This window comes from Coregonus lavaretus, assembly GCF_964263955.1.
Source record: "Coregonus lavaretus genome assembly, chromosome: 5".
Taxonomy (NCBI): domain Eukaryota; kingdom Metazoa; phylum Chordata; class Actinopteri; order Salmoniformes; family Salmonidae; genus Coregonus; species Coregonus lavaretus.
Window position 1 is genome coordinate 67,162,232 of NC_139992.1, and position 288,358 is coordinate 67,450,589.

The 288,358-nt window shown below is 42.5% G+C and overlaps 10 protein-coding genes across 11 annotated transcripts; 6 read left to right on the forward strand and 4 right to left on the reverse strand.

Moving 5' to 3' along the window:
- Window positions 1–846: 846 nt before the first annotated feature.
- Window positions 847–37,363, reverse strand: stk39 (serine threonine kinase 39). Its single transcript, XM_084162690.1, has 18 exons — window positions 36,996–37,363; window positions 35,298–35,410; window positions 34,858–34,966; window positions 34,280–34,421; window positions 30,810–30,865; window positions 27,541–27,650; window positions 27,349–27,450; window positions 23,404–23,537; window positions 23,065–23,113; window positions 22,895–22,960; window positions 20,649–20,771; window positions 20,130–20,171; window positions 19,501–19,557; window positions 18,843–18,910; window positions 5,349–5,401; window positions 4,718–4,786; window positions 4,392–4,456; window positions 847–2,390 (listed from the first exon to the last, which is right to left on the reverse strand). Exons 1-18 carry the CDS (start codon window positions 37,099–37,101, stop codon window positions 2,316–2,318), a joined length of 1,539 nt encoding a protein of 512 aa, XP_084018816.1. The 5' UTR covers window positions 37,102–37,363; the 3' UTR covers window positions 847–2,315.
- Window positions 37,364–40,454: 3,091 nt separating this feature from the next.
- On the forward strand, window positions 40,455–61,660 carry cers6 (ceramide synthase 6). The gene is made up of 11 exons (XM_084162696.1): window positions 40,455–40,806; window positions 42,654–42,759; window positions 43,680–43,810; window positions 51,511–51,568; window positions 53,169–53,219; window positions 53,377–53,469; window positions 57,469–57,597; window positions 58,024–58,130; window positions 59,400–59,556; window positions 60,034–60,057; window positions 60,299–61,660. The coding sequence occupies exons 1-11, from the start codon at window positions 40,637–40,639 to the stop codon at window positions 60,464–60,466; spliced, it is 1,194 nt and encodes a 397-aa protein (XP_084018822.1). The 5' UTR covers window positions 40,455–40,636; the 3' UTR covers window positions 60,467–61,660.
- Window positions 61,661–81,942: 20,282 nt separating this feature from the next.
- On the forward strand, window positions 81,943–89,039 carry nostrin (nitric oxide synthase trafficking; the record flags this gene model as incomplete). Its single annotated transcript, XM_084162691.1, has 16 exons — window positions 81,943–81,969; window positions 82,159–82,244; window positions 82,553–82,636; window positions 82,762–82,824; window positions 82,933–83,014; window positions 83,115–83,177; window positions 83,337–83,435; window positions 83,595–83,720; window positions 83,978–84,076; window positions 84,156–84,281; window positions 84,401–84,509; window positions 84,611–84,699; window positions 84,809–84,934; window positions 86,771–87,005; window positions 88,726–88,809; window positions 88,903–89,039. 16 exons carry the CDS (start codon window positions 81,943–81,945, stop codon window positions 89,037–89,039), a joined length of 1,635 nt encoding a protein of 544 aa, XP_084018817.1.
- Window positions 88,486–92,318, reverse strand: spc25 (SPC25 component of NDC80 kinetochore complex). Its single transcript, XM_084162699.1, has 7 exons — window positions 92,239–92,318; window positions 90,505–90,664; window positions 90,343–90,408; window positions 90,061–90,207; window positions 89,830–89,934; window positions 89,620–89,718; window positions 88,486–89,493 (listed from the first exon to the last, which is right to left on the reverse strand). The coding sequence occupies exons 2-7, from the start codon at window positions 90,656–90,658 to the stop codon at window positions 89,372–89,374; spliced, it is 693 nt and encodes a 230-aa protein (XP_084018825.1). The 5' UTR covers window positions 90,659–90,664; window positions 92,239–92,318; the 3' UTR covers window positions 88,486–89,371.
- A 4,370-nt stretch (window positions 92,319–96,688) lies between these two features.
- On the reverse strand, window positions 96,689–107,217 carry abcb11a (ATP-binding cassette, sub-family B (MDR/TAP), member 11a). The gene is made up of 25 exons (XM_084162689.1): window positions 107,162–107,217; window positions 106,786–107,027; window positions 106,523–106,607; window positions 106,267–106,400; window positions 105,938–106,109; window positions 105,601–105,725; window positions 105,094–105,268; window positions 104,883–104,996; window positions 104,687–104,797; window positions 104,478–104,603; window positions 104,139–104,342; window positions 103,855–104,025; window positions 103,492–103,693; window positions 103,320–103,392; window positions 103,088–103,223; window positions 102,800–102,964; window positions 102,550–102,654; window positions 102,101–102,262; window positions 101,722–101,925; window positions 101,317–101,558; window positions 101,025–101,181; window positions 100,688–100,885; window positions 99,782–99,988; window positions 99,440–99,586; window positions 96,689–97,890 (listed from the first exon to the last, which is right to left on the reverse strand). Exons 2-25 carry the CDS (start codon window positions 106,995–106,997, stop codon window positions 97,690–97,692), a joined length of 3,828 nt encoding a protein of 1,275 aa, XP_084018815.1. The 5' UTR covers window positions 106,998–107,027; window positions 107,162–107,217; the 3' UTR covers window positions 96,689–97,689.
- Window positions 107,218–110,976: 3,759 nt separating this feature from the next.
- dhrs9 (dehydrogenase/reductase (SDR family) member 9) lies at window positions 110,977–114,989 on the forward strand. Its single transcript, XM_084162697.1, has 5 exons — window positions 110,977–111,053; window positions 112,687–113,001; window positions 113,765–114,023; window positions 114,209–114,372; window positions 114,621–114,989. Exons 2-5 carry the CDS (start codon window positions 112,689–112,691, stop codon window positions 114,842–114,844), a joined length of 960 nt encoding a protein of 319 aa, XP_084018823.1. The 5' UTR covers window positions 110,977–111,053; window positions 112,687–112,688; the 3' UTR covers window positions 114,845–114,989.
- Window positions 114,990–115,642: 653 nt separating this feature from the next.
- rdh1 (retinol dehydrogenase 1) lies at window positions 115,643–120,970 on the forward strand. 2 transcript variants are annotated; one of them, XM_084162692.1, is made up of 7 exons: window positions 115,643–115,750; window positions 116,816–116,859; window positions 116,942–116,989; window positions 117,102–117,432; window positions 119,824–120,082; window positions 120,257–120,420; window positions 120,524–120,970. In XM_084162692.1, exons 2-7 carry the CDS (start codon window positions 116,833–116,835, stop codon window positions 120,778–120,780), a joined length of 1,086 nt encoding a protein of 361 aa, XP_084018818.1. In that variant the 5' UTR covers window positions 115,643–115,750; window positions 116,816–116,832; the 3' UTR covers window positions 120,781–120,970. The 2 variants fall into 2 exon arrangements, with proteins under 2 accessions (XP_084018818.1, XP_084018819.1); XM_084162693.1 differs by lacking the exon at window positions 116,816–116,859.
- Window positions 120,971–125,310: 4,340 nt separating this feature from the next.
- lrp2a (low density lipoprotein receptor-related protein 2a) lies at window positions 125,311–202,644 on the reverse strand (the record flags this gene model as incomplete). The annotated part of the gene is made up of 81 exons (XM_084162688.1): window positions 125,311–125,481; window positions 125,671–125,742; window positions 125,829–125,945; window positions 126,048–126,161; window positions 131,889–132,015; window positions 132,148–132,265; window positions 132,748–132,815; window positions 132,951–133,041; window positions 133,200–133,319; window positions 133,413–133,592; window positions 133,816–134,036; window positions 134,181–134,309; window positions 134,401–134,566; window positions 134,820–134,963; window positions 135,458–135,589; window positions 135,741–135,872; window positions 136,033–136,161; window positions 136,484–136,606; window positions 138,083–138,220; window positions 138,505–138,621; window positions 139,039–139,155; window positions 140,981–141,100; window positions 142,101–142,229; window positions 142,431–142,676; window positions 142,866–143,062; window positions 143,186–143,363; window positions 143,576–143,799; window positions 143,886–144,056; window positions 144,173–144,839; window positions 145,001–145,296; window positions 145,447–145,648; window positions 146,136–146,267; window positions 147,015–147,134; window positions 147,327–147,452; window positions 147,909–148,151; window positions 148,251–148,289; window positions 148,401–148,427; window positions 148,671–148,871; window positions 149,093–149,382; window positions 153,739–153,897; window positions 154,066–154,231; window positions 154,367–155,287; window positions 156,378–156,566; window positions 156,780–157,019; window positions 157,713–157,926; window positions 158,222–158,399; window positions 158,907–159,016; window positions 159,196–159,339; window positions 159,435–159,601; window positions 160,356–160,484; window positions 160,732–160,909; window positions 173,701–173,929; window positions 174,033–174,217; window positions 174,327–174,538; window positions 175,223–175,471; window positions 175,865–175,879; window positions 176,185–176,565; window positions 177,089–177,205; window positions 177,425–177,544; window positions 177,693–177,932; window positions 178,129–178,413; window positions 178,521–178,658; window positions 178,947–179,077; window positions 179,672–179,797; window positions 180,626–180,818; window positions 181,495–181,698; window positions 181,853–181,993; window positions 182,078–182,280; window positions 182,442–182,648; window positions 183,956–184,179; window positions 185,232–185,401; window positions 185,959–186,087; window positions 186,217–186,336; window positions 186,434–186,577; window positions 187,263–187,379; window positions 187,709–187,822; window positions 193,989–194,099; window positions 194,843–194,959; window positions 195,162–195,284; window positions 195,535–195,642; window positions 202,536–202,644. The coding sequence occupies 81 exons, from the start codon at window positions 202,642–202,644 to the stop codon at window positions 125,311–125,313; spliced, it is 14,091 nt and encodes a 4,696-aa protein (XP_084018814.1).
- Window positions 202,645–204,361: 1,717 nt separating this feature from the next.
- Window positions 204,362–209,215, forward strand: LOC311130059 (coiled-coil domain-containing protein 89; the record flags this gene model as incomplete). Its single annotated transcript, XM_084162698.1, has 7 exons — window positions 204,362–204,421; window positions 205,532–206,004; window positions 206,129–206,259; window positions 206,347–206,483; window positions 206,583–206,659; window positions 208,467–208,566; window positions 209,129–209,215. The coding sequence occupies 7 exons, from the start codon at window positions 204,362–204,364 to the stop codon at window positions 209,213–209,215; spliced, it is 1,065 nt and encodes a 354-aa protein (XP_084018824.1).
- A 53,718-nt stretch (window positions 209,216–262,933) lies between these two features.
- Window positions 262,934–286,874, forward strand: col28a2a (collagen, type XXVIII, alpha 2a; the record flags this gene model as incomplete). The annotated part of the gene is made up of 35 exons (XM_084162545.1): window positions 262,934–263,099; window positions 263,703–264,277; window positions 267,488–267,508; window positions 267,640–267,699; window positions 268,810–268,863; window positions 269,080–269,124; window positions 269,471–269,497; window positions 269,582–269,626; window positions 269,746–269,790; window positions 270,083–270,136; window positions 275,853–275,921; window positions 276,005–276,073; window positions 276,810–276,878; window positions 278,281–278,349; window positions 280,036–280,104; window positions 280,184–280,252; window positions 280,387–280,455; window positions 280,564–280,635; window positions 281,053–281,121; window positions 281,211–281,282; window positions 281,900–281,968; window positions 282,152–282,220; window positions 282,309–282,377; window positions 282,477–282,545; window positions 282,664–282,732; window positions 282,920–282,988; window positions 283,110–283,178; window positions 283,356–283,436; window positions 283,546–283,581; window positions 283,678–283,714; window positions 283,813–284,370; window positions 284,519–284,880; window positions 285,064–285,316; window positions 285,499–285,690; window positions 285,779–286,874. The coding sequence occupies 35 exons, from the start codon at window positions 262,934–262,936 to the stop codon at window positions 285,784–285,786; spliced, it is 3,798 nt and encodes a 1,265-aa protein (XP_084018671.1). The 3' UTR covers window positions 285,787–286,874.
- Window positions 286,875–288,358: the final 1,484 nt, after the last annotated feature.

Sequence of the window (288,358 nt, forward strand, 5' to 3'; positions counted from 1 at the left end):
GCACTGAGTTTGAAGGTAGGCCTTGAAATACAGCCACAGGTACACCTCCAATTGACTCAAATTTTGTCAATTAGCCTATCAGAAGCTTCTAAAGCCATGACATCATTTTCTGGAATTTTCCAAGCTGTTTAAAGGCACAGTCAACTTAGTGTATGTAAACTTCTGACCCACTGGAATTGTGATACAGTGAATTATAAGTGAAATAATCTGTCTGTAAATAATTGTTGGAAAAATTACTTGTGTCATGCACAAAGTAGATGTCCTAACCGACTTGCCAAAACTATAGTTTGTTAACAAGACTTTTGTGGAGTGGTTGAAAAACGAGTTTTAATGACTCCAAACTAAGTGTATGTAAACTTCCGACTTCAACTGTATCTGCCAAACATCAACATGCCAAATAGTGTCACATTGCCTATTTCTGTAACTTGTATGTAATAAATGGAGACACTATTTGGCTGAAAGGACACCTCACCGCTTCATTGCCTCTTCCATACAGACTTGGGAGAATTTACCTTCACAAGGTTGTCTAACCTGTTCTAATTCACATTAGGACATTGTAATGTTAACATTTACAGTAATTTAGCAAACGCTCTTATCGAGTGCGACTTCCAAGAGCAATTAGGGTTAAGTGCCAGATTTTTCACCTAGTCGACTCGGCGATTCAAACCAGAGACCTTTCGGTTACTGACCCAATGCTCTTAACCGCTAGGCTACCTGCCATCCATATTATTGTATTATCACTGTCCGCTTTGAACAGGATTACTTCAGTTAGGTAACTTTTAAGAAGATCAACATATCTATTGCAGCTAAATCAATACCAAATCAACTCAACACAACTTTAGTTTTAATAATAGCAATTTATTTGTTGCTCCTCTGCAGGAATTTTTTATCAGCTGATTACAGAAAGGGAACAAAGATAATATGCGGAAATGGTACAACTACTGTACATAGAAAACACAATAACTTACCTCTTAAAATAATGTATTTAGTACAAGTTAATATTTATTTACCACTTCAATACTTTAGAAAATAATTTAGAGCTACTGTACTTGTTTGGACAAACGAATGGCTCATCAACCTTTCAATAGTTTCCTTTGGGTTTCGTTTGCAGATGCATTGTTATACAGTACATTTTAGAGAATAATATGTAGGAAAAAACATCTTGTAGTGCAGTAAGACAGAGCAAGAAACAAAAATGTTCAAGATTTTATCAATTAACTTGGCTTCCGAAAACACATTAACTGAAGCATATTACAGGATTAAGGTTTGGGTTATGGTTAAAATGACCATTATCTAATGACAAAGCATACAGGTTAAATTCTCATTACAATTCATAACACGAGTCTCCCAGGGCTAAGCATTGTTTTGTCAGGTGCATATACTCTGCCCCAAAAGTGCATTGTAGCTTGTCCTTAACTATTGACTTGAGAAAATACTACCATTGAGTTGTATCACTGCTGGAATATAGGCATGTATGTTTGTGAAATGGTCCAAACAAACCAACATGAACAAGTTCTGCTGTTCGTGGACTGACTCATTACCTACGTTCTTAGGCACAGATTAATGAACAAGGCACCTCTAGCATTTTTAAGCATCAACACTGTCGTATGAAGAAGCAGCACATTACACGTCAGCATTCAGGTTTCGCCTTCCGTCACTTTCACCGAAAATGGGTCCCTTAAATGTATTGGTTTACTATCATCTATACACAGTACAGTTAATTCCTTTTAAAACATTCATTATGTTATCATGAAAATGTGCTTTTTCCATCAATAAAATAAAATACATCTTACATTCTGAACAGGGGCTACAATACAGACCTATGAGGAACATTTCTTTATCTCAAATGAGTGGTCTGAAATGGAAGTTGAAGAAGAATATATTTTTCACTGTGAAAACACAACAGTGAGAAACAAATAAACGGCATTCTCATTGTAATAAATAAGTAAGAGCTTCGCTGAAAGCAGAGGTAACATGATAAAAAATAAAAATAAAAATCCTAAGCCACTTTGTTTTATCCCCAGCTATTACAGCCTGTGTACATATTTAGTTTCCTGGGCTGAATCCTGGTCCGTGCGCTGTTCTGGCCTGGTGGGGGTGGGGGTGGGGGGAGGGGGTCTTGGCGGTGGAATGTCGTAGGGGGGATGGTCGGAGGTGGGGGGCTAGCGGAACTGTGACAAAGCTGGGCATCAGGGAAGGGAGGGGAGAATGGAAGAAAGGAAGAAAGGGGTGTGTGCGGTGCTTCTCGGTCTGTCTGTCTGTCTGCTCTGACCTGCCTCCTCCATTTCAACTGCTTTGCCAAGAAGAGGAGGGCATCAGCTAACACTCAGCTGGGCGAAGCCGATCAGCTTCACATCGTCTGGGATCTCTGTGTCATCACAGCCAGAAACCTGATGGAGGAACAGATTAAAAGGGTTGATAAGATCCTAACAGCCACCTACACAGCCACCTACACAGCAAGATCACCAGACATAATCCAACACCCAATGAACAGCTGTACCCTAACAATCAGGATTGGCTTTGGCACTGATCCTACTTCAGGAAGTAAGCCCCTGGTTAACAGATGAATATTATTTTGACGTGTTTGGTCTTAAATCCTTTACAACCAAGAAAAACATTGAGCACAGGAGAGATGTGTCCTCTTGTAACAGGACATGAGAGCATGGTAGAGGAATTACAGTCCTTTAAAAGATGATTAGCCAATTAAACATTTATGGAGAGAGCTTTTAAAAGTATCTACAATATTTTTCCCTACACCCAAGGTAGAACAATGTTATTAATCCATTTAATAATAGAACATGCTTCATATCTACAGAGACAGTGTCTTAACAGCTCTTTCAATTACTACATCAAGGTATTTTTCATTACTGTTATGACTAGAACCATGTCTCTAGACATCATGTGGCACAAACGATGCAAAATGCACAACGATAATTTTAATTTCCCTTCAGGTATTCATTTAATCTATTAATTAATAATATTATGATGCAACAGCTTCCACTGTGACTGGTTGCAGTGAAATCCACAGCACTCTCCTGTGTTATGTGCTTTGTACTGAAAAATAATATGCATGTTCCTTGTTTAAAGCTCTATGACTATGTTGTACAGGTCTGTGTTGCGTTTAATACGGATGATATAGGCGTCCTTAAAATAGTGCCACAAGGCTTTTTATAAGTAAGTACAGGACTTCTAAAAAGATGGTTACAGCAGGCATGCCTTTATTTTTTTAAGAAACACATAATGACTTTGTCTGCACTTGGCACTGATAACTCCACTAAAGCCCTCCAGAAACTAGAGAAAAGCGCTGATGAAATACAAGTTGTATTTTATCGACAGGTTCACTTGAGAGTGAGCATTTCTACTGCTAAATCCTAAACGAATGATGCTCCTATGCTGCCCCACAAGGAGGCCTTATTACTGGCAACACACATTCAGATTGGTTTGAGTGGAGTCCCTGCGAGGCAATCGATATCTCTTTTTCACTTCACTATCCCCCCCTGGAAGTGGTACAGTGTGAGTCAGTGGTCCAATATCTCCCCCCTCCAGCATGGAGAGGGGCTCTGTCTCTCCCCGGCGTCTGTGGCTGCAGCTGTCTGTGTAGAGGCCGCAAACATAATTCAGTGTTTTTGGTCGATATTTGGAGTTGAGTGGCTCTTTGTGACTTTGTGCCGCCTGGACTGGAGCAGTGTGTTAACAAATAGAAATGGGAAAGTGCTCTGGCCAATATATATACCCAACCAGGCCCCAGCCAGCAGCACAGTCTGGCTGCTGCCGCATTAAGTCCTCTGATGCAGTTCTGCACTCCAGAGAGTCTCCGGCGACATTCACCATCTGCCGACAAGACGTACAGTACATGGCAGAAAGGGCGAACAGTGATGTACTGTGACCCACCGCACAGATGTTGTTTACCTCATCCACACCTTCTAAAAGGGTGCTAGAAATGTGCCCTAACACTATGGCAAATCCACCGGGATTGTCATTAATTGCTTCCTTTTAAGTATTCTCTGTAGAGAATATGCATTGTTTTGCTCGGTGTGGATCAATGTAAATCACATAGCGCCGTGCTCGGGGGGAAGCATATGCGCAGATTAGGAGCGTCACCCATCAGTTACTCCACTTAAAAGGACAAAGTCAGTGCTGCGACACGCCTGTCATCAGATTTCTCCCATTCTCTAGCACCACTGCTCATTTGGGATTTGAATAGTGTGTCTATTTCCAGACATCACAACCCTAGAGCATTGTCCTTTAATATACATATTATGACAGTATATTTTCTCAAGTCAATTCATCTGTGTGATGTAACATTGTGGTTTTTGGAAGCATCCCTCTCTTATTTCATGTAGCTATCTTGAGACATGAGGTGGTGTGACATTTATCATCTGGGTACTCACCAGTTTAAAGGTCAACACTTTGTAGGTAGCCGGGTCATCTACAATCTTTTGAAGGTTAGCAGCAACTGAAAGGTAATGTTATATATAGAGAATGCAAGCGTTAATAGTGTTATTACACAGTCACATCAGAGGGATATGATTATTTTGGAAATACCAGACCTGGGTCAAATACATTTGTCAAATCTGTTCAAATACTTTAACTGTGCTTGATTTAGTTTGCCCATTGAAATAGTCCCAGACGTACAAACTCCAAGCTAAATCAAGCGCACCTCACATGTGGAAAATACACCCTGCAGTACAACAGAAAACAAGGATGAGACATTTACCGACAACAACATCGTGTCCATTGACAAGACCAGCTGAGAACAGTTCCTGGGAAACCCCAACAGCAGTGTCTATGGAGAGAGCAACACACAGCATTAGAATCAGGTGAGAACAGTTCCTGGGAAACCCCAACAGCAGTGTCTATGGAGAGAGCAACACACAGCATTAGAACCAGCTGAGAACAGTTCCTGGGAAACCCCAACAGCAGTGTCTATGGAGAGAGCAACACACAGCATTAGAACCAGCTGAGAACAGTTCCTGGGAAACCCCAACAGCAGTGTCTATGGAGAGAGCAACACACAGCATTAGAACCAGCTGAGAACAGTTCCTGGGAAACCCCAACAGCAGTGTCTATGGAGAGAGCAACACACAGCATTAGAACCAGCTGAGAACAGTTCCTGGGAAACCCCAACAGCAGTGTCTATGGAGAGAGCAACACACAGCATTAGAACCAGCTGAGAACAGTTCCTGGGAAACCCCAACAGCAGTGTCTATGGAGAGAGCAACACACAGCATTAGAACCAGGTGAGAAGTTAACATGTGACATACGGTACTACACTTCAATACAAAATACAATATGGCCGCTAATGAAGACATTATAACATGAGCTTCTTCACTTTGTGCAGCTTTTACCTCGGCCAGGAGTGAACTCAAACCGGATGTCATTCAGCTCCTTCCTGGAGTTCCTAAGGAGAGAGATGAGAAGCTGATTAGTATAAGATGTGTCACATGTGACCATGGAACCCAACAGGCTGTCCTCCATAGGAACAGACAGGAGGTCCAGGACTTAGTTAGTCTGGTCCCAGATCTGTTTGTGCTTTAGACAACTATGGCACGACAATAGTCAGATGAGTTGGCTACAGCACAAACAGATCTGGGACCAGGCCAAGAGTCGCTGTATGGTCTATTTTATTTAGACTGTCTGAGGAGCCTCCAGACAAGCAGACCCCCAGGAATAGTGGAATGGAAAAAGACAGCCTGGCTGCCACATCCACACTTTAACACTACAAGTCTCTAGGCTTAACACACTGGGCCATGTTAAGCAGATCAATGTTTTTTTCTTACTAACTGCTTAAGTCAGTGTTACTACTAGCTACTGTAATATCATCCTGTATTTACTGACAACACAGTTGGTGAAGCATTAGTGCGGAAATTTTAATCCTTGCATGTGACTAGTGCATATTAAATAGGCAGCACTGTCAACTCAATAAATTAGATTATCTTGAGTTGCCATGAATATAAATACTTTTATGATGCACTGTAAGTCTTGTGAAGGGTTCCAAAGAACAGCTGACTGATGGTAATAGTAAACAGTAAACACCATGTTTATAGAGCATTGGCCAAACCCTCACTCTGCTCTGTGTACCAGTGGGGCACATACATATAGTTTGGGCAAAACGAACATACGTACAGTATATAGCCTATTGTGGTGACTACAATGTCATCAAACCAGCAGGTGACGTGATCAAGACAGCAGGTGAAATGAATATCTTAGATGGCAGAAATGCAAATGTAGAAGTTCCCTCTGCACCACAGGCAATAGAAGGCTAACATGATTATGCCAAAATGTATCAGCAGGAAAAGAGGCCATTACAGAGAATCTCAATGGGTTCCAATAAGTAGATATTGTAACTGTGCTAATGCAATCACGTACTTGCGGCTGTGGAAGATTGACAGATTTGGAGATTTGATTTGGATTTGAAGTGTTCTTGCAGTGGAATGACCAGAATAAGGAAATACATATTTCCAGCAATATCTCATGCCCATTTGAATCACTATGGTTACATGTACAATGTTTAAATTCACTCAAACAGTGTAATTGTTGTTGTCTGTCGAAATTCAAAAGTAGTCAGAACGTATTTTAAATGACCATTAATGACAAACATTTTCACAAGCCGCATTTTAATTAAACCATAATTACATTTTCACAAGGACTTTAAGTCCTTGGTAAACCTAATATGAGTTATAATTAATAAAAGCATGTCTGAGGTATGCTACTGCCTGAAGTGTTTCTACAATCTGAATGTCCTTGACCTTTATATACAGTAGCTCTGGTTTAGGAGAATAAAACAGATGAATTCCTCCATGAAGGCGATCTGGGGAATTTCCATATTTGTCACATGCACATGATTGATCCTTCACTGAGGTCAGATTAAGTGTTGAAATGCAGCTGAAACAGAGAATATTGAAGCTCAATTGCAATGTATTATTGGTCTTATGTAAAACATGTAGAATATTTTCTTCTTAGGGTGACAGAAGAAGTACAATAGCAGAAGGTTGGCTGAGGATAATGATGTAAAAAAGGCTTTAGTAGTTCCGCATTTTAATGTAGCACATATGACTCAGTAGCATATGACTCAGTACTACCGCAGCCTACTCATTTATACAGCCTTCTTATACAGCAACTTCAATCCGGCAAGACAAGACGATGCCCCTCCTAAGAAACTGCATGATAGGACACATTAAGTAAAAGTCCATCCGCATGTCTAACATATGTCAATTTTACACTGTGCAACCCCAGGTAAATTCTCTCTAACGTTTCCATTAATACAGTACATGGTGAATTTAGTCATAAAAACTGCTCCCTACACAATGACTGATGGGTGTGACAGCTTTAAAAGGAGGAGAGCGGCTAGGCAGGCTATTGTACACAGCATTGTGGGAGTGGATTCATTTGGGTTGTAATTAAGCTGCATAAATCACATCCTTATAAGCCCGCCTGCTAGCCCCTGACACACATTTCACAGGAAATGTTGCATGTAAGGAACAGATTTAGTTCTGCGAGAGAGAGAGAGGATTTCCATCAGCTGCCTGTGAGTCAACTTTACATGTCCAATTCTGCAGATTTGCAGCTAGAGAGAGGAAACTTGAGCTTAGCAGATGGATGTAGGATGTCTGCAATCTCTCCATTTCATCCATGGACAGTGGGAGAGCGTGCTGTAAGGGATGTAACCACATCTGTGTCAGAGGGCCTGAGCCCGGCGTCTCTATTTGCCTACTTAATCCTCCTCCAGAGAGATCGGCAGCAAATGCCTGGAAAGTCTCTGTCCGATTACATTGTGGGAGGTAAATAAATTGCGGAGGACTGTCGGAGCTAAGCCGCACACACAGATTGAGAAACCGTTTAGAAGTTTTAGGGATTTAATGTGCTTATTTTAAAATGTCAAAGTTTTAGGGATTTAATGTGCTTCTTTTAAAATGTCAATCTCCCAGAGTCTTGCTACCAGTGTTAAGATTTTCCTAAATAACTGTGTAAAGTTTCAAGTTTTATCAGCACAGGGACAGAATAAGACCACGATTTTGCTCAGTCATCTTCAAATCCCAGCATACCACACCCTCCAAATGAATCACCAGAGATGCCAGTGGGCACTAGCAAGCATTGGGGAGATTGGAGTGTTTACGAGATAAAGCATGAACTGCAATAATTCTTGGGTGTATAGAAAGGTGTTCTATTTGTTAAAACAGATTTCCCCTGGTAGGAAATGGGAGCTCAGGCAAACACTTGACTGGCAAACACTGGGACTAAGGGCTTACTCAGACTGAAAGAGAAGTGACAAGTTCGCAAGTTTACATTACAGTAAAAGGTCTAGCCGAGGGTATTTTCGCAAAATCTCTAGGCAATCTCTCATAGTGAGAAGAGACTCTGAGAGAAAGTGCCAGTCTCAGGTCCCTTGAGTACCTCAGGTAATGTTAGTCTAAAGAACACATTAACACTTCTGAACTGCACTCTGTAACTGAAGCTGTTTACAGTCTGTCCTGGCCAGAATTATGATTGGTATGTTGGGAAAGTTAGCTGTAAAGCTCTGAGTGTTTACCGCAGTTCAAGACCGAGGCCAAATAAAACAGATGGTCTGTTGTGTATCGACTACACAAGAGTCCTCTAAATCCTGTGTCGCAGTGACGGGGGTAATTTCTTAACACACCAACAAACACAATCAATACACACACCTGGGGGTAAACTGGGGAGTGTTTGGAATCAGAGGAGAGGTACTTCAGAGCTCCAGCCTAGAAAATGCCTACATGAATGGGCCCAGTATGTGAGAGTAGACAGTGTTAATGTGCCAGTAATTAATTTGGGATGGATTATGCTGGCAAGTAATTTGGCTTCCTCATATTTTGGCTTCCTAGTGGAGGAAAGTATAGCTCATAGTTTTCTATATATGACTAATTGAAAGGGGTTTAATTTAGTTTAAACACTGCAAAGCACAACAGCCACATCTGCCTGGAGCTATGTTGGTTCATTGGTAGACTTCTATCCTCCCATCATTACATATACAGTACAATCAATCAGCAAACAATTGCCAGTGAGGATGACATGTCAATATCAGTGCCAAAGTACTGTTTCATGGAGCAGATCAGATTATTTATTCTGTACAAAATAGAAATGTTCAAGACCCAGGTCATTCAAACTTTTCCTGTTGTTCTTATTGTCTTTTAATTTCAGTTTCCTGCTGGTTCAAGTCCCCCAGTGTGTCTGAGAACCTTTCTCTGTTTCAGACATACATCAACATCCCATCTGAATACAGTTCTCTGAAGAGCCTTCATTGACGGGTTCACAATAGCATAAATCATTTTCTAATCAGCCTTAACACCCTCATCAGTTTTGGGAAGATAATTGATTGTGCTGTGTTGTTCTTTCAGATGCAATTAAGTTTTTCCAATTAGCTTTTTATTTTTCCCAAGAGAACCTCCACAACACAATACAGCTCTAATACCACCAGATCTCTGTTCATGATTTTACTCTTCGGTGAGGCAATTGTTGAATTAGAACATAATTACATTTTAATCTGCATTGATTATCGTGATTACAAAGGTGAAAATAAAAGTATTTTGGAAAAACAACAATATCAATCTAATAATCATTGTATGGAGGAGTATTAGTAACAGAATATTATGATTGGTGGAATGTGGAGTGTTCTATCTTATAGGCTGCAGATCAATCACTGATTAAAATATTAAGATGTATCCATAAGAGAGTGATTACTGTAATGCCATTGTGACTGGAGAGAGATATAGCTGGCACTATTCCATATGAGCTTTAATTGGTAGAGCATGGCGCTTGTAACGCCAGGGTAGTGGGTTCGATCCCTGGGACCACCCATACGTAAAAATGTATGCACACATGACTGTAAGTCGCTTTGGATAAAAGCGTCTGCTAAATGGCATATTATTATTATTATTATGCTATAGGTTTCAGATTGAATCAGGTTGGATAACTGCAATACTCCCGCTACTCCCCCTATGGACATTCATAACCCCCCCACCCCCCCATTACTTTTACTCTTCCCCCACCCCAACGACATTCATCATTGTTGCAGTTGTTAATATGTATATTATTATAAATAAATAAATATTAAAATGTTTATTGTTTTTATTTCACTCAATGGTCATGCTGCTGCTCCCCCTGTTGTCACCCCGTCCCAGTGGACATGTATTTATTCATCACTGCTACAGTTGTTATGATGTATATAGTGCTATCTCTATTTCTATAGTTGTTTTTTATTACCATTTTCATTATTTAATTTCACTTAGTCCTGCATGATGGAGCTCGAAGCCTACGAATTTCACTGTACCCTGCAATAACACCTGCAACCCTGTACATGTGACTATTAAACACTCTGAATCTCTTTCCCATTCTGTTTTCCCACAACATAAATTAGATTTGAATGGAAATGAACTACAGTGATCTCACTTGTCCTACCATTATGTTAACTAGATAGCAAGCAAAGAAACAGTGTAAGAATTGTAAGAAAACATTTCCCAACCTCCCTGGGGATGCCCTATGAAATATGCAAAATAACATTCATTTCTTTGATTCCTTTGCTCCCTCTAACATGCATCTTCAGTACCCTCAGTATGTTTCCTACACTTAGGCTTCTGTATATCTTCCTCTCTCCAACTCTGACTTCTCTTCAGTTTAGCCTTAATCCTGTTGTCAAGCTCTCAATAAATCCTGATTTAAAGTCACGTCGCTGAATCTCTAACATCTGTTCCACCCCTCCTCTCAGACAAAGAGGTCTGTCGTTCTCCACATCTGTCCTCAAAAGTATGGTTGCATCACAAATGGCACACTTCAAAAGTAGTGCACTAGGGAATAGGGTGCCATTGACCTCCCTGCACTGTATCTGCTTATAAGGACCTACTGTTTGTCAGTAAGTCTGACCAGTGACCATGTCATCTTTTGATCCTCTGGGGACTGTGTACAGTAGACCTCTTTAGGCTGGTGCATTACAAACTATAGCGGCATACATGTTTTCTGTCATGTGAAAAGAGATGATGAGTGCACATGATAGTGTTATAATGTAACACTGTTGTATCACTGCACAGTTTACAGCATATTTCAAAAGCTGTGAAATTCACCCCTGTACAAAGGTACTGTATCTTCCCAGCGAATCGAATGTAATGTAATGCTCTGTCAAGTGCTTCCAGAACTACTTTTACAGTTCATGGACTAAACAGGGTTATAGAGAAACCTCTATGCAAATACATCTACATCGTATTTCTCCATAATGCGTGTCAAAACCGATTGCAATAAAGCTCCATTCATTATCACTCTATGGGAGATTGGGAGTTGCATTTGAGTTTATCTGAAGTCCTTCGGCTAAAAGAGGGCTTGAAATGGAGAGGCCTGATAAATGAGCTGCTCTCTTTTGGCTGCTGCGTGACAGGGACTGACTGTTTCAGCACAGAACAGAGGTGTGGATCTTGTCAGTTGACTTTTGACTTAATCTATCAAGACACGTCACTGAAATCCATTTGTTGTGGCGAGACTGCCCTCAGCGCAGAGCAGGATTGGTTTAATACATATCACATACAGCAAGCCACTTTATCTCTCTGAGTTTGGGCTGATTCTACAGTACATCGCTCCCCATACGCTGCAAAGAAAAACAGGCTCAAACGCCTGCAATGAATGGAACTCTGGGCACTGAGAAATAGCTACAGCCCCACTGCTCACAGAACTGTACATTTATTTACATGTCAGGGTTAGAATAATTACACTTCTCTAGTAGCCAACCCTCTAGTTGGCCTGCTGGTGTGCAGTGGAGAGGACGGCTTTGTGTGTTGCACAGCAGGCCTGGGGAGGGCCCTTCAGATGCTGACTGTTATCTCATCAACCCAGAGTCTACTCTGCACCCAGTGCTGCATTCAACCCATCAGGGAGCAGAAGGCAGACTTTAAACTGTCTGTAACACTCTGGCTCCGGGACTTTTGTATTTGAGCCAGGGTGTATTGTGTTTTGTTGGGTTTTGGGTGATTTTCTATGTTTGCATTTCTGTCACGTTTATTTCTAGGTTTGGTCATTGACTCCCAATCGGAGGTAACGAGTGTCAGCTGTCGGCTCGTTATCTCTGATTGGGAGCCATATTTATACTGCATGTTTTCCTGTGGGCATTGTGGGTTATTGTTCCGTGTTTCAGTCGTTGTACTGTGGACTTCACGAGTCGTCTTTTGTTTTTGTATTTTACGTGCTTTACTCTTATTAAAGTCATGTTCGTTCAACGCGCTGCGCTTTGGTCTCCTTCACTCCTAGACGATCGTGACAGAATAACCCACCTTAAAAGGACCAAGCAGCGCGTCCAGGAGCAAAGGGTCTGGACATGGAAGGAACTGATGGACGGTAAAGGGTCCTGGACTTGGGAGGAGATCCTGGAGGGTATGGATCGCCGTCCATGGAGCGAGACGGTGGAGAGGCGACGGCGAGAGGAGCAACGGCATCGGCAGGGCCATCGTCGGAAGGACGAGAGGCAACCCCAAAAAGTTTTTGGGGGGGGGCACATGGCTTGGGCGACTGAGCAGCAGGAGGCTGCCACAAGGCAGATTCAGAAGGCTACCAGGTTAAGGGGGCTGACGGAGGCAGAGAAGGGACGGATTCAGGAGGCTACCAGGTTAAGGGGGTCACTGGCCAAAGTAGGGAAAGGAGATGTAGAGGCACGGCGTGAGAGACTGAGGTGTGTATCCAGTCCGGTCCGGCCCGTTCCTAATCCCGAGGTACAGCCAGTAGTGTGTGTCCCCAGTACGGTACGGCCTGTTCCGGCCCCTCGCACTAAGTGTACGGTGCGCGTCGCCAGCCCAGCCCGGCCTGTTCCTGAGCCTCATACGAAGCCTACGGTGCGCGTCGCCAGCCCAGCCCGGCCTGTTCCGGCCACTCGCACCAGGGATACGGTGCGCTTCGCCAGCCCGGCCCGGCCTGTTCCGGCCACTCGCACCAGGGATACGGTGCGCGTCACCAGCTCAGCCCGGCCTGTTCCTACTCCACGCACCAGGGATACGGTGCGCTTCGCCAGCCCGGCCCGGCCTGTTCCGGCCACTCGCACCAGGGATACGGTGCGCGTCGCCAGCCCAGCCCGGCCTGTTCCTACTCCACGCACCAGGGATACGGTGCGCTTCGCCAGCCCGGCCCGGCCTGTTCCGGCCTCTCGCACCAGAGATACGGTGCGCGTCGCCAGCCCAGCCCGGCCTGTTCCTGCTCTCCGCACTAGGCTTAATGTGAGTCCCCAGGGTCCAGCATGCCCTGTTCCGGCTCTCCGCACTAGCCCTTATGTGCGTCCCCAGGGCCAAGCATGCCCTGTTGCTGCTTCCCGCACTAGCCCTGAGATGCGTGTCCTCAGCCCGGTACCTCCAGTTCCGGCACCACGCATCAGGCCTACGGTGCGTCCCCAGGGTCCAGCATGCCCTGTTGCTTCTCCCCGCACTAGCCCTGAGATGCGTGTCCTCAGCCCGGTACCTCCTGTTCCGGCACCACGCACCAGGCCTACGATGCGCCTCAGACGGCCAGAGTCTGCCGTCTGCCCAACGGGGCCTGAACTGTCCGTCTGCCCAACGCCGTCTGAACTGCCCGTCTGCCCAACGGGGCCTGAACTGCCCGTCTGCCTAAAGCCTGCAAAGCCGCCCGTCTGCCATGAGCCATCAGAGCCGTCCGCCAGACCAGAGCCGCTAGAGCCTTCCGCCAGACAGGATCAGCCAGAGCCTTCCGCCAGACAGGATCAGCCAGAGCCTTCTGCCAGACAGGATCAGCCAGAGCCTTCTGCCAGACAGGATCAGCCAGAGCCTTCTGCCAGACAGGATCAGCCAGAGCCTTCCGCCAGACAGGATCAGCCAGAGCCTTCCGCCAGCCATGAGCAGCCAGATCCGTCGGCCAGCCATGAGCAGCCAGATCCGTCGGCCAGCCATGAGCAGCCCGATCCGTCAGCCAGCCATGAGCAGCCAGATCCGTCAGCCAGCCATGAGCAGCCAGATCCTTCAGCCTGCCATGAGCCGTCCAGCCAGGATCCGCCAGAGCCAGCCAGCCAGGATCCGCCCCTTAGTCAGGTACTGTCCCTTAGCCCGGTGCTGCCCCTTAGCCCGGTGCTGCCCCTTAGCCCGGTGCTGCCCCTTAGCCCGGTGCTGCCCCTTAGCCCGGTGCTGCCCCTTAGCCCGGTGCTGCCCCTTAGCCCGGTACTGTCCCTTAGTCCGGTGCTGCCCCTTAGTCCGGTGCCGCCCCTTAGTCCAGTGGGGTTTAATTGGGGGGTGGTCATGTGGAGGAGGCTAGGGAGGCGGGTGGTGACTAAGGTGGGGTGGGGACCACGACCAGGGCCAGAACCGCCACCGTGGACAGACGCCCACCCAGACCCTCCCCGAGACTGTATGCTGGTGCGCCCGGAGTGCGCACCTTTAGGGGGGGGTACTGTAACACTCTGGCTCCGGGACTTTTGTATTTGAGCCAGGGTGTATTGTGTTTTGTTGGGTTTTGGGTGATTTTCTATGTTTGCATTTCTGTCACGTTTATTTCTAGGTTTGGTCATTGACTCCCAATCGGAGGTAACGAGTGTCAGCTGTCGGCTCGTTATCTCTGATTGGGAGCCATATTTATACTGCATGTTTTCCTGTGGGCATTGTGGGTTATTGTTCCGTGTTTCAGTCGTTGTACTGTGGACTTCACGAGTCGTCTTTTGTTTTGTATTTTACGTGCTTTACTCTTATTAAAGTCATGTTCGTTCAACGCGCTGCGCTTTGGTCTCCTTCACTCCTAGACGATCGTGACACTGTCCAGAAATATTCCATTGTCTATGACTGTGGCAGACATCTGTGTGTGTGTGTGTGTGTGTGTGTGTGTGTGTGTGTGTGTGTGTGTGTGTGTGTGTGTGTGCGCGCGTCACAGTTTTGCACATTTGCCTTGCATATCCTGCTTTCAGACATGGTGTTTAAATCTACTTCCATTTTGCTGAGGGGGAAGTAAAAAGGATCTAAATGCAATGCAATAAATATATTATTGGGAAAGGATTTGAGTGCTTAGAGGAGTCTGAGGCCAAATCAACACTAGTTATCATATCATAAAAAGACAGCATATATAAACAGTGATAAATCTGAGCCTAAATCTAATCCTAAAGCTATTCCTTATTGGTCACAAGTCTTGCTACAGCCTTGAATTGTTATTTTTTTGCAATAGGTCTTTAACCTGGCAGCTACGTCCCAGTGGCTGAAAGTGTCTGGACTAGCTGAAATTAAGGTTAAGTCAAGTCAGGTCAGTGTTGGTAAGTCTGGTGGCAGCGCAGGTCATTAACAGCCCTCTAATTCAGGGATGGGGAACTGGCGGCCCGCGGATCTATCCCCCCCCCCCAACAAAATATATACACTGAGTATACCAAACATTAAGAACACCTTGCTCTTTCCATGAAAGGCTGACCAGATGAATCCAGGTAAAAGCTATGATCCCTTATTGATGTCACTTGTTAAATCCACTTCAATCAGTGTAGATGAAGGGGAGGAGATATTAAACAAGGAATTTTAATCCTTGAGACAATTGAGACATGGATTGTGTATGTGTGCCATTCAGAGGGTGAATGGGCAAGACAAGAAATGTAAGTGCTTTTGAACGGGGTATGGTAGTAGGTGCCAGGCGCACCGGATTGTGTCAAGAACTACAACGCTGCTGGGTTTTTCAACAGTTTCCCATGTGTATCAACAATGGTCCACCACCCAAAGGCCATCTAGCCAACTTTACACAACTGTGGGAAGCATTGGAGTCAAAATGGGCCAGCATCTCTGTGGAATGCTTTCGACACCTTGTACAGTCCATGCCCCGACAAATTGAGGCTGTTCTGAGGGCAAAAGGGGGGGCTGCAACTCAATATTAGGAAGGTGTTCCTAATGTTTGGTATACTCAGTACTGAACAAAAATATAAACACAACATGTAAAGTGTTGGTCACATGTTCCATGAGCTGAAAAAAGAAAGTCCCAGACATTTTCCATATGCACAAAAAGCTTATTTCTCTCAATGCACAAATTTCTTTACATCCCTATTAGTGAGCATTTCTCCTTTGCCAAGATAATCCATCCCCATGACAGGTGTGGCATATCAATAAGCTGATTAAACAGCATGATCATTACACAGGTGCACCTTGTGCTGGGGACAATAAAAGGCCACTCTAAAATGTGCAGTTTTGTCACACAACACAATGCCACAGATGTCTCAAGTTTTGAGGGAGCGTGTAATTGGCATGCTGACTGCATGAATGTCCACCAGAGCTGTTGCCAGACAATTGAATGTTCATTTCTATACCATAAGCTGCCTACAACGTCGTTTTAGAGAATTTGGCAGTACGTCCAATCGACCTCACAACCGCAGACCACGTGTAACCACACCTGCACAGGACCTCCACATCCGTCTTCTTCACCTGCGGGGCTGAGGAGTATTTCTGTCTTTAATGAAGCCCTTTTGTGGGGAAAAACTAATTATATTTGGCTGGGCCTGGCTTCCCAGTGGGTAAGCCTGGCTGCCAAGTGGGTGGGCTCTCCAAGGCCCACCCATGGTTGCACCCCTGCCCAGTCATGTGAAATCCATAGATTAGGGCCTAATTAATTTTTTCTATTGACTGATTTCCTTAAATGAACTGTAAATATACAGTACCAGTCAAAATGTTGGACACACCTACTCATTCAAGGGTTTTTCTGTATTTTTACTATTTTCTACATTGTAGAATAATAGTGAAGACATCAAAACTATGAAATAACACATATGGACTCATGCAGTAACCAAAAAAAGTGTTAAACAATTCAAAATATATGTTTTATTTAAGATTCTTCAAAGTAGCCACCCTTTGCCTTGATTACAGCTTTGCACACTCTTGGCATTCTCTAAACCAGCTTCATGAGGTAGTCACCTGGAATGCATTTCAATTAACAGGTGTGCCTTCTTAAAAGTTAATTTGTAGAATTTCATTCCTTCTTAATGCGTTTGAGCCAATCAGTTGTGTTGTGACAAGGTATACAGAAGATAGCCCTATTTGGTAAAAGATCAAGTCCATATTATGGCAAGAACAGCTCAAATAAGCAAAGAGAAATGACAGTCCATCATTACTTTAAGACTTGATGGTCAGTCAATACGGAAAATTTGCAGTCGCAAAAAACATAAAGCGCTATGATGAAACTGGCTCTCATGGAAAGGAAGACCCAGAGTTACCTCTGCTGCAGAGGATAAGTTCATTAGAGTTAACTGCACCTCAGATTGCAGCCCAAATCAATGCTTCACAGAGTTAAAGTAACAGACACATCTCAACATCAACTGTCCAGAGGAGACTGCGTGAATCAGGCCTTCATGGTCGAATTGCTGCAAAGAAACCACTACTAAAGGACACCAATAATAAGAAGAGACTTGCTTGGACCAAGAAACACCAGCAATGGACATTAGACTGGTGGAAATCTGTCCTTTGGTCTGATGAGTCCAGATTTGAGAATTTTGGTTCCAACTGCCATGTCTTTGTGAGACGCAGAGTAGGTGAACGGATGATCTCCGCATGTGTGGTTCCCACCGTGAAGCATGGAGGAGGAGGTGTGATGGTGTGGGGCTGCTTTGCTGGTGACACTGTCTGTGATTTATTTAGAATTCAAGGCATACTTAACCAGCATGGCTACCACAGCATTCTGCAGCGATACGCCATCCCATCTGGTTTGCGCTTAATGGGACTATCATTTGTTTTTCAACAGGACAATGACCCAACACACCTCCAGGCTGTGTAAAGGCAATTTGACCAAGAAGGAGAGTGATGGAGTGGAAAAGCAGCCAACAAGTGCTCAGCATATTTGGGAACTCCTTCAAGACTGTTGGAAAAGCATTCCAGGTGAAGTTAGATGAGAGAATGCCAAGAGTGTGCAAAGCTGTCATCAAGGCAAAGGGTGGCTACTTTGAAGAATCTCAAATATAAAACCTATTTTGATTTGTTTAACACTTTTCTGGTTACTACATGATTCCATATGTGTTATTTCGTAGTTTTGATGTCTTCACTATTATTCTATAATGTAGAAAATAGTAAAAATAAAGAAAAACCCTTGAATGAGTAGGTGTGTCCAAACTTTCGACTGGTACTGTATATATTTTAGGAACTCAGTCGGGGTCTCAACTTACTGTTGCGAGTTAGAATAGTACATTTTCTAAATTTGGTTGTGCATAGGCAGTTTTCCTCGTTTGGTCAGTCACTGATAGTCAGTCAAATATCTCATGTCAGCAAAAAAAAGCAAAAAATTGATTGCTAAGTTTGTTTAGCAGCCAGCTATCTAAACTTGTTTTCATGGTCGAATTACCGGCCAGGGGCCCCCAATGATTTTGTTAGTCATTCTCACTCTCATATCATATTCAAAACTGCAAACATTTCTCTCCACCCTATGGCAAAATGAGTCGAATTGCACGAAATGAACTCTAAAACTTGAAACATTTCTCTCCACTGTCAAGAGGAGGGCCACTCAAATGTTTTGCTCCCAATGTGGTGGTGGGGGGGCGGGGTATGGATGTGGTTACGCAGACCCGCAAGCAACTGCAGCCCCACATGATGAGTTCAGATTTTTTTGTGGCCCCCACCCCAATCAAAGTTGTCCATCCCTGCTCTAATTCAATCCCTGAGAACACAGTAATGCAGAGCGGAGCAAATGGAGAGTCAATGGAGTGTAACACTCTCCTCCCTCCAACACAACCGCTCAGCCAGATTAGACAGAAAAGATCCTTGGTTAAGTCAGATGATCTCTTTAGAGGGCCAAGACATCATTAGGTCATCATTAGGTCTATTAGCAGCAGGGCACATGTCTGAGTGATTCTCAGACCTCTTTTGGGTGTACCGGATGCAAGAAGGATGAGGACAAATTCAAACTCTGCTTACCTTAGCCTTAGGACCATATTCAGAGCACCTTGAATATAGGGCCCTGTGTTCTTCTTAAACGGTTGAACCTGTAAGTAAAGAGTGAGTCTGGTGAGTCAGTAAAGTTCTCAATATCTCCTGGAGTATAAAAAGATATATATATCTATATCTCGCACTATGCTGAAATGATTAAACTACAAAACCAACAGAAGAATACATTAATTATATCACACAAAATACATTCAATATCTACAGTGTATATACTTGTATTGATGTATTCTGACAAGATTATTGAGTTCAATTTGTGAGGAGGCACAATCTGTTGACACTGACTAGATCCTGACTCAACAAAGTAAGAACCGCAGTAGCACTTATGGCCTCCATCACTGTCGGACGCGGGGGGTGAACCTCAAACTACTCTGGCTCATTTCTGAAATGACAATGGCTAGTGAGAGAATGGCACAGGCCTTTTAGATGACTTTAGAGCTGGCAGTATCAGCAGGATGGCCATTTACTCTGACTTATTACCTGCTGAAAGGGCCCCTCCAGGAGCTACAGGGAGACTGGCACACACTCAGTCACACACACTCACACACAATCAGTGGGGCATCAAGGTCACTGAATCATGACAAATAACGTCTGCCTCTGCTGCTGGTGGTGCTGATACTGAAAAACTCACCTGGGGATGCTGAATGGATAGCCCTTCAATGGGAACACTGTTGGCATTCTCCTCATCCTGTGGCATAAAACGAAAGGCATTTAGTAAACTATATATTTTTGGGTGCTATGGAAAGGCTGTTTAGTGGGTGAACATTGTTAAGAATAGCAAATCTTAAAGATCAAGGTCAAGGTCAAGGTCATTGCTCATCTCAGTCAGCAAATAGAGAAAAGTCAATAGAAAACAATCAATATGTACAACATTTTGTCGTTTTTGTTTATGAACAATCAAATAGAGAAAGCATCTATACACGTTTGTCCTCGCTAAAATCCATGAGTCAGAGAAACTGTGGCGGGTAAAATGTACTAGATTTATTTAAGATTTCATAATTGATACATAACCTGCTCCCTGTTGAGGCAGGCAATTATATTTTCCAATGATGCCCTTTGTAAAGTAATCAAATTACACAGAAACAGACAGAGGCAAAGTAAGTCAATTATCTTGGTCAATGTGCAGGTTTACACACTCACAACAATCTATCTTCACCCACAGTACACCTAAGCGTCTTTCTCTATGATATTAAAAAGACTCTAACAATGACAAATCGTGTACTCCATATTTGTTTATAGAACAGAAAAGAGCTAACTTACATCTTCACCCTCATCTTCGTTGTCCTCTCTGAGCCTTCGCGACTGGAAGGCAATATCAAACACAAACAAAATTATATTCTCAGTCTTGACAAATCTAAATATGACTGGCAGATGTAGAGCCCAATCACCTTAGATTGCAATCCCTGCAGATAATTAGCATAATGTAGCGTACAGGAGGCAACAGACAATGAAAACTGACCCAAGTAGAATATCATTATAAGCATTTCATTTGTTGCATCTTTGCCTTGTGTACTTTTCCCTGTAAGAGACTTTCAGGTAAGGCATCTATATCTAGAACCTTTACCAACTATTTTAAACGACATGTCACAGGCCCCTCTGTGAAACAAAGCTCGCTCACTGCTTTCACAGAAATACATTCAGCTAGAAAAGTACAAAGGCAAAACAAAAAGGAAGTATCATGCTAGCCAAAGTACAGGTAAAAAGAGTTAGTTAGTTGTCGCTTTTTTCCCCAACAGTGGCCAAGTTTGGATGTGCATCTCTTGTCATGGTCTCACCTACCCTGCCTTGATTGACAGCAGCCTTGCCCTCCTCGCTCCCCACGTCGAGCTCGTCATCGCTCCACTCCCAGTCTCCATCCTCCATCTTGTGCAGGTGGCCGCTGGACCCTGGAACTCTCCTCACCTAGGCCAAACACACCACAACCGTTTAAACATCCCATCAAACTGTAGGGCTGAGAGACAAAACACATTTAGTAGCCCACACACCTTCTAATGTTCTCTCACTAAGGTCAAAACCAACACAACATTAAATGGTATTTACCTGGCCCATATGAGCTGATGGGATTTTAGAAATATTTCATAAAAAGTGCAGGTGGATACCAGTAAGCGTTGCACAAACACTTGGGCTCGGATTCCTCTCAGAGAGTTTTTAAGGTCTACAAAATGGCTGCTACGAGCTAGCAGAGCACAAAAGAACAGAGTAAAACAAAATGGAACAAAGAAAACGAAACACACACAACTCCTTAAGCAGCTAACTCTGGATTAATCTAAGTGGAAACACCCAGCATTCTACGGCTAAGTCAAAGAACATGTACCCTTCTGATGGCATCAAGTTCTTTCTCCGAACCTGACACAGAGCCCATGCTCCTGGAATTCTGCACTGGCTCCTTGAGCAAAACAAAAAAGCATCAGTCCACTCTGATCATCATCACCTGCACACTGTATGTGGATGAATGTGACAGTTCAGTGGCCTGTATCTCTTTACACACACACATATGGCACCATCAAGCTGCCAAAGCATGTGAACAACTACATGTAGTACTTAATAGTAATAGGAACATTTATGAGCATGCACACTTAGAGAAACGCACAAAGGGAAAATATGGGATGAAGGTGTACATACAGGCAAATTACAGGAGCAATCTATAAATGCTCTGAATCGATACTGTATCATCTGTGTACTAGCGTAGCAAATCAATCTCAGTATTACATCAGTATTATCTTCCAACTTTCAATAACGTGACACATCAATGACTGCTGCAACACACCGCCCTCGATGTCAGCCTCTAGAAGTAATCTTTGATCAATACGTCCTGCGGGTCTCCCTATGAGGAGATCAACTAACGAGCAGGGCTGCCCTCTTCTGGCCAATGAAAAACTGTAAAAATTCTGTCATTTGCCTAGAGATACATGTCTCGAATATTCCTATTTTGTATTAACTCTGGTTGAATTAATACACCTGCAGGGGAGGAGGGAGGCTCAGGGAGGAAGGGAGTCTCCGGGAGGGATCAGGAGATAGACAGACTGAGGAAGGTGGGGAGGATGGGAGGGAGAGTGACAGAGATGTTTCTTTTTGGATGCCTCTCTGTCAAACAGCTGAAAATACAATATTTTTGGTTATGGAAAATATATTTCACAGTGGTTTAGATGGTGCAATGATTCTCTACAATATTCTTACTTGTTTTGTCACATATACTGAAATTAGACGAACTATTAGAATTTCACCAACCAGGAAATGGCATAGCGATTTCTGCATAGTGCACCTTTAAACCATGTTTACCAAATTAGTCAACCCACACACACACACGATCTGAATGATTGTGACTGTTGTTCTGACCAGCAACTGTCCGCCCCTCTGTCTGACAACTCTGTCACGAGTCACTTCCCTCTCTATTGACATTATACTCTGCTAAATGATTGGGTCACGCGACACCTCCACAGTCCCCCATGTCCTCCAGTCACCCATGCCATGTAAGTGAATTTCCATTCAACTCAATCACCCTGGCTTTTTGCCTTCTGGCAATAGGGTCTTCGCACCCATTTCATTCAGTCATCCACATGGAGGATGATGGCGATCCAATATCAACCTTGCCTGCCACACTGCTGCACTCATGCCCAGTTCACTGTGACCGCAAGGCAAACTGAGCATGCAAATGGTATGTTTAAGTGCACCTCCCGTTACCTAACCACTCACATTAAATCACATTTGTCTTTGTCTGCCACTTGCAGTGAGCGTCTGAGCGACATTACGGACCACTAATGCATGAGTTGTAAGCACATGTATTCTGCATGACTGATATTGTTCCAGGAGTGGCCCATATTTGCAGCCTAGCCTCACATAACAGTTTGAGCACAAAGTGAATGAAGTGTTGATCAGAAAGAGAGAGAGAGAGAGAGAGAGGACACTCGATGTCTGTTGACTGGTGGAGTGCACTGCCAACCCATAACACCTTACCATACTTTGTTCATAATGTTTAGTCAATATTGAGGCTGCTTTACTGGGAATGATGTTTGTTTAGACATTACCCTTTTGGCTCTCTGGGTTATGTTCGGTGCTCTGCATAGCAGCTTTTCGATCAGATACTCTCTGTTCTGCAAATGAAAATCACAACCCATGTTAAACAAATCTACATACAAATTCTTTAAGCCTCAGACAAACAAATAGAACAGGTAAAATCCTGGAGGTAAAATCATACCTTTGCCTTCTGGAAAAATTTACATTTCAAAAGTTCTGCTGCTGTAGGCCTAAAGAAAAATAAAATACATGGAGATATAAGAACCCATTCCAATCATTGGCCTGGAACTGAATGTACAACTGCTACAATCTGAGAATAGATCTTCTTGGGTGGGTATGAGTGAGCCCACTAAACATGAAGACTACATTTCTGGACTCTCCTGAAATGTGTCTGACATTCGACAGAGACTCGATCAACACCCAAGGCCATCAGATTTACTTTATCATCAACCAGTGACAGACTCTTCAGATTTGAAGTGTAGGCCTAATGCAGTTCACAGAATGGCAGATATGGACAAACCTCTTGGCGGGCTCCTTCTGAAGGCACAGGGTTATTAGCTTCCTAAATGATTTCCCATACTTTTTCAGCATCTCTTTGTCCTCCACACCCGTGTCTAGGGTGGGAGGATCGTTCTGTAAGGTTAGCATTAAGACCTGGGAAGAGAAAAGGAAGGGTCAAAAGCATTCAAGTGTTCTCTCAGAGGTTACATAGACACAGGGTAGTAATTTGTCTTTCATGGTTTATTAGTTATATAGTTTTATATACAGTGGGGGAAAAAAGTATTTAGTCAGCCACCAATTGTGCAAGTTCTCCCACTTAAAAAGATGAGAGAGGCCTGTAATTGTCATCATAGGTACACTACAACTATGACAGACAATATGAGAAAAAAAAATCCAGAAAATCACATTGTAGTATTTTTTATGAATTTATTTGCAAATTATGGTGGAAAATAAGTATTTGGTCAATAACAAAAGTTTCTCAATACTTTGTTATATACCCTTTGTTGGCAATGACACAGGTCAAACGTTTTCTGTAAGTCTTCACAAGGTTTTCTGTCACGATCGTCTTGAAGAGAAGTAGACCAAGGCGCAGCGTGATGAACAAACATACTAGACTTTATTACCGTCAGTGATAATAAGCACACTAAACAAAACAAGAAACGACTCGTGACGTCCACGGTGACAATGACCGAACACGGAACAAAAACCCACAAACCCAAAGTGAAACACAGACAGTTAAATATGGCTCCCAATCAGAGACAACCAGCACACAGCTGACACTCGTTGCCTCTGATTGGGAGTCACTCAGTCAAACATAGAAAATGACGAACTAGAAACACCCAACATAGAAACAGAACACAGAGAATGAACACACCCTGGCTCAACATATAGAGTCCCAGAGCCAGGGTGTGACAGTACCCCCCCCTAAAGGCGCGGACTGCGACCGCGCCTCAACTAAACAAAACAGGGGAGGGCTGGGCGGGCATACCTCCTCGGCGGCGGTTCTGGCTCCGGCCTTGACCACCACCCTCCAATACACCCCCCATAGTGCCCCTGGTCCAGTCTGTCGACTTGCACCCCTGGCTTGGTGCGTGGAGGAGGAACGGGCCTTACCAGGCTGACTTCTCGCACCCCTGGCTTAGTGCGAGTGGCAGGAACAGGCCGGACCGGGCTGGCGACGCGCACCGTAGGTTTGGTGCGAGTGGCAGGAACAGGCCGGGTCGGGCTGGCGACGCGCACCGTAGACTTGGTGCGGGTGGCAGGAACAGGCCGGTTCGGGCTGGCGACGCGCACCGTAGACTTGGTGCGGGTGGCAGGAACAGGCCGGGCTGTCGACGCGCACCGTAGGTTTAGTGCGTGGAGCAGGGACAGGCCGGGCTGGGCTGTCGACGCACACCGTAGGCTTGGTGCGGGTGGCAGGAACAGGCCGGGCTGGGCTGTCGACGCACACTGTAGGCTTGGTGCGTGGAGCAGGGACAGGCCGGACCGGGCTGGCAACGCACACCGTAGGCTTGGTGCGTGGAGCAGGAACAGGCCGGGCTGGGCTGTCGACGCACACCGTAGGCTTGGTGCGGGTGGCAGGAACAGGCCGGGCTGGGCTGTCGACGCACACCGTAGGCTTGGTGCGTGGAGCAGGGACAGGCCGGACCGGGCTGGCGACGCACACCGTAGGCTTGGTGCGTGGAGCAGGGACAGGCCGGGCTGGGCTGTCGACGCACACCGTAGGCTTGGTGCGTGGAGCAGGGACAGGCCGGACCGGGCTGGCGACGCACACCGTAGGCTTGGTGCGTGGAGCAGGGACAGGCCGAACCGGGCTGTGGAGACGGATAGGAGGCCTGGAGTGAATAGCGGCCACCACCCGTCCTGGCTGAATGCCTACCCTCACACACTCTGTGTGAGGCATCCGCACAGGACGTACAGGGCGGTGTTTCCTGGCCTGGTGGCCTTCTGGATCCGCCCCCTTTTCTCCTCCGTCAGCCCCGTCGTCCATGCCGTGTGCCCCCCCCTAAAAATGTTCTGGGGTTGCCTCACGACCGTCCGACGACGACCCTGATCACGCCGTAGCTCCTCTCTACGGCGCGCCTCCACCGTCTCACTCCATGGCCGGCGATCCATCCCGGCCAGGATTTCCTCCCAGGTCCAGGACCCCTGCCCGTCCAAGATCTGCTCCCACGTCCAGGCTGCCTGCTTCTGGACACGCTGCTTGGTCTTGGTATGGTGGGTTTTTCTGTCACGATCGTCTTGAAGAGAAGTAGACCAAGGCGCAGCGTGATGAACAAACATACTAGACTTTATTACCGTCAGTGATAATAAGCACACTAAACAAAACAAGAAACGACTCGTGACGTCCACGGTGACAATGACCGAACACGGAACAAAAACCCACAAACCCAAAGTGAAACACAGACAGTTAAATATGGCTCCCAATCAGAGACAACCAGCACACAGCTGACACTCGTTGCCTCTGATTGGGAGTCACTCAGTCAAACATAGAAAATGACGAACTAGAAACACCCAACATAGAAACAGAACACAGAGAATGAACACACCCTGGCTCAACATATAGAGTCCCAGAGCCAGGGTGTGACAGTTTTCACACACTGTTGCTGGTATTTTGGCCCATTCCTCCATGCAGATCTCCTCTAGAGCAGTGATGTTTTGGGGCTGTCGCTGGGCAACACAGACTTTCAACTCCCTCCAAAGATTTTCTATGGGGTTGAGATCTGGAGACTGGCTAGGCCACTCCAGGACCTTGAAATGCTTCTTACGAAGCCACTCCTTCGTTGCCCGGGCGGTGTGTTTGGGATCATTGTCATGCTGAAAGATCCAGCCACGTTTCATCTTCAATGCCCTTGCTGATGGAAGGAGGTTTTCACTCAAAATCTCACGATACATGGCCCCATTCATTCTTTCCTTTACACGGATCAGTCATCCTGGACCCTTTGCAGAAAAACAGCCCCAAAGCATGATGTTTCCACCCCCATGCTTCACAGTAGGTATGGTGTTCTTTGGATGCAACTCAGCATTCTTTGTCCTCCAAACACGACGAGTTGAGTTTTTACCAAAAAGTTCTATTTTGGTTTCATCTGACCATATGACATTCTCCCAATCCTCTTCTGGATCATCCAAATGCACTCTAGCAAACTTCAGACGGGCCTGGACATGTACTGGCTTAAGCAGGGGGACACGTCTGGCACTGCAGGATTTGAGTCCCTGGCGGCGTAGTGTGTTACTGATGGTAGGCTTTGTTACTTTGGTCCCAGCTCTCTGCAGGTCATTCACTAGGTCCCCCCGTGTGGTTCTGGGATTTTTGCTCACCATTCTTGTGATCATTTTGACCCCACGGGGTGAGAACTTGCGTGGAGCCCCAGATCGAGGGAGATTATCAGTGGTCTTGTATGTCTTCCATTTCCTAATAATTGCTCCCACAGTTGATTTCTTCAAACCAAGCTGCTTACCTATTGCAGATTCAGTCTTCCCAGCCTGGTGCAGGTCTACAATTTTGTTTCTGGTGTCCTTTGACAGCTCTTTGGTCTTGGCCATAGTGGAGTTTGGAGTGTGACTGTTTGAGGTTGTGGACAGGTGTCTTTTATACTGATAACAAGTTCAAACAGGTGCCATTAATACAGGTAACGAGTGGAGGACAGAGGAGCCTCTTAAAGAAGAAGTTACAGGTCTGTGAGAGCCAGAAATCTTGCTTGTTTGTAGGTGACCAAATACTTATTTTCCACCATAATTTGCAAATAACTTCATTAAAAATCCTACAATGTGATTTTCTGGATTTCTTTTCCTCAATTTGTCTGTCATAGTTGACATGTACCTATGATGAAAATTACAGGCCTCTCTCATCTTTTTAAGTGGGAGAACTTGCACAATTGGTGGCTGACTAAATACTTTTTTTCCCCACTGTATAAGCATATTCCGCTTCCTGTCTGGCACCTAGATATGCAGTGATCAGGCTCACCTTCATGGGTGGGTATCGGTGGTAAGGTGCAGACCCTGTTGCCAACTCTATGGCAGTGATTCCAAAACTCCAAATATCTGCTTTGAAGTCATAGCCTCGTACCTGTGGACATGGCGGCATTACTGTCAGTATTGTCCAGTGTATGTGAACAGCTAGTAGATGTTACTAAAACTGGCCACAAGATAGTCTCACCTGTTCCATCACCTCAGGGGCCATCCAACATGGTGTGCCCACAAAGGTCTTCCGTACTTTGTTTCTGGTCATATCTCCTCCAGTGGCCAAAAAGGCACTAACTCCAAAATCTATGGGGAACATTGGATAATTCAGATGACATGTGTGGATGTCAATGTTATACCTCATTAACATCTTATAGAAAGGGATAATAATGCTTTGCGGTATTTGCTCAAATATACTCAAACCATTAAGAGGTCTTTCATAACTATTTCATGTTATACACCTTATACAAATTGTGCACACTCAAGATCTTCAGTTGCATTCATGTTAGAATGGTTCTCCTTGCAGTGTTTGTAGGCTAAAGGTCATCCAAGTACATGAGAGACTGTAGGCCTCCAGTGATTTATGATGGGGGACCTGTTTGACTACCTTTATGTTAATGTTATTCAGTAAATTGGTCGTTCCAATTTCACCTAATTTTAGCATTCTGTCATAAAGAGCACATGTTCAACTTAATAAAAAACACGTTCTCCCATCTCAAGAGGTTAAATTAAAAAAAAAAATACTATAGTAAGTGCCTATTATGTGCCAAATAAAGTAACAGGGTTGACTGTAACAGGCTTGAATGCAAGCTTCACAAAAAAATGAAATAGTTACAACATTTCTAGCCTGTCTATCTATAGGTAACATCGTTGAAGTGTTATGCTCGATCCACCAGTTTTCCACCACAAAACACCAGAAAATGGCCAAAAAGAGTAGAACCAGCTCACCTGCATTTACACTATGATTTTACTATTAGATGTTCATAGTCTCTTTTGAAAAAAATATTTAAAAAGGAATAGTTTTACCATATTAAAACAAGAGTTCAGTTCACGTAACAGGGTTGACCTTAAAATGAGGGACAGGTTTTGACCTTGAAATGAATCAAAAATCATTCGAAATAAAAATAATCTTCAGAAATTACTTTGTCAAAGCAACACAATAACTATGGCTTTGCAATGATGGTGAAAACTTGCAGAAATGTTGGGGTTAGGGGCATTAAAATCTCCCTAGAAATCACAGAGGAGATGCATGTCAAAATGCTGAATTTTGGCACTTTAGCAAGTCTTTATTCATATTAAAAATCAGTGGTCTATATTAAAGGCCACTTCATTGAATATAACAGGCTCGACATTGGTGCACAATTTCTACAAAAAAATATAAAAGGGACACAAAAGGCACTCATTCTGTGGAAAGACCCAAATATTGTCAACCCCCATGTTGTAAAAATACAATACAGTGGGGAGAACAAGTATTTGATACACTGCCGATTTTGCAGGTTTTCCTACTTACAAAGCATGTAGAGGTCTGTAATTTTTATCATAGGTACACTTCAACTGTGAGAGATGGAATCTAAAACAAAAATCCAGAAAATCACATTGTATGATTTTTAAGTAATTAATTTGAATTTTATTGCATGACATAAGTATTTGATACATCAGAAAAGCAGAACTTAATATTTGGTACAGAAACCTTTGTTTGCAATTACAGAGATCATACATTTCCTGTAGGTCTTGACCAGGTTTGCACACACTGCAGCAGGGATTTTGGCCCACTCCTCCATACAGACCTTCTCCAGATCCTTCAGGTTTCGGGGCTGTCGCTGGGCAATACGGACTTTCAGCTCCCTCCAAAGACTTTCTATTGGGTTCAGGTCTGGAGACTGGCTAGGCTACTCCAGGACCTTAAGATGCTTCTTACGGAGCCACTCCTTAGTTGCCCTGGCTGTGTGTTTCGGGTCGTTGTCATGCTGGAAGACCCAGCCACGACCCATCTTCAATGCTCTTACTGAGGGAAGGAGGTTGTTGGCCAAGATCTCGCGATACATGGCCCCATCCATCCTCCCCTTAATACAGTGCAGTCGTCCTGTACCCTTTGCAGAAAAGCATCCCCAAAGAATGATGTTTCCACCTCCATGCTTCACGGTTGGGATGGTGTTCTTGGGGTTGTACTCATCCTTCTTCTTCCTCCAAACACGGTGAGTGGAGTTTAGACCAAAAAGCTATATTTTTGTCTCATCAGACCACATGACCTTCTCCCATTCCTCCTCTGGATCATCCAGATGGTCATTGGCAAACTTCAAACAGGCCTGGACATGCACTGGCTTGAGCAGGGGGACCTTGCGTGCGCTGCAGGATTTTAATCCATGACGGCGTAGTGTGTTACTAATGGTTTTCTTTGAGACTGTGGTCCCAGCTCTTTTCAGGTCATTGACCAGGTCCTGCCGTGTAGTTCTGGGCTGATCCCTCACCTTCCTCATGATCACTGATGCACCACGAGGTAAGATCTTGCATGGAGCCCCAGACCGAGGGTGATTGACCGTCATCTTGAACTTCTTCCATTTTCTAATAATTGCGCCAACAGTTGTTGCCTTCTCACCAAGCTGCTTGCCTATTGTCCTGTAGCCCATCCCAGCCTTGTGCAGGTCTACAATTTTATCCCTGATGTCCTTACACAGCTCTCTGGTCTTGGCCATTGTGGAGAGGTTGGAGTCTGTTTGATTGAGTGTGTGGACAGGTGTCTTTTATACAGGTAACGAGTTCAAACAGGTGCAGTTAATACAGGTAATGAGTGGAGAACAGGAGGGCTTCATAAAGAAAAACTAACAGGTCTGTGAGAGCCGGAATTCTTACTGGTTGGTAGGTGATCAAATACTTATGTCATGCAATAAAATGCAAATTAATTACTTAAAAATCATACAATGTGATTTTCTGGATTTTTGTTTTAGATTCCGTCTCTCACAGTTGAAGTGTACCTATGATAAAAATTACAGACCTCTACATGCTTTGTAAGTAGGAAAACCTGCAAAATCGGCAGTGTATCAAATACTTGTTCTCCCCACTGTATATGTCTCTTTCGTGTAGAATATACTGAGTTGAACTAAATGCACTTATACACTGGTACATCTACATTAATGCTGTATTCCTAGCCAATAAATAAAATATTTGCTTTTTAATCTCAGTATTTTGATATTCTTCCTCAATAGGAGTGGGGCTGAAAGGTCATCAGGACAGGAAAAAGAAACACTCAGTCAATATGTAAACTACTGTGTATTCGCTAGCTTCAAAAATATATTAATCTTTGCCATTTTACAAGTCTATTCCTACTATTGACTGGTGAAGTCCGGCATTATGTCGATTATGCTGTTGAATTAACTGAATGTGTAGAAGCATCGTTAAAAAAGTCATACCATTGTGTCAGTCAGTGAGCTGTGAGAATAGAATGTAACAGAGACATTACTCACACACCTGCAATCTGAACAGAGCCGTCCTCTCCCAACAGAATGTTCCCAGCCTTCACATCCCTGAGGTCACACACACACAGCAAAAACACCCCAGTCATGCCCAAACAGTATCTATCTACGTAAGTGGAGCAGGATCGATTGCATCCATGTGTATAAATTAGTTTTGCAGCCTGCTGTCATTTGGAACACTGCCTAAGGGGGTAATAGTGGTTTAGTTCTTTATGACCTTGACATCCAGGCAAGTTCAAAGAACACAATCTATGTCAATAAATCACATTGAAACAGTAGATAATGTCATCACAATTTAACTAATACCATGTAACTCTTAGATTACATTTTATAGATTAATACTTTGTAACATTTATATACACTCTTTTAAGGAAGACCCTGTGCAAATAATTAATGTTTCAAACTCCAGGCAGTGGAGGCTCCTCAGCGTAGGGAGGGGAGGACCATCCTCCTCAGTGAATTTCATAAAAATAAAATAGTTAAACATTTAAAAAGTTATCATTTTTAGATAAAACCATACTAAATATATTCACGGCACCAAATAATTGATTAAAACACAAGGTTTTGCAATGAAGGTCTACAGTAGCCTCAACAGCACCATGGTGTAGCCGGAGGACAGCTATTTTCAAAACCTAGGAGGCTCGTGGTTCTCACCCCCTTCCATAGAATAACACAGTAATTATGGCAACTTCCGGAGGATGTCCTCCAACCTATCAGAGCTCTTGCAGCATGAACTGACATGTTGTCCACCCAATCAAAGGATCAGAGAATTAATCTACTACTGAAAGCATAAGCTACAGCTAGCTAGCAATGCAGTGCATTCCATGTGGTGAGTAGTTGCCTCAAAGATAGAGAAAGACAATAGTTGAACAGTTTCAAAAATTAAGGAGAAGCGAGAGAGAGAGAGAGATAGAGAGAGAGAGAGAGAGAGAGAGAGATAGCTATATTTTGTTGTATTTCTTTTTCAATTTCACTTTCACTTACTTAGCTAGGGAATGCAGCTAGCTAGTTTAGCCTACTCAAACACCTGGCTCAAACAGAGCGGAATGCTATGTTAGCTAGCTGGCTATGGCTATCCAACTCTGGAACGCTTCCAAGTCAAGGTAAGCTTTTGGTTTTATTCATTTATTGCCACCGGGGCCCGCCGGTGTACCTGCTAAACTGCTTGCTGCTGACTGTACACTGTACTGCATGATTGTAGGGGGTTTACTAACGTGTTAGTTCTTGTAGCTATGTTGACTATGACGTTAATATGGTGACAATGATGTATGCTGTGTGTAGCGGTTAGCGGTTATGATATGAAGGTTTGGCTTGGAAAGTTTTTTCCGCCTGGTCACAGAAATCTGTTGTGTTGTGTACTGAAGTCCACAAGCGAAGGGAAAAGGTGAGAAGAGAGCGCGTAGATGCGAGAAAGAATACAACGATCAAAGGGATCATGCTTTTTTTTATGTGGCTGCTATGAAAGTGAACTATGTTTGCGTGTGATCAGGGGTGTATTCATTCCGGCGATTCTGTTGAAAAACGTTTCTTAAACAGAAGCAAACGGAACGAAACGGGGATAAATATACCTGAATTTGTCCAATAGAAACTCTCGTTTGCAACTGTTGGACATATGATTACACCCTAGATCAGCTAGATGCAGGCAATAGTGTGCAAGGCGGTACTGAATGTGTCAATATCTGTCACCTTGATTACTCAAATTTAGGGCTGACCCGTTAGTCGACTGGTCGATTGTTTGGTCGATAGGCTGTTGGTCGAGCAGTCTAAAATATATTTTTCTTAAATTATGGCACGAGACACCCGGCTGATTCACGCCTGTTTCAGTGGACTAATCCATTGCTGAGGCCACAGGGATGGCACACCAGTATCACCAGTAGTACATTTACCGTTCATTTCCATAATTTCTAATCTACAATGTTTGTTTGGTTACGGTCATTTCTGTTAATGCATTCAATATATTATTATTATAGTATTTTACAGTTCTCATTGTCGGAGTGGACACGTTGTTTGCGGACTGCACAACCTAGGCTACCCTTGTGAGGAACAAGTTTTGGTTTATTTCATTCCATTTAGGAGTTAATTTATTCATTGTCGTTTGTTTGTAGCTCTCCTGTCAATGTTGAGTAAGGACGCAGACCTTATACATAGAAGTAGGCCTAGGCTACCTGGCCTGCACGCAAATGTAGGCCTATAATTGTGCCCATTTGGGGATTTGATACCATTTCTGATTCTTAACTCACCACCACTTTTGAACTAAACATTTCTTCACCTCAAACAGCAAGTAAACGAAGTCTGTTTTTACATCCATTGAGAATGACAATAGTTCCCCAATGTAGCCTATTTGAAAAATATTTCCAGCTCTCTTTCGCTAACCGCTCAGCGTGAAAGGGGGAAAAAAATGTCAAGCTCTGATCAGGTGGAAACAAAATAAAATAGGCCTACCTGATTACTTCTTATCCCTTGTGCAAATAGCCTACAGCTATGTCTGTTCGGGGCTCACTGGCGCTGGAAACTCTGAGGTCCCAGAATATTTTATACAATATTGCAAGTTTGCTAGTTTAAGCTTCAGGCTGGACCCAAGTTAATAGTTGATACAATGTTTCAAGTTCCTTGCAGACATGCCATGTGTAGCCAATGTGATTAATAGGATATTTATTTTTATCAGCATATTTTCAATGTTTTTATTTGTTGGCTTTACGTAGGCTATTTTTACATAGTTGGCAATGGCAATAGAAGTTACTTTTAGAATTTTGATTACCATATGATAATGATTTTGAGATAGGAAGACTTTTTTATAAATGAAATGAAACTGTTCCACAAAAATTTGCATATAAAAATCATAACTGGCACACAGATCGGTAGAAATGGTAAGATAAATTGGCACTCCAAATGGAAAAGGTTGCCAACCCCTGGTGTAGCCTATTAGGAGCGTAACAGCAGGAGTGTAACAGCAGAATCTGTGAAGGCCAGCAGCAGCGGGAGGAAGAGGGTTGGGAACAGCTTTTTTCTCTTCTGGTTAGGCTATCTTGATCTCTGGCTCCCTCGAGTCATTTGTGTGTCTTAATTATTTAATCACAGTGTGCTTAAAGCATCAGACAAGCTCTGTAGCCTACATACAGTATAGTTGATTTTATTAAAACACATAGGGTGTGTCTATATAGGGAAAAATACACGTTTAAAAATGTCTACCAATCGATTGGTCGAAAGAACAGACAACTCTAGGTCGACCAAGATTTTTTTTTGTCGGGGACAGCCCTACTCAAATTTCTCTCGACCTGTGCACCTACGTTGTAAACTTTCATTCATAGGCTAGGTTGTAGCAACCTCATGATGGGTATAGGGAAAATTTTTGTATCATATAGTAGCCTAAACCTATCGATGTTACATTGAGCTGGGTGAATGGAATATGAATGACAGTCATCCAATATGCTGTAATAGGCCTCCACTGACTCCAGGGTATCTTACCTGTGAATCTGTCCGTTTTTATGCAGGTAGTCCAGTCCCTCAAGGACCTCTTTTAGTATGGTTGCAATGATGAGCTCATCTAGAACTCCATTTTTGTGCTCTCCTCTGCTAAATGTATGCTTTATTATATCCAACATTGATCCTAAAAAGAGGAAGCAGACAGAAAAACAGTGCCCACAATGACCAATGCAGATATGTCAATTTCTACATAAGATCCTTCCATGTCAACTGTTCTATTTACTCATTCTGCCTTAAGCAAGTTTGTTACAATGTTCGATATTCAACCCAGCCATATACTGTACATGGTGTGATAACACTTAACTTCTAATGCCACTGCACATAGGTCTACAGTAAACTGATCAAAAGCATGGACAATTGCTTGTTACATGATTGTTAACATTTTATGAGAATAATGTCATGACATTTGTGAAAGGAGTCACATTTTAGTCTATAACAGTGTTATAATAATAATAATATATGCCATATAGCAGAGGCTTTTATCCAAAGTGAACTATATGTTATTATGGTCACTTTCAATGTGTAGTGTGGAAGTATAAAAGAGATAGCAGTTCTATTACCTCCACTCAGAAGTTTCATGACTAACCAAAGTTCATCCTTTACCACAAATGAGGTGTAGTAGGTGACAACATTTGGATGGTTGCATTGGCTCATGGCTTGAATTTCTTTCTATTGTACGAGAGGAAAGAGGCTCATATGAGAAACAAATTAAAGTTAACAACTTTTGACAACCTTTCTTATAACGAGGATTGTTCATAGGTCATTTGCGTCTCTAAAATTAAGTGAACAAATACTGTAACTCATGGCTAATTTCTTATTCAAATGGACACTTGCGTGTAGCACAGCCCTCACAGATCCTACTCAGCCTCTATTAGACACACACAAGAGAGAACACCAAAGTCTAATTACAGCCCAATCAGGAAAGTATGGGCCAGAGAGGGCCAGAGGCACTGTGGTCACACAAAATGAAAATATAGCCTTTATTTATTGTTGCTCTCACCAATAGCTCATCCATGCTAGTCTGGCATTTCTCCAAGTTGATTCTCTTTATGGCCACGCGTTCCTGTCTGGGGGTGCAGAGGGCAGCCTGCACTACGGCTGTGGCCCCACTGCCTGGAATCACAGACAAATAGAGGCGCAATTATAAAACAGGGCAAGAGACAGTACAGTAACATCAAATGTGACCAAGGTGAACAGCATAATGGATCATTGACACATGCAGGATCATTGTGTGTCTGTTTGGGATATTAAACGTTTTCTGTGACATTTAAATGATAATTCCATGACAGTTCAGAACTGAACTGAACCAATACAGTATGTGCAAACATATTTTCTAATCATATGCTAATTCCTATGCATAACAGTCAGTGTATCCAAAGACAAAGTTGTGAAGAGGGGTTTATTGAAGAACCAGGCCATGCTAGGCTTTAGTTGTCTTGTACTAAGAATGTGACACAGTACACACCATGCCAACTGCCGGTGACAGATAAGGATGAGAGGAGATCGGACTGCTCAACAGTTGATTATAAGCACAAAACAGATGACTGACTAGCCACAGCAGCTCATATCCCTTATCAGCACTGATATGGCTTTCTTTAGCTGTCAGTGTCAGCTCAAATGTCTCCCACCATTCACAGGTGCCGAAATTCTTAAATGAGCAGAAAACCTCAAGTATTTGGGGAATGACTGTGAATAACTGCATTATAGGCCTACCAAATGAAGTCTGGCGTTATTACCAGTAGAGGAAGCAGAGAGTGACACTGACCAGCAGCGAGTGAGCTCAGTATTGTTACAATGTAACCGGTTCTATAACTCCTTGATGTAACCTAATAGAAGTGAAAATAAACCTCAATGACCTATGAAACTTGACTGACATGCTGAAACAATAAACTAAACATTCTTATCCACTGTAATGTTTTATCTATGGATTATAAAATAAAAACGATGTATTGCTTCCAGTGAGGCAAATCAACATCTTAAAATGTATATAATTATTTTTACAACTATTATAATACATTGACAGAAGAAGGCCTATAAATTATGTCTATAGGCTATTTGTCTTTCCTTTTCCAGAGTCAACTAATAATCTGTGACAACATTCTCACAAAGTAGACAAAAAAATTGCATAGCTTATTACCCATCATAATCATGATCATAATAGGCATAACATTATAATCATAATCTTCATAATAACATTTGACTTTTATTAAAACTGAATGTTCCTCATGTTTTTTTTTTTATGTAGCCTGACAGTAGATCCTCTTTCTAACTTCAGAGTGGCATGCAATTCAATATCCCTGCTCTTCCGAACGATAACATGCCATTCCCGTGAGGACTGCATCCATGCATAGACTCATCTATTTCAATATTAGCCTACTGGACATGTGCAATAAAGGAGCATCGTTCGGCATAGACTAAATCGAATTCATTAAAAACGCATTTACATTAAATGCCTACCCATATGAACACAACTTTACAATGACTATAAATATCTCTCAATATGATGAAATAAGTGGTTTCCTCTTACAAGAGCAAGGAAATAGAGGTTGTTAACATCCGCATTGCAAAGCATTAAAGAGACGCTGTTGAATATGAAAAAGCCGGTAGGCCCTCGTCGTCATTCACCACTGATAACCGCCCGAGTCATATCCATGATAAAACATTATATCATTACACTATGGAGAAGTAGCCTACTAACCTATGACTTCCTGTAACTCGTACGACTCCCTGGTAATTGGCCAGCTCGTTGTCAGCACTGGTTGCGGATTCTGGACAGGAGCCGGAGATTCGCCTTGCTCCGCCATGATGCTGCTTTTGCTGCTGCTGCTGAGCTAGCTACTTAGCGACCCCAGACTGTAAAATGTGCATTCACTTCTGACTACAGAAGTGTCAGCTGCTGCAGAGCATTACTACGGTTAGTGCAATCTAGAATCCTTCGGACGTTCCTAAACCCTAACCTTAACCCCTACCCTTACCCTAACCATAAGCATAACCGTTACCATTACCATAACCATAACCGTAAGCATAACCCTTACACAACCTTAACCCTCCCTTAACTCTTACCCTAAACGTTTAAAACGTCAACTTCAATGGGGTGACGTCAGAGTTGGTACGTCCCGAGGATCCCGTTTAGACTTTTCCGCATTACTACCGCCTGCGATGAAAACATCAGGAAAATAAAGGGCCACATTCATTGTGCAACTTTCACCACAACGACAATGTGTCATTTTACTTTATTATAACCTATTATAATAAAATGTCTACCCTATAGGGCTTTGAACAACAACCAATGCGCTAAATATGAAAATAAATTATGTTAATATTTAAGATTGCCTATTCTATTTCTCTAGATTATTGGTTGAATAGGCTGAATTCAAATATTAGGTCTAATCATGTTAAAAAAAACAGCACTTTAAATGTTGTGATAGGCCTATTAAAGTTGATCTTTTAAAAACAAAAGTCAATTTCAACTCTGAAAGTTGTCTTTGTTAGTCACTAAATCAAATATAATCAAATGAATTGCCTATTATTTGATTAATAACTTAACTTGAAACAATTCATTCGTTTTAGGCCTATGGCGTTGGTTACAGTTTTGCCTGGATGTTTTGTATGACGCAGTGATGAATTGTCGTGGTGAAAGTTGCACAATGAATGTAGCCCTTTATTTTATATATTACATTGTATCATGGATGATAAAAGTTGCTACGAAGTATCACAGAGAGCACTCATAACATCTTTCCACTAGATGGCAATATTATACCTTCAATCACATACCAAAATTCGTGAGGCACTACAATAATGCATTTATGAGGTCCTCTTGAGAAAGTACATTGCTGATTACACTAATAAAAAAGTTGTCCTTTTATTAAATTAATACACACATTCACATTCTGTATTTTCACAAATCTATGCATTTATAATCTCTCGTGGAAAGATTCGTCTGCCTAGGCTACAATTACGGGAGACTAGTTCTGGGTAAACCGAGATGAATTAATTAATGCTATAATTTCCTCGACATGAACATTATACAGCAGCTCTTCTGCTATGAGTGTAGTGTGCTGGTAAGTACGGTGGCATGATTGACTAAGTATTAATGTTGATGCAGTGCGTGTTCACATTTTTTTTGCTTTGAATGGCTGTGGGACATTTGCCTAACTAAAATGTGTCAGGAACATATTATTCAATGATTATTTCAGCCTAACAACAATATAATCGTATTATTCTGCATTGTATTGAGGGAAAAAAAATATCAACAGTCAAGGGACACCCAGCCTATTCCATAGATTAAACTAAAATCATGTAAGATACATTGCTAGTGCCATACACCACTTATGCGTGAATACCTTTGTATAGCGACAGCATGTGTGACATTTCAATGCACCAATCACTTGCGGAGGAGTAGATGCCTGATTCATTCTACTTCCCTACACTGGAAAGAAAATAGACCAGTGTGTTGTGAACAACAGCGTGAGCAACAATAGTGGAATCGGCGGTTCCCATCAAAATAAAAGTCCCCCATTGAAACTGATGCAAACGGATAAAAATTATGGAATCATGCCACAATTGGACTACATAATGCTAAACAAGGTTGGAATGTTGTTATATAAATTCAACAAAAGACAAGTATTAGTTAATTTGAAAAATCTGTTGATTGCACTGTGGATGAATTGGAATTCAGAATTGCATTGGGGGCATACTTATATGTACTGTACAGCCTAACCTATGGATTGTGCACCCATGAAATGGGTTATCAGCCTACTTTTTTTTTTTCAAATTAACTAATAATTGTATTTTGTTGAATTTATATAACATTATACAACGGGTGGGTCTAATCCTGAATGCTGATTGGTTAAAACAGCATTCCAACCGGTGTCTATTCCACAAGTTACCACCTGCTAAATCTATGACTTTAAGATGCCTATTTACTCTGCTGTGCAATCCACTGTCTCATCAGCCCAGCCAGGCAATTTATAAACTTGATCTCCGCTTAAAAAAAAGCATCTAGACATTATCTCACATTTCTTTTAGACTAACATTTAGTTTTCAACAGTGGAGATTTGTATAAACCTTGCTGTCTGTCTCTCCAACATTTGCAACATTGTTTCAATATTCAAATTCGATCTCCAGCTGTCCCATAGTAATGAAAAATGTATGCACTCACTAAGTGTACGTCGCTCTGGATAGGAGCGTCTGCTAAATGACCAAAATGTAAATGTAATGAACGTTTCGGAAGTCGGGAAGAGACAGACAGGCAGGGAGCGTTTCTCAGCCAGTCGAAATCATGAATCAGCTGGCATCATTTTTATGGATACATACAAAGAAATGTCAATTGAAACAATTTCTAACGAAACGAAGTGCAGCTAGTTTGTAGTCTTTCCAGCTTCAGTTTGAAGTGATTGTGTTACTGTAGCTGTGTTCTTGGCTAGCTCCTCTGAACAACAGTGTCCTAATGAGAGAGCACATTTTCTATGTCAGGCGAAATCGCACCTCATTAGCTCATTGTTATGGATGTATCCAAATAAATGTCACTAGAAAACAGCTTAAACAAATGCAAATGCAGCTACTTTGCTGTTATTCTGGCTGTACTTTTTGATGTGACTGTAAATTAGCCGTAGTTGGCTAGCTAGCAAGCAAGGGATAAGAACGTTGCCAGCCAGTATGGCAATGGAACATTTACAACAAACGACTAACCATAAATACAGAACAAAGACTGAACGACTGGGTTGCGTCTCTGGCAACCGAACCGATAGAATGAACGACCAGCCGGCTTGGGTAGCAACCCTAGATTTGTGTCGGGACAATATATTGTGGATGGATGAAATAGTATGAATAAATTAATAAAAATAACGTTTTTAATGAAAATATATCAATCATTATTTGAATATGTTGGTAAACTGAATATGATGGTAACCCTCGAAGCCAGTGTTTGGAGGATATATTGGCAACCCTCGAAGCCAGTGTTTGGAGGATCCCTCGAAGGGTTACCAACATATTCGGGTTACGAGGGTTACCAACATAAACATTCCATGTTTAGCATTATCTAGTCCAATTGTGGCATGATTCCACTATATTTATCCGTTTGGGTGTTTCAATGGGGGACTTTTATTTTGAAGTCAAACCACCGATTCCACTATTGTTGCTCACACTAATGTTGTTCACGACACACGCGTTTGAAATAGACGGGCGACGCATACACTGACCCCATCACACTAAAAACCTGCGAAGATCGCCGGTGAGAGACTGCTGCAACTACGCAATAGGCCATTGATATCGCATTCATTTATCGCATTCATTTCTGGGCCATTGGTAAAGGGGACAACGCGTACATAATCCAAGGAAATGGCTGGTATTTTGACATGGTTTTGGAACGAGAGATTTTGGCTCCCTCACAATGTAACCTGGGCTGATTTAAAAAACACAGATGAGGCAACATTCCCACAAGCCGAGGATTTGTATCTGGCTTGTCCTTTAGCCTTCTGCATCTTTATGATTCGACTGGTTTTCGAAAGGTGGGTGCATTCAGAAGTGATAACCTTATATTGGTATAACTGGAGATAATGTTGGGTTCGTTTAATTTACATGTAGTCAAAAGAAAGACTGTTTTAAAGAACATTGTATCGGGTAGGCTATTGAAGCATGTATGCTCACACTGAATTTCTAGACAATGACATGCACATGATGCGATGTATCAAGGAATGTAACATTGTAGCTTCTCTATAGGCCTGTCTGTTACATTGTAACAATGCTTCTATGATATATTAATAATGTGTCGGAGCAATAGAGCTGCATTTGGATATTAATTATTTTCTCCATAATGAGAGACATGCTGGCCTAGCATCCACGTTGCAAGTTGCAGCTGTCAATAGGAGGCAAGGACGTTATTCGAGTCATGCTCGTCTAATTTAGCCTACTATTGACCTTGTAAGGGTCTGTGATGCCTATGTCTTGATGGTGATCAGTGTTGAGCTTCATGTTGTTGTTGTAAGCCTGCCTATCCCAATTGTACATAGTCTACCAGGCTAAGTGTTGATGCTAGACTGGTACACCACTCAGCCACATGGGATGCTCTGTACAATAGACCACAGACATCAGTAGGAAACAGACAGACTTCCACAGCAGTGTCTCAACATTGCCTAATACTACACTCTTTATAACGGCTCATCGTGATATGGCATATAGGTGTCTGATTTTAGATTTGTGTGCATTCGTCAGTAGGCTACAGTTGAAATCTATTTTAGTGTAGGCTACATACATGTCACTGATTGGCTACATGTCATAAGGTCATCCTGCTGTCACAACCACCACCGTGACAGTCACAATGGAACTTTTACATAGAAATATGTGTGCTGTATAAGTCTTCATGGGACAGTTGAGAGGCTTGTTGTTAAATGTAAATGTCCTTGATTACTGATGATATGACCTATAAAATATGATTGCACTAATAGGCCAAACAAAAGTGAAGACTGTGGTTCCTGCTGTGAAGTGTTCCTAGACCAAGATGTTTGCTTTTTAATTGTAGATTATACACACAGCTTGCTTATGCATACACAAGCCTCACATTTACTATTATCGGACAAGGGCATCTATGATACTATTTGCTAAAACAACATATTGTAGTACTGGATTAGTGTCCATTGAATCTGCCAACAACTGCTGTTGCCCTTATGTTGCCTCTCACTGAAGATAACACTACCTCTTTCAATGGCAGCTAGAGTTCTAAACTATATTTATACTGAGTCAGTGTTCACAATTCACTTTTAAGGCAGGCTTTAACAGATAAGGTTTTTATTGCTAAAACTGAAACGTTGTGAGGCATAACATTTCCTCATGAAAGGTCTGTTTATGGTGATCAGATTAGATTTTCTGATTGCTGACGACACTTCATTTGCAGAGTAAGGACTTTTTATGAATAGACCACTAGACTGCTAATATCTCTCTCTCTCTCTCAGCTGTCTGCACATGGACATTTCATCTTGATCTTGGCATACACTTCCAGCAGTTTAATCTTCCATAACCCTTTGTCCATTAATGTGACTGTTACTCAATCATATAGCTTCATGATGCCATCTTTCATTTATACAGTTGTTAAATTTAGCCAAATTCTTATATTGTAAATTGCTGACAATGTATACTGAAATAATAATTCAGCAATTCACACATTGTACTTATAGTTGGATAAGATTTTGAAGCTTTGAGATTTATTTTTAACAACTGGTTGTCAATATTGTCAATGTGTCTGCCACGATTGTCCCCATTTATCACGATCAAAACACTTTTCTGCTTAACAACAATTAGTTGATGATGATACAGTACCCACTGTGAGAATATTTTGATATTTTTGTGTTATTCTTTGTAGGTTTATTGCCAGACCATGTGCCTTGGGTCTCAAGATACAAGCCAATGGACCACAGAAAGCCCAGCCCAATGCCATTTTGGAGAAGGTGTTCACTGCTATCACCAAGGTAAAAAAAAAAGTAGTTCCTGATTTTCCACTGGAACTATGTGATACATTTGTTTGCATTTTAGTGCTGATAACATACTGTAGATTAAAATCAGTCTCTTTGCAAAAGGCATTGTATTCAGGTTGAGTCCAGAAAGCAAGACATCATGTTTGAAAGTATTTGTGCCTTGTTCTATTGATGCACCATGGTTATTATTAGCTCAGAAAGGGATGGAGGTCCTTTAACAAATGCTCAGATTCACATACTGAGCAATTTAGCAGACTAGCTCCACACAAGGTAGACATCCTCAGTCATTGTACATCCTCAGAAATGGAAACAAAGGTGTGTCCTCTCAGCTTCTTTTCAGGTGATCCCATAGTTTCACTTAGTGCTGGGGAAAAAATCGATACAGTTACATATCGGGGTATTATTTTTGATGTATCGTTTTTACAATATCGCAATATTATTTTTGCGCTAGTTGGCTGTACTCGCACCAAAACCCCAGTATTTTTCCTTCATAGCTTGTTCTCCATCTTCTTTTTAAATAGGGAGCCAATTTGTTTTCAGCACTTTTATTTCCATGATTGATCAAAAATTGTTTTCTCATGACTCTCTCTTTTCCCTCTGCAGCAGACATATGGTGAGCAATGTGTTTGGAACATCAAATCGCAATAAAATCACAGTATCGAATCGCTATACATATCGTATCGGCACCTAAGTATTGTCATAATATCATATTGTGAGGTCCCTGGAAATTCCCAGCCCTAGTTTCACTACCCCATAGTGCATCATGCTGATGAAACATTAAGACATTGATTGCCTTTGATTTCAGCGAATATCAAGCCTGTTTTAACTTCATTTTAACTTCAGACATGTCACACCTTTCCCACAATAATGACAGCTTTGTTAACAGTCAGGTGTCTGGATCTTGTGTTTGCTAGCATCCAGATGAGAAGAGGTTGGAGGGCCTGTCCAAACAGCTGGACTGGGATGTGCGGACCATCCAGCGCTGGTTCCGACAGCGCAGGAACCAGGAGAAGCCCAGCACGTTGGCTCGCTTTTGTGAGAGCATGTAAGAGATCTCGACAGCTTCAGAATGCCACTTATTATGACTAATATAAACACATGTAAAAAACTATTTGCCCCCTTTCAAATGTTCTCTACTTTTGCATATTTTTGATACTGAATGTTATCAGATATTCAACCAAAACATAATATTAGATAAAGGGAACCTGATGAACAAATAACACAACAATCACATACTTATTTCATTTATTTAATAAACAAAGTTTTGCAATACCCAATGCCCCTGTGTGAAAACGCTATTCAAATCGAATCAAATTTTATTTGCCACATGCGCCGAATACAACAGGTGTAGACATTACCGTGAAATGCTTACTTACAGCCCTTAACCAACAATGTGTTTACTTTATAAAAAGTAAAATAAAACAACAACAACAAAAAAGTGTTGAGAAAAAAAGAGCAGAAGTTAAATAAAATAATAGTTGGGAGGCTATATACAGGGGGGTACCGGTGCAGAGTCAATGTGCGGGGGCACCGGCTAGTTGAGGTAGTTGAGGTAATATGTACATGTGGGTAGAGTTAAAGTGACTATGCATAAATAATTAACAGAGTAGCAGCAGTGTAAAAAGATGGGGTGGGGGTAGGGGGGCAGTGCAAATAGTCCGGGTAGCCATGATTAGCGGTTCAGGAGTCTTATGGCTTGGGGGTAGAAGCTGTTGAGAAGTCATTTGGACCTAGACTTGGCACTCCGGTACCGCTTGCCGTGCGGTAGCAGAGAGAACAGTCTATGACTAGGGTGGCTGGAGTCTTTGACAATTTTGAGGGCCTTCTTCTGACACCGCCTTGTATAGAGGTCCTGGGTGGCAGGAAGCTTGGCCCCAGTGATGTACTGGGCCGTACGCACTACCGTCTGTAGTGCCTTGCGGTCGGAGGCCGAGCAGTTGCCATACCAGGCGGTGATGCAACCAGTCAGGATGCTCTCGTAGGTGCAGCTGTAGAACCTTTTGAGGATCTGAGGACCCATGCCAAATCTTTTCAGTCTCCTGAGGGGGAATAGGTTTTGTCATGCCCTCTTCACGACTGTCTTGGTGTGTTTGGACCATGATAGTTCGTTGGTGATGTGGACACCAAGGAACTTGAAGCTCTCAACCTGTTCCACTACAGCCCTGTCGATGAGAATGGGGGCGTGCTCAGTCCTCTTTTATTTCCTGTAGTCCACAATCATCTCCTTTGTCTTGGTCACGTTGAGGGAGAGGTTGTTATCCTGGCACCACACGGCCAGGTCTCTGACCTCCTCCCTATAGGCTGTCTCATCGTTGTCGGTGGTCAGGCCTACCACTGTTGTCGTCGGCAAACTTAATGATGGTGTTGGAATCGTGCCTGGCCATGCAGTCATGGGTGAACAGGGAGTACAGGAGGGGACTGAGCACGCACCCCTGAGGGGCCCCCGTGTTGAGGATCAGTGTGGCAGATTTGTTGTTACCTACCCTTACCACCTGGGGGCGGCCCGTCAGGAAGTCCAGGATCCAGTTGCAGAGGAAGGTGTTTACTCCCAGGATCCTTAGCTTAGTAATGAGCTTTGAGGGCACTATGGTGTTGAACGCTGAGCTGTAGTCAATGAATAGCATTCTCACGTAGGTGTTCCTCTTGTCCAGGTGGGAAAGGGCAGTGTGGAGTGCAATAGAGATTGCATCATCTGTGGATCTGTTGGGGCGGTATGCAAATTGGAGTGGGTCTAGGGTTTCTGGGATAATGGTGTTGATGTGAGCCATGACCAGCCATTCAAAGCACTTCATGGCTACAGACGTCAGTGCTACGGGTAGTCATTTAGGCAGGTTATCTTAGTGTCCTTGGGCACGGGGACTATGGTGGTCTGCTTGAAACATGTTGGTATTACAGACTCAGTCAGGGACATGTTGAAAATGTCAGTGAAGACACTTGCCAGTTGGTCAGCACATGCTCGGAGTACACGTCCAAGTGACGCACCGAGTCACTGGTGCTTCCTGCTTTAGTTTTTGCTTATAAGCAGGAATCAGGAGGATAGAGTTATGGTCAGATCTGCCAAATGGAGGGCAAGGGAGAGCTTTGTATGCCCCCTTACACTCAATAACTGGTTGTTGATCAGTCTCACGTTGCTGTAGAGGAATTTTGGCCCACTCTTCCATGCAGAACTGCTTTAACTCAGCTACATTTGTGTGTTTTCAAGCATGAACTGCTTGTTTCAAGTCCTGCCACAACATCTCAATTGGGATTAGGTCTGGACTTTAAAAAAACACATTTGAAGTTTTGGAATGGCCTAATCAGCCATTTTCATGTCGATTCGATTGTGTGTTTTGGATCATTGTCTTGCTGCATGACCCAGCTGCGCTTCAGCTTCAGCTCACAGACGGATGGCCTGACATTCTCCTGCAGAATTCTCTGATACAGAGAATAATTCATGGTCCCTTCTATTAAGGCAATTCATCCAGGTCCTGATGCAGCAAAGCATCCCCAAACCATCACACTACCACCACCATGCTTGACCGTTGGTATAAGGTTCTTACTGTGGAATGCAGTGTTTGGTTTTCGCCAGGCATAGTGGGACCCATGTCGTCCAACTACAGGAAGCATTTGGTTGCAGTCATTGCAACTAAAGGTGGCACAACAAGTTATTGAGTATAAGGGGGCAATACTTTTTCACGCAGGGGAATTGGGTGTTGCATAACTTTGTTAATTAAATAATTAAAATAAGTATCAATTTTTCCTGTTATTTGTAAACTCAGGTTTCCTTTATCTAATATTAGGTTTTGGTTGAAGATCTGATAACATTCAGTATCAGAAATATGCTAAAATAGAGAAAATCAGAAAGGGGGCAAATACTTTTTTACGGCACTGTATATGCACATTTGTTCAGTGGAACAGATTTAGGTGTGGATACATAGACTTTCCAGTCCTTGCTATTAGAGGGACAGACAGTCTTTCCTGTCTGGAGGGATATCTACTAGTTGAACAGGCCTGTCAGAGTGGGCTCATGCCTGTCACCAGTGGAGCCAGGCTGGCAGTGGGAGAAGCAGCGAGGCACAGAGTGGGTCTCTGAGGTTGTTCACTCAGGAGCTCACGGTTGAAGGAACTCGCTGCTTAGACGATTGGCGCGGTCATTATTTGATCTTCAAAGAGAAATATCAGATTCAGTTTGTCAGTGTGAAAGTACCATGGTTCAGCAACTGCCAACTGGATTCAGTTACTTTGGTGGAACAAAAGAAGTAAGACGTCTCACAAAAGCATAGCCTCTATGCAACTAGAGCAAATCTGTACCTGTTTTCTCAATATCTTCTGCTAAAATTAAATCAAGGAAGCAACAGTGTCACAACTGTTGTCCCTACATTTTAAATATATGTAGTGTTGTGTCTGTAGGCGGAATGGAGTGGACAGACTCAGAATGGATTGGATGCCTGATTGGTTTCTCTGTTGTCTCAGTAGCATGCAATTTCCTAAACCGAACCAGCCACACTCGTCTCAGCAGTACTCCTACTGTAATTAGTGCCTTGTATGCAGCTGTTTGGGTTTGATAGGACGCTGTGGTCTCAGACACTTCAGGATGGCCAAGGTGAGGCCACTGTTCCCTTTTTCATTATGCTAACAAAGAGAGACACATTTAGACTGGAGACAGCAGAGCCCAAAGACGCTGCACACAGTTATTTATTTTGCAGCTAGTTTTATCCGGCCTGTCTGGTCCCCAGTCCCCAGTGGGGCAAGTGCTTTGTTTTCGACCACAGTGCTGGTTGTCTGAACTGATCTGCCTCCATCCCTCCATGGTCCTCTGTGGTTCAATTCTGTCAGGAAGAAATTAACCAAAGGTAGCAGATTATAATCTGCTGAGCCTTTAAAGACAAAGCTCATATTTGTGTTTTGTAAGCTAGAATGTCAGGAATGTCCTAATACACACATTTTGAGGGACATAAATATTTGCATTCACTTATGACAATATTTATGATAAAGCAGCAAGGCACCATGTGATAACTGTCTCTGCAGAATACAATGGAACTGCGCAATGATTGATAACATCTAAGTGAATCATCATGCTTTCATGGCTTGAATGCAACAACATGTTATAAAGCGACAGGACCATGTACCATTTGGTCACCAGCAAAATTATATTTTGAGAAAGTAGTTGTGAGTCATAGTAATTGTACATAAATAGCACCAGGCCCGGTCCTGGCCGTTGTGCCGCCCACCTATCCCCGTAAAAGTAAAATAGTGTAGCCTATAGTGCCGGACTATTTGATCGGATATCGTGCATGATTTTCTATTTAAAGTGTCTGTCTCATAACATTGTTATAAATATGGTCTCCAGTCTGTAGGCTACAGAAAAACCAAATATGCTACTAGTCTTTCTACTATAGGCTACATGATTTATGTTAGATGACTTGAGTGTTGTTGGAGTGCCGCAGCACTGTCGCTCTCCAACAGCACCCTGGAGAGGCACGATGGGCATGGACAAGAAACATATTTTGCACCCCTGACTTTGGCAAAGTGGGCACTGCTTATCATGGGGCGGCATCAGCGGTCACCTAAATAGCCCATATGATATACTGTATATACGTTTTAATTGTTTTGGGGCAGAATTATGTGAGATGCTGTTGGAGTTGCGTCTTGGTCAGTTTAGCTTCCTAATGGTAGGGCCTGCCCTGAATAGCGCAGCGCTAGGAGCACACTCTTTTACAGTGTTTGATTAACCAGTTGCCAAGCAACCATCTTCTTGACCTATCATTAGGTAAATGAGTCCACCTCATTTGTTTTTACAATTAATAAAGCACAGAGAGCAAAAGTTTGATTATTTGAATTCCATGTATGATAGACTTTCTTCTCATTCAAATATAAAAATATGTTCTATTTGTAACCAGAGCACAGGTAAAGTCTCTATGTACTGTGATCACTGACATTTGATACCTCAGAGATTCTTTGCCTCAGAAAAAGGACAACATGGATTTGCTGTAGTTTATTCGTCATTGCAAAGGCTACTGTGGTGTGTTTTCTGTCTATGGCTGTCAAAAAGACTTACTTCTTGTAAGGCCAGCTAAAGCTACCCACACTAAAACCACCTGGATGGAAGCACAACTCCCAGTGTCACACAGCATGATCAGCATTTGTAAAGTTCCCCCTCTGAGGCCAGTCAGTGACAGTATGTGAGCGGAGCTGGAGCGGAGAGAGGAGCGGAGCGTGCCCAATTTGACTGAAGCGTGGAGCGAGATTCCCAAAGGCTGGCGCGTCGGCCTTCTTGCCCGCTCCAATTTCGCTCCAGTAGCGCTCACTTCACGAGCTCAGGGCATGCCTGGCCCAGCATGCATTTGTAGTCTACTTATGTGCTGCGATAGCACCTTGCTTTAGCTATGGTCATGTAGTTCGCAAAATATTTTCATAAAGAAATGGATAAAACACACAGGTGCAAAATCAAGGTGACTTACAAAGATGAGGACCAAGAGCTAGAGAGGGAGTGCGGTGATGTAGTGTCCACAACTAAAGAATAATTGTGGAATCTGAAAATACACATATCCCGAAAGCACGATGGTGTACTTACTACGTGCACATGCTAAAAGAAAGGAACGAGGTGGGTAGCTAATGAAGTGTGTCATTGTAGAAAAGTATTTATAAACTCAAAATCAGATCTCTTAAAAGTTTCCTTCATTTATGTTATATTATCTATACAATAGGCCATAATTGATGTTGGTCCAATAGGCCTGGCATATTCCAACTTTCAAGGAGCTTTCCGTTTTGATTGGGGTATTTCGGGTATTTCGGTATTTTTTTTTTACAACTCTGCATCCAAAAAGGGTGTTTAGCATCCCCAGTGGCTATGCAAGCATGGAGAGGATATTCTCAGCTGCTGGCCTGCTCTCCAGGCACCATCGCATGAGCCTGACGCCACAGACTCTGGCCAAACTTGTGTTTCTAAAAATGTATTCAAAGGCACTGTAGACTCAGCCTAATAAGGTAGTTTTCATTGAATTTGTATTTAATTCGAAATAAGTCACAGCCTATATGCACAATTTATAGACTATAATGATTTAATACAACAAAATGTTGTTTAAATGCTGAGCGCTTAATGTCCCTGACTCCCTACCAGCCTAGTGTGTCGCACATGCAAATGCTTCACAATGTATTTCTTTGTAGACTATAGCCTTGAAATAATATAGCCTAAATGATTTTTGTTCCTTCTTAGGCTCACTGTCTGGCTCCTGACCTATTTATAGTGTTTTTATTCTGTTTAATATGACATGTAGCCTATTTGAAATTATGAGCACTTCTTACAATCACCTTTTCATGTTTATTAAAATACTTTTCATTCAAATTATATGGTTTGGTTTCAATACTTCAAAACCAAGTGGTAGGTCCAGGTAGTCACAAAAATAGATGTTGGGTGTGGTTAAATTGTGATTTTAAGGAATGGAGTGTTTTTTTAGCGGAGCGCCGCTCCATGAGCGATGAGCAGGATTTCCGACCAGTCAACTCCGCTCACATACTCTGGTCAGTGACTATTCGGTTCATACAACATCCCTGTCACACCATGCTAGTCAGAGTTGGAACTTCCTGTCTCTGATTTGTGGCCTGGTACATGATGGGTATTCCTGTGTGCTGCTGTGACTGTGTGAAACCAGAGTACACCTGCAGCTGACAGGCTGTTTCACCTGTGAGAGGCCATATTAATGGCAAGACTCAGTCTTGAATTATTGATGCAATTTGTCATCGTTACGAACCAGAAAAGAAAATCTGTCTTAGTCAAGAGTTTCTATTAAATAATTCATTTTTGTGAGAAAAATAAAAATAATATCATTAGGAAACCCAGTAATGTCTGACAAGGACGTGTGTTAGTTATTGGCTAGCTCTCAGTCTGTTCCCAGTGCAGTAATTAGTTGATTGTTTTGGGCTGTGCAGCAACAGCGTCTCCCTGTTCAGCGTGGCTTTGATCACTGAAGTGTCAACTGGAAACGTCTCAGTCTCTGCTCTGCCTGAGAGCTATAGAAACCCATGATCACAGGAGACACTTTCCTATTCAATCAGTATGCAGTTGTCGTGGGTACGTGCTGGGTTATGTAAGACCAGAGCAGAGGTTGGGACTGGGAGTGCCTACCTCCCTCTGCCATGCAGCAGTGCAGTGCGGTGGCGTCCGGGCTCCAGTGGAAGTGACTCACCATGGAATGCAGATGCTGGGGTGTGAGAGCCCTGGCACTCCGGCCACTTCTCTGACAAGGCTAGCAGGCCTCAGGACATAGTTCTAGAATATAACCTAGTCTCTGCCACTGGTTGAATTCACACTTGTTACTCTTCTGTTAGGTTGAAAACTGAGTAGCTGATCAAGATGACTCTCGTGTCCACAGGCCTTTCCTTTCCAAAAGCTATTTTCATTTCATTCTGTGACTTTTGAAAATGATTTAAAATATGGTACGTCTACTGTGTTCACCACTAATTGGTCTAAGAAGTAAAAGCTCTGTTTACTAAAAGCATCAGTGACTCAGTGCTTACAATAAAAGGAATTGTAGTCAGATGAATAGCGGAAAATAAGAGACTGTTTGTTAAGAGGTGCAAGTGTGATTTGAGCCTGTATGCTGTCACGGTATTGAACAAAGAGCCGGTGGCTTTCTTGGCTGTCCTTGGATTGACCTCCCTCACAGGAGCTCAGACATGGCCTCTCTTTGACATTCCACAGAGGATGCATCTAAACCCATAATTGTGTTACTGACTGACGTTCTGTTCTCTTTGTTTTCTTCACAGGTGGAGATTTACATTTTACCTCTATATATTTACCTACGGAGTGCGTTTCCTTAAAAAGGTGAGTGGGTTACTTTCCAAAATCATTTCATTGATGAATACCAAACTGAAAACATCTTTATTCAGCACTTTCCGTATTGAGGACACATTCTTCAAAGAGGAGCTATAACAGAACCTTGCACTCGAGGATGTGTGGAGGAGGTTAGATTTGATGCATCTTGCGGTGCAAGGAGTACCAACTGAAAAAGAATGCACCTCTCAAACACTCCAACCAGTGATCACTGATAAATAATGGATAGATTTGCTCTCTGCACGGTATCCATAATGCAGATATTAGTGTCTGTGAGCACATGCACAGTTGAGAAACTAGTTCCCTGTCAACTACCACCTTCAGTCTAATGCTGTTGTTACTCTATGATGATATATAGAGGAAATCACATCCTCCGAGGGTATCTCTTGTCTTTTAATGTGTCTGTCTGACTCTGTGCTATTGTGTAATGTACTGAGGCCAGAATACTTTTGAGTGTCTGTAGTAATTGAATGCTGCTGATGCTGCCATTGATCTAGAATAATGAGTAAGGGTGGTGAATAGGAGACATTGCTGCGAGGAGAATGTCTCATTGCAAGAGCTTGCATGACGAAGCACTTTGTGGAATGAGTTCATTCCCTTCAGCTGGGCCTAGTGAGTCCCTGGGGGGTATTAATAGCACAGGTCTACAGGGGAGAAGATGCAAACTCAATTGGCTTCCCTATAAGTCGCCGTTTTGATTTGATTTGATATAAGTCGCAGTGTGATGCAAAACTCGTCATAACGGCTGTATTTCTGCCTGCTTGAAGGACAATAGCTCAGATATACATGAAAACATGAAATGACCCCGGGAATCGATAGAACGTCACTCAGAGATGCACAAAAATTATATAACATTCAAAATGGGTGAACCTTTCCTTTAAGTCTTACCAAGGTGAACCTTTAACTGTGTCATAGCCCTCATCATCTCTCCTAAGCTCTAAGTTGATACAGTATGGGTGATGATTGAGTAACGACTCTGTAATGTAGCTCAGTTGGCTTACTGGTCATATTCTGCATTTTTCCACCAGACAACTATGGAACTATGTTCCTCCCTAATGTAAGAGTGTGAGTTTGCACATCAACTAAAGCAGAGTTAGCATTTTTAAGTAGGTTACATTTGTTTTGGTCCAGAATCATCTCTCGTTGAAGGCAAACATACCCTGTGAGAGATAATGGCAATAAGCAGCTCATTACCCTGCCTTTGTAGTCTAGGTCCCTCTTGTGGCAAGACATAAGACAGTCAAAACCACATCCCCCAGTTCACTAGAGCATTCATCATGTAGCCTGGGACCAGAATTAACATTCTCAGTCATCCCCAGGCTAGTGCGTTCATGATTACTTTGCACTACTAGCGCACAGCAAAAGCTTGCTTTGATTCAATTAAGTTTCCCTTGATGAAAATACAATCTGACATGGATACATTCCCAAGGTTATTGATGTGCTGTATTTTAATCAAACATTTAGTGTTGAGCCAGAGGCAACATAGCATTCAGGTGTGGGGATCAATAGCACTTTATGAATGTAAATACACTTTTAATTTGGGAACAGCATAACAGTACATTAATATTCTGTTCATGTATTGCCTCTGCAGACCCCATGGCTATGGAACACAAGAGAGTGCTGGTATAACTACCCTTATCAGGTAATGTTTTCATCATGAAAAAATTACCAATGTTTTCTCTGTTTCATTTTTGCTAAGCAACTTCTTTACACCTATAACAGTTATTGTATTTGAAAGGTCTGTAATACCTACAGTACGTTTGATCTAACTTTGTTGACCTACGTGTGTATTTTCACAGCCACTGACGGTGGACATCCACTATTACTATATACTGGAGCTGTCTTTCTACCTGTCCCTTCTGTTCTCCCAGTTCACAGATATCAGGAGGAAGGTAGGATACCAATTAAGTCAATAGTTTGTTTATCACATTGCTTCCTCCATAGATATTTGTTTGCATATGATGTAACACCCATTTCCTTTTAACCAAGGTAATTATGTTAATAATAATACAAAATAAAACTAATAATAGTCATCTTTAACAATAAAGCCAATATTAAGTCAGGGAAAAGGCTTCACAACGGTTTTAGAACATTCAGAAACCAAATGTGTTCTGAGTTTTTTCTCCTTTATAATCCTTTGTATTGTTCAGCTCCAGCTTTGATTTACACAGTAGTAATCTCAGAGGGAAGCCCTAATTAATGTTGTCTGCACTTGCATTCAGGCCTCCTCCGATTGTCTGTTCCATGACTTAGTTTTATTTAATCCCTGGGAGCGGTGCCTTTGCCCTGATGTGGTCTAGTCTCTCTGCTCTGTGAAATCACAGGCCTCTGAGAGGAGGAGATGGAATAGTGTTTGCTCATAACTTTTATGAGTAGGATTTTCTGGCAGCCATTCTAAACTGTTTTCCCCTCACATTTGTTTTGGAGTGAGTCCTATTTCAGTATTCAGTTCCTAGAGTCTGCCGATTTATTACATTTCTCCATTATTTTTTGATTTCAGCGTAATGTTTTTTGTTGTACCCGCTGATCAAAACCGTCATTAAGAATTAAAAAGATTAATTGAAATATTTAATATTGAATACGAATGGTTTCAAGTTGTTGTTAATATCAGTGTGTGTTTTAGCCCTGGTTTATCTGAGGTGATTTTGTTAGTAGCTCATGGTGATTATATCAACTTCGTAACCTAGCCTCCCTCTCCACTTCATCCTGAACGATGTTTAAACACTAATTGAGGGTCAAATAAACAGCTGGGATGACATCAGGCCCAGTTTTCTCACTCACGCTTAATCGCCAGACTAAAGATAAATAATCCATGGAACAGCCACCATGGAAAAGAGTGCTGCAGAATTCCTGATGTGCACACAATTCCTGTGTCTGTTCACACATTTAAGACACTCACGTACACTGAGAATACCAAACATTAGGAACACCTTCCTAATATCAATTTTGCCCTCAGAACAGCCTAATTCATCGGGACTTGGGCTCTACAAGGTGTTGAAAGCGTTCCACAGGGATGCTGGCCCATGTTGACTCCAATGCTTCCCACAGTTGTGTCAAGTTGGCTGGATGTCCTTTGGGTGGTGGACCATTCTTGATACGCATGGGAAACTGATGAACGTGGAAAAACCCAGCAAAGTTGCAGTACTTGACACGAACCGGTGCGCCTGGCACCTACTACCATACCCCGTTCAAATGCACTTAAATATTTTGTCTTGCCAAGTCACCCTCTGAATGGCACACATACACAATCCATGTCTCAATTGTCTCAAGCCTTCATCTACACTGATTGAAGTGGATTTAACAAGTGACATCAATAAGGGATCATGGCTTTCACATGGATTCACCTGGTCAGTCTATGTCATGGAAAGAGTTGTTCCTAATGTTTTGTATACTCAGTGTACACTCTTTCTAACACATCGCGTACACAAGCTATAAGACTTATTTTACAGGTCAGGGCTCCTCCATGTTTGAGCTGTCAGTATTGCCTCTGCTTACATTTCTTTCTTAAATGAGCTATGTTATCTTCTTTAGCACTGTTGAGGGGTGTCAAGAACAAAGGGTACAATATAGGGGGGGGGGGGGGGGGTGTAATTATAAATACAGCATGGGTATAAGCTTTACGATTTGAATCATCAATCAATCTTTTCAGTATTTTTCCAATTCAAATCTGCATCAACAGCCATTCGTTTACATTAACATGTGTTATTGTTTATGGAGTTGCCACCTTGGCCGTGGTCTTTTCCATAGTTCTTGTGGTTCACAGAATGTCAATTTGCATGCCTCTCACCACAGGCATATGCCTACCTCTCTTCCTCCTCTCTCTGCCCCACCCTGTCCACTCCACAGCACACCTAACTCACTCACTCACTCACTCACTCACTCAATCACTCACTCACAGCTGTCCCATGATGCCATGGTATTTATGCCCTCACCTCTCATCTCTGTGTTGACTGTTGGCATGTTGTCTGTTTTTGTTTCTCCTTTCAGTTTTTTCATGCACAAAACCACGCATTGAGGAGGTCCTCTGCACCCCCTGCCAATTCCAGTATGTTCCCTGCACTCTATTTTGCCATGCTTCCATTCTGCATTTCACACCACTGCTCTTCCTCCTCCTCCTCCTCATCCTCCTCCTGCTCTGGGCCGGTTGCTCTGCTGCTGTCCTGCTGTACTGATCCTCATCAACCTCGTGGTGCACAGGAAGGCTCTCCCATGTCATCCACATCCAGCCACAGCCTCACTCATCAGGACATCGCAACCAGGCTAGCTTTAACTAGACTAGACTGATTTAATACAGACTAATCTAGACTGACTAGAGGCAACCTTAGTTGTAGTACATGTAGACCCCTCTCTTTTTGTACATTTTTTCCAGATGTGATTCTCCTACTCAGTCATGTGTGAAATAAATTACTGTCAGTCTACTGAAGTACAGTTCTGTGAAAAAGTATTTGCCCCCTTTCTAATTTTCTCTACTTTTGCATATTTCTGATACTGAATGTTATCAGATCTTCAACCAAAACCTAATATTAGATAAAGGGAACCTGATTGAACAAATAACACAACAAATACATACTTATTTCATTTATTTCATAAACAAAGTTATGCAACATCCAATGCCCCTGTGTAAAAAAGTAATTGCCTGGTTTTCGCCAGAAATAATGGGACCAATGTCATCCAACAAGTTATACTTTTTGTTTCATCTGTCCATAGAACATTCTTCCAAGAGTCTTGATGATCATCCAGGTGCTACCAGGTGCTTTTTGACAAAGTTGAGTCAACTTTTTGGACGAGATGGGTCCCATTATGTCTGGCGAAAACCAAACACTGCATTCCACAGTAAGAACCTCATACCAACGGTCAAGCATGGTGGTGGTAGGTTGATGGTTTGGGGATGCTTTGCTGGACCTGGACGACTTGCCTTAATAGAAAGAACCATGAATTCTGCTCTGTATCAGAGAATTCTACAGGAGAATGTCAGGCCATCCATCTGTGAACTAAAGCTGAAGCGCAGCTGGGTCATGCAGCAAGACAATGATCCAAAACACACAATCAAGTCTATATGAAAATGGTTAAAAAGCAACAAATTTGAAGTTTTGGAATGGCCTAGTCAAAGTCCAGACCTAATCCCAATTGAGATGTTGTGGCAGGACTTGAAACAAGCAGTTCATAGTTGAAAACCCACAAATGTCGCTGAGTTAAAGCAGTTCTGCATGCAAGAGTAGGCCAACATTCCTCCACAGTGAAGTGAGAGACTGATCAACAACTACAGGAAGCATTTGGTTGTAGTCATTGCAGCTTAAGGTGGCACAACCAGTTATTGAGTGTAAGGGGGCAATTACTTTTTCACACAGGGGAATTGGGTGTTGCATAACTTTGTTAATTAAATAAATAAAATAAGTATATATTTTTTGTGTTATTTGTAAACTCAGGTTCCCTTGACCTAATATTATGTTTTGGTTGAAAATCTGAAAGGGGGCAAATACCTTTTCACGGTACTGTAGATGAGAAACGAAGGTGAGTCCCGCATTCAGAGAAACAACAGAATTGTTGACACAAATCAAAAGCAGATGGGAGGGAAGTTGAATTGCACAGCATATACAGTATGGCCGTTTACTGAGTGTAGTGTTTACAAAGAGTCAATGTCCTTGTCAGCATGTCACCATCGATGTTCTGATTAGTGTGCAGCCAGCAAGTGTACAAGGGGCTGAGGAGTCCACTTATCCAGTGTGAGCACAAAGAATACAGCAGCAGTCATACTCTCTGCATGACGCAGAGGTTTTCATAAAACCCATATGCTGTACAAGTCCCCTTGCTATGAGTCACATGATAGAGAGCTGTGAATGCTTTCTCCCTCTGCCATTGTGTGACATGACTATGACGCCTGTGTCCCCCAGGACTTCCTGATCATGTTCCTGCACCACCTTGCGACAATCACCCTCATCACCTTCTCCTACGTCAACAACATGGCTAGAGTGGGCACACTGGTCATGTGTCTTCACGACGCCGCCGACGTCCTGATGGAGGTGAGTAGAGACATGGGACTCGTTCAGCGAGGCACAACGTTGTGGAACGTTCAGATGGAAATATGTTTTGAAGAACAAACATGTCATTTATATTCACAACTTTTCTATCTGCTGCGTTCCACAACGTTTGCCTACTGAAAGTGGCCCTGATGTGTGTTCTTCACACCCCATGGACATGGCTCCTGTGGTTCTTTTGTGGTTGTTTTAGAATCACACGCAAGCCATCACACAGTGAGGTCAATGAGCACAGTAGCTATCGGGGGAAATCGGCCATCTGTAGATTTCAACTATGTACTGCTAAAAAAACTATTTCAGTGTATAAAAAAGATACGGCGGATGCAACATCCATGTTTGTTTTTTGTATTGTGAATTATGCCATTAGTAATAATTTTGCATGTGAACATGCATCTGTGACTTCTGTTGCAGGTTGCCAAAATGGCCAACTATGCCAAGTGCCAGAGACTTTGCAACCTCCTGTTTGTCATGTTTGCAATGGTCTTCATCAGTTCCAGGTTGGGTGTCTATCCTGTCTGGTAAAGATGCTTTGTCTCTACATCGAATGAATGCATCCCAAATGGCACCCTATTCCCTATGGGCACTGGTCAAAAGTAGTGCACTATGTAGGGAATAGGGTGTCGTTTGGGACACAGACAATGTCTTCATTGTGAAAATCTACAGCTCAATTGAAACGATGGGCTCGAGTGTCTTGTGTGCGGTCAGTTAACACATCACTTTATCTGAGAATGTTTGTCTCTATGCATCTTATCTGTCTCCGTCTACAGGAGGCATGAATGCACTGTAGATCTCAGAATATTGACACTTTCCAAATGGGCTTTGCAATTTTGCCATGAAGGTTTTCATTTTATACAGGTCTTGGTGTGTTTTGTTGCTTAGTAATAGTTACTATGGATACTACAGCCACAATATAGACATATCTTCTCCAGTAAAGAGAGAGGGGGGATAAGATGAGAGATTGACCATTATTTTTAGATCAATTATTTGACATACATTCTAGACTGGAATCTAAAATTACACATTAAATGTACACATTGAAATTATCAATTAACTACCTCTTTATGTTATTATGGTCTGTGTCATTTCCTATCAATACCAGATAGTTTAGTTTTTTCATATTGGACTTCCAATTAGATAATGAATTTGTATTGTACTGGGATGTTTTTGATGTGTCATCAGTGCCAGGGCATCCTACCTTGAGAGAGAAGCAGTAGAAAACCAGTCATAGTCCTGAATACATGAGCACCATCTTACTGTGTGATGTCCTTGTCACACTCAGCAGTACCGTCAATGTAAGAAGGGAAAAGGGACATGATTTACTATCCTGCTCTGAGACGACACCCCAACTTTATCAACCTAAAATATATTTCCTTTGAGGCCACACTCGAGGATAGAGCTGTTGATAACCAGGTCAAAATGACAAATGACTCTCTATTCTGGAGATATTAAATCATAACCATCTACAGTGCAGTGCTCTGTCTCTGTAGAAAGGTTGCTTTTGAATAGTGCCTGTAAATCATTTAGAAATGTCTTATTCAAAGATTTCCTCTTGTCATGTGGGTTGTACAGTATATCACAGTGCAGGCAGAGTGCACCACAACAGCCACAAAGGTGGCATTACTGCATAGCTGTTGCCATGGCTTCAGTATCAGCAGGATTCATACCATGTACAGTTATTGGTCCAGCAATATCTCTACCTTCACTGAAATAGCTCAATCATATCAAGCTATACTTTGCTATCACTAATTGAATAATCCTCTCTGTCTGTCTGTCTCTCTCTCTTGTAGGATTTTAAACACTACCTTGTTTGAGAGCTGGGAGATTGTGGGGCCGTACCCATCCTGGTGGGTGTTCAATCTGCTGCTGATCCTGCTGCAGTTCCTGCACTCCTTCTGGTCCTACCTCATAGTGAAGATAGCCTGTCGAGCCATATCCAGAGGAAAGGTGAGAGACAAGTCAGAGGTCACTCCTCTCTGACCTTCTCCTCCAATGGCTTTTGAGAAGGAGGCGAGAAGAGAGGATGTGAGGAGTCAAGGAAATGCAATTGAGATTCTCCCCCAGTTCACATTGACAGGGTCCCAAATGGCACCCTAGTCCCTATGTAGTGCACTACCATTGACCAGGGCCCATAGGGAATAGGGTGTAATTTGGGAAGCAGTCTTTGTCATATTGTTATACAGTAATGCTTTGCGAGAGGACCAACTTTATGTAGTTAAAGTAATTCTCATTATGTATGTAATTTAGAATTTAGTACTACCATGTTACTTTTTGTAATTGTGGATGCAAAGCATTGGGAAAATCTTCGCACTCAAGCTCACCATACATGTACTGTACTACAGGAGCTTTTCACTAAACTGTTTTGTTGTCAATAGCCTTCATTGATTTGACTTTTCTATCCCTTATGCTAACCTTTCAACCAAGGTGGGGAAGTGGAATCCTTTACATGTAAGTAGTAGAATATAAAGAGGAGAAACTTATTTGTGTATTATTGTCACATGCTATCTCACTAACAAATCACAATTACAGATTGTTCTGAAACGCAAGCCGTCCCTTTAGTTTTTATTGACGTTTTCCTCTTATTTGTAAAATAAGGAAACCAATAGCAATGGCCAATCGCTTGTACTTCCTCTGTCATGACATCAGATTGTATATGAGCTGTTCTAACAGCACCTGCAACTCTCCACAGGTGTCGAAAGACAACCGCAGTGACATTGAGTCCAGCTCTGACGAGGACAACGGTCCTCCGCCCGCTCCTGTTCAGAAGCACCACAACAGCACCACCAACGGGACCAATAAAGCCCATGGGACCAACGGGTACCTGTCAGCAGGGGCCCCGTGTCCAGACGAACACTGACTGCCACTATGAGACATTACAAGCACTGGAGCAAAGCTGCAGACACCATTCATAGATACTACATGTGTGCGTGTGCGATATGAACAACATTGCCTGTCTGGTACTGGAAGTTCTTAATAGAAATCTGTGAATGCAGTTCCGTTTTCTGTTTGATTATTTCCATGTTTCCCGTTTCATTTTATTCTCTTTCTCTATATTTGCATCAAACTGCACTCAATGAAATATCAAAGCACTCCTGTTGGTACAGCCCACTCTCTGTTTAGCCAATGAATGAAAGCATTCCACTATTATTGAAAGCATGCTGTTTAAAAATAGTCTTGACAGGCGTACTGGGGGTGGTTAATTATGTTAGTGTTTTTATGTTATTTATTTTTTATAGATTTATGTTTTCAAATTATTGTCAACATGTCTCAATTACTTTATTGTCAGTGTTAAGATTGGCTAATTATGAACCAATCCATAGTGCTCATCAGTTCACTATTCCATCAACAGGTAGACACATTACAGTATGAGTCATGTCATTGGCAAAATGCTAAACACCTGGATTTGCTTTCAATGCTGCACCCCCCTACACATGTCAAAACTGTGACTGAATTTGTTTGGCTCACAAAGTAATAGTAATGTGGTCCCACAACAATGCAATATGGGAAATACAAACAAACATTCTCCATCCATAAGCTGTAAATGAGATATCAGTAAAATATTATGTGTGTGTACAAAAATATGGGCCATGCTATATTTTAAATTAAAGCATTTTGTTATAAGTATTCTACAACATTTCTGGTAAGTATTTTTACTAAATGTTCATGGCCCTCTTGGAAGACAGATTAAGGTATTAAGCGATGATTCAATTATAACCCATGACGATATTAAAGATTGCAAGTCAGAAAGTATGTTTGTCGATCTGATTAATTTCAATTAGCAGGTAGTGTACATACTTGTTCTTGTGACAAGCAACTAAGTAATATTTGTAGATTACAGAATTGGAATTTAATGGAATGTCGTAAATTGACTAATGAATGTAAATTATTTTTATCTCTTAAAACTTTGATAACCACTCAACGTCAAGTGAATAATGAACGTGATTGCATTTCATAAATGAATCATGACCATGAATCCTTGCGATTGATATTCATTCAAGAATGCTTTCGGTACAATGCCATTGTTTTAAAAATAAATGTCATTCATCTTGCTAATCCAGTCTCATACATTATCATTTAAATATGAAAAATGTAAATATAACTAGATGTAGTGTATATTCAATTTAAAGTAGCATTTGTTTTTCAGAGAAAAACAATAGCTCTTCAGGTGCCCATGTAATTTCTCTATGAACTTGTATTGACTAATATGAATCATCCAAGGACACATGGATAGACTAGGAAGTGTATTGTGTAGGTCTCTAATGCAGTATCATCTTAATGCTGAGCATTGTGGCAATGTATTTACCACCGTCTCTCCTTCCCCATTGTTGATGTGAAGAGATGATATAATACTTTATTGGCAGTATTATAAACGCCTGGGTTTACTCTGCCCGCAAGAAAGGGAACGTTTTGAAGAGGTAAGGGACTGTACGTTATTTACACTTAACAGAAATATAAACTCAACATGTAAAGTGTTGGTCACGTGTTTCATGAGCTGGAATAAAAGATCCCAGAAATGTAACATACGCACAAAAAGCTTATTTCTCTCAAATTTTGGGCACACGTGTTTACATCCCTGTTAGTCAGCATTTCTCCTTTGCCAAGATAATCCATGCACCTGACAGGTGTGGCATATCATTAATCAGATTAAACAGCATGATCATGAAACAGATGCACCTTGTGCTAGGTACAATGAAAGGACACTCTAAAATGTGCAGTTTTGTCACACAACACAATGCCACAGATGTGTCAAGTTTTGAGGGAGCATGAAATTGGTATGCTGACTGCAGGAATGTCCACCAGGGCTGTTGCCAGAGAATTGAATGTTCATTTCTCTACCATAAATCACCTCCAACGTCGTTTTAGAGAATTTATCAGTACGTTCAACCAACCTCACAACCGCAGACCACGTGTAAGGCGTCATGTGGGCGAGCAGTTTGGTGATGTTAACGTTGTGAACATAGTGCCCCATGGTGGCGGTGGGGTCATGGTACGGGCAGGTATAATCTATGTACAACAAACACAGTTGCATTTTATCGATGGCCATTTGAATGCACAAAAATACCGTGACGAGGTCCTGGGCCCATTGTGAGGCCCATTTGTTAAAGGTATCTATGACCAACAGATGCATATCAGTTCTCCCAGTCATGTGAAATCCATAGATTAGGGCCTAATCAATTTATTTCAATTGACTGATTTCCTCATATGAACTGTAACTCAGTAAAATCAATGAGATAGTTGCATGTTACGTTTATATATTTTTGACCTCTTTGAAATGAAAATGGATGGCCCTCCCTTCAGTAAAATATATATTTTACCCGACCCTCCCAGAAGGCTTGTACAATTAAACAAGTGACCCTCCCTTGTACCCAAAATAATAATTAAAACATAAAGTGGATAGCAGAGAACATGCCTACCATTTATCCTCACTCCTAGGACAGACCAGAGACTTAGATATGCAGTTTCAGAAATGGTTCTTCGTTTTGTAAGCAATATGCGGTGGTCCCATGTAGCTAAATTGGTAGAGCATGGTGCTTGCAATGCAAGTGTTGTGGGTTTGATTCCCAAGGGGCACCAGTATGACAATGTATGCACTCACTACTGTAAGTCGCTGTGGATAAGAGCGTCTGCTAAATGACGTAAAATCTAAAGATTGTGGATTCGCACACCACCCTGAACAAGGGTAGGGGTGAAAGGGTATCCATTATAATAAAAACACTGCATGAATCTATCATCTTATTTCCGGTCCGAGAAAAGATTGCCTTTTATAAACGCATTTCATGCAATTCTGCATCATTTTACATGACTGGAGACAGGCAGAATCTGTTTTAATACCACAACAGAGCATGACAACGAATGAGTGCATGCTGCAGCACCAGAGAGCGCTAGAGACGTTTTGATTTCTATACAGGCTATTGTTAAAAAAGAGGATAGGCTAAGTTTGTAACATTGCTAAAGTTGTCTATCAACTGTCAGAAATGTGTGAAACAGAACCAGTTACAACTGAAGTATCTGATCATCAATTAATTTAAGAAGAAGCCATTTGTTGTTTAACACAGCAGCCGCATATCATCAGGTAGGCCTACAGTATATGCACTTGTAACTTTTTTCATTTAGGAAACTATCATTTTCTATTTTATTATATTTTTTTCCATGATATTGTTGTTACGAAATAGATTTGTGTTGACTGTGATTAGGGCATGGGAATATAAGAGCATCAGCTAGACTAAATTAACAAACTACATACAGTGGGGAAAAAAAGTATTTAGTCAGCCACCAATTGTGCAAGTTCTCCCACTTAAAAAGATGAGAGAGGCCTGTAATTTTCATCATAGGTACACGTCAACTATGACAGACAAAATGAGAAAAAAAATCCAGAAAATCACATTGTAGGATTTTTAATGAATTTATTTGCAAATTATGGTGGAAAATAAGTATTTGGTCAATAACAAAAGTTTCTCAATACTTTGTTATATACCCTTTGTTGGCAATGACACAGGTCAAACGTTTTCTGTAAGTCTTCACAAGGTTTTCACACACTGTTGCTGGTATTTTGGCCCATTCCTCCATGCAGATCTCCACTAGAGCAGTGATGTTTTGGGGCTGTCGCTGGGCAACACGGACTTTCAACTCCCTCCAAAGATGTTCTATGGGGTTGAGATCTGGAGACTGGCTAGGCCACTCCAGGACCTTGAAATGCTTCTTACGAAGCCACTCCTTCGTTGCCCGGGCGGTGTGTTTGGGATCATTGTCATGCTGAAAGACCCAGCCACGTTTCATCTTCAATGCCCTTGCTGATGGAAGGAGGTTTTCACTCAAAATCTCACGATACATGGCCCCATTCATTCTTTCCTTTACACGGATCAGTCATTCTGGTCCCTTTGCAGAAAAACAGCCCCAAAGCATGATGTTTCCACCCCCATGCTTCACAGTAGGTATGGTGTTCTTTGGATGCAACTCAGCATTCTTTGTCCTTCAAACACGACGAGTTGAGTTTTTACCAAAAAGTTATATTTTGGTTTCATCTGACCATATGACATTCTCCCAATCCTCTTCTGGATCATCCAAATGCACTCTAGCAAACTTCAGATGGGCCTGGACATGTACTGGCTTAAGCAGGGGGACACGTCTGGCACTGCAGGATTTGAGTCCCTGGCGGCGTAGTGTGTTACTGATGGTAGGCTTTGTTACTTTGGTCCCAGCTCTCTGCAGGTCATTCACTAGGTCCCCCCGTGTGGTTCTGGGATTTTTGCTCACCGTTCTTGTGATCATTTTGACCCCACGGGGTGAGATCTTGCGTGGAGCCCTAGATTGAGGGAGATTATCAGTGGTCTTGTATGTCTTCCATTTACTAATAATTGCTCCCACAGTTGATTTCTTCAAACCAAGCTGCTTACCTATTGCAGATTCAGTCTTCCCAGCCTGGTGCAGGTCTACAATTTTGTTTCTGGTGTCCTTTGACAGCTCTTTGGTCTTGGCCATAGTGGAGTTTGGAGTGTGACTAATTGAGGTTGTGGACAGGTGTCTTTTATACTGATAACAAGTTCAAACAGGTGCCATTAATACAGGTAACGAGTGGAGGACAGAGGAGCCTCTTAAAGAAGAAGTTACAGGTCTGTGAGAGCCAGAAATCTTGCTTGTTTGTAGGTGACCAAATACTTATTTTCCACCATAATTAGCAAATAAATTCATTAAAAATCCTATAATGTGATTTTCTGGAAAAAAAATCTCAATTTGTCTGTCATAGTTGACGTGTACCTATGATGAAAATTACAGGCCTCTCTCATCTTTTTAAGTGGGAGAACTTGCACAATTGGTGGCTGACTAAATACTTTTTTTCCCCACTGTAGGTATGCATAGCTCACCGCATGATCCTCAAACCAGAGATGACACCCCAACTTTATCAACCTAAAATATATTTCCTTTGAGACCACACTCAAGGATACAGTGCTTACAAAAGTATTCATCCCCCTTGGCGTTTTTCCTATTTTGTTGCATTGCAACCTGTAATTTAAATGGATTTTTATTTGGATTTCATGTAATGGACATACACAAAATAGTCCAAATTGGTGAAGTGAAATAAAAAAAATTACTTGTTTCAAATAATTCTAAAAAATAAATTACGGACAATTGGTGCATGCATATGTATTCACCCCCTTTGCTATGAAGCCTATAAATAAGATCTGGTGCAACCAATTACCTTCAGAAGTCACATAATTAATTAAATAAAGTCCTCCTGTGTTTCATCTAAGTGTCACATGATCTCACTATATATACACCTGTTCTGAAAGGCCCCAGAGTCTGCAACACCACTAAGCAAGGGGCACCACCAAGCAAGCGGCACCATGAAGACCAAGGAGCTCTCCAAACAGGTCAGGGACAAAGTTGTGGAGAAGTACAGATCAGGGTTGGGTTATAAAAAAATATCAGAAACTTTGAACATCCCAAGGAGCACCATTAAATACGTTATACATTTTTTAAAAGAATATGGCACCACAACAAACCTGCCAAGAGAGGGCCGTCCACCAAAACTCATGGACCAGGCAAGGAGGGCATTAATCAGAGAGGCAACAGAGACCAACGATAACCCTGAAGGAGCTACAAAGCTCCACAGCGGAGATTGGAGTATTTGTCCATAGGACCACTTTAAGCCGTACACTACCCAGAGCTGGGCTTTACGGAAGAGTGGCCAGAAAAAAGCCATTGCTTAAAGAAAAAAAGAAGCAAACACGTTTGTTGTTGGCCCACAGGCATGTGGGAGACTCCCCAAGCATATGGAAAAAGGTACTCTGGTCAGATGAGACTAAAATTGAGCTTTTTGGCCATCAAGGAAAACGCTATGTCTGGCGCAAACCCAACACCTCTCATCACCCCGAGAACACCATCCCCACAGTGAAGCATGGTGGTGGCAGCATCATGCTGTGGGATGTTTTTCATCGGCAGGGACTGGGAAACTGGTCAGAATTGAAGGAATGATGGATGGCGCTAAATACAGGGAAATTCTTGAGGGAAACCTGTTTCAGTCTTCCAGAGATTTGAGACTGGGACGGAGGTTCACCTTCCAGCAGGACAATGATCCTAAGCATACTGCTAAAGCAACACTTGAGTGGTTTAAGGGGAAACATTTAAATGTCTTGGAATGGCCTAGTCAAAGCCCAGACCTCAATCCGATTGCTGTACACCAGCGGAACCCATCTAACTTGAAGGAGCTGGAGCAGTTTTGCCTTGAAGAATGGGCAGAAATCCCAGTGGCTAGATGTGCCAAGCTTATAGAGACATATCCCAAGAGACTTGCAGCTGTAATTGCTGCAAAAGGTGGCTCCACAAAGGGGGGAGGGGGTGAATAGTTATGCATGCTCAAGTTTTCTGTTTTTATGTCTTATTTCTTGTTTGTTTCACAGTGAAAAATATTTTGCATCTTCAAAGTGGTAGGCATGTTTTGTAAATCAAATGATACAAACCCCCCAAAAATCAATTTTAATTCCAGGTTGTAAGGCAACAAAATAGGAAAAATGCCAAGGGGGTTGAATACTTTCGTAAGCCACTGTAGAGGTATTGATAACCCGGTCAAAATGACAAATGACTCTCTATTCTGGAGATATTAAACCATAAACCTCTACAGTGCAGTGCTCTGTTTCTGTAGAAAGGTTGCTTTTGAATAGTGCATGTAAATAATTTAGAAATGTCTTATTCAAAGATTTCTTCTTGTTTCCTCTTGTCATGTGGGTTAAACAGTATATCACAGTGCAGGCAGAGTGCACCACAACAGCCACAAAGGTGGCATTACTGCATAGCTGTTGCCATGGCTTCAGTATCAGCAGGATTCATACCATGTACAGTTATTGGTCCAGCAATATCTCTACCTTCACTGAAATAGCTCAATCATATCAAGCCATATTTTGTGTGCTACCTCATTAATTGGTGTATGTATTCCATCAGACACGTGAATTAAGGATTTCACACTTTCTTTAAAGTAGGTCTAGTAGTATGTAATGTATATTACAGATTGACTTCATACAGTAAATGTACAATTGCTGCTAGAGCCTTTCCACACAGCACAGTGTAGCAGTGAGAAGGGTAAAATTCTGTCTGTCTGCATCTGCCGGGTGATGTTTATCCTTGGCTGTTAAGAGTGTCTGTCTGTCTGTGATGTGGAGGATGGAGAAGGGGTAGGGGCTGAAGGCTCTGGACATTAGCTTCTTATGTTGTCCCTGAGAGTCTCTCTCAGCCACCTGCCTATTCCTCCACCCTACCTTTAGAGCACCAAGAACATTTACTGCTCTTCTGTTCACCCAGCATTCTAAGGACTGTCTATTTACACAAATCGACAATAACAGGCAGCTTGTTTGCCTCAGATTTGGTTTTCTGAAGATAACTTTAGTTGACATGTTTTAGTTAATTTCTAAGAGAGATAGACACATTAAAACCAACAGTCTATTACCCAATTCCCAATAGAGACATGTTGTTGTTGTCTCTTCAGGAATAGATTAATCAACTCATTACTACATCCTGTCACTATGAGCTGCACTGCATGTGTCTATAGTGTGGTTTACTTATCAAATAAATTGACTAATCCTCTCTCTCTGTATCTGTCTGTCTGTCTCTCTCTCTCGTAGGAATTTAAACACCACCTTGTTTGAGAGCTGGGAGATTGTGGGGCCGTACCCATCCTGGTGGGTGTTCAACCTGCTGCTGATCCTGCACTCCTTCTGGTCCTACCTCATAATAATAATAATATGCCATTTAGCAGACGCTTTTATCCAAAGCGACTTACAGTCATGCGTGCATACATTTTTTTGTGTATGGGTGGTCCCGGGGATCGAACCCACTACCTTGGCGTTACAAGCGCCGTGCTCTACCAGCTGAGCTACAGAGGACCACCTCATAGTGAAGATAGCCTGTCGAGCCATATCCAGAGGAAAGGTGAGAGACAAGTCAGAGGTCCCTCCTCTCTGACCTTCTCCTCCAATGGCTTTTGAGAAGGAGGCGAGAAGAGAGGATGTGAGGAGTCAAGGAAATGCAATTGAGATTCTCCCCCAGTTCACATTGACAGGGTCCCAAATGGCACCCTAGTCCCTATGTAGTGCACTACCTTTGACCAGGGCCCATAGGGAATAGGGTGTAATTTGGGAAGCAGTCTTTGTCATATTGTTATACAGTAATGCTTTGCGAGAGGACCAACTTTATGTAGTTAAAGTCATTCTCATTATGTATGTAATTTAGAATTTAGTACTACCATGTTACTTTTTGTAATTGTGGATGCAAAGCATTGGGAAAATCTTCGCACTCAAGCTCACCATACATGTACTGTACTACAGGAGCTTTTCACTAAACTGTTTTGTTGTCAATAGCCTTCATTGATTTGACTTTTCTATCCCTTATGCTAACCTTTCAACCAAGGTGGGGAAGTGGAATCCTTTACATGTAAGTAGTAGAATATAAAGAGGAGAAACTTATTTGTGTATTATTGTCACATGCTATCTCACTAACAAATCACAATTACAGATTGTTCTGAAACGCAAGCCGTCCCTTTAGTTTTTATTGACGTTTTCCTCTTATTTGTAAAATAAGGAAACCAATAGCAATGGCCAACCGCTTGTACTTCCTCTGTCATGACATCAGATTGTATATGAGCTGTTCTAACAGCACCTGCAACTCTCCACAGGTGTCGAAAGACAACCGCAGTGACATTGAGTCCAGCTCTGACGAGGACAACGGTCCTCCGCCCGCTCCTGTTCAGAAGCACCACAACAGCACCACCAACGGGACCAATAAAGCCCATGGGACCAACGGGTACCTGTCAGCAGGGGCCCCGTGTCCAGACGAACACTGACTGCCACTATGAGACATTACAAACACTGGAGCAAAGCTGCAGACACCATTCATTGATACTACATGTGTGCGTGTGCGATATGAACAACATTGCCTGTCTGGTACTGGAAGTTCTTGTCACGTTCGTTGACAGACGGGACGGACCAAGGCGCAGCGTGATATGCATACATGTTTATTTAAACGTAATAAACCCTCGACAAAACAATAACCCAACGATACGTGAAGTCCAAGGTAGATACAAACAACATACCTTATACGGAACAAGATCCCACAACCCACTAGTGCCAATAGGCTGCCTAAGTATGGTCCCCAATCAGAGACAACGAGCGACAGCTGCCTCTGATTGGGAACCACACAGGCCAACATAGATCTAGATATACTAGACTTTAAACATAGATCTACACCACATAGAAAATCACACCCTGACTCAACAAATAAGAGTCCCCAGAGTCAGGGCGTGACAGTTCTTAATAGAAATCTGTGAATGCAGTTCCGTTTTCTGTTTGATTATTTCCATGTTTCCCGTCTCATTTTATTATCTTTCTCTATATTTGCATCAAACTGCACTCAATGAAATATCAAAGCACTCCTGTTGGTACAGCCCACTCTCTGTTTAGCCAATGAATGAAAGCATTCCACTATTATGTTGAAAGCATGCTGTTTAAAATAGTCTTGACAGGCGTACTGGGGATGGTTAATTATGATAGTGTTTTTATGTTATAAATTTTTTATAGATTTATGTTTTCAAATGATTGTCAACATGTCTCAATTACTTTATTGTCAGTGTTAAGATGGGCTAATTATGAACCAATCCATAGTGCTCATCAGTTCACTATTCCATCAACAGGTAGACACATTACAGTATGAGTCATGTCATTGGCAAAATGCTAAACACCTGGATTTGCTTTCAATGCTGCACCCCCCTACACATGTCAAAACTGTGACTGAATTTGTTTGGCTCACAAAGTAATAGTAATGTGGTCCCACAACAATGCAATATGGGAAATAGAAAAACAAACATTCTCCATCCATAAGCTGTAAATGAGATATCAGTAAAATATTATGTGTGTGTGCAAAAATATGGGCCATGCTATATTTTAAATTAAAGCATTTTGTTATAAGTATTCTACAACATTTCTGGTAAGTATTTTTACTAAATGTTCATGGCCCTCTTGGAAGACAGATTAAGGTATTAAGCGATGATTCAATTATAACCCATGACGATATTAAAGATTGCAAGTCAGAAAGTATGTTTGTCGATCTGATTAATTTCAATTAGCAGGTAGTGTACATACTTGTTCTTGTGACAAGCAACTAAGTAATATTTGTAGATTACAGAATTGGAATTTAATGGAATGTCGTAAATTGACTAATGAATGTAAATTATTTTTATCTCTTAAAACTTTGATAACCACTCAACGTCAAGTGAATAGTGAACGTGATTGCATTTCATAAATGAATCATGACTATGAATCCTTGCGATTGATATTCATTCAAGAATGCTTTCGGGACAATGCCATTGTTTTAAAAATAAATGTCATTCATCTTGCTAATCCAGTCTCATACATTATCATTGAAATATAACTAGATGTGGTGTATATTCAATTTAAAGTAGCATTTGTTTTCAGAGAAAAACAATAGCTCTTCAGGTGCCCATGTAATTTCTCTATTTACTTGTATTGACTAATATGAATCATCGAAGGACACATGGATAGACTACGAAGGGTATTGTGTAGGTCTCTAATGCAGTATCATCTTAATGCTGAGCATTGTGGCAATGTATTTACCACCGTCTCTTCTTCCCCGTTGTTGATGTGAAGAGATGACATAATACTTTATTGGCAGTATTATAAACGCCTGGGTTTACTCTGCCTGCAAGAAAGGGAACGTTTTGAAGAGGTAAGGGATTGTACAGTCGTGGTCAAAAGTTTTGAGAATGACACAAGAATTGGTCTTCCCAAAGTTCGCTGCTTCAGTGTCATGAGATATTTTTGTCAGATGTTACTATGGTATACTGAAGTATAATTACAAGCATTCCATAAGTGTCAAAGTCTTTTATTGACAATTACATTCAGTTTATGCAAAGAGTCAATATTTACAGTGTTGACCCTTCTTTTTCAAGACCTCTGCAATCCGCCCTGGCATGCTGTCAATTAATTTCTGGGCCACATCCTGACTGATGGCAGCCCATTCTTGCATAATCAATGCTTGGAGTTTGTCAGAATTTGTGGGTTTTTGTTTGTCCACCCGCCTCTTGAGGATCGACCACAAATTCTCAATGGGATTAAGGTCTGGGGAGTTTCCCGGCCATGGACCCAAAATGTCGATGTTTTGTTCCCCGAGCCACTTAGTTATCACTTTTGCCTTATGGCAAGGTGCTCCATCATGCTGGAAAAGGCATTGGTCGTCACCAAACTGTTCTTGGACGGTTGGGAGAAGTTGCTCTCGGAGGATGTGTTTGTACCATTCTTTATTCATGGCTGTGTTCTTAGGCAAAATTGTGAGTGAGCCCACTCCCTTGGCTGAGAAGCAACCCCACACATGAATGGTCTCAGGATGCTTTATTGTTGGCATGAAACAGGATTGATGGTAGTGCTCACCTTGTCTTCTCCAGACAAGGTGTTTTCCGGATGCCCTAAACAATCGGAAAGGGGATTCATCAGAGAAAATGACTTTACCCCAGTCCTCAGCAGTCCAATCCCTGTACCTTTTGCAGAATATCAGTCTGTCCCTGACGTTTTTCCTGGAGAGAAGTGGCTTCTTTGCTGCCCTTCTTGACACCAGGCCATACTCCAAAAGTATTCGCCTCACTGTGCGTGCAGATGCACTCACACCCGCATGCTGCCATTCCTGAGCAAGCTCTGCACTGGTGGTGCCCCGATCCCGCAGCTGAATCAACTTTAGGAGACAGACAGTCCTGGTGCTTGCTGGACTTTCTTGGGCGCCCTGACGCCTTCTTAACAACAATTTAACCTCTCTCCTTGAAGTTCTTGATGATCCGATAAATGGTTGATTTAGGTGCAATCTTACTAGCAGCAATATCCTTGCTTGTGAAGCCCTTTTTGTGCAAAACAATGATGATGGCATGTGTTTCCTTGCAGGTAACCATGGTTAACAGAGGAAGAACAATGATTTCAAGCACCACCCTCCTTTTAAAGCTTCCAGTCTGTTATTCTAACTCAAATCAGCATGACGGAGTGATCTCCAGCCTTGTCCTCATCAACTCTCTCACCTGTGTTAACAAGAGAATCACTGACATGATGGCAGCTGGTCCTTTTGTGGCAGGGCTGAAATGCAGTGGAAATGTTTTTTGGGGATTAAGTTCATTTTCATGGCAAAGAGGGACTTTGCAATTAATTGCAATTCATCTGATCACTCTTCATGACATTCTGGAGTATATGCAAATTGCCATCATCAAAACTGAGGCAGCAGACTTTGTGAAAATTAGTATTTGTGTCATTCCCAAACATTTTGACCACGACTGTACGTTATTTACACTGAACAAAAATATAAACACAACATGTAAAGTATTGGTCCAATGTTTCATGAGCTGAAATAAAAGATCCCAGAAATGTTCCATACGCACAAAAATATTATTTCTCTCAAATTTTGTGCACACATGTGTTTACATCTCTGTTAGTGAGCATTTCTCTTTTGCCAAGATAATCCATCCATCTGACAGGTGTGGCATATCATTAATCTGATTAAACAGCATGATCATTACACAGGTGCACCTTGTGCTGGGGACAATAAAGTGAGGGAAAAAAGTATTTGATCCCCTGTTGATTTTGTACGTTTGCCCACTGACAAAGACATGATCAGTCTATAATTTTAATGGTAGGTTTATTTGAACAGTGAGAGACAGAATAACAACAACAAAATCCAGAAAGAACCTTGTCAAAAATGTTATAAATTGATTTGAATTTTAATGAGAATCAGAAAGATTTCTGGCTCCCAGGTGCCTTTTATACAGGTAACGAGCTGAGATTAGGCGCACACTCTTAAATGGAGTGCTACTAATCTCAGCTTGTTACCTGTATAAAATACACCTGTCCACAGAAGCAATCAATCAATCAGATTCCAACTCTCCACCATGGCCAAGACCAAAGAGCTCTCCAAGGATGTCAGGGATAAGATTGTAGACCTACACAAGGCTGGAATGGGCTACAAGACCTTCGCCAAGCAGCTTGGTGAGAAGGTGACAACAGTTGGTGCGATTATTTGCAAATGGAAGAACCATAGTCACCAAGAAAACAATTGGTAACACACTACGCCGTGAAGGACTGAAATCCTGCAGCGCCCGCAAGGTCCCCCTGCTCAAGAAAGCACATATACAGGGCCATCTGAAGTTTGCCAATGAACATCTGAATGATTCAGAGGAGAACTGGGTGAAAGTGTTGTGGTCAGATGAGACTAAAATCGAGCTCTTTGGCATCAACTCAACTCGCCGTGTTTGGAGGAGGAGGAATGCTACCTATGACCCCAAGAACACCATCCCCATCGTCAAATATGGAGGTGGAAACATTATGCTTTGGGGGTGTTTTTCTGCTAAGGGGACAGGACAACTTCACCGCATCAAAGGGACGATGGACGGGGCCATGTACCATCAAATCTTGGGTGAGAACCTCCTTCCCTCAGCCAGGGCATTGAAAATGGGTCGTGGATGGGTATTCCAGCATGACAATGACCCAAAACACACGGCCAAGGCAACAAAGGAGTGGCTCAAGAAGAAGCACATTAAGGTCCTGGAGTGGCCTAGCCAGTCTCCAGACCTTAATCCCATAGAAAATCTGTGGATGGAGTTGAAGGTTCGAGTTGCCAAACGTCAGCCTCGAAACCTTAATGACTTGGAGAAGATCTGCAAAGAGGAGTGGAACAAAATCCATCCTGAGATGTGTGCAAACCTGGTGGCCAACTACAAGAAACGTCTGACCTCTGTGATTGCCAATAAGGGTTTTGCCACCAAGTACTAAGTCATGTTTTGCAGAGGGGTCAAATACTTATTTCCCTCATTAAAATGCAAATTAATTTATAACATTTTTGACATGCGTTTTTCTGGATTTTTTTGTTGTTATTCTGTCTCTCACTGTTCAAATAAACCTACCATTAAAATTATAGACTGATCATATCTTTGTCAGTGGGCAAACATACAAAATCAGCAGGGGATCAAATACTTTTTTCCCTCACTGTAAAAGGACACTCTAAAATGTGCAGTTTTGTCACACAACACAATGCCACAGATGTCTCAAGTTTTGAGGGAGTGTACAATTGGTATGCTGACTGCAGGAATGTCCACCAGAGCTGTTGCCAGAGAATTGAATGTTCATTTCTCTACCATAAGCCACCTCCAACGTTGTTTTAGAGATTTATCAGTACGTCCAACCAACCTCACAACAGCAGACCATGTGTATGGCGTCGTGTGGGCGAGCGGTTTGCTGATGTTAACGTTATAAACACAGTGCCCTAGGGTGGCGGTGGGGTCATGGTACGGCCAGGCATAAGCTACGTACAACGAATGCGGTTGCATTTTATCGATGGCCATTTAAATGCACAAAAATACCGTGATGAGGTCCTGAAGCCTATTGTGAGGCCCATTGTTTTAAGGTATCTTTGACCAACAGATGCATATCTGTTCTCCCAGTCATGTGAAATCCATAGATTAGGGCCTAATCAATTTATTTCAACTGGCTGATTTCCTCATATGAACTGTAACTTAGTAAAATCAATGAAATAGTTGCATGTTGCGTTTATATTTTTGTTCATTATATAATGATTGACACCTGGTGAAAATCGGACCTCTTTGAAATGAAAATGGATGGCCCTCCCTTCAGTAAAATATATATTTTACCCGACCCTCCCAGAAGGCTTGTACAATTAATCAAGTGACCCTCCCTTGTACCCAAAATAATAATTAAAACATAAAGTGGATAGCAGAGAACATGCCTACCATTTATCCTCACTCCTAGGACAGACCAGAGACTTAGATATGCAGTTTCAGAAACGGTTCTTCGTTTTGTAAGCAATATGCGGTGGTCCCATGTAGCTAAGTTGGTAGAGCATGGTGCTTGCAATGCAAGGGTTGTGGGTTTGATTCCCACGGGGGACCAGTATGACAATGTATGCACTCACTACTGTAAGTCGCTGTGGATAAGAGCGTCTGCAAATTACGTAAAATGTAAAGATTGTGGATTCGCACACCACCCTGAACAAGGGTAGGGGTGAAAGGGTATCCATTATAATAAAAGCACTGCATGAATCTATCATCTTATTTCCGGTCCGAGAAAAGATTGCCTTTTATAAACGCAAAAATGTGTGAAACAGAACCAGTTACAACTGAAGTATCTGATCATCAATGAATTTGAGAAAAAGCCATTTGTTGTTTAACACAGCAGCCGCATATCATCAGGCCTACAGTATATGCACTTGTAACTTATTTTCATTTAGGAAACTATAATTTTCTATTTTATTATATTTATTCCATGTTATTGTTGTTATGAAATAGATTTGTGTTGACTGTGATAAGGGCATGGGAATATAACAGCATCAGCTTTGCTAAATTAACAAACTACATAGGTACGCATAGCTTACCACATGATCCTCAAACCAGAATAAACTTGTGTTTTTAAAAGTTAATTCAAAGGCACTAATAGCCTAATAACCATTTCATTATTATTTAATTCTAAGTAATACATTCTGTATTTCATTTTATACAGCCGAAATGCAACATTTGTTGAAGTGCTGTTGTAGATGTGTTGTTGAAATGCTGAGTGCTCCTGCCAGCTTGTAGCTAATTCCACAAATTAAGTTTTAAGAAGGCACACCTGTTAATTGAAATGCATTCCAGGTGACTACCTCATGAAGCTGGTTGAGAGAATGCCAAGAGTGTGCAAAGCTGTCATCAAGGCAAAGGGTGGCTATTTGAAGAATCTCAAATATAAAATATATTTTGATTTGTTTAATACTTTTTTGTTACTACATAATTCCATATGTGTTATTTCACAGTTTTGATGTCTTCACTATTATTCTACAAAGAAAAAAATTGTAAAAATAAAGAAAAACCCTTGAATGAGTAGGTGTGTCCAAACTTTTGACTGGTACTGTATATTTAAAACCAAATACTTTTAGACTTTTACTCAATTAGTATTTTACTGGGTGACTTTCACTTTTACTTCAGTCATTTTTTATCAAGGTATCTTCACTTTCACTCAAGTACGACAATTGGGTACTTTTTCTAACACTGATACAGTTAAAGTTGGAAGTTTACTAATACCTTAGCCATATACATTTAAACTCATTTTTCACAATTCCTGACAGTTAATCCTAGTAAATATTCCCTGTCTTTGGTCAGTTAGGATCACCACTTTATTTTAAGAATGTGAAATGTCAGAATAATAGTAGAGAGAATGATTAATTTCAGCTTTTATTTCTTTCACCACATTCCCAGTGGGTCAGAAGTTTACATACACTCAATTAGTATTTGGTAGCATTCCCTTTAAATTGTTTAACTTGGGTCAAATGTTTTGGGTAGACTTCCACAAGCTTCCCACAATAAGTTGGGTGAATTTTGGCCCATTCCTCCTGACAGAGCTGGTGCAACTGAGTCTGGTTTGTAGGCTTCCTTGCTCGCACACGCTTTTTCATTTCTGCCCACAAATGTTCTATAGGACTGAGGTCAGGGCTTTGTGATGGCCACTCCAATACCTTTACTTTGTTGTCCTTAAGCCATTTTGCCACAACTTTGGAAGTATGCTTGGGGTCATTGTCCATTTGGAAGACCCATTTGCGACCAAGCTTTAACTTCCTGACTGATGTCTTGAGATGTTGCTTCAATATATCCACATCATTATCCTTCCTCATGATGCCATCTATTTTGTGAAGTGCACCAGTCCCTCCTGCAGCAAAGCACCCCCACAGCATGATGCTGCCACCCTGTGCTTCACGGTTGGGATGGTGTTCTTTGGCTTGCAAGCTGTCCCCTTTTTCCTCCAAACATAACGATGGTCATTATGGCCAAACAGTTCTATTTTTGTTTCATCAGACCAGAGGACATTTCTCCAAAAAGTACGATCTTTGTCCCCATGTGCAGTTGCAAACCGTAGTCTGGCTTTTTTATGGCGGTTTTGGAGCAGTGGCTTCTTCCTTGCTGAGCGGCCTTTCAGGTTATGTTGATATAGGACTCGTTTCACTGTGGATATAGATACTTTTGTACCTGTTTCCTCCAGCATCTTCACAAGGTCCTTTGCTGTTGTTCTGGGATTGATTTGCACTTTTCGTACCAAAGTACATTAATCTCTAGGAGACAGAACGCGTCTGCTTCCTGAGCGATATGACGGCTGCGTGGACCCATGGTGTTTATACTTGGGTACTATTGTTTGTACAGATGAACGTGGTACCTTCAGGCGTTTGGAAATTGCTTCCAAGGATGAACCAGACTTGTGGAGGTCTTGGCTGATTTCTTTTGATTTTCCCATGATGTCAAGCAAAGAGGCACTGAGTTTCAAGGTAGGCCTTGAAATACATCCACAGGTACACCTCCAATTAACTCAAATGATGTCAATTAGCCTATCAGAAGCTTCTAAAGCCATGACATCATTTTCTGCTATTATCCAAGCTGTTTAAAGGCACAGTCAACTTAGTGTATGTAAACTTCTGACCCACTGGAATTGTGATACAGTGAATTATAAGTGAAATAATCTGTCTGTAAACAATTGTTGGAAAAATTCCTTGTGTTATGCACAAAGTAGATGTCCTAACCGACTTGCCAAAACTATAGTTGGTTAACAAGAAATGTGTGCAGTGGTTGAAAAACGAGTTTTAATGACTCCAACCTAAGTGTATGTAAACTTCCGACTTCAACTGTATGTCTATATATAGTTCTCTGTTTTAGGAACATCTACCCAATATATTTCACATTTTTTACTACTTTACCAAACATACTATATCATGACATTAGTGATAGTCAAAATCTGTAAAATCTGTGACGTCTAAACAACATTTGGCCCATTTAAGGGGAGAAGGGCTATGTAAAGTCTCGATTTTGTCATTCTGAGCATATGCAATGTGTCTGCCTCCGACGTAAAACAAATGTTTGACTTCCACACAAAATTACTTCTTTACTTATTTTAGGTTTAAGGAAGTGTGTAGGTCGCATTCTTTATCGTAGACCTATGAAAGTTATGTATTTAGATCCGCCTGCTCGAGACAAATTCTGCGATTGCTCTGCCATGTCTGTGCCGTGAAGCAGTCGAGCTGAATACATTTTTTTCTAAGGACCGCCCCTTTGATGTAATTTTGCACAAGTGATATAAATGTATGTAATGATGCAGCCGACCAACAGAGGGAGGTAAATACACATTTATTCGACAGAGGACTTTGACATGGTCATAGGAAGGATGGCTTTCTTCTGACTTATAAAATGGTGGGAAATCAATGAAATAAGTCATGTAAACATATACATATTTTTTTAAGTAATTCTAGTGCCCGATTTCAGGGACTGTCAGCTTAAGAGGTTTTACCCTGTTGAAATGTCGAATGTCAATTGATAGTGACAGAATCACACATTATGTCCCAAGCAAAGACCATTTTTTGTCTCCTTTGCTATAAAAGTTTGTAGCGCAGCCTCTGAATATAATAGACAAACCAAAGTTATTCCATATGCATCAGTCACGTCTTTCACCAGAATTTTACAGCTTGTTTTTAGCATTGTGGACTAAAGCTTCGCTATTGATCGCTTTATATAATCAGTTCCATTAAAAATAATTATACATCTTTAGCTAACAAGGGGTAGGCCTATGCTTTTAGCCATTTTCTTTAACAAAAGCCACAATACCCTCACATACCTCCTCAATTCGAGCCCTGGTTTAACTTAACACACAAGCTCTTCACTGACACTGATATACAGTGCATTCGGAAAGTATTCAGACCCCTTGACTTTTTCCACATTTTGTTACGTTACAGCCTTATTCTAAAATTGATTAAATTGTTTTTTTCCCTCATCAATCTACACACAATACCCCATAATTACAAAGCAAAAACAGGTTTTAAGAAATGTTAGCAGTTATTAAAAATCAAAGGCTGAAATATCACATTTACATAAGTATTCAGACCCTTTACTCAGTACTTTGTTGAAGCACCTTTGGCAGCGATGACAGCCTCGAGTCTTCTTGGGTATGATGCTACAAGCTTGGCACACCTGTATTTGGGGATTTTCTCCTATTCTTCTCTGAGATCCTCTCAAGGTCTGTCAGGTTGGATGGGGAGCGTCGCTGCACAGCTATTTTCAGGTCTCTCCAGAGATGTTAGATCGGGTTCAAGTCCAGGTTCTGGCTGGGCCACTCAAGGACATTCAGAGACTTGTACCGAAGCCACTCCTGCATTGTCTTGGCTGTGTGCTTAGAGTTGTTGTCCAGTCTGAGGTCCTGAGCGCTCAGGAGCAGGTTTTCATCAAGGATCTCTCTGTACTTTTCTCCGTTCATCTTTCCCTCGATCCTGACTAGTCTCCCAGTCCCCACAGCATGATGCTGCCACCACAATGCTTCACCAAAGGGATAGTGCCAGGTTTCCTCCAGATGTGATGCTTGGCATTCAGGCCAAAGAGTTCAATCTTGGTTTCATCAGACCAGAGAATCTTGTTTCCCATGGTCTGAGAGTCTTTAGGTGCCTTTTGGCAAACCCCAAGCGGGCTGTCATGTGCCTTTTACTGAGGAGTGGTTTCCGTCTGGCCACTCTACCATAAAGGCCTAATTGGTGGAGTTCTGCAGAGATGGTTGTCCTTCTGGAAGATTCTCCCATCTCCACAGAGGAACTCTGGAGCTCCTTCAGAGTGACCATCAGGTTCTTGGTCACCTCCCTGACCAAGGCCCTTCTCCCCCGATTTCTCAGTTTGGCCGGGTGGCCAGCTCTAGGAAGAGTCTTGGTGGTTCCACACTTCTTCCATTTAAGAATGGTTGAGGCCACTGTGTTCTTGGGGACCTTCAATGCTTGGTTTTTGCTCTGACATGCACTGTCAACTGTGGGACCTTATATAGACAGGTGTGTGCCTTTCCAAATCATGTCCAATAATTTGAATTTACCACAGGTGGACTCCAATCAAGTTGTAGAAACATCTCAAGGATGGTCTCATAGCAAAGGGTCTGAATACTTATGTAAGTAAGGTATTTCTGTTTTTAAGTGTTCATAGATTTGTACACATTTGTAAAAACCTATTTTCGCTATGTCATTATGGGGTATTGTGTGTAGATTGAGGAGGAAAAATATTTATTTAATCAATTTTAGAATAAGGCTGTAACGTAACAAAATGCGGAAAAATTAAAGGGGTCTGAATACTTTCCGAATGCGCTGTACAGTATTTAAGGAGTGATTGGTGACTAAAGTAATTGGCTGACAAAATCTAAGTGTAGTAGACTATAATTTAGTCTGTCAAACAGGTAGGCCTACCTCCTTTTTCTTGAATAGGAAGAAATAGGCCCCAAAACAAAGCCCTCTTGTTGTTAGTAACCTAAAGTCAAATTAAAATGAAGACTGTTTAAATGAATTAGGCCTTCTCGAATTAGCCTACTTTCAGCACCCATGCGCTGTCCATCTCCGTGGCTACTACTTCATAGTAATGTAAGTTATGTAAATTACTGGAATATGGCTTATTGTGAGGTCAAGAACTCTGATAAATAGCGTCATTATGGGCAATGAAACGTATTGTTTTTATTACAGTTATAGCAGTAGGAAGCTTACCTCCAGTCCTCCTTTTCATCTTCACGCTCTCCCTCTCAAACTGAACAGGACATCAGTTGTCCTGGTCTGTGCGCACAGATATTGCATTTCTTGGACATTTGACTCGCCTCCTAAAGTGCCACCGTACACAACACAGTCATTGGTTAGGCTGCACAAAAGGGTTTACGTCAGCAAGAGCAGGGCAGGCCGGGGCTCATGACTGGGAAAGCCTATCCATTGCAGTGTGTAATGCAGTGTAGCCTAGTTTTATATACACCAAGCAGTGCAAAAACTCAGGAAGGAAGTACATTTTCTTTGAAATATAACTTTGCCCTGTGCTTCTCCGAGCATGATCTTTGTATAGGCTATGGATAATTTTATAGAGACCAGGGATGAAGGGTATCATCAGGCACACATCGAGATACTATAATAAGCAACTCATTCTCAAACCCTGAGCAATACGACATTTACTCGATTACAAATTGCATGACCCTCCCCTGGACTAAATTAATTGCATGACCCTCCCCCATTTTTCCTCCAGGTAACGATTGTGTAAATTTCGACAACTCCCTAAAATTAAAAGGGGTTTCATGAATTTGGAATAACTTTGGACAAATTAGGCAATTTGTTGACATTAATTAAAATTTGCACAAAGTGACAGTGGATGGTTGAGGACATAAATGGTTCAATGGAATTTTCCTTGTGCACTAGTTATATGAGCTCAGGTGATTTCCGCATGAATGACTTTAGGAGGCGAGTGTTCAAAGTGCAAAGTCAATAAACCATCTTAGACTGAAAATGGCGGACCCTTTGAGCACCTGTGCCGTGAGTCCTAAATCTACCTCTTTTCAAAGACTACTTTTAGTCAAATGTACAAAGAAATATCATTATTTCTCCTTTATATTTTGTACCATAGGTCGAAATGTTAATGGATTTTCTTCATAGCTGTGTGTATTACTGTTACTAAAAATAGCCACAGCTTGACAACACCATGACTTGTTGAATGTGTTTTAGTACAACCTGTTGTACCAAGATCTGAAGAAGTTTTCAAAAAACGGGGAGCATTTCTGCAAGGAGCTCATGACAGTATTTCAGCAAAGGTATGGTCAATGTCATGTTATGTCTTTGCATACACAACTCCTTGAGAATATCGTTTAGTGAGGTAATTTATTTGAAATTGTTATTATGCTATCTAGGATTGGAAAAGTAAAACCCTTTTGAACCTGGACTGCACATATTTCTATTTCATAAAATGTCCAGTCATTTAAATGTATGTACCATACCAATTTGGTCATTCACAATTGCATGCTAAGGTCCTAACTTCCAGATGTAATTTTAATTAGCTGTAGTTACTGTTTCACCTCGGTGTGACAACTAACATCCCTTGATGACATTTATTTGTGACTAGGGCTGAGCTGGAGATCAGTTATGCCAAGGGACTTCAGAAGCTTGCTGGAAAACTCATGAAGGCATCCAAAGGGATGAATGACAAGTGAGTTGGCTATAGCTTTACATTTATATTGCGCAATCTGTAATGCTTCAGCGATACAGATTGAATAGAGCCCATATTATAGTGCTCTAAACTCTCTGAATGTTGTTGTTTTTATTTCCATGAAGTTCCACGTACCAAGCATGGTGCCATGTATCTGATGACATGTACTCTACAGCAGACACACACAGGTATTACACGCATGACCTTATTATGAGGCTTTCCTGTAGTAGATGTTGCTTGGATATTCTCTAGTCTGACTGAGTCTGAGGAATAATAATATGATGGTTTGTTTTTAGAGCCCTAGGAAGTGCTTTTCAGGCAGAAGCCATTTTAGAAATTCGACAAGTCATTGAGGAGCACAACAAGAGGAAGAGACCTGTGAGTAATTTGGACCATTTATTCCTACCATCACATCATTCTACATCATTCTACACAATTCTACATTGAGACACATTGTTCTTATCCCTTTCTTGAATAGCTTGATAATGTTGTTGAAAAAAACAGAAAACTTGTTGTGACTAACTGGAGTGAACAAATCAAGGTAAGCCTTCCTTAAATTCTTTACCAACTTGATCAGTCAATCAAGTCTAAATTAACTCTACCTCCTTGTATATTTCTCAGACATTACATCCTTTGGTTGATTACATCATTCAAATAAAATTATTGGTTAAGAATATTGTTCAAACATTTTCCCTCACAGATGAAGAAGAAATTGGTTGGATTGACAAGAGAGCATGAGGCCCTGTTCAACTTTGTTAAAAAGAATACACACATTTGCACAGAGAAAGAAAAACAGAAGGTACTGCACTGCAATATTTACTGTAATACTGCCATTGTCACCTCTTGATATGTATGATTATGAAACCGTCGAAATTCCCAATGTAATAAAAGTTTAGAAAGATGGCATTTCCACACCCTTAATAAGATTAGGATGATGACTTTTTCTGTTGTTAACTAGATACTGAACAGACAGACAAAGTCTGCGGAGGCCCAGACCAGAACAGATGAGGAGTACTTCACCATCAACATGGATGGCCATCAAATCAGACTGAAGTGGGAAAACACACTGAAAAACTGCTACCAGGTTCTGACCAATGCCTACAGCACATTTCTTCCAAAATAATTTGTATTGAAAAGATATGTACCTTCTGACTGTACTGTTGATCTGGAGAAGGGGTCAAGCCAGATCACCCAATAAGTTTTGATGTGCAGAGTTGAGTTGTATTGTACGTCTCCTCTCATGCTGATGTTTGGTTTGACCAAGTTAGAGATAGTCAGGTTTGAGTGTTGCAACATCCATATTGTGTGCCTGATAGTTATACAGTAACTTTATCATTTCAGATAATCCAGGAGCTTGAGAAACAGCGGATAGAAATTCTGTGCAACATACTGAATAAATACAACCTCCACATGGCAAGCTTCAGACACACCCTCGTACATGTGAGCGTTCTTCCCAAAATGACTCTAATTACAACCCTGTGACAAAAACTGTCATAATTTTCTCTTGTATTACTTACAGAGCCAGAAACAAATAGAACAAGCCATCCAGAGAGTTGATGTGGAAAAGGATATCCAAAGTCTGGTGGAGGAAACCAGTGTAACAGCAGAGGAGAACAAGGCTAAGTTTCTGATGACTGATTATTTTGTAAGGGTCCATTTTGTTCACATAATTGTACAGCACATTTGTATCTGTAAATAGTTCTGGAATTAGTGTGATTTTGACCTAAGACATACAGTGCCTGACCCTCAATGACTTATGTTAAGGAGGAGGACAGTAAGTCATTGATGGAAAAAGGCAGGAGAAGAGATGCCATCAAGTCCAAACTCCAGCGGCTGGGGGACAGTATCACAAAAACAAAGAAAGACTGTGAAGGTAAGTGTTGAAAAACGAAAGCATAGAATTTGACTGGAAATAATACATTTTTGAGTGACACCTTTTCATTTTCATGTCTTCCAACATCCAATTAATAATAGTTCTTGAGAGACTGGTGAAGACCTACTCTGAAAACCCATCGTTCTCAAACAAAAAGAACCTGGAAGAAACAGAACAGTTGATTGATGAGGTTTTTACATACACCAATAGATCCAGTTTGAAAATATTATTTGATATTTTTCTGTATAAATTTCCTAGCATTGTGTTGTTAAATGTGTTTTCCTATTGGATGTCTACAGACCACTCTGAAACTGAACCTTCTTGAAGCAACTCATTGCAAACTCTCCACCACATTGGCTGAATTGGAGGGAAAACCTCAGACTTTGCATAGATTCAGTGACAGTATAACAAAATGGAAAGAAAAGGTAGGTTCATATTCAAAGTGCATTGGTCTGGGCTTTGCACAAGTTAATGCTAGCCTAGATTAATTTACTAACATACAGTATACTGTTTTATTCCATATTGTGCATGTTCAATTAGATTTAGACAGCACAAACACATCATGGCGTATCCTTTTTGATGACACAAAATAATAGATAAATGTAAGTATGTACAGTTGAAGTCGGAAGTTTACATACACTTAGGTTGGAGTCATTAAAACTTGTTTTTCAACCACTCCACAAATTTCTTGTTATCAAACTACTGTTTTGGGAAGTCGGTTAGGACATCTACTGTGCATGACACAAGGAATTTTTCCAACAATTGTTTACAGACAGATTATTTCACTTATAATTCACTGTATCACAATTCCAGTGGGTTAGAAGTTTGCATATACTAAGTTGACTGTGCCTTTAAACAGCTTGGAAAATTCCAGAAAATGATGACATGTCTTTAGAAGCTTCTGATAGGCTAATTTACATAATTTGAGTCAATTGGAGGTGTACCTGTGGAGGCCTACCTTGAAACTCAGTGCCTCTTTGCTTGTCATCATGGGAAAATCTAATGAAATCAGCAAAGACCTCAGAAAATGTTTTGTAGACTTCCACAAGTCTGGTTCATCCTTGGAAGCAATTTCCAAACGCCTGAAGGTACCATGTTCATCTGTACAAACAATAGTACGCAAGTATAAACACCATGGGACCACGCAGCCGTCATACCGCTCAGGAAGGAGACGCATTCTGTGTCCTAGAGCTGAATGTACTTTGGTGTGAAAAGTGCAAATCAATCCCAGAACAACAGCAAAGGACCTTGTGAAGATGCTGGAGGAAACAGGTACAAAAGTATCTATATCCACAGTAAAACGAGTCCTATATCGACATAATCTGAAAGGCTGCTCAGCAAGGAAGAAGCCACTGCTCCAAAACCGCCATAAAAAAGCCAGACTACGGTTTGCAACGGCACATGGGGACAAAGGTCATAGTTTTTGGAGAAATGTCCTCTGGTCTGATGAAACAAAAATAGAACTGTTTGGCCATAATGACCATTGTTATGTTTGGAGGAAAAGGGGGACAGCTTGCAAGCCGAAGCACGGGGTGGCAGCGTCATGCTGTGGGGGTGCTTTGCTGCAGGAGGGACTGGTGCACTTCACAAAATAGATGGCATCATGAGGAAGGAAAATGATGTGGATATATTGAAGCAACATCTCAAGACATCAGTCAGGAAGTTAAAGCTTGGTCGCAAATGGGTCTTCCAAATGGACAATGACCCTAAGCATACTTCCAAAGTTGTGGCAAAATGGCTTAAGGACAACAATGTAAAGGTATTGGAGTGGCCATCACAAAGCCCTGACCTCAATCCTATAGAACATTTGTGTGCAGAACTGAAAAAGTGTGTGCGAGCAAGGAGGCCTACAAACCTGACTCAGTTACACCAGCTCTGTCAGGAGGAATGAGCCAAAATTCACCCAACTTATTGTGGGAAGCTTGTGGAAGGCTACCTGAAACGTTTGACCCAAGTTAAACAATTTAAAGGCAATGCTACCAAATACTAATTGAGTGTATGTAAACTTCTGATCCACTGGGAATGTAATGAAAGAAATAAAAGCTGAAATAATTATCTCTACTATTATTCTGACATTTCACATTCTTAAAATAAAGTGGTGATCCTAACTGACCTAAAACAGGGAATGTTTACTAGGATTAAATGTCAGGAATTGTGAAAAACTGAGTTTAAATGTATTTGGCTAAGGTGTATGTAAACTTCCAACTTCAACTGTATGTATGTTACTATACATCCTAACCAGATTACGTTGTTTTCCCAAGGATTGCGAGCACAGTATTGTTCAGCTGGCCCGTCCAGTCAAAATCAAAAAGACACCATTCAGATCGCGTCAGAGGAGCTCCATCATTTACAAAGGACCCTATCAGAGTGTGACATCAGAAGAGACCTCATCAGTGGAAGCAAACCCTGTCTACACTGCTGTCATCCAAGATACTGCAGCTCCAGGGGAATGTGGCTCTGTCAATGGAGCCATGTCCAAGACTGATGACGAAGAAGGTGACACCCATCCACATATATAATTACAAAGATGTATCATTCTGATCTTGCCTACAGTGGGGAAAAAAAGTATTTAGTCAGCCACCAATTGTGCAAGTTCTCCCACTTAAAAAGATGAGAGAGGCCTGTAATTTTCATCATAGGTACACGTCAACTATGACAGACAAATTGAGGAAAAAAAATCCAGAAAATCACATTGTAGGATTTGGAATGAATTTATTTGCAAATTATGGTGGAAAATAAGTATTTGGTCACCTACAAACAAGCAAGATTTCTGGCTCTCACAGACCTGTAACAACTTCTTTAAGAGGCTCCTCTGTCCTCCACTCGTTACCTGTATTAATGGCACCTGTTTGAACTTGTTATCAGTATAAAAGACACCTGTCCACAACCTCAAACAGTCACACTCCAAACTCCACTATGGCCAAGACCAAAGAGCTGTCAAAGGACACCAGAAACAAAATTGTAGACCTGCACCAGGCTGGGAAGACTGAATCTGCAATAGGTAAGCAGCTTGGTTTGAAGAAATCAACTGTGGGAGCAATTATTAGGAAATGGAAGACAAACAAGACCACTGATAATCTCCCTCGATCTGGGGCTCCACGCAAGATCTCACCCAGTGGGGTCAAAATGATCACAAGAACGGTGAGCAAAAATCCCAGAACTACACGGGGGGACCTAGTGAATGACCTGCAGAGAGCTGGGACCAAAGTAACAAAGCCTACCATCAGGAACACACTACGCCGCCAGGGACTCAAATCCTGCAGTGCCCGCCAAGGACTCAAATCCTGCAGTGCCAGACGTGTCCCCCTGCTTAAGCCAGTACATGTCCAGGCCCGTCTGAAGTTTGCTAGAGTGCATTTGGATGATCCAGAAGAGGATTGGGAGAATGTCATATGGTCAGATGAAACCAAAATATAACTTTTTGGTAAAAAGTCAACTCGTCGTGTTTGGAGGACAAAGAATGCTGAGTTGCATCCAAAGAACACCATACCTACTGTGAAGCACGGGGTGGAAACATCATGCTTTGGGGCTGTTTTTCTGCAAAGAGACCAGGACGACTGATCCGTGTAAAGGAAAGAATGGGGCCATGTATTGTGACATTTTGAGTGAAAACCTCCTTCCATCAGCAAGGGCATTGAAGATGAAACGTGGCTGGGTCTTTCAGCATGACAATGATCCCAAACACACCGCCCGGGCAACGAAGGAGTGGCTTCGTAAGAAGCATTTCAAGGTCCTGGAGTGGCCTAGCCGGTCTCCAGATCTCAACCCCATAGAAAATCTTTGGAGGGAGTTGAAAGTCTGTGTTGCCCAGCGACAGCCCCAAAACATCACTGCTCTAGAGGAGATCTGCATGGAGGAATGGGCCAAAATACCAGCAACAGTGTGTGAAAACCTTGTGAAGACTTACAGAAAACGTTTGACCTGTGTCATTGCCAACAAAGGGTATATAACAAAGTATTGAGAAACTTTTGTTATTGAACAAATATTTATTTTCCACCATAATTTGCAAATAAATTCATAAAAAATCCTACAATGTGATTTTCAGGATTTTTTTCCCTCATTTTGTCTGTCATAGTTGACGTGTACCTATGATGAAAATTACAGGCCTCTCTCATCTTTTTAAGTGGGTGAACTTGCACAATTGGTGGCTGACTAAATACTTTTTTTCCCCACTGTATGTGTCATAACAAGAAACACTAATACATTTCTCCTTCAGGTGCAGAGTGGTGTAGCATTGGGAAATGCAAAGCTGTTTACGATTTCACGTCAGACAGAGACGATGAGTTGAATATGAAAGAAGGTAAGGGACAATAAAAATAGGTATGGAAGAAAATGCATACCATCAATAATAATATGAAATTCATGACTATACTAACAAAATAATTTGTTACAGGAGACCTTCTTGACATCTATCAAAAGGAAGACAGCGGTTGGTGGTATGGGATATTGAATGGACAGATAGGCCATTTTCCATCAACCTACGTTGAGGAGCTGCCAATGTTAAGTGTTGTAGAAACATCAGATGTATGACAGTAAGTGTTCGCGCAAATGGACAGGGTAAAGCATTTATCCTGTTACATGATTAAAGTAATACTTCAATCAACTATGGGGGAGGTGTACAAAAAGTGTTTAGTTATACTCATTCCAAAATGCCTGATCAAAACTTTGGGCCACTGAAGAACCCCACCAACTTGAAAATTGCATCTAGCCTTTTTAAAATTGACATCATATAATTGAAACATTAATATTACAAACGATGTTGGAGACAGTGTAAATGGGAGACGGAGACAGTGAAAATGGGAGACAAAGACACAGGATATTACTAAAATATGTTAAGATATTAAACAGATTTTTTTTACTCCTCAGGTTTTAAGAGTGACAAATTCTCTCCGAACATTTGCAAGAAAAGCAGAGAAGTTGTTGGTCTCCTGAAGTCTCTGCTCCAAGTGGGCCATGCAATCCAGTGGTGGGTCATTAGACACAACTGTGGACAAAAATTTGTTTAGAAAATGTTGTTTAGTTATTATCAGTTTCCAGCCATTCATGATAACACTCCTAGTTTCCAAAACCATTTGTTACTGTACTGTTCTATACTATTTACTGTACTCACTCTGGTATAATCCTCCTTCGTTGATCCTCAGCATGAAGGTGTATACACATTCTGAGTCTTTTTGGTTGATGTCTCGGAAGATAAACTGCAATTTCTCACCTTGAATAAAATAATAATTCATTTTACTTCTGTGGTTTAACACTTGGTCAACACAAATGTTCAAACGGTACAATATTACTGCCATTACCAACAGATTTATTCCCAATTTACCATGAATTTTTCTAATTTCCAATCCTAGCCGGTCCTGAAACACCTGCTTGGCTTTGTTGAGATTTTTCAGTCTGTCTTTGTTGGCTTTGTTTTGGGACACGATCACTTTTGAAGAAAGGAAAAACAAGGAAAGGGGACATGTTTGTTTTGGATACTAATATATATTTTAGACCAATGAAAAGACGTGTGTGAAGGGCAAAATCTACTGTTCCATTTTAAAAAATTGCCTACATTCTTTCTTCTTGGCTTGTTCCACTCGGATCATCTCAATCTTTTCAATGATCTTGCTTTTCTGTACGTCCTTCCCTTCCACTTCAGACAGCCTCTTCGCAATGGCATTTCTCTTCTCCACCATTGAGGCATTTTTCTTTTGCAAGTCTGGAGGGGGGGGGGGGGGGGGGGACATTGTCTTCAATAATAAAGTATGAGTAGGCTAGTGCCAAGGTTAATGTCAAACTGATTGTTAGTAACACTTCACAGGATGTCATCACGTCATGCCCGGCATAATCTTACCTGTTTTGTACGAGTCTATAGTTTCAAATATTATTTCATCATCCTTGACTTTCTTTGAACATGTATCTGCAGAAAGATAAGGGAGATTATTATAGCTCTGAATATTGACAGATTTTAAGCATAATTGACTCAGTAATCATGATAACAGCGTCCATGTCATACCGAGAACAGATTTGACAAACTGTCGGTGGGTTTGAACCCAATCCATGCCTGTCTCCGTCATCTCGGCCGATCCCTGAACAAGCATTTTGTTGCGTATGTCTTCCATTGTGCTACTAAACCAATTCACCATGTTTGCATCTGTAATGCATGCCATGATGATCTAGGTGACAGGAATACAAAACACTGATTAGGTCAGTCAACATTTTGGCAAGATGCAGGATGGCTTGTTAAAGGGGGCAATATGCAATTCAAACAACAACAAGTGACACCATGTCACTGTTTTGGTAAACAGCTGAGGGATGGGGCTGGATTTCTTTTACCACTTCCAAATTCATAGGCAGAGCTATGGATACATACAAGGGCTGACCATCCATGATCTAAATGATAGTTTTAACAATGTTGAGGCTATATAGTGTTTGTTCACAATGGAGTAAAACAAGCTTATATTTTGGGGTTCTAATGGGGTATTACAGTTTAATTAAGATCAAGGCATGTATAAGTTATATTTTTCAAGAATCAATGGGTATAAGAGTAATCCTTCTACCCCCCCATAAAAAAAAGGGTGGTTGTCCCACTGGCTATCCTAAATTGAATGCACCAATTTGTAAATCGCTCTGGATTAGAGTGTCTGCTAAATGACTTAAATGTAAATGTAAAACATACAGAAAACATCTCAGTTAAAAGTCCAAAAATTGATCGCTGGTGCAGTCAAACACACACCGACTCTCACACACCCACAATCACCATTTACTTTGCTGCAACTATTTATTATATCTATCCTGCTGCTCAGTCACTTTTAACCCTGATTACATGTGCATAGCTACCTTAACTATCACAAGTATCCCTGCACTGATATTGCTACTGGAATTGACCTGTATATAGTGTATTTTCTTGTGTGTATTTCTTATTCTCCTGTGTATTTTTTTATCTGACTTAGTATTACTGCATTGTTGTAGAGCTTGCAAATAAGCATTTCACTATTATTACTCCATTGTTTACATACAACAATGTATGTGTTTATAACTATTATAATAATTTCACTCTAATTAACTCTAGTCAGTCCTTGCATCTAAAGCAGTGTCTATGAATATTAGAGGAGTTAGCCCACATCTCCCTAGGTGTCTATGAATATTAGAGAAGTTAGCCCACATTTCCTCAGCCGCTGCATCCCTCAGCTGTCAATCACAAAAAATGTCGGGTCTGCCATTTTGGTGAAAAACGAATTCCAGAATGTAGTTTTAAACAGGAACTCACGGTTGAGTAAGGTTTGTGATACGGAATTTCCTAAAAACACGCCACATGGATACAGCTACCACCGGAAGTTACTTTTTCGTAGGAGAACTTACATAGCAGGTTAGGTTAAGGTTGGGAAAAGGGTTAGCTAAAATGCTCTCCTAGTCCTAAACTGCAACGAAAAGTCACTTTGTTGCTGTATCGAAGTGGCGTGTTTTTAGCGAGTCCCATGTGACACATACCTTGGATGAATGCTAGCATAAATTGGCTTGTTAGCTAACTAACATTAAGGTAAGTAGCTAAACCACGTTATTGCCACAATTAAAATAAGTTCGGAAACAGTCAAGGTAGCTAACGACGTAGCTAGCCCAGCTAGCTAAAAACACAACTCAGCTCATGACCAAACGTGGCCAAAAGTATGTAACAATCATTTTAGCTATATCAAATACTATGACTTTACCAAACAACCGATTATCAAATATGGTGAATTTTGTTAGCTACCGTGGCAATTTTCGGATGATCCTCGACCCAGAGTTTTCGGCAGCTGTTCGCTGTTGTTTTCAAAATTCCGCGCTCACGGAAAGAAGGATGGGCCTGTGACGCCACACCGGAAATTGCGTTTTTATCAAAAGTCAAAGTAGTCCCTTTAAGAAATATACTCCTGCGATAAAAATGACAATGTACCGTATTTATCATCTACGATGTTTATCATTTATGTTCCGCCTAAAACCATATATAACACATTTTTTAAAAGCTATCGGCCACGTTTTTCCTTGTTTCCCACAATGCTAAGTTTTGTTTAGTCTGTTTGTGTCTTGTGCTCGTGAATTTGCGCCAGCCTGTGGCGAATCGATGTCTAACATGACTCTGTAGGCAAAGCCTGTATCAACATTAGAAATAAAAAAAGTTACAATTTTAGTCGAGTTTATATCAAATCAAATGTTATTATTATTGGTCGGGTACACATATTTAGCAGATGTTATCGCGGGTGTAGCGAAATGCTTATGTTCCTAGCTCCAACAGTGCAGTAATACCTAACAATACAAAACGCAAATTCCAAAAAGAAAAATAAGGGAATTAAGAAACGTTAGAACGAGCAATGTCAGAGTCCGAAATATATATGTATATGATGGTGTGTATAGACATTATGGACAGTATATGAATAGAAAAGGTGTGTACAGCAGTAGTTATATAGGATGAGCCTTAACTAGAATATAGTATATAAATATGAAGTGGGTGAAACGGTATGTAAACATTATTCAAGTGACCAGTGTTCAATGACTATGTACATAGGGCAGCAGTCTTTAAGGTGCAGGGTTGAGTACCAGGTAGTAGCAGGCTAGTAACAGTGACTAAAGTTCAGGGCAGGGTACTGGGCGGAGGCTGGCTAGTGGTGACTATTTAACAGTCTGATGGCCTGGAGATAGAAGCTGTTTTTCAGTCTCTCGGTCCAAGCTTTGATGCACCCATACTGTCTCAGCCTTTTAGATGGTAGCAGGGTGAACAGGCCGTGGCTCGGGTGGTTAAGGTCATATCTGCATCAACATACATGTTCAGAAAGCATGGTTTATCATAGTGCCAGCTTAGGTTGTCTGGAAAAGGGGCCTGTTAACTGTTCTTCATTTTCTTTAGGTATCCCAGTGCTCTGGAGCATCTGGTTGATATTTTTTCTGTTGGTAAAAATAAGAGCAAAACTTGATCCCCAGCCATTCCATGTATTTGAACTATTTCAGATGGATCCCGGTGGTTCAACTTGTGCATTTGCGGGAGAACACTATCCTCAGGTGGATGGAATGGCTGATATTTAACCAATAAAAGTAATAGCCTGTGGAAAATGTACACACAATTGTCCTGAAAACAACTTTGTGTAACATGCCTTCAATGCTGCCTGAGGAAGACTCTACAGTATAAGTTGAAACGTGTTGCAGTTGTGCATCCTGATGTACAATGCTTCTCTATTCCTATGTATTCTTTTGTAAATATTTTATGTTAATAATTCACTAAAGTTTATTGCAGTGTTTAATGCACTCATTGCCATAGCAGTTGAATGATTTATGATGATACATTTACATGTGGCGCAGTGGTCTAAGGCACTGCATCGCAGTGCTAGCTGTGCCACTAGAGATCCTGGTTCGAATCCAGGCTCTGTCGTAGCCGGCCGTGACCGGGAGACCCATGGGGCGGCGCACAATTGGCCCAGCGTCGTCCAGGGTAGGGGAGGGAATGGCCGGCAAGGATGTAGCTCAGTTGGTAGAGCATGGTGTTTGCAACGCCAGGGTTGTGGGTTCAATTCCCACGGGGGGCCAGTATGAAAAAATATATAATGTATGCACTCACTAACTGTAAGTCGCTCTGGATAAGAGTGTCTGCTAAATGACTAAAATGTAAAATGTAAATGTACATACAAAGACATCTCTCTCTCTCTCTCTCTCTCTCATGGTGCTGTAGTTAAGACAGAGGGAGCAGCTGTTCCTGTTGTGCCAGGTGGACCTTATCCACAGCAGTGGGGTTCTGGTGTGATCCAGCACCTCCAAAGCAACTACAGGGACTGCCATGACTTCCTTGACTTCATGACCTCTGTGGGTGACCCTTGTCACATATCTTCTCTCGATTTCCCTCTGTGGTTGCAACTTAGCCAAATTGTCTGCACCAAGATTATATTTGTGGCAGTTATTGGAGACTGGTTCAACCTAATTTTCTAATGGTAAGACACCATCTGCTCACTGTGTTAATTTATTTTCTTTTTTTTACACTTGTGCTGCCATAACTAGTAAAGGGAGGGAGAGATAGTGCATGCAATCTATGTAACATTATCGGGATAGATGCTTATAAAATCATGCTTTTTTCTGTTTAGGGGACACATCTTGTTATATAAATGTTAATCTGACTGTCTCTTGTTTTTAGAATTCTGTTTGGCCAGTGGCCATACTGGTGGGTGCAGGAAACTGTCTTTTACCAGAATAATTCACTCCCTCAGCTGGAGCAGATCCACATTACCTGTGAAACAGGACCAGGTCAGTGTAATTTCCTGTCTGTCAATCATTATGATCATAAATTCTAGAAATTGATCATTACACAGGTGCACCTTGTGCTGGGGACAACAAAAGCCCACTCTAATGGCTTGCAAAATGGCACAACTGTCTGATGTATTGTTGTGTGAACTGAATTTTTATCTTTGTGAATATCTGATTGTGCGTCCTGCTTGTATGATAGATAAACAGTGTTTATTTGTATTTATACAATGGGTGGGTCTAATCCTGAATGCTGATTGGTTAAAAGCGCATTCCAGCCGGTGTCTATTCCACAAGTTACCACTGGCTAAATCTATGACATTAAAATGCCTATTTACTCTGTTCCATCTGACAGCGCAATCCACTGTCTCATCAACCCAGCCAAGCAATTTATTAACTTGATCTCAACTATAAAAAGCATCTAGACATCTCACATTTCTTTTAGACTAACATTTCGTTTTCAACAGCGGAGATTTGTATAAACCTTGCTGTCTGTCTCTCCGACATTTGCAAAATTGTTTCAATATTCAAATTTGATCTCCAGCTGTCCCATAGTAATGAATGTGAAGGGGTCGGGAGTCGGGACGAGACAGACAGGCAGGCAGCGTTTCTCAGCCACTCGAAATCATCGATCAGCAGGCATCATTTTTATGGATATATACAAAGAAATGTCAATTGAAAAAAGGTCAAACGAAATGAAGTGCAGCTAGTTTGCGGTCTTTACAGCTTCAGTTTGAAGTGATTGTGTTGGCTTTGTTGTTGGCTAGCTCCTCTGAACAACAGTGTCCTGACGAGAGAGCACATTTTCTATGCCAGGCGAAATCGTGCCTCATTAGCTCATTGTTATGGATGTATCCAAATAAATGTCACTAGAAAACAGCTTAAACAAATGCAAATGCAGCTACTGTTATTATTCTGTCTGCACTGTTTGACGTGACTGTAAGTTAGCCGTAGTTGGCTAGCTAGCAAGCAAGGCATAAGAACGTTGCCAGCCAGTATGGCCATGGAACATTTACAACGAACGACTGGGTCGTGTCCATAGATACAGAACAAAAAGATTGAACGACTGGGTCGCGTCTCTGGCAACGGAACCAATAGAACGAACGACCAGCCGGTTTGAGTAGCAACCCTAGATTTGTGTCGGGACTATATCTTGTGGAAGGATGAAATAGTATGAATAAATTCATCAAAATAACGTTTTTAATGAAAATATGTCAATCATTATTTGAAAATGTTGGTAACCCGTGTTATAAAAGTGATAATGCCCTCGAAGCCAGTGTTTGGAGGATATATTGGCATGGTTTGCCGGCCCTCGACTTCATCTTGGGACTAACAACACCCGTGCCAATATATCCTCCAAACACCGGCTTCTCGGGCATTATCACTTAAAGGCAGTCCTCTCCGTCACTTGTTCAATCAACTTCAATCAGTGTAGATGAAGGGGAGGAGATAGGTTAAAGAAGGATTTTTAAACCTTGAGACAATTTAGACATGGATTATGTGTGCCATTCAGAGGGTGAATGGGCAAGACAAAATATTTAAGTGCCTTTGAACGGGGTATGGTAGTAGTTATTCATGCTCATCTGTTTCCCGTGTATATCAAGAATGGTCCACCATCCAAAGGACATCCAGCCAATTTGACAAAACTGTGTCAAGCATTGGAGTCAACATGGGCCAGCATCCCTGTGAAACACTTTCAACACCTTGTTGAGTGCATAATGCTGATAAATCAGCAGGTGCTTTCAGAATATGCCCACTAATCACTTGGCAAACGGAGTTTGTGGAGGACATTGTTTGGGAAAGATCCTGGTTCTACTGTAGGCCTACTTATACCAAAAAGTATGTACAATAACCTGGTGGTTTGTGAAGGTTGTGTCAGCACTTAGTACACAATTGTGTTCGGCATTTCAAGACTGCAGATTAATGATAAACTACAGTTTGAGTCTCCAGAGAATTTTACCTTATACATACAGTTCATCCTTCATTTATTCCGTTAGATATCCATCAAGTAGCTGGTTCAATGTCTTTTTTTTCATCAAGGAAAAGGACAGAAATAAATGAGATGCAACAAAGGACAACAGAAAAAAACATTGCTGGACGTTATCTGTCATTTAGGGTGGCAGCACACCCTATCAACATTACACTATCACTTTCTCAAGGACAACACAATATACTTTTCCCAGTGTACGTAGCTTTCCTTTAAAAAAACTGCATTTTGAAACTAATAATGTATCTGTATAAATGAAATAAAATGAATCATCCATTACGACATGGATTTTCCTATTTGACAAAAGATCAAGCATCAAACACCAAACATTCAGTCTGTCAAAGGTTAATAAAAGCAAATATATTTTTCTGTAAACAAATTAATACAAATAAATATTTAAATCTGCGAGATATGATTCATACCAATAATTGTAACCTTCTTGAGCAAAAGTATACATTGGACTACAAATTACTTTAATTAATTACTTTAAAGGATCCATCTGTTTTGCAAATGGCCCTATATATTGAGTGTACAGAACATTAGACCCTTTCACCCTGTTAATGGCACACATACACAATCCATGTCTCAATTGTCTAAAGGCTTAAAAATCATTATTTAACCTGTCTCCTTCCCTTCATCTACACTGATTAAAGTGGATTTAACAAGTGACATCAATAAAGTATTATAGCTTTCACCTGGTCAGTCTATGACATGGAAAGAGCAGATGATCCTAATGTTTTGTACACTCAGTGTATAATATCATATAAAAAAACTCAAGAGACATTAGGTAAATGAAGAGTATATCAAGCAAAGAAAGCCTTTCCCCCCATGGACTTTGATGTTTTTTTCCATAGTTACTCTCACTAAAACGTCACATTTATGTACTTTGGTTAGTGACAAACTCCATCTCCTCATAATGCATCCCCTCTATAGAAAAATGACACCTACTCAGGTTTAGCTGATCGGAGCCCCTGTTGTGACTAGTTTGTAGTAGGCAGCCCTCTTAGCCATGAGTTCCTCATGTGTCCCCCTTTCTATGACAGCACCTTGGGACATGACGGCTATGATATCTGCCGTCTGGATGGTGGACAGTCTGTGGGCTACGACAATGCAGGTGCGTCCACGTCTGGCCTCATCCAAAGCAGCCTGCACTGTCTGTAGTGGGAAAACACAATGTCAGAAATAAGTTCAGTTGAGTCTGTTTGTTTTCATCATAAGGACATTCTATATTCTCTCTCATGTAATACAGTACATGGCATGCTAAGAAAATAGTATCTAAGCAAATGCATCATTAAGCTGTGGATAGAGTGATTAATCTGATAGAAAGGATAATCAAGAGGTGTTAATATTTACTGAACAAAAATATAAATACAACATGTAAAGTGTTGGTCCCATGTTTCTTGAGCTGAAATAAAAGATCACAGAAATCTTCCATAGGCACAAAAAGCAAACTTCTCTCAAATTTTGTGCACAAATTAATTTACATCTCTGTTAGTCAGCATTTCTCCTTTGCCAAGATAATCCATCCACCTTACAGGTGTGGCATATCAAGAAGCTGATTAAACAGCAGGATCATTACACAGGTGCACCTTGTGCTGGGGACAATAAAGGGCCACTCTAAAATGTGCAGTTCTGTTACACAACCCAATGACACAGATGTCTCAAGTTGAGGGAGCGTGCAATTGCCATACTGACTGCAGGAAGGTCCACCAGAGCTGTTGCCAGATAATTGAATGTTCATTTATCTACCATAAACCGGCCTCACAACCGCAGACCACGTGTAACCACGCCAGCACAGGACCTCCATATCCGGCTTCTTCACCTGCGGAATTGTCTGAGACCAGCCACCCGGACCACTGATGAAATTGTGGGTTCTCAGGGAATTTCATCTGCACGCTCGTCATCCTCACCAGGGTCTTTACCTGACTGTATTCGGCGTCGTAACCGACTTCAGTGGGCAAATGCTCACCTTCGCTGGCATCGTGTGGGCGAGCGGTTTGCTGATGTCAACGTTGTGAACAGAGGGCCCCATGGTGGCGGGTTATGGTATGGGCAGGCATAAGCAACGGTCAATGAACACAATTGCATTTTATCAATTTGAATGCACAGAGATACCGTGACGAGATCCTGAGACCCATTGTCGTGCCATTCATCCACCGCCATCACCTCATGTTTCAGCATGATAATGCACGGCCCCATGTCGCAAGGATCTGTACATAATTCCTGGAAGCTGAAAATGGCCCAGTTCATCCATGGCCTGCATACTCACCAGACATGTCACCCATTGAGCATGTTTGGGATGCTCTAGATCGACGTGTACGACAGCGTGCTCCAGTTCCCACCAATATCCAACAACTTTGCACAGCCATTGGAGAGGAGTGGGACAACATTCCACAGGCCACAATCAACAGCCTGATCAACTATATGCGAAAGGAGATGTGTCGCGCTGCATGAGGCCAATGGTGGTCACACCAGATACTGACTGGTTTTCTCATCCATGCCCCTACCTTTTTTTTAAGGCATCTGTGACCAACAGATGCATATCTGTATTCCCAGTCATGTGATATCCATACATTAGGGCCTAATTAATTTATTTCAATTGACTGATTTCCTTATATGAACTCTAACTCAATAAAACCTTGGAAATTGTTGCAAGTTGCGTTTATATTTTGGTTCAGTGTACATTGGTCTGGTCTGTGGGTACCTTTTCACTCTCTGTGTCCAATGCAGAGGTGGCCTCATCCAGAAGCAGGATCTTAGGGTTTCTGACTATTGCCCGAGCGATGGCGATGCGTTGTTTTTGCCCTCTGGAGAGCTGGGAGCCCTGGGCACCAACCTGAGTCTCATATTTCTGCCAGAGTCAAAGATAACACAGGAATGTCTAGTACGCTACTTACATTATGAAGAGAACAGTATCAGAAGATAATTTCATATTCCACCACAATAACATGTTTATTTTTTTACATTCTTCACTGTATTAAGGGAAGTGGGATAGTATGACATAGAAGTATTACAAAGATAGTACAATTTTAGTTCCACTACTCACATCTGGCAGAGTCATCACAAAGTCATGGAGATAAGCTTTCTTTGCAGCATCAACAATCTCCTCCATGCTCATGTTCCTGGTGTTATCACCATACTGGATGTTTTCAGCAATACTGCAGTCAAACAGCACTGGCTCTTGGGAGACAATGCCAATCTGAGCCCTCAGGAAGGGCACGTTGACAGTGTGTGATGGACGGCCATCGATCAACTGAAATGGGAATAAGGAAGTGTTTATTGTAAATACAAATAATAGTAATAGACTATGACAGGCACTGTGGGTACACTTGATGAATTGTACCTCTGATTCCATCTACACTGAGTGTACAAAACATTAAGAGCACCTGCTCTTTCCATGACATAGGCTGACCAGATGAATCCAGGTGAAAGCTATGTCACTTGTTAAATCCACTTCAATCAGTGTAGATGAATGGAAGGAGACAGGTTAAAGAAGGATTTTTAAGCCTTGACACAATTGAGACATGGATTGTGTATTTGTGCCATTCAGAGGGTGAATATGTAAGACAAAAGATTTAAGTGCCTTTGAACGGGGTATGGTAGTAGGTGCCAGGCGCACCGGTTCGTGTCAAGATCCCAGCAGGGTTTTTCACGCTCAACAGTTTCCGTGTGTATCAAGGTGTTCCTAATGTTTGGTATACTCAGTGTACATGGAAGATAAGGTAAAGCACAGGAGGTTGGTGGCACCTTAATTGGGGAGGACGGGCTTGTGGTAACGGCTGGAGCGGAATCGGTGGAATGGTATCAAATACATCAAACACATGGATTCCATTTTTTTTTATGCCATTCCATTTGCTCCGTTCCAGCCATTGTTATATGCCATCCTCCCCTCAGCAGCCCCCACTGAGGTAAAGGTAATGTAAATTAGGTTGGGTCTGGTCTGGGGACTCACCACTCTGCCCTCATCTGGATCATAGAACCTCTCCAACAGCTGCACACTAGTGCTCTTCCCACAGCCACTACAGCCCACAAAGGCCAGGGTCTGGCCCGGTTTCACAGACACCAGTAGTCCATTTAGCACCTGGATGTCAGGCCGGGTTGGGTATGTGAACTTGCAGTTGATGAATTCTAACTCCCCTTTGAAATCATCCTGGAGAGAGGGCATGGCATTATTACACACCAAAGTTTTTGATGTCAATGTGAATAATAATCATTTTCCACTTTTACTGAAAATGTCTGATTGAATAAATATACTTTTTTATGGAAAGAGTTTGACATGTTTCTCTCACCCATTTCTCCCCGTCTGTCTGACTCATGCTGATTTTGGGGACTCGGTCCAACAGTTTGAAGAACTGGGCAGCTGCAGTCTTGGCTTTGGCATAATCTGGGGCGAATGAGGAAGCTTTTCCCAGTGCTGTCCCACTGATCACAATGGCAGAGATCACTCTGGGGAAACACACAACACATTGGCATTAGTTTGATAATACAGTAAGCTTTTAGAACAGTTTACAGCAAAATGGATATGTTTTTGAAAATGTACAGTAAACATGTTGACCTATTCAGCAAAACAAACAAATTTACCTGAAGACCACCAGGTAATGTAATCTTTCAGAGCTGACAAGAAAGCCTCCATATCTAAACGAGGCGGCGTACGCCATAAAGATAACACACTGAGCAAAGGCAAAACAGATGCCATAGATGTTTGCCTTCTTCTTGGCAGACATATAGGGAGCCTCCAGCTGCTGTTCATACGTATCCACAAATGTGCTCTCCTTGCACAGCCCTGCGATGGTCCTGATGTTGGCTAGAGCCTCGCTGGACACCTGTGGGAGAGAAGGCAGATTGTCAAGTCTCTAAATCACTAGAGTGAATAACACTCTGGACCAGTGCCTCCTACGAGGTTATTTCATTTTACAGAAATGTTTTAACAACCCATTTAGGGACCTTTATTGAATTCTCTTACCGATAATGGGGTGTTTAACTCACCTGTCCTGCTGCTTCCATTGCCTTCTTATCCTCGTTTGCGAAACCTGTCAGCATTTTGACTTGGAAGACCCCAGACAAGCCAATGAGTGGTAAAAAGCAAATCACTACCAAGCTTAACTTCCAGCTGAAGGAGAATGCAATGATGAAAGACGCTCCGATGTTGGTCAAGGAGTTCACAATCATCCCAATCTGCGATCCAGTTGCCTGCAGAGAAACTAGTATTAATTCTCAAAGCTCATTACATAAACAGAAATATATACAGTATGAGGCAGAAGGAAATATTTCAAAAACAACCTCTTTGGATCAACTCATAATTTGTTATAAATAATTCTAATGGGTTCCAATGTACCGGTCCACAGTATGTGTCCCTGACACTTACCCCCTGAACCATGGAGGCATCGGTGGCCAGCCTGGTGGTGAGAGCTCCTGGGCTGTTCCTGGGGTCATCAAACCAGCCTACCTCCTGTTTCAACATGGCCTGGAAGCCCACCTTCCTTAGCCTGCGGGTCAGCAGCTCCCCAGACTTCCCAAATGCATAGCCCTTAAACAGAACAATAGTGTTCACACACATTACTAGCGCCTGTCCTCTGAATCACAGGAAACTGCTGAGGGGAGAATGGCTCATAATAATGGTCAGAACGGAGCGAATGGAATGGCATCAAACACCTGGAAACCATGTGTTTTGATGTATTTGACACCATTCCACTCATACCGCTCCATTCATTACCACAAGCCCGTTCTCCCCAATTTAGGTGCCACCAACCTCCTGTGGTCTGAATGTTAGCATCTTACTACGGACTGTAACAGCTTGATGTACAATATATCTACCTGTAAGAACTGAGAGAAGAAACTTGTCACCGCCACAGCGCAGAACAGGATACATATTCCATTGATCTGCACTCTCTGTTCATCCAAGTCACGTATAGAGAACGTCTGAAAATCAAAACAACAATATGGATGGAATGAAATTAATTTCAGGGAACAGCAACACCTATAAGTATCACTACTACCAGCCCAATTAATTTGAAACTAGATTATAAACATTGGCTTGATATGTACATAATCCATAGCCACTCACCCCAAGGATCTGGCTGAATAAAATAGCATAGATTGGATTGACGGAGCCGTTGATTGCAGCTCCTATAGATCCCAATAGCATGTAGGGCCACTCTGACTTGTTGTACTTCAGGATTCGAGCCACTGGTGCTGGCTCCACACGTTCCTCTGCTTCCTCCTTGGAATGCTGTGGGAATATACTGTATGAGGGACACTCATTTCTCTCAGAAATTACGAGGAGGGAAAATTGACTAAAGTACACTAATACAAAACTGATAATACAAGGCTGCTTATAGAATGACCTCAATACCTTTGATCTTTGAGGTTCCATGTCGTTTTCCATTGTGGCAAGGAATTTGTCTGATTTAATTTTGATACTGCCAGCTATAGCATCAGGGATGAGTTCGTTTGAAAGTTGGGTGTGAGATCGCAGGCGAAGAGATTGCCTTTAGGAGAAAGAGTGAATAACACAGGCTTTACAAATTAGCTTTGCTGAATCATTGTTAATCATACGCCTGTTCTGACATGACCATTAGATTTACCTCAACCCAGATTCATAGCTTCCTCGACTGAAACTCTGAAGGATTTCTTCCTCAATGGTTTCATTGTCCGGACCTAAAGTTGAAAATGAATATGTTATTTTTATCCATACAAATAGACTATATCAAAAGTGAACAATGAATCATTATGAATGTCTCTTTATGTCAGACCTACCTATGTTTGCTTTGTCATTGGGCATGTCATTTCCTTGGTTCTGAAGGGTAACAAGAGTAAAGTAGACACCCTTCTTTTCTAGAAGATCATTGTGTGTACCGCTCTCCACTGCCCTTCCGTGCTCAAAGCCAATAATGACATCAGCATTGCGGATAGTGGAAAGGCGGTGGGCGATGGTAATGGTTGTCCTGCCCATCCGAGCCTGCACATGGAAAGAAATTCAATCACAAACATGATCCGTTTTGTAGTTGAAGTAAACATTAGAACATGGGTAGACCATGATGTCAAATTGGAATAAATATTCAAAGCACTGACTTTGTGGTGATATAATGATTGATAGATGTTGTGCTTGGAGTCACCCACCGTGTCAAGTGCCTCCTGTACAATGGCCTCACTCTCGTTGTCCAGAGCCGAGGTAGCCATGTCCAGCAGCAGGATCCTGGGGTTGCGGATCAGAGCTCGGGCGATAGCGATCCTCTGCTTCTGTCCTCCACTCATCTGACCACCACCCTCACCCACCAGCGTATCAAACCTCTGTATAACGACAGACAAACATTTACTCATTTTGACATTTCAATGTGTTTCTTGTATAAGACAGTATCCGAGTAATCCACCGTATTTATTTGCTAAAGGTGTGTCTGTGGAACCTGTGGGAGGTCCATGATGAAGTTATAGGCGTTAGCCTCCTTGGTGGCCTGGATGATATCGTCCATGGTGACCCCAGGTCGCCCGTAGCGGATGTTGTCAGCGATAGTTGTGGCAAACAGCACCGGCTCTTGCTCTACTATACCAATCAGAGAGCGAAGCCACTGGATGTTCAGGCTGCGGATGTCATGGCCATCCAAAGTCAACTATAAATTAGAAGCAATATGTGCATCAAACACAATAACATCTTGTGCTGGGCTTTAGTCATACGTTTAGTGTCCCAACCACATTGCTGTAATAATGTGATAGTGAACATAGGTGTATCTTCTGAGCCTTATTACCATTCCTTCCTTGGGGTTGTAGAATCTCTGAAAGAGTTGAACTGTGGTGCTCTTCCCTGATCCGCTTGGCCCAACAAAAGCTGTGGTTTCTCCTGCTCTGATCAGCATGCTCAAAGAATCTAAAATCTAAGTAAACAGGTGGTGGTTGTACATTGAGATATCTTTTGGGGATGATTTTAAGTTAAAGAAAGTGAGCGAAGAGTGTTTACCTTCACTTCTGGCCGAGAGGGGTAGTTAAATGTGACGTTGTGGAATTCAATGTCACCCTTGACCTTGTCTAATTTGTGGCCCTCCTCTGAGAAACAATCGATTTCTGGCTCCTGAAAGTTAACAGATTTATAAAATACTTCAGAACTGAAATTGAATTGTTCTTAGTTCCTATATTTTCAAAAATTCTGGCCTTACCCGGTCAATGGTATCGAAGATGGTCTTGGCTGCAGCTCGACCTGAGGCGAAGGCTTCCAGGCAGGGTGAGGCCTGACCCAGGTTCATAGCTGCCATGAGAACTCCAAAGAATACCTGGAGACAAAAATACAAACACATCCTTACATTTTCACCACTCCTATTATTACGTATTGGATACATATATATTATATGAATATGTGAGTTGCCATACCTGGATAAGAGTACCAGGGGATAGCTCTTTGGTTTCGATGACCAGTTTTGAGCCATACCAGAATGCCAAAGCATAGCAGAGGAAGATGATACACCACAGGTATCCTTGAAACATCCCAATGATTGTCCCTTTTTTCACACCCCAGTTCTGAGCCTCAATAAGGTTTTTGTCATACCTGTTCAAATGTGAAATGCATATTTATAACTAATTTCAAGCGCTAAGACATTGAAGTCAGCAGGGAAGGGAAGGTTAATTTGACCAGTTTCTCACAGCAGGAAAATAATCCTACAGCAACAGGAAATGTGAATTATTGTGTGGATTATAATTAATGGAAGTTTTTGTAGGGGTTGATAGTTAAGGCAAATCAAGTCTGACATTTTAAAGTGGAAATTACTTTTTGAAACCTTCAATACACTACAAGTTAGTATTTCCTGCTGTGCAGCACATTTTCTGCAACAACAGGGTAATCAAATTAAGATCCTACATCTGTACAGTATTTCAAGTTACCTTTCAGCCTCCTTGTCCTCCCCTCCAAAGGCTGCCACTGTTCTGATGGATGACAGTACCTCATCAGCTACCGCCCCTGCCTTGGCATAGGCCTGGAGCTCCCGACCTGTCAGTCTGGCAACAGCCTGAAGAGTGAATGAGTGGAGATGACTTAACAACATTCTCACATTCAAACCAGACTGGTTTGTCTGGTTTATCTGTAGTACATTTTAAACATCACAGAGAATACAGAGGTGGTGTGAGACTACCTCACTAACAGACTCAGAGGCTGTTACAACAGAATGAGTGACCATCACCAAATAAAGTAATTTAATACATTGAATTCAACCCATCTCACCATGGCCATTAGTCCAGCAGCAATTCCTATTAGTGGGCTTACTGCAATGACCACCAGAGTCAACTTCCATCCTCCAATGAACCCCACCATAAAGCCGAAGATAAAAGTGGAGATCCTCTCGATGAAGATAGACACCTGGTCAGCTATCGCATTGTTGATCTTGTTGATGTCGCTGAGGTGAGAGAACAAGTTCAATCACACAGTTGTTGTGGTCCGATTAGAATGGGTCAAACCCAAAATGTAAGGGTTATTTATAGAAACATCCTCCAAACATGCCCTCAATCATTCACACATCTCTGTTGAAAAGAACCCATGGGTTTAGGTCTTACTCTGATATCCTGGTGTTTAATTCTCCAACTGAATTGCAGTCAAACCAGCCAATCTCCATTCGCATGACCTTCCTAAAGTAAGTCTTCCTGATTCTCTGGATCTGTCTGGCAGCAGCAGACACCCAGAGGGCAATCTACACAGAGCAGGATTGAATACAGTTATTCAAATACCAGTTATAGATGGATTAACCTATTAAGAAGGTTGCAAAACTCAGTGGAGAGAAAGCACTTTGAGCATGAAGTTGAACCCACTTACTTGGAAATAACTAACAATCAAGACTCCTAATCCAATACCAACATAGTAATATGCAAACATGGTCATCTGTGCTTCGATATCCACCCTGTAAAAAAAAATTATGCTTAGCTATATATATTTTTATGAACATTTTATGATCCATAACCCATTCCATTCTAATCAGGAACTTCAGCATCAGCATGGACAGTAATATGAATAGATCAAAATAGAAAACCTTGACGCAGGAGTAAAATATAGTCTTTAATAGGAAAGTGTCAACTCACCCACAGAAGACTGTTGTGTTCTCTGCTATTTCAAATATGGAGCCATTGCTCCAGGTGATGGTGTTGTTAATGCAGGTTTTGTTGGGGTCTGCCAGTTCTTGGACCTCTAGCTCGTATGCCACAAAGGTGTTTGTCATCATGCCGTACACCAGGAGCATGAGAGGGGAGGCTGCTCCGTGGACTAGAGCACATAAGCCCCCGACTACCATCATCAGTCTGTCCTTCCATGTTGCAAATCGAAACTGGATCAAATAGATAGGTTACATTCCTTTTCAAATAAAAGGAAACATAATATTGTGCAATCATAGCAAAAAAACATCATTATTAATCACAAGTAATAATAATTAATAATATCTTAAGGGTACAAAATAAATACCAGTTGAAAGAATCCAACGTCCAAGAGCTTTTGTTTTTTCTTTCCATCTCTGCAATCAAAACTATCAAATGAGAAAAGCTCTTGCATGGTGATGATTGAAGTTTATATGATACTTTCATGATGATAGAAGTGTATAGCTTTATGATAGATATTATGCTAAGAAGAACCAAGTTACAATTAGAAGAGTTTTGTTGAAAAGTACCCGTGTTATAGAAAATAAATAACAAATGGTCTGTGATATGGTCAAATTTCGTTTGTGAGGTTCATTCATCTGTGAATGAGGGCAATAATGCAATGAACGGAATGGAGTTTGACTTGAGTATGAATAAAATGTTGTTATTTGAAAAGTTAAAAAGAAGAAGAAAAAAGAAGCATAGGCCTACTGTTATTTCAATTCCAATCAAAAACAGACACTTACCCTTTTTCATTCCCTGTTCAAAAAGAAAGGCCAAAGTTAAATTGAAACTTTAGGAAGAGATTTGCAATATGATTCCAACTCTTACTGGGGCATAATCATGTTAACATTATGGTATTTGTGGTATAACAGGAAGAAATGGGACACTTACCTTTTTCTTCTCTGTCTGGTTTTGTTTGCCAATATTCTTTGTCAGTGTCGTCCTGTAGAGAAGTGACCTTTTTCTGGTAAATATGATCCTTCATTTTTGTAGCTTTAACTCTGGCAGGCACGTCCTCACTGGGCCTAATGGGAGAGAAGGGTCATTTTAGCTCACCGTCTTCTTTACAAACATCCACAAAATATACATTCACAGTCTGTAGTGAACAGTCTGTTCTACCATCCAAATGTGACTTCTATGATAACGCATTTTGTGGGATAAAATATACAACAAAACAATCTTAAAATCTCTGGAATTCAAAATTCAATTCTGTCATCTGTTTGTCATGACCATAGACTGTACAATACTGGGAATCAGGACTTTTGGACTATGAAGGACTTGATTACAAGTAGTTGTATCCTTGACAACACCATTATAGCCATATAATAAGTCCTTAGTGCTCTATTACATAATATGGACAAAACATTTGATAATTGAAAGTAATTTTATTGAATAGAAAAACCATAGAATGAATAGGATCTCTGTAAGAAAAAACATTGTTTATAAGGAGCTATCCTGACAAATTCTAAAATGTTTTTAAAAAAAAGATATAAACATGTAAATTACAGTACATGGATGGAAAAACAGACATACACAGAAAATATCAGTTTAGAGAGTTACTAACAAGTTCAACACATGCATGACTCATTTCTTATCAGAATAAAGAGCATTATTACCATAATACACAAGAAAATGCAAACAAAATAATATGTAGAATATAGATATGGAAATATCCAATATATCTACCATGAAGATCCACTTCAGCTACGCAGAATAATAATGTATCATATAAGCTTTCCTCCCTATCTTACTATAGAACGAAGAGCAAACTATAGCGTACCTGTTTTGTCTTCCTGTCAAGGACGCCTCTGATATCCTACAAGCCTTTCGTCACTACCAACAATAAATAATCCCTCCTACCAGAGGAAATTCCTATCTTATTCTCAGTGTACGTCTTTCCCACTATCTCCCCTTCTATTAGACTGATAAGAGTTCTATCAGCATTATGTCTCTAACTAAGGAGCTTTTGTGAGGCAAAGGTATATTCATCCAATCAATGAGTTAATATAAGTTAATGTGTTTAACCATGCATTGATTAATATGAGCATTACTCCGCACCTGTCTGACAATTTGTTCTCTTAGAAAGATTCAGGTGTGCAGTGTCTGCTGTATTTTTATAAATACATTTGAATAAACTTGAATACTGAAGTACATGTGCTTGCATCAAATTCACCAAATATCTGAATTACATGTTTAAATATGCCTCTTGATTAATATGGAATGAATGTTCAATGAGATGGAAAATATGAATGCAGTAAAAGTAAATTCTATCAATATTATTTATATGTAAGTCAACAGTTGGATTGTTGAAAGAACTTCTCCTGTTCCAGTGATAGGTGTGGATCACCTGGATGTCATCAGCAGAACGTTATAAAATGAGTGTACTGACCTGAAGGTCATTAGTCTGTACAGCTAATTCCCCCAGAGCCACCATGATACCATTAATTAATAACAGAACCACACCATAGAATCACACCATGGATAGTAAAATGAGTGTAATGACCTATGGGTCGTTAGTCTGTAGAGCTGATTCACACAGGGAATATATTGCAACATCCATCAATCAGAGATACATAGCTATTATGGATCAACTCCCCAACCTTGGACCAAATTAGGCTAATGAAAATTTAGAACATGTAATAAAGTGACAAGAAACTTGAAGAAGTATCAGGTCATAGTGTGAATGCATGTGGTCATTTCTTTGTAAAAGGACCCATGAGCACCAAAATGTGAAGTTCATATGTGCATGTCAAATTGGGTGTCAAATGAAAACCAAGACTCTATGTTTTTGAGAAATTAAGACGTAATCAGTGAGGGAAAAAAGTATTTGATCCCCTGCTGATTTTGTACGTTTGCCCACTGACAAAGAAATTATCAGTCTATAAGTTTAATGGTAGGTTTATTTGAACAGTGAGAGACAGAATAACAACAACAAAATCCAGAAAAACGCATGTCAAAAATGTTATAAATTGATTTGCATTTTAATGAGGGAAATAAGTATTTGACCCCCTCTCAATCAGAAAGATTTCTGGCTCCCAGGTGTCTTTTATACAGGTAACGAGCTGAGATTAGGAGCACACTCTTAAAGGGAGTGCTCCTAATCTCAGCTTGTTACCTGTATAAAAGACACCTGTCCACAGAAGCAATCAATCAATCAGATTCCAAACTCTCCACCATGGCCAAGACCAAAGAGCTCTCCAAGGATGTCCGGGACAAGATTGTAGACCTACACAAGGCTGGAATGGGCTACAAGACCATCGCCAAGCAGCTTGGTGAGAAGGTGACAACAGTTGGTGCGATTATTTGCAAATGGAAGAAACACAAAATAACTGTCAATCTCCCTTGGCCTGGGGCTCCATGCAAGATCTCACCTCGTGGAGTTGCAATGATCATGAGAACGGTGAGGAATCAGCCCAGAACTACACGGGAGGATCTTGTCAATGATCTCAAGGCAGTTGGGACCATAGTCACCAAGAAAACAATTGGTAGCAAACTACGCCGTGAAGGACTGAAATCCTGCAGCGCCTGCAAGGTCCGTCTGCTCAAGAAAGCACATATACAGGGCCGTCTGAAGTTTGCCAATGAACATCTGAATGATTCAGAGGAGAACTGGGGGAAAGTGTTGTGGTCAGATGAAACCAAAATCGAGCTATTTGGCATCAACTCAACTCGCCGTGTTTGGAGGAGGAGGAATGCTGCCTATGACCCCAAGAACACCATCCCCACCGTCAAACATGGAGGTGGAAACATTATGCTTTGGGGGGGTTTTTCTGCTAAGGGGACAGGACAACTTCACCGCATCAAAGGGACGATGGACGGGGCCATGTACCGTCAAATCCTGGGTGAGAACCTCCTTCCCTCAGCCAGGACATTGAAAATGGGTTGTGGATGGGTATTCCAGAATGACAATGACCCAAAACACACGGCCAAGGCAACAAAGGAGTGGCTCAAGAAGAAGCACATTAAGGTCCTTGCAAATTAAACATTTGAAATTAACAACTGGTTTTCAGCTGTGGTAGAAGTGTAGTTACAGCTTTTATAATGTCCAGCAGATGGAGTACGTCGACCGTCCATAAAACATTTGTTAAATAAAATGTCTTCACTCACCGGAAGGTGAAGAACACAGAGAAAATAAAAACTATTTCAGGACAAGGATGTTACGCTATTACCAGCCACTGAAGAAGCGCACTGAGGGGAGCGCAATTCTGTCGCCTGTGGTAAGTTTTCAGTGTTTCTTTGCCATATCTGAGAAAGGATATTAATCAGGCAGTTTGATGAACATGAAATGTTAAAAGAACAAACGTTACTCGAGTTGATAAAGTTGCAAAAGTCGCAGTTCACTGAACAAGTGATTCGAGCCATTAATGTATCCCATCTTTCAAAGAAGTGGGCTAACTGCCTTCTTACATTTTAGTCATGTAGAAGATGCTCTTATCCAGAGCGACTTACAGTTAGTGAGTGCATACATTTTTCATACTTGACGTGGTTATTGAAATATGTGAGTAACTATAATGAGGTGATTTTTAGGTCTTGGCGTCTGAATCTGATTAACGTTCCTCTTTTAAACAAAAACTGTTTTTATCGATTTTAAATAGTAGGCGTGGCTTTGCGTAGGTGTTGTAGGTCATTGCTATCACGTGAGGTGCAATGAATCTGATTAACGTTCCTCTTTTAAACAAAAACTGTTTTTATCGATTTTAAATAGTAGGCGTGGCTTTGCGTAGGTGTTGTAGGTCATTGCTGTCACGTGAGGTGCAACGTTTTCTTATTTTTTTTTAACCTGTAGGCAACAATGGAGAGCCTACTGTATTCCAAGGGGCTAGTAACGTAGATGTGGGCTGAACATTTCAGGCATTTATCCAACTTATTTTTGCTCAATAAATACTAGGCATAATCTATTAGATAACCCATAGTGGTCAAAGATCATTCATGGTTAAAATGATAAACAGGAGATCTTATCATTATTTTAGATGTTATGTAAACAGTTAATGGTTTTGTTCATCCAGGGAATAGGGCAGGCAATCAGTTTGGAGGTAGAATACTTTATAATAATACATCATCTTTTGTAGCCAAGTGGATTTACCCATCAAAGAAAGTTTCCTCTAATTCCATGCCTCACTTCATGTTCAAATGGCCATGTCATCGGACTGTTAAACTGTTCAGATTTAATCAGATATAAACTGTAGGCCTACTATATATTTCACTTGGAAATATTCTGTAATTACTGTAGGCAAGTGGTTCTTTGTCCTGGGGACCCAAAGGGGTGCACATTCTTGTTTTTTCCTAGCCCCTAGCACTACACAGCTGATTAAAATGATCAAACCATCATCAAGCTTTAATGATTTGAATCAGGGTTGTAGTGCAAAAACATAATTGTTGACCATTTGGGTCCCCAGGACCAGGATTAAGAAACACTGTTGTAGCTGTAGAATGGTCACTAAGCAGAACTTGCAGTCGCACACCAGATAAATGTAAATAGGCCTTCAATACTTAAACAAATGTCATAGAGCAAACAGCACAGCAGATATTTTATGAATTTGCTTCTAAAATCCAATTAAAATGGATGGAAATATACAGTTTTTCACCAAAGCTCTTAGCCGTCTGTCTGTAAACTACTCAAGAATTTGTCAATGGTTTACAAAATAGTATCCTACAAGATTCTGCTGTTTTTGCCATAGGACTGATTGCATTGATGTTTCTACTAGATTGTGCTCCTCGGTCAAATACTCAGAAGATAAAATGATATGCCCCCAATGAACCTTCAATTGTATATCTTTGCAAATAGAAAAGGTTTATTTGTAATATGATAAAATATTATATTTATCTGAATGAACCTCTTTCCTGTCTCAGAAATGTTCCTGTACATTCTTGGACTGGTGGCTTTTTGGTTTGTGTTCCGCTGGTACAGGGAACTCGCAAGAGTACCCAATAAAGGAGAGAAATATGTCTACATCACTGGCTGTGACTCTGGGTTCGGGAACCTTCTGGCCAGACATCTGGACAAGCTGGGCTTCTGTGTGATCGCAGCCTGCTACACTGAGAAGGGGGAGGATGAGCTGAAGAAGGTCTCTTCTGAACGATTGAACACAGTCCACCTGGATGTCATCAGCACTGACAGTGTCAACAAAGCAACGGCATTCATCAAAACCTTGGTTGGGGAGAAGGGTGTGTGTCTTTGAAGACCAGTTTAGCCAAATGTTGCAACTTTTGTAAAAATGGACTCCAATACTTTCCTGACTTTAAAAATGGGGGAAGCGTTTGGTATTCAAAATATCCAAGTATCTAGACTGACTTCTGGTCTACTCATTAATTGAGTCCGAGTAATATTACTATGAGTCAGTCAACTGGTGCTATGGAATTTCCAACCACAAACATCTTAAAGGTCCAATGCAGCTGTTTTTATCTTGATATCAAATCATTTCTGAGTACCTTATTTTGATTGTTTTAAATTGAAATGGTCAAAAAGAAACAAATTGCTTTTTAGCAAAGAGCAATTTCTCAAGCAAGAATTTTGCTAGGACTGTCTGGGAGTGGTCTGAGTAGGGAGAACTGAAAACTAGCTGTCACCAGACAGGCCAAAAACACCATCCCACTAAAACAGGCTGACATTTCAGGCGGTCTTTTCAAACAGCTCTTACACTAAAAGGACATTATCATAATTTTCACAGTATTATTCCAACCTCATTGTGTGGAAACAATATACATATAAAACACAGGAAAATCAGGTTTTTGACTGTACTGGGCCTTTTTAAGTGAACCCTTCTCACTGTAAGATACCTCACTCCCACACGTGACAACTGGCATGTACTGTAAGCACTTGTTGACACTTGTAGGCATGGAATGTTTTCCTTCATTGTGACTGCTGCCTGTGTCCTGCTGTGGGTGTGATTTGTTTGTACTATATGTTCTGCCTTAATGTTTTTTTCAGGTCTGTGGGCTGTGGTGAACAATGCTGGAGTCTCTGTACCATCCGGTCCCTGTGACTGGATGACCGTCGACGACTACAAGTCCATGTTGGATGTTAACCTCATTGGAGTCATTGGTGTGACTCTGAGCGTTCTGCCCCTCATCAAGAAGGCCAGGGGTAGGGTGGTGAATGTGGCCAGCGTGTTTGGGAGGATAAGCGCCTTTGGGGGTCCCTACTGTGTGTCAAAATATGGAGTGGAGGCTTTCAATGACAGTCTACGGTGCGAGGCCCTGCTTTTTGTCTAAGCATATACTGTATCACGTTTATTTGAATGTATTAGAGAATTGTAGCAAACTGAATAGTGTTGCTCAGAGCTTTATTCTCTATGGCTCTGACTTTATATGGATATTGTATTGCAGACATATATTAATGTTTGTTGTGGCACATTTTTCTTTTGAATTCCAGGATGAACATGTCAGCGTTTGGAGTTAAAGTCCTGTGTCTTGAACCAGGCTTTTTCAAAACAAGTGTGACTGATCTACATCTCCTGAGAAAAAATGTGAAGACATTGTGGGACAATCTGTCTGAAGAAATCAAAGATCAATATGGACATGATTACCCAGAGAGAGGTACGTATTTTATATATTTTTAACAAAACAAACAAACATACAAATGAACCTGTGCATGCTGCTGTAGTATGATTGATGCAAATAGGTTTATCATAACGTGTGTGACAGAATGATAAGCACTCCAAGAACGCATTGACAGGGATTGCCCAGGGCATTGACAGGGATTGCCCAGGGCAAATGAACTGGGCAAGTTAAACCTGCCTGCCTTTGACGTCAGCTTGTTAATGGAGGTAATACCTTTCTTCCAGCAAATGTGACATTGGAGAAGAATGTTGCAACGTTGCTGGATGGGGACCTGATGAAGGTTGTGAGTTGTATGGAGCACGCCATCTCTGCTGTCCACCCTCGGACACGCTACTCACCTGGCTGGGATGCCAAGTTCTTATGGTTGCCAATGTCCTACCTCCCAACTTGGATCGCTGACAAAATGCTCTTAAAAGATATGGCCAAGCCAACAGGCGCTATTCTTTAATGTTAATGGTTGTCTGACCGAAAGTAGGAAGAAGTCTTTATTAACACCCACTGGAGAGCAAGAAAAATTGCATACTTTTTTATCATTGGAAAAAATGTATAGCATGTGAATGAAAAATAAACATTAATTTGTTTTCAAAATTAAACAGTTGTGATTTGCCTTTTGTCTAATCACATTTGTATTTGTACTGTTTCACTGGTCTCATAATATAACTGAATGGAAAGAGTTTCAGTAGTTTAAATTAAGCTGTGTTTTCATTATGTGTCCACTTGATACATACAGTAAATTATATTCTGTCTAGACCATAAATCTATGCTCTAATCTAGACCAACATTTTAGGCTGGGTTTCTGTATAAGCACTTTGTGACATCTGCTGATGTAAAAAGTGCTTTATAAATACATTTGATTTGATTAGCTTATAGCTACCCAATCTCATTGAAGGATACAACTAATAAAAACGAATAGTTGTTTCCCACATTACTAAGGGGAGATGGCTGCTGATAATTATAGTATTATGTGCATTCTACTTTACCTGCACTGGCTGCCTTCCTCTCATTCATGAGTCTTCAACAACGGTACACTGCTCTGCTCAAATATACTGTATGACTTTGTAGAATGGAGTGCACCTTCAAAAGAAAAACAGATGTGTGGCCTAGCCCTAGTGGTAATCAGGTGAAAGAAGATGTATTTACCAGAACTCTTATCATCATGTAAACCATTGAAGGTCCATGGGACATATTACACAATCAAGCAGCACAGACCTTTGACACCGCTCCCAATCTGTAGCCCCTCATAAGTCCTTTGATTGTAGCCACTGGGAAGCATGTAGGTTGGACTGAGGAACAAACTCCATTCTGCTTTTTTTATATCCTGGATGAGAAAACACCAAACTTGCAAGTAGCCATGGTAGGTCCAATGTATAATCCACATTACAGAAGATCTTGTATATGATTGCAAAATGTCCCTAAATTCCTGGGTTTTTCAGAAATCCTGGAATTTTGGGAAAGTAACCTGACTTTTGTAATTCTAATCCAATGTAAGTGTAAACTGTAAAAATGTTCCACCTTTTTAATGCTTAATTGTGAACAAATTTAATTCAACACAACATACTTATTGCATTTGTGAATATAGGTTTATACATAATTGTGTGGCTATATTTTATACCTTTTTACATAACACTGCCAGAAAGAAATGACCGTTAACCTTGTTGACAACAGTGTGTGGACTCCTACATGATTTACTTTTACCAGTGTTTATGTGCACATTTAGGAGATACCAAGATGCCATCTGGTGGTCAGAGTAACACTATTACAGTTTTCCATTATAACGCTATGACAGAATAGTGTCATGAGCAAACAACATAGGCTTAGCCCACTGCACGATTTACAGCAAATTCTTCCTATCAAAAAACAAAAGCTTACTGTGCAACACATTCCTAATCAAATTATGTTTACTCTCATTGGATATAGCTGTGAATTGCTACCATTAATTCCAACTATGGAATCTGAAATAATTATTGAAAAAAGAGGGCTGTAGAATTGAGAAGAATTTTAGAATGTTTTATTCAGCCAAGTTCTCTCAAACCAGAAATACGCTTTTAGGTATTATGTTTCACCCTACTAGACATGTATACTATGTCATATGAAAAGCTGTGAGCTACTTGCAGCCAAGTTTGCTTATGACCAGGTGCATTGCTGTGATTATGACAAACTAATAATATAATCCTTCAGGTGTGTACCAGATCTGTAAGCAAGATAGACAAGGATAATGGCGTTGGAGCACACAGACAAACAACTGCATATGAAAAGAAACGGAATAATTAGATTGTAGGCCTATACTCTAAACACTGAGCTATTGTCTTATTAATTTGAAGAATCATATTATTTAATATGGTTCTTTAGAGCCTATTCATCTTTGTCAATATAGTTATGCTGTTTTTATTATTCTAACATGTCAACTATTCAAATGAAGGAGCAATTAGAATACTAATGGCTGAAGACTCAGCTTTCTCTGATGTAAGTGTTTTGAAGAAAAAACAAGACAATAATATGTTATTGGAAAGGTACCATTATATAACTGAAATGTGACTCCCTATAGGTCTTTCCTCTGGTGTCTGAAGAGAATATTCTAGTGGATTTTTTTCAGGTGAGATTGATAAAGTTCCTTGTCTTTTATAACTTATTTATAACATTACTTTCTTTATTACATTGTTTGTTTATTATAAACAATGTTGTCATTTTTTGTCTGTCTGTTTTAGGCAATCCTATCACACTTGGCCCTATCCTGCATACTAATTTCAGTTACAGCCATAGCCATCGCCTGGTTTATTAGAGATTCTTTCAAAGTTGAAGATTTTGACAAGAAACATGTCTTTATCACGGGCTGTGATAGCGGATTTGGAAATTTGGTGGCAAGGCAACTTGACCAAAGGGGGTTTCATGTAATAGCCGCATGTCTCACGAAGAAAGGTGAATCGGAATTGAAGGCTGCGGCCTCTCCCAGACTGAAGACAGTTCTGTTCAATGTTACCGACAGTCTGAGCATCGAGAGTGCGGTGGAGGTTGTGCGCGCCGAGGTTGGAGAACGAGGTAAGTGAGGAAGGCAGCAGTGGGTAGATAGGGTGCCAGTCAGAGTCAAGCACCGGGAGAGATAAAAATGTGATGGGGTGCTTGACTAACCGAAACTGACCCATACGTCTGCATATTTTCAAACCATTATCACCTTGAGAGCTGCTGAGGAAACCTACCATAACATTACCAAGACACAGTGATGAGAAAATGGACCAACTTTTGTTAAGTCACCAGCCAAGTTTACTCTGAATCACATAAATGGTCTGTGATTTGAATTAGATGCCTAATTGGAATATTCTTGCTTTAAACACTAAACACTAAAACATAGTGATTTATGGCTATCCCAAGCTTTGAAATATTACTTCTGTGCTTGGCCCAAACCCTTTAGAATGAAATATTTGGTGCAAGATCCACAATCATGTCATGTATCCTTTACCTCTTTCCACAAGCAGATTAGTGAATGGAAGATTTAAGACAGCTTTGCTTCATATATCCAGCCCTGGTTAAATGTCTGGTTAAAGATGAATGAATTGCCTTTTGACATTCCCAGAATTCAACTAACTATTGATAGGACACATATTGCACTAGGGGGCATCACTCTAGGATTACATGTAATAGAGACCTCTGAGTGGAAAATACTGTGTGTTACTACAGTTATTGCACAGAACAGTTGCAGCGTATCTCTTTCTACCCACATTTCTTATCATACAGTTGAAGTCGGAAGTTTACATACAACTTAGCCAAATACATTTAAACTCAGTTTTTCACAATTCCTGACAGTTAATCCTAGTAAAAATGCCCTGTCTTAGGTATGTTAGGATCACCACTTTATTTTAAGAATGTGAAATGTCAGAATAATAGTAGAGAGAATTATTTATTTCAGCTTTTATTTCTTTCATCACATTCCCAGTGGGTCAGACGTTTACATACACTCAATTAGTATTTGGTAGCATTGCCTTTAAATTGTTTAACTTCAGTCAAACGTTTCGGGTAGACTTCCACAAGCTTCCCACAATAAGTTGGCTGAATTTTGGCCTATTCCTCCTAACAGAGCTGGTGTAACTGAGTCAGGTTTGTAGGCCTCCTTGCTCGCACGCTTTTTCATTTCTGGCCACAGATTTTCTATAGGATTGAGGTCAGGGCTTTGTGATGGCCACTCCAATACCTTGACTTTGTTGTCCTTAAGCCATTTTGCCACAACTTTGGAAGTATGCTTGGGGTCATTGTCCATTTGGAAGACCCATTTGTGACCAAGCTTTAACTTCCTGACTGATGTCTTGAGATGTTGCTTCAATATATCCACATAATTTTCCTTCCTCATGATGCCATCTATTTTGTGAAGTGCACCAGTCCCTCCTGCAGAAAAGCACCCCCACAGCATGATACTGCCACCCCCATGCTTCACGGTTGGGATGGTGTTCTTCGGCTTGCAAGCGTTCCCCTTTTTCCTCCAAACATAACGATGGTCATTATGGCCAAACAGTTCTATTTTTGTTTCATCAGACCAGAGGACATTTCTTTGTCCCCATGTGCAGTTGCAAACCGTAGTCTGGCTTTTTTATGGTGGTTTTGGAGCAGTGGCTTCTTCCTTGCTGAGCGGCCTTTCAGGTTATGTCGATATAGGACTAGTTTTACTGTGGATATAGATACTTTTGTACCTGTTTCGTCCAGCATCTTCACAAGGTCCTTTGCTGTTGTTCTGGGATTGATTTGCACTTTTCGCACCAAAGTACGTTCATCTCTAGGAGACAGAACGCGTCTCCTTCCTGAGCGGTATGACAGCTGCGTGGTCCCATGGTGTTAATACTTGTGTACTATTGTTTGTACAGATGAACGTGGTACCTTCAGGCGTTTGGAAATTGCTCCCAAGGATGAACCAGACTTGTGGAGGTCTACCATTTTTTTTCTGAGGTCTTGGCTGATTTCTTTTAATTTTCCGATGATGTCAAGAAAAGAGGTACTGAGTTTGAAGGTAGGCCTTGAAATACATCCACAGGTACACCTCCAATTGACTCAAATCATGTCAATTAGCCTATCAGAAGCTTCTAAAGCCATTACATCATTTTCTGGAATTTTCCAAGCTGTTTAAAGGCACAGTCAACTTAGTGTATGTAAACTTCTGACCCACTGGAATTGTGATACAGTGAATTATAAGTGAAATAATCTGTCTGTAAACAATTGTTGGAAAAATTACTTGTGTCATGCACAAAGTAGATGTCCTAACTGACTTGCCAAAACTATAGTTTGTTAACAAGACATTTGTGGAGTGGTTGAAAAACAAGTTTTAATGACTCCAATCTAAGTGTATGTAAACCTCCGACTTCAACTGTATAAGAGTACTCTAATACTTGATAATGCAGTATCACATGTCGTTACTGTGCGAAATTCGTCTCCCTCTCTGTATCACAGGTCTCTGGGGGCTGATCAACAACGCTGGGAGGTCCACACCTATAGGCCCCACTGAATGGATGCAGTTGGAGGACTTCAAGAAAGTTCTAGATGTGAATTTAATAGGTCTGATTGAAGTGACCCTGAAGTTCCTCCCACTCTTAAAGAAGGCTCAAGGAAGGGTGGTCAATGTTGCCAGTATCCTGGGGAGGCTTGCCCTCATTGGAGGAGGCTACTGCCTATCTAAGTATGGTGTGGAGGCCTTCTCTGACAGCCTTAGGTATCGTGGCATTGTTTTACAATATAATAAACTCAGTAAACTAGGGATTGATTTCCAAGCATTTTATTATGGAACTGTAACTGTGCAATGCTGTGCACCACAGAGTTATTCATAGATTTAAGCATCTTATTGTATTAGCTAGATAACAACTAAGCTGCCTGCTCTTATGTTCAGGCGGGATATGCAGCATTTTGGTGTAAAAGTGAGTATCATTGAGCCTGGTTTCTTCAAGACGGGTGTGACCAGGCTGGACCTCATTGAAGCAGACCTGCAGAGACTATGGAACCGTCTCCCTGAGGAGGTCAAGCACTCATATGGACCCAACTTCTTTGATGAATGTGAGTAAATACTGTGTACTGTTTTTAAAATGGTTGAGTCATGTCATTACAATGCTGAAACATTCATGTCTGACTCTCATCCATTCACTGTGGTCTATGACAGATGTAAAAGCTCAGGATTTCTCCATGGGTCTCCTGTGCAGTTCAGACATCTCCAAAGTGACCAGTTGCATGCAGCATGCCCTTACAGCCCGCCACCCACGGACCCGCTACTCACCTGGTTGGGATGCAAAGCTCATCTGGATCCCCCTGTCCTACCTCCCTACATTCATAGCAGACTTCGCCATCGCTGTTCTACTTCCTGTCCCCAAAGACGACAGAAAGATCCATGCAAACCAAGTGGGTGTGGCAAACACATGAGCCACTGGACTCTTTCCTTTATCAATCACATCTATGATACGTTTTAGACTGATTTATATTCATTATTTGCATTTCAAGTATGTTGATATTGTTTAACTTCAGTCAAACGTTAAAATAATAAAAATATAAATGCAAAATGTAAAGTGTTATTCCCATGTTTCATGAGCTTAAATAAATCCCCAAAATGTTCCATATGCACAAAAAGCTTATTTCTCTCTATTTTTAATTTTTTTGTGCACAAATTTGTTTACATCCCTGTTAGTGAACATTTCTCCGTTGCCAAGATAATCTATCCACCTGATAGGTGTGGCATATCAAGAAGCTGATTAAACAGCATGATCATTACACAGGTGCACCTTGTGCTGAGGACAATAAAAGGCCACTTTTAAATGTGCAGTTTTGTCACACAACACAATGCCATAGATGTCTCAAGTTTTGAGGGAGCGTGCAATTGGCATGTTGACTGCAGGAAAGTATGTGGACACCCCTTCAAATTAGTGGATTCGGCTATTTCAGCCATACCCGTTGCTGACAGGTGTATAAAATTGAGCACACAGCCATGCAATCTCCATAAACAAACATTGGCAGCAGAATGGCCTTACTGAAGAGCCCAGTGTCCTTCAACGCGGCACCGTCATAGGATGCCACCTTTCCAACAAGTCAATTCATCAAATTTCTGCCCTGCTATAGCTGCCTCGGTCAACTGTAAGTGCTGTTATTGTGAAGTGCAAAGTCTAGGAGGAACATCGGCTCAGCCGAGAAGTGGTAGGCCGCACAAGCTCACAGAACAGGACCGCTGAGTGCTGAAGCACGTAGTGCGTAAAAATCGTCGGTCCTCAGTTGCAACACTCACTACCGAGTTCCAAATTGCCTCTGGAAGCAACGTCAGCACAATAACTTTTCATCGGGAGCTTCTTGAAATGTGTTTCCATGGCTGAGTAGCTGCACACAAGCCTAAGATCACCATGCGCAATGACAAGCGTCGGCTGGAGTGGTGTAAAGCTCGCCGCCATTGGACTCTGGAGCAGTGGAAACACGTTATCTGGAGTGATGAATCACGCTTCACCATCTGGCAGTCCGACGGATTAATCTGGGTTTGGCGGATGCCAGGAGAACACTACCTGCCCCAATGCATAGTGCCAACTGTAAAGTTTGGTGGAGGAGGAATCATGGTCTGGGGCTGTTTTTCATGGTTCGGGCTAGGCCCCTTAGTTCCAGTGAAGGGAAATCTTAACGCTACAGCATACAATGACATTCTAGACAATTCTGTGCTTCCAACTTTGTGGCAACAGTTTGGGGAAGGCCCTTTCCTGTTTCAGCATGACAATGCCCCCGTGCACAAAGTGAGGTCCATACAGAAATGGTTTGTCGAGATCGGTGTGGAACAACTTGACTGGCCTGCATAGAGCCCTGACCTCAACCCCATCAAACACCTTTGTGATGATTGGAACGCCGACTGCGAGCCAGGCCTAATCGCTCAACATCAGTGCTCTAGTGGCTGAATGGAAGCAAGTCCCCGCAGCAATTTTCCAACATCTAGTGGAAAGCCTTCCCAGAAGAGTGGAGGCTGTTATTGCAGCAAAGGGGGGACCAACTCCATATTAATGCCCATGATTTTGGAATGAGATGTTCGACGAGCAGGTGTCCACATACCTTTGGTCATGCAGTGTATGAACTGTAATTCAGTAAAATCTTTGAAATTGTTGCATGTTGCGTTGTATGTAGTGAATCATTCATGAATATTGATATTAAATGTTCCTGTGGTGCCAACAAAATAAACAACTGTGTTAATCACAATGTATTTTAAGGTAAGAAAAACAGACTGTTGAGATTGTATTAAAAAACAAAACATTTATTCATTTTACGTCTCAGCAGCATACATGTTGTCTCCCACTTTGCTAGCTAGAAAACCATTTGAGCATATTTAGAATGATCATTGATACAGTTTTTATTTGTCATTTTCATCACAATACAAAACAATCAATCTAAGAGCATAGGATTTATAGCCCATGTTTAGAAAATGACAGTCAGATTCCTAATTTCTTCCAATTCTGTATCTCCAGATATGGATATTTTGCTCTTGGACTTTACCAGCTCCAGAGAGTCACTGGAGGTGGCCAAAATTATACATCTTCACACATTAAAATTATTGGCATATTCAAGTATTGTTCCAAGTTCATTTAAAAAAGATTCATAAAAAGTCTTACCTAAATATGAGAGTTTTGATTTAAATATGCCAAAAATATGATAATTTTGATCGTAAGTACCATTTACATACCATGTAAGTATGCTTAGCATACTATTCTTTGAGCTATTCAGAATTTGTATAGTTTTCTTTTTACAGCATCTATAGATTTAGAATAGCTAAGGTCATTGGATCAGTTTGTATTTGTTTTGCTTCGTTTTGTTTGTTTTTTTTAAGCCCTGAAATGAGGTATATAAACATGCAAGATGAAATGCATACATCTTCAGTTTTGTTCAGTGGCAAAAATAGTTAATTATCCTTACAAAACATTGTCCTAATGCGATATACAGTGGGGAAAAAAAGTATTTAGTCAGCCACCAATTGTGCAAGTTCTCCCACTTAAAAAGATGAGAGAGGCCTGTAATTTTCATCATAGGTACACGTCAACTATGACAGACAAAATGAAAAAAAAATATCCAGAAAATCACATTGTAGGATTTTTAATGAATTTATTTGCAATTTATGGTGGAAAAAAAGTATTTGGTCAATAACAAAAGTTACTCAATACTTTGTTATATACCCTTTGTTGGCAATGACACAGGTCAAACGTTTTCTGTAAGTCTTCACAAGGTTTTCACACACTGTTGCTGGTATTTTGGCCCATTCCTCCATGCAGATCTCCTCTAGAGCAGTGATGTTTTGGGGCTGTCGCTGGGCAACACGGACTTTCAACTCCCTCCAAAGATGTTCTATGGGGTTGAGATCTGGAGACTGGCTAGGCCACTCCAGGACCTTGAAATGCTTCTTACGAAGCCACTCCTTCTTTGCCCAGGCGGTGTGTTTGGGATCATTGTCATGCTGAAAGACCCAGCCACGTTTCATCTTCAATGCCCTTGCTGATGGAAGGAGGTTTTCACTCAAAATCTCACGATACATGGCCCCATTCATTCTTTCCTTTACACGGATCAGTCGTCCTGGTCCCTTTGCAGAAAAACAGCCCCAAAGCATGATGTTTCCACCCCTATGCTTCACAGTAGGTATGGTGTTCTTTGGATGCAACTCAGCATTCTTTGTCCTCCAAACACGACGAGTTGAGTTTTTACCAAAAAGTTATATTTTGGTTTCATCTGACCATATGACATTCTCCCAATCCTCTTCTGGATCATCCAAATGCACTCTAGCAATCTTCAGACGGGCCTGGACATGTACTGGCTTAAGCAGGGGGACACGTCTGGCACTGCAGGATTTGAGTCCCTGGCGGCGTAGTGTGTTACTGATGGTAGGCTTTGTTACTTTGGTCCCAGCTCTCTGCAGGTCACTAGGTCCCCCCGTGTGGTTCTGGGATTTTTGCTCACCGTTCTTGTGATCATTTTGACCCCACGGGGTGAGATCTTGCGTGGAGCCCCAGATCGAGGGAGATTATCAGTGGTCTTGTATGTCTTCCATTTCCTAATAATTGCTCCCACAGTTGATTTCTTCAAACCAAGCTGCTTACCTATTGCAGATTCAGTCTTCCCAGCCTGGTGCAGGTCTACAATTTTGTTTCTGGTGTCATTTGACAGCTCTTTGGTCTTGGCCATAGTGGAGTTTGGAGTGTGACTGTTTGAGGTTGTGGACAGGTGTCTTTTATACTGATAACAAGTTCAAACAGGTGCCATTAATACAGGTAACGAGTGGAGGACAGAGGAGCCTCTTAAATAAGAAGTTACAGGTCTGTGAGAGCCAGAAATCTTGCTTGTTTGTAGGTGACCAAATACTTATTTTCCACCATAATTTGCAAATAAATTCATTAAAAATCCTACAATGTGATTTTCTGGAATTTTTTTCCTCAATTTGTCTGTCATAGTTGACGTGTACCTAAGATGAAAATTACAGGCCTCTCTCATCTTTTTAAGTGGGAGAACTTGCACAATTGGTGGCTGACTAAATACTTTTTTCCCCCACTGTATCTACGGTACATTCACAATGCACTTCACCTGTTATGTGTTACTTTGTTTATGAAGCACTATCGATAAGTTCATCTACTTCCAACAGCTAGAGAATATTATCGACAAAAATCTTACTCTTCAAATTTACAAATGTACAACATATTTATAACATTTCTATCAGCAGCTTCAGTGCAAAGATATACATATATTACATCACAATAAAAAAATCATGAAACAAGAATTGGCATCAGAAATATCCAAAGGCATAGTCATGACAGACCTCTTTTCTGTATGCTAAAGAAATGTTTGTCTAATTTCTTTTCTCAAAACAATCTTTGTTTTTTTACACAGGCTGCATATAAAAATAGATTCTGTGCAAAGGAGAGTGTCTTTGATTCCCGTCTGTGAGAAACGGGATTACACATCGCTGTCCTCTTTGACAAGGTTCGCTGTGTCTCGGAAAGTGTCCTCAGTTGGTGAGTAGGTGCTGGGACGATCCCTCTTAAAGGGTTTGGCGGTTGGGGCAAAGGGAGAGGGGTCGGTGGAGGAACTGTCCTCATTGCTTCCTACTGCTTTTTCATTCTGCATCTGAAAAACAACAAGGGGATGACTAGCAGAAAACAGGCCAACACAAACCCAAGACCTCTTAACCTACAAGTAGCAATAAGAAGCAAACATCAAACAGTTAGAAGGAATACAAACATATGTTCTATACGTTTCCCGTTTTCTACTGTAGAATAGGAATAGGTGCTGCTTGGGTGGCAGTATTGGGCTTACCTCTGAGTACGTTGGGTTTTCAAAAGTTGTGCTTGGCTTCAATTTTCTTTTGAAGAAGCTCCACCTGGACTCCTGTCAATGTAGGACACAATTGCTGTAAATTACAATTTAATCCCTTACCTTTAACTAATGATACAAGTACAGGAAGGGAGAGTCACCTGAACCGGCTTGGCTCTGGCTGTGGAACTGTCCACGGTGCTCACAATCTGCTCTGTATGGTACGCTGAGTTCGCAAAGTTCTTCTCTATCTGCTCACCGCTAACAGTAACAGTCACCTGTTTGGAGTAAAACAGTGCAGAACAATTAGTATTGCTTTAACAATGATGTCAATCCAATCTGCCCTAGAAATGTTCATGCAACAGTGTTGTCTTGCGTACCTGTGTCGCGTGGATGACAGCAGGATCACTAGACGATCCAGCCGCTGCAGTGGCATACAGAGGGTTCTCAAACGTGATTGGCTGCCTCCCCGCTTCCACTGCAAAGTTCTCATCCTGAAAGAGACACAGTGTTATTCATCATCAATCAAATGTATTTATAAAGCCCTTTTTACATCAGCAGATGTCACAAAGTGCTATACAGAAACCCAGCCTAAAACCCCAAACAGCAAGCAATGCAGATGTAGAAGCACGGTGGCTAGGAAAAACTCCCTAGAAAGGCAGGAACCTAGGGGAAGAAACCTAGAGTGGAACCAGGCTCTGAGGGGTGGCCAGTCCTCTTCTGGCTGTTCCGGGTGGAGATTATAAGAGTACATGGCCATTTAAGGCCAGATTGTTCTTCAAGATGTTCAAACGTTCATAGATGACCAGCAGGGTCAAATAATAATCACAGTGGTTGTAGAGGTTGCAACAGGTCAGTACCCAGAGAAAATTATTTAGTGTAGAGGTGCTGACTAACGGCGAATAAATTGTAAGCTATAAAAATAAATAGTCTCTCTCTCTCTCTCTCTCTCTCTCTCTCTCTCTCTCTCTCTCTCTCTCTCTCTCTCTCTCTCTCTCTCTCTCTCTCTCTCTCTCTCTCTCTCTCTCTCTCTCTCTCTCTCTCTCTCTCTCTCTCTCTCTCTCTCTCTCTCTCTCTCTCTCTCTCTCTCTCTCTCTCTCTCTATATATATATATATATATATATATATATACAGTGAGGGAAAAAAGTATTTGATCCCCTGCTGATTTTGTACGTTTGCCCACTGACAAAGAAATGATCAGTCTATAATTTTAATGGTAGGTTTATTTGAACAGTGAGAGACAGAATAACAACAAAAAAATAGAGAAAAACGCATGTCAAAAATGTTATAAATTGATTTGCATTTTAATGAGGGAAATAAGTATTTGACCCCCTCTCAATCAGAAAGATTTCTGGCTCCCAGGTGTCTTTTATACAGGTAACGAGCTGAGATTAGGAGCACACTCTTAAAGGGAGTGCTCCTAATCTCAGCTTGTTACCTGTATAAAAGACACCTGTCCACAGAAGCAATCAATCAATCAGATTCCAAACTCTCCACCATGGCCAAGACCAAAGAGCTCTCCAAGGATGTCAGGGACAAGATTGTAGACCTACACAAGGCTGGAATGGGCTACAAGACCATCGCCAAGCAGCTTGGTGAGAAGGTGACAACAGTTGGTGCGATTATTCGCAAATGGAAGAAACACAAAAGAACTGTCAATCTCCCTCAGCCTGGGGCTCCATGCAAGATCTCACCTCGTGGAGTTGCAATGATCATGAGAACGGTGAGGAATCAGCCCAGAACTACACGGGAGGATCTTATCAATGATCTCAAGGCAGTTGGGACCATAGTCACCAAGAAAACAATTGGTAACACACTACGCCGTGAAGGACTGAAATCCTGCAGCGCCCGCAAGGTCCCCCTGCTCAAGACAGCACATATACAGGCCCGTCTGAAGTTTGCCAATGAACATCTGAATGATTCAGAGGAGAACTGGGTGAAAGTGTTGTGGTAAGATGAGACCAAAATCGAGCTCTTTGGCATCAACTCAACTCGCCGTGTTTGGAGGAGGAGGAATGCTGCCTATGACCCCAAGAACACCATCCCCACCGTCAAACATGGAGGTGGAAACATTATGCTTTGGGGGTGTTTTTCTGCTAAGGGGACAGGACAACTTCACCGCATCAAAGGGACGATGGATGGGGCCATGTACCGTCAAATCTTGGGTGAGAACCTCCTTCCCTCAGCCAGGACATTGAAAATGGGTTGTGGATGGGTATTCCAGCATGACAATGACCCAAAACACACGGCCAAGGCAACAAAGGAGTGGCTCAAGAAAAAGCACATTAAGGTCCTGGAGTGGCCTAGCCAGTCTCCAGACCTTAATCCCATAGAAAATCTGTGGAGGGAGCTGAAGGGTCAAGTTGCCATACGTCAGCCTCGAAACCTTAATGACTTGGAGAAGATATGCAAAGAGGAGTGGGACAAAATCCCTCCTGAGATGTGTGCAAACCTGGTGGCCAACTACAAGAAATGTCTGACCTCTGTGATTGCCAACAAGGGTTTTGCCACCAAGTACTAAGTCATGTTTTGCAGAGGGGTCAAATACTTATTTCCCTCATTAAAATGCAAATCAATTGATAACATTTTTGACATGCGTTTTTCTGGATTTGTCACGCCCTGGCTCTGGGGACTCTAATATGTTGAGCCAGGGTGTGTATAGTCTATGTGTGTTCTAGGTTTCACTTTCTGGGTTTGTATATCTATGTTGGCCAGGGTGGCTCCCAATCAGAGACGGCTGTAGCTCGTTGTCTCTGATTGGGAGTCATACTTAGGTAGCCGTTTGGCATTCATTTGGTGTGGTTTCTTGTTCGTATTTGGTTTGTGTATTACCATTGACTGTCACGTCATCGTTTTGTTGTTTTGATCGTGTGATCATTAATTAAATAAATATGTTCGCCTTCAACGCTGCGCCTTGGTCCTCCTCTCTCACCGACGATCATGACAGAAGAAACCACCAAGACTTGACCAAGCAGCGTGTCCAGGAGCCATCGCCAGGGAGATCTCTAGCAGATCTCCTTCGCCTCCTCGACTGGGTCAAGCCGAGTGAGGAAGAGAAGGGCTTGACATTGAGGCAGAAGGGCGAGAGGCTGGCGAGGGACATGGAGACCTGGTCCACGGGTAGGAGAGACGCCCAGAAAATTTTTAGGGGGGGGCTAACGCCGTGGACGACGGGCCAGCAGGAGACCGCGGCAGAGCGGCCCAGCGGGTTGGCAGAGGAGGCCGCCAGGTTACGGGGGCCACTGGTCGAAGAGGGGGTGGAAGGTGTAGAGGCACGGCGAGAGGTACTGGGGTGTGTTACCAGTCCGGTCCGGCCCATTCCAGATCCCTGCGTAGGACCAGTGGTGTGTGTCCCCAGTACGGTCCGGCCCGTTCCTGCTCCCCGCACCAAGTCAGTGGTGCGCTTCGTCAGCCCGGCTCGGCCCGTTCCTGCTCCCCGCACCAAGTCAGTGGTGCGCTTCGTCAGCCCGGCTCGGCCCGTTCCTGCTCCCCGCACCAAGTCAGTGGTGCGCTTCGTCAGCCCGGCTCGGCCCGTTCCTGCTCCCCGCACCAAGTCAGGGGTGCGCTTCGACAGCCCGGCTCGGCCCGTTCCTGCTCCCCGCACCAAGTCAGGGGTGCGCTTCGACAGCCCGGCTCGGCCCGTTCCTGCTCCCCGCACCAAGTCAGTGGTGCGCTTCGTCAGCCCGGCTCGGCCCGTTCCTGCTCCCCGCACCAAGTCAGTGGTGCGCTTCGTCAGCCCGGCTCGGCCCGTTCCTGCTCCCCGCACCAAGTCAGGGGTGCGCTTCGACAGCCCGGCTCGGCCCGCTCCTGCTCCCCACACCAAGCCAGTGGTGTGCGTCGTCAGTCCGGCACGGCCCGTGCCTGTTCCCCGCACCAAGTCAGGGGTGCGCTTCGACAGCCCGGCTCGGCCCGCTCCTGCTCCCCACACCAAGCCAGTGGTGTGCGTCGTCAGTCCGGCACGGCCCGTGCCTGTTCCACCGGTGGCTGGTCCGGCACCGGTCAGATGCTTCACGCCGGAGCTAGAGCAATCCGCTCCACCAGTGTGCAGTCCAGCTCCGGCCAGCGGGGCCAGACCGGACCAGGGGTACTTTGGGGGGTTGGAGAGGGAGCGGGGAACAGGCCCGGAGCCGGATCCGCCGCCTAAGCGGAGTGCCCACCCGGTCCCTCCCCTGTGGTATTTGGTGGGCGCGGTCGGAGTCCGCGCCTTTAGGGGGGGGGTACTGTCACGCCCTGGCTCTGGGGACTCTAATATGTTGAGCCAGGGTGTGTATAGTCTATGTGTGTTCTAGGTTTCACTTTCTGGGTTTGTATATCTATGTTGGCCAGGGTGGCTCCCAATCAGAGACGGCTGTAGCTCGTTGTCTCTGATTGGGAGTCATACTTAGGTAGCCGTTTGGCATTCATTTGGTGTGGTTTCTTGTTCGTATTTGGTTTGTGTATTACCATTGACTGTCACGTCATCGTTTTGTTGTTTTGATCGTGTGATCATTAATTAAATAAATATGTTCGCCTTCAACGCTGCGCCTTGGTCCTCCTCTCTCACCGACGATCATGACAGGATTTTTTGTTTTGTTATTCTGTCTCTCACTGTTCAAATAAACATTGTAGGATTTTTAATGAATTTATTTGCAAATTATGGTGGAAAATAAGTATTTGGTCACCTACAAACAAGCAAGATTTCTGGCTCTCACAGACCTGTAACTTCTTCTTTAAGAGGCTCCTCTGTCCTCCACTCGTTACCTGTATTAATGGCACCTGTTTGAACTTGTTATCAGTATAAAAGACACCTGTCCACAACCTCAAACAGTCACACTCCAAACTCCACTATGGCCAAGACCAAAGAGCTGTCAAAGGACACCAGAAACAAAATTGTAGACCTGCACCAGGCTGGGAAGACTGCATCTGCAATAGGTAAGCAGCTTGGTTTGAAGAAATCAACTGTGGGAGCAATTATTAGGAAATGGAAGACATACAAGACCACTGATAATCTCCCTCGATCTGGGGCTCCACGCAAGATCTCACCCCGTGGGGTCAAAATGATCACAAGAACGGTGAGCAAAAATCCCAGAACCACACGGGGGGACCTAGTGAATGACCTGCAGAGAGCTGGGACCAAAGTAACAAAGCCTACCATCAGTAACACACTACGCCGCCAGGGACTCAAATCCTGCAGTGCCAGACGTGTCCCCCTGCTTAAGCCAGTACATGTCCAGGCCCGTCTGAAGATTGCTAGAGTGCATTTGGATGATCCAGAAGAGGATTGGGAGAATGTCATATGGTCAGATGAAACCAAAATATAACTTTTTGGTAAAAACTCAACTCGTCGTGTTTGGAGGACAAAGAATGCTGAGTTGCATCCAAAGAACACCATACCTACTGTGAAGCATGGGGGTGGAAACATCATGCTTTGGGGCTGTTTTTCTGCAAAGGGACCAGGACGACTGATCCGTGTAAAGGAAAGAATGAATGGGGCCATGTATCGTGAGATTTTGAGTGAAAACCTCCTTCCATCAGCAAGGGCATTGAAGATGAAACGTGGCTGGGTCTTTCAGCATGACAATGATCCCAAACACACCGCCTGGGCAACGAAGGAGTGGCTTCGTAAGAAGCATTTCAAGGTCCTGGAGTGGCCTAGCCAGTCTCCAGATCTCAACCCCATAGAAAATCTTTGGAGGGAGTTGAAAGTCTGTGTTGCCCAGCGACAGCCCCAAAACATCACTGCTCTAGAGGAGATCTGCATGGAGGAATGGGCCAAAATACCAGCAACAGTGTGTGAAAACCTTGTGAAGACTTACAGAAAACATTTGACCTGTGTCATTGCCAACAAAGGGTATATAACAAAGTATTTAGAAACTTTTGTTATTGACCAAATCCTTATTTTCCACCATAGTTTGCAAATAAATTCATTAAAAATCCTACAATGTGATTTTCTGGATTTTTTTCCCTCATTTTGTCTGTCATAGTTGACGTGTACCTATGATGAAAATTACAGGCCTCTCTCATCTTTTTAAGTGGGAGAACTTGCACAATTGGTGGCTGACTAAATACTTTTTTCCCCCACTGTATATATATAAACTCCCAGTAATTTTACAGAGGTCCGTCCAAAAGGCCAAAGTCAATCGGGGTCTTCCGGGCCTAACACGGGACTAAAATGCTGACAGTACAGTCTGAAGGTGCAGTGACACCACTAAGTGCTAAACCAACACAATCCAGTGTTTACCAACTGCATGGCCCTGTCAATGAATGAAACCCCGATGGGTGGAGTTCCCAGATCCATGGTGACATTGTCACCTGAGCGAAACGTCACCCCATTCCCAGTGTCACCCGATTTCACCAGACTGCTTAGGCTGGAAAAGAGAGAAGGAAGAAAACGGTTTACAAACTCCAGGGTAACAATTCTCATTTGAAGCTCTGGTTTTAAAACGACACAACAGAGGCACGCACAGATGGGTGAGATCAGGTCAAAGCTGAGATCCTACCTGGGTAGTTTGGGCATGGATGGGATTAAGGAGCCAGTTCGTTTGTAGTTGAGGAAAACCCCAACAGCCAACGCTCCAGTGATGAGGATGATAATCACTGCTAACAGTACGGCAACTGCTGAAGACAAAGATATCAGCAGCAATGTTTATTCCAGAACATTTCTACTCATTATTTGTAAGTGTCCAGGTAAACATGTATCAGCAGTCCAAAACTAAAACAATTTCTCACATATTGCTGGTAAATTACATGCAGATAACCTATTACTTCACTGACATTCTCCCAATTAAAGTTAAAAGGTTATAGAGTCACTTTACAGGAGAGAAAAACACCTTTAGTGTTTGCTGAGTCAAAACCAATCTCAAGGTCACAATCTAATGAGTTGTGAGACAACGGTTTGAAGAAAAATATGTAATTTGTCTCTGACCAATGTTGTGTAACTATTCTATTGTGAACTATTGATCAGTGGAAACTTTGTATGAAGACTGGCATGTTGGACTGACATGTTTGGGGAGAAATCTAATCGTGGTTGAAGAGATCCATATTGCAGGTCATGCAGTATAATATAGATATTCCACTTCTTATCTCATATTATAATGTACCTGTTCCTGCAGGGGCACCCCTGGACTTTCCCATCTCACAGTAACTCCCTGCATAGCCATACGGACACCTGCACAATAAAATAAGAAATAAACAATGTTTCTTCCTGGTGGAACGAAACACTCCTATGGCTTGTGGCTGTGGTGTTACATGTTATAATAATATGACAATTAATCTACTTCCTGATACCAGCTGCTGAACTCACTTGCACTTGGGCAGGCCCCCTTCGTCAGTGTAGCAGGTCCCTCCGTTCATGCATCTGCATGCAAGGGGCATTAAGACTGGAGCCTCAATGGCTGCAGGAGTGAAAGCCACGCACAACGTCAACACAATGTCACCACAACAATATCAAAGCAGCCATGCCTACATGGAGTATGATTTCAATGATAAATGATGGTGCAGCCAACATGGCAGGGAGGCTGCATTCACAGATGATGTGATTTAATGACCATACCTGCGTCACATTCGTTGGGGTTGAAGCCGACCAGGGAAGAGCCTTGTGGGCAGGTGCAGGTGTAGCCTCCAGGCCGCAGCAGACACAGGTGACTGCACATGTCCTTACAGGGGTTGGGTACTGAGAGAGGGAAGAGGAAACCCGTAACTACCTTATACTCACCAGACAGGAGAAAACTACAGTGTGTATGTTTTAGACTTGACAAACTCTAACCTGAACGGTTGTGTTTGTACTCCTGGTAGATGCGGACTTGAGTCAGCCAGGGGTTGATGGTCAGCACCTTCACTTTGTCCCCCTTCCCAAACTTATCCGTCTTCCAGACTTCACCCCGCTCCTTGGTTGTCCAGTACACATGGCCTTCAAAGACATCCAGGCTGTAGGGTTTACCAATATCTGAAGCAGAAAATGACCATGCTCAATTAGCCATAGTTTCAATAGACCCAGTCTATTGAAGGACCATTGAGGTAAGAAGACCTCTTTTACAAGAGAGACTTGGTCCTGGACATGTGGTCTGATTTAATCAATAACTATTAAGGGAGTTAATAATATAGTTATTACAAAGACTATAACATCAACATGTTAGCAACATCTAAGAAAGGTCTCCGTGGGTTCGGACCTCCTGACATGATGATCTTCCTCTCGGTGCCGTCCGGCTTCATGGACTCTATGATGTTCTCCTTGGAGTCACACCAGTAGATCCTGTCTCCATTCAGGTAGTCCAGAGCCAGTCCAGTGGGCCAGCCCAGGTCCTCGTCCAACATAACCTGCCTGTGCTGCCCATCCATCCAGGCAGACTCAATCCTGGGTCTCCTGCCCCAGTCTGTCCAGTACATGATTCTAGGGAATGCACAGACACATAAAACAGTCTTTGTTAACTAATGTCTTTGACTACTTTGAAATCTATTTACTGTCGATCACTCGACAATGCTGTTATATCTGAGAGGATACAGTGTATTAGCCTGTAGTTGATCACTTCCGTACCCGAGTGCTGGGTTGACAGCAATAGCAGCTGGCTGGTCCAGGTCAGTATGGATCAACCACTTCCTGTAGCGACCATCTAACTTTGCCACTTCAATTCGATTGGTCCCTGCGTCTGTCCAGTAAATGTGACTGAGAAACAGAAGGAAGATGTTAGATTGTATTCAACCCAAAAGGCATTTTCAAAAAACTAAAATAGTAAGCAATGAGTGAGGTGTTGTACCCTCCGATCCAGTCCACAGCGATGCCATCAGGGTTGGCAATGTATCTCAGGTTCAGATCCAACTCCTTCACTGGGTTATTGCCGTTGTCATTGAAAGTGGTCATGTAGGCCCGCTTGATAGAGCCAAACTGAGAGCCTCGGCCCAGGACCGTCCAGTACACAATACCTAAAAGCACAACAGGGTCATATTCATAAGTGCACATCATAGCAAAACGTTTTGCAACGGAAAATGAAAACAAGTGTTTCTTATTTGACAAGTTCAGGTAGTCCTTCCCCGTTTCAGCCCATTTGCTTCTGTTTGGTTCCTAATGAAGTGGAGTAAAAATGAAAACCTCCCCAGTCACTGTATCACTCCCATAGTGCTCTTCACATGAGCCAAATAGCACTGACTAGTTAACTAGTTGAGCTGAAGGTCTTACTGAGTCCGATGCCCTCTGGATCCCACTGGTAGTCCAGAGCCTGGATGTGCTCTGCGTTGTCCACGTAGTCTGAATACTGCTCCGAGGACAGGTTGAAGCGGCGAATCCGCACATTGTCGGGCAGAAGCAGCACTGGTGGGTTTCCTGAAATGGAGAATGGAGAATAGTGAAATATGATCACATCCTTAATAGCCAGGCATCCTACTCCAGAGGACTAACAGATCGGAGACAAAGGTTGTATCCCAAATGGCACCATCTTCCCTATATAGTGCACTACTTTTGACCAGAGCCCTACAGATGTAGGATCTTAATTTGAGCCAGTTTACTACACCAGGAAATAATCCTGCCGCAACAGGAAATGTGGATTGTTATGTGGATTATCATTAATGGACATTTTTGTAGGGGTTGATACATTTTCCAGTAGGGCAAATCAAGTCTGAAATTTCTAAATGGAAATTACATACTTTAGAAGCCTTTTCAAAACTCAAATACACTACAAGTTTGTATTCTCAGCAACAAAATAGTGATCAAATTAAGATACTACATCTGTATGGGCCCTGGTCAACAGTAGTGCACTATAAAGGGAATAGGGTGCATTTAGGATGCAACCAAAATGACTTGTTCAGCTAAGCTCTTACCCTCAGCAGCACACTCCATGCCATGCTGCTCGCTCACTGAGCGGAAGCCCTGGGCACAGAAGCACTCGTAGCTGCCCTTGGAGTTCTTACACTCCTGTGGACATGTCCCGTAGACCTCACACTCATTCAAGTCTGATCACAAACACAAAAACAGGAAAAACACAGAGAAAATACAAAAAGATTACTAATAGCGTAAGAAGAGGAAAGAATAGATAATCAAAGATTGTGATGTTACAGAGTGGTGTTTCCTTCTACACTCAGGTGGTGCTGCTGCTTCCTGTACCTTCACAGGTGTTCCTGTCTGTCTGGCTGGGTTTGTATCCAGGCCTGCAGGAACAGAGGAAGCCTCCGTCTGTCAGATCTGTGCAGTTATGCTCACAGATGTTCTCACTGCAGGAGCGCCCACTGCCAACGTCTGGGCAGAGCACATATACATGTGTCACATTATGAGGGTCGAAGTTAACTCTCACTTCAGTATTATACAAACAGCCATATAGCTTAGCATAAGATAAAGGTTGATGATGATTCAGATGCAGGGTAAAGACTGAGGTAAATTAGTTGGGTGGGTTACTCACTGCAGCCCAGCTCGTCAGAATGGTCTCCACAGTCATCATAGTCGTCACAGGTATACTGCAGAGGGATGCATTGGCCATTACTGCATTTGTACTCATCCGCTGAACATGGCCCATGTGTGGGGGTCTGGCCTGTGACAAACACAACATGTCAAGATGTCAATCATCATGTCAAGATGTCAATCATTTCAGAGAGTAAAATACATTGACATTAATTGGACGATCAACTTTGGTATTATTACATAATGATGAGCTACATTTACTCCAAACTCCCACGGAGATGGGACAATATAGGCCGGTTTCCCGGACACGGATTAAGCCTAATTTCGGACTAAAAAGCTTTATCAATGCAGATTATTCATTCAGTATTCTTTTTAGTCCAGGACTAGGATTAATAATCAGTGTCTGGGAAACCAGCCCTACATGACAGTATTGTAACTTGTGATTGGCTTACAGTGATCCTCTTTCTCGTCAGTGCCGTCCCCACAGTCGTCCACAGAGTTGCAGAGCTCATGGCTGTAGATGCACCGGTTGTTGTCACAGCGGAAACGGAATGGCGGGTCACACGGGATGTCCACTAGGGAGACAAGACCAGGACATTAACTCAATGTCATTTATCATTGTCAAAGAATAAATACTATCACATTCAACAATGTAACTATTTAAGGAACCGTGTAACTATTTAACCCTTTAACCCTATTCTCAACCGGCTGGTAGAGCATGTTTTGGCAATGGATTTAGAAGTGAAAATAAAACAAATCTTTACTTGAACTTGATTGGTCAACTCCCCCCGTCCTCCTGCATTCATCTTAAGATAGCTAGGTGGGACAACCACATATAAGTAAATTTTTCCTCTATAATGTAGCTATCAGCAAAGTCAGAGCTAGTAAGGGGGGAAAAAGTAAAGTGAGAGTGTTAGTTAAGACAGGCAGCACTTAAAGTAGATGGCCTTAGGTAGCAAAAAGACAGTACTAGACAACAACAGATTAAGACAACAATTATACGTATCACTCCTGGAGATAACAGGAGTCCTCTAGCTATAGAATTAAGCAGAAATATGAAAATAAATAGTTAAAATGTAAAAAGGCTGAAAAGCAAGAATTGTGAAAAATGTGCTCAACCAGGCGGTTGATATGTCAGTAAAAAGTATGGTGGACTCAGAATAGGGTACATTTAAACAAAATATATATATACCTATTATGGTGAAAAATATGATTGAATTGTAGACAACACACGATATATTAGGCAACATAAATTGGTTAAACCACCTTTCATGACCCATGGGGTCAATTAATCAATACTCAGACTTAAGGTCGCCTATAAAAGAATGCCTATAATAGTAATAAAAACGGCACTTTGTCATATATTATCTCAAAATGTAGTCCGAACATGTGGCAAACATGGTGGAAGAATCTGGATCATTTGAAATTCAAGAAAAACATTTTGAGGGACATTGCAATACACACCACCTGAAAAAGCATTAATTTCAATGTCATTGAATATTAATGTTTGGACATTCACAATTACCATAATTTATCTACCAATAAAAGGCATTGAAGCAGACCTAAAGTACATTTGGTAATATTGTTGAGATGAGTAAAAATGCTATGCAAATTGCCATTCTAATATGGCATTGATGGTATGACCTTATTTTGACTTCTCAACTGCCTGGTAGAGCTCTGTAATTTCCAAAATAAACATCAAGTTAAAAAAAATAACTATTGGAAGTTCTTATTTGAGTTGTTAGTAATAGGAATTGAAGGTGAAATAATTGTTTCAACAAGTTTTTCAAGTAGAGACAGTAATAGGGTTAAGGAACAGTGTAACCATTTATGGAACACTGTAACCATTTAAGGAACAGTGTAACAATTAAAGGAACATGGTAACCATTTAAAGGAACAGTGTAACCATTTAAGGAACAGTGTAACAATTAAAGGAACAGGGTAACCATTTAAAGCAACAGTGTAACCATTCAAAGGACGGTGTAACCATTTAAGGGAGCAGTGTAACCATTTAAAGGACAGTGTAACCATTGAAGGTGCATTGGCCTTACAGCACAGATGGAGCTCCTCATCTGAATTGTCTCCACAGTCGTTGTCTCCGTCACATTTCCAGTAGGGCTGCACACACACATGGTTCCTACACTCAAATAGAAACGGTGGGCAATACGTGCCATTGGGATAACGGGTTGCTGCAAATGAAAGATAAATGGACCATTACAATTCAAATTCATGGTTGTAACTTTGTAATTTAGATAACTGTAGAGGGTGCTGTAGTAACATAATGATTGTTCTGGACATTATGTGTTTTGTTAATCTGAGGAGATAGGAGCCCAGTGAGTAAAACTGGTTGAAAAGACGTCATTTCAACCGGTTTTGCCGTTGAAATTACGTATTTTTAACCAGTTTTGCTCACTGGGATTATTGTATTTGATGTCAGCCCATAGACACATTTATGATAACATCTAACACTTACGACATGATATCTCGTCAGTGTAGTCCAGGCAGTCGGCGTTGCCGTCACATTTGAAGCGGTCGGCGATGCAGTGGCCACTGCCACACTGGAAGTAGCCCGGGTGACAGGTCCGCAGCTCTGCAGCACAGCCATGCCAGCACACAACTCATAATTAATAGGTATTAATGAACCCATTTGTATTCAAATTCACTTTTGGAATTCAAATTCTATTTCAGTTGGCACTAATATCACTCCATACACTTCACTCATTTACAGTCATGCCAAGTACTGAGGTATCTCAGATTCTGACCTTGTTTTCATGACTACTGTAAATAAACATCTAGAATGAATTTGAATTCACAATCTGACCAGTATAAATGGGCAAGAGAAGAAGGAACGCCATGTTTTCCAGTAAGCTAAGTAAATTTATCCTGGTGGTACTTTCTGTGTATCCTGTGCCTTAAAAAGGTGAAGTTTTAATGCCTCTTTGCTTAGTGCTGTATTCCCTCACACATGAATAAGCCAAGACAGCGGCAAAACAAAGCCTCCACTCACCACAGTCCCTTTCATCCGAGTTGTCCTCACAGTCGTTGTCATGGTCACAGACCCAGCGGTCGGGAATGCAGTGCAGATTATCGCAGCGAAACTCGCTCTCGGAGCACACACGCGGGCCTGGGGGAACACAGAGAGGGGAACTAAAGAATTATCACCGCACACAAGAATACTAAATTAGTCATCATTGCCACAGTCCAAACAAACACGATGTAGACACAGCTGACAGAGGGTGTCACAGTATTACTACATTATTCTGTGATTGTTTACTATTTTCCATACAAAACAGCCACTGCTTTGATAAATACTATAGCTCTATTCCCTCAATTGGGTTATTGCAATAGCTATGACTTTTGTACATTATCAAGCACCCGACCAATCATGCAATCATTTTTCTGTGGTGAGTTCATGATGGAATTCACTGGAGGTGTTCTCTCACGATACATAACCGGGATTGCAACAAGAAGCATCATAGCAAATTTCATCATACAACACAGTGATTTTGCGCGAGACATTAGTTGTTCTTTGAAGCATAGACATTATCCTCATTAGCTGGCATGTTCTCAGACTTGTTTAAATTCTCCAGAGCCGAGGTGGCCGACTCCCTCACTCACTCCCTCCGTCTGACATGCTGAGGACAAGCTGTTTCTCTAGCAGCTGATAAGCCCGCCTCACATAACACTGCTTCGAAGACAGGAGTGTTGTCTTTTACAAGAACACTGTTATCTTAACAGGTCCATTCTTTGCCATCAACACCCCTATTTAATCTGGTTGACTCACTGTGTCTGAGCTACACTGGAATACCCCATTAGAATCGCTCAGTCTCACCAAAACCATGACTATAAGTATCCAGCCTTTTGAGTTGTCTGAGTTAGCCCATAACTGCTAAGCAGACGCATAGGGCTGGTTGTACCAGTTGGACTTTAAAATGTTGGGCTTAAATGGATGAGATAGAATTACGACCTAGTTATGCCCAACTTGTGCAACCAGCCCATGAAGGCTCGGTGTAGAAGTCCCAATGCGAGCCAGCCAGGTGATCTAAGGTTAAGGTGTTAAGTATACTGAAGAAAAATATAAACGCAACATGCACATTTCAAAGATTTGACTGAGTTACAGTTTATATGAGGAAATCAGTCAATTGAAATAAATTCATTAGGCCCTAATCTATGGATTTCACATGACTGGGAATACAGATATGCATCTGTTGGTAAAATATACTGTACCTTAAAAGAAATGGGCCTCACAATGGGCCTCAGGCTCTCGTCACGGTATTTCTGTGCATTCAAATTGCCATCGATAAAATGCAATTGTGTTCATTGTCTGTAGCTTACACCTGCCCATTCCATAACCCCACCGCTGCCATGGGGCACTCCGCTCACAACATTGACATCAGCAAACCACTTGCCCACACGACGCCATACATGTGGTCTGCGGTTGTGAGACAGGTTGGAAAGTACTGCCAAATGCTCTAAAACAACATTGGAGGCGGCTTATGGTATAGAAATGAACATTCAATTATCTGGCAACAGCTTTGGTGGACATTCCTGCAGTCTGCATGCGAATTGCACACTCCCTCAAAACTTGAGACATCTGTGGCATTGTGTTGGTGACAAAACTGCACATTTTAGAGTGGTCTTTTACTGTCCCCAGCACAAGGTGCACCTGTGTAATGATCATGCTGTTTAATCAGCTTCTTGATATGCCACACCTGTCAGGTGGATGGATTATCTTGACAAAGTAGAAATGCTCACTAACAGAGATGTAAACAAATGTGTGCACAACATTTTAGAGCAATAAGCTTTTTGTGAGTATGGAACATTTCTGGGATCTTTTATTTCAGCTCATGAAACATGGGACCAACACTTTACATGTTGCGTTTATATTTCTGTTCAGTGTAGATACAGTACTAGACAGTGATGGTGGGTAGATGTACTGTAGAACTCACTGCAGGCACGCTCATCCGAGCTGTCCCCACAGTCGTTGTCCCCGTCACACCTCCAGCGCAGAGGGACACACTGGTGGTTGTCACAGCGGAAGTCCCCCAGAGGGTCACAGGTAATCTCCTCTGAAACACATGGACAGGAGATAAGAGACAGAAGACGATGCTAAACACATACCTGCATTTACACTTCAGCTTAACTTCTTATCCTTCTCATCCTTTTCTTTTTTCTTTCATGTTTTTCGGCCAAACATTGCACTGGTGCAAACACATATAGTTCATTTTTACCTTGCTGAAAAATCAACGGTTCATTACAGCGATGTTACTTCTCCTCTTTTCGACCAAATTACAAGACACTTATGCCGTTACAGCTACAACCAACCATTGGTACTACAAGACACTGTCAGACTATGTGCCTCCTACTATTTAATATAGCGTCGATGATAACTACTAGACCACAGAGCTGAACTGAGAGGTGCCCTCTGGTTTTTTAATTAAAGCAGAGCTCATCATGCAGTGGGGAGTGCAGCATGCCTGAAGTGGCTGAGCTCTGAGTTATGCCAGGTCTATAGGAGAGGACAGGAGAGGAGGAGAGTAGAACTGAACTGTCTCTTCCACACAGCGCCGGCGGTTTGAAAGATAGTGGATCCAGGCCCTCCTTGCTCTTCACCTGGCCCGGCCGCTAGCTGCATTCTCTAACAGAGATTAGCACAGATCTCCCCTCTAGCGCGGGGATGGCACTAATGGAGTGAGGGCCTCTGATAAGAGATGGGAGGGCAAGGGCTGCTGCTATGTGGAATCGGGGCACAGTACAAAGAGCGCAGTGTGAACCTTTCCCCATACACACGCGCACGCAGGCAGACGCACACTCTCTCACACACACGTACGTACGCACGCACACAGGCCATGAATCCAGAGAGTTCTCTCATGGGGAGGTGAATAGAGCAGGCGGTGAGAACATCTCCATCACTACCTCCTGCTGTCCCACTATGTAATGTTCTGCTAATAACTCTTCATTCACTCTCAACACACATTGTTACCTCATACAAAGACTCAAATATTCAGCACTGTGGGTTTGCACCATTGGTTGATTTATGTCAGGATGCTGGTGTTTAAGTGGACTCACCACAGCTCTGCTCATCACTGTTGTCCCTGCAATCGTTGTGACCGTTGCACACAGACCACAGTGGCACACAGCGGTAGTTGGTCCTGCAGTCAAACTGGGTGTGGTTGTCACAGCGATAAGAAGGCCCCACTGTAAATAGACCACATCAAGGAAGTCAATAACAAAGACGAAGTGTTTCAATCATACCTGGTGGGAGCAAACCACTATCACATAGTTTAGGATGAACAGATCTCAGCAGCTCAGTGTGGCAATCACACTCAAGCCTTATAGTTAACTGGGTGTGATTTCACCACGTGATTCCCTGTGTGTAATGTTGTGCGCGTCACTCACTGCACTCTTCCAGGGGCTCGTCAGAGTTGTCGCCACAGTCGTCGTCCATGTCACACTTCCAGTTCTGGGGGATGCAGCGTCCGTTACGGCACTTGAACTGTCCGGGCCGGCAGGTCCTGCTGGAGCAGTGGGTGGGCTCCTCGTCAGAGCCGTCAACACAGTCGTCCTCCCCGTCACACTGCCACGCTTCGGGGATGCACCTCTTATTGGTGCACTGCCACTGGTGGGTCTCGCACTGATGAGTGGCTGCACAGACAAACAGTCAATTCAGTTTAAACACCCTACTGAAGTACATTAATCGATACCTGGTATTTAACAACAAAGAGACACAGATCATGCAAAATCAACAATTTAATAATACAATTACAAAGAATGTTTCATACATGCTCAGATTGTTCTCTGAAAACAGAAATAACTGAGCTAAATGCCACCCACCACACAGCACAGGATCTTCATCAGAGCTATCATGGCAGTCCTGGTTGCTGTTGCACAGGAAGTGGGGGCTGGTGCAGTTTCCATCATTGCACTGGAACTGGCCCAGTTGGCAGTGGCGACTGGGGCAGGTGGAGGGCTCATCAGAGCCGTCTCTGCAGTCCCTCTGGCCGTCACACTTCCACCAGATGGGGATGCAGCTGTGGAGGGGAGGAAGGGCAATACTGTTCAGGGCTCACCAATGCCTCAATTAAAACAAAGAGGACATATAAAACAAAGAATGTGTGTATCGTATTAGAACTCTGAGGTGAACTCCCACTCACCGCTCATTATCCGCACATCTGTACTGGGTGCTGGTGCACATGGGCAGGCAGCGAGCCATGCCTCCCAGCTGTAAAGTCAGGAAGTGGTCGGGGCATTCACAGGTGTGACCCCGCCCCCCGTCGCGGAGCAGACACAGGTGGGAGCAGCCTCCATTGTTCACTGCACAGGGGTTGCTCACTGGGGGGAGAGAGGGGGTCAGAGAATCAGTCAGGCATTCAGTGCAGCTGGGCAAACACAGGCACGGCATTGTGTTAATGTAAACACTTGAATGGATCTAACAGGCAGGAAACGTCAGGATAATGAAGTGATAGCAATCTGAGTGTGGAGGAATGGATGTTGATCCAGGAGAAGAGGATACTCAGATTACTGTCTCCTAGACTGAGACTGACCTATGGGCTGCCTATAGGGATGGCACACGTGGATGTCGAACGGTCTGTGTGTGGTGTTGACCAGAGACTGGCGTCCGGATCCGTCGTATTTGTTGCCTTTCTCCACTGTACGGGTGTTCCAGTCAGTCCAGTACACGGTCTCCTCAAACACAGTCAGGGCAAACGGATGGGGCAGTATCCCGTCATACACGGTGTGTCTGTGATGTCCCTCCAGGTCTGAGAACCTGAGGAGAAGAGGAGTAGGATTACAGGCCTTTAGGCATTTTGGAAACAAAGCAAGACTGTATGGCAATATGAAGCATGGTCTTACTCAATGTAGTTGAGATGGGCATCTGACCAGTAGAGCTTGTCATTGCTGTAGTCGATAGTGACCCCATTGGGCCACTCGATCTTAGTGGTGATGATTGCTGTCTTGTTGGTGCCGTCCATTCCAACACGGCCTATGAAGGCTTTGTCCCCCCAATCCGTCCAGTAGACATATCTGACAGGGATCAAATAGGTTTAGGTTACTAAAGTCCTGGCTTATCAAATGAAACAAGAATAAATAAACTATTCTTAATTATGACCATATAATAATTAGTGATTAGATTTACTCACCCATATTTGGGATGCAGAACGAGCGCCCTGGGGTTTTCAAAGCAGTATGTGTTATTGGCATCCACACAGTGTTCAGCCAGTTTCTTCACAAAGCGCCCGTCCAGTTCGGACACTTTGAGACAGTCCAGGAAGCTGTCCACCCAGTAGAGTTTCCTGGCCACCCAGTCGACCGCCAGGCCCTCTCCATGGAGCACCCCGTTCACCACCACTTCCCTGTTACTGCCGTTATAGAACATCCGCTCAATCACCCTGCGGCTAACGTCAATCCAGTAGAACTTCTTGTTCACGCGGTCAAAGTCCATGGCCACCACGCTGGTCAGGCCCTGCAGGATGAGGGAGTAAGCCTCTCCTTCCGTGGACAGGTTACGAAGATAATAGCGGTTACTGAAGATGAGGTATGGCGTAATGTTGCTGTTCTGACGACAGCTGCGGCCATCCGGTTCCCGTAGGAACCCGGGGGCACATTTACACATGTAGGAGCCCACCATGTTCTCACACACCTGACTACACACACTGGGCGTCTCCGCACACTCGTTGATGTCGTCGCAGGTCTTGTTGTCGGACATGAGCCGGTAGCCGGGGCGACAGGTGCAGATGAAGCTGGTGGGTGTGTCAGTGCAGTTGTGGTCACAGTGGTGCATGGAGGGGTCGGTGCATTCATTTATACCTGCATGCAGGACAAGAGGGAACAGGTATTAGAGGAGATTGACTATAAATCCAACACCACACTGCTGCTCTGTGATACTAAATGGCTATATTGGCGTTGTAGTTTATGTTTTTATATTGAACTTAATATGTTTTATTGCTTGTAAGATATCATGCACTCACCACAGCCCTTCTCGTCACTGTTGTCTGAGCAGTCGTCGGTCCGGTCACACACGTTGAAGAGGGGGACACAGTGTCCGTTGTCACACCTGAACTGCCCGGGGGGGCACGTGGGCGGTGGCGTGCGGCACAGGTGGTCAAGCTCATCGGACTCGTCCCCGCAGTCGTTGTCCCCATCACAGATGAAGTCGCGGGACACACAGCGTCCATTTTGACAGGTGAACTGGTGCTGCTGACACGGCTGGTAGGTGCAGCCCTGCTCGTCACTGCTGTCACCACAGTCATTCCTCCGGTCACACCTGCCATCAAATAAATCAGTCACTCAGTGTGCTTCCCTGTACACCAGGTGGTGCTGCTGCCCAGTCCCCACATTCACACTGTAGTCTCATCATCTACAGAACAATTTAAAATGTCATTGTTATGTCTCAGTTATGTCCAAGTTGTCAAACCTGTAGGAGCTGCGTATGCAGAGGCCATTGCTGCAGGTGAACTCATTGACGCCACACGATTGGCGTGTGCAGTTCTGATGCTCGTCCAATGCGTCCGCACAGTCCGCATCACCGTCACACACCCAATCACGAGGGATGCACTTCCGCTGTGGCGCTTGGTTATTCACACAGGTAAACTCCAAGACTGAGCATGTGCGGTTGTCTAAAACAACAGAGGGGAGCAGGAAAATGACACCACATTAGAGAAGTTTCAAGATTATGAAGACTCCGAGACTGGACCTGAAATTTCTCACGGTCCAAACATTCCTAAGTGTATTTCAGGACCTCTAGCTGTGACTTCAGTTTCCTATCCATCTAATGTGATTGAGCCCCATTGTTTGAAGTGAGACTCCTGCCGAGGCCCGTGGTGCGCTGAAGCTATCCGCTCCAGGCTCCTTATTGTCAGAGACCACATTGGTGAGGGATGACATAATAGTTTAGTTCCACCCTGAGCCAGGGAGCTGAGACAGGCACAAAGTAATGAGTGAGGCAGGGGAAATCAGGAATGTGAGCTTCTTGGACTCTGGCCGGAGACCTTAAACAAGAGCCAGTATCCACCCCCCAAAATCCCAGCATGTATCCTGATCCCTCAGTGTCTGATTCCTGACAGAGAGAGAGGGGAGGTAGAGAGGAGAAGAATTCACACTCACCACAGTTGTGTCTCTGGTCCTCGTCACTCATGTCTCCACAATCATTGTCCCCGTCGCAGATCCAGGAGAAAGCGATGCACCTGCCGTCGTCACAGGGGAACTGGTCAGTGTTGCAGGTTCTCACCAGGGTGGCTGCAGGGAATCAAAGGTCACAGCAAACCAAGCAAAAATTGATTACAATTAGAATACTATAATACTACTATTGTCCTCTAAATACAAATATGTAAGTTACTTTAAACTTCCTTTGCATGTCCTAATTGACCTCAACTACTAATGACAACAGGTAATGCATATCTGAACCCAAATTAAACAAGTAAAGCTATCAAAATAGTAATGGCATCTCCTCCACATTCCAATCTATTGTATTCTATTGAAACACAAGATAAAGTGAGGCTGTGTAATTACCCTTGGACAAAAGGAAGACAGCAAAGGGGAGGGGCTGTGTTTGTCAGAGGAGACTAGTGGGCGTCAGTAGGGAGGAATGTGTCAGACAGTGGGAGGCTGGACTGACTGACTGGCCACATCACTAACAAAGGCATACACTACTGACACATCATCAACAGCACGCACACACACACACGCGCACACACACGCACACACACACGCACACACACGCACACACACACACACACACACACGCACACACACGCACACACACACACACGCGCACACACACACACACACGCACACACACACACACGCACACACACACGCACACACACACACACACGCACACACACACACACACATACAGAAAATAAACTAATCATTCACCGACTCTTCAACTCAGGAGAACAAATTAATAATGACTCCATTCTGAAAACCTAGTTGAATCTCTCTTGCTTAGCATAGTGAGTGAAGGAGAGCTGTGGTACGTACTGCAGGAGGAAGGCTCATCAGAGCCGTCAGCACAGTCGGTACCCCCATCACAGTACCAGTGGGCTGGGATACAGCGACCACTGGAGCAGCGGAACTCGTTCTGGGCACACGTGGAGGTGGCTGGAAGAGGAAAAAGAGACATGCATATGGTCATTTAGGGGTCACTCTCCTCTCAAAACCCAGTTAGGGTGCATCCAAAATGGCATCCTATTCCCTATATGCACTATATAAGGGACTATATGCACTATATAAGGGAATAGGGTGCCATTTTGGACGTACCCTTACTGTACAGACCAGGCCTAGGGGACTCACTGCAGTGTGTAGGGCTCTCGTCACTCATGTCCCCACAGTCATTGTCCCCATCACACAGGTAGGAGCGAGGGATGCAGATGTTGGTGGATGTACACTTGGTGTGTTCTGGCTGACATGTTCGCTCCGCTGAGATACAACAAGAAGAGGATGTGTTATTGTCTAGTGTATATATTTTAGTATATATTTAAGCAATAAGGCCTAAGGGGGTGTGGTATATGGCCAATATACCACGGCTAAGGGCTGTTCTTATACCCGACGCAATGAGGAGTGCCTGGATACAGCCCTTAGCCGTGGTATATTGGCCATTTACCACAAACCCCTGAGGTGCCTTATTGCTATTATAAACTGGTTACCAATGTAATTAGAGCAGTAAAAATAAATGTTTTGTCATACCCGTGGTATACGGTCTGATATACCATGGCTGTCAGCCAATCAGCATTCAGGGCTCGAACCACCATGTTTATAATTTAGTATATATTTTACTATATATTTTAGTTACTTACCACACAGAAACTTATCTAATCTTCATGAACTAATCTTTTTACTTTAGATTTGTAACCAAGTGTTGTTTTGAGGACTTACGGCAGTTTTGTTCGTCCGAGGTGCCGTTGTCATAACAGTTGTTGATGCCGTTGCAGATGTAGTCCTTGGCGATGCAGCGTCCGTTGTTGCAGGGGAACTCAGTGTTGGGGTCGCACGACCTGAACAGGCAGCCTACCTCATCACTGTTGTCCCCACAGTCGTTGTAGTGGTCACAGCGGTAGTGGTAGGGCACACAGCGACCGTTCCCACAGGTGAACACAGTGGGCTCGCAGGTGTGGAAGGCTGTCAATCAAACCAGATACAACATCATCAGAGCTCTAGCCAACGGATAGGGAGAGCAGGTGAAGATGGACGGGTGTACAATATGGAGGCGGGCTTTACCTGACAAGGCAATAAATGCTGCTGCCATTTGCACTTGGACTGCATGCAAGATATAAGTACATGTATTCATTAGTTTAGGATGGGGTCAGTAGAAAAAAACAAGCATCACTAAATAGCTACATTAGATTAGTGAACTGCAAGCATACACACCGAAAGGTTGGAAATCCTTCTTAGATCCTGAAAAATGGTTGTTGCAGTGAAAACAGAAAGCTGGTTAGAGGCAGCATGTTAGAGACAGTTAAGAATAGTTCAGAGTGAAGGACAGAGCATGTGTAGTGATAAATCAATCATAATTAGCTGTAATCACAACCATATTCAAGACATGCAAAATCATCCCACTACAAGATATTTCTAGATAGACGAGACAAACAAATATGATTCAACAAAACAGGCACTATTTGTGGCCACTGAGCACCATACCACAGACTCTCTCCAGTTCGTCGCTTCCGTCCCCACAGTCGTTGTCATTGTCACACTTCCACTGAGCACGGATACAGCGTCCATTCATACAGGTGAACTGGCCTGCCTGGCAGCGGGTCCCGTTGTCAGGGATACAGTGCTTGTTGTCGGCCAGGTACCAGCGACCCTCTGAGGGACACCGACACTCAGCACCCTGGGGCCCTGCAGAGTGGGACAGGGGGGCAGGCATCAGACGGATGCGTACGACAGCCTAACTCACACCATCCCAAAACAACATTACAACACCAAAACAATAGGATGCTAGAGAAGATCACATTTTCAATGGAAGTTTGGTCCAACTCCGACATTTAGCTAAGAAATTACAGTCTGCTTCTATTTGATCAGGAAACTTGAGGGTTAAAACAGGGCCTAACTTCTAGTACCTGGGGTACAGATGTGACTGCAGCCTCCGTTGAACTTCTGACATGGGCTGTTGCACTGTTGCTGCTTGTTGCTGGCCAGCACATGGACGTCCATGGGCCTGGATGGAAGGTTCTGGGTCATCACCCTCTGGTCAGACCCATCGTGCTTGTTAGCCCGGTAGATACTGCGTGTGTTCCAGTCAGTCCAGTAGATGTACTGGCCATACATGGTCATGGCGAATGGGTAAATGGCTGTGCTGACGATGACCTCCCGATTGGCCCCAGTGAGAGAGCAGCGCTCAATCTTCTGTCTGATAACCAAAACCAGCACATATCATTAGCATCAACATGAAATGACAACGATTGACTTGTGAGAAGAATGTAAACTCAGCAAAAAAAGAAACTTCCCTTTTTCAGGACCCTGTCTTTCAAAGATAATTCGTAAAATTCCAAATAACTTCACAGATCTTCATTGTAAAGGGTTTAAACCAGGGGTGTCAAACTCATTTTAGCTCAGGGGCCACATGGAGGAAAATCTATTCCCAAGTGGGCCGGACCGGAAAAATCATGGTATATATAACTTAAAAACAACAACTTCAGATTGTTTTCTTTGTTTTAATACGATCAACATACAACATAAAGCTGGAGCCTGAGGACAGTGTGTCCAAAATAGTACAAGCACAACATCACTATTAATCATAAAACACGTCAAGTTTATTTGAAAATTCTAAAGAAAAAGAACACACAAACACACAATGCCTCAGTGATTAACAGAACTGTTTCACAGATCACAGAACTATATCAGGGTGTCATTTCTCAGGCAGAAATGTAGATACAAATAATGAAATCCTGTTCCCCAAACAAGTGCAAGAACCACAGAGTCAAGAATAGGTTAAATATACAAATAAAATAAAATCAATTAAAAACAATAGCACATCAACATATAAACATAAAGCTGGAGCCTGAGGACAGTGTCCAAAAGCACAACATCACTATTAATCATAAAACACCTCAAGTTATTTGAAAGTTCTGAGGACAAAGAACACACAAACACACAATGCCTCAGTGATTCACAGAAGTATATCACAGAACTATATCAGGGTGTCATTTCTCAGGCAGAAATGTAGATAAAAATAATGAAATCCTGTTCCCCAAACAAGTGCAAGAACCACAGAGTCAAGAATAGGTTAAATATACAAATAAAATAAAATCAATTAAAAACAATAGCACATCAACATAAAAACATATAAACATAAAGCTGGAGCCTGAGGACAGTGTCCAAAAGCACAACATCACTATTAATCATAATACACCTCAAGTTATTTGAAAGTTCTGAGGACAAAGAACACACAAACACACAATGCCTCAGTGATTCACAGAAGTATATCACAGATCACAGAACTATATCAGGGTGTCATTTCTCAGGCAGAAATGTAGATAAAAATAATGAAATCCTGTTCCCCAAACAAGTGCAAGAACCACAGAGTCAAGAATAGGTTAAATATACAAATAAAATAAAATCAATTAAAAACAATAGCACATCAACATAAAAACATATAAACATAAATCTGAAAGCATTGCTCAAACTCCCGTAACAGTCCCGTTATTTTATCTTTGAACCGCTTCATGTCTGCCACATGTTGGGTCGCGCACACATTTTTCAGACAGGGGAAGTGAGCTGCATCACCACCGGCAAGTTGCGTCTCCCACAATGACAGCTTCAACTTGAAAGAACGTATGCTGTCATAATACTGCGTGACAACTTTGTTGCGCCCTTGCAGCTGTTTGTTCAAGTTATTCAGGTGATCTGTAACATCCACCATAAATGCAAGGTCCTGCATCCATTCTGCGGAATGAAATTCTAACACTGGTTTGCCCTTTTCTTCCATGAACTGTTCAATTTCTTCTCGTAAATCAAAGAAACGCCTCAGCACAGCACCTCGGCTTAACCATCTTACCTCAGTGTGGTATGGCAGGCCATAGATGTGGTCTTTCTCTCTGAGAAGGCTGTCAAACTGACGGTGATTCAGGCTTTTGGATCGGATGAAATTAACAGTTTGGATGACCACCCTCATGACGTTATCCATCTTTAATGACTTGCAACACAAAGCCTCCTGGTGCAAAATACAGTGAAAAGTCAAAAAATCACGTCCTCCATTTGCAGATTGCACTTTCTCTCTGAACTTTGTCACAACGCCTGCTTTTTTCCCGATCATTGAGGGCGCACCATCTGTAGCCAGGCTGACAGCGCGGGACCAGTCCACTCCGACCCTGTCCAGCGCGCCGACGAGTGCGGTAAAAATATCAGCTGCTGTCGTTGTATCTGTCATCGGCACCAACTCCACGAACTCCTCGGTGATGGTCAATGTGTCATCAACTCCGCGGATGAAAATGGCCAGTTGTGCAACATCTGTAATGTCCGTGCTTTCATCAATTGCAACCGAAAACGCAATAAATGACTTTACTTTTTGCTTCAACTGGCTGTCCAAATCCACTGAAAGATCGGAAATCCTGTCTGCAACTGTGTTTCTTGTCAGGCTGATATTTACAAAAGCCTGCCGCTTTTCAGGGCACACAATCTCCGCTGCCTTCATCATGCATGTTTTTACAAATTCACCCTCACTAAATGGTTTTGAAGCCACTGCGATTTCATTAGCAATGAGGTAGCTAGCTTTCACTGCAGCGTCACTGATGTCTCGGCTGTGAGTAAACAGACTGCTGTTTCTTCAGACCCGCCAACAGTTCATTCACCTTCTCTCATCTCCGCTGTCCTTGAAAGTTGTCATATTTGTCGGCATGAAGACTCACATAGTGGCGACGAAGGTTATATTCTTTCAGCATAAATAGGATGACCATTTTTCTTGGAACACTCTGCACTCTGCGTCCACTTTTCTCTTTTTTGACAGAGACATATTGGGGCAATGAGGGTGCCAAAGCACATAATGTTAAAAGTAGAAGCCGTAATAAATATCGCGGGCAAAACAAAGTAGCTCATTGGCTGCACGTGCTTGACCTACTTGCTCTGCCCCGGTATAAACAGTTTGCTTGCTTAACACAATTGCTATTGCGCCATCCAGTGGACGCAATTGGAACAGCAGTTTATTTTATTGAAAAATTGCAGCGCATTTTTATACTTTACAAAATTATTATAATTATAATTATTTTATTTTTATTTTTTATTTTTTAAATCATCTCGCCGGCCGGATTAAACCCGTTTGCGGGCCTGATGCGGGCCGGACGTTTGACACCCCTGGTTTAAACACTGTTTCCCATGCTTGTTCAATGAGCCATAAACAATTAATGAACATGCACCTGTGGAACGGTCGTTAAGACACTAACAGCTTACAGACGGTAGGCAATTAAGGTCACAGTTATGAAAACTTAGGACACTAAAGAGGCCTTTCTACTGACTCTGAAAAAATACCAAAAGAAAGATACCCAGGGTCCCTGCTCATCTGCGTGAATGTGCCTTACGCATGCTGCAAGGAAGCATGAGGACTGCAGATGTGGCCAGGGCAATAAATTGCAATGTCCGTACTGTGAGAAGCCTAAGACAGCGCTACAGGGAGACAGGACGGACAGCTGATCGTCCTCACAGTGGCAGACCACGTGTAACAACACCTGCACAGGATCGGTACATCTGAACATCACACCTGCGGGACAGGTACAGGATGGCAACAATAACTACCAGAGTTACACCAGGAACGCACAATCCCTCCATCAGTGCTCAGACTGTCCGCAATTCGCTGAGAGAGGCTGGACTGAGGGCTTGTAGGCCTGTTGTAAGGCAGGTCCTCACCAGACATCACCGGCAACAACGTCGCCTATGGGCACAAACCCACTGTCACTGGACCAGACAGGACTGGCAAAAAGTGCTCTTCACTGACGAGTCGCGGTTTTGTCTCACCAGGGGTGATGGTCGGATTCGCGTTTATCGTCGAAGGATTGAGCGTTACACCGAGGCCTGTACTGTGGAGCGGGATCGATTTGGAGGTGGAGGGTCCGTCATGGTCTGGGGGCGGTGTGTCACAGCATCATCGGACTGAGCTTGTTGTCATTGCAGGCAATCTCAACGCTGTGCGTTACAGGGAAGACATCCTCCTCCCTCATGTGGTACCCTTCCTGCAGGCTCTTCCTGACATGACCCTCCAGCATGACAATTCCACCAGACATACTGATCGTTCTGTGTGTGATTTCCTGCAAGACAGGAATGTCAGTGTTCTGCCATGGCCAGCGAAGAGCACGGATCTCAATCCCATTGAGCACGTCTGGGACCTGTTGGATCGGAGGGTGAGGGCTAGGGCCATTCCCCCCAGAAATGTCCGGGAACTTGCAGGTGCCTTGGTGGAAGAGTGGGGTAACATCTCACAGCAAGAAATGGCAAATCTGGTGCAGTCCATGAGGAGGAGATGCACTGCAGTACTTAATGCAGCTGGTGGCCACACCAGATACTGACTGTTACTTTTGATTTTGACCCCCCCTTTGTTCAGAGACACATTATTCCATTTCTGTTAGTCACATGTCTGTGGAACCTGTTCAGTTTATGTCTCAGTTGTTGAATCTTGTTATGTTCATACAAATATTTACACATTGCTGAAAATAAATGCAGCTGACAGTGAGAGGACGTTTCTTTTTTTGCTGAGTTTAGTATTATAAGAGGGTCTTACAGGCTGGCGTCTGCCCAGTACAGTCTCTGCTCTTCATAGTCCAGGGTCAGTCCATTGGGCCACACCAGACTACTGTTTACAATCTCTGTCCTGAAGTTCCCTCCCAAAGTAGCACGTTCAATCTTCGCATTCGTCCCCCAGTCTGTCCAGTACATATATCTGTGTGACATGGAAGAAGACAAGCTTTCCCATTGTTAATCAATGATGGTACAGTGCACATTCAACACATGCTGAATATCTATTGAAGATACTGAGTGAGAGCTCTTGCTATCATAACAGAAGGAGTGAAACGGTATTAGCATTCTTGGCATTTCTGGCCAGTCTTACCCCCTGCAAGGATCCAGCATTATGGCTCTAGGCCGGGGCACACGGGCGATGATGGATCTCTGAGTCCCGTCCACTGCCATGGAGCTGATAGACTGGTTGATGTAGTCACTGTAGTAAATCCTTTTATTGATCCAGTCATAGGCAATACCATCAGGAGCTCCTAGATCTGCAAAAACACAAAACACAACACTTAATGTAGAAAAGTACTGCAATAAGCAAATAGCCCAAAAAAGGTGAAACCAGATAATAACAGTATGATTTTGTAACATAACAGAACAAATCTAGTTGTTAAGTGTCTTACCTGAAGCCACCACTACTGGAGGTGAGGTAGGAGAGGACAGACTGATGAAGCTAATCTTGCTGCTCCCAGCCCCTGAGCTCTGGGTGAAGTAGATCCTATTGTCTGTGCGGTCAAAGTCCAGGGCCACGGAGGTGCCGGGCACATTGACCACAGGGAAGGGCAGTCCGTGGTCGTCCGTGTCCAGACGCAGGCTCCGCACCGTGCTCTCTGTTGTATAGATGAGGTAGTCATCCCGCGACACCACACAGCCCTCGTTGTCTGCCCCCAGGTTGCCAAAGGCACAGCCACACTTCTTGGTCTGGCTCCCAGGGAGGGCGAAGCAGAAGTGGGCACAGCCTCCATTAGTCTCCAGGCAGGGGTTGTTGTTGAGCTGTTGGGCCGAGCTGGGCTGGGTGCGCTGGTCGTAAATGGTCACGTCTCTCAGCATGTTGATGTTGTCTCTGATCACAGCAGGCTGCTCTGTACTGCCGGGCTCCTTACTGGCCTGGAACACCTTCTTCAGGTTCCTGTCCACCCAGATGATGCTAGTCTCAAACACAGTGATGCCATAGGGAGTCGGGTAGCGACTCCCATACCGGACTACCTCTGTCTCACCCCCCTGAGGGTTGACCCGGGCTATCATATCCAGAGAGTCATCCACCCAGTAGACATATCCAGTCTGGTAGTCCAAAGCCAGACCTCGCGGGGTTATAATCCCAGACGACACCAGCACAGTGCGGTTGGTCCCATCCAGCAGAGCTCTCTCAATCTTGGGGTTCTGTCCGTAATCTGCCCAGAACAGGTATCTGTTTTTAGGGTCCACCACGATGTGGCGTGGCATGTCCACTTGAGTCTTCAACAGCACACGTCGGAAAGTGGTGTTCAAGCGCAGAACCTCCACATAGGTCTCCGTCAGGAAAGCATTCGTGAAATAGAGGTTCCCTGAAAAGCACAGCCAAGTTGACATATATAAGTGAAAGGGTAATGGAGATTAGATGATCTAGGAAAAGCCTCTGGTCATGTAGGTCTTATTGAGTGGTTGCGTAAGGACAGGGTAAGCCTGCTAATTTGCATAGTCACCAGGAGCTGGTTTCCCACACCCAGATTAAGCCTATTTCTGGACACCAAAAGCAGAAATAGGCTTATATATAGTCTGGGTCCGGGAAACCGGCATTTCTTTAGTATAACCATCATTTAAATCCTTATTGGCCATAGTCCCAAGATAAGTAGCATTCTCCTGTCAGATATACTAATTTATTTCCAGTCAACTGACTGTTGTATAGGCCAGCCTGCTCTCTGGAGTCAGGCCCTGTGTTGAAGCCTCTTACGCTGTATCCATGGATACCTACTGCTGGCTGACCTTTACTTCCTCTACCTGCTGTAGGGCCCATAGAGAATGATAGAAGCCTCTAGTGGCCAAAGGGCAGTTTTAGCATGGGCAGTGCCATTGTGGGCTTCCACAATCTTCCGCCATTTTAAAGTAGTCAAAGTAGTCAACTGGGCGGGGGTTCCTATGGATTGTAGCCTCAACGGCACTGCCCGTGCTGCAACAGACGCTATAATGGCCCAGATATAAAGATGAGTCCTCTATCTAGCTCTATAAAATCAGAGTTGCGTAAAACGGAATTTAACAATATAAAAAAAATGTCTTTAATTTAGCAGGAAATCAACTACAAAACAATGGTCTCTGGCTGGTGCACAGTTTAATTAAAGGGTAACTACACCGAATATTCTAAATGTCTTAGATATTACCCAGACATCAAAGGTGGTCTCCTGATGTGGTTTAAGGATTGTTGTGGACTTCAAACATCCAATTTTGCTGTTTTTCTATTAACAAAGTGTGATTTTTTAGCAAAAGCACCCCCCCCCCATTTTTTTGGGGGAAAAACTGATACCTGGAAAAACAAAATGGAGAAAAAGCCATTTGGGAAAAAACTAAGAATCAGGCAAAAAAGAAAACAGATTTTATAGGGCCCTTGTACTGCTGGCATCATTTAAACACCTTTCATTTGAGCTCTCGGAACATGCCTACCTGCAGCCCAGTCCACGGCGATACCTCGTATCCCGTTGCGTCCGATTCCAGATGTGACCACACTGTGGAACCCTGCTCCGTCAGGCTTGATCCGGCGGATCCCATTCTGAGATGTCACGGTGCTGCTGAAGTCACACCAGTAGAGGAACCCAGAGGACATGTGGACGTCCACATGCAGAGCATTGCGGCCTGCACGACACAACCAGAGAGGTAAGACACAAACACTTGGGTGGTTGCTTCAACGTCACTCTGTCACATCAGAGTATATTGTCTGAAACCAAACAAAGTATTATTTCCTTGGTATGGTGTAGCATTCATAAAGCATCCATAAAGCCTACAAATGCATGACATAAAGAGTTATAATGCCCTGCAGCAGGAGTTTTATATCTGAACAACACCCACCTCTCCCAGCCACTGGGACCATGGCCTCAGAGTGGTCAGCTCCCTCCAGACTGAAGCCTTTGAGGGCAGACAGCATGGAGATGACCACGTAGGACTGGTATGAAGCACAGGTTCTGTTGTCAGCGCTCAGCTTGAAGCCCGTAGCACAGGCACAGGTATACAGGCCTCCGGGCCGCGGTAGACACAGGTGCTCACACACCCCCATGTTGTTGCTGCAGCCGTTGGAGGTACCAGCCGAGGCTTCAGAGGCAAAGACCACATGGTGGATTAGGACATCATTCATATACAACAGGAGTCTGCCCAAATAGAACTAGACATTTATTAAGAATTCCGAAACAACTTCTAGGTCATGGACAACAAGCACGACGTCAGGAACTTTTCAAAATGAGACGAAACTATTACAAATGACATTACTGGAACTGAAAATAACCTGTGCCTCAATTCTGAGTCATCATTGGAAGAATCTGATGCCAACACCATTTTGATACATTGTTGCCAAATCAGGCTCAAGGCTTGTTCTATTCCCAGAAACCATGTCACTTACAGTATCTGCTCTGTTTCAGGGGACAAAGCAACACTGCTTGTTCCGTACACAATGACCAGTGTTCCTAATAAGGGAAGAGGAACTGGTCAACTAATACTCCACTCCATCTCCCTAGTAATTACCCAACAGCTTTCAAAAAGGCTGAAGCAATGCCATTATTCAGCAATGCTATATCTTTACCACAAAAAGCATAACAGACTAAATATGTATGTATGCATACTGATTAAACACTCAACACAATAAAAAGAAAACTCCAATACACTGGTAATCTTGACGCTTCCAACAAGTTAATGGATCTTATTGAACCAATGCTTCGGTCTCAAACCACCGCAATGGAGTGCGGTTCATATTTTCTTGGCTGTGTACCATAAGGTTGCTCAGATACTCACTCTCCCTGTAGTGCACCTTCAGTACTCTCAGTCCAGACACATTGTCCCGCAGCACCACCTTGTTAGCCCCGGTGGCCTTGTCCACGCGCTCTATCACCTCAAAGTCCCGGTCAGTGAAGTACAGGAAGCTCTCATGAACAGCAACGCCCCAGGGATGGGACAAGCCTGTCACTATAGTGATGCGATTGGTCCCGTCTGGGTCGCCACGCTCAATCTGTGGGGTTTTAATAACATCAAGACTGCCATTAATACCAGATTTAACATGTAAAATATATGTAAAATAAGCATTGAGGTGGACTACATAAGGGTATGTTGTTAGAGTCAGACACATATGAATCATAGGGACCATAGGGCACCCTATTCCCTACATAGTGCACTTTAATTGACCAGAGCCGTATGGCTCCTGGTCATGAACCCTATGGGCCCTTGTCAAAAGTAGTGTACTATATAGGGAATAGGGTGGCATTTGAGACACAGGCATAGCGGTTGAGGGAGTGATGAGGACCCACCATTCCAGCGCCTGTGACAGCCCAGTACAGCTTGTTCTCTCCAATGTCCACAGTGATGAACTCCACCTGATCCAGGTTGTTGGTGAACAGGGTGACAGGGTTGGAACCGTCCATGTCTGCAGCCGCTACCTTGGCAGGGATGCCACTCTCTGTGCCCTGGTCTGTCCAGTACAGTTTCCTAACAGAGAGACACAGCTATGAATACAGCCCCTAAGCATCTCAATCACCTCATATGAGAACATCTACAACAGATTCAATCAAAGTCCATGTGTGAGATTAAGTGAGAAATGTATGTCTCAATTATGTCATTAAAGAATAAAGGTATGCTCCCATGGTGATATAATGAGACGCACAAAACGTTTCGATCCAACTGTTTGTGCTTCTGATTACCAGAGTTGCGGACATTCCCTTTTCTTTGATACGTTCTTCTGTCCTGCAGCTGATAAATTGGATGTGCATATATTTTTTTTATTATGTCATTACACATTTGATATGCTAACAATGAATAGGTGATAGGTGTACATATTCCCTGGTGTTGGCTTGTTGGAGTGCATTGTGTTGTGTGGTGTACAGTAACAATGGTAAGTCTCTCTCTGGGGATGGAGCAGATGGCAGGCAGGCAGATAGGGCTCAGTGACTGTGGGGATGAGCAGCCGTGCCAGAGCAGTGTTAAAATGGGGCTTACCCACGTGCCGGGTCCACAGCGATGCCAACCGGAGTGCCTGCGCCAGTCGGGGAGCCATTATTGGTTATTAGAGTCTTTCTGTACTGCATCTCCCCTCTCAGCCTCAAAACCTGACAAAACACACAAACGCACGCACATACTGTATCAGATATACCCCTGATAGAGGGAAACCAACTAAGATAACTACTTTATTTTCTAAATACGATGATCACTGTCAGTACCATTCATTTTCCGAAATAACTGCATTGTTTTCTACAGGAGCATAGACAGTATGGATGTTTCAGCTCACCTCAATAGACTGGGTGGCTGGGTTGGTGTAGTACAGGTTCTCTGTTATCCAGTCCAGTGCCAGGCCCACAGGGGAACCCAGGATGGCTGCCGGGGCAAACTCTGTCCTGTTGGTACCGTCTGACTTCACCCTGTGGATCTCACCCTACAGAGGAGAAGGGACAGGGTTTGTCAGAGCCTAGGGACAGTAGAGTAGTATCACTTTAGGTCTCTGTTTGTGTGGACAGTGCAAACACTTACCGGGTGCTCCACCCAATAGATGGTCTGCTCAGTGTTGTCAAAGTCCACATCGTATCCATTCTGAAGTCCAGCAACAGGCACCATGGCATCGTTGCTCTTGTCATCCGGGTTCAAGGAAATGCCGTATATGACACTGTCTCTCACCACCACCAAGAAAGGATCCTCAACTACAGGACAACATAAGTATTCATCACCAAACAAGACATGATGGCTCCAAATGGACATGTCTATAGCCTACTGGGCACTGATTTTCGTTTTTAAAACAGGAAAAATACCACAATGTGGTATCACCATACTATCTTCCTATGACCTCTTAATGTTGAAAGAAGGTTGAAAGAGGAGGGGGTTCCGACGGGCTGGTGAAAGTTTGTTCCACAGTCTGATTTGCTTTGTCATCAGAGATTATAATCAATGGATAGCTCGGGGGCATTTTCATTCTTGGGTAATTCACCTCTCAGGGGAGAATGCGTTCTGCACGGCTAGAAAAAGCTGAAGCACTGCAACCTGAGATGGGTTAAGCTGTTGACCTAAAGAGGACTCTCTGGACTTCACATTAAAGGTCCCTTGTCTTATTGAAACCTTAGCCACACTTTTATGATCCTAAATATTTACTTCTGGAAAGGGATTTTACAACAGAATTTAAATGGGATACTGTTGACAAGTCCCTAGCCTTTAAAATATGAGTCCGGCGCTCTAGATTTCTAATTTTACCAACTGAGAGCTAGATAGGCCCCCTTAAAATATATTTGCAAAGAGCAGCACTGTTTGTAGGTTTGAGAAGGATTTACAGCAATTCCTACTCCATTAATAAAATCTTTATGAGTTATGAATGTTACAATCTATCTGTTCCATCTGACCTCACTTCCTTTTTAATCAAACTGTGAGTGATGAGTGTTTCCCTCAGGTTGGCATGGAGCCTACCTCTGGCACAGGTGATTTGGTCTGCAGCCAGGGTCCAGCCTGACGGGCAGGCACAGGAGTAGAAGCTGGGCCCCACGGCCGACAGCAGACAGATATGAGAACAGGGGCTGCTAAAGCAGTGGTTTTCACCTGCACACAGGTCCAATAACACACACAAGAAAAAAAAGTCAACAGTGTTCAGTCACCTCTGGTTTCATTCTAAAATGTCATTTCAAATACAATGTCAATACTGTACTGTGGCAATACTAGCTTATGATATCACCATGCCAAATATGTGTTTTCAGTTGGCCTACCATATACTACTGTATGTCCTAGAATGTTCTGGGGGGGGGCAGTGCAAAGTTCTGGGGGGGGCAGTTCTGAGTCCCTGTCCTACCTGCAGGCTGCCTGGACAGGTGTACTGCCACCAGGCCCATGGGCTGAGGAAGGTTGTAGAGCATCACTGTCTGGTTCTCCCCGTGCCACTTATGAGCTCGGATAACGCGGTTGATGTATCTGTCGGTCCAATACACAAAATCCTCAAAAATGGTAATTGCGTGGGGATGTTGCAGTACCTTTTTATTGAGAGCAGCAAAAGACAAGAAGTGCATTTTATTGATATTATTCCACACAAAGGGTAAATAGGCAAATTTGAATTTAAATGATATTATGTATGTAATGTTCTCTTAGCTTAAAAAACTATATTAATAACATCTACAAGGAACAAAAATATAAACGCAACATGCAACAATTTCAAAGATTTGACTGAGTTAAAAAGTGTGAAAAAGTATTTGTGGCATCAGATTTTCTGCATTTTTGCATATTTTTGACACTGAATGTTATCAGCTCTTCAACCGAAACCTAATATTATATAAAAGGGATCCTGAGTGAACAAATAACACAAAGATGTTATACATATTTCATTTATTTATTAACTAAAGTAATGCAAAACCAATGCCCCATGTGAAAAAGTAATCACCCCCTTAGACTCAATGACTGGTTACGCCAGCTTTAGCTGCAATAACTGCAACCAAATGCTTCCTGTAGTTATCAGTTAGTCTCTCTCGCCGTGGAGGAATTTTAGCCCACTCCTCCATGTAGAATTGCTTCAACTCAGTGACATTTGTGGGTTTTCGAGCATGAACTGCTCGTTTCAGGTCCTGCCACAACATCTCAATGGGGTTTAGGTCTGGACTTTGACTAGGCCGTTACAAAACTTTAAATTCCTTATTCTTCAACCATTCTGATGTAGACTTGCTTGTGTATTTTTGATCATTGTCTTGCTGCATGACACAGCTGCGCTTCAGCTTCAGCTCACGGAGGGATGGCCTGACATTCTCCTGTAGAATCCTCTGATACAGAACAGGATTCATGGTTCCTTCAATGATGGCAAGGCGTCCAGGTCCTGATGCAGCAAAGCATCCCCAAACCATGACACTACCACCACCATGCTTGACCGTTGGTATGAGGTTCTTACTGTGGAATTTGTGTTTGGTTTTCGCCAGGCATAACGGGGCCCATGTCAGCCAAAAAGTTCCACTTTTGACTCATCTGTCCAAAGAACATTGTCCAAGAACTCTTGAGGATCATCCAGGTGCTTTTTGCTAAACTTGAGACGAGCATTCATGTTCTTCTTAGTGAGCAATGTTTTCCACCTTGCTACTCTGCCATGAATCCCATTTTTGCCCAGTGTCTTTCTGATAGTGGAATCATGAACATTGACCTTAGCCGGGGTGAGAGAGGCCTGGATGTTGTTCTAGGGTTCTTTGCAGAGGTGTGGACTCGAGTCACATGACTTGGACTCCAGTCTGACTCCAGTCACAAATTTTATGACTTGAGACTCAATTTGATAAAAAATTAAACAACTTGAGACTTGACTTCGACTTGGAGCCTCAAGACTCGGGACTCGACTTAGATTTGAGACTGATGACTTGAAATTATCTGGGCTGGTTTTGTAACGTTTTGTCACTCTTTTTGTGGCAAAGTCTCTGTGGATCAGGCTACTCTTCACGCAGCCAGAGACAGTAGTATCGCACTTGCTAGTGAAACGCACACTCTGCCCTCTGATTGGACCAGCAAACTGTCAATCAACACTGGTAGCGCAGTGAGAAGGTTTTGGGGGGTCAAGAGTGTGAAACTGAATGAGAAAAATACATAAAAAAATCAGTGGTGTAAAGTACTTAAGTAAAAATATTTTAAAGTACTACTTAAGTCGTTTTTTGGGGTATCTGTACTTTACTATTTCTATTTTGGACAACTTTCACTTTTACTCCACTACATTCCTAAAGAAAATAATGTACTTTCTACTACATACATTTGCCCTGACACCCAAAAGTCCTCGTTACATTTTGAAGCAGGACAGGAAACTTGTCCAATTCACGCACTTCTCAAGAAGAAATCCCTGGTCATCCCTACTGCATCTGATCTGGCGGACTCACTAAACACAAATGCTTCGTTTGTAAATTATGTCTGAGTGTTGGAGCATGCCCCTGGCTATCTGTAAATAAAAAATACAAAGAAACCGTGTCGTCTGGTTTGGCTAATATAAGGAATTTGAAATTATTTACACTTTACTTTTACTTTTGATACTTAAGTATATTTTAGAAATTACATTTACTTGTGATACTTACGTATATTTAAAAACAAATACTTTTAGACTTTTACTCAAGTAGCATTTTACTGGGTGAATTTCACTTTTACTTGAGTCATTTTCTATTAAGGTATCTTTACTTTTACTCAAGTATGAAAATTGGGTACTTTTTCCACCACTGTAAAAACTGTAGCCTACCATTTCAATGTTATATTTATACCTTTGCTTATTCGATCTGGTCATTAACATAGGTCTACCGCATTGCACCAAATTATTGTTATCTGTCTATCAGAACCAGAAAAGCATTGGCGCGCAAAGGCGAGCGCACATATCCAGATTAGTAACCAGAAATAAATCACTTGGTTAATTCTTTCCGTTTTGCCTGGCAAAAGCAGAGTAGCCTACCTACGTTAATATTATCCATATCAATTTCAGTTTAGCAATCTGCTACTGACTCATCTTTGCCGGAACAATAGGCTGGTGATTTCATTGATCATTTTCATATTTCATATAGTCCTAGTTTGGGTGGATTATATACCTCAGTGGTGGTACTGCCTTATGTCTAAAGATAACTGTAACATCGCACTACCTTCAATACTTATGGGATGAAGATGTAACATTAATTGGCTAATTAATTACGATATTTGTGAGGAAGAAAAAGGCTACTGACAGATCATGCTTTCCATCCAATCCTGCAACCCCAGCTGCATACAGGTAGGCCGTATGATCCTGCTTGCTCTGGACTCCAGAGAAGTTAAAATGTGACATGATATCCCTAGTTGATATTGACTGTTAACATGAATGACTTTCAGCTCAAAATGAAGGTGTAAAATGCAGTTTATTTCTGTATCTTGTGTTTTGAAAATGCTTCACCTGTGCGTGCGTGCATGTGCGTGCGCGGAGGTCGCAAGCTTTGAACCACTTTTTGCGGTTCGCGGGCCAAATAGTTTGAGAACATCTGAGCCAGCAAACAGATTGCCAATTTGCTGTACAGCTATTGAATCGGGTGCAGAGCAAAGGTCAAATTGTAGGGAGAGAGGATTGACATAAATAAATATGCAGATCCCAAAATTGTTTGTTTACTTTTCATGGTCACCAGCAATGGGGTCTCAAGCAACAATTACTAGCATAGGCCTACTGGTCTTTTGGTATGTCAAAACTGCTTGAAATAGATAATTGAGTTATGAACCTTGCATTTGTTAATTATTACATAATCAAAATGTGTTGTAAACAAAATAATGAAAAGGGCTGTCTGGTTCCTCAATAAATAGACAACGTTTTTGTGAACTTGGGACTATTAGGTTCTATCAGCACTAAGCATAGTTCTGAGATATTGAGCATCAGATTTCACATCCCAGATTTCAGAACTGTTTTGTAGTGAATTCTTCTTTCATAACCCATTAAGGTCCTCCCCTTAAAAGGTACTATCGTATCTGAAGATTATGCCTTTGTTAAATGTTTTTCATGACGAAATGGAATGTTGGTTGTTCAGGCCAAAGGGGGGATGTTTTATGATGTTATTTGAAATGTGCCGCTTGGAGGGTGACGCCCGAGGGGAGACTGGTGATTGGCCAGAAGAGGGAGTAGCCCCTCCCTTTGCATTGTTTATAAATAGGAGTTAAACGATGAGACGACAGAACGGCCATAACAATCTGGGAGGCGTTCTCCAGGCAACGCGTGTCTGTGAATTTATGCTGTAACCTCGTGGTATGAATAAAAACTTCTGACACGATGCAGCATAACGGACTTTTTGTTCATCAGCAATATTACCACCATTCATCATATACGACATAATGGCGCCCAACGTGGGGCATGGGTTTGCGTCTCCTCTTTGTTTCAGTCAACCGCCGGCCTAACTCTCTCTGAAGCATGGCCGAAAAAGGGTGAGTGTGTTCTTACCGCTTCGGAGTTTGTTAGATTGGATATGACTTGTGTACATTGAGGGGATGTTCCATATGACCTGGCCTCAGGTGGTGTTTGTTGCTGGTCGACTGAAGTCTGCTAAATTTATTTCATCGGAAACGACAGTTAATTGGAATTTAGAGCATTAAACGGTAGGATTTAAGTATTGAACGTGTATAATTCATTGGTAACGGGTGACAATGGGTTGGTAGAGAATAATGTTGGAATACGTATGCATTTTTAGGGCACCGTGAATCTGGAAAAGACCTCGAAACGAGGCGACTTGTAATAATTATTATTATTATTATTAAGTGGGCTACAAATCCAGACTTAGTTAGTATTGGGTCAGGTTGATTTCTTAAGCGGGAATTATGAAGTGAATGGTTGTAGCTATGTTATACTCCTCCTCTGGTCGACGGGAAATTGGTTTGGGGATAACCGCTTGATATGAGATTCATCTTTCAAGGCAGCATAAAGTTAGAAGGAGATATTATTGATAATCATGGAAAATGATTGGGCCGCGGTGCGGGGTGTTCATTGGTATAGCTAGTAGGCCACAGTTGGCTAGAGGCTGAAGCTAAGGCTTGATTGTTTCAGGCCACGTGGTACATCGTTGCTCAGGTTAATCGTTGTAAGGCTAAAGTGGGAATCATGCTATGGTGTACCTTAGGCTAAGCTAAAGGCTAATGCTACAGGTTAATTGTGTTGTGTGCTACATGCTAACGGATATCCTTAGAGATTCCGTTGCGACGGGTGAAAGTCTCTTAAACTTGTTTATGTGTTTGTAAGTCAGGTTATATTTTTTGTGAGCGCTGGTAAATGTTGTTTGATTATAAGGGGAAATGGGAAGTTACAGCTGGCTGTTATTCTTTCTGTTTGGGGAGAGAGAAGAGAGAATCTTTCTTCCACGGTGAAATTGTATTGAGGAATGGGTATGCGCATGCGTTTAATTTTGCGACACTACAGTACCAAACGTGGGAGTTGGAGTTTATGGCACGAGATTAGGGAACGTTTTGTTTTACGGCACCATGAGGGGATGCTGAGACTCAAGTATGAGGTTAAAATGATATTTGCGCATGCGTGATTTTACGGGGTTAAAAACTACAACATGTGGTTATGTGCTAAGCCTACAAAGCACGGCATTATGGGTAAGGGTCATAGGTCCCATGTGACGCGGCAAGGGATAATAGTCACAGAATAAGAGAGATTTTGGGGAAAAATCTCTTAGGTGTTAAACGGTTGTTGTTCGAACGGGAAACTATTTGGCGAGATGTGGTAAAGTTATAAATCAAATATATGTTGACGGAGTATAATTAATTAAATTAAAAGACGATTAAAATTAAATGAAATGGTTTGGAGCGATCTATTTAGTAAATGATATTTGCGCATGCGTGGGATTCTGCAAAACAACACATTGGTTAAACTGCAGGGGGAGACAGAGGAACCCAGACGACGGAACAAATAGGCCCAGGGAGAGTTTAACACGAATCTTATAAGTTTATAAACGGCGGTGGGATAAGATGAAACTTGTTTTGGGACCTATTAAATTTATAAATTAAATATATGTTGACGAAGTATAATGCATTGAATGTGGATAACTTGATTAATTGCATAAACTGCTGAAATCTTGTGTGTTTCTATGTTTTTTGAAATATGAGAGGAACATGGAATGGCGAGACGAGAGAGAGGAGGGGTGACGTCACATGACGTGACATCACATGATGCAGGAGAGGATCGGATCAGGCTAGTACACAAAATCATCCTAACCAGATATGTGATGTTATGACAATTTTACATCGGCTTGGCAAATACTATTTCATTAAAAATTGCATTTTGGAGGCTATGTGCATCACTGGGGTTTAATTACAGATGTGTTGGGAATCCAGGATGGATTGAGGATTCTTCTGTAAATTTATGATAATTAGAGCTAATGGAGCAAGGGGTTATGGGAATTGGAGTATTGTAGTATTGAAGGTTAGGCTTTGTTTATGGGTATTTTAGTCTGAAGATTACTAACTTGCATTTACTTGCATTTGATGGGTTGTGGTAATATACTCAACACTAATTGATAAATTGGTGATATAGGAATAAAAAATTGGTTTTAATATAACTTATACAGTCTAGAATAAGATAGTTCACAATAAAGGAATATAAAAGGGTGTTACAATGGGGAAAAAGATATCAGGACTATGAGAGTCATTTCACGGGTGGAAATAGGGGTAATCCTTTAATTAAAGTGTTGCTAGGTTATCCGGCAAGTGAAACAAAAGTTGCCCTTCATTCTCAAACAAAAATTGATAAAATATGTCAGCGATAAGATAGGTTTAAAAAGTAGAGCTTAGGGATGTTTATTCTCAGCTTACAATGATCATCTAGCAGGGTGATTATGGCATCAGAGATGAAGATGAATACGAGCAGAAACAACGATGAAGATGAATTCAGAAGACTGAAGAAAATGGGATGTCTGGGAACTTAAGGAGATGAGGAGGATGAAGATGAGTGATTGAGAGAGGTCATGGGTGGATATGACTCTGATCAGAAGGAAGTGGCAAGAGAGGAAAGAAGGATACTGGAGACTTGATCTCTGATGAAAGTTGAACGAAGGAGACAAGAGATTCGAGTTCTGATGAAGAAAGTGATGAAGATTTGGAGATTAAAGGTGTTGTATGTTCAAGAGGATTTTATCCTACAATGACTGGCAAAGAAGAAATAGGAGATATAGACCGAGGCGTATCAGGCCTGGAGGAAGAGACGACTTTGGGAGAGGTAAGGGAGCTAGAGGAACAGCTCGAGACGCTGAAGATATAGGAGAGACAAGGAGAAAACCTGCGGAGAACATTTTTAATCCCAAGAATTGAAGAAGAACACATTGAGGTAAAGAAGAGCCCACTAGTAAGAAGATGATGGAAGATGATATTTCGAGGACAGAACTTGGAACTAAGGTTGAAGAATACTGATATGTCAACGATGAGAAGAACCGGACGAAGAAAACTCAAGCAAATACAACTTATAACTGGTGGTGGAGAAGAAGAAAATAAGTGTTGGTTATGAAGAATCAGAGTGAATCAAATCAACAATCACTGTTACAGCTTCAACTGAACAATATCAAAGGCAATGGTACCAATCAAGGGGGGACCAGATGTTCCATATCGATCGCCAGTTTCTGGACAGACACAGAATTGGAGAGGGAGAAGAACAAAGAAGGAGGAATATTTCAGCTACACTTTCAGCAACTTTCAGAAGACTAGTATAATTATGGACAGATTGGGTACTTTACCTGTTCATGCAACAAGTTAGGAGGAAGAACGGAGAACATTTTTAAGGAAGATGAAGGAGAAAGTGAAGATCACCTGTTCTAGAAGAGATGAAGGGGGGTGCATTGCTGAGAGCATCGATTAGAGAAGAAGAGGAAATAGCTAACAGTTGAAACAACTGACCATTAGAAGTGATAGTGAATAGGGGAAAACTTATCTGGGTTCAGTCTAAAGAGGTTAAACATATCACTCTGTAAAATAAACTAATTAGGTTAGGATAGGGATTGGAAGTAGTAAAATAGTTTAATTACTCTTAGGGAATCAATTGAGCTCTGCTATAAAAGTCAAAGAGGAAGTAAAAGAGACATACTAATATTAGAAGATGCTGTTATGGCAGTGTTGGGAAGAGATGCATGGTGTAAATTTAAGTGTTCAATCAGAGGCATACTGACTGTCTGGTAGAATATTTTAAGAAGTAGGGTTTTTTGGGAATCATTTGCTTAAAAGATAATATCATAGGAAGGATGATAATGTATTAGATTACATGTTAGACAATCTGTCTGGGAAAATAAACTTAATAGGGGTGACTGATATTTTGGGTTACATTCTTACACTAAGAGATTTGAGGTTAGGCTAAAAGGTGTTTAGTCGGTTTTGCCAAGTCTGTGTGTAATGAGTCAGAAGCAGGTGGGGAATTTTCCCAATCACATATTCTAAAAATTTGGTGGTAAGAGATTTTGTCCATAAGTGAGGGGGAAAGGTTTTAAATGTTATGAGAGAAAAGATTAGATTAAAATAAGTTAGGGGTAGGATAGGTTGAAAGAACTCTGAGACAGTAAGCTAAGTTTCAAAGTTAGTAGTAAGACAGAGAGAGAACAGTGAGGAAGGACATTTTAAAGTTTAGTGGGAAGATATGGTAGGAGTTTAAATCGGTTAGGAGCAGATGCATTGAGAAAGTATGTGTTGCTGAATGATTTGAGGGTGATTGAGTATCTATATTTACAGTTTCCAGTAGGGAGATCAAGGTCATTATAGGTGTATTTTGTTATAATCAGGAGGTTTAAAGTTTAGAGGTAGAACTGAAAGGGGGAAAAAGTGACACTAGGGGTGATAGATGGAAGTACAAGGAAGGAGTTCAAAGTCTTATGGGAAAACTAGGAGTAAATAAGGACATTAACACTTCAGTTTATTAGAACAACAGGGAGAAGCAATTTAACTCTTTCAACATTGATAGGTATTAAAGTCATAAATATATCGCATTTGATTAAGGGTCCAGCATCAATTATAGGGGGAAAATAATGTTATGAGGGTTAGGAGAATAATAATTATAATATGCCATTTAGGATGATGACGTTTCTTTCACAGAGAGAGAGAGAGAGAGATAATTAGGGAGGATAAGTATTGTTAGCAGGATCAGAAGTAGGAGCTGTTGCACCTACTCAAATAAGGGATTATTTTGCGTAAGGTTACAGATAAAGATCAGGGAGAATATGTGTATTTGTCTAGTGAAAGCATAGAAATTTGTTCCGGTTAGGAATTATTGGTTAAAGGGCAATGTAATTCATAAAGTAACACTTATAATGGAAGATTTGAAGTCTGTAGAAGTTTTCACAGTCATTGAGGGAGTTCAGGAGGAGTAGAACTGAATGGACAGTAGTCACTCCAACAGTAGATAATACACAGAGGATAATGGGAAATTTTGCACTAGAAGTAATTAGGGTTAATACAGCAGCTAAATCAACTACTTTAATGGTAACTTTGGAAGGGATTAATGATACGATGGTAATAGCAAATGTAGGAAGGATGACAACAACTTTTCTGAAATTGAAGGAGGCAGCAAGAGAGACTCAGGGGTTTAGGTTATGGTACGAATGGGGTTAAAATAGAGCAGATAGAAACAATATAGATTAATCTGAAATGGAGAATAGAGATTCATCATGGAAGCTGCAGTATGGGGTCTTTTGATTTTGATGACAGAGGGGGGGGGCATCTGATCAGTGCTGCTCGTTCCTCTGTTGTGAAAATTAGAGATAGATTAACTCATTCTGTAGGGTCAGTGAGGAATCTTGAGGGTTGATGTCTGTTGGGGATGCCAGCCCAAGACGTGTTAGACGGTCGCGCGGCCTCTGACGGGTGTGGGTAAATGTTATGCTTTGTCATGACTGTGGTATCGGCAACAGTCATTGACCGATAAAATAATGTAGTTGTCAGACCAGTAGGGTTTAAGTGTTCTTGGGTGAAAAGATTACCCTATGAGCATTGGTTAGAGGGAAAGTAAAATCAGGTAATTGCAAACCCTGAAGTATTCAGGTGAAATATTGAGGGCTAAAAGTTGTGTTTGTTCTAATAAAACATATGAGGTAAGGGGTATGTTTATGGAAAGATCAGATTGGGATGTTAGATGATAACTTTGGATAAGCATGACCTTAAGGGTAGTAATGACAAATAATAGGTTACTTTTTATATATCAGGTAGTAAGAAGAGCAGGACTTTGATGGTTAAAAGATTAGCTTTTGACTGACAATGTGACTATGGGAATTTTAGAGGATAAGGGGAAATTATGATAGAGTATATTCTTACCCTATGGGGGATAGGATGTTGTTACAGGTCAACGTTGAAGATTCCATATGAGGTTTTACCATTATAAGAGGGATAGCATTGGACACAGCTAAATCTAGGGTTAAAAGGGTGACATTACATTTACATTTCAGTCATTTAGCAGACACATGGCGACATGTCATAGTCTTCAAGCCTATCATTGAAGAATAAGTTTAAGGGAGAAGGGGGGACTTCATTCATGGTATGGTGTAACATTTGGGAAGATAATATTGATAAATATTAGTGTATTCCTGTGAGTCCAGATAGTTTAGATAATATAAGGGAAGCATTTGAAAGGATTTGGTTGCAAGATTAATTAGGCCAGTAGGGGCAGTGATGGGTCAGATTCTAGTAGTTTAAGCTTTGATAAGACTGTGTGATGTTTGTACTGACTTTTGAGAAAGTTATGAGATTGAGATAGGTTGGAGAAGTGGTGCCTGGAGACAACACTCAGATGCCGGTGTTGACTGTTCCGGATCTGGACGAAGACGGACGAGGGGGTCTAGATGGACTACTGAATGGATAAATATCATTTTGGATTATTTTATGATTTTTCAAATTGGTTTTTCAATATTAGTATGATTTTTAGTGTGATTTATGAATCAAAGGGGGGAATGGATAATGTGATTCATGCATCATTTATGTATCATTTTTTTAAATTCTTAGGTGAAATGGAGGTTTAATTTGAAAGTGGTTGTTTTGCAAAGGATACTGTTTGGTCGTTTATTTTCTTGTCATTCCAGAAGCATGTGGGAGAAGCATGTGGAGATTGGAATACTCAAACAAAGACAATATGACTGGAGGAGAGGAAACAAGGATGGTGTGGCTGATTCCATCATCAACAAGTCCATTGGAAGAGGACACTACAGGAAGAGGAAGTGTAGTGGACTACATTCCAGTGTCTGCAATGAAATATAGACATATTTGATGTGTAATACATAATTGTGTCATATTCTTAGGTATTGATTTTAGTAGAATTATGTTTGATGTTATTGAATGCAGATGAGGATCGTAGATGCTTTTGTTTATTTCGATGGGGTTAGGGACAGAATGTTTAAGCAGGGAGAGATTCCCTTTCAGGTCCTATGGGTTGACCAGCCTGAGAGTGGATATTTATGGATAGGATTTTGTTTACATGGGTATTTAATTACATCATAGTTTCAAATGCATTTACATGAGTTATGAGGTTATCTGGAGTACCGACGGTGGTTGCCTGGGGCAGAGGGACGGTGAGAGAATTTTACTGTCTTGATTGATATGGATGGATGGCTGCTGGACAGTTTTTTCGCTCTCACACTCCATAGAGATTTATTCATAATTCATAGTAATGTGTTCATACTTCATAAACAGTTGTTCATATGTCATAGTAATGTATTTATACTCCATAGAGATTTCTTCATGGGTCATAGTAATGTATTCACACTTCATAAACAGGTATTTCATAGAAAGGTATTTACACTCTAGAGGAGAATGTTTTTGGGTTTAAGGTTAAGAATATTCAATGAGATAAATGGTTAATAGTCATAATCTTATTCTGTTTGTTTTCGAGACGTTTATTTCGTCTCGAAAGGGGGGAATATCGTATCTGAAGATTATGCCTTTGTTAAATGTTTTTCATGACGAAATGGAATGTTGGTTGTTCAGGCCAAAGGGGGGATGTTTTATGATGTTATTTGAAATGTGCCGCTTGGAGGGTGACGCCCGAGGGGAGACTGGTGATTGGCCAGAAGAGGGAGTAGCCCCTCCCTTTGCATTGTTTATAAATAGGAGTTAAACGATGAGACGACAGAACGGCCATAACAATCTGGGAGGCGTTCTCCAGGCAACGCGTGTCTGTGAATTTATGCTGTAACCTCGTGGTATGAATAAAAACTTCTGACACGATGCAGCATAACGGACTTTTTGTTCATCAGCAATATTACCACCATTCATCATATACGACAGTACCTAAAGTCCTGAGACATTTGTAAATTAGGTGATGGCGGCGGATGAATGGCATGACAATGGGCCTCTGGATCTCGTCACAGTATCTCTGTGCATTCAAATTGCCATCTATAAAATGCAATTGTGTTCGTTGTCCGTAGCTTATGCCTGCCCATACCATAACTCCACCACCACCATGGGGCACTCTGTTCACAAAGTTGACATCAGCAAACCGCTCGCCCACACGACACCATACACACACTGTCTGCCATCTGCCCGGTACAGTTGAAACTGGGATTCATCCATGAAGAGCACACTTCTCCAGCGTGCCAGTGGCCATCGAAGGTGAACATTTGCTCACTGACGTCGGTTACGACACCGAACTGCAGTCAGGTCAAGACCCTGGTGGAGGACGACGAGCACGTAGATGAACTCTCTGAGATGGTTTCTGGTAGTTTGTGCAGAAATTCTACGGTTGTGCAAACCCACAGTATCATCAGCTGTCCAGGTGGCTGGACTCAGACGATCCCACAGGTGAAATAGCCGGATGTGGAGGTCCTGGGCTGGCGTGGTTACATGTGGTCTGCGGTTGTGAGGCCAGTTGGACGTACTGCCAAATTCTCTAAAACGACGTTGGAGGCGGCTTATGGTAGAGAAATTAACATTACATTCTCTGGCAACAGCTGTGGTGGACTTTCCTGCAGTCAGCATGCCAATTGCGCGCTCCCTCAAAACTTGAGACATCTGTGGCACTGTGTTGTGTGACAGAACTGTACATTTTAGAGTGGCCCTTTATTGTCCCCAGCACAAGGTGCACCTGTGTAATGATCATGCTGTTTAATCAGCTTCTTGATATGCCACACCTGTCAGGTGGATGGATTATCTTGGCAAAGGAGAAATGGTCACTAACAGGGATGTAAACAAATTTGTGCACAACATTTGAGAGAAATACACTTTTTGTGTGTATGGAACATTTCTGGAATATTTTATTTCAGCTCATGAAACCTGGGACCAACACTTTACATGTTGCAGTCATATTTTTGTTCGGCGTATATCAATGATATCATATCTATGTAAAGAAAAATTTCAATTTGCTCACCAGATCGCTGGCCAGAACTTGTTTCCTGTTTTTGCCATTGTAATCACAGTAGTCAATAAAATCCAGGTAGGCATCCGCGAAGTAGAGCAGATTGTTGGGATAGTCAATGGTTAGGCCGTTGGGCCAGTACAGTTTGTTGCTTATGATGGTTGTCCTCATCTTCCCGTCCATACTGGCCTTCTCAATGCGAGGGTTCCTCCCCCAGTCTGTCCAGAACATGAGGTGAGCACTGCACAATAGATCAACTGTTATAGTTACAGTCAATTACGCTGTTTTCATTCATTACATTTGTATTTCCACAGTGTACTCTACTCTCTAAAGATGAGCCTCACCTGTCCCTTGGGTCAAGCACAAGGGCTCTGGGATTGGTCACATTCTCACTGACCAAGACAGTCCTTTGGGTGCCGTCCAGTTTGGACACCTCAATGGTCTCCAGAACATAGTCAGTCCAATACAGGTTCCTGCCCACCCAATCCACTGCCAGGCTCTCTGTCACTGTCACTCCACTGTCAAAAACCTGTCAAATCAACACACATATGTTTAAGTGACTGGAGTTCATTCATTTCCCTAAAGAATGTAGAAAATGTAGCATTTTTGTGGGAAATGGAAGGGCATTCGATACTCACCACAGCCCTGTCGCTGCCATTTTTGTGAGCGCTCCATATTCTGTCCTGGCTGGTGTCAGACCAGTACACACGATCAGTCACTGAGTCAAAGTCCAGCGCCACAATGTTTCGTCCATCCCGGACCAGCGAGCGGACCACATTGGGCTGAGTGGTTATGTCATCGGACACAATCTGATTTCGGCTGGCGACTAAAAGGAAAGCCTCACGTGAACCTGTAAACAAAAAACACTCTCTTCTCACCTGTGCATTATAATTCAAATGAGACTTCTCATCAGCTATAGAAAATGATTCCTTAAAGTACAAAACAAGATCAATTGAGCTCCTCAGATATCTACAGCAGGGAATCAATGCAGCCTTGTTGGGAATACTGGCAGATTGAATTACAGGGCTTTTCAGCTGGTTATCTTTGAGGTAGATGGGCTCATGTCAGGCACACTGCTCATAAAAAAGCCCTTTGTTGTTGATGATGTCCTAATTACCCTGAGAGAGAGTCATTGAGTGACATATATGTTATTTGTCTTATCTGGGGAAATCAGAGTAGAGTGGGGAGAGAATGAAGAAGAGAGAGAGTGCATCCGCCGGCGGTCTGGGGCCAACACCGGCTCCATTTAGATCATTCCTGTCCTGTCCTGTCCAGCCACTGGACAGTTTATCATGTCTGTGTGGGCCAATCAGATATATTGTATATCCATCTCTGCCTGTCATCTAGGAGACTGGATTTAATCCACAGTGGGAGGATGTGTCTTATTTTGAAATTAGGCCAATTATGTTTAGAGGAAACATAATTGAGTATGTTGTGGACTAAATGTATGTGAGTAATTGTTTCTAAGAGCACAAAAAGAGCACAAAAAGCATATTCAACCCCCCCCTCCCCACACACACATCGTCCTCCCCACCTGAGACCTTGCATGTGCGTTGATCAGCCTCCAGAGTGTATCCGTCTGAGCAGTGACAGCGAAAGGAGCCTCTCTCGTTGAAGCAGTGCTGGCTACACAGGCCAGGGGGGCTACACTCATCTATGTCATCACACGTCTTCGAGTCATTACTCAGCTGGTAGCCCATGGGACACGTGCACTGGGCCCCAAACGGCCCCTGGATGCAACCGTGGGTGCAACCTGCATTGTTGTCAGTGCAGCTCTCCTGGTCTAGGAGGGTAAGAAGAGGAGAGAGTGGATAACAGATGGTAAGAAAATGAAACACCTTGGTGTCATACATAACAGGCAATGTGGATAAATGAACAAACTGAATGAAGACACTACTATAGCTAGCTGCTCAATTAATCACAGTGCTACAAATAGAGCATCGTCACAGCATCATCTACCCTAGATGATATCTATTGAATTTCTTCAAAGCCCACCATTTATACATTCTGAAACACATTTTCTACATTTGTAACTACAGACAAGAATTTCCTTTTATCCTCCAATTGTGTTTTGCAACATTCTACCCATATTGAGATGGTTAGTGTGGATGGCAGGTTTTGGGATGAATCAAAGCTACACGCGTGAGGTTTTACCAATGATTGAGGTTGTTCCTACCTGGCAAGGGCTCGTCTGAAAGCAGTGAGGAAGGCAAGAAAGGAAAATCATAGATCACTTTTAAGTTAATACAGACCAAATCAACACATGCATGATTTGAACACAAGATTCCACACATAACAAAAATTCCTCACAAACATTAACGCACTCAATTCGTTGGTGACCAGAAATGCTGTGCAAAATATGTCTAGATTTCAAGTGACCAGTGAAACTAGAAAATTACAAAGAGAAAAATTACAAAGAGTGCACTTCATTTTCGTAACATGACACTATTAGCAGGCTGGCCTAAAAAAGGCAGAGAACCAGAGATGGTGACTTACTGCAGAGCGGGGATTCGTCTGCACCATTGGGGCAGTCAGGTTTGTTGTCACACACCCTGCTGATGTTGACACACATGCTGTGGCCCGGGCACTGCCACTGCCAGCTAGGGCAGCGGAAAGGTGGCGTGGGGCAGTCTCTCTCGTCACTCATGTCCCTACAGTCGTTGTCGCCGTCGCAGAGCCACCCGTGGTACACACAGTTGCCATTGTCACAGCGGAACAGGGTGGTGGGGCAGGTGCGGGGGGGACAGACGTGGTGCTCGTCTGAGCCGTCCTCACAGTCCGGGTGGCCGTCACACTCCCAGGTAGAGGGGATACAGCTGCCGTCTGACTGGCACTGGTACTCACTCTCATGGTGGCACATCCCTGGGGGTCTGGTGGCTGGGCACAGCAGGAGAAGGCAAGGTCAGACAGTTTAGTGAAGTGTGGCTGAAGCTCCGGAGGAAGACACAACAGAACCTTAGAGATGATGTCACTTCACTGAGAGTATTGCTCAAACTGCTGTGCTCTAAGACCAGTTGGTTGATCAACTCTGTATGTATAAACTAATCCTTATATTTTCTTCTTGTGACTCAAAACAAAGAAGTTGGATACTTACAACAGCCATTGCATTTCTACTCTGTATCAAAACCCACTATGTGTACATTCTACATGTCACTACAGACAAAAATATATATATACAATTGTGTTTTGCAACATTCTACCCATATTCAGAGGGTTAGTGTGGATGGCAGGTTTTGGGATGAATCAAAGCTACACGTGAGGTTTAACCAATGATTGAGGTTGTTCCTACCTGGTAAGGGCTCGCGATCGTCTGATAGCAGTGAGGAAGGCAAGAAAGGAGAATATATAAACTGATCATTACATTTTCTTGTGACTTAAAACAAAGAAGTTGAAAACTTACGACAGCCAGACTCATCTGAGTGATCGCTACAGTCAAAGACCCCATCACAGCGGTAGTAGGAGTTGATACACTGATGTCCATTAGAACACTTGAACTCATAGAGAGTGCAGTTGTAAACTGCAAAAACAACAATGAAGGATGGCGTTTAGATGCAAAGTCATTGTGTGTACTGTTAAATACACATGGAATAAGATCAATGGGATAAGAGGCTAATGTATGCTTGTGTTTACAGTATATTCAATTGACTTGAAATTGTGTGACACTTGTTGTTGGTGCTGTCCAACTATGTAAGTTCCTAAATACAGTACAGTGCAGAAATAATACAGAGACACTCACTGCAGCCCTTTTCGTCAGCCCCATCCATACAGTCTCTGTCTCCGTCACAGACATAGCTGGGGCCTATACAGCGGTGGTCTGGGCACTGGAACTGTTCCGGGTGGCATGTACCACTGAGGTCTGCCAACACAGAGAGACCAATGGAGCTAACAGTTAGATGCAACACATCATGACTGACAGACATTCACAAAAAGACACTCAACAACAGAGGAATTACTCCTATAGTAAATGTGTGAAAATAAAAGTGATCCTTGACTAGGAGACTCACTGCAGTTGGCCTCGTCCGATCCGTCTTCACAGTCGTTGTCCGTGTCACACACCCAGGTGTGTGGGACACAGCGGTTGTTGGCACAGGTGAACTGGTTGGCCGCGCAGGTGCCAGGGGTCTGGGTGGGGCAGTCCCGCTCGTCACTGCCGTCAAAGCAGTCGTTGTGCCCGTCGCAGTGCCATCCACTGGGCACACAGTGCTGGTTGGCACAGGAGAATGCCCTGGGTGAGCAGGTAGTGTCTGAGAAAGAAAAGTAAGGATTAATGAAACATAAATTTTTTGCTACTTTCTAACACTGTAACAAGCCATTCTAAGTATACTAAAGTATCCAAAATATAAGTATAAGTATATTAAAGATTATTTCTAATGCCCCAATAATGTGCCTCGAGTGACAAACAGTTAGTATACTCCATTGAAACATAACATAATGCATTACTATGAGCTCCGCCACAGTTGGCCTCATCACTGTTGTCATGGCAATCGTCAACGCCGTCACATCTGTAGTTCTGAGGGACACATTTCCCATTGGTGCAGGAGAAGGAATTGGAACCGCACTGCAGCGTGGGGGGCTCGTTGGAAGGGTCCTCTACACATGTCTGCTGGCTGGGCGCCAGCTTCATGCCATACGGACAGCCACACACCCTCTGGGAGTCCGGCGCCGGGAAGCAGAAATGGCTGCAGTCTCCATTAGGGTTAGTATTCCTATTGCAGAAGTTGGAACCTGAGAGGGGTAGCAAAGGATATCATGAATGAATCCAGTGATGGCCACAGAGTTATCCTCCATAACATAAACACTGCAGCAGGGAAAACAATGAAAGAGTTTCTCACCAGTCTGGGAGTTGGAGTTGAAAGATTTGACATGCATGATGTGGCTGATTCCCCGCCTGATGATGACCATCTCTCCCCCGTCAGTCTTGCGCACACGCACGATCCCACCCAGGCGCCAGTCAGTGAAATATGCATAACCTGGATGGGCCAAGCAGGAATGCTCATGAAACTGAGACCCGGCATTGGGAATACCAGGGCACAACCTATGACATTAGCTATTTTATCTCATATCATCACTGAACTAATGTTTGAGATGACACGGTAATTGCTCTCTCTAATGATCATCAATCAAGCTGGATTGACAAGTAGTAATGAAATTCTAACGATGAAAGCTTTTATACAATAACAAGGTAGCTTTAAATGCAACTGATGGAATAGTTTTGCATTCCATTCTTCGTGAATTTAAAAAGGAGAAAATTGAATCACCTCCAAAAATGGTGAGACCAAAAGGATGTGAGATCTGAGTGATGCGCTCCAAAGACAGCCTGTTCTGTCCATCAAAGGTGCTGTGTTCGATCTTATCAAAGAAGGCATCCACCCAGTACAGGCGCATGGAGCTGGGGGGAGACAGGACCAGTAGGACAGACATTATTAAACACTGTTGCACAAACATATTGTCAGGAGGAGTATTAGGGAAGATCAGTCTGATAAGAGGCTTAATGAGATCTTACAAACGTAGGATCTTAATTTGATCACTCTTTTGTTGCTGAGAATTTTCCTGCACCGCAGGAAATGCAGATGAGCTTTGTGATTTACATAAATTCACTAAAAACCCGCACTAACATACTAACAGATTAACAGTATTCCACTTTTCATGCAGCCTCATTTTGACCAGTTAATAACCTAACCACCAATCAAGCAACATTATAGACTAAACGTTAAAATCTTGTTGATGCAAGATTATTTTGCTCTTACAATACAGGTCAAATTAAGATCCTACATCTGTAGATGGGTGAACAATAGCATGATTTCAACTCAATGCAAATCGTGGCACAATGTTGAAATGTAGTGACAAAGTCAATCCTAATGATCTATTTGTTATGAATGAAATTGCTATTTCTTTTCTTGATGGAGTATTACTGGAAGAGGAAGAATGGCGTATTGTGAGGCCATTCCTTTGGTCCTGCTAGGCTCTGGGACCATTGGCTCACCTCCAGTCGATAGCAAGGCCATTGGGCCAGCCAAGAGTAGTGTTCACAATCGACAGAGCATGTGACCCATCACACCAGGCCCTCATAATCTTCGCTGGACGGTACCAGTCGGTCCAGAAAATATACCTGCCAAAGAAAACATACACATTAACCAACACTCACATTTATATGGGAAAAGATCATAGTGTATTTTTCACCTCAACCGAAGTAGACTCTGGCTTTAGGACCACTTCAAAATCTTTTATGAACTGAGAAATATAGACAGTTTATTTCAGAGCTCCACAGGGCTTTTTCCGTTTAAGCCAAGTTCTTAGTGTTCACTACAATACTGGCCTTCATGCAGCACTAATCTAGGCTATTGGACCCAGAGGCCTTATGACTTTGAAGCTATTGGAAATGTCCCACTAGCACTAAATAAAGAGTCCTTTTATCAGGTTTGGGATTTAAAGCGCGAACAATCTATGAATGGGTCGGTACCTCTCGCATTATACTAGGTGTGACTAGACAACTGCTCAGTTTGCTAATGCTTTTTCATGTTCTTAAGAGGCAGGGATCCAAGATGAAAGCATGGGCCTCTGAGCTCTGCTGGTTCTGGCTAATGCCCTCACTAAATTGTGCATGCCCAGGACATTGGAGTACTTGACCGATTTCACACACTAACTTTGTTTCCCTTTGACATCCTATGGTCCTTTAAATGAATCTTAAACAAATATTAACTTATTAGCATTTATATTAATGAATTGAATAGAACCAAACATTTAAATTAGGATATTATGCTGTAAAAAGCATGTATTCAGCGGTAAAGTCAGCATTCTTCAAGCATCAACAAGATATATAAGCCTATCATATCTGCTCTCCCTCCCTTTTTTTGTTTTTGTTGCAACAGAGGTTGGAAGTGGCACCAAGCCTCTCTCCCTGACCCCCCCTCCTCAGCTCCAGCCAAGCTGTATTTACCCAATCACAGGGTGCACCACGATGGACCTGGGGTTGTTCAGGTTGCGTATGATGGCTCTCCTGGACTGATCGGCCACCTTCATGACTGAAATACTCCTGAAGCGTGGGTCCGTCCAGTAGAGGTTCTTTGAAATCCAGTCGTAAGCCAAGTCCTCCACGCCGTCCACTCTATTGGCAGCTAGCACCTCCCTGCCTGGGAAAATCAAAGCGGTGACACCGCCATTTAATACGGAGATGAAAGAGGAACACATTTAAGTAAATAGACTGTCAGCTTGCATTTGTCCTATGTAGACCTGACAGAGAAAACTAGGGCTGGTCAACCCTATGTTGCAAAAACAACACCACTGGCCAGTACAGATTGTGGTTTCATTTTCTACTGGAATTTCTTTACCACATTAGTAACTTATTTTACATGTAAGTTAGAAGATAAATATTGAATCTTCTACAACCTTTATTAATTATGTTCCCAGTGTTTGTTTTATCACATTCTGGAGCCTGACTTTGAGCTGTTACGTGATAGTTTCACTGCTGTCCATGCTCTTGTCCGTTCCCTTCCTCCTTCTCTCCCTCCCTCCCTCTCTCCCTTCCTCCCCCATTGCACTACCCGGCTCCATAAGGCACTCCCCTAACTGCCGGTATAAGCTCGGCTGGATCACATGCTTGAACTCTCTGTTTGAAAGGATATATGTAGGGATGTAACCATGGTTACAAAAAAGTATTTCTTCACATTCTAATAAATGGAAAACACACTAAGTAATAATGACCTACAAATTCAGTAATAAAAATATATTTAACAGAAAATTCAGTGTTTGATTCTACATACAGTATCGAGTCATCAATCCAACCAAATAAATGTAGGCCGCTCTCACCGGTGCCATCCACTTTCTGCTTGTAGATGATGTCTTTGGCCGTGTCTGAGAAGAAGATGGCATCGTCCTCTGCGCTGAAGTCCACCCCAACGAAGTAGGAGGGCGTTCCAGTGACAGGAAGGATGACATCCTCCTGAGAGGACAAGTTGAACGGGATGCCTCGGACAGCCAGCTGGCTGGAGAAGAGTAGGAACTGCCTCACCGCTAGAACGAGATAAGAAGACATCCACCACCAATCTTCTACCTCATATTTCACACCACATGGGCATTCACAGTATAAAGGACACAGCACATTGAAGTGTTCCAAGTCCAATGTTAATAGAGAAAAAGCAAAACGAGGTTTATGTGTTGGTCTTACCAACACATCTCTTGCCATCAGCATGCAGGTCGTAGCCCATTCGACACCTGCAGCGGAAGCCCAGTCCTTGGTTGTCTGACCTGTGGCTTAGAATACAGATCTGCTCACAGCCGTCCCTGTCTGCGCCGCAAGGATTCGCCACTGTCAACACAACACACGCTCAGTCACTGACAGAACATGCAGAAGTGGGACAGATCAGTGTAGTTGTACCCGTGACATGCTTACCATATGGTTGTCTTAGTTGGTGTACCACTTGCACTCCATGCGGGGTCTGAGATGTGGTGTAGACCACCTGAGGGTTAGTGTCACTGAACTTGTTGGCTTTCATCACGGCCATCTTGGTCCAGTCAGTGAAATACACAGTGTGCTCAAACAGACTGATGCCAAAGGGATGGGGGATCACAGCACCTCCATGGACAACTGTTTTCCTGAAAGGTGGAGAGAATACCATGAGCAGACTGTACATTTCCCATTGTGAGAGACAGGGAACCTGCATTGTTTTGACTTCTTACATATGGTCTCTCCAGACATTTGGCCAAAAAACATCCAATTTGAGCTCTTTCATAAGGAAAATATCTGGTATGCTTACCTATGAAGCCCATCATATGTGGTGGTTTCAATATAGTCATAGCGGCTGTCTACCCAGTAGACTCGCTTGGCATCAATATCCAGTGTGATCCCTGCTGGCCAGCCCAATTTAGTCCTGATGATCCCATAGCGATTGGTGCCATCCATGTAAGCCCGCTCCAAACCTGGCTCTCCATTCAGAGAGTCCCAGTCTGAGAAGAACAGGAACCTGTGAAAAAAATGTATTTAGGCTTAGTTAGGTACAGATTAGGTACAGGTTACCAGTACAGTAGGTTGCCAAGAAATTGTCAAAGACTCCAGCCACCCAAGCCATAGACTGTTCTCTCTGCTACCTTACGGCAAGTAGTATCAGTGCACCAAGTCGGGAACCAACAGGACCCTGAACAGCTTCTACCCCCAAGCCATAAGACTTCTAAACAAGACTGCTAAATAGCTAATCAAATGGCTACCTGGACTACCTGCATTAACCCTTTTTTGCACTGACTCTCTTGCACTTACTCTATGCACACACACTGGACTCTACCTACACATACTTAATTACACTTACACCACAACTCACACACACACACACACACACTACATATGCCCACACACAAAATAAATGCACACACATGCATACTGACGTCACACACTCACCTCGTACCCCTGCATATCAACTCGGTATTGGTACTCCCTGTATATAGCCATGTTATTTTCTACTCCCTATATACACTGAGTATACCAAACATTAGGAACACCTTCCTAATATTGAGTTGCACCCCTTTCTGCCCTCAGAACAGACTCAATTCGTTGGGGGCATGGACTCTACAAGGTGTCGAAAGTGTTCCATAGGGATTCTGGCCCATGTTGACTCCAATGCTTCTCACAGTTGTGTCAAGTTGGCTGGATGTCATTTGGGTGGTGGACCATTCTTGATACACATTTTTTTATCTTATTTTTAACTCTGCATTGTTGTAAAAGGACCCGTAAGTAAGCATTTCACTGTTAGTCTACACTTGTCTACGAAGCCTGTGACAAATACAATTTGATTTGATTTATGTACTGGGTGCAATATTGAACATTGGTAAATTGGATTCCATAGCAGCAAAGTTATTCTTCCTTTTAGCTATAAAACGACCAAGATTGCAACTCAACAAAAGGCCAGTACATAAATACATAAGCGGATTTCCTTTTTTAATTGATTTTGAAACAGACACATCCTCCACTGTCTTTGTCCCCAGTCTTACAGGTGGGCCAGCCCTAAATCCCACCGAGGTAGAACAAGTGTGTACATTTATTATCACTTCCCAATTTACCTGTAGCCACCTGGGCCAGGCTCCCCTCTTGAACTGCACTATTGGATTACAATGAGGCTCATCACTTTTAATACATGCTCACTAATCCGCCAGGACAATCTGCGAATCTCACACACTCATTACTCCCTACTGGTACAACATGACAGAGAGACAGAGAGATAGAGGGGTGGAGGATGGAGGGATAGAGGACTTGAGGATGGGAGAGGTCCCCTCGACTCACCCCACAGTTGGGTCCACGGCCAGCCCTCTGGGGTTTCCCAGATTCTCTGCAATCAGCGTCACCCGGTTATTCCCGTCAAAGTCCACCATGTCAATCCGGTTGACACTGGCCTCCACCACATACAGCTTATTGTTCACCCAGTCCACGGCAAGGTTCTCTGGGTAGTCAACTGATACATTTAAAACCACCTGCATATTGGAACCGTCCATATCCACCGAAAACACCTGGCCAGAAAAGAAAGCATTGTTGCTAAGAGATTAGCTCTTTGGTGGTTAAGGCTCCGGAAATTCATGGAGATATTTTTTTTAAAAGACAGTCCGAGAAACAGGGATGGGATATGTCACCATAATACCCCAAAATGAGAAGGAAATTACTGTCATTAAGGCTGGGCTTTGGTTGCTTGTCTGACTTCCATCTTGTCTGTCTAGTAGTATTTGAGTGGTGCCGTCGGATAGTATTCTGAAACCTGTACCCTACTGATTCCAAGATGGCACCAGTTTCTCAGGCTTGAAGCCTTGGCACCTCGGAAGGGATAGTGCTCTTTACAGCTCTGGCTCATTTGAAATAAGACACAGACGTCTAAAAAGCAGGATTTTCAGCTGACCTGTTTAAAGAGAAACTGAATATGTGGAAATAGCCTGCTAGTTTAACCTCCCTAGTACGTTCACATGGCCTGTTTGTGGTCCCCCCACTTTAAATCAGATGACATTCCGCCATGGAGGTGGCTGATCTACACAGATACCACACTCCTGGTATGTCCCTGCTTTTCAGTCTCATGGCTGGGGTTCAAACCATACAGAAGCCAAGAGGCTGAACAAAGCCCTTTGAGCTGGCCAAAGAATGCATATAACAGGGTGGACTCGGTGAAAACAAACACTGCACGATTACTTTGAACACGATCGGGTTACAAAAATTACACTGAGCTATGTGAACATCATACCAGCATATCACTGTTTTCCAGATTAGACATTTTGGATTCCATTCCCAACCTACTTCCCCTTCATTATGACCCAGCCATTTGGGAGCCGACAGGTCTACCATTTGTACAGTATTTAACAGTGGCGGTATCTTAAGAGATCTGTCAAAGTATTCCCTCTCCTTTGAGGAGGGGGGGGGGCAGGTTCCTGTACAACTCAAGCATTTCCTCAAACAATAAGCCTTTCTATCCTGTGGACTGTAACTACGGTCCACTGTACAGGTAGTTCTAACGATGCACTGATGCCTTAACAGGGCCACAGGAAACCATTCATGAGAAGTATTTTAATGCCAGTATTACCTTGTTCTGAATAGTATCCGTCCAGAATACTCTATTGAGGAGGTAGTGGAAGTCCACCCCGACAGGGACTCCTCTGTTCTGGGAATGGACCAGGGTGCGTGAGCTGTGTCCATGGATGTCACCAATCAGCAGGTCTCGGCCATTAGAGAAGACCAGCGAGGCTATGCCAGCTACATACAGTAGACAAGGCAATCAGTAAGATAACATGCTCAAACATTTCATAATCTCTTCTTATGAATACCTGTCATATGCTGTTTGAGCACTTGTTTTTTGACTGTATAATCATTCATTAATTTACTCAGCAGTGGAAAACAGTAAAGAAATAACAATACATTTTAGTCAGTCAGTTTTGATAACATACTATTGAGTTTATTCAAATATTAATCTATAGTAATACATTTTTCATTTTCATGTAATACATTTTATGTCATTTTTAGAAACCCAAATGGCTAAGATAATTTGATCTGTATTATTAACACAGCAAATCCCTCCTTGCTGCTGGCCTCAAAGTCAGAGGGGTCTGTCTCTTGGTCAATAGCCATTCTCTGGTCCACAGACACAAACGACTGGCTGAAACAACAATCAGTGTGCAACAATGCACCAGAAAGCAGAGCAGGCGGACAGAGGCTGGCAGACAGGAGGCTGGGTTGAGGGGCTGAGGGCCTCTAGCCAGGAGGAATGAGTTTGATATGTTGAAGTATATTGAAGCTCAACGCTGGCCACTCACTTGAGGTGTTAGCTCTGCAGTATCGGTGCTGCTCTAGGAAATAGCCCTCTCGACAGCTGCAGCGATGGGTTCCTATCCGATCTTCACAGAGCTGGTCGCAGACGCCCCACATCTGACAGTCGTCAAAGTCTTCACCCAATAATAAAATAAGAAAAAAACTGAATGAGTCAAAAGCACACATCCCATATTCTACCTCTAGTAGCCTGAGTTTCCAATTATTTCAATGTACTGTAACTGAGTGAATATGGCAGTATTTACCGATACAAGAGCGGCTGTTGTTGTTGTTGACAATGTACCCAGAGGGACATGAGCAGGTTCCTCCCTCAGGGGACGCATGACAGCGATGCTCACAGCTCAGAGAAGCACACCTCCAGATACCTGACAAACAAAGACAGACACACATTACTCCCAATGTCACTTCTCAAAATAAAGTGTGTGCGTGTGTGCACTTTAAACTGGTTGTATCGTTACTGACTGCAATTGCGTCCAGCAGTGGTGTTGGTCTCATCCTCTCTATCTGGACATTGGGCTGTCCCATCACACAGTTGGTCCATGGGAATACACAGGCCTGAGGATGGACAGGGCCATTCTCCAGGATAGCACTCACGTGATACAGCGTCTGCAGAGAAAACAAAGTCATCTTCACTGCCTTGCTTTGAGAAAACAGCAACAATGTGTGAGGTATGCATTGAAGACAGCAGCCTTATCGGAGGATTCTGCAACCCATCCTCTAAAAACACTCTTCAGAGCAGCGTGGAGGAATGTTTGTATATTATTTTTTTTAAACCTTTATTTAACCAGGTAAGACCCATTGATGTTAAAAACCTATTTTGCGAGGACGACCTGGCAAGAAGGCAAAACAGGAAAATAGCAGCGTGTATATAAAATATTACAGAAAAATACATAAAATACACACAAAAGACAAAGTGTCACAAGTTACAGATACAATTGAAGATTAGAAACAACTGCAGCTATTACAAACAGTGTTGTCAATCAGAGTCTTAAAAACAGGTAAGACCACTAACTCCCCTAACTTTAATATATTTTGAAGAATTCTAAAGCTCTTTGGAGGGGTGAGCGATCAAAGAGGCATTTGACTACCACACTTTAAAAGCACAAGCACAGTGCTTAGCCCATACCAACCATGGAGACCAAAGGTGAATCAGGTTTATACACCGCAGTGTTTCTCACTCCTTCAAGTGTGTTTCTACTGAACCCGCTTACTGTTTCCTTTTCAGGGTTCTGGGTCCAATATTAGAAATGTGTCAAGAGGAAGGGGAGGTGGAACTCTGTAGCGTCCATACCACAGCCTTTCTCATCTGCATTGTCTTCACAGTCGTCTTCTCCGTCACAAAGCCAGACCTGGTGAACACAGCGACCGCTGGGGCACGTGAAGTAGCTCCCTCTGCAAGTGGGATAGGCTACAGGGCGAGAGAGAGAGAGAGAGAGGGAGAGAGAGAGAGAGAGAGACGGGGAGGGGAGGGGGGGAGAGCGAGAGCGAGAGAGAGAGAGCGAGAGAGAGAGAGAGAGAGAGAGAGAGAGAGAGAGAGAGAGAGAGAGAGAGAGAGAGAGAGAGAGAGAGAGAGAGAGAGAGAGAGAAGAAAGAGGGGTAGCGGGAGAGAGAGAGAGAGAGAGAGCACATAGAAAAGGTCAGATTAAGTCCAAGTTAGGGGGAGAAACTATCTGGGTGAGGAGTTAAGATGAGAGGTGCAGATAGCAGTAGTGGTGCGAGGAGGGTAGAGGTACGCACTGCAGCTCTGTTCGTCACTCCTGTCTCCACAGTCGTCGTCATGGTCACAGACATAGCGTTGAGGGACACACTCTCCGTTTCCACATTGGAACAGGCCACTGCTGCAGTGCTGTGCTGAATAAAACAGACACAAAACCCCTTCAGTGACTGACTGTTTGTGTCGGACAGGAGGAGGGCCTGGTTAAATGCGTGGTCATGCGTCACTGCTAGGGCTGTGGCGGTCATACAATTTTGTCAGCCGGTGATTGTCAAGCAAATAACTGCCGGTCTCACGGTAAGTGACCATTAATTAATGTAAACACATTTAGCATTTCCTGGCTTCCATGCATAGCCTACAATTCACTGATGCAGACCTTTGGAACATCTACATTTTAAAAAGTCTAATAAATCCATGTAATATAGCCTACACCATAACAATAAATCCATTATTTATTTTAGAGAGGTCTAAAGAAACATGTAGTCTATTTCAGAAGAACAGAATACCATACTCTGTGTTGTCCTTCTGTTAGGCCCTGATCTGGCTATGGGCTACACTAGTTCATTTAGCTGACAAGATTTGCTTAGAATTCCTTGGCATTATTTTATATTATTTTATAGTATGAAGAATACAATTGAACATAGCTGAATAAAATAGAAAGGATATATTCTCCAAACGATTTGAGGGAGTGCGCACATGCGGCTATTCTGTGTTGAGTGGTTAACAAAGAAACAGATACTCCTAAATGCTTAATTTAGAGTTATTTATGTAACCTTAGTTGTGATACAAATGTTAGGCTATATGTTATGATTTTTAATACAATCTAAGGCTGCATGATGCGTCTCTAATGATGATTTGAAAAAAGTTGCATGAAAGGCATGAGCTCTGCCTTGTTTTTTGCGCAGGTTGTACACACTTCATCAGTCTCTCATTCACAATTTGACAAGCACTTAATAATGCCTCGAATTTCCTGGCTGCATCCCCTTTGTGTGGCCGTTATGCCCCCTAAAAAAATCCATGCCTTTTGCGGCCAGTGGCCGTTGTGCCCTTGGGCTGAATATAATAATTATAATTCCCTTCTCCCGGCTGTGTGCCGAAGCACCTCTCACTCACATGGCTCTCAGTCACATGATTGGGTCTTTCTCACAGGCTACAAGTGAAGACAGACACATCGGGGACGCAACTGCGCACGTCCTTATCCAATTCCCGAGGCGCATATTGAAGATATTGGAAGAACTGTCCACATTTACTTTTCGTCAGCCAACAAGATGAGTAGGCCTAACTAACAGCAAAAGCACTAGCCTATGTCAATCTACTATCCCCATAGTACAAAAGTTGACCTATTCTATTCTGTGCGAGAAATAAATATTCCAAACATAGTCCGGGACAGTTGTGGGATGTGATAGATCCCAAATTAATACAACCACTAGCATCAAAAAACCTGTTTTAAGCAATGAACCTGACGCAATAGATGAGAATATTTAGCTTAAAATGTTGATAAACTAAGGCTATTTCTTCACATTATAAGCACAGCAATGCACACACGGCAGTAGGCTATAAGCGCAAATGTTCCATTAGCAGAAAAACACCATTCTCAAAAGTGACCACAAATACAATTATGCATGTAATGCTTTCATTACAAAGGTGCATTTTCATGGTGAAAATGATCTTCCCCAAACTTGAAACTCACGCGCTGCGTATGTACACTACCGTTCAAACGTTTTGGGTTCATTAAGAAATGTCCTTGTTTTCGAAAAAAAATCACTTTTATTGTCCATTAAAATAACATCAAATTGATCAGAAATACAGTGTAGACATTGTTGATGTTGTAAATGGCTATTGTAGCTGGAAACGGCAGATTTGTAATGGAATATCTACATAGGCGTACAGAGGCCCATTATCAGCAACCATCAGTCCTGTGTTCCAATGGCACGTTGTGTTTGCAAATTCAAGTTTATCATTTTAAAAGGCTAATTGATCATTAGAAAACCCTTTTGCAATTATGTTAGCACAGCTGAAAATTGTTGTGCTGATTAAAGAACCAATAAAACTGGACTTCTTGAGACTAGTTGAGTATCTGGAGAAGTTATTTGGCCACTTTAGCTGTGATACAAACCTTATCAAAACATATAGGCCTATGGGCCAGGCTATTGAGGTGTGCGACTATGATTTTAAAAAGTCCCCAAAAACGCATGCACTGTTTGCCTTAAGCTGGGCATCATTCACAAGTGATAAGCTAATATTGTCTCCCATCACACTATTCTTGATTTAATCTTGTCTTTACATATTCAAAATAATATATGTGTCAAATTTGTTTTGATTTAGAATGGACCATTATTATGCGCCTGTCTCGAAACAGGGGCAGCTGTAAAAAATACATGTCATCTATGCACTTAAATAGAGAATGGAGGACGCTTTTCCCGTGGTCGTCGTCGGGTGAGGTTGTGTCTCTCTCTGGCAGGAGGTAAGCTTGGCTTATATGGCTTATATACATAGTTTGGGCTTTGTCGAGTAAAGCTTAAACTATGTATTTAGATTGTAGTTAGGTATTGTAGGTAGTTATCGTGGGTTGTTGTATGTAATTATTGTAGGTTATTATTGTATTCGTCTGAGCCCGGTGAAGCACGAAGCTAGCTAACCCACTACCTGGACTAGCTGGCGGGTAGCTACTGGTAACTATTAGCAACTGTGGATAGTTGTTTCACGCCTGAGAGTACCTGTAATTACGCCAGCTAGCTGCCTACAATAATTACATACAATAATGCCTACCATTCAGCTGTTTTTCTAACCTCACTGTCTGAAGCGTTAATGTTAGGTAGTAAGTGGCTACTGTGCTTGAAATGTAGCTAGCTTGTTGCTACCTGGATAGCTACTAGTAAACAATAGCTGGAACGACCTAGCGAACAGACACGAACAGGCTGAGTCAATTCAGTGGATAGCTTTGCACTTGACTAGCTAACAGTAGCTGCTAGGGGTAAGTTATAATCTACATTTGTGTTTTGTTTTTACATACTGGTAGCCAGAGTCGTTCAAGGGAATTCGGGACATGGGTGACTAGTTAACGTTAGCTTGGCTCTCTCTGTGTGTTCGTGCCATGGGAGGAGGGGTTTCTTCTTTGTCTGAAAGCAATGGCTAGCTAGTATGCTAACTATTCTAGCTAACTAACTGGCTGAATAAGTTGACGACGGACTCGCTCAAGCTGTCGGGACTAACCCACAACGTTAGACACGGACACGAATGATCTGCTTGGCGTGTTGACACACTGGTGGTTTGTTGTGGCCGAGTATTGGTGCTAAACCGTGTTGTTGGAGTCCGGCATGCTAGTTGGCTATGGCGTCATATGACTAGGTGCCCTGGACGATTTTCACGGAAGAATACTGTACCAAGTTAGCTAGCTGAATAAACTAAGTTAGTCTATTCCTAGAAAACATTGAACCGCTGTAGTTTACAACAATTATAGTTTCTGAGGTGGAAGTTGGGAGAGTTATATTTGGGTGTTTCAGTGAAACGTAAGTGAGGGAGGCCCCGCTCTCTCCTTTCCCAGATGTTTAGTTCATTTCATTCCGATCTCCTTTGCATTATTGTAGCTATCATCTCTTCCCTCTGCTCAATCCTTCTCCTTCCAATCTCCTGATTCTGCCTCCTCAACCCTCCTCTCCTCCCTTTCTGCATCCTTTGACTCTCTATGTCCCCTATCCTCCCGGCCGGCTCGGTCCTCCCCTCCTGCTCCGTGGCTTGATGACTCATTGCGAGCTCACAGAACAGGGCTCCGGGCAGCCGAGCGGAAATGGAGGAAAACTAGACTCCCTGCAGACCTGGCATCTTTTCACTCCCTCCTCTCTACATTTTCTTCATCTGTTTCTGCTGCTAAAGCCACTTTCTACCACTCTAAATTCCAAGCATCTGCCTCTAACCCTAGGAAGCTCTTTGCCACCTTCTCCTCCCTGCTGAATCCTACTCCCCCTCCCCCCTCCTCCCTCTCTGTGGATGACTTCGTCAACCATTTTGAAAAGAAGGTTGACGACATCCGATCCTCGTTTGTTAAGTCAAATGACACTGCTGGTCCTGCTCACACTGCCCTACCCTATGCTTTGACTTCTTTCTCCCCTCTCTCTCCAGATAAAATCTTGCGACTTGTGACGGCCGGCCGCCCAACAACCTGCCCGCTTGACCCTATCCCCTCCTCTCTTCTCCAGACCATCTCCGGTGACCTTCTCCCTTACCTCACCTCGCTCATCAACTCATCCTTGACCGCTGGCTATGTCCCTTCCGTCTTCAAGAGAGCGAGAGTTGCACCCCTTCTCAAAAAACCAACACTCGATCCCTCTGATGTCAACAACTACAGACCAGTATCCCTTCTTTCTTTTCTCTCCAAAACTCTTGAGCGTGCCATCTTTAGCCAACTCTCTTGCTATCTCTCACAGAATGACCTTCTTGATCCAAACCAGTCAGGTTTCAAGACTGGTCATTCAACTGAGACTGCTCTTCTCTGTGTCACGGAGGCTCTCCGCACTGCTAAAGCTAACTCTCTCTCCTCTGCTCTTGTCCTTCTAGACCTGTCTGCTGCCTGTGATACTGTGAACCATCAGATCCTCCTCTCCACCCTCTCCGAGCTGGGCATCTCCGGCGCGGCTCACTCTTGGATTGCGTCCTACCTGACCGGTCGCTCCTACCAAGTGGCGTGGCGAGAATCTGTCTCCGCACCACGTGCTCTCACCACTGGTGTCCCCCAGGGCTCAGTTCTAGGCCCTCTCCTATTCTCGCTATACACCAAGTCACTTGGCTCTGTCATATCCTCATATGGCCTCTCCTATCATTGCTACGCAGACGACCCACAACTAATCTCCTTTCCCCCTTCTGATAACCAGGTGGCGAATTGCATCTCTGCATGTCTGGCAGACATATCAGTGTGGATGCCAGATCACCACCTCAAGCTGAACCTCGGCAAGACGGAGCTGCTCTTCCTCCCGGGGAAGGACTGCCCATTCCATGATCTCGCCATCACGGTTGACAACTCTGTTGTGTCCTCCTCCCAGAGTGCGAAGAGCCTTGCCATGACCCTGGACAACACCCTGTCGTTCTCCGCTAACATCAAGGCGGTGACCCGATCCTGTAGGTTCATGCTCTACAACATTCGGAGAGTACGACCCTGCCTTACACAGGAAGCGGCACAGGTCCTAATCCAGGCACTTGTCATCTCCCGTCTAGATTACTGCAACTCGCTGTTGGCTGGGCTCCCTGCCTGTGCCATTAAACCCCTACAACTCATCCAGAATGCCGCAGCCCGTCTGGTGTTCAACCTTCCCAAGTTCTCTCACGTCACCCTGCTCCTCCGCACACTCCACTGGCTTCCAGTTGAAGCTCGCATCTGCTACAAGACCATGGTGCTTGCCTACGGAGCTGTGAGGGGAACGGCACCTCCGTACCTTCAGGCTCTGATCAGTCCCTACACCCAAACGAGGTCATTGCGTTCATCCACCTCTGGCCTGCTGGCCCCCCTACCTCTGCGGAAGCACAGTTCCCGCTCAGCCCAGTCAAAACTGTTCGCTGCTCTGGCACCCCAATGGTGGAAAAAGCTCCCTCACGACGCCAGGACAGCGGAGTCACTCACCACCTTCCGGAGACACTTGAAACCCCACCTCTTTAAGGAATACCTGGGATAGGATAAAGTAATCCTTCTACACCCCTTACCCCACACCACCCCCAAGAAAAAAAAAAAAAAAAAAATAGTAAAGTGGTTATCCCACTGGCTATAAAGTGAATGCACCAATTTGTAAGCCGCTCTGGATAAGAGCGTCTGCTAAATGACGTAAATGTAAATGTATGTAAATGTTCATTTTCACGCCAGCCAGGTAGGCTATACTCCTGTTTTAAAGAGAAGCAATGTGCTTAATATCAGGAAAGTTGAGAAATAAATATAGTAGGCCTAGCCTATAGAAAGCTGATGGGATCCTCCTCTTTTTAATAGAGGCCATCACTCTGTTTTCTCACACAATTGCATAGCCTATAGAAATGTTGCGCAACATGAGCTCATGGGCTCTCATGAAGTGTTTGATTAAATGTTTGATGACATTTGCATTGATGTCCAAGTGATTAGAGGGACAATAGAGTGCTGAGTACCAGGCAGTTAGCAAGTTTGGTAGGCTACTAATGACCATCAGCAGCATCAGAGCTTGGAGAATCCTAATTACCGTGACTAAATGGTCACGTGGAATTTGACTGCCGTCATGACTCGTGACCGCTGGTGTGGCGGTAATACGGTCACCGTAACAGCCCTAGTCATGGCCAGAAGTGAACACTTACTGCAGTTGGCCTCGTCTGACCCGTCACGGCAGTCCACGACCTGGTCACAGTGCTGGGTCCTGTTATAACAGGCACTGTTGGCACACCTCAGCTCTGTACACTCTGGGTAGTCTGAGAGGGAAATAAACATGTCAAAACAGATGAAGACAAGTCAATCATACCCGACTGACATAGAACAAACCCATCTGTAGAATATTCAAAGAATTTAAGGAATAAGCATAAATTCCCTATAAAAATAATTTGTTTAGAGGTGCATAATGCTTTCCCTTTCAAATGTCAAATGTCTCTAGTAGTCTTAAACATTTCTCAAACATGAAATGTCTCAAATGTCAGTAGTCTTAAACATTCCTATATAAAGTTCTCAAGTATTAAGACAACCTTGCAATTACCCAAATGTAACAGTCTGCTGCTAGCAGATCATTATCTTAGCTGCTGCGTCGGCAGCTCTAACCCCCTTTTAATCTCATTAACAGTAGAACATATACCCTTAGATACTCCCCCATGAAGTCATGGTGGCAATTCACCTCTGAAATATAAAGCTCTGTACGGAATTATTCAGCCTGTAATGGTGCAAGAAAAATGCTAAAAGCTAATGGGAGGATAAAAACACTTTATTCTGCCGTTGTGAGATCACCAAATGTGCAGTGCTGTGAGTCTAACATGTCGGCACAATAATGGAATAGCAGCTGAACTTCAGCTTGACTAATCCCCAAGGAATCTGCAATCAACCTCTGACAACAAGAAGCATATTGTGGCCATTCTGTCAGTCAGCAAGCCTCTTAATCTTACAAATTGATTAAAATGCCACAGGAGCCTGAGGGAAGAAGGTAAGTAAGCCACACTGGGGAACTTACGGCAGTCTCTCTCGTCAGCCCCATCGGAGCAGTCGGGCAGCCGGTCACACCTGTACTCCCCTGGGATGCAGGCCCCATTGGTACAGCTGAACTGCCCACTGGAGCACGTCCTACCAGCTGCAGAGAGATTGAGGAGCAACTTAACCACAAGTGCAGCATTTCTCTACCCCCTTAATTGCCTTTGTCATTGATTTTTGCGTTAACATTTGTGGCACCTGTCACATTGGTGAGAATTCTAAATAAAACATGTTGTACACTGTATGGTCTACTCAGTACTTGCGTATTGATTTCCTCTATTGTAGAAAGTGTGAGAACTTACGACAGTGTTGTCTCTCATCTGAGCCGTCCTCACAGTCCTCTTCGTCGTCACAAACCCAGACATCTGGGATACACTCCCCGTCACTCAAGCACTGGAAATGACTCTCATCACATGTTACATGGGCTGAGGACACACACAGCACATCCCATTTTAGTCTCCACACTATCAGCAACAATAGTCAATATGTAGGTGAAGGTCTAAGTAAGACAATGCCAGGTGATTCTTCCTCAAGATAATTCTACGAAGCAACAGTTTTGCTGCTCTCAATACAATTTAACAGGGAAACGTGAGTAAATGTGACAAATCCTGATAACATGTAAAGGGAGAGGGTCAAAGTGCAGCCCAGTCCACTGTAAGATGAGAAGTTACTCACGGCAGTCGGCTTCATCAGAATCGTCTACACAGTCTAACGTTCCATCACAATGCCAGTGCTGTGGGATGCATCGGCCTGTCCCACACTGGAACTGCCCCGTCTCACAACCTTCACACAGGAGACACATTATTACTAAAGTTATCTTCATTCCATATTTTAGACCAATTCTCAGATACTATTTTGTAATACCTTCAGTCCCCAGGTGCATAATTCTTCATGATCTTAATCAGTTGATCATGATCATGTGTATTTCTAAACTAGGTCAGAAAAAATAAATAATTTCCTCTCAAATGTCCCTCTCTACTATAGTTAGTCCAATAAATTGATGGATATCTTTGTGTCTCTTATCAAAACATCTAAACAGATTTAAGTGTGTTTGGGAATGTCTCTTATTGATGAAGCATGGTGTTTACAGCATCGACAGGGCCTGGAGAAGAGCGTGCCAGCCATCCTCAAAACAGTTACTCAACCCTCAGCACACTCATCCCAAGCTTCCTTTTGATGTTCTCACTGAGTGGCATCTGAGGAGATAAGGTACCACCACTCTACCTTCCCTGAAGTTTTCCAGGAGATATCAACTGAGGCAGCATAGTTCAGTGGCAGAGCGCTCCGTCAGACCTGTCCGAATTGGAATGTACAATTCTCATTGTCTCTCTCTGACAACCTGATTTATGGTGCATGCTGTTCCTTGTCAGAAATGTAATTGGGATAAATAGTGGTACCAGGAGGTACCGCAACCCTTAAACCCAAATTCTTTGCTGAGGGAGATGTAAGGTGGTGGTTGGTGGTGCATGTCTGGGGTTGGTGGTCTACAGTGTCTTATCGACTACCTTTAAACACACTCCCTGCTTGGTCAAATATGTGCTGAAGAGAGAGGTTTTACATTGTGTCAACACCTCAGTTGCAAAACAAACTGAAGACTGTTCTAGAAACAAACAACACTGAGAAATATAATCAGTAATACAAATGACCTATGTTTTATTTCCAATCTATGAATCAAACACTGCCATCTGACCAATCAAATTACACACAAAACACACCCACATTTTTAAAAACCACATTACATTTCCAAACATTCGCAGTAAGATTTTTGGATACTGATTCATGACCAGTTTTCACATAACATAAATGTGTCAATGGGCGATATCCATAGATCATATGTTATACATGTATGAATACATGTATTGTGACTCCTAGAAGCAAATATGCAAGTAATCAGCTATTTCCATTGCATCAACTAGCTGTGCCATCACCAATCAGCATGTGCATTGGGTTTCTATTAGCACAACCTTTCACTTAGTGTTTCTCTCCCACTACAGCTATCAACAAATTACTTCAAATTCCAATGGCATAGGAGCATGTTACATGATAAGGACATGCAAAACAAGAAAACAGTGGTCAGTTGCAAACAAAAAGAAACCAACGTGTTGAATATACACCTACTGGACAATTTTGTAACAGAAAAAGCATTTTCAATCCGGTCAAACCATCTAGGCCTAATGCTAAACATGAGCTTTCATGAGATAAGGCACTGAACTAAGAATTAGTGTGATGTCATCCTTTGATCTTGTGCTGATAAGTTGAAATCTCTTAGGAAACTCCTGCCAACATACCCTCTGCCTTTTTATTCTTCTCATTTAAAAGAAACATAAAACGGATACAGCATCGGTTGCACAGGTCCTACTGACATTGATCCTTTAGCAGGACGTAGAGACACCAGGAGCTATTAAAGGCCAAGGTGGAATTGTTGGACACTGATATTATGAGTCGGCCTACTTAATTATAGAACAAGTCTGGCAAAGCATTTCCCTCTGACAGGTGAAAAAAGAGCACTTCCGATATGACCACTATTGAACCAAATGCTAAAAGCCAAGGGAAATCTTCCTTCTTTGTCAAACACCTAGTCCCGTGTAGCTCAGTTGGTAGAGCATGGCGTTTGCAACGCCAGGGTTGTGGGTTCGATTCCCACGGGGGGCCAGTATGAAAATAAAATATAAAAAAATGTATGCACTCACTAACTGTAAGTCGCTCTGGATAAGAGCGTCTGCTAAATGACTAAAATGTAAAATGTAAACAGACATACAATGTAATGAATTGAATTGGAAAATCGCAGCCCATTCAGTCGACAAATGTTGTGTGAGCAGGCACTTTATTATAGGCAAGTCAGTAGTTTATCATCTCTTTTATGTAATGTGCTCTTCAAAGATGGATCACTTCCACTTGAATTGTGGGGTCATGACTGTGCTACGGCACTAAAAGCCTTGTGAGGGGCTTCTCATATCATGAGGTCTTGTCTCAGATGAATTAGCCGACACCACCAAACTGCTTTTAAACTACGCCAGCCAAAGGGGCTTCATATTTAACTCATTCAGCAGCCAATTGAGAAGCAAGCTTTTTTCCTACTCAGTTTACTAATGAGAAAATTGCTTCCCCATTAGCTCAAAGGGTGCCTTTGTTGAGAGGCAATGATCCGGGAGGTTTCAGCATCATCTGTAACATGCAGGTAAGACAAACAGTGCATGCAGTATCGGAGCAGCACAGTGACACCACTGAAAGACATTTGGGTTTAGCTCTGTACCCCTGAACAGACAGTCAGTGGTCTCATGCTCCATGACATTACGATCATTATAAGATCAACTCTGAATATGTAATATTTGACAATATATGGTAGATATCAGACAAAAATCATGGGTGTACTGACAACTTCAAGGATAATACTGAAAATAATGATACATTTTGTCTAATGAGACTTCCACAAAGACCCTAATTAAAAAAAAAACATGATCACTCGTTGCTTGACCCACAAATAGGATTGCATGTAGTATCAATATCCACCAGCTTATCAACAAAACCAACATATTTTTTAAAAGAGAAAAATACTAGAAGTGTCTTTAAGCATCAATGGACTTCAAGTTCAGAGGAAGGACACTCCTGAGGCCTCCTAGCAACAATGGCAATGTTCATAATCCCTGTTCATAATCCCTGTCTGCTATGCATTAGGTTAACAGCTTTCAACAACCTTTGCCAAAAGGAAACCAATCTTCTGAGACATTCAAATGAAGCCAGTGTTTCCTGACAGTATCAGTTCTGGGAAAGGTGACTGGCCGACTAAAGTGGACTTTTAAATGAATGCTCTTACATTCAGCCATAGTCTTTTTTTATGTCATCTGATTTACTATTCCTTCAGGAATAAATTGGTAAATAGTTTATTTTTTAAGGCGAAATGTAACAACACTGATCAAAATACGGGCAATTTGACTGTCAGTCAATTTCTATTAAAATAAACTTAAGAGAAAAGTGGCCAATATGCTGCAAATAAGCTCTTAAGAATGTGGTGTCTAAGGATTGGTACTTTTTCGTTAGTGTCTTTGTTTAGCCTGTTTTGTTTAGTTTGGTGTTTTCTTTTTGTCCCTCTCTCTGACCATGTCTTTTGTAATTAGCCATCTTAAACCCACAGCAGGCGAGAACCTCACACTATCCACAGAGAAAGATAAGGACGCCCTACTACTGCCAAACAAAGAGGAGCAGCAGAGGAATTTTCATTCGAATGAAGCCTGCCAATGCCTCAGACCCCACTGTGAAATCACAATGGCACAATGGAAGAGCCAGCAGGGCTGCAACCTCATAACTGGAAGTGTCACCACGCCAATGGGACTATGGAGAGGGATAGCAGAATGCAGAATACAGTATAGCTTCCTGCAAAAAAAGTTTAACAGAAGCCCCCCCCAAAAATTTTTTTTTAAAATCTTGGCCCTTCCCCAAAACATCTCTTTCCAATCATGTGGGGGCCCCTGAAAGAGGTGTAGCCTCTTTCATCAATACCGCCTTGTTTTTGTGCGTCCCCTCGCACTCTCTGAATGTGTGTCTAGAAAACGGCTGGCAGCGTGGAGCGCTGGATCCGTCCATGCTGTTGGAGCGAAGTGCTGCTCCATTTCATATGGAAATCAATTCAACAGAATGCAGTCAATTGCTGAACAACTGACTTTGGCTCTTACTGCCACACACAAAACAGAGAAAAGCCCAAGGGAGTTTGGTACTGGCACAGGTACAAAAGGAGGCAATAAATAGTGAGTGAGGAATGAAGCTGTACTTCTAATTCTTACTTTTAAAAAACTTTTATAAAGTTTTAATACATTTGTAAAGCTACATTTGACTAGAAATGTGTAGAAAGCAGCAGAAATTGAGATGTTACACTGCACTTCTGCAGGAGGTCAAATGTTTTTGTTCACACTGCCTATGACAAACTGTCACTCAATACACCATGAGCATTGTTAGCCTAAACATTGCACCCTATGCATCACATAATAGTCTGGGACCTGGGTTGAGAGTGCTGTATAATGGGAAAGGATTAGTCTTTCATTTGAGTCAACTGTGCTAACTTCTGTTCCCCTTTCCAATACAGCGTTAACGTTGCTCACGGATTTACACCAGAAAAGGCTGCAGCATCTTTAAGATTTAGCACGCGTATGCTGGCCGAAGTTTTCTGTGCCTTGTCAAATTTCAACATCAACCCACAAGTGTTTGTTGTTGTGCTATAACACAAATTAACTAATAATAGGTTAGGATCAATTAATGTGAGCAACAAACTGAAAACACCTATTTGAGTTAGTAGGGGAAATGTTCATAAGCCAACCCCATATCCCCCTGTTCTAGACATCGTGTGTAACACTGACACAGAACATCTTGTTTATCCTGGTTTAATTGTATATGTTTTTTTCTAATTCAATCATAATTTTTTTTCACAAGATCCTGAATGACCAAGGCTGTTTGTGGAACATTATTGAGGTTTGAAAGGCACTTAGCCCCAATATTCAAGCAATTAACCTGCAAAAACATGTTTTGAACGGCCACAATCAAATCTAATCTAATCTAATTTTATTGGTCACATATATTTAGCAGCTGTTATTGCGGGTGTAGTGAAATGCTTGTCACCAAGTCCAGTTCCTTTGTTACCTATTACTGTAACATTAAATCACCCTACAAGTGTGCCACATTAACCATTATGTCGACACAGGTGTTTTACAACACTTTTAAAGCCTCTTGATAATAAGCCACAAAAGACTGTCTGTCACACATTAAATTATCATCAAGTTGAGCCACATTAGCTTTGGTGAAACTTTGACAGGGCAAAAATGAGTGTGAACCCTATCCCTGGAGGACCCAGTGGAAATTAGGCTCAATGGATTAGAGAAAGTAACCTGTCCTCCAAGGCCCTTTTAGTCATTTCCTCTCAAACGCATGCTGGCTAAATCTGGATTAATTCAACCATTCCTGCCTCAAATTTCTGAGGAGATCAACAAGTGCCATGATGCAAAACTGCAAAAGATGCTGGAAGTGCATGAGGCTCTGTTGCTAGTCAATGCATTTAAAACTTGGTATATACTGAAATAGACAACATTGATTACCTGTTGACTTGAATGTCTTTTTAAACTACGACGACACAAATCTTTGGTACATCATTGTTCATTTTTAAGGGACAAGCCTGCTAATTACTAACTTGAAAACGCTGGCAAAGCCCTGATTTGATTCAATATTATAATTAATTTTGGCGAAGACCATGCTCATAGCCTCAGCTTGTAGAGATCACTTCCATATTATGTACTACAAAATGCCACTGGATAATTACAATTGTTAAATTTGATTAAGATACGTGCTGTTTTTTTTCTCATTTATTTTGTCATACTTTCTTATTTTGTATAGTCTTGGAATGTAGCCTATATAGAGCAATGCAGCTAAAACATTAAGAAGAAACATACAGCCTATTTAGCCTGGGATGGTTCCATCTGAGGTTGTAAGAACTTTCCCCTTGTTGTTTACATGCACTCTTTTGCCTGTTGTTGCTTAGGTAGAAATGGTCGCTTTCAGCAGCAGCTGCAGCGTAATTAGTTGCTTGATTCACACTAAGGAGCTTACATACTAAGGGTTGAGCAAAAAGAAAGCAGATTACAATTTGAGCAGTAGGGTATAGGCTACACCAGTATGCAAGAGACAAAGATAACAGTATTTCAGATCTATCAAGCAAGGTATATGACTAGTTTCTACAACAGGAAAGGAAAGGAAAATGGGTCCTTGAATTAAGGCTATATAATTAGTTATCATCTATTGAGGTTTTGCACTAGGCAAGCCGTTGAGTTCCTCTGAATAAGATTTGTACCAGTAGTTTGCAGTCCACACAGATTGTCTGCAAGTCACATGCTCACTTCTGTTACCTAGCAACGACAAAGCTCAGGCAAAAGTTCTCCAAGAGAGAACTTCAAATCTGTCTGAGGGAGGCTTTGTGCTCAATACAAGCTTTAATAATGTTTAGAGTGGAATAGTTTTGATAAAGAAGTCAAATATTGTAAACTATATTAAAATAATTCTGTATTTATTGGTTGCAAAAAAAATAGTTGTAGAGCTGGGGAAATAACTGGCCAAGTAGTTGGTAAGATTTGCCACAATAAATTCAGATTTTTTTATATAGAAAGTACTCCGGTACTACTTTATAAAAACATAAATGTATGTTTTGTCACATACACTGGATAGGTGCAGTGAAATGTGTTGTTTTACAGGGTCAGCCATAGTAGTACCGCCCCTGGAGCAAATTAGGGTTAAGTGCCTTGCTCAAGGGCACATCAACAGATTTGTCACCTTGTCGGCTCAGGTATTCGAACCAGCGACCTTTCGGTTACTTACTGGCCCAACGCTCTAACCGCTAGGGCCTTTCACTTCAAAAAGGCCAAGCATTGCACAAACATGGCTAAATGGCTTGTTTTTTTTACTTATAGATAGCCAAATTAGATGATTGTTTGCCTATCAACATCTTAGCTGAGTAAATTATGTCTTCAAAAAACATATCCAATAACTACAAATCAGGCCACTCTACCACATAGGTGTTATTGGTGTCTATGTACCAATGGTTTACATTTTCTCATCCAGGGCAGATATAGGCTACACAAACAACTCTCAGCAGGTTCACAATTAATAAAGGCTGTGTTTAGGTGAGTTTAGGATACTCTTACCTTGTGAATGACACCGGAAAGTACAGAAAATCAATATAACAAGAAGTTTTGCAAGCACTGCTCTCCACATTCTGATGCTGGGTCCCGGCTGGTCTGTCCAGCTCCTCATGAAGCCGGGCAGATGGAGGTGCTCTAGGGACTGGGATGCTGTTGCTTGCCTCTCTCTTTCTTGTCCCGCTAGTTGATGAAAAGGGGCGTACACAAAGCCAGAGACGGTCGCTCCCCCAACCCCGGCCCTCCCGATAAAACCCTTAAACCGCGCGCCCTGGAATATGCATAATTCCATTGCCCGGGCTGTCTCATCTACACGTGATCTACACATTGCGTTGTCCATCAGACAGATAGGTAGGCCCTAATGGTGGCAACATTAGTGAAATAATAACGCAGCATTTTGTTGTCTAAAACATATAGAATAATTACTTTCGATGTAAATCAAAATAACATGGATTAGCCTAAAATGCACATTCGCAAATAATTCCCTGGAGCCAACATTTTTTAAAAGCTGAATTGAAAGATTTATGTCCCAGGTCCTAAACGTGTATTTATTTACTGTTTATCTATTTACTATTTATTTAGTAGCCTATTTGATTAACTCAGTAGCAAGCAAACAAAAAAACAACTGTTGCTGCTCTTCTACCATTATATTGTAGCTTAAGTTTTATCCACACATGATCTTTCACATCCAGTGAGTGATGTCGAAAATGAATAAGACAATTATTTGTCATAAGAGTAAAATAGACGAATCAATTATAGGTTACGTTGTTGCCACAGCACTGTAGAATGTTATTTTTGTTCTGACTGAAGGGGCTCAACGTTATTCAGCTTCAGGGTGACCTTGGTGTGTTGGTACGGGACTACACCGGGGTCAAGGCTCGCCTCAATTACATGGGGGCAGGATCAACATTTCAAGGCATGATAAATGGCAAAAAAGCTGTAAAATGAGACGAAATCGACTAATCAATAAATATAGGCCTGCAAGTTGGATCACTATTTAATCCTGTAAATTACAGCCTATTAATCACATACTTTAGGTCTACAAGCAAGGTTTCACCCAATAAGTCAATTGAATATCCCAAAATTGTTTTATTTCAAATAGAAAATGTGCCTCAAGCCTTGCACTTTCGCTCTTTTTCGTAAAAATGTTTTGATGTGCTGCATATCATGCATAGCCTAATACATAAAGTGTTATTGTTTTTGTACTCCTCGAGAACTATCTATTTGTATACATTGCTTTTAAATATTCGTGTTACGGAAATCCCGAAGGATTGGGTCTGGGACCATGTTTGCGGGTCACTTTAGATGGGCCTCACGTTTCGATGTGTTGCATGCAAATCCACTTATGAGAGGCGCAGCAGCCCCATCAGGTGGTGCAGAGGAGGAAATTCCACCTGCGGCGCGCCGTTTAAAATTACACCTGCAACATTTCCGAACAATGTAATGTAGCATTCCTTTTCCATTTCCCTTGTGCATTTGGGTCGAGCTGTATAATTCCGTGGCTCATGTCTTTGGCGCAAGCCAATTATCCAAATAAATACATAAAAAAATCAACTACGTTGTTATAAATTTAACAATTCTGGTCAAACATGATTAATGTTGGTGTATGCCACTGCTCACAGAAAATGGTGAGAGGAAAATGTAAAGAGGAGGGGAGAAAATGGTTTCCTCTAGGCAACTAAAATGACAGTTGCCAGTAGCAACAGCTGAAACTTTGTGGCTCTCCAACAAGACCCATTCTAAAAGACTCGTTGAAGTAGTAACGTTAAGTGAACGAAACTGATTTACGCACCTCCAAGCTCGTATACCTTTTTCTAAAGAAGGCAGTCGACATGGCATCACACCACAGCAGTCCAAAAGACCTAAGGAAGATGATAAGAGACACCAAACAGGTAAGAAACAGTACCAGGTTATTATAATTTCAAGAAACATCGACGTCCGGCAATGCCAGATTCATGCTACTGTAGCTAGCTAGCGAGCTAACGTTAACCATCTACTCGTAATCATTAGCAGTAAAGCAAGTTTTGTTTTGCATTATTTAGCCACATGTGTGTATGGATCTCTGAAGACCGCATGGCCCATCTTATTGGCATATACATTTAAATTCCTTCGAACTAATGTATATAGCGTAGCTAGCTAATTGACAGACTAACTGTCTGTTGTTCACTTGCTCCAGGCTGCTGGCACTTGCAGACTGGAAATGTTAACTACAATGTTCCAAATGATTGGAAACAAATTGTTTTCTCGTGGAACTCGAGTCTTAGTGGAAGTACAATGTTGCAATATTGTTGACAGGTAGAAAGGAAACTTTGGTTTGGGAGGATTTTGGAGTCGATGGGCATATAAATAGATTTTTAAGATGGGGATACATCAATAAATGGGAGGACACAGAGGAGGTACAACATAACATTTTGGTTGGTGTAAAATGCATGTGGTGCAACTCTACATGGTAGTTGGGGTTCTCAGATAGTCGGCTGTATGTGCAACCGAGAGTAGAGCCTGCATGGTCGTCACTAGTTACCACGCCTATTTAAAAAAAATGTTCGTCTTAAAATGTGATTTTAAAGGTAACCACACTGCTAACCTTATGCCAAACCTTAAATGAAGACCACATATATAAACGTTTTACTTTGTGGCTGTGGTAGCTAGTGGACACCAGCCTGACTGGACTAGGACCAGTTAAGCCAAAGGATGTACTGCTACGACCCTTGGGCCAAGTGCAGCTTAAAAACAGTGTTAAAGTGGCTTGCGACATTTATACAATTATATGAAATGTGGCCAACAAGAGAAAATAAAACACAAAACATTTTGGTGCTGGTAATGTTTTATAACTACAGGACCTTTTAGGGACGTGGTGGAATCTAAGAAAATGGCCTCAGATGGGTGTTTTTATAGCAAGAGAGACCTGGTTAACAGTATCACTGTAACATGAGTGCCTAATGTAAGTCAACTAGGCTAGGCTACATGTCTATACATTTCACCTGACTTATTTTCTCCTCCAGGACATGGACGATGTCCACACGTCTTTAGAGAAACTGCGTGGCCTTTCCCTGGAAGAGAGGACGGAGTCAGGGATGCTGCGGTCAAGGATAGACGAGCAATCAAGTTTGATTTGCATTTTGAAACAAAGAGCCGATGACATGCTCCTTCGTTGTCAAGCTCTCGAGCAGATCAACTCAGAGTTAGAACACCTGAGTGCAGACGTACAGACCAAACTTGACAATGAAAAGAAGAAATCCATGCAGTTAGAGCAAAGATTTATGGATCTGGCAGCTAACCATCAGGAGCTGATACATTTCAAGGATGAGTACAAAAGACAGAATGCCAAACTAAAACAGGAGAACGAACGACTTCAGGAAGAGAACGATAATATTTTCTCTAAAGACTTACAAGACAAAGAAGCAGTTATTTTGAAACTAACACAAGAATTGAGAGACCTTGCTGAGCAACATAGAAGTCTTGATAATGAATATCAGTAAGAATGCGCCATTTGTTTTTCTATTTAGATTTATTGCTGCATTTAGTAAATGTTGACTGACTTCATCCGATTGTTCAATGTAGGAGTGTTATAACAATAGGTATATATTTTTTCCCAACAGGGGAAAAACAACTGGATTCCAGACCAAACTTAAAGGGCTCATGGGTCTCCATCAAACTAAGGAGGCGTCCTTACAAGATGAATTGCATGATGCTCAAAGACAGCTGAGGGATGCAGTGGAGATGTGCACAGGTGAGTTTGGCTGTATAACTCTGTGTCCCAAAAAAACGTATTTCCTAAATGAGAAATATGACCGCTTTTCTAATGTCTCTTGACCAGAACTTGATCAACAGCTTAAAAAAGCAAGAGAAAATTATTCATTGAAAGAGACACAGATGCAGAAAAAAATTGAGGTCTTGGCCAAGGAAAAGGACAAATTCTTGGATCTATCGATGCAAAGGGGTAAACTAATACAGGTAATGCATAACATACATCAATTTTTTTAAACAGAATGTCGCTTTTAACTACACATGGAAGCAGTTCAGCCAATTCATAATATTTCTGCCTTTTGAAAGGATAAACAGGTGGAAATCCAGCAGTTGGAGACAAAAAGGCAAGAGGTCGAAAAAAACAGGGCTGCTGCAGAAGAAAGGTATGTATATAATAGTTTAAAGGTCCAGTGCAGTCAAAAATTTGATTTTCCCGTGTTTTTATATATATATATATATATATATATATATATATATACAGTACCAGTCAAAAGTTTGGACACACCTACTCATTCAAGAGTTTCTTTATTTTTACTATTTTTACATTGTAGAATAATAGTGAAGACATCAAAACTATGAAATAACACATATGGAATCATGTAGTAACCAAAAAAGTGTTAAACAAATCAAAATATATTTTATATTTGAGATTCTTCAAATAGCCACCCTTTGCCTTGATGACAGCTTTTCACACTCTTGACATTTCAAGAACTTTGAAAGTTTCTTCAAGTGCAGTTGCAAAAACCATCAAGCGCTATGATGAAACTGGCTCTTATGAGGACCGCCACAGGAATGGAAGACCCAGAGTTACCTCTGCTGCAGAGGATAAGTTCATTAGAGTTACCAGCCTCAGAAATTGCAGCCCAAATAAATGCTTCACAGAGTTCGAGTAACAGACACATCTCAACATCAACTGTTGAGAGGGGACTGTGTGAATCAGGCCTTCATGGTCGAATTGCTGCAAAGAAACCACTACTAAAGGACACCAATAAGAAGAGACCTGCTTGGGCTAAGAAACACGAGCAATGGACATTAGACCGGTGGAAATTTGTCCTTTGGTCTGGAGTCCAAATTTGAGATTTTTGGTTCCAACCGCTGTGTCTTTGTGTGGGTGAATGGATGATCTCCGCGTGTGTAGTTCCCACCGTAAAGCATGGAGGAGGAGGTGTTATGGTGTGGAGGTGCTTTGCTGGTGACACTGTCTGTGATTTATTTAGAATTCAAGGCACACTTAACCAGCATGGCTACCACAGCATTCTGCAGCGATACGCCATCCCATCTGGTTTGGGCTTAGCGGGACTATCATTTGTTTTTTCAACAGGGCAATGACCCAACACACCTCCAGGCTGTGTTAGGGCTATTTTACCAAGAAGGAGAGTGATGGAGTGCTGCATCAGATGACCTGGCCTCCACAATCCCCCGACCTCAACCCAATTGAGATGGTTTCGGATGAGTCGGACGGCAGAGTGAAGGAAAAGCAGCCAACAAGTGCTCAGCATATGTGGGAAGTCCTTCAAGACTGTTGGAAAAGCATTCCAGGTGAAGCTGGTTGAGAGAATGTAAAGAGTCCACAAAGCTGTCATCAAGGCAGGGTAGCTATTTGAAGAATCTCAAATATAAAATATATTTTGATTTGTTTAACACTTTTTTGCTTACTACATGATTCCATATGTGTTATTTCATCGTTTTGATATCTTCACTATTATTCTACAATGTAGAAAATAGTAAAAATAAAGAAAAACCCTTGAATGAGTAGATGTGTCCAAACTTTTGACTGGTAGTGTATATTTCCACACTATGAAGTTGGAGTAATACTGTGAAAATTATGATAATGCCCGTTTAGTGTAAGAGCTGTTTGAAAAGACAGCATAGACATTTTTGCCTGTTTTGGTAGGATGGAGTTTTGGCCTGCCTGGTGATATAGTTAATAGAACAATAAGAAAGGGCGTTCCAAACCTCTCCCCACTCAGACCACTCCCAGACAGTCATAGTAAAATCCTTGCTTGAGAAATTGGTCTTGCTAAGAAGCTATTTGTGGTTCTATCTTTATGATTTTGATTGAAAACAATCACAGTAAGGTACTTAATTGTTACCCAGAAATGATTTGATATTGAGATAAAAACGGCTGCATTTGGGCCTTTAAAATGAAGTCCAACACTGGCATGTATATCAAAGATCTCTCTGCTTTAGGTTTGAAAGAGAGGCAGCTGTGGTGAACACTAATTTGAAAGTCAAAGCACTCCAGCACGCTCTTGATCAGTCTGTGAACACTTGCAACAAGCTGAAGAAGGTTAGTTGAAATGTGGAAAATGAATGATGTATATAAAACCTGGATTGCTAATGCTATGTATTGGCCATTGAGAGGCTTTGAAGCCACCGGTTGGCCATATTGGCACTCCCCAGTAGGAGCAGTCCTCCATAGGAATCAATGGACTTCTACAGTATTTCAATTAAATGTATCAAGGACAAAATTACATATACATATATATGTTTGTTTTTTTGTAGTGGGGACAGTACTATTAGTAATCTCTTAAATGTATACTTTAAATAAAATGTTTTTCCATTTTTTTCTATTTTATGTTTATTTCACATTATATAATTTAAAAGTATCCATGAAGCTGTCTGTAATAGAATAAATGTGTCAAAAACGAATGTAGACATTAATAAATGCATTTCTATAGCTTTGAAAATATTTTTTGCAATGGTGGGGGAGTGCCAAGATGGAGGCACGGTGGCTTCAACACAGCGCCATCTATCAGTGATCTAGTGTACATATAAATCATTATGAAAAACATTGCAATATTGCAAAATAGAAGTGCCATCGTGCTCAATTATATACAATTATTTCATAGGATTTTGAAGCCTATAAAAACCACAGCACCGACCTGCTTGAAAAGGAAAAGGAGTTAAATGCCAAGCTGCGCCATATGATTGGCTAAGACTACCATTCCATCCAACCATTCACTGATGTAATAAGATAGAGTATGAATTTGCTTATCTTTTTTTACAATAAAACAAATTCATATTTTGAATTTACTGCTGTTCACTTAGTCACATTAAACCGATTAGACTTGTGATTCAGGATTTTCATTTGTTGATAGTTTAGGAAGTAGCAAAGTATTTATCCCCTATCAGGTAGAATTGGAAAATAACAAATATTTACCACAAAGAATCTTTTGCACACCACAAGCAACATCATAGTGCTCAGATCCAATGTTTGGGTCAATGATACGACCAGTACAGTATAATCCAGGGAGTCCACAGCAGGATGGATACCCAGCTCAGCAATAGCACGGGTTGCATCGAAGTGGTGATCGAAAGTAGTGGCAGGGGCAGGGTCAGTCAAGTCATCAGCGGGCATATACAGTGGGGAAAAAAAGTATTTAGTCAGCCACCAATTGTGCAAGTTCTCCCACTTAAAAAGATGAGAGAGGCCTGTAATGTTCATCATAGGTACACGTCAACTATGACAGACAAATTGAGAAAAAAATCCAGAAAATCACATTGTAGGATTTTTAATGAATTTATTTGCAAATTATGGTGGAAAATAAGTATTTGGTCACCTACAAACAAGCAAGATTTCTGGCTCTCACAGACCTGGAACTTCTTCTTTTAAGAGGCTCCTCTGTCCTCCACTCGTTACCTGTATTAATGGCACCTGTTTGAACTTGTTATCAGTATAAAAGACACCTGTCCACAACCTCAAACAGTCACACTCCAAACTCCACTATGGCCAAGACCAAAGAGCTGTCAAAGGACACCAGAAACAAAATTGTAGACCTGCACCAGGCTGGGAAGACTGAATCTGCAATAGGTAAGCAGCTTGGTTTGAAGAAATCAACTGTGGGAGTAATTATTAGGAAATGGAAGACATACAAGACCACTGATAATCTCCCTCGATCTGGGGCTCCACGCAAGATCTCACCCCGTGGGGTCAAAATGATCACAAGAACGGTGAGCAAAAATCCCAGAACCACACGGGGGTACCTAGTGAATGACCTGCAGAGAGCTGGGACCAAAGTAACAAAGCCTACCATCAGTAACACACTACGCCGCCAGGGACTCAAATCCTGCAGTGCCAGACGTGTCCCCCTGCTTAAGACAGTACATGTCCAGGCCCGTCTGAAGTTTGCTAGAGTGCATTTGGATGATCCAGAAGAGGATTGGGAGAATGTCATATGGTCAGATGAAACCAAAATAGAACTTTTTGGTAAAAACTCAACTCGTCGTGTTTGGAGGACAAAGAATGCTGAGTTGCATCCAAAGAACACCATACCTACTGTGAAGCATGGGGGTGGAAACATCATGCTTTGGGACTGTTTTTCTGCAAAGGGACCAGGACGACTGATCCGTGTAAAGGAAAGAATGAATGGGGCCATGTATCGTGAGATTTTGAGTGAAAACCTCCTTCCATCAGCAAGGGCATTGAAGATGAAACGTGGCTGGGTCTTTCAGCATGACAATGATCCCAAACACACCACCTGGGCAACGAAGGAGTGGCTTCGTGAGAAGCATTTCAAGGTCCTGGAGTGGCCTAGCCAGTCTCCAGATCTCAACCCCATAGAAAATCTTTGGAGGGAGTTGAAAGTCTGTGTTGCCCAGCGACAGCCCCAAAACATCACTGCTCTAGAGGAGATCTGCATGGAGGAATGGGCCAAAATACCAGCAACAGTGTGTGAAAACCTTGTGAAGACTTACAGAAAACGTTTGACCTGTGTCATTGCCAACAAAGGGTATATAACAAAGTATTGAGAAACTTTTGTTATTGACCAAATACTTATTTTCCACCATAATTTGCAAATAAATTCATAAAAAATCCTACAATGTGATTTTTTGGAGAAAAAAAATCTCATTTTGTCTGTCATAGTTGACGTGTACCTATGATGAAAATTACAGGCCTCTCTCATCTTTTTAAGTGGGAGAACTTGCACAATTGGTGGCTGACTAAATACTTTTTTTTCCCCACTGTAGATGGCCTGTTAATTTTTAAATAAAAATAATCTTCAAAATGAAGAAGTAAGGCATTTAAGAGAGGGAAAGTACGTATTTATTTTATGTGCTCCTTACCTGTACCGAGGTGATGGAACCCTTTTTGGTGGTGGTGATTCTCTCCTGCATGGTACCCATGTCTGTGGCCAGGGTACAGGCTGGTAGCCTACAGCAGAGGGGATACGACCCAACAAGCCAGTCACCTGAGAGAGAGAGAAGGCCTCATTTAAAAAGGACCATCAAATCAGAGTGGACAATGGGTTTATGGACAAAGCATTGCAAGATGCTTCAACTGCAGCACTTGGGTGGTGCATTATAAAAACCCAGTTTGACCATTCCTTATCTTCTTCCTTCCTTGCAGTACCAAGGGGGTTGTGGGAGGATAATTTGATGGGGTGTGAACAGGTTGTGTATTAGCATTATTGTACTTATTGTATGCCATTCAGTTTGTAATTGAAAAAATCTTTAATAAATGTTTTTATTAAAGATATAAGATATTTATGTCAAATAAAATAAAATGTTATTTGTCACATGCTTCGTAAACAACAGGTTTAGACTAACACTGAATTGTTTACTTATGGGCCCTTACCAACAATGCAGAGAGAAAGAAAATAGAGAAATAATAGAAAAGTAAAACACGTAATAATAAATACACAATGAATAACGATAACTTGGCTATGTACACAGGGTACCAGTACCGAGTCGATGTGCAGGGGTCCGAGGTAATCTAGGCAGATATGTACATATAACTAGGAATAAGTGACAGATAAAAAACAGTAGCAGCAGCGTATGTGATGAGTCAAAAAAGTTGGTGCAAAAAGGGTCACATGCAGATAGTCCAGGTACAGTTGAAGTCGGACGTTTACATACACCTTAGCCAAATACATTTAAACTCAGTTTTTCACAATTCCTGACATTTATTCCTAGTAAATATTCCCTGTCTTAGGTCAGTTAGGATCACCACTATATTTTAAGAATGTGAAATGTCAGAATAATAGTAGAGAGAATTATTTCTTTCAGCTTTTATTTCTTTCATCACATTCCCAGTGGGTCAGAAGTTTACATACACTCAATTAGTATTTGGTAGCATTGCCTTTAAATTGTTTAACTTGGGTCAAACGTTTCGGGTAGCCTTCCACAAGCTTCCCACAATAAGTTGGGTGAATTCTGGCCCATTCCTCCTGACAGAGCTGGTGTAACTGAGTCAGGTTTGTAGGCCTCCTTGCTCACACACGCTTTTTCAGTTTTGCCCACACATTTTCTATAGGATTGAAGTCAGGGCTTTGTGATGGCCACTCCAATACCTTGACTTTGTTGTCCTTAAGCCATTTTGCCACAACTTTGGAAGTATGCTTGGGGTCATTGTCCATTTGGAAGACCCACTTGCGACCAAGCTTTAACTTCCTGACTGATGTCTTGAGATGTTGCTTCAATATATCCACATAATTTTCCTTCCTCATGATGCCATCTATTTTGTGAAGTGCACCAGTCCCTCCTGCAGCAAAGCACCCCCACAGCATGATGCTGCCATGTTCTTCGGTTTGCAAGCCTTCCCCTTTTTCCTCCAAACATAACGATGGTCATTATGGCCAAACAGTTCTAATTTTGTTTCATCAGACCAGAGGACATTTCTCCAAAAAGTACGATCTTTGTCCCCATGTGCAGTTGCAAACCGTAGTCTGCCTTTGTTATGGCGGTTTTGGAGCAGTGGCTTCTTCCTTGCTGAGCGGCCTTTCAGGTTATGTCGATATAGGACTAGTTTTACTGTGGATATAGATACTTTTGTACCCGTTTCCTCCAGCATCTTCACAAGGTCCTTTGCTGTTGTTCTGGGATTGATTTGCACTTTTTGCACCAAAGTACATTAATCTCTAGGAGACAGAACGCGTCTGCTTCCTGAGCGATATGACAGCTGCGTGTTCCCATGGTGTTTATACTTGCTATTGTTTATACAGATGAACGTGGTACCTTCAGGCGTTTGGAAATCGCTCCCAAGGATGAACCAGAGTTGTGGAGGTCATTTTATTCTGAGGTCTTGGCTGATTTCTTTTGATTTTCCCATGATGTCAAGCAAAGAGGCACTGAGTTTGAAGGTAGGCCTTGAAATACATCCACAGGTACACCTCCAATTGACTCAAATGATTTCAATTAGCCTATCAGAAGCTTCTAACGCCATGACATCATTTTCTGGAATTTTCCAAGCTGTTTAAAGGCACAGTCAACTTAATGTATGTAAACTTCTGACCCACTGGAATTGTGATACAGTGAATTATAAGTGAAATAATCTGTCTGTAAACAATTGTTGGAAAAATTACTTATGACATGCACAAAGTAGATGTCCTAACCGACTTGCCAAAACTATAGTTTGTTAACAAGAAATTTGTGGAGTGGTTGAAAAACGAGTTTTAATGACTTCAACTGTAGCTTCTTACTTTCTCATGTTCTTCTTATTTGTATTTATTATCTGTTTTTGTTCTACCTTATGTTATTTTTAGGGCTACATTGATGTTGATTACTGCATTGTTGGGTTTGGAGCTTGCAAGAAAGGCATTTCACTGTACTTGAAACTTGAAACAGTCAGACCAGTCAGGGCAACTCTGGCACTAGCCAAAACTCTACTTGAGGTTCATTCTTCCTCTCAAGTCGAAAAGCTTTGCTGCCAAAATGTGCAGTTTTGTCACACACCACAGTGCCACAGATGTCTCAAGTTTTGAGGGAGCATGCGATTGACATGCTGAGTGCAGGAATGCCCACCAGAGCTGTTGCCAGAGAATGTAAAATTCATTTCTCTACCATAAGCCACCTCCAAAGTCATTTTAGAGAATTTGGCAGTTCGTGCAACTGGCCTCACAACTGCAGACCACGTGTAACCACACCAGCCCAGGACCTCCACATCCGGCTTCTTCACCTGTGGGATCGTCTGAGACCAGCCACCTGGACAGCTGATGAAACTGAGGAGTATTTCTGTCTGTAATAAAGCCCTTTTGTCAGGAAAAACCTCATTCTGATTGGCTGTGCCCCTGCCCAGTCATGTGAAATCCATAGATTAGGGCCTAATTAATTAATTTCAATTGACTGATTGCTTTATATTTACATTTTAGTCATTTAGCAGACGCTCTTATCCAGAGCGACTTACAGTTAGTGAGTGCATACATCATTTTTTATACTGGCCCCCCGTGGGAAACGAACCCACAACCCTGGCATTGCAAACGCGATGCTCTACCAACTGAGCTACATCCCTGCCGGCCATTCCCTCCCCTACCCTGGACCAATTGTGCACCGCCCCATGGGTCTCCCGGTCGCGGCCGGCTACGACAGAACCTGGATTCGAACCAGGATCTCTAGTGGCACAGCTAGCACTTCGATGCAGTGCCTTAGACCACTGCGCCACTCGGGAGCAGTGGTCTAAGGTACTGCATCGCAGTGCTAGCTGTACCACTAGAGATCCTGGTTCGAATCCAGGTTATATGAACTGTAACTCAGTAAAATCGTTGAAATTGTTGCATGTTGCGTTTATATTTTTGTTCAGTGTATTTACATCGTGTCCACATGCTTCATGTGATAGAAATCAGAAAATACTACCTGCGCTTATCATTTCCTGTGGATATATTGTTTCAAATTCCTTCCTACATAATGACTAACCATGCAGACAACCGGTAGATAAAATTAAAATGTAATTTTATTCAACATTCCAGCTTGTAGAGGATCTGCGAGGACCATTTCAAACACAAACACTGAAATGTCCCAGATGGTGGATTTAGAAATTCATCCGTCTGGTCCCCAGGCAAGTGTGGAGAGAGCTGCTGGGGCTCTACTGAATGCTTTTAGGGTATTAAACCCTGGCTTCAGCGCTTGCAGAGCCCTGGTGCAGCAGCGTTAGAACCCAACATTGTGAATATGGCTGAAGGTGGAAAAGGGACAGTGCACTGTAACTTTTAAATGGAGAAGCCATGTGAAAATTATGTCTTAGTTTACGTCTCTCTCACAAGAGGGCAGTGCAGGTTCTCGGTGTGTGTGTGTGTGTCAGAGAGCTTTTGACCATTGGAACATTGTTATTTATCAGGCTTGAAGGTGTTGATATTACCTGGATAATTCTTCTCATGATAAATTATTGACAGCTTTATGGCAACTGCTTATTATAGGAGTTATTTTGTCGTCACATTTCTTAGAAAAACACAAACACACACAGAAAGAGAGAGAGAGAGAGAGCTTTTAACCATTGTCCTTTACCATTGGAACGTTGTTATATCAGGCTTGATTATGTTGTTTCCTGTCTAATTATTTGCAGGATAAATTATTGACAGCTTTAAGGTAACCTAAGAAAGGTTGTGATGCCAAAATAACTCCTATAATAAGCAGTAAGCACTGAATGTCAAATGTCATGTTGCGCAAAAAGATGATCCACTGGCCATCACCCCCTTTTCAGTATATGCAAAACTGATTTGCAGTTCTCAATATATTTTCTATAGGTAGTTAAAAAGCCTGGTAGTATATGACATACAGTATACTGTGTTCCTGACACTTATGATTTGTAAATCACACCTCAGTGCTCGTTACTTTTGATAAATTAGGCCTATACAGATAGGTAAGTAATAGTTACTGCAGCCGTGTCTGTAAACCTTCTCTGTTCCCTTGGCAAAACAGTGCCACTAAGCATTACTGTAATTTGAACTCCATTTGTGAGTGTTTGTTTCAGGAAACTCTGCAGACATCCCTGAAGGTTATGCTGTTTTATGGGCAGGATTCGTTAAAGGTTGAAATAGGTGCAGACAAATAATCAAATAAAATATAAAATAATTATATTTAGGCCAATAAGAAACATAACAAAAAAGAACGCACCATTATTTTATGTTGTTTTAACTAAAACAACTGGTAAATCTATGTTTACATCACTTGTGATCTAATTGGCTCGTTCTGCTGTATCTGTTTCACACATTGAAGAAGAAACCCTTACAAGCTTCAACAATCAATGATAGTGGCCCCTTTCTTTACATTTTAACTAGTGAGATGCAAGATGACAGTCATCTGACTTACTAATACCAGGGTCATCCTAAGTGGGATATAGTACAAGGCCATTGGCATTAGCACAAGTGTATGGTGTCCATTCTGTCTATCAGTAAATATGTCAAACCTATACTGAACCAAAATATAAACGCAACATGTAAAGTGTTGGTTTCATGAGCTGAAATAAAAGATCCCAGAAATGTTCCATACACACTAAAAGCTTATTTCTCGCAAATTTTGTCCACAAATGTGTTTACATCCCTGTTAGTGAGCATTTCTCCTTTGCCAAGATAATCCATCCACCTGACAGGTGTGGCATATCAAGAAGCTGATTAAACAGTATGATCATTACACAGTGCACCTTGTGCTGGGGACAATAAAAGGCCACTCTAAAATTTGCAGTTTTGTCACACAACACAATGCCACAGATGTCTCAAGTTTTGAGGGAGCGTGCAATTGACATGCTGACTGCAGGAATGTCCACCAGAGCTATTGCCAGAGAATGTAATGTTCACTTCTCTACCATAAGCCGCCTCCAACGTTGTTTTAGAGAATTTGGCAGTACATCCAACCGGCCTCACAACCGCAGACCACGCCAGCCCAGGACCTCCACATCCGGCTTCTTCACCTGCGGGATCGTCTGAGACCAGCCACCCGGACAGCTGATGAAACTGAGGAGTATTTCTGTCTGTAATAGAGCCCTTTTGTGGGGAAAAACTAATTCTGATTGGCTGGGCCTGGCTCCCCAGTGGGTGGGCCTGTCTCCCAAATGGGTGGACCTATGCCCTCCCAGGCCCACCCATGGCTGCACCCCTGCCCAGTCATGTGAAATCCATAGATTAGGGATAATTAATATATTTAAATTGACTGATTTTGTTTATATTTTTGTTCAGTGTATTTCAAGAAACAGGAAAACATATATCAAGTTGTATTTTTATATTATACCCCCTAAAAAAATAGTGTTTATATATTCCACAAGTATTATCTGATTAACTGTTTTGCACAAATAATTATCAGACTCAAGTTGCAAATGCTGGTAAACACTCAAATACATTTAGTTGACATTTTTTCACAAAAGTAGTGCACTTGGCCTTTACTAGTGCTGTATTAGAGGACCGATATAGATGTCTTCAGTGCAGGCACAAAAAACATCACAGCACCCCCACCACCAAACTACTTCCCACAGCTATGCATACACAATTTAAAGCTGCAATATGTAACTTTTTGGACGACCCGACCAAATTCACAGAAATGTGAGTTATAGACCTGTCATTCTCATTGAAAGCAAGTCTAAGAAGTTCTATGTGCACTATTTCTATGCATCCCGTTCTTAAGTTTCATTTTGTCTTTTACTTTCGGTTTTATACACCAGCTTCAAACACAATATTTTTGGTTATTTTAAATATATTTCAGAGCAGTTTAGATGATACAATGATTCTCCACACATTTTACATTTTTAGTAGATGCTCTTATCCAGAGCAACTTACAGTTAGTGAGTGCATACATTTTCATACTGCTCCCCCGTGGGAATCGAACCCACAACCCTGGCGTTGCAAGCGCCATGCTCTACCAACTGAGCTACACAGGACTACACCAGGGGTGTCAAACTCATTCCATGGAGGGCCTAGTGTCTGCGGGTTTTGGGTTTTTCCTTTCAATTAAGACCAAGACAACCAGGTGAGGGGAGTTAATTATTAATTAGTGACCTTAATTAATCAATCAAGTACAAGGGAGGAGCGAAAACCTGCAGACACTCGGCCCTCCGTGGAATGAGTTTGATGCGTGCTCTACACTATACTTGCTCGTTTTGTCACGAGGTTTTACTTACCCAGCTAGCACAGTGGATCTAGGCCGATTCCGGCTGAGAGTCGGGGCACTCGGCTGAGAGTCAGAATCGGCCGACTTCATGTGGCCCGAGTCTGGCCCGCCTTCGGCAGTATTACTTATGGCTAGGATGCGGGGATTGAGCTCGGGTCGATTCCGGTGTGAGTTATCTGGCCCAAATGTATTACTTGGGGCTCGGGCCGATTGTGGCTATTCTGGCAGATGATTACATGGCAGCTTTATATAATGAACATTTAATTATTTATTTATTTTTCCATAAAATGGTAGTTGAAATAGAATTGATACGGAAGACAAACTAAATTTAGATTTAGATTTCAGCTTTGAAAGTCATTTTGCACTGCCGTATTCAGTACCCAGCTAGCAATGAGGAATCGGCCCAGAAGCGGCCCTCTTCCGGGGGGCCAGAACTGATTGAATCGGGCCGGAATCGGTTGTCGGACTTAGCCCGGAATCAAAATGAATGACTGCCCAGAATCGGCCCAAGTACATCGGGCCGTTTCCGTCTACCGGAATTCAGCTGATTTTGCCGGCATCTTACCAGAATCCCCCCAGAAGCGTCCCGATGCAAATGTTAATAAATGTATACAAAATTACCCGATTTAGTAATTTTAAATATTACTGTTATACATTTTATACATACAAATTATACCCATCCACAAAGTTTTTAATGCTGATCAATTGCCTTGCACAAAGTATCAAAATACTAAAATACTACTTAAACAGGAAAGACTTAAAGAATGTAATTTAAATGTTAATTTTATTTTGTGATCACAGAAACAATGAGAAGTAGTTTGATTTAGTCTATTTAAGCTTTCTTTCTATTTAAGCTCTGGTAGGTATTCAGTTTTCTCCATCACTCCTCCAAGGTTTGGTCACTTCTCACTCGCTCTCTCCTTTTTCTCCCTCCATCTCTGTCAGGGGCTAGCTGCATCCATCGTTTAATGTCTTTTTCTATCTCCACATCAAGAACTTCAGAATGGCTGCGACGCACCTTTGTAAATATCAGAAAGAGAGAAAATAGAACCCTTATTGAAATACTCCCTGAAATATGACTCATAGTTTATACAACTCCCCTATCCCTACAAAATAGTTTTATCAATGGCTTTTTGTAAAATATTACCAGTTCATTATATTCTCCCTGCTTTGAAAACTGTGTTGTAATAATGAACTTCCCTGCTGACAATCAAATTGACATGCTGGCCTGTTTTATTTAATTGATCACTTCTGTGACATTATGCCTCTCTGCCCCATGCAGTGGCCTTGAAAGCAAACTTACAACACTTTTTAAGGCAAGAGGTTCAAAAGCCTGTTTCCCATTGGCCCCTCTCCAATTCTTCAGTGCTTTGAAAGACTAGTCAAGGATCATATCACCTCTAGCTTACCTGTTACCCTAGACCCACTTCAATTTGCTTACCGCCCCAATAGATCCACAGACGATGCAATCGCCATCACACTGCACACTGCCCTATCCCATCTGGACAAGTGGAATACCTATGTAAGAATGTGGTTCATTGACTATAGCTCAGCATTCAACACCATAGTACCCTCCAAGCTCATCATTAAGCTCGAGGCCCTGGGTCTCAACCCCGCCCTGTGCAACTGGGTCCTGGACTTCCTGACGGGCCGCCCCCAGGTGGTGAAGGTAGGAAACAACACCTCCACTTCGCTGATCCTCAACACAGGGGCCCCACAAGGGTGCGTGCTCAGCCCCCTCCTGTACTCCCTGTTCACCCATGACTGCATGGCCAAGCACGCCTCCAACTCAATCATCAAGTTTGCAGACGACACAACAGTAGTAGGCTTGATTACCAACAATGACGAGAGAGCCTACAGGGAGGAGGTGAGGGCTCTGGGAGTGTGGTGCCAGGAAGATAACCTCTCACTCAACGTCAACAAAACAAAGGAGATGATCGTGGACTTCAGGAAACAGCAGAGGGTGCACCCCCCTATCCACATCGACGGGACCGCAGTGGAGAAGGTGGAAAGCTTCAAGTTCCTTGGCGTACACATCACTGACTAACTGAAATGGTCCACCCACACAGACAGTGTGGTGAAGAAGGTGCAACAGAGCCTCTTCAACCTCAGGAGGCTGAAGAAATGTGGCTTGGCACCTAAAACCCTCACAAACCTTTACAGATGTACAATTGAGAGCATCCTGTCGGGTTGTATCCCTGCCTGGGCTCCCGAGTGGCGCAGCAGTCTAAGGCACTGCATCTCAGTGCTTGAGGCGTCACTACAGACCCCCTGGTTTGATTCCAGGCTATATCACAACCGGCCGTGATTGGGAGTCCCATAGGGCGGCGCACAATTGGCCCAGCGTCGTCCGGGTTTGGCCGGTGTAGGCCGTCATTGTAAATAATAATTTGTTCTTAACTGACTTGCCAAGTTAAATAAAGGTTAAATAAAAAATAAATAAAAACTGCACCGCCTGCAACCGCAGGGCTCTCCAGAGGGTGGTGCGGTCTGCCGAGCGCATTACCAAGGGCAAACTACCCGCCCTCCAGGACACCTACAGCACCCGATATCACAGGAAGGCCAAAAAGATCATCAAGGACATCAACCACCCGAGCCACTGCCTGTTCACCCCGCTATCATCCAGAAGGCGAGGTCAGTTCAGGTGCATCAAAGCTGGGACCGAGAGACTGAAAAACAGCTTCTATCTCAAGGCCATCAGACTGTTAAATAGCCATCACTAGCACATTAGAAGCTGCTGCTGCCTATAAAAATCACTGGCCACTTTAAGAAATGGAACACTAGTCACTTGAATAATGTTTACATATCTTGCATTACTCATCTCATATGTATTTGATCCCCTGCTGATTTTGTACGTTTGCCCACTGACAAAGAAATTATCAGTCTATAATTTTAATGGTAGGTGTATTTGAACAGTGAGAGACATAATAACAACAAAAAAATCCAGAAAAACGCATGTCAAAAATGTTATGAATTGATTTGCATTTTAATGAGGGAAATAAGTATTTGACCCCTCTGCAAAACATGACTTAGTACTTGGTGGCAAAACCCTTGTTGGCAATAACAGAGGTCAGATGTTTCTTGTAGTTGGCCACCAGGTTTGCACACATCTCAGGAGGGATTTTGTCCCACTCCTCTTTGCAGATCTTCTCCAAGTCATTAAGGTTTCGAGGCTGATGTTTGGCAACTCAAACCTTCAGCTCCCTCCACAGATTTTCTATGGGATTAAGGTCTGGAGACTGGCTAGGCCACTCCAGGACCTTAATGTGCTTCTTCTTGAGCCACTCCTTTGTTGCCTTGGCCGTGTGTTTTGGGTCATTGTCATGCTGGAATACCCATCCACAACCCATTTTCAATGCCCTGGCTGAGGGAAGGAGGTTCTCACCCAAGATTTGACGGTACATGGCCCCATCCATCGTCCCGTTGATGTGGTGAAGTTGTCCTGTCCACTTAACAGAAAAACACCCCCAAAGCATAATGTTTCCACCATGTTTGATGGTGGGGATGGTGTTCTTGGGGTCATAGGCAGCATTCCTCCTCCTCCAAACACGGCGAGTTGAGTTGATGCCAAAGAGCTCCATTTTGGTCTCATCTGACCACAACACTTTCACCCAGTTCTCCTCTGAATCATTCAGATGTTCATTAGCAAACTTCAGACGGGCATGTATATGTGCTTTCTTGTGCAGGGGGACCTTGCGGGCGCTGCAGGATTTCAGTCCTTCACGGCGTAGTGTTACCAATTGTTTTCTTGGTGACTATGGTCCCAGCTGCCTTGAGATCATTGACAAGATCCTCCCGTGTAGTTCTGGGCTGATTCGCCAAGCACCTTCTCACCAAGGTGCTTGGCGATGGTCTTGTAGCCCATTCCAGCCTTGTGTAGGTCTACAATATTGTCCCTGACATCCTTGGAGAGCTCTTTGGTCTTGGCCATGGTGGAGAGTTTGGAATTTGATTGATTGATTGCTTCTGTGGACAGGTGTCTTTTATACAGGTAACAAGCTGAGATTAGGAGCACTCCCTTTAAGAGTGTGCTCCTAATCTCAGCTCGTTACCTGTATAAAAGACACCTGGGAGCCAGAAATCTTTCTGATTGAGAGGCGGTCAAATACTTATTTCCCTCATTAAAATGCAAATCATCTTATAACATTTTTGACATGCGTTTTTCTGGATTTTTTTTATGTTATTCTGTCTCTCACTGTTCAAATAAACCTACCATTAAAATTATAGACTGATCATTTCTTTGTCAGTGGGCAAACGTACAAAATCAGCAGGGGCTCAAATACTTTTTCCCCTCACTGTATATACTGTATTCTATAATATTCTACTGTATCTTAGTCCATGCCGATCTGTCATTGCTCTTCCATATATGTATATATTCTTAATTCCATTCCTTACTTAGATTTGTGTGTATTGGGTATATGTTGTGAAATTGTTAGATATTACTGCTCTGTCGGAGCTAGAAGCACAAGCATTTCACTACACCCGCAATAACATCTGCTAAACATGTGTATGTGACAAATAAAATTTGATTTGATTTCAATTAATTTTCATGGCCATTTGTAAGGAGTTTTGAGCGGATTCTCCTTGGTGGTCATCCCTCCAGACAGTCCCAAATATATGGTCTGAAAAACAAAAACTTGTATATGATGAATATAATACTAATTTGAAGAAAGCTGGAATGGTACTCTGGGTCAGATGGTGGCTTGGTTGATTACTTTTTAGCAATACATGTAATTATATAATGATATCTTGTCATACCAGGTTATTTTAAAAGTCTTGATCTGAAAGTTGGCCCTCAACTCTCCTCAAGTCTTCCAGCGAGGACAATGGAAGTCGAAGGTCTGTCAAATCTGGAACCTCATCCAGGGTTGATCTGTTCGCCTGGAGCTTACAGCTGCAGCAAAATCAGCTTTTGCTGTTGCTTAATAATTTCTATGGAGGTTAAGATCTCACAAAGAATTGCTGCAAAAATACAAAACAGAACACAGTTGTCCTTTATCACTTACATTTTTTCAGTAGTTAGAGTTATAAAGGATAACAAAGATAAATATAAACAACATAATCAATGCAATCACATTATAGATCAGGGGTGGGCAACTTTGATGTTGGTGGGGGCCACAATATGTACCTTACATGTAACACTTACGATCACACACTGGATGCTGCTGTTGTTGAATGTTTGGCTCAATTCTTGTTGGCCTATCATAATTCCTAGGTGTCTCTCTTCTGTCCTCTGGAGGTCTGATAACTGGTGCAGGTGGCAAACCCTTAGAGGTGTTTGACTGGCCCTTGCGTGGAAACTTTTCATTTGGCTCCTCATCCCCACTTTCAGTGTAAAGCACAACTGGCCCAATGTATAACAAAAAACTGTCTGAATTCAGTAGCCTTCCACCTGTGTCTTCCAGCAACAGCCCTAGGCTGTCTTGCAAACTCAGAGGGAGTATAGCTTTTTAGAGAAAGTCGATTCTGAGACAACTGAGTGATGTTCCTCATCTGACTGTGCATTAAAGCGCCTATCAGTTCTTAGCGCACATTTAGTCTACCTTGAAAATGCAAACCATATGCTGAACATTTATCACACCCAGAATAGCCTGTGTGTGACTTGAAGCCTTTGATGAAAGCCCATGCAGGGGCATCACACATTACTGAACTAATTGTAATGAAGAGTTGTTTCCATTTAAACGTAAAGCCTGAGTGTAATTGTTTTGCTTCTTCCACTAAATATTTTAGATACGCTGCCAATGAATTTGGTTTAGATGTTCCACCAAAAAGTGCAATCAGAAAGGGTTTCTTAATGTTAAATCCTTGCATCAGTCCCAATATGGGCCACAGCTGCATAGAACACTTTTGAAAAGAGGGAGCCCATCAAAATTGAGTTGTAAATTCAACGTATACCTATTTGGGAGTTTCTGCCAAAGTTTGTCAAGCATGCCACATAGATAACTTAGAATACCAAAGTTTTTTTTTAAAGTGCCACCAGCAACCCTGTCAACTCTGTAGCCTCTGTTGGTATTGAGGAGGGTCCTTGCATCCTTTGGCAAGGTTGGATGATGGAACCTCAGAATCGAAAGCAGGGCTGTTAACGCCACTAATGTTATTCCATATTCAAGAGCCCAATTCACCAAGTAGCCTTTAAACGGTCCGTTGGACTTTCAACCTCATCGTCAACCATCTCCTCGACATCATCACCCTCATCATCAACGTTCTCCTCAGCATCATCAACCTCACCCTGACCTCCACCTTCTCCTACACCTGCAGTGTCCATCAAAGCATCCACAAACAGTTCATCCTCAAAGTCCTGACCACTGAAAAGCAGACCACCATAGTCCCTGTGCCCAAGAACACTAAGATAACCTGCTTAAATGACTACCGACCCGTAGCACTCACGTCTGTAGCCATGAAGTGCTTTGAAAGGCTGGTCATGGCTCACATCAACACCATTATCCCAGAAACCCTAGACCCACTCCAATTTGCATACCGCCCCAACAGATCCACAGATGATGCAATCTCTATTTCACTCCACACTGCCCTTTCCCACCTGGACAAGAGGAACACCTACGTGAGAATGCTATTCATTGACTACAGCTCAGCGTTCAACACCATAGTGCCCTCAAAGCTCATCATTAAGCTAAGGATCCTGGGACTAAACACCTTCCTCTGCAACTGGATCCTGGACTTCCTGACGGGCCGCCCCCAGGTGGTAAGGGTAGGTAACAAATCTGCCACACTGATCCTCAACACAGGGCCCCTCAGTGCTGCGTGCTCAGTCCCCTCCTGTACTCTCTGTTCACCCATGACTGCATGGCCAGGCACGACTCCAACACCATCATTAAGTTTGCCGACGACACAACAGTGGTAGGCCTGATCACTGACAACGATGAGACAGCCTATAGGGAGGACGTCAGACCTGGCCGTGTGCGCCAGAATAACAACCTCTCCCTCAACGTGATCAAGACAAAGGAGATGATTGTGGACTACAGGGGAAAAAAGAGGACTGAGCACGCCCCCATTCTCATCGACGGGGCTGTAGTGGAACAGGTTGAGAGCTTCAAGTTCCTTGGTGTCCACATCACCAACAAACTATCATGGTCCAAACACACCAAGACAGTCGTGAAGAGGGCACGACAAAGCCTATTCCCCCTCAGGAGACTGAAAAGATTTTGCTTGGGTCCTCAGATCCTCAAAAAGTTCTACAGCTGCACCATCGAGAGCATCCTGACTGGTTGCATCACCGCCTGGTATGGCAACTGCTCGGCCCCTGACTGCAAGGCACTACAGAGGGTAGTGCGTATGGCCCAGTACATCACTGGGGCCAAGCTTCCTGCCATCCTGGACCTCTATACCAGGCGGTGTCAGAGGAAGGCCCTAAAAATTGTCAAAGACTCCAGCCACCCTAGTTATAGACTGTTCTCTCTGCTACCGCACGGCAAGCGGTACCGGAGCGCCAAGTCTAGGTCCAAAAGGCTTCTTAACAGCTTCTACCCCCAAGCCATAAGACTCCTGAACAGCTAATCATGGCTACCCGGCCTATTTGCATAGTCCCGCCCACCCCACCCCCTCTTTTACACTGCTGGTACTCTGTTTATTATCTATGCATAGTCACTTTAACTCTACCCACATGTACATATTACCTCACTTACCTCGACTAACCGGTGCCCCCGCACATTGACTCTGTACCGGTACCCCCTGTATATAGCCTCCCTACTGTTATTTTATTTTACTGCTGCTCTTTAATTATTTGCTATTTTTATTTTTTACTTATCAATTTTTTACTTAACACCTGTTTTATTTTCTTAAAACTGCATTGTTGGTTAAGGGCTTGTAAGTAAGCATTTCACTCTCCTGTTGTTTCGGCGCATGTGGCAAATATATATATATTTTTTTGATTTGATTTGAACAACATTTCCTCAGTGGCCTCATTGGACATATAAAATGTCTGAGGAACAGCAGTATTTTCTACATTAAGTGTAGACTGCTCTTGTTGGATAGATGTCAGAAATCTTGACATGTTTGCTGTACACCTTCGCCGGATGTTTGAAGTCACACTATACTCAGAATACTTCTCAGTCATTTCTGACAAATGCTGACGTTGAGGGCCGGAGCTCTAAAACATACATTGATGAACTGAATTACTAAAGGGCATATATAGCGACTTGCATTAATTCTTAGGAACCTTAATCACCTTTGTTGGCTCAATAGCTGGCTGGCTGCAGGAGAAAGAACTAGCTGGGGCTACTGCTGGAATTAGCTGGCAGGCTAGAGAGACAGAGCAGAGATTTGTAGGTGTCAAAGTGACTGCATTAACATTCAAAAACTTGTGTCATTTTCAGGGAACACTCACCTTGATTAGTCAGAAGAGGTTGGTTAGCAGTTTGCTGTAAGTTAACATCACAGACAACACAATCTGATTGCTGATTATGAAACTGGCCTCGAAACATGTTAGAAATCCTTTAATGTTAACATTAGTCGTTTTATGTGTCGTTATCCTACTCAGTCCTATAAATTAACGTTAGGCTACTGCAGTCCTTCTCAAATAGTGGGACACGCCCCCCTGGGGGGGCTCGGAGCGATGCCAGGGGGGCGCGTGTGACCCCGGGAACATGCTTTTTTTTGCCGCAGGGAGTAGGGTTTTTTTGCACCGAACAAGAGCACACAGCACAGAGCTGGAGATATGAAGTGCAGATAACAAACCCTTAAGAGACACTATGGAAAAATATTTAACAGGGATGAAAAGAAAGGCGGAGAGAGACGGAGATGGAGCTATTCAAAATGCTGACTGAGAATGGGCTAAAGTGGGAGAACTGCATTGGTGTTTGCAGTGATGGTGCACAGACCATGGCAGGGATGAGAAAAGGACATCGGACACTCATCAAGAAGGCCTCACCTAATGCTGAGTGGACACACTGTGTTATACACAGAGAAGCACTGGCATCAAGGCACCGTTCCTCTGAATTAAGTGAGGTTATGACTGACATTGTAGGTGTAGTCAATTTTATAAAGACCAGACCACTAAAAACAAGGGTCTTCTCTGCTATCTGTGAGGAGATGGGAGCTGAACATCAAGCTGTGCTGTTTCACAGTGAAGCAAGGTGGCTGTCACGAGTAAAAGTCTTGTCCCAAGTTTTTGAGCTCAGAGAGCAGATAAGAATGTTTTCGGAGCAGGAGCACAAGTATGACCTCGCAGAAAAATTTAGTGATGAGAACTTCCTGGCAAAACTGGCCTACCTGAGTGACATATTTGGAAAGCTAAATGAACTAAATCTACAGCTTCAAGGGAAAGATAAACACCTCCCTCAGGTCACAGACAAGATCAGCTCTTTCACCCGAAAGCTTGCAATGTGGGGCAGGCGACTTGATGAAGGAAATACTGATTCATTCGAGAACCTGCATGAATTTGTTGACACTACTGACTATGATGCCACCTCAGTGATTTCATATATTAAGGAGCATATTTCATCACTGATGGGATTCTTTAAAAAGTACTTCCCTGAAAACAGTTCCCAATATCACTGGGTGAGAGATCCTTTCAATGCACCAGCTCCAACTGGTTTCAGCTCTGCAGAGGAGGACCAGTTCATTGATATGACGTCTGACTCCACATTGAGGCTGAGGAAGGCCCTCAAAATTGTCAAAGACTCCAGCCACCCTAGTCATAGACTGTTCTCTCTGCTACCGCACGGCAAGCGGTACCGGAGTGCCAAGTCTAGGTCCAAAAGACTTCTCAACAGCTTCTACCCCCAAGCCATAAGACTCCTGAACAGCTAATCATGGCTACCCGGACTATTTGCACTGCCCCCCCACCCCATCCTTTTTGCGCTGCTGCTACTCTGTTCATTATTTATGCATAGTCACTTTAACTCTACCCACATGTACATATTACCTCAACTACCTCAACTAGCCGGTGCCCCCGCACATTGACTCTGCAACAGTACCCCCCTGTATATATAGCCTCCCTACTGTTATTTTATTTTACTTCTGCTCTTTTTTTTCTCAACACTTTTTTTGTTGTTGTTTTATTTTTTACTTTTTTTGTTAAAAATAAATGCACTGTTGGTTAAGGGCTGTAAGTAAGCATTTCACTGTAATGTCTGCACCTGTTGTATTCGGCGCATGTGACCAATAAAATTTGATTTGATTTGATTTGAGGTTCACATCACAGACACTGAGTGAATTCTGGCTGAGTGTAGAGAGGCAGTATCCACTCTTAGGGCAGAGGGCCATGGGCATTCTTCTTCCTTTTGCAACATCTTATCTTTTTGAGACTGGCTTCTCTGCTGTTGCTGCACTGAAGACCAAGTACAGGTCCCAGCTAAACATTGAGCAGGAGCTGAGAGTTGCAGTATCATGCTTCAAACCCCGCTTCGAAAAGCTGTGCACTGCAAAACGTGCTCATTGTAGCCATTAATCCTGACTTCCTCATTTTGATTTTAAAAAATCAGCACAAATTGTTTTATTCATTTTTGTTTTATAGGTCAAAGTGTTTCATATATTGTGCTCCTGAGTTAATGTTGCTGATCAATTTGAATGCATTATTATTTATTGATTATATTTCAGTATCAAATGGTCAAAAAAAATTTACAGTTTAAATAAGGATTGAAATTGTTTTTTTAATTTCAGGCAAATTAATGCACTTTAAGTATTTTCTGTTACAGACTAAAAAACAATGTTAATAAAGTTATTCTTTGTTGTAAGTTGATCTATATTTCTTTTTTGTTTTTTTGTTTTCTTTAATGTTAATAAGGATACAATGTTATGCAGAGGTGTACTTATAACAATTGTATAGACAAATTATACTATTTACAGTCGCGGCGGTGAGATGGGGGGCGCGAAATGTTTACTTCTTCCTAGGGGGGGCGTAACAGAAAACAATTAAGAAGCACTGGGCTACTGCAACCTGCCTTTTCACACTGGTAACTTAAGCGGCAGTAAAATAACTTTTTAACATACTTTTCTGCAGAATATTATTTCAAAAATTATCCAGTTACTTATAATGTCCAAATTGGATAATAAATATTATTTTCCGTTGAAGTTTAACGTTATATTGTAAGCACAATCACAGAAACACATAACGTTAACGTACTCTGGTTTCCCGATCATTTTACCAGACCATTTAGCAAACGATACCAGAAACAAAATATCATAAATAGATTACCTTTAATGTTAGAACTGTCACAAAATAACAATAATTAGCTAGCTAGCTATTTTGTTTCCATCTTAACAAAAGGGGTCTACCTACCGTCTTGATGGTCGAGCTCTAGTGACAGTTTATGACAGTTGTAGGCTGGACAATAGAACAAGTCAAAATTCACCCAAGGCTGAAAAACGGCAATAGAATTTTGGCTAAACTGGAACACTAGCGCGAGCCCATAGCAAATGAATTGAATCGAACGTTCGCAGAGCCTATTTTGACTGGAATGATGCTTAGAATTCCATTTTGCCTAAATGGCACAATCTTTTTTATAAAATCCCTTTTCATATTACCACTACAATCTGTTCTTAGAACGAAACTGAAAAAAAAAAACGTGTGTAGAATGTAAACATCCGCAACTCGATGGTGTCAACTGTGCTTATGTCTGCATAATGAGGAAGTAGGGAAAAAATGAAAACGTCTGACTATTTCTGGTCTAGTGATCGATGACAACCGAGCTCGCTGCCCAGACTTACATAATTAGAAAGAGGAGATTCCTGATTAAAATTGTGTCCGACTTGAAAAAATCAAAATATACACATTAAGAGATATTTGGCGAAACAGACCGGCATGCTTCTCCATAGGAAAACAATGGACGGAGCTCAGGGTTCCAAGGGCAACATTTTGGGGCTAGCATTTGATGAAAACCGAGCTCGCTGCCCAGACTTACATAATTACAAAGAGGAGATTATCATGATTGAAATGGTGCTCGACTTGAAAAAATCAAAATATACACATTGAGAGATAGACAGGCATACCTATATTTCCCCTATAGAAAAGAATGGGATGACCTCAGAGTAATTTTTTGTTGTTGTTGACGTTTTAACTACCAGCGTGGGCAGGTCTCATTGCCAACAATAGCAAAGCAGGCATTGTGACGTGGAACAATGGGTCGGGAATAGAACGTTCTGAAGACGAGTTGGTGCCACAGAGCTCAATAGAACTAATAGGAGCTGGCAGGGTGAAAAATGCCCTAAAATAAGGCCTGTTTTTTCATGATTACTTCAAAACTATGACAAGCAGCTGGGACATATGTCAAAAATGTCATGTGTCCAGCCTAACAGTTGAAATAGCAAGCGCCTCATTAACTTGTGCGCTGGTAGACCGGAAGTAGATCTGCTCGAGCGCAGGTGGTGGTCCACCGTGGATGTTTAAACTCAAGGAGTAGCCATATGTTATAAGCTGTTTCCAGACAGCACCACTGAATAATTTTCAACATTGAAACCGCCCTCGAGGGTATAATACGTAATGCCCTGCCTGAGTGTGTCACACAGTTAGTAAGAACTCTTGTTCTTCATTTGTAAAACCAGGGTTGTAGTAGGGTACTAGGGGGTAACTAGTGTTATCTTTTTAATATATGTTACCTCAGACGATCTGGTAGTAAGGTTGCTAGCTAGCACTCCTAGCAGCTTATGCTAACTAGTTAGCTGGCTAGCATTTACTGCTAGTGAATTTGCAAGTTAGCATAAACTAGCACTAACTGGGCTAGTCATTGTCTAAATGACAGGTAGAAACACATTCATAACCATAAAGGGGTAACTAGCCCCCAGGGGGCAGTTATCCCCTAGTAGGGGGGGCGAGTTTCCCCCAACTCACTGATCCAACATATTACTACTTTACTCAAACATTATCTACATTTTTCTCTCTAAACAAGTGGATTATTTATCTTAAGGCTTTCCTACTTGTATATTTTTTAAAAAACAATTATAGATCTAACTTCATTGGAATAAAAAAATGAGATCAACTTACCACAAAATTGTTTTGTTGAAATATCTCCAAAAGTTGTGATGACACAGAGGACATTTTTTGTTGAGCAAGAGCAGTGGCAGCCAGGGAAAGTGTTGGGGAAATAATTTGGTGACATCTTGTGGTCTTTATGTGACCTACTTTCATTTCGAACTCAAGTTTTTTGTTGTTGATTTGATTTATTTGACCATTTAAAACACAAAACAACCACAGGATGACACAAAAAAAGTGTTGAAACGTATTTCCATTCTGGTCCTCATTAAAATACATGAAAACAAAATATACACAAAATTATAGCATGAAAACAAAACATCTCAAATACATCTCATCAATAGGAGGAAACCACAAAAGGAATGAAATAGATTACCATGTAATGTTCATTGAAAACAATTATACTTTATTTAAGCCTGTGCAGTTTTAAAGCATTTTGGCCAAAAACAATTTCTTAAGGTTTATCTTAAAATACCCTAGCATAGGGATGGATTTTATATGGTTTGGGTACACCATTCCATTCCTCTGCATCAGTGTTAAGGACATAGCTTTTTCCAGCCATGCTTCTATAGCGCAGCAGTCTGATACTGGCAACACTGGCTCTGGTGTGATGGCTATGAGAGTCTCTAATGAAATTAAAATAATCAGACAGGTAACTGGGGGCATGATCATGTATAACTTTAAAAACCATCAACAGTTTGATCTGCACCACCCGGAAATAAACTGGAAGCCGGTTCAGTTCCCTGAATTGATTAGGACCAATTTCTTACTATGCTACAGTGAGGGAAAAAAGTATTTGATCCCCTGCTGATTTTGTACGTTTGCCCACTGACGAAGACATGATCAGTCTATAATTTTAATGGTAGGTTTATTTGAACAGTGATAGACAGAATAACAACAAAAAAATATAGAAAAACACATGTCAAAAATGTTATAAATTGATTTGCATTTCAATTAGGGAAATAAGTATTTGACCCCCTCTCCATCAGAAAGATTTCTGGCTCCCAGGTGTCTTTTATGCAGGTAACGAGCTGAGATTAGGAGCACACTCTTAAAGGCAGTGCTCCTAATCTCAGCTTGTTACCTGTATAAAAGACACCTGTCCACAGAAGCAATCAATCAATCAGATTCCAAACTCTCCACCATGGCCAAGACCAAAGAGCTCTCCAAGGATGTCAGGGACAAGATTGTAGACCTACACAAGGCTGGAATGGGCTACAAGACCATCGCCAAGCAGCTTGGTAAGAACGTGACAACAGTTGGTGCAATTATTCGCAAATGGAAGAAACACAAAATAACTGTCAATCTCCCTCGGCCTTGGGCTCCATGCAAGATCTCACCTCGTGGAGTTGCATTGCTCATGAGAATGGTGAGGAATCAGCCCAGAACTACATGGGAGGATCTTGTCAATGATCTCAAGGCAGCTGGGACCATAGTCACCAAGAAAACAATTGGTAACACACTACGCCGTGAAGGACTGAAATCCTGCAGCGCCCGCAAGGTCCCCCTGCTCAAGAAAGCACATATACAGGGCCGTCTGAAGTTTGCCAATGAACATCTGAATGATTCAGAGGAGAACTGTGTGAAAGTGTTGTCGTCAGATGAGACCAAAATCGAGCTCTTTGCCATCAACTCAACTCGCCGTGTTTGGAGGAGGTGGAATGCTGCCCAAGAACACTATCCCCATGTCAAACATGGAGGTGGAAACATTATGCTTTGGGGGTGTTTTTCTGCTAAGGGGACAGGACAACTTCACCGCATCAAAGGGACGATGGACGGGGCAATGTACCGTCAAATCTTGGGTGAGAACCTCCTTCCCTCAGCGAGGGCATTGAAAATGGGTTGTGGATGGGTATTCCAGCATGACAATGACCCAAAACACACGGCCAAGGCAACAAAGGAGTGGCTCAAGAAGAAGCACATTAAGGTCCTGGAGTGGCCTAGCCAGTCTCCAGACCTTAATCCCATACAAAATCTGTGGAGGGAGCTGAAGGTTCGAGTTGCCAAACGTCAGCCTCGAAACCTTAATGACTTGGAGAAGCTCTGTAAAGAGAAGTGGGACAAAATCCCTCCTGAGATGTGTGCAAACCTGGTGGCCAACTACAAGAAACGTCTGACCTCTGTGATTGCCAAAAAGGGTTTTGCCACCAAGTACTAAGTCATGTTTTGCAGAGGGGTCAAATACTTATTTCCCTCATTAAAATGCAAATCAATTTGTAACATTTTTGACATGCGTTTTTCTGCATTTTTTGTTGTTATTCTGTCTCTCTCAATGTTCAAATAAACCTACCATTAAAATTATAGACTGATTATGTCTTTGTCCGTGGGCAAACGTACAAAATCAGCAGGGGATCAAATACTTTTTTCCCTCACTGTATATCATATATAACCAACCTTGCTGGTCACCAGGATGGGCACCACTGCGCAGCCTGCTTGATACAGTCAAGTGGACTAAAGGGAATACCCCTGACATAACATTATCAATACCGGGATAAGATACAATTATGTGATACAATTAATAACAAATAGGTAACACAGGCCATTGTAAAGAATAACCTACTCCTACGGCTACGCACTGGGCATGTAGGGCCTAAAGGGATGTGTACAGTATATGTATGGGAGCTAACATCTGGCTGCATCCAGTACTGTATGTGACAACGAAGACTTAGTCATGGGCGGCAGGTAGCTTAGTGGTTAAGAGCGTTGTGCCAGTAACTGAAAGGTTGCTGGTTCTAATCCCCGAGCTGACTAGGTGAAAAATGTGTCGATGTGTCCTTAAGCAAGGCACTTAACCCTAATTGCTCCTGTAAATCGCTCTGGATAAGAGCATCTGCTAAATGACTAAATGTAAAAAATAAAAAAAATAATGTCAAGACTATAGAACCTAACTAATGTGTGAGGTGTAGCCCACATCCATCGTCCAATGTAACAGCCCGAAGTAGTGTCCAAGATGTTACCACACCTCTAGTAGAATGCGCTCAGGGGCTTCCCTGTAGAGGAGTATGCCGAAGAGATAGCTTGAACTATCCAGCGACATAATCGTTCTCTGGACAAAGCCTTGCCCGAGCCACATAGGCAGAGAGTGCACAGACAGGGCAGAGTACGTGAAGACGTTCCTCTTCCTCCGAATGGAAAGGTGATCGTGGCCAGATCAATAACCATAGATTTTAAACCAGATGTAGCCTAATGATCTTAGGCAAGTAAGCGGGTTAGGTGTCACCAGCTAGGTTTCCATCCAATTAGCGACAGATTTGAATGTGAATATTCACAAATCTGCATAAAGAAAATACGCGCATTATCCCACCAGTGGTCTTTACAACAAACTGACTTGTTGCAGATAAAAATCAGTGCTTGAGGACGTGGTGCAAACAAAATGAAGGCTACTTATTTTAGCTTTTTAGGTACTTTCATGTACTGTGTTGTGTCGAGCAAACGTTGCTAATTATGCTGTGATGACCAAGGAGAACCCGCTGACGCTGTATTTTCATCATAAGGTTTATTCATAACAAAGGGTTACAGCGTCGATTTACAGATACCTGCAGATACCCGGAGAATAATCGCCCCATCTCAAATCTGATTATTCTGTCTTCCTTTGTCCCAACTGTGGTATATATTCTATGAAATCTGATATGGGTGTTCCCCTACAGACCAATCCCCTGTCTCCACACAACATACTTCTTCTGTTCTATGGGGTGTCCCTGTCACGATCGTCGTATTGAATAGACCAAGGCGCAGCGTGATGAACGAACATGGTTAACTTTATTATCTTTAGTGATAATAGAAACAACAATCAACAAAACAACAAACGACTCGTAACGTCCTCGGTAACAATGACCAAACCAACTGGAACAAAAACCCACAAACACAAAGGGAAAACAGACAGTTTAAATATGGCTCCCAATCAGAGACAACCAACGACAGCTGACACTCGTTGCCTCTGATTGGGAGTCACTCTAGCCAACATAGAAATAAACACAACAGAATGAACACACCCTGGCTCAACATATAGAGTCCCAGAGCCAGGGTGTGACAGTACCCCCCCCTAAAGGCGCGGACTGCGACCGCGCCTCAACTTGAACAAAACAGGGGAGGGCTGGGTGGGCATACCTCCTCGGCGGCGGTTCTGGCTCCGGCCTTGCCCACCACCCTCCAATAAACCCCCCATAGCGCCCCTGGTCCAGTCTGGCCCCGCTGGCTGGAGCTGAACTGGACTTAGCAGGAGCGGTTAGCTTCAGCTCCGTAGTGGAGCAGTTGACCGGTACCTTACCAGGCACCGGTGACCCAGGCACGGGTTGTGCTGGACTGACGACGCGCACCCCTGGCTTGGTGCGTGGAGGAGGAATGGGCCTTACCAGGCTGACGACGCGCACCCCTGGCTTGGTGCGTGGAGGAGGAACGGGCGTTACCAGGCTGACGACTCGCACCCCTGGCTTGGTGCGTGGAGGAGGAACGGGCCTTACCAGGCTGACGACGCACACCGTAGGCTTGGTGCGTGGAGCAGGGACAGGCCGGGCTGGGCTGGCGACGCACACCGTAGGCTTGGTGCGTAGAGCAGGGACAGGCCGGACTGGGCTGGCGACGCACACCGTAGGCTTGGTGCGTGGAGCAGGGACAGGCCGGACCGGGCTAGCGACGCACACCGTAGGCTTGGTGCGTAGAGCAGGGACAGGCCGGACCGGGCTGGCGACGCACACCGTAGGCTTGGTGCGTGGAGCAGGGACAGGCCGGACCGGGCTGGCGACGCACACCGTACATTTGGTGCGAGGGGCCGGAACAGGCCGGACCGTACTGGGGACACACACCACTGGCTCTACCTTGGGATCTGGAACGGGCCGGACTGGGCTGGCGACGCACACCGTAGGCTTGGTGCGTGGAGCAGGGACAGGCCGGACCGGGCTGGCGACGCACACCGCAGGCTTGGTGCGAGAGGCAGGAACAGGCCGGACCGGGCTGGCGACGCGCACCGTCCATTTGGTGCGAGGGGCCGTAACAGGCCGGACCGTACTGGGGACACACACCACTGGCTCTACCCCGGGATCTGGAACGGGCCGGACCGGACTGGTAACACATCCCAGTACCTCTCGCCGTGCCTCTAAACCTTCCTTCCCTTCCTTTACCAGTGACCCCCGTAACCTGGTGGCCTTTTGAATACGCCCCTTTTCTGCCTCCGTCAGCCCCGTCGTCCATGCCCTGTGCCCCCCCCCCTAAAAATTATTTGGGGTTGCCTCTCGACCGTCTCACTCCATGGCCGGCGATCCATCCCGGCCAGGATTTCCTCCCAGGTCCAGGCTGCCTGCTCCTGGACACGCTGCTTGGTCCTGGTATGGTGGGTTTTTCTGTCACGATCGTCGTATTGAATAGACCAAGGCACAGCGTGATGAACGTACATGGTTAACTTTATTATCTTTAGTGATAATAGAAACAACAATCAACAAAACAACAAACGACTCGTAACGTCCTCGGTAACAATGACCAAACCAACTGGAACAAAAACCCACAAACACAAAGGGAAAACAGACAGTTTAAATATGGCTCCCAATCAGAGACAACCAACGACAGCTGACACTCGTTGCCTCTGATTGGGAGTCACTCTAGCCAACATAGAAATAAACACAACAGAATGAACACACCCTGGCTCAACATATAGAGTCCCAGAGCCAGGGTGTGACAGTCCCTCTAAAACTGCTCCCTCTAAAACTGAATAAACATCCTCTCAGGTTCCATTTGAAAACGTTAGCAAAGTCATAATCCCTCAGATACTACATATTTCCCCCCTTCGAGACAAATTAAGTCTCGAAACAAAAAGAATAGGATTATGACAAGTAACAATCTCTTAATGATAAATTTTTTTTCTTTTTTTTTCACAATAAACCAAAAACACATTTTTCTATGGAGTGTAAATACATTTCTATGAAATATGAACACATTTTTATGGAGTGTGAGAGCGAAAAACCTGTCTGGCAGCCTTCTTTCCAAATATCCATCCATCAATCAAGACAGTAAAATTCTCACACGGCCCCTCTGCCCCAGGCAAACACTTAAGTACTCCAGATCAATTCATAAATCTTTATCAATGCATTTGAAACTATGATGCAATTAAATACACATGAAAGCCTCAGCAAACAAAATACAATCCAAAATGTCCACACTCAGGCTGGTCGACCCATCGAACCCTCCTGTGGATTCTCTCTATCCCTGCCTAGACTCCATGTCCCTAAGCATTCACGAAATAAACAAAAACATCTGAGATCCTCACATGTACCCAATAACAGCAAATATCATTCTACAAAAATTAATACAGAAAGAATATGACACAAATTATGTATTACACATGCAAATATGTCTATATATCATTGCAGACACTGGAATGTAGTCCACTACACTTCAACTCCTCAGCAGTGTCGACTTCCAATGCATCGTCGATGATGGAATCGGAACATTTCCACACCTTCCTTGTTCCATTTCCTCCAGTCCCTTCATATTGTCCCTTCATATTGTCCATGTTTGAGTATTTGAATCTCTACATATTCCCCCAAATGCTTCTGGAAGAAAAGAAAAGACCAAACAGTATCTTTTGCAAAACAACACATTCAAATTAAAACATCAATATCAACTAAGAATATAAAAATGATATATAAAATGAATCACATTCTATTTCCCCCCTTTGATTCATAACCAAATACTAACTATCACCATAATATTTAAAACCCCTTTGAAAAATACAAAATTGATATCTATCTATCAATACTCCTTTGAGTCTTGACAGAAGGTTAAACCCTCTCATCGTTTCATTTGCAAAACCCTTCAAATTATAGGTAATATTATCTATGTTATCTTCCCAAATTTTACACCACACCATGGAAAAAATCCCCACTTCTTTCAGAATCAGATTTATCTATGTCCCTTTCTTCCCCTCTCTTAATTTTTAAAACCTCATATGGAAGCTTCAACTTCAACAAAAACAACATCCTATCCATCCATAGGTAAGAATATATTATCTCTCACCACACAAACCCCAGATGTTTCTAAAATCCCCAATAGTCACATTACCATTCAAAACTTCTCTCCACATGAGAGGAATCTCACCTCTACACATCCCTTCTCTCACATCTACAAGGAAGATGAGCTTTATCACCCATCCTAACCCTAATGACAGTCTTTTCCTCTAAAATTGGTGCTGGAGCAATTGGCTCCCTTGTAATCAAATGTGATATATTTATAGCTTTAATAACTGTCAATGTTGAAAGAGTTAAATTGCTTCTCACTGTTGTTATAATATGCTGAAGTGTTGATGTCATTGTCGTTAATTCATCCATTCTCCCTAAAGCTTCTAACTCTTTACTTGAGATCCTGGTTCGAATCCAGGCTCTGTCGTAGCCGGCCGCGACCGGGAGACCCATAGGGCGGCGCACAATTGGCCCAGCGTCGTCCAGGGTAGGGGAGGGAATGGCCGGCAGGGGATGTAGCTCAGTTGATAGAGCATGGCGTTTGCAACGCCAGGGTTCTGGGTTCGATAAAATAATGTATGTGCTAACTGTAAGTCGCTCTGGATAAGAGCGTCTGCTAAATGACGTAAATGTAAATGTAAATGTTGTATTTCCATCTATCACCACTAGTGTCACTACATTAACTCTCAGTCCTAACTCTAATCCCTCACTTTCAAACTGTTGATTATAAAAAATACACTCATAATCACCTTGATCTTCCTGCTGGGAATTGTAAATATAGCTACTGCAATCACCCTCAATCTTCTCTTATCATTCATTCAACAACGCATACTTTCTCAATGCAACTGCTCCTAACAGATCTAAACTCCTACCATATCTATCTTCCCACTAAACTCTAAATTTCCCTTCACCACTGTTCTCTCTCTCTTCCTACTAACTAACATTGAAGCTTAGCTGACTGTCCTAGAGTTCCTTCAACCCTAGTTCTCATAACTTTTTTCCAAAACCATTTCACTGATTTATTCACAAATTCCTTTCCCTCTAATTTAAAAAAAACATTTCACTGATTTATTCACAAAATCCTTTCCCACTAATTTTAGAATATGTGATCGGGATGTCCCCACCTGCTTATGACTTCTTTACACACAGACTTGGCAAACGATTGAGCATCCTTTAGCCTAGTTTGACATCTTATTCACCTCTTGGTGTAGGAATGTAACCAAGAATAACAGTCACCCCTTTAAACATTATTTTTCAGACAGATTGTCCTCCTTCCTATGATATAATCAACCTTTTCAAGCAAATATGATTCCCAAAAACCCTACTCCTTTGTAATATTCTACCAGACAGCCGTCTGGTGTACATCTTATTGTACAGTTCAATTTACACAATGCATCTCTTCCCAACAATGCAATAGGTATATGTTCTAATACCAGTATGGGTATTGTAATTTTCTCATTTTCATAGCAGAGCTCAATTGGTTCCTTAAGAGTAATCAACTGTTTTACTCCCTCAAATCCCTATCCTAATTAGTTAATTTTACATAGTGATGTTTAACCTCTTCAGGCTGAACACAGATAAAAGCTTTTCCACTATCCACCATCACTTCTCATAGACCTTTGTTTATTTTCACTTCAATTGTTGGATCTTTTTCCCTAATTGGTGCTACCAGCTGACACCCCCCTTTCGGATCTTCTAGGCACCCCTAGAATCCTTGCTCCTTATCCCTATAAGGGTTCACCTGTCCTCCAGATGATCTTCACTTGCTCCTGTATCTTCCTCTGAAATTCCCTCTCTCCAGAAACTATCTATGGATATGAAACAACTTGTACCACTAGTTGTGGCTGGTACAATTGCATTTGACCTTGTTCAGTTGAAGCTGTGGCAGTGATTGTTGATTTGGTGCACACTGATACTTCATAACCAAAGCTTTTCTTCTCCTTCTTATTCTCCCCCCAGTTGTATTTCATCAAGTTTTCTGAGAGTTTCTTGGTCCTGTTCTTTCTTGTTGTTGACATATCGGTATTCTTCAAAGGCTTATATTCTAAGTTCTGTCCTCGAAATATCATCTTCTTACTGGTGCCTTCTTTCCTTGGCCTCAATGTATACTTCTCCTCCAATTCTTGGGATCCTTTTCTCAGCAGTTTTTTTCTCTCTTCTGTATCTTCAGCTTCTTGAGTTGTTGTTCCAGTTCTCGTTGTCTCTTCTAAATTATTCCCCTTATCCAGGCATAATACACATCAGTCTATATCTCTTTCTATTTCTTCTTTACTAATCATTGTAGGATAAAATCCTCTTTAACATAAAGCCCCTTTAAGCTCCAAATCTTCATCGCTTTCTCCATCTTCACTTTCCTCAGAGATCGAATCTCTAGTATCCTTCTTCCTTCAACTTCCATCAGAGATCAAATCTCTAGTATCCTTCTTCTTTCCTCTCTTCCCAACTTCCTTCTAATCACAGAGTCATATCCACCCATGATCTCTTCTCAATCACTCTGATCATCATCATCTTCTTCTTCTTCATCTTCATCTTCAAGTTCCATCCTCCTGAACCTCACTCTTCTCTTAGTTTCCAGACATCTCATTTTCTTCTTACTTTTGGAGTTTTCTTTATCGTTGTTTCTGCTTATCCTCTCTCTATTATTCAATCACTTTCATCATGTTGATGACGTCAGGGTTAAAATTCCCTCCACTAGCTATGGTTGTTCAATGTCAGGCCAACTTTTATTCCCTTTTCCAGATAACCTTTAGTTAATGGTATTGCAAGGTTTACTAATTTCAACTATATCAACAGGTGTAATTACTTTCATAGTTCTGATGTCCTTTTTCCCCCTTGTAACAACTATTTTACCGGTGGAACAGGCACGGGCTGTGCCGGACTGACGACGCACACCACTGGCTTGGCGTGGGGAGCAGGAACGGGCTGGACCGGGCTGACGACGCACACCACTGGCTTGGCGTGGGGAGCAGGAACGGGCCGGACCGGGCTGACGAAGCGCACCACTGACTTGGTGCGGGGAGCAGGAACGGGCCGAGCCGGGCTGACGAAGCGCACCACTGACTTGGTGCGGGGAGCAGGAGCGGGCCGGACCGGGCTGATGAAGCACACCACTGACTTGGTGCGGGGAGCAGGGACGGACCGAACCGGGCTGGCGAAGCGCACCACTGACTTGGTGCGGGGAGCAGGAGCGGGCCGGACCGGGCTGACGAAGCGCACCACTGACTTGGTGCGGGGAGCAGGAACGGACCGAACCGGGCTGGTGAAGCGCACCACTGGCTCGATGCGAGGAACAGGAACAGGCCGGACCGTACTGGGGACACACACCACTGGCCCTACGCAGGGATCAGGAACGGCCGGACCGGACTGGTAACACACCCCAGTACCTCTCGCCGTGCCTCTACACTTTCCCTCTCCTCTGTGACCAGTGGCCCCCTTAACCTGGCGGCCTCCTCTGCAAACCCGCTGGACCGCTCTATCGCGGCCTCCTGCTGCCCCGTCGTCCACGGCGTGAGCCCCCCCCTAAAAAATTTCTGGGGGTCTCTCCTCCCCGTGGGCCAGGCCCAGTCGAGGTTGATGTCCTTTAACGATACCTCTGGCGCTGGCTCCTGGACACGCTGCTTGGTCCAGTGTTGGTGGGATCTTCTGTCACGATCGTCGGGTACAGAGGACCAAGGCGCAGCGTGGACGGTGAACATATTTTATTAAATAATGATTACACGAACAAAACAACAAACGATAACGTGACGTCCAAAGGTGCAACACACGAACCTATACAGGAACAAGATCCCACAAACACTGTGGGAAAACTGGCTGCTTAAGTATGGTTCCCAATCAGAGACAACAACCAACAGCTGATACACGTTGCCTCTGATTGAGAACCACACTGGCCAACATAGAAACAAAAGAGCTAGATAAAAAACTAGAATAAACAAAGAAAACTCACACCCTGGCTCAACATACAAGCGTCCCAGAGCCAGGGCGTGACACTTGTTTTTGCATGCTGGTATACAGCAGTAGAGTCGAGGCACTTGCAGAAGTTGCACACATGGGGATTTTTTAAAGAATATGTTCCAGGAATAATTTGGCCTTTTATAAACGCATTTCATACAATTCTACATAATTTTAGATGACTTTAGCATATTTGGTAGCCTACAGACAGATTAGTCTTCTCTTTCAGCAGGAGCCATTTGCTTTCCAACCTGTGTTTTTCTGCGATTGTATTTGAAATATTGCAAAAGGCCTGTTTTGGCTGCATGCTGTTCACTGACAGATTTGCAGCATGTACCTGACTCTAGACATGCCTTGCGATTGGCCTACACACAATCCACAGCTAAGTCTATTTTTTAAAATAAGCTATTGATCCTCTGTGGCTAAATTAAAGGCCTACTCCTGGTGTAGTATTCTGAATTATTTCATTTATTTCTTAACAGACAGCAGTAATTCTATATCTTTGGCAAATGTATTTCAATTTATCAGGGGTGTTGAGGCATCTCCAGCACCCTTCCTATGATTCTATAAGGAAGTAAATGATGAAGTGCAACACTGAGAGATAAGAGAAAAGGGAGAGTGATCATACATAGAAAGATCATAGAAAGTGAATCTCATTATAGTTCTGTGAGAGATACAGGCGAGCTTCTCTCTCTCACCACAGCAATGGCCACATGTGGGTCTATAGCATTGGTCACCAACCTTTTCTGAGTCAAGATCACTTTCTGAGTCAAAATGCAAGCCGAGATCTACCGCTCAGATTTTTTTTTACATGACTTAAAAAACGTTAGGTAATGCAACATTAACCTATTAAAAACAGTTCTGTAGCAATGAGGTTTGTGCGGTAGGCTATAGGCCCAAACATTATCACAGCACATTGGCTTTGCTTGAATTGCCCTGACCATTGTTCGGACAATTTTTTAAAATTATATTTCTAGATTTGGGATAGGCTATATGATCACACCGGTAATAGATCAGTTGGTGCCTGCATCTGATGGTCAGTGTCAGCGGAGGGAGAGAGCAGCAGACTGAGGGTCCACCTCAACGTCTCTCTGCTCTCCCTTTCCTCCTCTGACACGTCTTCCAGCTGATGGCGAAACTCAAGTCGTACCGCATTATTTCTGCCTCATGCACAAATTCATGTTGTTACTCCTATGATCAAGAAAGTGAAATATTCCTCGATATTAAAAAAGACCCAAGCCGCTAATAATAACGCAAGCCTATCGATACACTTTCCTACTCATTCATTACAGCTGCAGTGCTTGTTGAAGTGTGAGTGGAAGTAGGAAGAACGCGCATTTTATGGCTTATAAAAGTGTTGAATAAAACATGTTGACAGTGCTGAGGAAGAACTTAAACATGAACTCACTCATAAAAACAGCAGCTCTTTGCTGTATTCGTTGACAGTCTCTCTCTAGACATGGCTTTAAAAGTTTTGAAATCTCACAGTATCAACTTTGCTGTAGCTTTCTTTTACGCCTGCTACGTTACTGCAGACATGGTAATCTGAGATACCTGATTGGCCAGCGGTATGCCTATAGTGCAATTGATTTGCTCTCTGGGCCCGCCTGCCGGTAAGGCAGAGTTTGTACTTTCAGACACATGAAATAGTTCAAAATGGGAAAACTTCGCCTACCTGGTGTGCAGGGCAGCTGAATCGGGTGCACATACCGCCAACAGCGCGAGAAGAATAATACAAAAATAGGAACGCAATGCTTTATCGTTGGGTTTTTTCCAGAAATGTTTGGCGATCGACTAGGAATGCCTTTTAGATCGACCAGTCAATCGCGATCAACCGGTTGGTGACCACTGGTCTATAGGTACGATGTTGCGCAAACCATAAACCCAGCCTGGCTCAACACCAATCAATTCTTAGAATATCAGGCACGTTTTCACATTATGTTTTTTAGGGGGGAGAGAATTACAGAGGCAACTTGAATGAACTCTGACTGCTTTTAATATAATTTATACATTGCAAACAGTGAAAATAATTCAGATTAAGCACTGGGCGCAGTCGACGGGTGCCCTTCATAAACCGAGAGGCCAAAATGTGGCTTCCCGTGGGCTTACCATCTATACCAGCTAAACATACCTTATATCAGCTAAATAGACCTTCAAAGTCGAAGGAGAAAGGCCTTTATCAAACATACTCTGAAGGAAGCTCAGTATGATTCCGATACTGCAGTGCAGTGGGTCTTCACTATGCGCCTCGCACCAGCGCACAAACGCTTGCCACCTGTGTACGTAAAGATACCTTTTTGAAGGAACCCTAGCACTCTGTATAGTCTCTATAACTTAAAAGACGTTCCCGTTCAGGTACCAAGCGACCAGCATTGTCCATTTGTGGCGGAAGGTGTGTAATATATCCCCTCCCACCTGAGACAGAAGGTCTGTGCATAATGGGGGTGTCCACAGTGCTCCGGACACCATTGAACTCAGGTCTGCAAACCATGTCTGTGAGGGCCAAAGCGGAGCCATCAGTATCAGCTCCAGCCTGTGCTCCCTCACTGTACAATACCTGTTGTAACAGGGGAATTGGAGGAAATGCATATAGGCGAGTTTGGGGCCATTGGTGGGCCAGGGCATTGTGATCCAACGGTGTGTTGTTGTTCTGAATGGAATACCAAAGAGGGCAATGTGTTGTGCTTAGAGATGTGAACAGATCTGTGTGGGCTCGTCCGAACTGGCGCCAAATTGCCTCTTATCACCTGTGGATGGATACGCCACTCCGCAGACTGAGGCTTGCCCCTCGACAATAATTCTGCCCCTAGATTCAACCGGCCTGAAATGTGCGCTGCTGACAGTGAGCGCAAGTCTGTGTGTGCCCACAGATGTATCCGTGATGCCACTTGGTGCATGGCCAGTGAGCGGACTCTGCCCTGGCAATGGACATACGTGATCGAGGCTGAGTTGTCAGAACGAAACAGAACGTGATGCCCCTCTATCCTGGGGGTAAAATGTAGTAGAGCCAGGTGAATCGCTTCCAACTCCAAAACATTTATATGACGATTTTCGTGTTCTCCCCACAGACCGTTCGTTATGCGTCCCTCATACCGTCGTAAACTGCGCCCCATCCCCTCAGGGAGGCGTCTGTCTTTATGAATACCCACAAGGCTACTGTACCCAGCTGGATCCTCACTGAGAGCATGTGTAAGGGGCTTAATACAGTTGTATTCCAGCCACTCGGGTGAAGCCCATGGGAAATAAAGAAAAGTTTGAGTTGACTGTGTTAGAACAAGAAAACTAATCAAAGAAAATGCTGTAAACTGCTGTTACCTCGTGCTGAGGTTTATAAATGGCGCCGGAGAAGATGGCTGCCGTTTTACAGCCCTCTAACCAATTGTACTATTATGTGTGTTTTTCCGCGTTATTTGTAATTTATTTTGTACGTAATGTTTCTGCCATCGTCTCTTATAACCAAAAATAGCTTCTGGATATCAGGACAGCGATTACTCACCTCGTATTGGCCGAATAATTATTCTTCAACGAGGTGGCCGCGAAGGATATCCTACAGACACCCGACAAGGCCCAAATCTCTGTCATTCGCATGAGGAAGAGACGGAGATATCGTGGACGTAGGTCGGGGTGCCTTGTAAGGATCCGACGGCGAGCGAGTAAACTGCCGCTCCCATCAATCCTATTAGCCAATCTTCAATCATTGGAAAACAAATTGGATGACCTAAGATTACGGTTATCCTACCAACGGGACATTAAAAACTGTAATATCTTATGTTTCACCGAGTCGTGGCTGAACGACGACATGGATAACATACAGCTAGCGGGCTATATATGCTACATCGGCAGGATAGAACGGCTGACTCTGGTAAGACAAGGGGTGGCGGTCTGTGTATATTTGTAAACAACAGCTGGTGCAAAAAATCAAATACTAAGGAAGTCTCGAGGTTTTGCTCGCCTGAGGTAGAGTATCTTATGATAAGCTGTAGACCACACTATTTACCAAGAGAGTTTTCATCTATATTTTTCATAGCCGTCTATTTACCACCACAAACCAATGCTGGCATTAAGATTGCATTGAATGAGCTATATAAGGCCATAAGTCAACAGGAAAACGCTCATCCAGAGGCAGCGCTCCTAGTGGCCGGGGACTTTAATGCAGGGAAACTTAAATCCGTTTTACCTAATTTCTACCAGCATGTTAAATGTGCAACCAGAGGGAAAAAAACTCTAGACCACCTTTACTCCACACACAGAGAGGCATACAAAGCTCTCCCTCGTCCTCCATTTGGCAAATCTGACCATAACTCTATCCTCCTGATTCCTGCTTATAAGCAAAAACTAAAGCAGGAAGCACCAGTGACTCGGTTAATAAAAAAGTGGTCAGATGATGCAGATGCTAAGCTACAGGACTGTTTTGCTAGCACAGACTGGAACATGTTCCGGGATTCTTCAGATAGCATTGAGGAGTACACCACATCAGTCACTGGCTTCATCAATAAGTGCATCGATGATGTCGTCCCCACAGTGACCGTACGTACATACCCCAACCAGAAGCCATGAATTACAGGAAACATCCGCACTGAGCTAAAGGGTAGAGCTGCCGCTTTCAAGGAGCGGGACTCTAACCCGGACGCTTATAAGAAATCCCGCTATGCCCTCCGACGAACCATCAAACAGGCAAAGAGTCAATACAGGACTAAGATTGAATCGTACTACACCGGCTCTGACGCTCGTCGGATGTGGCAGGGCTTGAAAACTATTACAGACTACAAAGGGAAGCACAGCCGCGAGCTTCCCAGTGACACAAGCCTACCAGACGAGCTAAACCACTTCTATGCTCACTTCGAGGCAAGCAACACTGAAGCATGCATGAGAGCACCAGCTGTTCCGGATGACTATGTGATCACGCTCTCCGTAGCCGATGTGAGTAAGACTTTTAAGCAGGTCAACATTAACAAGGTCGCAGGGCCAGACGGATTACCAGGACGTGTACTCCGAGCATGTGCTGACCAACTGGCAAGTGTCTTCACTGACATTTTCAACATGTCCCTGACTGAGTCTGTAATACCAACATGTTTCAAGCAGACCACCATAGTCCCTGTGCCCAAGGACACTAAGATAGCCTGCCTAAATGACTACCGACCCGTAGCACTGACGTCTGTAGCCATGAAGTGCTTTGAAAGGCTGGTCATGGCTCACATCAACACCATTATCCCAGAAACCCTAGACCCACTCCAATTTGCATACCGCCCCAACAGATCCACAGATGATGCAATCTCTATTGCACTCCACACTGCCCTTTCCCACCTGGACAAGAGGAACACCTACGTGAGAATGCTATTCATTGACTACAACTCAGCATTCAACACCATAGTGCCCTCAAAGCTCATCACTAAGCTAAGGATCCTGGGACTAAACACCTCCCTCTGCAACTGGATCCTGGACTTCCTGACGGGCCACGCCCAGGTGGTAAGGGAAGGTAACAACACATCTGCCACACTGATCCTCAACACGGGGGCCCCTCAGGGGTTCGTGCTCAGTCCCCTCCTGTACTCCCTGTTCACCCATGACTGCATTGCCAGGCACGACTCCAACACCATCATTAAGTTTGCCGACGACACAACAGTGGTAGGCCTGATCACCGACAACGATGAGACAGCCTATAGGGAGGAGGTCAGAGACCTGGCCGTGTGGTGCCAGGATAACAACCTCTCCCTCAACGTGACCAAGACAAAGGAGATGATTGTGGACTACAGGGAAAAAAAGAGGACTGAGCACGCCCCCATTCTCATCGACGGGGCTGTAGTGGAACAGGTTGAGAGCTTCAAGTTCCTTCATGTACACATCACCAATGAACTATCATGGTCCAAACACACCAAGACAGTCGTGAAGAGGGCACGACAAAGCCTATTCCCCCTCAGGAGACTGAAAAGATTCGGCATGGGTCCTCAGATCCTCAAAAGATTCTACAGCTGCACCATCGAGAGCATCCTGACTGGTTGCATCACCGCCTGGTATGGCAACTGCTTGGCCTCCGACCGCAAGGCACTACAGAGGGTAGTGCGTACGGCCCAGTACATCACTGGGGCCAAGCTTCCTGCCATCCAGGACCTCTATACCAGGCAGTGTCAGAGGAAGGCCCTCAAAATTGTCAAAGACTCCAGCCACCCTAGTCATAGACTGTTCTCTCTGCTACCGCACGGCAAGCGGTACCGGAGTGTCAAGTCTAGGTCCAAAAGACTTCTCAACAGCTTCTACCCCCAAGCCATAAGACTCCTGAACAGCTAATCATGGCTACCCGGACTATTTGCACTGCCCCCCCACCCCATCTTTTTACGCTGCTGCTACTCTGTTAATTATTTATGCATAGTCACTTTAACTCTACCCACATGTACATATTACTTCAACTACCTCAACTAGCCGGTGCCCCAGCACATTGACTCTGCACCGGTACCCCCCTGTATATATAGCCTCCCTACTGTTATTTTATTTGACTTCTGCTCTTTTTTTTCTCAACACTTTTTTGTTGTTGTTTTATTTTACTTTTTTATTAAAAATAAATGCACTGTTGGTTAAGGGCTGTAAGTAAGCATTTCACTGTAATGTCTGCACCTGTTGTATTCGGCGCATGTGGCCAATAAAATTTGATTTGATTTGATTTGATTTGACATCATTAAAAGTCAAGTAAACATTACCTTTCGCATTGGATTTTATATTATAAGCTCATAGAAAGGGTAGTAATTTGGAGGCACCGCTAAGATTTATTTTCAAATGAGCACCGGCCCATATTCCTCAAGAAAGGGCAACAAGTGAGAGACATTGGGAGAGTAGCTAGTTAGCGGGCTAACCACCAAACAGATTTGAGCTATCTTGCCATTGCCTGCATTGTCGTTGTTGCCACGTGAGTAGGACAATATGAGTTGAGTGAGGAAAACGTTGTTGGATGAAAAACAGAGTTTTTTTAACTAAGGACAATTTACGACACCTGTGTGTTCATTGTGGAATAGGAGGTGTAGATGACTCTGATGTCGTGACATGACTTTTAACATTAATCTGAAGACTGTTATTTCTCTAATTAACTAACTATGTTTAATTGTTACCCGATTAAATTAATCATGTAACAATTAACTCATTAGGATTTGGGGCACCACGAGAGCGGTTGTTTAAAGAGTTACCATCTCCCGAATTAAACTCTAGAAGGTCTATCTATACCTATCACATTGATAAACAGTCAACTTATTAATCATAACCTCGTATCATATTATCATTCTGAATGTTGTAACCTCCTTGCATCTGCAAAAACCCGAGCCTTACTTATGATTCAGTGCTACACAAATTGGTTTAATTCTATATTTACTAGCAAACTAAATGGTAACACAGGATAAACATACACACTTAATACATTAAAAACAGGTCCCTAGCAGACTGACAACAACATGACTGCTTGTTACAAAAGCAGGAGACGGAGAGAGAGAGAGACAGAGAGATAATATTGGTACCTATTTTTACTATTCTCCTCTACAGTAACCATATACTTTGCACACGATTCGCCACCCTCTTTGAGTAAGAAATCATGAATGTATTTACGTGCAAATGCCTTGGTTCGCTGTGTATCTCTCGGTGGACAGGACCACCCTGGAAAGGGAGTTGGGCCTTCTCGTGGCACGCTTGTAAGGCTCTGATTCTCCAAAAAGTTCACAACGTCCTTCTTCGTTGTTGTCTGGTCTCCAATGACTTGTCATGTATTCCTGAACAGAACTACATTATTTATTTTCCTTCCCATCGCTCTGGAAGTTGCTTCTTTGAAGATAGGCTAGCCAGCCATATCGATGGTTCCCCAGTGGGGTGATGAGAGTAGCGTAATACAATGGTTTGAGCAGAGTAGCAGATGGTCCTACTTAAATTCACTTTCGAAGATACTTTACTTAGGGCAGCTAATCAGCCGTACCAGTGATTGTCCGGGAGGGGAGTTTATTCCCTCCACCTCGTGATGAGATTCAAAGTTCCAACCATTCCAAATGTGTAGCGGCGCCTCACGTTTTCTGGTCTGATATGTTAATTCGTAATCCATATTTTTATACACTCTGTTCGAAAGGGCCAGTTCCGTCAGGCTGACACGCTCACTGACCTCACTCGGGGCGTGACTACTTACTGTGCAAAGCTTATGGAAAACAATTATCTCTTATGGCACCTAAAATCACATCCCTCTCGTAACAAAAATACTTTCATCATTTTTCATATTACATGCACAATGCACATCGTATGGAAACTTCGCATGTATAGGGGGTATACTTTCCAAGTTACAGTATTTCCTTTATAACATTTTTAACGACGTCACAAAATAACAAACAGAATGACCTTAGTGTCCAACAGATCGCCTCTGACCATTCCCCACATTCTACATTAGGAATATTATTCCAGTATTCGCTTTTGAACATGTTGAAGTTTCAGCGGCAAAAAGTATCTTGAGACAAAGCACATTCCTTTGGTGAATTTGGAGAGGGAGAGCTTGGGCCTTCTCCCTTTGATTTACAACCGGGTGTGAGCTGTTAACCCCCACTAGGCCTTCCCTCCCCCTCTGCGGGTGAGAGGGGGTCTGATTGAAGTTATTCATTACAAACCTGATCTATTTGGATTCTCGTGGACAGTCATGACACTGAAGGTAAAGGAAAGCGCCTATGCGCATTGTAGCGCAAACTGATTGAGGATTACTGTGAGAATAAGGATGTAATGGAATCAGAGGATGAGGGAATTTCTTGGCTACTTCAACTGAAAGACAAAATCAAATAATTATCAGAGGATGCTGTGAGAAGTCTGCATACGAGTCCCAGCCAGTCAGCGCCAATGACGCAAGTGGACAGCGAACCTAGCAGAGAGGCAGGAGCGGTGGCAGGACGAAAGGATGAGGGAGCGGCTCCTCAGCACAGCAGAGAGACGGGCCCAGCTCCAGAAAGGCACTCACCACAGAGAGAGAGAGTGGAGTGAGTATGCACAGTCATAAAGATTTTAAAATCCATGGACAGATAGGAGATCAGAATCATAAAGATAAGTTCAGCTTCAGCAGCCTACAACATCAGATTGAAAATGGACTGAGAAAAGGATACAGTGAATTAGGAATTATAGAAGCAGCAATCAGAGCTGTGAGCCCAGGCTTAAGATGAGGAGCTACCTGGAGGGGAAAACAGACATGACACTCTACACACAGGCAAATCTTGAGGACACATTATGCAGAAAAGGACGCCACTGAACTGTATCACAAGTTGACTAAGGCAACACAAGAGCAGAGAGAGTCTGCCTTGGACTTCCTGGTCCGAGTTTTTCGACTTGAGACAGAAAATGTTATCAGCCTCAGGTCGTGCCCAATCAGGACTGAAATATGGCACAGAGTTAGTCAAGAGCCAATGCCTGCAGGCCATTGTTACTTGATTAACAAATGATAACGTCAGGGCAGAGATGAGAGTGCATCTCCAGAGTATTAACACCAGTGATGAACTGCAAATTGCCCAGGGCAATGAAAACAAACTCATGCAAAAGGACAGGGTTTCACGCAAGTTCACACCCACACAAGTGAACACAGTACAGAGGGAGAATAATGGGGATAGTGTAGAGGAATATGCACAGGCAGAGCCCCCACAGACCACAGTCCGAAAACAAATGAAAGACAATCCCCTCCTGACTAAAATGTACATGAGCAATGAAGCAATCAAAGAGCTGACCTGTCAGGTAGCATCATTAGTACAGTCAGTGCAGGGCCAGGGTGATAGTTCAGTTAGGAATCGCTCCAACAGAAAACCAAATACAACCAAAAGAGAGAAAATAAAATGCAAAAGTTGTTATGAGACTGGTCAACAGACTTGCCAGCATTGCTACAAATGTGCAGTGATAGCTATTGGGCAGTAGGATGTGGAATCAGAGGCAACGCACAGCCATCGGGAAATGCCTGGGGGTCACAGCCATGGAACGGGGAGTGACCTCCCCTACAACAAGTTCCATACAGTGTTGCAGTGGCTGCAGTGCAAAGGGAGAGAGAACCTCAGAGTTGAAGTTGTGTTCATTGTGCCATAAAATTGCCTATTGTTCCAAAGAGTGCCAACAGGATAATTCGAAACAGCATCAACCTACATGTAAGACTGTCAGCAAAATGAAAGACCCCAACTCATCTGGTCCTATGACACAAAGAGAGTGTGAGCCAACTACTCCAGCTACCCCAGGACATGGTAATGTAGCACAGCTCAATGGAAAAAAAATGTAAAGTGCGGTGTTATATGGAGGGTGTAAAGACACAAGCACTGTGGGACACGGGCTCAGGCATCCATCATAAGTGAGGAATGGAGGAGACAGCATTTGCCAGCAACACAAATTAGACCACTGGCAGAAATTATGGGCAATACAGAGAAACTGGATCTGAGGGCGGTCAATGGCACTGAAATTCCCTTTCTGGGTTGGATGGACATTTGTTTTAGTTTGCTTGATCCCAAGTTGATGTCATTACAGGGACATAATTGAGGGTTCCTATATTAGTCACAAATGAAAGACTGAAGAAACCAATCATTGGATTTAATGCAATTGAAGAAATAGTAAAAACAAAAAGTAAAAATGAGCCGTCAGAGCTGATGTATGCAGTAAAGATCAAGTTTTAATGTCACATGCACAAGTACAGTGAAATGCCTTTCTTGCAAGCTCTAAACACAACAATGCTGTAATCAATAACAATGTAATACTAAAAATAGCATAAGGTAGAACAAAAACACACAATAAATAAAAATTGAAAATAAGAAGAACATTAGAAAGTAAGTAAGCATACTATATACAGTGTCAGACAGTTTCAGTACCATATTTATAATGTGCAGGGATACTGGAGTAATGGAGGTAGCTACAGTGCCGTGAAAAAGTATTTGCCCCCTTTCTGATTTTCTCTATTTTTGCATATTTTTTATACTTGATGTTATCAGATCTTCAACCAAAACCTAACATTAGATAAAGGGAACCTGAGTTTACAAATAACAACAAAAATGTATACTTATTTTTGTCACACCCTGATCTGTTTCACCTGTCTTTGTGCTTGTCTCCCTCCAGGTGTCACCCATCTTCCCCATTCCCTGTGCATTTATACCTGTGTTCTCTGTTTGTCTGTTGCCGGTTCGTCTGACCTGTCCTTTGCCTGCCCCTTGTTTATATAATAAATGTCCGTTATTCAAACTGTCTGTATCTGGATATTTTCCTGAGCGGTGATAGTACGAACTGGCCATGACGGACCCAGTAGACATGGACCAGCTCCGCAACGCCGTCTCCTCCCAAGGAGCCACCATTGGAAGGCACAAGGAGTTGCTTCGTGGTCTTATGGAAGGTTTCCAGACCTTGGCAGAACGCCATGACCGCGCGTTGAATACACTGTTGGAGCAATTCCGCGGGTTGTATGTTAGGCACCCTACCATGATATTAACCTCCCAGCCCCTCAGTAACCCGGCTGTCAGCAGCGCATGTCTCCCGGCCACCCCAGCATCCCGAGAACCCCGCTTACCTCCCCGGGAACGCTTCGCTGGAGAGTTGGGAACCTGTCGGGCATTTCTCTCTCAGTGTTCCCTCATCTTCGAGCTGCAGCCCTCCTCCTTCCCCTCGGATCGCTCGAAGATAGCGTACCTTATCACGCTGATGTCCGGGAGGGCTCTCGCCTGGGCTACGGCAGTGTGGGAACAACAGTCTGCCGTGTGCTCCAGTCTGGAGGAGTTTGTGGCTGAGGTGAAAAAGGTTTTCGATTCTCCGTTGTCCAGGAAAGAGGCTGCCCAGAAGTTACTCCAGCTTCAGCAAGACTCCCGCAGTCTGGCAGACTATGCGGTGGATTTCCGCACGTTGGCTGCCGAGAGTGCCAGGAACCCGGAATCCCTGTTTGACATGTTCCTGCATGGATTATCAGAGGATGTTAAGGACGAGCTCGCAGCTTGGGAACTGCCGACGGATCTCGACTCGCTCATCGCCTTGACCATCCGGGTCGATGGGGGCTACGGGAATGTAGGAAGGAGAAGAGGTCCGATTCTGGTTCCACGCGCCCACCCAAGGATTCCACCTCGCCTCCGAGGCATCCCGGAAGTCCCCGACGTCTACATCTCAGAGAGAATCCGAGGCTACCCGAGTTCCCCCAAGAGTCTCCGAAGTCTGCCGAATCGCCTCTTCCCGAGCCGATGCAACTAGACAGAGCTAGGTTGTCATCAGCCGAACATTTACGCAGGCTTAACACGAAGAGTTGTCTGTATTGCGGGACTACTGGTCATTTCGTGTCTACCTGTCCACTAAAAGACCAGGCTCATCGGTAGGGGCGAGTACTCTGGTGGGCCATACAGATAACTTTCCTTCTCCCCTTACTCGCACCCATCTCCATGCCATCCTGCTGTGGGGGAACCAGTCGAAATCTCTCCGGGTACTCATCGACTCTGGGGCCGATGAGAGTTTTTTGGACACTACCCTGCCGTCAGATCTGGGCATCTCCACTCAGCCCCTCTCCATTCCCATGGACGTTAGAGCGCTGGACGGGCGCTCTATAGGCAGGGTCACCCACAATACCACTCCCATCAACCTGCGAGTGTCAGGGAACCACAGCGAGCCTATCCAGTTCAGGCTTACTAAGTCTCCTCAGGTACCCGTGGTATTGGGATTATCTTGGCTCCAGCGACTACCTCATGAAGCTGGTTGAGTGTGCAAAGCTGTCATCAAGGCAAAGGGTGGCTATTTGAATATATATTTTGATTTGTTTAACACTTTTTTGGTTACTACATGATTCCATATGTGTTCTTTCATAGTTTTGATGTCTTCACTATTATTCTACAATGTAGAAAATAGTAAAAATAAAGAAAAACCCTTGAATGAGTAGGTGTCTAAACTTTTGACTGGTACTGTATATTTTTTAGAAATTGTTGGAAATAAAAGACTGTAAAAACACTCCAAGTGATTTTAATTTTGGAAATCAGTATTCCCACGCATAATAGAGAGACACTCCCGAGTGGCGCAGCGGTCTAAGGCACTGCATCTCAGTGCTTGAGGTGTCACTACAGACCCCCAGGTTCGATTCCAGGCTGTATCACAACCGGCCGTGATTGGGAGTCCCATAGGGCAGCGCACAATTGGCCCAGCGTCGTCCGGGTTTGGCCGGTGTAGGCCATCATTGTAAATAAGAATTTGTTCTTAATTGACTTACCTGCTTAAATAAAGGTTTAATAAATAAATAAAAAGACACATGATCGTATACAACTGTAAGCAAAGTTTGAAATTATTATGTTTTAGTCAAATATTATATCTCTTTGGAATTGTTGTGGTCAATTTGCAGTCTACAAATTAGGGTTGGGCGGTATCCAGGTTTTTATATTGTCATACAGTCCTTCTTTTATCCCGGGATTTACTGTATTATCGGCTTAGTACGCAAGGCGTGCCAAAAAAACGTAAAAAGCTCATTGGGCGTCTATTAACAGAATGCTAACAAAATTAGCACAAGTAATAGTGGATTTCCATTGAGGCTGCTAGCTAAATATGCTAAGAAGCGCAAATGAAAATTTAAAAATAGCAAAGACAGGCAATCCAGCTCTTAAAGTTATAAATGTATTGGTAGTAGCTACCAAATGTCATTGTTGGTGAGTTTGGACATTTACAAGCAAATGTGAACTAGAGACATTGTGCAAATGAACAAAGTTTTGACCCATTCTTGTCTGAAGGAAGAACAGTACTGGCTCTGGAGCAGCATGTGTACACGCTGTGTCTGTGTGGAGTCTAGAGTCACATAGGGCAACGGGTCTGCCTGCTCTGCTTGGAGAAGATTGAGAGGAGCAGACGACCAAGAATGGAGAGGAGAAAAAAACGCAAGGAAATCAGAAGATAGCAGTGGCAGCTGTACAGAGAACTCATCCAAAGGGCTTTGACTTCTCAAACACGTCAGAAAGCTAACACAATGTGATGATGCCCCTGTCACCTTATTAATTCAGCCACTTAGATAACTAGCACGTTAAATGTAGGGTTAATGCAGAATTCTTTGTTTTTCACGCAGGAAAAAGAGATAAAACGCATTAGAAATATCTTGCTGCATTTTGTAACGTAGATATAAAATGCTTCTTATTGTAATTTCTGCTCGACAGCAGACCAATTTTGTGCTTCAGTTGCATTTCTCCACTCAGATGAGAATTCACAAAGGGGCATTCTATCAGCAGACAGTGCTCTGTCTGATGTGGAGCTACTTTTGTCCAGTACTTTTCTTGGTGTAGCCAGCCTACTTTTCTCAGGTAAAATGCAAGATTAACTTTAAGCAAAACATTAGTAAATGTAGCTGGCTACAGTCTTTCTATGATAAACATTAGAAATATGATGACCATGCATGATTTTTTGCCTAAAATACCTTGCTTTTTCATTGTAAGCTATTTTACTTGTGTTGCTGCCAGCCAAATAGCATTGCACTGCTGTTGTCATCTGATGAAAAAACACTGTTGACTTTCAATATAAAATGCACCCATGTCAATACACAGCTGGACTCACCTGCTCCCGCTTTTTCCCATGGTGCTATTTACAAACAAACACGTGACTGGCTCAACTGTTCTGGGGAACTACGGTAAGCTTCATAATGTAAAAGAATGTGACTGGTGAATGCGATCTGCTTTATCTCCTAACGTATTGCACAAGTTGACTGCAGGTATTTACTTAAAAACTAGCTACAAAAATACAGTTTATTGAAAAACTTCTAAGAAATAGTTTCAACGGTATTGACGTTATTGAAAAACCATCCCGTGGCTATTTCCAAATACCCTGAATCTAGTTGATGATCCCTGGTTTATAGCATTGTAAAATAGGGATGGTTTAAACCTGTGTTTTGATAGCTAACCTAGGTTGCTGGGTTGTTTTGGAGACTATCTGACTTGAGCCCATTTTATTCTGTTTATAATTGTTTAATTTGCCTCGTAGTACAGATGTAGGATCTTAATTTGAGCCAGTTTGCTAGAGCAGGAAAATAATCCTGCAGTAACAGGACAAGTGAATTATTATGTGGATTATAATTCATGGACATTTTTGTAGGGGATGATATATTTTTTTGTTAGGGAAAATAAAGTCAGAAATTTCAAACTGGAAATGAATAACTTTGGAAGCCTTTTTAAAACTAAAATACACTACAAGTTTACATTTAAAATTCTCAGCAACAAAAGAGTGATCAAATTAAGATCATCTGTAGTAATTATTGTGTTATGGGTTACATGGAATGATCTATGTGCATTGTATTTGGGCTGAGGGAAAGGTGGCCTGTCTCTGAGGCCAATAATGATTTCATAAGGGTTGAATAGGAGCCATGTGTCTGGAGTTAGAGCTGATAGATCGTAATTACTGTTCTATAACACTGCCTTATATCTTTACTGTTTTATATCCTTATATACTCTTAATATTAATATACCGTTTTTATATATTAGAGATTGAAAGTAGGTTTAGGCTCTTTGTATATGAGAAGTGTAATTATCTAGTGGATTGCAGTAGACTGTAGAAATGTGTACTCTCCATAACTCAAGGCCTGACTGATAAGAAGACCTGTGTAAGGCGTGGAGGAGTGCGAAGGTTCCGGAATCAAGCTGGGACACGATAACACCAACATGAGGAACAGATCAGTTCCAGCCCAGCAACAGAGACTGATTGTTCATCCAAGACATAGAAGTGGGGTCTAGTCAGAGAGGGGGGCGGCCTAGTCGGAAGTTAGAAATATATGTGCTTATGACCTGTATGTGTGCCTTTGCAGCTGCAATGCCCAGTGTGGTGAATAAATCTAGTCTGAGCTTTTCTTTGGTGCCCGTCTGGATTTGTACCAGAACTTAGAACCTAACAGTTGGATATTTGAATCACTACAAGGCTGCCGGCTAGAGCAGTATGGATGCTGTCTTAATTGGCTTGTCACCTCACCACCATGAACCACATGGTGGTATTCTTTAGGGTTCTTTAATGAACAACTGTAGGATGTGGTTCTACAAGGGTAGAATGAGAGAACATATTATAGACACAACAATATGCAATTGTGACTGTAAGATGCATACAGTAGAAAGGCTCAAATCAGCTTAGTTTAGGCTACTACAGTATGCAATGTCAATGTAATAAAATAAGGCTTTATACAGAAGTGAATGCAATCCTGACTTAAATTATATACAGTATGTAATAGGCTTCTATTACATCTAAAGGATAATGCAGTAGAAGAGAACATTAATTACAATAGCAGAATACGGCTGCAGTCTATACACTGCTACACAATACAGTTCTAGAATGCTAGACGGCAAACTATAAAGTGGCCCGCAAGGACACGTGACCACTGCAAGGTGCAATACCTGCGTACTGACCATGAAAATGGTGGACAGAGCGAGAGCGCTCACTAACACAATTTAAACCTGCTATCTCTAAGCTGCCGCAGTTGGAAGCAGGCTGTACAATGTTAACAAACTCTACATATAATGACTGCAATAATAAAATGACATAAATATTCTTATATCTCAAACATGAACATAACTGCAATGCACCGTGTGCATGACGCATAGAAAATAGTTAGCCTGGCTAACTAGCTAGTTGCTAGCAATGACGGTGCATAAGCAATTACAACATACATATGTGGTCCTCTGTAGCTCAATTGGTAGAACATGGCGCTTGTAACGCCAGGGTAGTGGGTTCGATCCCCAGTACCACCCATACGTAAAAATGTATGCGCACATGACTGTAAGTCGCTTTGGATAAAAGCGTCTGCTAAATGGCATATTATTTATTATTATTACAACTTTATAATATCCCGGATTACTTTATCCCCCCGACAGCATACAGCATGATAAACATCACATATTATTACTCACTTTTACATACACACACAAATACAATTAAATATGCTGCAACTTGTCTTCTTATTACGTCTGTGGATAATCACGAACTGTCCATTCTCTGTCTTCACCGCAACTCACTAACTGAAGGTGGGTCTCCGAGCAGGCTAAAGAGAATGTCTCTGATTGGACAGACAATTTGGGGTGATTGGCTGATGGCATTCTAACTAAAGGGTCAAACTAGGGGTGCATAAGGAAATCGAAATATGAATGCTTGGCCTTTTTTACAAGCGTAATAAGAACTCGAGTTCGAAATGAAGTAAAACAACAGTACCTCCTCATTCAACCGTCAAGAGAGGTGACCTACACTACCGTTCAAAAGTTTGGGGTCACTTAGAAATGTCCTTGTTTTCCATGAAAACACACATGAAATGAGTTTGAATAGGAAATATAGCAAAATGCATAGAAAATGTAGTCATTGACAAGGTTAGAAATATTGCTTTCGTCAAAGAATCCTCCATTTGCAGCAATTACAGCCTTGCAGACCTTTGGCGTTCTAGTTGTCAATATGTTGAGGTAATCTGAAGAGATTTCACCCCATGCTTCCTGAAGCACCTCCCACAAGTTGGATTGGCTTGATGGGCACTTCTTACGTACCATACGGTCAAGCTGCTCCCACAACAGCTCAATAGGGTTGAGATCCGGTGACTGTGCTGGCCACTCCATTATAGACAGAATACCAGCTGACTGCTTCTTCCCTAAATAGTTATTGCATAGTTTGGAGCTGTGCTTTGGGTCATTGTCCTGTTGTAGGAGGAAATTGGCTCCAATCAAGCGGCGTCCACAGGGTATGGCATGGCGTTGCAAAATGGAGTGATAGCCTTCCTTCTTCAAGATCCCTTTTACCCTGTACAAATCTCCCACTTTACCACCACCAAAGCACCCCCAGACCATCACATTGCCTCCACCATGCTTGACAGATGGCATCAAGCACTCCTCCAGCATCTTTTCATTTGGTCTGCCTTTCACAAATGTTCTTCTTTGTGATCCAAACACCTCAAACTTCGATTCGTCTGTCCATAACACTTTTTTCCAATCTTCCTCTGTCCAGTGTCTGTGTTCTAAGTGACCCCAAACTTTTGAACGGTAGTGTATGTTTTAACAACTCATTATGTTGTAAGTAACAACTCAGTTGCTTTAACAGCTTGCCATAGTTGCCACAGATTTGTTCCTTAGGCATCTGAAATCAAAGGTCTCCTCATGGTCAAGATAAACAAATTGCTTTGGATAGAGTCAGCAAAGTTTCACAAAACGTGTATTATTTGCTTTTACATAAAAATTATTCAGTATCATGCCCACCTCTCTCTCTCTCTCTCTCTCTCTCTCTCTCTCTCTCTCTCTCTCTCTCTCTCTCTCTCTCTCTCTCTCTCTCTCTCTCTCTCTCTCTCTCTCTCTCTCTCTCTCTCTCTCTCTCTCTCTCTCTCTCTCTCTCTCTCTCTCTCTCTCTCTCTCTCTTTCTCTTTCTCTCACACCAGAGCCATACTTCCTCAATCCAGAAATGAATACATGCGTGCTCTGTCTTTCTCTCCTGTCAGTGCAAAGTAGGGAAGCCTTGGAAGTGGAGTTTTGCCAAGCCTTTATTCAGTGCAACATTCTTGAGTGTCAGTTCTCCTCTGATTACTCTCTGCCTGCAGGTTTGGAATAAATAGGCTCGTCACCCAGAGCACAGCTGGTGTAGAGCTGTATGATTCCCCAACCAGTCTGCACAGGACCAGCTACCACTCTCGCACCATACCAGCACAGAATTGACCTGCTCGGCCCTTGATGACACACTGAAAATAGTCAAATTCATGTACAGATGCCATATCTTAATTTGATCATCCCGTAGTTGCAGGACATGCAAGCTTGTAGTGTATTCTAGGTTTAAAAAGGCTTCTAAAGTTTGGAATTTCCACTTACAAATGTCAGACTTGATTTTCCCTAATGTAAAATGTATCAACCCATTCAAAACAAATTCCATTAATTTAAATTTACATAACAATTTAAATTTCCTGTTGCTGCAGGATTATTTTCCTGCTGTGTGAAACTGGCTCAAATTAAGATACGGCATCTGTAAGAGATGTAACATACACTGAGTATACCAAACATTAGGAACACCTTCCTAATATTGAGTTGCACCCCCCCTTTTGCCCACAGAACAGCCTCAGCTCGTTGGGGCATGGACTCTACAAGGTGTCAAAAGCGTTCCACAGTAATGCTGGCCCATGTTGACTCCAATGCTTCCCACAGTTGTGTCAAGTTGGCTGGATGCCCTTTGGGTGGTGGACCATTGTTGATACACATGGGAAACTGTTGAGCGTGAAAAACCCAGCAGCGTTGCAGTTCTTGACACAAACCGGTGCGCCTGGCACCTACTACCATACCCCATTCAAAGGCACTTAAATATTTTGTTTTAGTCTTTTTTCTTTTTGTCTTGCCCATTCATCCTCTGAAACGCACACATACACAATCCATGTCTCAATTGTCTCAAGGCTTAAAACTCCTTCTTTAACCTGTATCCTCCCCTTCATCTACACTGATTGAAGTGGATTTAACAAGTGACATCAATAAGGGATCATAGCTTTCACCTGGATTCACCTGGTCAGTCTATGCCATGGAAAGAGCAGGTGTCCTTAATGTTTTGTATACTCAGTGTATATATTTATTGTGTGTCTGTCATTGAGGGATATCATTACTCCAGGGTACACACAGCAGAATAGGAACCTTGTTTACTCATGCGTATACATCCATGCCTCCCAACTTCAATATGTGCAAGTTCAGTTTGTGGATTTATCCCTATACCCCACCCCCAGTTCACTACAGTCTGAGTTAACTACAGTCTGACTATGCTATTAACCATTGTTCACATATCCCTAGTTCCCTACGGCTCATTACACAAAGCTTAGCTGCACTCAAATGAAAAAAGAAGACATCTCAGTTTGGAAGCTTGAGGATTTTTAAAGAAAAAAAGACAAACAGGCATTTCTGTAACTCCTCACAGTCTCAGTGGACTATGATACGCTCTGCCATCTATGAAAACAACTTGTAAACCTCTTGCTGACAAATGTAAGACTGTTTGAGGCAGGTTCATTAACCCATTGATTACCATAAGACAAAGGCATTATCCACACACAATGAGGAAGACCAGATGAGCTAAACTCTGATCGCATGACAACCACTGTAGGATCCTTTGGTGTGTAAGAGGGAAAGTTTATTGGTCCTTAAGAAAACAACACTTTCTCCCTTATCCCTTAGCGTGGTCCTCTGTAGCTCAACTGGTAGAGCACGGCGCTTGTAACACCAAGGTAGTGGGTTCGATCCCCGGGACCACCCATACACAAAGATTTATGCACGCATGACTGTAAGTCGCTTTGGATAAAAGCGTCTGTTAAATGGCATATTGTTATTATATTATTTGTATTTAGTAAAATACAGATGGGCGGGATGGAGTTACATTTCGGGGGTTTAAAGAAATACATTTTTCAGTTTTGTCATGGTGAACAATAGAACATAGGTTTATGCAGATTAGTTACCCATACAGTATACACCACTCATTAAAGTAATGCAACCGGATCAAAAGATATGAGATGCTTGGAGGCATCTTTATAATCTCTACAGTGGTGAAACCCAACCCCATTCATCCCTCCTCTCTTATAAAGGATGAGGGAGAGGCTCAGGGGCTCACAGACACACTGGTTTTCAGGTTGTCTATCACTGCTGCTACACACTCAGGAAGCTAACTGGAACCTTCCATCACTGCTGTTCTTCTCTAACTACCTGCACAAAACCAGCATTTTGGACATTGCACAAGGCTACCTCACCTGGATCTGTAGCACGCAAAAAAGGCTTTGGATTGTGAGTCTACAATGGAGTTTTGCTCAGTAAAAAGACAATCTGCCTATATGCATTCTTAAAAATGAAATAGAGGGAGGGTGTGTGATTTTAAAAAATGAATGGGGGTGTTAACAAATCATAACATTTCAGATTAAAAACTAGTGCTACTTTATTTTAGATGAATCTGATGACTTGTGCACTAATCTTGTGCACAAATATCCATTTTCAAATACTCCATGTTGAGCAATCGTGTTGTCATCATTGAACATGAAGTAATTTGGTAGATAAATCATGTAGATGCAAAAATGCTCCAAACTTTATCCTTGGTTGTCTCTTTCTGCTGGAGGGACAATGCTGTTCCCTACTGTGACCTGGCTCCTGTTGGTAGCAGGGCTGTTGGGTGTCTTGGCTCAGGACTACTATGAGGAGAGAACAGTGAACAAGAGACCCAGGGGCAGGGGGGCCCAGCTGCAAGCTGCAGCCATTGCAACTAACGTGCAAAAACATAATGGACAAGGTATGAGAAAAAAAACACACATAATTTTTAGAGTATAGTTGCTCATTGCAAACAGTTGCCATTTCAAACAGTGTGATCGCAGATGTCTTATTATGCCTAATTTCTGTGACCATAATTCATCAATCCAATCAAAATCAAATTCCAGCTAAACAAGAGGTTGAGCATTCATTATAAAATCACATGTTAAAGTTGATACATTTGGTTAACACAGGTAAAGAAAGCAGATAGATATCTATCCTATGAGCGGATGTCCTGTGATATACTACTGTACCTGCAATGTTCCCAAGGTGTTGATATCCTACACCATTTTTGGTCTATGTCATATTAACGTGATTTAGCTTGGTCTTTCTATCCGTGTGAGAGATGTAATATAAAGACAAAGAGTTCAGTTCAGATAGGGTTTTTGGTGTTTTGACTTGACTGTCATAACGTTGAATGATTGCACTCCATAGTCATCTAAAAATGAGTGAAGATAGAAAACACAGGAATCTTTATTTGAAGGGCGCCTACACAAAGCACATTCATAACCCACAATTACATTTTTCAATAGAATAGCCTCTTGGTGCAATTGTTTGTCTCTGACTCGTCTTCACATGAACACAGCCATTTTAGATGAGGACTGTGGTCTGGAGCTTACTTTCCTGCTGGACAGCTCTGAGAGTGCCAAGGAGAACCATGAGCAGGAGAAGCGCTTTACCATGGATGTGGTGGACAGGCTCCAGGCCGCCCGTCTGCAGACGGGACGCAGTCTGAGCTGGAAGGCGGCCCTGCTGCAGTACAGCAGTCACGTCATCATCGAGCAGACCTTCAAGCAGTGGAGGGGCAGTGACAACTTCAAGTCCCACATCACCCCCATTGTCTACATCGGCCACGGTACCTACACCACCTACGCCATCACCAACATGACCAAGATGTACCTGGAGGAGTCCAGCCCAGACAGCATCAAGGTGGCCATGCTGCTCACTGACAGCATCTCCCACCCCAGGAACCCAGACATCTTCTCAGCTGCCGCCGATGCCAAGAACCAAGGGGTGAAGTTCTTCACGGTGGGCATCACCCGTGCAGCCAACGAGTCAACCAACGTGGCCCAGCTGCGTTTGTTGGCCAGCTCTCCTGCCTCCCGATACCTCCACAACCTGCAGGATATTGACATTGTGGAGAAAGTCCTCAAAGAAATTGTGAGTATGATCTGACTTGCATTGCTTCTCAAGAAACACAATGTTGGGTAGTGATGATGACACAATGACACAGTTGTGATTTACATGTAATCAGAGTTGAATTACACGTTGCAACCAAACTCATCTCAGGAGGGATTTTTAACCATCATACTACCAACTACCATGTTTTACATACATGGATTATCAACTTAGTTCATTTTGATCCCAAGGAGAAACTATTGGAAAAAGCAACAATCATAGCAAAAAATCTACTTAATTCTTATTAAAATATCATTAGACATGTAAATAATGTTATCTGATAAATGTTATCTGATAAATGTTTCCCTTAAATAATGTGCAGCTTTTTTCCAAAGTACAATCCACATAAGTACAAAAAAAAACAGATTTACCATCATTTGATTGTAGTATCATTTCGTTTTTAGAATTATTGTCATATTTGTGTGGTAAAAACGACTGCCAAAATTTGAAATATACTTAATTATATTGACATAAAGTGATTCATCCATTGATCCTGAGAGACAATGACCAAAAAATGTGGCTTAGTTTTCTTTATTTACTTACCCCACAGCCAGCATTAGCATCGCTGCTAGTGAAACAATGGGAGTGGTATTGCCAAGGACAGCATGCCCAAATCCTCAGTCACTTCAAACCAAATTTTACAGCAACCACATTTATATATATTTTTTATTTAACTAGGCAAGTCAGTTTAGAACAAATTCTTATTTACAATGACGGCCTACACCTGCCAAACCCGGATGACGCTGGGCCAATTGTGTGTGCCAATCACGGCCGGTTGTGGAATCAAACCAGGGTGTCTGTAGTGACACCTCAAGCACTGAGATGCAGTGCTTTAGACCGCTGCGTCACTTGGGAGCCCCAAATACCATAACAAGTTGCACATATAGAATAGTAGAGGATATTATAGGAATTCTATTTATATAACATTTCCCGTAGAATATTTGTTTTAGAAGAATACACACCAATACAGCACTATTTATACATTCAGAGGGTAGCTGGTTCTGTATTACAGTTCTACCAAGTATGCATACCGCTGACCGACTTTTATGAGCTGTTTTGACTGCAACTAAGCATATATGTAAGGTAATTTAGATTTTGTACATGGTCATACATAGTTATATCCAGTTATGACCATAGGCAAGTACATGAGGTCCTTAATTTCTGCAGGTGATCTGTCTATCTGGTCAAAATCACTGATACAGGTCCCTCTCCGTCCTCTGAGGATATGTCTAACTTAATATTATATCTCCAGAGAATCCAAGATTCAAATAAATACTTTTTTAGATTTGCCCTAGAATAACTACTTTTCGGAGAATACACATCAATACAGCTCTCTATGTAGATTCAGAGTGTATCGGAGTTCTGTATTGCAGTTCTATCAAGTATTTATACCATTGGCAGACCTTTTATACCATTGGCAGAAGTTCATATGCAAAAAAATAAGGTAACTTTGGTTTTGTACGCAGTCATACAATACATGGTATAGAAAAGTACAATCTTAGGCGAGTAAATGGGGAGTTATATCTCTGCAGATGTTCTGTCTATCTGGTCAAAATCACTGATACAGGTCCCCCTCCAGCCTCTATAACACTGAACAAAAATATAAACGCAACATGCAACAATTTCAAAGCTTTTACTGAGTTACAGTTCATATAAGTTAATCAGTCAATTGAAATACATTCAATATGCCCTAATCTATGGATTTCACATGACTGGGAATACAGATATGCATCTGTTGGTCACAGATACCTTAAAAGAAAAGTAGGGACGTGGATCAGAAAACCAGTCAGTACCTGGTGTGACCACCATTTGCCTCATGCAGCACGACACATCTCCTTTGCATAGAGTTGATCAGACTATTGATTGTGAATGTTGTCTCACTCCACTTCAATGTCTGTGCGAAGTTGCTGGATATTGGCGGGAACTGGAACACGCTGTCGTACACATTGATCCAGAGCATCCCAAACATGCTCAATGGGTGACATGTCTGTTGAGTATGCAGGCCATGGAAGAACTGGGAAATGTTCAGCTTCCAGGAATTATGTACAGATCCTTGCGACATGGGGCCGTGCATTATCATGCTGAAACATAAGGTGATGGCGGCGGATGAATGGCACGACAATGGGCCTCAGGATCTCGTCACAGTATCTCTGTGCATTCAAATTGCCATCGCTAAAAGGCAGTTGTGTTCGTTGTCCGTAGTTTATACCTGCCCATACCATAACCCCACCGCCACCATGGGGAACTCTGTTCACAACGTTGACATCAGCAAACCTCTCACCCACACAACGTCTGCCATCTGCCCGGTACAGTTGAAACCGGGATTCATCCATGAAGAGCACACTTCTCCAGCCTGCCAGTGGCCATCGAAGGTGAGCATTTCCCCTCTGAAATCGGTTATGACGCTGAACTGCAGTCAGGTCAAAACCCTGGTGAGGACGGCGAGCACACAGATGAGCTTCCCTGAGACGGTTTCTGACAGTTTGTTCAGAAATTATTCGGTTGTGCAAACGCACAGTTTCATCAGCTGTCCGGGTGGCTGGTCTCAGACGATCCCACAGGTGAAGAAAACCGGATGTGGAGGTCCTTGGCTGGGGTGGTTACACGTGGTCTGGGGTTGAAAGGCCGGTTGGACGTACTGCCAAACTCTCTAAAATGACGTTGGAGCCGGCTTATGGTAGAGAAATGAACATTCAATTCTCTGGCAACAGCTCTGGTGGACATTCCTGTAGTCAGCATGCCAATTGCATGCTCCCTCAAAACTTGAGACATCTGTGGTATTGTGTTGTGTGACAAAACTGCACATTTTAGAGTGGCCTTTTATCATGCTGTTTAATCAGCTTCTTGAAATGCTACACCTGTCAGGTGGATGGATTATCTTGGCAAAGGAGAAATGCTCACTAACTGGGATGTAAACAATGTGTGCACAACATTTTAGAGAAATAAGCTTTTTGTGCGTATGGAACATTTCTGGGATCTTTTATTTCAGCACATGAAACACTTTACATGTTGCGTTCATATTTTTGTTCAGTATAGTGAAACATGGGACCGGTGTGTGAAGAGGGGAGGCAGAAATATGATACATTATGCTAGAGTTTACTAGTCCTGTAATCTAGTTGTAAATGTACATGGTTTTGGTATGTTTTGGATGGTATATGATTGTCTCTAACTGTTTTATCTCTCTCTACACAGACTGACCTGGCTGATGAAGGGGTAGGTACTATTACATTTTGATGCGTTGAAATGCTATCCTCATTCAACAAATACATAATCAAGTTCAGGGACACTGCATGGTCATATACAGTTACATGTTGATTCTGAAACCATGCCTTGCCTTTTTGAAGTGTCCCCTGTCAAAACTATGTGCCTGTGAGAAGGGCGAGAGAGGACTCAGTGGTTTAGCCGTAAGTACTTTCAGTCTTTCCTTTCCAAACACACTCCAATCACAGAACACTTTTCCTTTTAAATTTAAGAAGGTGATTTATTCCTGAAGGCCTGAATTCAATTAAAAGTTCTAAAGAGGATTCTTACATGGTTCTGATATTGTGGGTAATTGCTTGGTTTTGGATACTTACAATAATTGCTTGCTTTTTTCTAAGCACACCCTGTGGTCAGAGAAAACTGTCTTTCTTACATCTTCATTACCAGAATTCTGAAAATACTCTGAATGATACAGGACAAGACAGGTTTTGGGTTGTTTTTCTCAATTAATTTCCTATAAGCCTCAGTTGCTAATTTTCCTTGCCTGTCCCGGCAAGTTATTGCACATTTCCCTTCCCACATAAGATGTCCCCCGTGGAAACCATGGGCATCCTATGAATACCTTTACCCCCAATAAAACAGGACCTTTGCCATCAGAAAAAGCACTTACTACCTTCATTGTCAGCTAGTCAGAGATGGAGAATGTTGAAGGGGGCTTAAAGTGTTAGATTAGGTTCTTCTACATCATCAGAACAGACTAGAGGCCCCCCTCTGGATGGATGACAGCCATGTTATTGTCAGGGTCCTCAGCGTCTGACAGTTAGTCTTGTGCTGACAGACAGCTGCATGATCATTACCCAGGTGCTTTCTCTACAGAGAGAGTCCTTACATTCTTACACTGAGACTTAAAGGGTCTCATAATTGCTCTCATTAGTTTAACCCGCGATTAGCTGCGGATGGCAACCGCCACACGCTGTCCATGTGCCGCATGGCAACCTGACCCCTCACCTTTTGGCCAAGCAACAACATGTCCATCCTTGACTTCTACCATGATACACCCCAATACACAGACACAGACACAAAAAGCCACCCCACTTGTGACCACAGGTCCTTTTACCACCCGCACTAAGCAAACAATACCGACTCCCTCAGGGAAACTATGCTTCTCTTTCACTTTGCCCTTCTATAGCCAGTGATGGCTTATCTCCCACTGACTTGCTGCAGATAATTTGCAAAGGATAGTGGCCTTTCGTCAGACATGTTTTGTTTTAAAGTGAGTTAAATGAATCTTGTATTGTTCCTTCATTCCACAGGGGAAGAAGGGTCGCCCAGGAGAAGATGGAGTCCCTGGTCTTAAAGGATCGAAGGTCTTTGATTTGTTATGATTCTTTAAAATAATTTAATTGATTTACATACCTGTTGTGTTCCTGATGTCTCTCTAAAATGCAAGATACAGCAAATGTCCATGTACTTTTTTTTGTATAGACATACTGTATATTCCTAATACTATGAGTAATCTAAATTAAATAGCTCCAGTGTGTACTGTGTAAATAATATACTGCCATGTTCTCCTTTCTTTTTAGGGAGAGGGAGGACTAAGTGGACTTCCAGGTCGGGACGGCAGAGAGGTGAGTGATACACTTAAACATTTAGTACTTTTGCGGATATCCAGACATCTATGAATACAGATGTAGGATGAGAACTTTCCTGCAATGCAGGAAATGTAAAATGTGTAGTGTATCTGAAGTTTAAAAAGGCTTCTGAAGTTTGTCATTTCCACTTTGAAATTTCATACTTGATTTTCCCTTACGAAAAATGTATCAACTTAACTTATCAATTTATAATAATCCACATAATAATTCACATTTCCTGTTGCTGCAGCAATATCCTACATCTGTATATTGATTAAGCATTTATCAATGTACGTACAGCTGTTGCTCACAATCTAACCTATTATACTGTGTTTATTTGCAGGGAAAACCTGGTTACAAAGGAGAGAGGGTTTGTCTTTCAAGTTGCCATTAATATTTATGTTATTTTGAAACTACAGTACATTCATATGACATATTGCTTTCCATTACACAGGGTGAGAGAGGCGAGTGTGGCACTCCAGGAATTAAAGGAGACAGGGTATGTATGAATAATCCGCCTTATCTGCTCTCTGTGTCATGCTTTAGTTCTATTGGTCATACTACAGGTTGATTTATACAGTACCTTTATTTACTGTTTCATTGAATGTCCACTCCCAGGGTCCTGAGGGTCCAATGGGCGCCAGAGGAGTCAGAGGTCTCCAGGTGGGTAAACTACAGCGACATGTACCTAGAAAATGCCCATATTCAGATCAAAGTGTTATACCTTTGTGAAACTCCTGTATAAACACATATATACTCACTCCATGCTCCATTCCCCTCCCACACATACACACACACACACACACAATGTAGTTGATAATGTGTGTAATCTCTTCCCAGTAATTTAGCATCCGTATCTGGGTAGCCTTCACTTTATATCCAGATGTGAATTGTGTCCTCCAGCACAGCAGCAGACAGGTACCTTTGTTAAGGAGTGTTCTTTGTTCCTCCTCAGGGTTTACCCGGACCACAGGGTGACATTGGACCCGAGGGCCCTCATGGAAAGAAGGTTAGTAAGAAGACACCTCATACTTACCTCATCACACACATCTGCTGTCACCTGTACACTTCCTTTTAATAGAACTGTAAAAGAGAGATTCCTGCCACCTGCTCTACTACCTGGGAGTTGAGGGGCGTGTCTCTCTCCCTTAATAGGCACCTGTGGAAGATATTGGCCCGGTGTCAGTACCTTCCCCTTCATTAATTCAGCAGTGTGGGGATTAATGCTAGTTTTCACATTCACACGCAGGTTCAGTTAATGGCAGGAGTTCTGTTTCTAAATATACAGTACACTAGGAACTGCCTAAAGCACTGTCAACCTCCTTGCCAGTCCTCTATAAGGGATTGTCAAGCCACTGACTAACAGCTATGAAAAGTCAAATGTTCTCTCTCCGTCCTCTCTGGGCAGCTTTAAAAATAAAGTAAAAAACAGTTTGATGTCTTCTGTGCCCATATGAATGACCCCTATGATGTAACTGCAATGATGAGATAGATGTTCTTCTTCTCTGTTATTTGTTTTCTTATCTCGTTGTCATACTGTATTCAACCGTCTTGGATCTTGCCTAGCCATCTTGTCTCAAGAGGACCACAATGGAAATAAGTCCCAGACTTTATTGTGTGTTATCCTCGATGATTTTACTCATGTGCATGTATGGCTTTTTCAAGTTTTATGTGTGCTTGTTTTTAAAAATGGTTGAATTATTAAACTAAACTAAGCTGTCCGTTGGAAAGAGCTAAAATAGGGTAAACACTTAGAATGTCAAAGATAGATGTTGCTCCCATAATATGAGTATGTTAGCAGCTGAGAGAATGGGTCACATAATTTTCTTGTGACTTATCTCTTACTAATTGAATCAGCCCTACCATCAAATAATATGTTTCAAAAGTGAATGGATTATTGTGGAAAGAGCAATGTTTATAGTCTACCCTGTTATTAGTCTTGTTTATAGTCTACCCTGTTATTAGTCTTGTTTATAGTCTACCCTGTTATTAGTCTTGTTTATAGTCTACCCTGTTATTAGTCTTGTTTATAGTCTACCCTGTTATTAGGAATATGTTTTAAGAAAGGAATGTAAGGTGTTGTCATTTAAATGAGGTCAAATGGGATGGTTACGTTGGTATGGAAGTATGGAATGAAACGTGTGAGAGATCTGCCTTGCTTTGGGAAAACTTTTTAAGTGGTTATCTCAGCTTTCTTCTTGACAGGCTCCACTTCTTTGTTGTTTCTTGTTTAGGATGAAATCTCTCCTAAATCGTGAGTAAATGTCATGATTCCTGCAAACTCTGCAGCGAACCATTGCCTCCATTAAAATAGCTCTTAATTGTTTTGAGACTGGATGTCTGGCTATAGGATGTGCCTGACTTGTTTTAATTTGTAGGGGCAAAATAGTTTTCCCACTTTTCCATGTACAGTACAGTTCAGACAATAGCTCCCCACTGGGTATACACTGGTTGAATCAACGTTGTTTCAACATCATTTGTCAGCGTATTGTGACATGGAATCAACATGGAAAATACATTGGATTTGAAAAAGTTATCAACCAGTACTGTTTTCATCTTATTTCAACCAGCTTTGTTAACATTGAAATTAGGGTAAAACTTCAACTTAAATACATTGACTTAACAGGTTGTTACAGTGTCTTCAGAAAGTATTCACACCCGTTGACTTTTTCAAAATGTTGATGTGTTACAGCCTGAATTTAAAATGGATTAAATTGAGATTTGTTTTGTCACTGGCCTACACACAATATCCCATAATGTCAAATGAAAAGCTGACATGTCTTGAGTCAATAAGTATTCAACCCCTTTGTTATGGCAAGCCTAAATAAGTTCAAGAGTAGACATGTGCTTAACAAGTCACATAATAAGTTGTGTGCAATAATAGTGTTTAACATGATTTTTGAATGACTACCTCATCTCTGTACCCCACACATACTGTAAAATTATCTGTAAGGTCCCTCTGTCGAGCAGTGAATTTCAAACACAGATTCAACCACAAAGACCAGGTTTTCCAATGCCTTGCAAAGAAGGGCACCTATTGGTAGATGGGTAAAAATAAGTTGACTGACTGAAAGGCAACTTGCCTTAGTTCTATTGTCTACATGCAACGTTCAGACATGGCTGCAACAGAGAATGAACTTACTTTTGGATCAGATTCAGGTTTCTACACTGAATCTCCTCTAGTGTCTCTGCCACAGCTAGGGCCTGCTGGGCATTAAACTCTTCTGCCATTAGCAGTGCTGTACTCTCCAGCCTGAAAGAGAAGTGGTTAGTGTCTTCAGAAAGTATTCACACCCCTTGACTTTTTTCACATTTTGTTGTGTTACAACCTGAATTTAAAAGGGATTAAATTGAGATGTGTCAATGATATACACACAATACCCCATAATTTCAAAGTGGAATTAAGTTTTAGAAATGTTTACAAATGAAATATAAAAAATATAAAGCTGAAATCTCTTGAGTCAATAAGTATTCAACCCCCTTGTTATGGAAAGCCTATATAACTTCAGGAATAAAAATGTGCTTAACAAGTCATAGAATAAGTTGCATGGACTCGCTCTGTGTGCAATAATGGTGTTTAACATTATTTTTGAATGACTACCCCATCTCTGTACCCCACACATACAATTATCTGTAAGGTCCCTCAGTCGAGCAGTGAATTTCAAGCACAAATTCAACGTCAAAGACCAGGAAGGTTTTCCATTGCCTCGCAAAGAAGGGCATTGAATATCCATTGAGCATGGTGAAGTTATTAATTACACTTTGGATGGTGTATCAATACACCCAGTCACTACAAAGACACAAGTGTCCTTCCTAACTCAGTTGGCGGAGAGGAAGGAAACCGCTCAGGGATTTCACCATGAGGCCAATGGTGACTTTAAAACATTTACAGAGTTTAATGGCTGTGATAGGAGAAAACTGAGGATGGATCAACAACATTGTAGTTACTCCACAATACTAACCTAATTGACAGAGTTAAAAGAAGGAAGTCTGTACAGAATAATAATATTCCAAAACATTCATCCTGATTGCAACAAGGCACTAAAGTAATACTACAAAGAATTTGGCCAAGCAATTAACTTTTTGTCCTGAATACAAAGTGTTATGTTTAGGACAAATCCAATACAGTACCACTCTCCATATTTTCAAGCATAGTAGTGGCTGCATCATGTTATGGGTATGCTTGTAATTGTTGAGGACTGGGGAGTTTTTCAGGATAAAAAATAAACTGAATGGAGCTAAACACAGGCTAAATCATAGAGGAAAAACTGGTTCAGTCTGCTTTCCACCAGATACTTGGAGATGAATTCACCTTTCAGCAGGACAATAACCTAAAACACAAGGCCAAATATACACTGGAGTTACTTACCAAGAGAGTGTTCCAGAGTGGCCAGGTTACAGTTTTTACTTAAATCTACTTGAAAATCAATGGCAAGACCTGAAAATGGCTGTCTAGCAATGATCAACAACTCATTTGACAGAGCTTGAAGAATTTTGAAAAGAATAATGGGCAAATGTTGCACAATCCAGATGTGGAAACTCTTAGAGACTCACAGCTGTAATCGCTGCCAAAGGTGCTTCTGCACCTTGACTCGGGGTGTGAATACTTATGTAAATTACATGTTTTTGTATTTCATTTTCAATACATTTGCAAACATTTCTAAAAACATGTTTTCACTTTGTCATTGTGGGGTATTGTGTGTAGATGGGTGAGAGAAAAAAATATTGAATCCATTTTTAATTCAGGCTGTAACACAACCAAATGTGGAATAAGTTAAGGGGTATGAATACTTTCTTAAGGCACTCAATCTAATTTCAACATAATCATCAGAACTTTGTATAAATTGAAATTGCATTGAATATTCCACATAGAAACGTAAAAATATTTTTAATCCTATATTCAATATACTGTATATTGGGTAATTTAAATTATGTTGAATTTTAGATTTGATTAGACATATTTTATTTGACCTTGTTTCAATGTTGATAGTAAAATGGTTTGTTTGAATCAATGTAATTGTTTCAACGTCATGATATCAACCTAAATAAAGAGGTATATTGAAATAAAATGGGAAGCCAAAGTCCAAACATTTCTGCCTGAACAGTGACTCATACTGGTATATGATGGGTAATGCACTTCAGTGAGAACAATCATTAGAAGTAGTTACCATTATCCCTATAAAAAGAATGCAAAATTCATGATATTAATAAAAGTTTACCTTCTATATTGTATTTTATATATGTTATTCATAAACTTCTAAAAATCCAATCAACCATGGATGAATGATAGTATACCTAGCTTCGTGTTGAAATTATCCTTTGGGCAAATCAGATTTCAATGTAGCATACTGTATATAAACCCAACAAATTTACTTTCACATACAGCTTGTAGAAGAAAAGCTAAAGAAGTTACTTTCAACTATTCAATGTTATTTAGGTAGTCTATGCAAATGAGTATGGAAGCTGATCAATGTCTAAATGTGTTGACATGATAGCTCAACTGAATCAAAAAGCTTGTTTCCAAAGCTAAGCAGGTTACATAGAGGTAGCCTGGTGGGTAGGAGTGTTGGGCCAGTAACCGAAAGGTTACTGGATCGAATCCCCGAGCTGACAAGGTAAAAATAGGTTGTTCTGCCCCTGAGCAAGGCCACTGTTCCCTGGGCGCCGATGATGTCGATGAAGGCAGCCCCCTGCACCTTTCTGATTCAGAGGGGTTGGGTTAAATGCAGAAGACACATTTCAGAAGAATGCATTCAGTTGTACAACTGACTAGTTATTTTCCTTTAATCTGGATGGTAGACTCGTTCTCACTGAAGTGCATTACCCAGTCAATGTTGTTCAGGCAGGAATCGTTCACATTTTATTACAATATACCTCTTTATTTAGATTGATAGCATGAAGTTGACACAATGACGTTGATTCAAACATGCCATTTTCAATATTGAAACAAGGTCAAATAAAATATATCTAATCAAATATGAAATGTAATATAATTTAGGAAGAAAAATATTTTGTACATTTCTATGTGGAATTTTCAACTCAATTTCAACCTATACATAGTTCTGATGATTATGTTGAAATTAGATTGATGTAACAACCTGTTAGTCATGGTAAATCAATGTATTTAAGTAGAAGTTATACCCTAATTCCAATGTTTACAACACTGGTTGAAATTAGATGAAAACAGTACTGGTTGATGACTATTTTCAAATCCTATGTATTTTCCACGTTGATTCCACATCGTAATACGTTGACAAATTACGTTGAAACAACGTTGATTCAACCAGTGTGTGCCCAGTGGGTCTGCTTGATTTAAAACATCTGTTTGAGTAATTACATACCTTTGAGATCAGCAGTTCTGATATGAGAGGGTATTTTTCTCCATCAACTTCAAAAAGCCTCTGTGCAAGTATTTTCTGAGCAATACTAGGCTTTGTTTATAAGTTTATATTTAGGAAGAATATAATTGGTATCATATCAATATATCTCTAAGTAAGATAAATAAAAGGACAATGTTTCTATGTGATATCAGTTAACATTAATCTGAATCTAAATCTAAAACTACTGGATGTAAAAGGTTCTCTGATCTGCCTAGACTGAATTAAAGCTTTGGACCGCCCTTTAGCTGTAAGCCACTCCCTTGTTCTTGATATTGGATCTGTATTATGCTGCTATCTTTGTTTGCTGCTAACTTTAATCTGTGTCTCTTGTGTTTGTCATCACAGGGTGACCGGGGTCCAGCTGGCCCGGCTGGAATTCAGGGAGAAAATGGTATTGGACTTCCTGGACCAAAGGTAAGTTTATTCTGTTATTGCTTTTGTCTAACTAATTAATTGTTTTATGTTACCTGTTCCATCTCACCATGTCTTGTTTGCAGGGTGATCTGGGATTCCAGGGAAAACCCGGCCCCCCTGGTCCACCAGGGTTGGGTGAACAAGGCCAACCAGTGAGTGGACTGAAACTCCCGACTAGCATTTTACTGTAGCTTACTACATTACGTAGTTTGGTTTCATTGACAACCTGATAGACTTTTTAAAACTTTGTGAGTGATACTGTACACTGAGTTTACAAAACATTAAGAACACCTTCCTAATATTGAGTAGCACCCCTTTTGCCCTCAGAACAGACTCAATTTGTCAGGGCATGGACTCTACAAGGTGTTGAAAGCGTTCCACAGTGATGCTGGCCAATGTTGACTCCAATGCTTCCCACAGTTGTGTCAAGTTGGCTGGATGTCCTTTGGGTGGTGGACCATTCTTGATACACACGGAAACTGTTGAGCATGAAAAACCCAGCAGCGTTGCAGTTCTTGATACAAACCGGTGCGCCTGCCACCTACAATCATACCTCATTCAAAGGCACTTCAATCTTTTGTCTTGCCCATTCCCCCCTGAATGGCACACATACTGTACACAATCCATGTCTCAATTGTCTCAAGGCTTAAAAATCCTTCTTTAGCCTGTCCCCTCCCCTTCATCTACACTGATTGAAGTGGATTGAACAGCTGACATCATTAAGGGATCATAGCTTTCACCTGGTCAGTCATGGAAAGAGCAGGTGTCCTTAATATTTTGTATACTCAGTGTATATCACAGTAGGAAACGTGAGTTGGGATGACAACTACAAATGCAGTGTCTTCTGACCCAATGTTGGTAAAAGGATAATGCTGGTTTATTTTACAGGGGCCTCAAGGGCCACAAGGTTTTCAAGGGGAGAAAGGACCCCACGGCGAGGGGCTCCCTGGGCCAAAGGTATGATTACGAGTTTGTCATGACTAAAACGAAAAATACAATAGAGAAATTATCTGGCTACAGCGAGAATGCGTTCCTCTTTATTTTTATACTCCATTCTATCTAGTGAGATTTGTGTTAGTCCACAGCATCATTTCTGGGGTTACCGTTAGCTACAATGCTGGAAGCAAAATGTCCACCCAAAAGACCTTCGTTTTATTACACCAATAGCAGAAACAGACCTAAACCTTCCTTAAATCAGATGGCTTCTTAACCTCTTGATTCTACCAGCGCCTGGGCTGTAGAAGATGGCCATCTGTTTGGCCATAATTGACCTCAGAAACTGATAAGGACTTACATGAGCATGAAAGCACAACTCTCATTCGCTGGATTTTAGAGGGAAGAAATGTGTAATCAACACATTGGCTGCATCTGTCAAAGCCAGGCCCTGCTCTTCTCCAAAGTAGTCTACTCACAGCTAGTTCTCAGCCAAGTGTTACCATTCATGTTGATGTGCACAAAACAATGTCATTTCTCCATGTTGCAACTTGTAGAGTGACATATAATATTTTATATGTGGACTGTTCAAACATCACATACACATGGAGAGGGCCTGGATTTCCATGGGATTTAAGAGTGGCAAGCAATCACAAAGTGGAATACATTATGAAAACATAGCTATCATTTTTTATGACAGCACTTGGAGTTAATCTTGGGTTTTATTTTAGTTATATTATCATCATAACACGTAGAGACATGAACATGAACACAGTGCTTATATTGGATGAGTAAACATATAAACTATCCTCATGAACAAAGTATTTAGCAATGGAATACTTCCTTCAGTCTGTTTTTCCTAGTTCAAGTCGGAACCTGAGAGCATATTAAATAATGGCACTGTCGAGAGTTTGAGCTGTGGTTGATGCACTTACATTTGGCAGTAGTAGGCAGATCCTGGAAAATGAGTGTAACACAGAAAATGTCCTGAGGCAACCAAACATCTGTCATTGGCTCTTATGGGAAAGCCCCCCTTCCCAAAAGGGGTCATGGCAGTTCTAAAGGACAGGTCAACCCCCCCAACAATTAATATGTTCCTGTCTGTGTGTCTGCATTTAATTATTTTCAACTGTTGCTGAGGCAATAAACATGCCTTAATTCATCGCCCTCTTCCTCTGCCTAGTTTGAGAAGGGTAAGCAACACTCCTCAGAAGGATAACGTTAACAGATTTGGTAATAACATAACTTCAGTCATATAGGACCATGTCATACTACTCGCAAGACAGAGACAGGTGCTAACTTAACCCTCCCGGTCCCTACTACACTATTGACTGAGCACAATGAGGATAGTGCTGTGAATGTGTGAACCAGTGGGAGCTGGATGTGTGACGGGAGAGAGGGGTGATGACTTGTCTTTGTTCGACAGGGAGACCGGGGGCTGGCCGGACCGAGGGGGCCAAGAGGACAGACGGGTGCAGGAATCAAAGGAGAAAAGGTGGGCTGTAAATACATCATTAATCAATGCCATTCACACAAACATGCCATGTCTACCCAACAAAAGACCTAATGAAGTTCATAAAGAAGCCTTGGATCCTCCCTCTGGGCCTCCTTGAAGCGCTCCATTGAGAAAGAAAGGGCGGGGGGAGGGTTATAGCTGTAGTTACTGTGGGAAAGTTGAAGGTAGGATTCTTTTTGCATGTTGTAGGATTCAATAAACAACCATGCCAAATTGTTACATACAACTACTGGCATAACCAGTGTCTAGCACTCAAATTAAACCACATTTATTGGTGGTTAGGGATTTTATCTCTCTGTAGTCAAGAACAAGATATTGTATATGCTGTATATCACATTTAAAGAAGGCACTCATGCAGATATTCAGCCTGGTGATTCTATTAGTACCAATTATCTTGATTTTAAGACATAAAGGCCAATAAACTCATGAAGGGTCAAATGACAACCTAGACCTCAAACAGGGCCGGATTAATGCAGGGGTTTAACGGCTGAAGCCCCTGGGCCCAGACCCATGGGGGGCCCAAGAGGAAGCAAAAAAGTAATATATTGATATTAATAATAATGTTTTACAATAAATAATAATAAAGGAAATATATACTGTATATATTATATACTGTATGTAGTATATATTTTGTATTTTTTTTTACAGCAACTGCCAACCACAGGAGGACTCAGGAGCCTGCTCTCAATGAGTGTAGACTGTGGATAACTGTGGATTTAAATAACTGTGGATTAGGTTTTATCACAAGCACATACAGGTATCTGCCAAAATAAAGGAAACACCAACATAAAGTGTCTTAAAAGGGTGTTGGGCCACCACGAGCTGCCAGAACAGCTTCAATGCGCCTTGGCATAGATTCTACAAGTGGACCTAAACCATGCCAGGAAAATGCACCCCACACTATAACATATACTTTGTATACCTTGCTTACGCAAGTGTTTCCTTTATTTAGGCAGTTATCAGTTTGCCTACAGTTGAGAAGGCCGCAGTTTGGGCAGCATGCGTGTCAAATATACAGCGTGTCAAATATACAGCATGCGTGTCAAATATACAGCGTTGTGGCCATAGACATATAATCCATAGAAGGGTTTTGGAACCTCTTACCCTGGCAATTTGACTGTTAAACTCATTGGTACACTAGCGATGGATGCCAGTCCTGACTTGAATGGGAACTGCCATCTATGGATTATATTTTTATGGTTGGTTGCGGCTGTTGGTTTGCCTTTTACAGATTTCTAAATACATTCGTGGGGAAAACGTGCAGTTTGGAAAGCAAATGCCCACTGCTGAAAAGAGAAGACTATTCTGTCTTTAGAACCAATAGAAGAAAAAACAATTCTCGGCGCTTGTAACGCCAAGGTAGTGGGTTCGATCCCCGGGACCACCCATACACAAAAAAATGTATGCACGCATGACTGTAAGTCGCTTTGGATAAAAGCGTCTGCTAAATGGCATATTATTATTATTATTATTATTAACAACTCCCAATTTTTAGCTAACAGCAGCACTGTTTTATATCAGTATATCATCTTGAGATAGGCTATTGCCACAATGAGCGCATCGGCCATCACAGTGAGCTGGGGGGAGAGGAGCCTATAAAAAACAAAACCCTGGGACTTATGATTTCTTCATCCGGCCCTCAACCCTTTTTATGTTTGACCTCAGGGTGAGTTCGGGCCTCCAGGTCATCCAGGACTTGTTGGACTTACGGGAGCGGGCATCCAGGGGGAGAAGGTAAGCTGAGTGGCGAAGAGTAACGTGACACTACACTTGCATGCACATCACACACGTGATTGTGATTTTTATTCCCCAGGGAGTGGAGGGTCCCAGGGGTCCACCTGGCGGCAGAGGGCCTCAAGGAGAGGGCTTACCTGGACCTAAGGTTGGTAAAGACCATGCAAAGCCATGAATTGATGGCCAAGACCATATAATTCTCTGATTGCTGTTGTTTGTAGCTAGCCTGTTGTTTTTGCCTGGTGGATTTCTTCACACTACTTTCCATTCTCTTATTTCTAGGGCGATCAAGGTTTACCAGGAGAGCTTGGAGCTACAGGGGAGAGAGGCGTTGGTGAGCCAGGGGCAAAGGTAAGACAAATACCTTATCCACCCTCTTCCAAGTAATAAAAAACACCTTCTCAAATAAGCCTGTTGAACTTGTGATATATTTTAAAAAGCAATTTGTTTATTTTCCAGGGTGAGCCTGGTGCATCTGGCCTGGCTGGCTTACCTGGTCTTCCAGGCGAGGACGGGGCTCCAGGACAGAAGGTGTGTTATTTCACCTTTACACCACTTCTATAGATCCAGTGTAGTTCTATAGATCCAGTGTAGTTATATTGATCCAGTGTAGTTATATTGATCCAGTGTAGTTCTATAGATCCACTGTAGTTCTATAGATCCTGTATAGTTATATAGATCTAGTGTAATTCTATAGATCCAGTGTAGTTCTATAGATCCAGTATAGTTCTATAGATCCAGTATAATTCTATAGATCCAGTATAGTTCTATAGATCCAGTATATTTCTATAAATACAGTATCATTCTAAAGATACAGCATAGTTCTATAGATCTTATATAGTTATATAGATCCAGTATAGTTCTATAGATACAGTATACCACAAAGAAAAGGAATATGTCAATGTGAAATGGTTTCTGTCTGTCCCATCTACCCTTCGCCACTGCCAGGGTGAGGTGGGTGTAGCTGGCATAAGAGGTCCTGAGGGAGCAGCAGGGATCGGCACCCAGGGCGAGAAGGTGCATTTCACATCCTTACCGTTCTGTCATACTAACCTGTAAGCACCAAGAGGGGGTCATGTAAAATATGCGTGCTCCACCCCTACCAGGGAGACCAGGGTCAGAGGGGCATCCGTGGATTACATGGACCTCCTGGCATGACCGGACCGTCAGGGGCAAAGGTAATATTAACAATAATAATAATAATAATTGGTTGCATTTATGTAGCGCCTACAGTAGGTGCTCAAAGCGCTTTGCATAGTAAGGGGGAAACTCAATGTGTAGCACCCATTATTTTGTGCCAGAATGCTCACCACACATAAGCTAGCATGGTGGAGAGGTGAAGAGTGATATATGCCAATTGGGAATCAGGGGGATGATTAGGTGGCTATGATTGAAAAGGGCCAGGTTGGGAATTTGGCCAGAACAGCGGGTTAACACCCCTACTCTTACGATAAGTGCCATGGTGAGAATAACACTGGCTGAGACCAAACACAATCTGATCACAGCACGGCAGATTTAGTGAACCTGATAGTATTGTTTGCTTTGAACTACCATTATTTATTAAATGAACGTCTATTTAGGTTATTTACAACCAACACTCAACACACACTCTAGTAACTGCATATTTGTTCGAGATTGTTGTAACAGTAGCCCAACAATTTGAGTTCAACCAAAATACACTAGAAGATTACAAAAGTGGCAAACATCTGTGCAGGCTGTTGGTAGTGTAGGGAGTGTTTGGATAAAGGGAGTGTCTGTAGAGTTCGAGTGAAATTCTTGCCCATTCTTCTTTCAGGGGGAGCCTGGCACACCAGGCCGACTGGGCATGCCAGGACTACCGGGACGGGCCATTGCAGGTCCCAAGGTAAGACATCCACATCTATTAACACCCTGTTTCTCTATGCAGGTCTTGGCAGGTACTGTACACATTTGGCAGGCCTGTGAGCTTGCAGTAAGAAACACTGTTACACGCAGTCCATTGCAATGCATCGTCAGATCCTGGCTGATGAACAGCATTGGGATTATCTTATCTCATTCTCTGTCTCAGGGTGATCTAGGCCCTCCTGGTCCCTCTGGGCCTATTGGAGAGACAGGCTATGGGCTACCTGGGCCAAAAGTAAGTGTTGCAATTCACAACAAAGAAAGATATGATATTACTATTACTATGAGGCACATGCTCATCGTTTGAATGATGTTTTTACCAGGGTGACCGTGGTAATCCAGGTCCATCAGGTCCTTTTGGGCCCAAAGGTGAAGGTTTCCCTGGTCCAGTGGTGAGTACTTACAACCAACATGAATTAACTGCAGATTACTGGTGTTAAACCAAACTTAGTCTCTCATTAAGTTTGGATTGTTCCCTGTTCCTTTTTTAGGGTCCTCCAGGCCTTCCAGGTCTACAGGGAGAGCAGGGCCCTGAGGGTGTTGGCATCCCAGGACCTAAGGTACTTGTTATGTATCTGTCCCTAAATCTTCTATGCATGTCAATCTGCTACAACGTACTACATGTCAATGTGAATGTGTATTATGTATTGCATGTGACTCTAAATCTGTATGTCCCAGGGAGACATTGGCTTCAGAGGATTGCCAGGTTTGCCAGGCCCAAAAGGAAAGGGTGTGCAAGGACCACCGGTATGAAGCTAATATTAACAAAACGTCCATTATTCAGCCATAGGTCACATTCTGAGTGTAATACGTGGCATAGCTTAACACATACCAGTAGTCCAGCTGTGATGGCAATGTCAAATTTAATCAACTTTATTTATAGTCTGTAGCCTGTCCGTCCCCTACGCATAACACTAACATAATTGGTTTCCAGGGTAACATGGGAAGGCAAGGACCCCCTGGTCCAAACGGGCCCCCAGGGGAAGGTCTGCAGGGCCCCAAGGTATGTTTAATAACACAGTCCACTCCTGACCTATGACCTTTAGTGTGCTATAGCTCTTTTCCAAGTACATTGCCTTTGGGTAAATGATTGATTGATTTATGGTTCATCTTTTGTATTTTAGGGTGAGCAGGGGTCTCAGGGTGTGACAGGGCCAAGGGGACCCTTAGGGGAAGGATTCTCAGGAGCTAAGGTAAGAGGATGACTTCAACTCATACTTCAACTCATACTTCAACTCATACTTCAACTCATACTTCAACTCATACTTCAAATCATAACTTCAACTCATTACGCTCTTCTACTGATGGATGCAGTGACCTTGTCTCTAACAACAGCCCTCCTGTTTCTTCCTCCTGTCTCTTCACTGCAGGGCAACCGTGGCTTGCAGGGTGAGAGAGGAAATAAGGGTGTAAAGGGGGACATGGGAGATCCTGGGGTTCCTGGAGAGTCTGTGCGTTTTCTAAATATTAATTGTTTTACTGAAATTGCTGTTTTATGTTATTTTGTATAATTTCAAAGTAGTGATGTATGAATCATTCAAATGTTTTCTCATATCTCAGGGGAGGCCAGGAGTAAAGGGTGAAGCAGGGCTTACAGTAAGTTCACAAACTTTACACACTGCTTGATTGATTCTGTGTAATAGAGAACAATATGAAATATGAATATAACTTTCACACTTCTATCACTTCCAGAGAGAAGACATCATTAAATTGATCAAGGAAATCTGTGGTAAGACTAACACCATGATAATAATAAATCCAAGCTAAAACATAAAGAATAAATTAAATAATGTTAGGAGTTATTCAGCATCTTTCTCTTGCTTTTAGGATGTGGAATCAAGTGCAAGGAGAGGCCAATGGAGCTTGTATTCGTCATTGACAGCTCAGAGAGTGTTGGTCCGGAAAACTTTGAAATCATCAAGGACTTCGTCACAGCATTGGTGGACCGTACCACTGTTGGACGTAACGCCACCAGAATTGGACTGGTCCTGTACAGTCTGGATGTCCACCTGGAGTTCAATCTGACGCACTACATGACCAAACAAGATGTCAAGCAGGCCATCAGGAAGATGCCCTACATGGGTGAGGGCACCTACACTAGCACTGCCATCCGGAAGGCTACCCAGGAGGCCTTCTACAGTGCCCGTACTGGGGTTAGGAAGGTGGCCATTGTTATCACAGATGGACAGACAGACAAACGAGAGCCTGTGAAGCTGGACATTGCTGTGAGGGAGGCCCATGCTGCCAACGTTGAGATGTATGCCCTGGGGATTGTCAACACCTCATATACAAACCAGGCCGAGTTCCTGCGTGAACTTAATCTGATCGCCTCTGACCCTGACAGTGAACATATGTACCTCATCGACGATTTCAACACTCTACCAGGTGACTAACACGGTCATATGTGTGTAGTATCACACATTACTTAATACAAAGCTGTTGTTCAGTAAAAACAACTTCACCCTTTATTCTGTCATACAGATATCATATATTATACTTTAACTGAGGTTGTCATTTCTCTCCTGTCTTTCAGCTCTGGAGTCAAAACTTGTTAGCCAGTTCTGTGAGGATGAGAATGGAGCCCTTGTGTTGAATCGCATCGCTAATGGCTTTGGAAGGAATGGGAACAACGGCAATGGGAACAACGGACATGGGAACAACGGACATGGGACCAACGGACATGGGACCAACAGACATGGGAACAACGGACATGGGAACAACGGACATGGGAACAACGGACATGGGAATAACGGCTATGTGGACAGCGGCTATGGAACCACCTATAATAAGGATCCTATCCTAAATCCGAGTAGACGCACCAGTTCCCAGAGTCACATCAGAGGCCGTGGAGATAACTTTACTCTGCCCCTCAATCCTGGACCACTCCCAGTGCAGGTCCAAGTAGGCCTTTACAGGACACATTTATATCATACAAAGTAACTCTCCTTAGGCATTATAGAGGACCAATTGAATGATTGCTTTGTAATAGTCATTGCTCTGCTAGTCAATTAATACAATTTTAGCAGTAGAGGGTTGAGTTACCGTCTAACTAATCTATGTGTGTGTGTCATCAATCAGGTGGATGATGAAGAGGGTGAGGATTTAGACATAAGGAACCGCGTGCGAGGAGGTAGTACTGTGGCTGTAGTTAACAAAACAGTATCCATCCTCCCTGCAAGGGAAAGCTCCCACTCCAACACAGCTGTCTCAACATCATCATCAGGATCAGCATCATCATCATCCTCAGGAACATCAGGTTCACCTTCATCGTCCAGCAAGGGCCAATTTCGGCCTGTATCAATTCCAATCCCTAATTCTATTTTCCCCCAAGGTTAGGACCTAACACTGCAACATGTTCACAACTACATCAATAGTCACGTCATCTCTCAATATGTTGTGTTAGATTAAGAAACATGGTCATTTCTGTCTTGGAAGTTAACATTCAAATATCTTTACACGTTTTCAAATTCCTTGAATGTATGTCATACCTCTCCTTCGATGTTGTTTTGTCAGAATCCATCCCGCTCGATCCCCTCTGTAACCTGAGTTTGGACCAAGGCACCTGTCGAGAGTATAACATCCGGTGGTATTACGACAAACAGGCCAATTCCTGTGCACAGTTCTGGTATGGAGGCTGTGAAGGAAATGCCAACCGTTTTGAGACAGAGGATGAGTGTAAGAAGACCTGTGTTCTATCTAGAACAGGTATGTCCCACAGCTCATAGAGATCTTAAGCCTCTGTGCTCTGTTTTCTGGCATTCTTTTTGACATGCTCTCTCTGTATTTTCCACAGCTGGTTAAAACAGGCAGATGATCAATCAACTCATCAGAACAATCATCCATGGAACCAACTAACCAAAGTGCAGAGGATTATTTGAACAGTATTTAATAATAGTCAACTACTGATATCTAAATATGGTATATTTACAACAGGCATTTATCATTGGAAATAACTATATTTTGCAGCTCTCTGTGTCTCTCTCTCTTGAGGTGTAGAGAATTGGGGAGGGACATGCTACTTCTAGATTTCATGAAGTTGCCTTTCTTTTCAGATGTATGGTTATTTGAACAACATCTTCATATTTATGTGGACTTTATTTACGGAAGTCTGAATTTGAAGAAAATAACATTGCTATGGTAACTGTTTTATTACATTTGAAAAATGATCACATACCTTACTCATTAAATTAATATTGGATGAACTAATCCATTCAATACCTCAATGTTACTCAACCTTAAGCTGTACTGAATAAAGGGGAGAGGTTCAAGCCCAACTTTTGTCATTTCAGGTTTACCTGAGAAAAACATCACATAATGTCAATTCTCATACCTCTTAGCCATAAGCATATTGTGCTGCATTATGTTGTCCCACAATATCATCTTATAATATAGGGATAGTCTTCTAGAATACATTATTTTTGTAGTATATGTTTGAATTCAGTTTTTTTTAAGCAAAATAAATTAAATAGGTGCTGTAATTATTTTTCTTGTTTGTTTAATGATATGAATTAGTCCGTTTTAGTGACAGTATGCAACTTGTACTATGGATTTTTATTTCCTTAGTGTTTTAGGAAATCGCACGTTACTGTTGATGAAAAAGCTAACTTTGAAATGAATCATATTTTTTACATGTGGACTGGTTTTGATGATTTGGTTTTTATTGATTGAAAAAGTATAGATTGATTGATTGATTGATTGATTGGACAGCCTGAACATGTGAAAGTTGGTTTGGTGTCCCGTGTAGCTCAGTTGGTAGAGCATGGCGCTTGCAACGCCAGGGTTGTGGGTTCGTTTCCCACGGGGACCAGAATGAAAAAATGTATGCACTCACTAACTGCAAGTCGCTCTGGATAAGAGCGTCTGCTAAATGACTAAAATGTCTCTAGCATGAAAGGTTCAAGAGTTACTATTATTGTTGGTGGGTTATTTAATGCTAATCTATACACATTTAAACAGTTATAGTTTATAAAGTTTTGAAAATGTAATTCTTTAACAAATATTTTTAGCTGAAATGGTTAAATAGCAGTAGCATTTGAAATGTCGACCACTGTGTGTCACGATCGTCAGGGAGAGACCAATGCGCAGCGTGTTGAACGAACATGTTAACTTTATTATCTTTAGTGATAATCTACACAATAAACAAAACAAGAAACGACTCGTGAAGTCCACGGTGACAATGACCGAACACGGAACAAAAACCCACAAACACAAAGGGAAAAACAGACAGTTTAAATATGGCTCCCAATCAGAGACAACCAGCCAACAGCTGACACTCGTTGCCTCTGATTGGGAGTCACTCAGGCAAAACATAGAAATCAACAAACTAGAACCCCCAACATAGAAATAAACCACATAGAATGAACACACCCTGGCTCAACAAATAGAGTCCCATAGCCAGGGTGTGACAGTACCCCCCCCTAAAGGCGCGGACTGCGACCGCGCCTCAAAAAGAGCAAAACAGGGGAGGGCTGGGTGGGCATACCTCCTCGGCGTGGCGGTTCTGGCTCCGGCCTTGCCCACCACCCTCCACCCTCCTTGCCCACCACCCTCCAACAAACCCCTGTCCCTGCGTGGAGCAGGGACAGGCCGAACCGGGCTGTGGAGACGGATAGGAGACCTGGAGTGAAGAGCGGCCACAACCCGTCCTGGCTGAATGCCTACCCTCACACACTCTGTGTGAGGCATCCGCACAGGACGTACAGGGCGGTGTATCCGTAACCTGGTGGCCTTCTGGATCCGCCCCTTTTCTGCCTCCGTCAGCCCCGTCGTCCATGCCGTGTGCCCCCCCCTAAAAAATTTCTGGGGTTGCCTCTCGACCGTCCGACGACGACCCTGATCACGCCGTTGCTCCTCTCTCCGTCGCCTCTCCACTGTCTCACTCCATGGCCGGCGATCCATCCCGGCCAGGATTTCCTCCCAAGTCCAGGACCCTTTACCGTCCAATATCTCCTCCCATGTCCAGGCTGCCTGCTCCTATCTACGGCGCGCCTCCACCGTCTCTTCTCCTGGCGCTTCCTCCCATGTCCAGCCCAAGAGCTGCCCCTGGACACGCTGCTTGGTCGTTGCATGGTGGGTTTTTCTGTCACGATCGTCAGGGAGAGACCAATGCGCAGCGTGTTGAACGAACATGTTAACTTTATTATCTTTAGTGATAATCTACACAATAAACAAAACAAGAAACGACTCGTGAAGTCCACGGTGACAATGACCGAACACGGAACAAAAACCCACAAACACAAAGGGAAAAACAGACAGTTTAAATATGGCTCCCAATCAGAGACAACCAGCCAACAGCTGACACTCGTTGCCTCTGATTGGGAGTCACTCAGGCAAAACATAGAAATCAACAAACTAGAACCCCCAACATAGAAAT

Coding starts and splice junctions, on each gene's coding strand:
- dhrs9 (XM_084162697.1), top strand. CDS start 112,689: ATGTTCCTGTACATTCTTGGACTGGTGGCTTTTTGGTTTGTGTTCCGC. Junction 113,002..113,764: donor AACCTTGGTTGGGGAGAAGG/GTGTGTGTCTTT, acceptor TGTTTTTTTCAG/GTCTGTGGGCTGTGGTGAAC. Junction 114,024..114,208: donor GCTTTCAATGACAGTCTACG/GTGCGAGGCCCT, acceptor TTTGAATTCCAG/GATGAACATGTCAGCGTTTG.
- stk39 (XM_084162690.1), bottom strand. CDS start 37,101: ATGGCGGAGCAAGGCGAATCTCCGGCTCCTGTCCAGAATCCGCAACCA. Junction 20,172..20,648: donor CTGCTGTCAATCAAGGCAGG/GTAGGTGAGACC, acceptor ATTGCCTTCCAG/TCGCGAAGGCTCAGAGAGGA. Junction 19,558..20,129: donor ACGAAGATGAGGGTGAAGAT/GTAAGTTAGCTC, acceptor TTTATGCCACAG/GATGAGGAGAATGCCAACAG.
- rdh1 (XM_084162692.1), top strand. CDS start 116,833: ATGGCTGAAGACTCAGCTTTCTCTGAT. Junction 116,990..117,101: donor TTCTAGTGGATTTTTTTCAG/GTGAGATTGATA, acceptor TGTCTGTTTTAG/GCAATCCTATCACACTTGGC. Junction 120,083..120,256: donor GCCTTCTCTGACAGCCTTAG/GTATCGTGGCAT, acceptor TCTTATGTTCAG/GCGGGATATGCAGCATTTTG.
- abcb11a (XM_084162689.1), bottom strand. CDS start 106,997: ATGATGGTAGTCGGGGGCTTATGTGCTCTAGTCCACGGAGCAGCCTCC. Junction 101,926..102,100: donor ATGCCTCCATGGTTCAGGGG/GTAAGTGTCAGG, acceptor GTTTCTCTGCAG/GCAACTGGATCGCAGATTGG. Junction 101,182..101,316: donor CATTACCTGGTGGTCTTCAG/GTAAATTTGTTT, acceptor GTGTTTCCCCAG/AGTGATCTCTGCCATTGTGA.
- cers6 (XM_084162696.1), top strand. CDS start 40,637: ATGGCTGGTATTTTGACATGGTTTTGGAACGAGAGATTTTGGCTCCCT. Junction 42,760..43,679: donor TGTTCACTGCTATCACCAAG/GTAAAAAAAAAA, acceptor TGTGTTTGCTAG/CATCCAGATGAGAAGAGGTT. Junction 53,470..57,468: donor TCACAGATATCAGGAGGAAG/GTAGGATACCAA, acceptor TGTGTCCCCCAG/GACTTCCTGATCATGTTCCT.
- spc25 (XM_084162699.1), bottom strand. CDS start 90,658: ATGGCATGCATTACAGATGCAAACATGGTGAATTGGTTTAGTAGCACA. Junction 90,409..90,504: donor GTTTGTCAAATCTGTTCTCG/GTATGACATGGA, acceptor ATCTTTCTGCAG/ATACATGTTCAAAGAAAGTC. Junction 90,208..90,342: donor TATAGACTCGTACAAAACAG/GTAAGATTATGC, acceptor CCCCCCCTCCAG/ACTTGCAAAAGAAAAATGCC.